Raw genomic sequence first — 285,192 nt, forward strand, 5'->3', positions numbered from 1 at the left:
ATTTATACTTATCTAATAATAATATGTAGTATCTAATATGGACACTATATAATATTTTCCCTGTGAAGAATATTAACTAAGGAATAAAAAGCACAAAGCTACTATTACGAGTGCATAACTACATTTAACGAAATACACAAATTAATTATTTTAATTATTACTGGCGTTTATGACTTTGATCTAATTGTAGCTAATGAAGGAATAGATAAGACGCTATTGCGATTATTTGCGTCTATATTAAAATATGGGATACCTAAGTTTATATTTTTGTTACGTATTTATAATAACACTATTTTGCAAAATGTATTAAAATTCTACGAGAGTGAAAAGCTGATGAAACAATAAAATGCTCGCCTAGTTTCTAAAATAATTAACTTTTCGCAGAGGCACTGGGGCCCGCCAGAGCGAGATTATTTACTTATATAGTATTATTTACTTATAATATCATCCCTACCTGCGTGTAGGATTCACACTTGTGAGCTGAGTGACTCATTCATAAGCCACTCAGCTCACAAGTGTGAATCCACTTTTACGTGATATTCTTTTGGACTTATCGATAACATAAGAAATACAGGGCGATTTTCTAAAGATATTTCAATTAGGACGGGTGGAATAAAAACTACCTATTCAAGAATTAAAATAAAAAATACCGAATACTCAATAGTAAATAATTTGATCTAAAACAGGTGAAGCACTTCATGTAAGTACTACAAATAAGATTTCATCTAATCTAGCAGTCAGAATCAGAGACTATTTACTCATATTATGTAGATAATTAAATTCATAACAAAGAAGGACTTGTCACATTTAAAATTATTTGCAACGTTATTTCCTCTCTATTTCACTATGAAGGTCGTTAAAACGTACAAAATTACCTAAGTACCTATGATGGACCTACTCATGGCTATGTTTAGTTATAATCTTCTTAATTAAATATAATATATAACTAAGTAGGTACATATTATATACAAAACTGCTACGTTCGATCGTGTGGCTCAAATAAAGTATACATACTTAAGAGGAGTCTCTCCGTCACTCGCTCCATACAAACGGTAGTTCCAATTTCATTTTAATATTATGCAACCAAAGTCCATGAAATTTTGCAGACATATTCTAGAAACTAATATCTATGCCTGTGGTTTTCCAGATTTCTATTAAAATATTCGGTTTCAAAGTTACGCGGTATTAAAAATTCACATACAAATCTTTGAGCCCCTGTAATTTTAAAACTACATATTTTTATAAAAATCTAAAACACCACAGGCACAGATATTAGTTTCTAGATTATGTCTGCAAATTTCATGGACTTTGGTTGCTTAATATTCAAATGAAATTGGAACTACGATTGTATGGAGTAAGTGACGGAGAGAGAGCCCTGTTAACTAAGTTTCTGTCACCCATAATCATGATACTTTTTGACGCAATGTTTAATTTATTAATATTCGGTGATATAAATTTTTGATAAAAATAACTTACCGAAAGTGTATTTTTGGAGGGATAAAAAGTGGCCTGTGTCACTTTTCAAGTCCTCAACTATACTCATGTAAAAAACCTTTAAATCCGTAGCTCTGTTGCGGCGATTGAAACGCAAACCATTAACCAACAAACAAACACACTTTCGCATTTATCATATTAGTAAATGTGAGCAACGAAAAATATCTAGTTTTTGTTAAAATCCGCCAATATAGACAAATTTGTATGGTACAAGGAAGATACAGCTTGCTATCCGCCCTCAAAAGAAAACGTAGCGGTGGGAGGGCGGTCGGTGTACATCGCATGCTGCACGGTGTACCCATACATACGAGTATAATTTGTCTGCTTTGGCGGATTATAACAAAAAAAACCGGCCAAGTGCGAGTCAGACTTGTGCACTAAGGGTTCCGTGCTCGGGTATTTTTTCAACATTTTGCACGATAAATCAAAAACTATTGTACATAAAAATAAATAAAAATCTGTTTTAGGATGTACAGGTAAAGCCCTTTTATATGATACCCCACTTGGTATAGTTACCTTATTTTGAGAATTGAAACACATTTTAATTTTTTTTTAATGAAACAACAAATTCGCGGTTTTCGGATTTATTCCTGTACTTGTGCTATAAGGCCAACCTACCAAACCTGCCACCTACCTACCAAATTTCATGATTCTAGGTCAACGGGAAGTACCCCATAGGTTTCTTGACAGACACGACGGACGGACAGACAACAAAGTGATCCTATAAGGGTTTCCCGTTTTTCCTTTTGAGGTACGGAACCCTAACTAGATATTTTTCGTTGCTCACAAAAATAGCATGTATCATGGACTTCCGCAATGTAACGCCGCTTGTATACAAGTTACAACATGTAGAATATATTTTATTTGTAAATTAATTTATGAAAATTTATTAATAAAAATGAAAATTAATATAGCGAAATGGATGTCAAAATTTATGTCTAGTCTCCCTCTGACTGAACCGCCAATTTGTGTAGTAACTTTATATATTCTTAATGTTTTGTATCGACGGAAACGTACGGTTTGTACTTAATCAATAATTAAACTTACTTGAAGGGTTTTATTATGTGTAATTTGTAAAAAATGACAAATTTAACATAGTGTAGATACATGATCCAAGTGGTTGTTGTGATGTCTATTAAAGTTGTTGATGATGAACTTATTTAGTTTTTGTTTTGTCTCTTAGCATGCATTTATTCCTTGCATATTCTCATTTTCAAATCAAATCGAATCGAATCAAATTTCTTTATAGCGAATATGGGTAAACAGTGGAGATGTTACAACAACAAAAAGGGTACAGCCAAATTTTGTCTATAACCATGCAATATGTTATGATATAACAAGTTGCACATAATATTATATGGTTTAGTAAATTAGTCACATTTTATAACCAAGATCTCTCTTATCTCAGACAATCTGCCGCATGCTCTTGTAAAAAATCCACGAACTGTAAACGGCCAAGCCGTACTTTTTTAACCAAGATGTAGGGTTTGTAGAATCAGAGCTTGTAAGTGGAGTTATTTGTTATTTATTGTTATAAATGTGATATAGTCAAGAGCATTTAAAAGCTATATACTTTGGACTTGGGATAGCTCCCATGGCCAGCACAAATCTAAGCTCAGCTAGGGGATTGGCTCTACTAGAGATCTCATAACTTTTTAACAGTGAAAACATTATGAACTTGTGAGTCTTGGCAATCTTTACATGAAATGTTTTGGTGGGATCGTTTATCTTTCATACGTTCTATAGATTTGCTTTCGTTGATCTTTTCTAGATTTATGAAATATGTAGGTACTTTTTTTTATAAATGAACGAAGTAAAGTTTAAATTAAATTAAGTTTCAAGAAACCAACAAAACAGATAATTTCATTAGTAGGGTTTCCTATAATTCTGACGCCCGTAACCATTATTTGCTTATCACACACAAATCAGCACAGAACTATGTCAGTGAAATCACGACTAATCCTATCATGGTCGTGCGGATATAGATAATCCTGGGAATCTTGTTAAGGTATTGTTGATATAAAACAAAAGCAGCTTGCGGGGTAGCCAGCAGTCAGTCTGTGGTAGGCCGCGCAAACTGCCGAGGACTGCTCACAAGATGATCCCCACACTCAACATGGACAACGAAACCCAAAATTTTAACACCTACGGTGCCTACTTTGCGCCTTTAAGGTACGTATTATCTATTATTTAAAACTAAATCCTAATTATTTTTAGAAACCAGCAGTTGCAAACCATACACATACCTCTCCAACAAGATATAGGTACATATAGTTACCTATACCTACTATAGACAATAAGAACGATGCGTAGCAGGACAGGGATTCTTTCAGGATCCCTTTTATCTTTATGTATATCACGAAAAATTGAGATAAGCTGTGGGAATGAGGCAGTTAAGTTCACACACATTCCTACAAAAGGTGCCAGAAACTGTTGAGAATAATTTCATTTACCTGTTATAGTCCAAAGTCTAAATGCTGGCTCATTGCGATTGGAAGCAATCCTCAGGAATGCCGAGAGCACTGAGTCCAGAGCCAAATCACAAGGAACTGCAAGCTTAATTCAATATAATCACTCACAATTCTGTTGCAAATTTAGTAGAATCAAAGTTGGTATAGGAGTGAAAATGTGCGTCGAGGTGTTTCCAAAGATTTTTGTGTAATGTTATGTGGTGATACGAATTTCTTGCTTGGTTTATATTTCATAATGAAAGAGTGAACGGTACAATATCGCATGCTGTATCAAACGGATTTATTGGTTTTGGCAGATTATAGCGAATTAAGCCTTTTGTTTCTTGTGTATAGTGGACTTTCGGAAAGTAACGCATGATTCCATCCAACAACCTTCAACTTCTGCCTGGCGAGTTTTCGATCCATCCACAGAATACCTTAATTTCTAGTTTAAGGCCGAAACTTAATTCCAATTCGGTTTTGAACTCTAGCACTCTAGATAAATTTTTTACCGAAGGCGAAAGCTTAAAAATTGTAAATGTCCTTACTAACATGTATGCATCCGTTCCTAAATACATACGGTATATTTTAGATCGGTCGACGGCACAAAAATGTTAGTTGAAGGCCTAGAAGGCGAGGACCTGGCGGCTATACCAGAGCACTGGATGTCGTACACGGCACCCCCCGCCAGCGCACACACAGCTCTCGCACTACTTTACTGCTTTTTTACCGCCGCGGCCTTGATCGGAAATGGACTCGTCATATTTATATTTGCTACGTAAGTTTACTATACTATAGTTTAAATAACAGTCAAAAGTTTTGGTACCAAAGTACTTGATTTGGATTACAATATACCTAATAATGGCTTATATGGGACTACCCCGTTTATGTAAAGCATAAGTGATGTTTTCGGGCGCCAGAATAGACTGGTTCTTTGCAGTCATGTGCATCTCTGTGAGCATGATAGCCAGCAGACTCAACCGCTGTTAGTGAATCGCTGCTGCAACGTTTCAGCTGGTATAGGAACCATGCAGTAGTAATTCACATTAATTGAAGTTATTTTGAAATATGTTCTATTAATTTATTATTTATTTATTTAAAAGACTAACAACAGATTTTCTATAATCCACAGGACAAAATGTCTAAGGACGTCAAGCAACCTCCTAATCCTAAACTTAGCAATATTGGATTTTATAATGATGGCGAAAGCTCCAATTTTCATCTACAACAGCGCCAACCGAGGTTTCGCCACGGGCGTTCTCGGCTGCCAGATATTTGCCGTCATGGGCTCATATAGCGGCATTGGTGCTGGTATGACTAACGCTTGCATTGCTTATGACAGGTAAATTAAACGTTTTGATACATCATCATATAAACAATATGTATGTACACTGTTACAGACTTAGGTACTAAAAGCACAAAAACTCATAAAAGCCGTGGCAGAAACGGCCAAAGTGAAGTGGATTAGATATTTATTTTCGAATAGTTAAAGATTTTAATTTTTAACCCCCGACCCAAAAAGAGAGGTGCTATAAGTTTGACGTGTGTATCTGTGTATCTGTCTGTGGCATCGTAGCGCCTAAACGAATGAACCGATTTTAATTTAGGTTTTTTTGTTTGAAAGGTGGCTTGATCGAGAGTGTTCTTAACTATCATATAAGAAAATCGGTTCAGCCGTTTGAAAGTTATCAGCTTTTTTCTAGTTACTGTAACCTTCACTTGTCGGGGGTGTAAATTTTTAATTTACACTTGTTTATAAAACATTCACCTTGGAATATAGATAAAGGGTTCCAGTGCGTAAAAGAAATTCATGCTTTAATTATTTATTATATTGCGCCAAAGCTCCGCTCGAGATTGTTACTTAGTTAACTGCCTAGGTACATAATTAAGTTCCAAAATAGGTTGTTTAACTATCCATAAAATAAATACGTAATTTATAAGAAATAAGCGAAGGTTTTCTACCTTTGTTAACCTTTACCTTATACGAATATTCAATTTTAAAGTTCTTTTATTTTTCAGACATTCGACGATAACACGGCCACTAGACGGGCGGCTGTCGCGTGGTAAAGCTTTGCTGATGATAGCTTGTATATGGATTTATGCTACGCCTTGGTCCTTACTACCACTGTTCCAAATTTGGGGTCGGTTTGTACCAGGTAAGATCTTATAAGATGAATAGGTAGGTACGTCCCGTTATTCGCCTCTTAAAAAAGTAAATTTTTACCTAGGTATGTACCTACTCGTAAATATATTCCTTACCAATTTTGTTAACACTCCCTGTGGCTGCAACTTCAACTAAGGCCCTGTAGTCCTAATGTAACAAAGGTGCATTGGCAAAGGTGTTTTTTTAACTTATAATAAACTAAAGGATGCCCGCGACTTCGTCCGCGTGGATTCAGGTTTTTAAAGATCCCATGGGTACTGTTTGATTTTCCGGGATAAAAAGCTGCCTATGTCAATTACAGAGACGCAAGCTACCTCGGTACCAATTTTCATACAAATCGGTTAAGCGGATGGGTCTTTAGGAATCCCGTGGGAACTCTTTGATTTTCCGGGATAAAAGTAGCCTATGTCCGTCCCCGGGATATAAGCTAACCCTGTACTAAATTTCGTCAGAATCGGTTAAACTGTTGGGCCGTGAAAAGGTAGCAGACAGACAGACAGACACACTTTATAATATTTTTTATAGTATGAATAATAAGTATGGCGATTCAAAGTGCTGCATATTTGATAATAAAGTTGTAATTAAATGGCTTAATTTTCTTTTCAGAGGGTTACTTAACATCCTGCACCTTCGACTACCTTACAAACACATTTGACACCAAATTGTTTGTAGCGTGTATATTCGTCTGCAGCTATGTTTTCCCTATGTCCTTCATACTATATTTCTACAGCGGCATTGTCAAACAAGTATTTGCGCATGAAGCAGCATTGAGGTATAATAAATAAATAAATAATCTAACGTTATGTTAACGTATATTCCTAATCTACTAGCTAATGTCGTCCCTTTATAATATTAAAGTAGAGCATTAATCAAATTAAAGTAACATTGATTAACTTAAAAAAAAAAAACTTATTAAATTAACCCCCGACCCAAAAAGAGGGGTGTTATAAGTTTGACGTGTGTATCTGTCTATCTGTCTGTGGCATCGTAGCTCCTAAACTAATTAACCGATTTTAATTTAGTTTTTTTTTGTTTGAAAGGTGGCTTGATCGAGAGTGTTCTTAGCCATAATCCAAGAAAATCGGTTCAGCCGTTTGAAAGTTATAAGCTCTTTTCTAGTTACTGTAACCTTCACTTGTCGGGGGTGTTATAAACTTTTAATTTACACTTCTATAAAATATTTTCAGAGAACAAGCAAAAAAAATGAACGTAGAATCTCTACGATCAAATCAAAACGCGTCAGCAGAGTCGGCTGAAATTAGAATAGCGAAGGCGGCACTTACGGTGTGTTTCCTCTACGTAGCTTCATGGACGCCCTACGGCGTTATGTCGCTGATAGGGGCTTTCGGCGACCAGGCCTTACTGACACCGGGTGTAAGTTACCCTTAAGTAGACTTGAATTATAAGGCTGGTTATAGTTAGGTGTAGAACATAGACTACTGTAATATTTTATTTATTTCGGACAATAAACAATTACATATGATATATTAAAACTATAACTTAAATCTATCGTAAAATATTAGTAAATACATATTATGTACCTAACTAATCAACTACACCATCCACAGCTTAAGTTTCTCGAAATCACAGACAGACATTTCAATTGTTGTCAAACATGATTTTTTCTATTCCTTCCCTTTTACGTTTGAGGTATAAAGATACTGCTAGTACATTTTACCCCAGGGAAACGAAGTTTCCGCGGGATTTTCAACAAATCCACACGATTGAAATTGCGGGCAAGTAGTAAAATAAAAAAACCGGCTAAGTGCGAGTCAGACTCGCGTACTGAGGGTTGCGTACTCGGGTATTTTTCAAACATTTTGCACGATAAATCAAAAACATAAAAATAAATAAAAAACATAAAAATAAATAAAAATCTGTTTTAGAATGTACAGGTAAAGCCCTTTCATATGATACCCCACTTGGTATAGTTATCTTACTTCGAAAATTGATTTGAAACGTTTTAATTATTTTTTTATGATGTAACCACAAATTCGCGGTTTTCAGATTTATTCCTGTACTTGTGCTATAAGACCTACTTGCCAAATTTCATGATTCTAGGTCAACGGGAAATACCCTATAGGTTTCTTGACAGACACGACGGACGGACAGACAGACAGACAGACAGACAACGAAGTGATCCTAAGGGTGAACCCTCAAAATAGGTAAATGACGACTGCCCATCTTTCTTGAGAAGCCGTAAATAACAGGCTTAAAAAAATTCACGCTGTCTTTCAGGTAACAATGATTCCCGCGGTTACGTGCAAGGCTGTAGCCTGCATCGACCCGTGGGTTTACGCAATCAGCCATCCTAAGTATAGGTCAGTATTATTATTATCCTAAATATTGATTCTATGACCTACGAGTATAATCTGATATTAATTAGTATAATTATAGATAGTAGACATAATTATGTACCATTTCTTTTGTTTGCACTTTCTCTCAATGGCATCGCTTGACTAGATAGGTACGATCTTAGTTATACCTGTCGGTAAGTCAAGATGCAGTCCGAGGTCTTGATGCACCCTAAGAAAAATGTAGGATTAATGTCAAAAAACTTTCTAATATACTTCCAATGCAGCTATTTACAAAGTATGGCAGTTTAAGTGATCAACTCATCACTGATTCACTGATCTCCTCTCGGACTGAGAATGGTATGGCCCTACCACGCTAGCCACGCTTGGTACAAGACTTCACAGATCTTTGAAAACTTATGGAGAACTCTCACGCATGCAGGTTTCTTCACGATGTATTCCTTCACCGTTAAAGCAACTGATAGGCATTTAATCACTTAAAACGCATGTAACTCCAAAAAAATAAGGTGCGTGCACAAGATCAAATCTCGGATCCCCGAACAGGAGGCTGACGCATCCTCTTTAGTAAAACCCATAACCCTAATAACTATATTGATTGGTTTCTGACGATTCAAAAGTACTTTTAATATGTAGTTTAATTGAATAAATAATATTTTTATTAATTTATATATTTGTATCTATTTAAATTTAGATGATTCTAGAGTAGAAACTTGTAAAAGTTTCTTGAATAAAAAATCTTTCGATTCCTATTGGAAAGATATATAGTAGCCGGATGCAATGCAACTTTAACGGTAGGGTGGAACCTTAAGCTAAATCAAACTAAACTAAATCAAATCAAATTAAATTAAATCAAAACAAATTGAAATTCCCTAATTTGCCCAGCCGGACATCGAACCCGGACGTTCCAAATAGTAAATACCTAATATAACAAAGGACTAGTGTACGTGCTAGCACAGAATATGTAATATAATAGTACTGTGCTAGCTAGTTTCTTGCAGAAGTGGCTAATATTATGGATGTCAATGCCAATTTCTCCAACTTTTCAGTTTAAAATACCAACTTCTAAAGTTGACTTGGTGCGAGTGTGCACAAAGCTGATATCTGCATGAAATTGCGGAAGTTATAGGACACCTGGCCTAAGATACACTGTATATTTGTACAATAATAATCTAATTCATCCATTTTCTATCCATTTTTAGACAAGAACTTCAGAAACGTATGCCCTGGCTCCAAATCAATGAGCCAGATGACAATGCTTCTACAGGAACTACTAATACGGCCAATTCTTCGGCTCCCACCGCGTAATCCTAACCGGCTATGAAGACAGAACTTGGCGAACCAATGGACTAGGTGTTTCACGATAATATGACTAAAGCTCGAAGCAACTTAAAAAAATACAAAAAAAAATGACACAGAAGTAACTTTTTTACTGTATATTTAACTATAATTAAGCTCAAAATGAGAAAACAATTGTTTACCTACTGACGAAAATGGCTACGCTAACGGATTTTGAAATAAAATATTATTACAATGTTGTAATTAGTAAGTAGTAACTACATATAACTGAAACAAGCAAGATTAAATAAAGAAAATCTCGTGAACATATTGTGTTTGTCATTTTTGATTGTTCTCATTATTACCATACCATTACGTTACGCACGTACTTACATGGCAAGGTTCCGTAACACAAAAGGAAAAACGGAACCCTTATAGGATCACTTTGTTGTCTGTCTATCTATCTGTCTGTCTGTCTGTCCGTCTGTCCGTCTGTCGTGTCTGTCAAGAAAACCTACAAGGTACTTCTCATTGACTTAGAATCATGTTTGGCAGGTAGGTAGGTCTTATAGCACAAACACAGTTTTAAGATGCAAAAATAAAGCCAAAAAATCCGAAAACCGTGAATTTGTCGTTAGGTACATCACAAAAAAAAATGTGTTTCAATTTTCGAAGTAAGGTAACTGTGCCAAGTGGGGTATCTATCATATGAAAGGACTTTACCTGTAAATTTTAAATTTTTATTTATTTTTATGCAAAATAGTTTTTGGTTTATCGTGCAAAATGTCGAAAAAAATACTCGAGTACGGAACCCTCGGTGCGCGAGTCTGACTCGTATTTGACCAGTTTTCAGGGTTCCGTACCTCAAAAGGAAAAACGGAACCCTTATAGGATCACTTTGTTGGCTCTCTGTCTGTCTGTCTGTTCGTCCGTCCGTCGTGTATGTCAAGAAACCTATATGTAGGTTATAAACCTATATAACTTCCCGTTGACCTAGGAATCATGAAATTTGGCAGGTAGGTAGGTAGTTAGGTCTTATAGCACAAGTAAAGGAATAAATCTGAAAACCATGAATTTGTGGTTACATCACAAAAAATTAATTAAAATGTGTTTTAATTTTCAAAGTAAGATAACTATACCAAGTGGGGTATCATATGAAAGAGCTTTACTTGTACATTCTAAAACTGATTTTTATGCATTTTTAAGCATAATAGTTTTTGGTTTATCGTGCAAAATGTCGGAAAATACCCAAGTACGGAACCCTCGGTGCGCGAGTCTGACTCGCACTTGGCCGGTTGTTTTTTAAATCGTCAGCCTATTCTGCCAGAGTTAGATATCGAATCTGCCCAAATGGCAGAAATCTTCCGCAAATGGTAGCACTGGTAGTGTCAAGCACAGAGTAATGTCAAGTGTCATTTGTCATGTCCACGAACTGTCAGTGTCAATTTCCACTTTCCAAGCAAAGAGTATGTAAACACTACGTTCTTTCCAAGTTTTTCCATTTCCCATCTATAAATCTAGTGATCTGTGCCATTCCCTGTTCGAGTACCCGGGTTCGGTTCCAGTTCCCAAAGACAAAACAATTACCTATATAAATTCATAATAACAGAATAGTTTTTGTAAATAGGAATATTTATAACAATCATGTGCTAAATGTACTATAAACTAAAGTATCAATAATAACATGTAAAAAGACAAAAAAAAACTTCCCGTTTGTGAGGAGTTGATTGAGATTGAGACTTTCATTCATCAAAATGGATAAACTTACAGTGATTTCTGGAACACTTTTCATGGCTGCTGATGTTTTTGCAATAGTAAGTCTGGCAATGCCAGATTGGATAATCACAGATGTTGGTGGTAAGATAGAAGACTAATTAGGTGTAATTATTTACATAGTTCTTGCTAAACATTTACAAGGGCAAAGAATTACTTTTGCAATCATGTGATGATGTGAGAACTAATTTGAGATTACTTTTAATTCATTCAATTTGCAATCATCATTATTCTCTAAAAAAACAAAACTGACAACTGTATTAAATATGGTCCATATTAAATAGGCTAACTTTTGTCTGAAAGCATAAGCACTCATTTTTAATCAAAAGTGTGTCTTGTCTATTATTAACTGGGAAACTGCTACCAATAAAAATATATCTATTTGTCTTGTAGGTGATACTCGTCTTGGATTGATGTGGTCTTGTATGACACTGTACAACCGTCCCCAAGTTTGCTTCACTCCAGATCTGCAACCTGAATGGCTGTTGGCCTTAATATGTATATTCATGGGATGCATTTGCATAACGACAACAGTCATTCTACTTGCCTCAAGTCATTTTGACAGAAATGTGATACCTTATGCACGCTGGGTTGGATTTGCAGCAAGTATGCATTCAAATCACACTAATATTATAAAGGCGAAAGTTTGTATGTGTGTGTGTGTGTGTGTGTATGTGTATGTTTGTTACTCCTTCACGCAAAAACCACTGGATGGATTTGGCTGAAATTCAGAATGGAGATAGATAATATTTTGGATTAGCACATAGGCTACTTTTTATCCCGGAAAATCAGAGTTCCCACGGGATTTTGAAAAACCTAAATCCACGCGGACGAAGTCGCGGGCGTCAGCTAGTAATATATAAAACTAGACAACACCTGCTACTTTCTGAGTGGATGATTTAGGCATTTTAAAAATCCAGTGGAAAATCTTTTGCTACCCGGCTGCGGCAAAGCCAAAAAGAAGGGTTATGATTTTAGCAGTCTATGTATGTATGTTTGTATCCAGATTCTGTGTGTTCCACTGTAGCGCCTAAACAACTATGGTATGGAGGTATGAATTGATTCATTGTAAAGGTCCAGGTGACATAGGCTACATTTTATAAAAAAAAAAAATTGACCTGATGGATGTTACTTCAAAAAAGTGGGGGTCTCCAATGTCTGTCTGCTAGCTTTTCACACCCTATCCATTCAACTGATTTTGATGAAGTATGGTACAGAGATTACTTGCATCCCAGGGACAGACATTGGCTACCTTTTGTCCTAGAAAATCAAAGTTCCTATGAGATTTTCAAAAACCTAAGTTCACCTGGACAAGGTCGCAGACATCATATTTGCTGCCTTCTGTATTTAGTTTATTATTAAGAATGATAAAATTGATATAAGTACACTATTTACTCATATATACATGTTGAATCTATTAATTTTATTCCAGTGGTTGTGTTCTGCCTTGCTGCTGTGATATTCCCTATGGGATTCCACGTAGATGAGATTGGAGGTCAACCGTATCAACTGCCAAACAGCCACCAAGTTGGAATTTCGTATATATTATTTGTTCTCTCTCTGTGGATTACTGTGATATCAGAACTTTTTGCTGGAAAAGTTTGCCTACCACATTTCTAAAAACCATTCCATATTTTATGTAAAACTGACTTTAATTGTTAAGAAAAAATGAAAGTACCTATTTATTTTTTTATTTATTTTTTGAGATAAATCAAACTGTATATACAAGTATATCTGTGAGTTTACACCAAAAAACATTAAACATGTGAATCAAAGATTATCTGTTCAGCAATCACTATGTTTTAATGTGTATGTTTGACAGGTTATTTTACATATGTGATGAATCCATGGAGGTACTATCCTAATCCTAAAAATATTATAAATGTGAAAGTGTGGATGTTTGTTACTCAATTACGCAAAAAATACTGGACGGATTTGGCTGGAATTTGGAATGGAGATAGATTATACCCTGGATTAACACATAGGCTACTTTATATCCTGGAAAATCAGAGTTCCCGCGGTATTTAGAAAAACGTAAGTCCACGCGGATGAAGTCGCGGGCATCAGCTAGAGTATGATAATAAGAACAGTAAGAATTAACTCCTTCTCATCCTTTAGGAACTCTTCAATTTTCCGGAATAAAAATTAGCCTATGTCCTTCCCCGGGATCTACCCCAACCCGTGAAAACGTAGCAGACAGACAGACACACTTTCGCATTTATTAGTATGGACTAGTTGATTCGCTCAGGTGAAATTTGATACAACTATAGGTATGTATATGCTATATACAAAATATATAACAAGTTATGGATAAATCAGTTTTCTAATGGTGAAAAAAATATTAAAATCGATTCAGTAGTTTTAGAGTTCAATTAGGTACAAACAAACAAATCTTAATATATTAGTAGGTATAGATAATAATTTATTATACTGACCTAGGTGATGGTTACTTAGTATTAATGAATGCCAATTTTTGTTATCTTAAGAATTGAACTTGTCAGAATCTCAGGCTAAATCATAGACGTACAATTTTCGTTGGGCTAAATAAATGTTAAAAAAATAAAGTGTTTTTTTTTTTTGAATGCCTATGAGACATGAGACAAGAGGAGTCGTCGGTGGCGCCTGTTGCAATGAAAACCACGCACCGCGTTCGATGTATGGAGCTCCTAGTGCCATGTACAGACTAAGCCACGAAATCCGATACACCCAACACACAAATCTTTATTTGCAATGTAACCAGAAATTCAGTTTCACATTTTTTCCTTTACTTGTGCTATTTGACGTTACTACCAACCCAATTTCATGATCCTAGGTCAACGGAAAGTACCCTATAGGTTTTGATTCTCCAAATTGACAGACAGTAACCACAAATTCAGTTTTCGGATTTTCCCTTTACTTGTGCTAAAAGACTTACTACCTGCCCAATTTCATGATCCTAGGTCAACGAGTAGTATCTATAGGTATTGATTTCCTAGACAGGTTTTGACAGACAGAGTGACCCAATACGGACCCAAAAAATCGCTCAAGGGCGAGTCGCACGAACGTGACGGTTCCGTATAATCGCACAAAAATAACACTTTAATTTTCATAGCAGACATTTTGAAATTATTATTTGTTGTTATAGCGGCAATAGAAACGCATTCTTTGCACAACCCTTTACGGATTCTAACTATAATGTATTTATGTGGCTAATTCTGTATGCAGCACTACATACAGAATTAGCCACATCATAAATCATAAACAGTACTAAGGTCCAACCTTTTGTACCACAAATGAAACAAATCTTATGAAAAAATCATGTATTGACTTCATGATCATATAACACTATGTACAAATTTAATAATTATTAATTTTACTATGAACATATAGAACAAAATCATTATTTACACAACATCAACGATTTGATATCCACTTATTGATAAACACTATTTGCTTTCTTCCTGTAAGTCTTTAGCACTGCTGAAACGTCTATGCACTAAAATCTCCAAATTCTGTACTCTGTAGCCACGCCAAACATGAAGCGTTTTTTCTTCATAAAATCAAGATTCTTGCTAAAACTGCCACAAATTCCAAACTTGTCAGCTGAATATTGTAAGAATTATTGTGTCGCCGCCTGTGCCTAATAAAACGAAGGTGAATAACGATATTGGCCATGATAGCGACTGCCGAAGCTCTGCCCAACTGTTGACCCTGCCACTGCGCCATTACATTATGACACATAAAATATATTTCATTTTAACAGGACGGCTATGCACAAATGCATAAGTGGTATGTTAGATGTTGTTCTGGCATACTGAGAGGCTGGCCTTGCAATCAATATGATTCTGATCACTGCCAGTATACGAGACAGGAAATTGGTTTAAAAACTCAAAACATTTAGAAGTTGATTCAAACGCCAGCTCACGAACAATGAAGTCCACGGGAACACTCGGCCTGTAGCTGCACATATAATACAAGGTTAATAAAACAACACCAACCACATAAGGTTGGGCATTGGTGAAACCAAAAAAATAAGTAGAAATAAATAAAACCTGTGAGGATGATACTGCCATTGGCGCAATTAGAATGCCATAAGCCTTCGTTGTCATATTAGTTTACAAATTGCGAAAAACCAAATTAAATTTGAATTTCGCGGACAGACCCGTCTCATGGGTTAAAGTCGTGTAGGAACTCTGTTTAACTATATAAAAAGTAGTCTATGTCCGTTTTTAGGATGCAAGCTATGTCTACCTTTCTCAAGGTTAAGCGGATGGGCTTTACAAATCGCATGGGAACTCTTTACATGTCTATCTTTGGGATAACAGCTATCTCTGCATCAAATCTCATCAAAATAGGTTAAGCGGCCTTCACAAATCGCGTAAAAACTCTTCATATGTCCATCTCCAGGATGAAAGCTATCTCTATACCTCCCAAATCGGACAGACACACAAGTGATCCTGTAATGCTTCCGTTTTATAACCCTTATGGTGTGACTATTGTCCACGTGTCCGTCTGTTCCAGTTGTTTATTTCAGTAATTACCTAATTACTAATTACTAATGCTATCGATTTGAGTGCTCAACTTTATTTCAAACTAGCTAATGCCCGCAGCTTCGCCCGCGTGGATTGGTCAGATCCCCTGCAGCATCAGGATTGAGGAGTTGGACTCCAAATTTTTTATGAAACAATGTCGCAAAGTTCCTCTATCGATTAAAAAAGAAATGACGCAAATCGGTTCAGAAATCTCGGAGATTTCGGTGTACATAGGTAGAAAAACACAACTCCCTTTTTGAAAGTCGGTTAAAAAAGTAGCCTATTTTACGCCCTGGTCAATCCTCTACTTGCCTGTGAAAGTCCCGTCAAAATCGGTTCAGCCGTTCCAAAGATTAGTCTTTTCAAACAGACAGACAGACAGACAGACAGACAGACAGACAAAAATTTTAAAAACGTGTGATTCAGTTATGGTATCGTTCAAATAACCATATGAGCTTAATATGAGGTAGTTATTTCGAAATTACAGACAGACACTCCAATTTTATTTATTAGTATAGATTAAAGTATTTAAATGGGGAATCAATTATAAAAGGGTTGTTGTTGCTTCTCTATAGCTCTTTGCCATTCACTTGGACTTCAATTTGCATAAAATATTATTCATTTAATTTTATGTAAGCCAAAACAAATGTCGAAAAAAAATATCACAACAATATGAAGTTTTTAAAAGGAAAAATTTAAATAATTATTATAATTGATCAACAATAAAACTTTACAAAGCTGCTTAGTTATGCAATGTTGGTTTAACCAAAAAATTAATGTATGAAAACCTTAGATGCTCTACATTTGACCAGCTTTTTTGTTAATGACAAGTTAGCCCTTGACTGCAATCAAACCTATCAATGAGCATGATGTCAGAGGGAAGCAGGCTAACTTGGAAGCAGTAAGGCAGTTTTATAAACCCATACCTCTAATGGCTAATGCCACATCATTGCTAGTTGATATTTCAAAATATAAACCCATCAATAAAAAAACTCAAATAATGATCATAAAGATGTAAGTTGTATTCAAATCTTCATGATCTCTTAATTTTTTTGTGATTAGCTAAAAATTTTTTTAAGAGCCTTCAAATAAAGGTTTTGTACAATTCAACAAGTAACTAATGACTTGAATACTAACATGCATTAGTCTATTGAGGCTTCAATCAAAGTGTTAGAGATTACCTTAAAAACACCAAAATAAAATTAAACGTAAAAAAGAGCAGTAAAACATACGACTTTATGATGAATTTCAGGTAATTTTTCCGCTCCCTGTCCACAAACCAATCTATGAGGTATGATGCCATCATTGGAGCTGTTTTATACAGTGTGAAAAATTTGTGCAAGTTGCCTGTGGCCCATGCACATCTTGTATTCAATGCATGCTTGATACATTCATTTTCTCTATCCTCTTTGGACAGGAATTGGAAAATTGTAGTAAGATCTGCAAAAAAGATAGTATCAATTAATCAATTAATCAAGATAGTTCACAGACAATTAAAAAGAAAATGTGCCTTTGAATAAAATTTTATCACTTCACAAGGGCTGATTTTTCAATCATCACAAAAATATCAGATGATTAAATACTAGGATGCCTGCGACTTTGTCTGTGTGGATTTAGGTTTTTAAAAATCCTGTGTGTGTTGGTTTGTCCTTCAATAACGTCGCAACGGATCGACATGATTTTTTGCATGGGTATAGTTAAAGACCTGGAGAGTGGCATAGGCTACTTTTTATCACAGAAAATCAAAGAGTTCCCACAGGATTTTTGATAAGCTAAATTCACACTAACAATGTCGCTGGCATCAGCTGTATTTTTATAATTATATACATACCCAAAGTATTATTTGTAAATATATAGTACAGAATCCTATATGCCTTAAATTCTGCTTCATTAGCCCTGCAATCTGGAAGTTCACTGTAAAGCATTTTAAGTTGCGTTTGACATTGGTTGAATTCTTCATGATCACCTTTCTCTAAGGCTATTCTGGCATGTGTTTCATATACTTCTACCGTAAAATTGTCCCTTATTCCTTGAACCTTTTAAACCAAATACAATTTATCAAAAACAAATAAATTGCAAAAATAAGAAATTGCAAAACATCATCAAATAAAGAATTAATTATAATTTCAACTTTCCTAGCAGTAGTGAAACCTGTGGTGTTATAAGTAGAATATCCCAGTCTTTTATAAATATAAAATAAATAAATATTTTTTTATTTCAGGCAAATTGTACCCATATTACAGAGGTCAAATATAAAATGTCATGATGCCACATAGAAACCGATTGGGGTATGGGTTCAATGAAATTTCCATACCCCTTCCAAGTTAACTTGCTACCATCTTAGACTGCATCACCACTTACCACCAGGTTCTCACCTGCAGTCAAATGCTAACTAGTATCAGAATAAAAAAAAAGGTAATCTTACTGTTAGATCTTGCCGTATTGATTTCAGTTGATCACATGCATATCTATAATCTTGCCTATTTATCCATCGCTCTTTTACATTTCTCAGAGAATTCCGCAGCACTGTGACTGGGCGAACCTCACATGCTTCGGGTGCCTTTGTCAACCTTAAGAAGGACTTTTCAATGTCGGTACATGTTCCTACTATATGCATGTTGTTAAGTTCATAATCCCCTTCTGTAGTCTGAATAATTGGTCTTTTAGGACAGGGTTCCAGCCTTTTATAAACTTCACTAGGTCGGTTAGCCTGTAACGAGCTAGCTATGGTGGGAACATTTGCATTACCAAATCTTTGTGCTCTTTTCTGTAATTTTTCAGCATTTCCTTGCAAGTCTTCAACATTAAATTGGTTAAATGCCTTCTTTTTGATATTTTTCTGATATTTCTCTGGTTTTTTCTGGTCCAGAGAAAGTCTGTCCTTAACCTTCTGGCGGCCTTTGTTCTTAAAACTTTTTTTCTCTTCAATCTCATCACTAGATGCAGACGATGTGCTGTGACAAGATTTAAATTTATATTATACATACTATCTTTATTTTTAACATAACCACAAAAGAATTATGGGGAAAGACAACATCAAACGAGTCACAGAGAGCAGCTGGATTCAAGTGGTGCAAGATCATCACATATGGAAGTCTCTACAAGAGTCCAGCAATGGACTGCTATCGGTTGATGACAATAAAAATTAACATGTGTCACTAGAGACATAATTTGTACAATTGAGACCCATTAAGACAAGAATTGAATAGTAATATGTATTGTTAAAATGTATGTGTACTTGAATATTATAAATTAAAAAAAAAAAAGCAAATTTGAATTGAAAAAAATACCTGTGCCTTTTTCTTGGTGGACTTTTAGACTTAGACCGACTCCTGGAATGTGCTTTCCTTCTTCTCTGAGGTGAGCTTTTGTGGGTATTAAAGTTTCTACTACTCAATGACTTGTTCTTGTTTAACTCTACAGCTTCACACTTTTGGTACAATGACAATGTACCCCGAACAGGTTTCACTGATAAATTATTTCTCTCACTATGTACACTAGGTATTGGCTCATCATCCCAATTCCTTGTCCAGATCTCATCTTTGTTAGCGGCAGCTGTAATACGACCCTTTAGACATATATCAATTTGGTCACGGTCAATATGTGTTCGGCATTTCTCATAACATCTTTTTATATACCTTTCCAAGCTATCTGGCCAGGTACCTGCTGAGTTTTGCATTGATGAAGAATTAAAGAAATTTGAAGAGTTGTCATTTGGAACAACATTCTCTAATTCTTTCTCATTATTCTCGCACTTGGGCTCCTCTGGCGGTTCAGGAATATCCTCAGTTGCTATGGGGGGAGGTAAAGGAACATCGAGTGGAGGAGGGGGTGGTTTGGGAAGATCTGGTGGAGGACACGGAGGCAGCGGTGGTGGATGGTCTGGCAACGGAGGCATCAAAACAGTCCCTGCCTCATTAGTTGCCTGATTTCCCTTTTTTCGTTTTTTCTTACCATTATTATTGTTGTTATTCGCCAAAAGAGGATTTTCATTTGGAGGAAGAGGAGCAGACTTTCTATTGCCGGCAAGATTAAATCTAATGGGAGACTGATTGTTAAACGGGCGGCTCGCGTCGAATGGAGACATTCCTAGCAGAGGTGGAGGGGGTTTGGAAAATTGAGGATGACCGAAACCTGGTTTCGCGTCCTTATTTTGATATTGTTGGTTGTCATTTTGATATGCTCCATTATTACCCATTTGGTTGAAGTACTGCTGATTATAAAACTGCGGGAACATGCCACCGTGATACCCATTGTATTGGTGATAGACACCGTACATCCATGGGTTGGTATTCGGTGGCATGCCACTCAAAGTTTGTATTGGTGGTTCTTTAGAAGAATTTTCTGTCATGGTGCAAGAACTTTTAAAGAATCTTAATCTATTGTAGATATCTTAGATAGTATTGTAGAATCTTATGATTGTAGATGCTCCAAAAAAGAATACGTTTTAAACAAAATGGCGACTTGCCACAACGTTTGCTTTACCTAATTCATTACCTGAATTCTTTTATTAACAAACCAGTTCTATTCTAGTACAATAAACTTAAACACAATTAATAGTCTTTTCTCAGCACAATCACATGAAATACTCACGCGGTTTAAAATATTTTCACTTTTACAAGAAGCAGTAGGCTCGAGAACAGTCCACTGAATTTATTTCACTTCACAGATTTTTTCACTCTTTGTTCTTTTTTTTCTGAAAGCACATAAAGAGCACAGATAAAGAGTATGACTAAATCCAATATATGTTTTTTTAACAGGTCTTAGTACGGCTCTGGGTTCTAGCCACACCAAAATCGTTGTGATCTCAATTCTCAGGTTGTGATCTTCTTATTGTGATGCATGTCCCAGAGACCAGAGACTAATACCAATAAAACATTGATATGCAGACTGCAGAGCGGAGATATGTTAATATGATGCACATTGCACACCAAGTGATTATATTCTCTTTGTTGCACACACACAGAGAAAGAAATAGGAGACGTCAGCGGTCAGACGTCAGAACTCAGATGAGAAAAATATCAAATGCGGGCGGACATGAAAATAATTTTGATATAATATTATTTAGATGTTGCAACGATTGTTGTTTTCATTCGTTTTCTTATTTCCATAATACTAATTCTATTTCTATTTGGTCTTCATCTTCAGTCCAGTGTGTGTATTCAACTACTTAAGTATCAACCCTCCAACTTTTTTAATGAAATCATTAGGTAGTCGATTAAAAAAGTATCTACTGTGGCAATATTAATTTGAACAATTATTTACTAAAATAATATGGAATACATTCAGCTGTAACTAAATGCAGATTGATGTTGATGTACAATGGATCTACTAAAGACTCCATCAACCCAATCACTTTTGGATTCTGATCTTGAATCAGTTGAGAGTCTTCAGTATGTGGATATTGAAGAGGTAGGTAAAGTGGAATTTCTACGGCTTAACTATTTGTGGTGTGTGTTCAATGAAGGCATTTTACTCTAATTTGGTTTTATAATTTTATTATTAGCTGTAACAGTTTGATTTCAACGTACAAATAAGTTCTTGTATGGGTGGTCTTAGCTGGAAGTGAAGTGTAAGTGATCAGCTGATACTCAATGCCAAGTTGACATATTGGCTCTGGAACCATCTCTTGTGCCTTTCCTGTGCTCTCAAGGAAATGCTCAGAAAAGAAGTCAAGGCATTACCACTCTTTTGAGAAGAGGCTGCTTTATACTTCAATATGATTTTATAATAAACCTTTTTTCTATGTAATTTAAAGCTTTTTAGTACGTAATTTAAACCATAAAGTACAGTTCCTTGTGGAAAGCATTGACTCAGCATTTGTCAGCCATGTACAGTGTCATGTAGAAAGCAGCGTACTAAATTTTTAACAGACTAATATCTTAGCTTATCTTTATTAAGTATTTCCTTAAATTATAATAATATAGGTTAGCCTTAAAAATAAAATAAAAATGAATATTTGGCTTTACTTCAGTAATTATTTTTTTGTTAAATTGCATGATTTTTATTTTAGCTTGACGAAGTGGAATACGCTCTACCTACTAGTGAGGCACCTACCCTAGCTGAAGTGTTATCTTCAGAGGAATTGGAAAGTGAAAACAAAATATCTGCAAAAAAATTTGAAGATACTACATGTTCTGCTTTACAAGTTGACTTTTTACAGGCAATTTCTCAGCAATTGATACAGGCTCAAGTAAGTTGGACTACAAGTAAAAGGGAAAATTGTTTTTTAAGAAAATCAGGTTCTTTTAGTTCCAACTCCATTAATTTATTAATTGATAGACAACAACGTGGTACAATGTTGTTGAAGCGATGATAGCCTAATGGTTACAATGTCTGCAACCTATATGGAGGCCTGAGGGTTCAGGGGTCCCAGGCAAGCACCTCAAACTTGGCAGAGCTATGTGCATGTTAAGCCATTAAAAATCATGTGCTTTAACAGTGAAAGAAAACCTCATGAGAAAACCTGCATACCTGTGTTTCCATTGGATTTTTAAAGCTAAATCCATTCAAACAAAGTCACGAGCAACATCTTACTATTAAATATACAGTCATTGCAATAAAGCACTACAGGACGTAGTGTGACATCCTGGCATCATGCCTGCTATTAATGTTATCTACTTTTTTTTTTTTTTTTTTTGAGGGGTTGCCTTATCATGCGATCAGTCGGTGGACTATGAGCAGATTGGTTGGAGGAAGTTGGCGTTCATTAGGAGAAAACTTCCCCAGCGGGAAAACTCCATAAGTCTCAGCTAAATGTCTAGTATATGCTTTCTCTTTAGTCGACGGATTGCCTGTGGCATTGTCAGCTGCACTGCCAGGCGATTTGGGTGGTTAGTAAGCCTTGTTTTGTAGTTGCAACTATAAGTTAGAATTTCTTCCTTTACTGTGTTAATGTTTAAGTGCTCATGAATTTCCGATATTTGTAGGAACCATGGCGCGTTGGACAGTTGTTTCAAAATATAATTTTGAGCTCTTTGTATAATTTGAATATTGGAGTTGCATGCTGATCCCCAAAGTTGTATGCCATATGACCATATTGGCTTTATTATTGCTTTGTATATCAGTAACTTGTTGTCTAGAGAGAGTCTGGAGTTCCTTGAGAGCATCCAGTACAGTCCTCTATATCTATGATAGATCTCATCCCTCTTTATTTGGACATGTTTCTTCCAGGTTAGCCTTCTATCTAAGTGCATTCCCAGGTACCTAACGTTGTCGCTTTGTGGTAGCTGATTGTTACGCAGCGAGACCGGAGGACAGTTTCCTCGACGAAGAGTAAATGTTATATGGACTGATTTTGAAGCGCTCGTTTTTATCCTCCATTTTGACAGCCATTTGTCGATCTCATTTAGTCCACGTTGCAGAATAGCTGAAGCTTCTTCAGGAGATTTACTGCGAGCAAGAACAGCTGTATCATCCGCAAATGTAGCCACAGTGACATCGTCAATTTGAGGTAGGTCACTTGTATAGATTGTGTAAAGCACAGGACCTAGCACTGAGCCTTGTGGCACGCCAGCTGTGATTGGGTGAAACGGTGAAGTGTATTCACCTTCTTTGACTTGAAATATTCTATCAGTCAGGTAGGATTTCAATAGACCGAAGAATGTATGAGGTAGTAGCGATTTAATTTTGAATAGTAGTCCTGTATGCCACACTTTATCAAATGCTTGCTGCACATCGAGGAAAGCAGAAGAGCAGTATTCTTTGTGTTCCAGTGCATCTCTTATTGTTCTGCATACCCTATGTACTTGCTCAACAGTTCCATGATGCTGCCGGAAGCCAAATTGATGGTCTGGGATGATACATCTTGAGCAGAGTTCTTTCATAAGCCTTTGCAACACAACTTTTTCACAAATTTTTGATATCACCGGTAATAAACTGATTGGTCTGTATGAGGTTATTTCTTGAACGGGTTTACCAGGCTTTGCTATCATTATAATTTGCGAGACCTTCCACAGAGCTGGGAAATAACCAACACGAATGATGCCATTAAATAAAATGGTGAGGAACATAATACCTTTTCGCGGTAGTTCCGATAGGACTCTTTTATCAATTAGATCAAAACCAGGCGCTTTCTTGCCATCCATACGTTTAATTATGTTAATAATCTCATTTGGGTTGGTTGGCGTGATGGGCAGATCCAACTGGAAAGGCTGACCAAGGACGTCTTCTATATCTGTCTCGTCACTGTCTGGATCAGTTTCATTTGGTGTGAATATTTGGGCCAAGTGGTTTCCAAAAGCATCAGCTTTTTGTTGCTGGCTTCTGGCCCATGTGTTGCCCTCCAATCTAAGTGGTGGCTTGGGGTCTGTAGGCTTATTTAAGTTTTTACACGCACGATAAAGGGAGTAATTAGTAACACTTGTTGCTGTCAACGATTCCAGATATGATTCTGTTAGAGTATCCTTTGATTTAGCTATGGCGTCTTTAAGGTCCTTAATTGCTTTGTTAAGTACTGTTTTGTCTTCTGGGTGTCTACTAATGTGCCATACTCTTCGTAGTCTTCTTTTTTCCATTATTTGAAGTTTAATTTCGGATGGAACTGATTTATGTCTCGGTGAAGAATTGGATATTTCTGGTGTACACTTCCAACAAGCTGATTGAACAGTAGTCATAAACTTAGTAGTAGCATTATCAATGTCTTCCTCAGATTTAAGCGCTATTTGTAGTTGAAGCTCATCATTTACTATATCACGAAACGCCTCCCAGTCAGTTCTTTTGTTATAAAGTTGTAGCCTTTTCATACTGTTTGTTACTTGGGCACTCATGGTCAGTATCACTGGGATATGATTTGAGGAACCATCTAAGGTTGAACTGATTGTGAAGAAGAGTCGAGACAATCCCTTATAAATGAAGAAGTCTAGAACATCAGGCAGTCTATTTGGGTCTGTAGGCCAGTGCGTGGGTTCTGGTGTTGCAATAGTAGTAAGGACGTTTTTATCCACACTCTTCTTTAGTTCCCTTCCTCGAGTGGTAATTAGCCTGGAGCCCCAATGGAGATGCTTGGAATTCCAGTCACCACCAACAACAAAGCGGTTACCAAGGCTACCAAAGAACTTTGAAAATTGTTCCTCAGATATCCTGTGTTTTGGTGGACAGTAAACAGCTGAGATATTAAAAGGGCCATTTTTGTCCGAAATAGATACTGAAGTTGCTTGGATTTGTTCAGTGCTGTATTGGGGTAGTTCATAGTGCTCTATTGTTGCTTTTATGATGACTGCAGTTCCTCCATGTGCAGTTCCATCTGGGTGATTAGTGTGATAGATATTATACCCTTTTATCTTTATCAGACTGTTACTAACAAAATGAGTTTCTGATATGAGGAAAATATCAAGTTTGTGCATATGAAGTAGTATTTCTACTTCATCTTTGTTGGGAGATAATCCATTAATGTTCCAAGTACCTATTTTTAAACCTATTTTGGTGCCTTTGAAATTAACGTTGTTATGAGTTGAAGCAAGGTACTCATTTGTTGTAGGAGAAAATCAATTTTTTCAGATTGCTTGATAAACATGTGTTCTAATGTTTTATATGCATTTGATTCTGTATCTGACTCTTGTGGCTTTGAGTTGGTAGCTTCAGCATATGTTTTCTTTTCTTTTGGGTTTCGATTGGCTGGTGGTCTGCTACTGACGGAATTTAAATTAATTGGATGAGATATTTTATCACTGTCTTTGAATGTTTGGTGGTCTTGCCCTTGTTTTTTAGGGTATTGTTTTTTGGTTTTCCTGTTGAGGATTTCTTTGTACACCTCACACCCTTTGTAGTTAGCTGGATGAGGACCCAGGCATAGAGCGCACATGGCTGGTGTATTGCGATCAGTTTTTGTGCATGTTGAGGTTTTGTGAGCTCCTGCACATTTAACACAGCGGTAAGGTTTCATGCAGTAGTTTTTTGTATGTCCATACTGTTGGCATCTTTGACACTGAACTACTGTTTTTCGTTTTCTCGGATCTTCTATGATTACCGTCTGGTGGTATATGACCTTTAACTCTTTAACTTTTTTATTATTAGGGCCAGGTAGAAGATTTGCAAAGAAAGTAGTGGTAGGTTTCTTTTCAGAGCCAAACTTCGCATTTATTATTTCTCCTGTCACTGTATTACCTGTTTCCTCAATGGCTTCCTTAATAGCATGAAAAGGAGTTGTATAATGCAAGTTTCTAATAACTATTCGGTAATTTCTATTATCCTTCCTATTAAAGGTGTGTCCAATCAAACCATTTTCTCGTATTACAGATATTAACATCTTATATATATCAACATCAAAGGTCAAAATTTTTAATTGATTTCTGTTGATAACTTTGTAGTTAAACTGAGATTTCTCTGCAACAGATTCTAGGAGTTCAGTTAGTTTATTGAGGTCTTCAACACCATATAAGATAATAGGTGGAGGTTTGCTGGGCTTCTTTGCTTTCGGTTCATTTGACTGTTCTTCTGTTTGGTCAACCACTAGTCCACTAAAGCTGTTGCTTGTTTCAATTCTGTCTGGTGAAGGTGAGCTTTCCATTTTTTTTCTTTTTGGGTTTCTAATCAGGGGCACTCTTTGCCAGTCAGGAGGCTGTGCAGATGTATCTTTGCATGGTTCTGCATCATTACAGGGGATCTGTTGGGGAGCTTTGGTAGATGGCTCCTCACTACTAGAGCAGGGTAGACTGCTCATAGACATGCTCTTTGCTCTCGATATAAACAAGCTAGGATGGAATGCTTGCTGCACTAGTCTTTTTCCAGTAACATTTACAGGCACTGGAGCCTGGTTACTCACTCCAGTGGTGTCTTCGGTAGCAGATTTCACACTCTCAGGCCCGGGTACCGGAGAGCGCCGGGGGTTAGCCGGGTCGCACGACAAAACGCATTCTTTATTACTCGACATTTCATATTAAAGGGGGGGTTGGGAAAGATCACCAGCAGGACTTTCCCAAGGTCTACTGCCACAATTTTTGAGGGTATTTAGTGCCTCAGGGCTCGTGGTAGCCGTGGACAGGTTAGTTAACCGCCGCCTGTTGCTCGGCGTTGTCTGCTCGTTTTGCACCACCCAGGGGACACGTGTAGGGTGGGCCATGTTCGAGGAAAAGGTGGTAAATCCTACGGACGCGAGCGACATCGTCCCCCTATCTACTAAATATCGCCCATTTGGTGTAGCTGCGTGCCACAAAAAAAAATATATTTGAACTGATTGTGATCTTCACTAATATAATAAAGAATTAATAATAGTAAAGTTTGTAAGTTATATATCTGTAAGTACAATTGTTATAAGAGGTAATCTCCAAAACTACTCATCAGATTTAGAAAAATATTTCACTGATCGATAGCTACATAATCCCAGAGTGCTATAGGCTATAAATTATTATATATGTATCTTAGACAAAGTTGTGGGCAAAAGCTAATTTATAAATTACAAACAAGTTGGCCTGCTTTAAAAGCCTCAATAGCTCAACGGTTATAGGAGCGGACTGAAATCCGACAGGTCAGCGGTTCAAACCCCACCCGTTGCACTATTGTCGTACCCACTCCACTCCACAAGCTTAACGCTTAATTGGAGGGGAAAGGGGAATGTTAGTTATGATTAAAAATGGTTAATATTCTTTAATAAAAAAAAGGAACAAACCAAGAATTAATAACTAAGCTGAAGACCACCTACACATGCTACTCATGTTGTAATGTTTTGCCTCTTCCAGCCTAAACATTTTCCATTACTGTTTAGTAATAATATTTTACACTGTTGTTCATTGTAAATAATATAATGATAACTTTTATCATGAGCCTATCCATATCTGTGGTGTAGAGAATAACACAACATCAATTTATATATTGTTTGGCATAAGTATCAGAGGTATTTCACTATTCCAATCCATAATCCATACTATTACTATACTCTGTCTTTTTGTTGTGTCTGTCTGTCTATCTTCTAAGTTTCACGGCCCTACCGCTGAACCAATTTTAATATTTGAATATGGCTACTTTTTATCCTGGAAAATTAAAGAGCTCCTATGGGATTTCAAAACAAACCGAAATCCACACGGATGAAGCCGCGGCCATTCTCTAGTAATATAATAAATGCGATAAAGGGTCTGTCTCTCTGTTTGTCTTCTGGGTTTTCACGGTCCATCCATTTAACCGGTTTTGAACAGAGGTAGTTTACGTCGTAGAGGTCGACACAAACTATTTTGTATCCCTCAAAATTTCTCTTAGATTTTTAGATAGATGATATCCGAAGTCTCGGATATCATCTATTTGGTACATCTTCGAAAAGTTCCCACTGGATTTTTAAAACCTTAACTCACGCGGACCATATACCGAGTATTATCATAATCTGGTATTTATGTACATACATTGTTGTATATAATTGGGTCATTGACCAGGGAAGCTTATCAAAGGGGCGGCCTTTCACAAACGCTCACTCTATTTTCGTTTGTCCTGTGATATTATCCAGTATCTGTATGCTTTTTTATTATGATCATTGATCAAGCATCAGTAAGAATAAAACAAAAAAAAAGTAGATTTTTGTTTCTTTAAGTTATTAGCACCTTACAAGATATCTCATAAGCAAATGAATGAAATATTCTTTTCAGGAGCGATCCTCTGCGGGAGCTGCTACTACAGTAAGTGTAGGCTCAAGTGGTCGGCTTACAGTGGGTACTGCACATGGACACCTACTTTCATTCCTCGATCAAACATTGCGATGGGTGTGTGACGCACACGGCGACAACGGGGCAGTTACGTGCCTTTCATATAACCATGATGGTACTCGCCTTTTGGCGGGATTTGCCCGAGGTCTCGTTTACCAGTATGAAAGTATACGAGGGTTAATCCTTAGACGTGTGACTCTCGGAGGAGAGCTTTGGGGCACACTGAGAGTGACGTGGGCGGGCACTTCCGGGCTCGCCTTAGATACAGGTGGATCTGTTTGGCTTATACGGTTTTCGAGACCATTGGGTGTGCGCTCTGCTCGAGTCTCGTGTTTATTTTCGGGAGCACGCGGTGAAGTAGTGGCCATGACAGCGCGGGACGCTCGCATTTTAGCTCTGGCGACTCTTTCGAGAGTTATCATAGTGGCCGGGGGCCGGGCCGCTGGAGTGCGCCTAGATGGCCCGCCTGACGTGCTTCCCGTGTTGGAGTGGTGCGAGCTGGATAATAGAATACTTGTAGCTGCCCGTGCGAATATTATGCAATGGCTTGCTGTAACCTTAATTGGATCATCTATAAGCCTGCGGCCCGTCCAACGAGTAGAACTCAAGTCGACGCCAATATGGCTCGGTTGGTTGGGAGGTAGCCTTGCAATCTTTGATTCGGACGAAAACCTTCGACTCTGGGGAGACGATTATGACAAACCACTAGATTTGTCCCAAATAGAGCCTGTGTATTCGTCCGCTTTTTTCAAGGTATCAAATCCATTCATACTATATGTATAACATACATGCGAAAGTGTACCTGTCTGCTAGTTTTTAATGACCCATACGTTTAATAGATTTTAACGATATTTGGTACAGAGATAGCTTGCATCCTGGACCACTCTTTCAACCATTTCTTTAACTCGAAGAGTTCCCACAGGATTTTTAAAAAACCGAAACTTCGCGGACGCAGTGAAGGGTTTCATCAAGTCAATAATAAATATGCTAGATATCATATTGTTTTTTATATGTCGATTAAAACATTTGAAATAATATTTCAGTGTTCTACGCTTACTACCAATGTTATTATCAATTGGCATATTATTTTAGGGCCACTGGACGGACGGGCGAGTGTCGCGCGCCATGTGCAAGGCCGGCGAGAGCGCGCTGGGCGGGGCGTGCACGTCGGAGGGCACGTTAACACTGCTCGGCCGCCGCGGAGTAGTCCGCGTCAAGCCTCGAGATTTGCTCGCAAGGGCCCAAGCGTTTATAGATACGGGACGCTATTCCCAAGCCTTAAGGTTGCTCTGTTCGTCTCAGGGCGCTGAGGCTAAAAAAATAGCGAATGAATTTATAGGGAATTTAGCTGATAGACCGCATATATTGAGCAACAAGAATGTCGCAATTCAAGTTGTTAAGCTTTGTCTCAAATATGATTTAAGGTGAGGATGATATACTAGACATACAGGCGAATATCTATCTATCTGTAATCTGTTTTTTAAAGTTTTTTTTACTCAGAGACAAGTTAGACCTTGACTGATATCTCACTGGTGGTAAGTGATGATGCAGTCTAAGATGGAAGCGGACTAACCTGGAAAGACTATGGCAGTTTTAATTAAACCCATACTCCTTTGATTTCTACTCTGCATCGTACCGGAACGCTGAATGACTTTGGCGGCACGCCATATTATTTGTTAAAAATTGTATGGATTTTTGACAACTATCAATGTTACTAAGTAAATTATCGTCAGTTTAGAGATAGTTACGGATATTTATTAACTTCGGCCCATAGTTGACAAGACACGTTTTTGTGCTGGGATTTAAGATTTTTGTCATTTTAGTGAAGAGCTCTGGAATTGCCTTTGGGAGAACTGTTCGGGAGAGCAGGCATTCGTTGAGGCGTTGGGAGATGCCGCTGTGCGCGGCGAACTGGCCAACAACCCACCCTCTCCTGACTTTACACAGGTAAATATATTATGAATATATGTTTATGACCCAACCCACCGTGGTCCAAATCCCGGAAAATCAAAGAGTTCCAAAAACCCATCCGCTTAACCGATTTGTATGAAAGGTACCATGATAGCTGACGTCCTAAAAACCTAAATCCACGCGGATGAATTCGCGGGCATCCTCTAGTATGAAATAAATTGCCCAACGATGTGGTTATGTCAAGCTCTATTAACCAGTTCAAGAATAGATTGGACAAACATTTGGAAAACTCGAAGCACTTCTGATATTGACGCATCAGCGAAAGCGGCTTTCTGTTATAAATAATAATAATAATGAACTTAAAATGACATAATTTGTAGGAGCTAATAGAACGACTAGCCGAGTTCGAGCCCGACCTGGTGGAGCGGGTGGTGGCCTCGTTGCCGCTGACGTCCCTGGACCCGCACCGCGCCAGCGTGTTCACGCGCGACCGCGGCCTGTGGCGCGGCGTCGGCGCCATTGCAGCAGCTCTGGGTAACACACATAATCCGTACTACAGCGGCGCGGCGCCGCCATCTTGTGAAGTGTCACGCTGTCCCCTTGTATGTGGTGTTGTTAAGTAAATTTGAAATTCACAGTTTTTATGGTTCTCTATGAATGCTTCTCTTAATTCTTAACTTTTCTTGTTTATATAGTAATTTTTTTTTAATTACACAAATTATTTTTTTACTAAAACTGGTAATTCTGCACTTGCACACTTGTAAAATGCATGCCGATTTACCAGTAAGGAATTGTATTTATTATTTTATAAGTAGGTATATTATCTGTTGGCAAACCAATAAAAAAAAAACGTTTTATTCGCTAGACGGGTGCAGCGGCGCAATGCGCGAGCTGGTGCAGTTCGTGGACGCGGGGTGCGCGGGCGCGGCGGCGGGCGCGGGCTGCGGCTGCGCGGGCGGCGCGCTGCTGCTGGCGGCGGCGGACGCGCTGGCGGGACGCGGCGCGGGAGGCCGCGCGCTTCCTGCGCACGCGCGCCCCTCCGCGCGCCACGATGCGCTGCACACACTGCTCGCCGAAGAGGTTAGTCGTTTTTTGCTTTACTTGTGCCATAGCCCCTAAGATCTTGTTTCTTGCCTTTCATGATTCTAGCTCAACGGGCAATACACCGTAGGTTTGGATTCATTTGCGAGGGTCAAAATATGCGACGTGAATGAATTAAATCCTGAACGAATTCTTTGATTTTTGAGATAAAATGTTGTCTACGTCACTCTCCAGGTCTTTAATTAGGTATATCCATGTAAAAAATCACATCGATTCGTTCCTTCATTGCGGCGTCATTGAAGGACATGCCAAAAAACAAACATATTTTCGCATTTATGACTAATGATTAATATTTGCAGGCGGGAATACGATCTCCTTTGCGAGTATTAGTACTGCACGACACATCGGCTGCGATCCGGCTGCTGGAGCAGTGTTCGCGCGAGCCACCGTTCGCCGGCCCGCTCGGCAAGCAGAACCGCTTGCGCGTAGCGCGGGCGCTTCTCGCCTACACCACAGACCTACAGGCGAGTGTTAGCACAGCACGACACATCGGCCGCGGTCCGGCCGCTGGAGCAGTATTCGCGCGAGCCGCCGTTCGCCGGCCCGCTCGGCAAGCAGAACCGCCTGCGCGTGGCGCGCGCGCTTTTCGCCTACACCACAGACCTACTAATTGTTATTAGTGGGTTCTTCATACTCATTCTCGTAACTTTACTTCGCTAAAGCTTGGAATATGCGGTTGATTATGTACCGCATTTAAACAATGAATACTGAAAACAACGATACATAAAGTAGTTTGTAATAAGCTGTGTCCAAAACCTAATTATGTACGGAAAACATAGAAGAGCGAGGCCCGACTCGCACTTAGCCTGTTTTTTAATATTTTTTAAGTAGATGTACTTAAATCGGTTAATTTTTTGTAGGAATCCGACAGGCGGCTGGAAATTATAGAGTTCATCGCCGGGCAGCTCAGTTCAGGCGCGCTGCCGCTCGATCACGATTTGATAAAAAATATGCAAGAATTCGTGGTGACTACAGATGACGAGCGGTCTGACAGAGCGTGGCTCATGATTCTGACGCGAATACGTTCGCAACGAGACCAAATGCTCGCGCAGTACAGAGACGCTATACTGCGGCCTCGAGTTCTGTGGCGCCTGGACGCAATGCTCGACCGACACGACGAAGCCCTTAAAGAGTTTTTTGAGGTACAGAAACCGTCGAGTAAAGACATCGATGAGTTTTTTGAATATTTAAGATCGAGAATCGAAGTCGATGGCGAAATGAGAAAACAACTCAAGCCACACCTTCCTGCGCTCGTAGAACTGCGTCCACGATCAGCTGCAGCTTTATTGAATGAAGAAAGTAGCGATTTAATTTGTACAATTTTGGACTCTTTAAGCTTCAAGTGTAAGTTAGAGTTCGGTGAGTGTTTGCTGGACGCGGGCCGTCTCCGCGGCGACGCGGCGGCGATATATCTGCGCACTCTGTGCACGCATCGACCTGGCGACGTTAAAGACTTTCTGATCAAAAACGCGGGCATCGTCCGCCCAGAGGACGCACTCGCTATCGTGAGGGAACTGGGACCCGACGAGGCGGAATCGATCTGTTTAGAAGCGACGGGCGATCATCTGGGCGCACTCGACGCTCTCTTGCGATCGATATCGTCGAGCGTCGACGAGGAGTCGAAAGCGAACATCGTGAGCGAGGCGAGCGCCCTCTGCGCCCGAGTCGGACCGACCGTACCCACGAGTGTTGCGGCGGAGCTGTGGACGCGGCTGCTGCGCGGCGCGGGCGCCGTGCCGCCGCCGCTGCTGTTCGAGGCGATCGCCTACCTGCCTCTCGAGCAGCTCGTGGTGAAGACGTGCGAGTCGCCGCGCGTGGCGTGCGCGGTGCTGGCAGGCGGCGCGGCGCGACGCGCCGTGTGGCAGTGCGCCGCGCGCATCTTGCAGCGAGAGGCGCACGAGGCGCTGGCGCGCGCGCTGGCGGCGGCGCGGCGCGGCGCGGCGGCGCGCGGCAGCTGCCGGCGCTGCGGGGCCGCCCTGGCGTGCCGGGCGGGCGCGCGCACGTCACACTGCGCGCGCGCCTTCCACGCGGACTGCGAGCCCGAGGCGCAGTGCGCGTGTGGCCGGCGCGCGCCCGCCATCGCGCTGAGCCTGCCGCCGTGGCCGCGCCGTCGCGCCGCGCCGCCGCCCGACTGCGACCTGCTGCTGCGAGCTCCACCCCGCCCTGATCTCGAAGGCGTCGTTTGATAAATTTCAACCGTCGTGGGTGCTTTATGTTAAACTTTGTTTTTTTAATACATAGGTATTTAAAAATATAATAAAATGTTACTATGTTATTAAGGGTTTTTTTCCCTCCCAACTAGAATTACTGGAATTCCACACTAGTTCCTTACCTATTGTGCTACCAATAGCCACTAAATAAACAACAGCCTATTGTGCTACTATCGTATCGTAGACGAAGATTCTTGCTTAAAACCAAATCATTTCCTAGTCCTTTATCAGGGATCTCGCACACTAGTAGTCGAAATCCAAGACTGTATACTTGCCGCACTAGACCAGATAATGTTCTATGAAACCTATTCATTCTATGCGGCACTTGGTAGCTTAGTCCAGCTTGCGTCCAATGGACATGGGCTACTTACTAGTGGGCGAGATTCCTTACTCTTGTTTTAACGAAACTAGTTATGAGATTCTACATAATAATATAATCAAGGTTGATAGAATTCGGGCACTTCAGCTTTTACCTGAACTAATTCATTTTTCAGCTCAAGTTCCCATATATCTACAGGCAGCGGTCAAAGCGGAGCCATATTGGCACCATTCTATTCGAAAACCAGTAAAATGAAGTTTTTATTTTTTTGACGAGTTTAGTCAAAGAAACAGCAAACCAACCAGAGCCTGAAATTACGTAAACCTAGAATAATTGTCATAGCGTATAATTACTTCATGTTATTTCATTAGGGCTCTCACCTTCCCCAAAATTGATAGCTCCACTTCTAAATCTTTCTTTGGATCCTGAGGATCAATCTACCAAAGGAAACCTTTTGTTTACAAAATGCCGTATTTGGCACTTTCCATATTTTCGCCATGTATGGTGGAGGACTACTCGTATATTTAATGTACTCTGTGGGGAGGACTGCGGCTCAAGTATAGTTGAAATATTATGTCCAGGACAAAGGATGACAAACCAATGAAATGTTTCATCTGTGCGAATAATGTTTCTCGCTTTGCGTCCCACTCCCACCATAATAACTGCCAGCGATATCTTTTATGAAATTATTTGCAAAGATTGCAATAAAATAATGTATAATAGTGGGATATGGAGCATAACAATGAAACACTCAATTACATATTAAACTATTTATTCGTACCCATACACTATAGTAAAACTAATCGATAAAATAAAATATAGGAAAAATAAATTTTTATCTATAATGTAGATATGTGCAAGTGCAATAATAAAATGAAATAACAGAGCGACATTTAGGTATATATTAGACAAAATTTTACAAAACCAAATTTTTGGTTTACACTGATGACTTTGTAAAGATTTTTATATTTTTAATCAACATACCTATAAAATACGCTTTGTGTAACAAAACAATACCTCTACATACATGTGCATGCACTTACCTTAAATAACTCTACTAAAACATTTTAGACAGTCATTGACACAATAATATCTATTCGGTTAACTTACAATTTCTTACTATATTCTCTGAAAACTGAAGGTACTCTTAAGACTATGACGGAGCTAAAATGCGTGTTAATTTTTTTTTATTAAAACCCTTAGTTTTTTTTTAAATATTAGGTGTACTTAAAATAAGATACCTTGCCTAACTACCTAATATTTTCATCTTAATTAAGAGTTCAAGAAAATTTTGCCTATTTTTACTTAGTACATTTCAACAGCACACCTAAATTGCCAGAATGAAAAAATTATAATGAAGTTATGTATGCATCTGTCTTATTTTAATTGTAACCTATTTTAAGATGTGTATTAAGAAAACTAGGCTGTGTTATTAAATTACAATTTTTATGCAAACTAACGAAATAAATGTTCAAATGCAAAATCTTATAAAATCGATACCTGCAAGGAACAACATCCTACCTAACTCATTTATGATACCTAACTTTATAGGACAGCTGCAGCGCATCAAAGTTGTTTTAAAAATTATTTCGAAAATTCTGCTACACTTGGTACAACCTCGTAAACTTAAATCAATAAGGGTAGATTTTCAACATACCTACCTGAAAAATGGTTTATAATCTTTTTTATAATTTAGTTAGACGAAATTAGACTGCGTAGGTTCATTAGATTGTATAAAATGGCACTGTAACATAGACATACAATCCTGTAATGTTAATATGGAACAAAACAAAAATAATTGTACCTATCTCTAAGGTAGGTATAATATGTCATATATACTACAGGAAAAATAGCATATTTTGGAGGCAAAATACATCAAACTTCGTATATAACTTTATCTTGGCACTAGGAATGAAAATCAGCTGTCCTACCAAAATTTAGGGCTCCTACCCCCACTCAGGGAGTATGAGCGGGAGGGTAAAAAATGCACATTTTACAAACTAGACGAGTGAAGTGTCATTTTTTATTAACCCCCGACCCAAAAAGAGGGGTGTTATAAGTTTGACGTGTGTATCTGTGTATCTGTGTGTCTGTGTATCTGTGTATCTGTCTGTGGCATCGTAGCGCCTAAACGAATGAATCGATTTTAATTTACTTTTTTTTGTTTGAAAGGTGGCTTGATCGAGTGTTCATAGCTATAATCCAAAAAAATTGGTTCAGCCGTTTAAAAGTTATCATCGTTGCCTAGATATACATAATTATTTATTTGAAAATGATTTGTTGGGGGTGTTGAAAATTTTTAATTTACACTTGTTTAAATTGCGCTAAATCGAATGAGACCATACCCATACTTACAGTATCAATATTTTGTGAGATGTGAAGGGGTTTTGGAAGTCGGTTTTTTAATATAAAAAAATATTTTAAGCTTTTTAGTGTAAATAGTCGTTGCTTGGTATCTATACTCTATACTAATAAATAAAATTGGAGTGTCTGTCTGTAATTTCGAAATAACTATCTCATATTAAGCTCAAATGGTTATTTGAACGATACCATAACTGAATCACACGTTTTTAAAATTTTTGTCTGTCTGTCTGTCTGTTTGAAAAGGCTAATCTTCGGAACGGCTGAACCGATTTTGACGGGATTTTCACAGACAAGTAGAGGATTGGCCAGGGAGTAACATAGGCTACTTTTTTAACCGACTTTCAAAAAGGGAGTTGTGTCTTTCTACCTATGTACACCGAAATCTCCGAGATTTCTGAACCGATTTGCGTAATTTTTTTTTAAATCCCACGGGATAGTTCCCACGGGATTTCAGACCCTAAATCCACGCGGGCGAAGCTGCGGGCATCAGCTAGTCTAAAATAAAATTGCATCATCTGCAGTTCCTGAATCACTAGTTCTAAAAAGTTACTACTACAGAATGATACCCTTTCGTCTCTATAGTATATCTTATACCACAACCGTATAATTAATTCAGTCTGAAATTTGCAACGCAAAGTATTCAGAAGAGGTACTTCTTAATACTTAGCTTATTTTTTTAACAAATCGTAATTTAAAATTGAGACAAAACTGAGATACAATGTAATTTCCTTGCAGGTGTCAAGAGTTCGTTTTCTTTTTCAATGGGTGACAATTACTTTTACTAAACAGATATTTTTGGTTTGGTTGCGTATGAATACGTTAATGCACAATAACCACAATCATACAATTAAATTAAAGAATCTGCAAATCGATCTTAATCTTAATACCTCTCGGGCCGACAGCGTGCCATGAGCAGAGTGGAGCCAAGTCTTCCTTTTATTCGTTTGATATAAAGTTGCAATTATTATAAGAAAAAATAAAACTTGCGCTACCGCCACTGTCGCTTTGCCAAGGAAAACATTATAATTCGATATAACTTCAAAGTAAAATTAATAAAGTCAATGCCATCTCTCTATCTGCAACTAATAATATAATAATAATTAAAAATATTTTCAACTATAAGATAAAGTTCAAAACTAAAACCTGACTGCTAACCTCTTAAAAAAACGCTTGAAGTATTAGAGTAAAATTGTTTTTCTGTCGCTTGGTATATTTTAATATTGTTGTACATTTATATTCATGAACTCAAATTTTCAATTCTTTCATTTGACATCCCACTCGATACAATAGCAAAAAAAAAACTTGGGAGACCCCTACCTCTTTTAATGTATCATCCGTTAGATCAATTGTTTTTCGTATTAAATATAGCCTATGTCACCTGGACCTTTATAGTGAATCAATTGACACCTCATTCATCAAAATCGGCCCAGTAGTTTAGGCGCTACGGTGGTGGAAGAACACAGAATCTGGATAAAAACATATACATACATACATACATAGACTACTAAAGTCTAAAGTCATAACCCTTCCTTTTGGCATTGCAGATGCATTTGAATTTAAATGCATCTGACTAGTAATCAAATAGTCTAATGTCTATGCAGTCGATTTAAAATGGGCGCATAAAATATTAAGAAAAAAAATTAAATAACATAATAAAAACCACCTGGGCGAACAAGACAACCGCAACAATTTTTGTTAGAAATCAGACTTACGAATGAGTGAGAATACATACACCATAATATTATTTTTATTTGCTAATTTTATCATTATATTATATCCAAACAAGTTGGATTTTTTATTTTATTTAAGATACGCTTGTGTCTAACGATAATAATGTCTATTAAAAAGCAATATGACGTTTAGGTTGGAAGGCGCATGGGTGCCTATACAATCTTGGTCACTCTAATAGACCTATTACACGTAACTACAATAGTGGCGAGGCAGTAAAACGATACTAGGCCGAGAGAGTTGGGTAGACGAGTAGATGTTTCACGAGTCAGTTTAATGATGCAGTATTTTCTGACTAAAATGGACCGCAGAAAAATGGATTTTAAGCGAATTTTCAACTGGCTCCTAGCACTCATAATAATGAAGGACTGTGCGACTTATTGGAAGCAGAAAGTAGAAGTATTTATACCAGAAAATGGATTTTGAGAGCTCTGTCTGTCCCTCCTTGGTGCAACAAATAATCTTTTAAATGAATTGCAGACAGAAAACCAAGAAGACCATAATCAAGTAATTTGTAATATGGAATGAATTTTATAGTAATATAAAACTAAATTCCACTTGTTATCAGTCATTTTTTTAAATAAAATATTAACATACACACGAAATGTAATACAAAATGCGCACACGGCACATTACTTGCAAGTTAAGACCGAGTGCATGTTCAAACGTGTCCAGCGTGAGGGAAGAGGAGTTAAGCGGGGAGGTGGGCACTCGGCCTAGTACTCAATCAAATCGTGGTTCTAGTGACTCTCGCCGCTCTGCTCGGCCGAGCAATCGTCAAAATGTTCATACGTACCGGGTACTCTGTCTCGCCACTCGTTACGTGTAATAGACCCATAATATCACTCTAATATACTCGTAGGTACGAAACACGAGCGCTGAAAAGGTTATCAATACGTTTGCAGTTCGTGAATCGTATCAGAAACGTTTCGTGCTGGTTGACTTGATGACGACCACACACTTGACGTAATCTGGTGGTATTTTTTTATAACTTTGGAATAGCCACTATTTTTAAATTTTAGAGCAATACATCTATTTTATTTTAAATTTAGACATGAATGTCACACAAAAAGAGAGTTTACGAAATAATTATTAATATATATTGCAAACACCTTAATAATGATTCTGTTCCATAAATGTTTACTTATATTAATATATTTGCAACTACACATATGTTTTGTTAAAGTTATCTACTTTATATTATGTATTAGTTTGATTTTGAATTCTTGAGAAAACATGCAGCATCGAAAGTTTTTATTATTAACAATTAACATTCATAGTTCGTACACACAAAAAACAAGGCATGCATTACACTGCATCAAATCGTAATGTTTATTCAAATAATGTTATTATTCGGCATTGTCGTATCGCACGCTGAAACAAAAAATTAAGCTTTAAAGGAAAATTCCTAAAAAAAGAAGTTAGGCTCGAATCACATGGAGCAGCGCGGCCGGCGCGATTTATATGAAGCGGATCAGACGCTTGAACACGGAAGACAGTTCCTGCACCGACAAAGCCGCCCATCTGTTTTAAATGCGCCGAAACAACTAAACGCGTTAAAACTTGTACGAGCGGCCGCACCGCTTCTCTTCATATAATTAGTTTAGAACAGTTTCATGTATTTTAACTGTTTGACGTATGTAATTCGAGCCTAAGGCTGAAATCTATAAAGCGCACTTTGACTTTGCGCAGACTTAAGGCACTGTTAAAACGAGACAGATTTACGCCAGCTAACGCTGTCTCGGTTTAACAGTGTCTTAAGTCTGAGAAAAGTCAAACTGCGCTTTATAGATTTCAGCATAAGACTATAAAATCATTTTTTTGACAAAAAAATATGAGGCAGGCCGCACACCGGACATACATTTGTATTATACCAATATAAATGTTGCGTCACATTTAAAAAGCGTCACTATTAACGCCCCCGTATATCTGCATGTTAGCACGCACACCAGGGACACGTTTGTAGCGGGTGCAGTTTGTGACATATATTTTGAACTGCATTTAATTTTGCACTGAGTTTATTGCAGAGGTTGAAAAACTCTCAATTTCACAATCATACACTTGCTGATTATAGCAGATTACAGAAGTTACCTCGAAATTAATATATTATGCTATCTTCATTAAAATGGTGAACCCAATAGTGTTTTTTTAATTAAAATTAATTCAAAATAATTGTCACATAAATTAAAGAGTTCTGAAAGCTACACCACAACTGTGTGTCCAGTGTACGATACATGATATATTTTGTTTCAAACTAAAAAAATGTGGTATAGATATTGTGGCGTCGTAAATAATGCGTGCATGTAGCGTGTGGCTCCGGTGTGCGGCCTCACCAAGAGTTGCTTACCGCTGGCGTTGCCCCCTGCGCTTGCTGAGTCGACGCCCGGATGACGGGTCTTGCAAAGTGAAACGGTTAGTAGTTTCCGGAGCCACCCTCAGATTTCGTGAATCAGTGGAGCGTGCAGCATTAACCTGCATACCATACACATTATTATTAGTATTTTTAAAAATAACCCTTCCATCAGCACCTTCAAACTTCGTCTGAAACAGCACTATCTTTCCTCTCTGTCATAACATATTGTTTACATATATTTATCGGTATATATTATAAGATATATTTATGACTATAAGTATATATTTATGTATTAAGGTATATATGTTTTTGTAAGTCTATTTTAATATATAAATATTTGTAAGTATATATTATAACATAACATCTACTATATTTATTTTTTATTTTTCATGATTACTGTCTATCTTTGCTGTACCTATTCTACTCCATTTACAACCTCTCGCACTGCCAAGGGTCACTGGTAGAGATCTCTTATAGAGATAAGTGCTTCCCTGTCCACTTTTTCTTTCCTTTTATTTATATTGTTACAACTTTCTGGTACAAATAAATAAATAAATAAATAAATTATGAAACTCAAATAAAAAAAATAAAAACATTAATATCACTGTTACATCTGTCGCTGACCAATCAGGAAGCTGTCTTTACTCCTTGCATCAAGGCTTTTTGTCTAAGATGATCAGAGATAATAATCATAAAAGTTAATGTTTAAAGTGTTACATATTGGTATTGTACAGATTAGAAGACCAATATCCATATAGACAAAGTCGCAGGCTTCTTCTTACATAACATATGCTGGAAAATTCTTTCTACAATTAAATTATTATTTATTATCAAGATGAGTAGTGATGTCGGCATTGTGTTTTGAAGACAAAATGATGTTATGCAGTTAAACTAAGCAAAAAAAATGGTTACCTTATCCATGAATCTTTTAATTAATTCTGGACAGTTTAAATTGCTCTCTGGTTCCCAAGAATCAAATTTATTAGACCATCCTTTCCAGTGAATGAGGAAGGAACGTTCCCCATTCTTTTTGTGGTGAACTTCAAGTATACGATCCACCTGAAATTATTTGTGGAATTTAAAGAACATTTTTTTCACATAGAAACAAATACAAAATAAATATACCTAAAAATCATGGTAGGTGGTAATCATGCAATAATATGGCTTATTCTGTTGTACACAATCTAAATAAATTGACAGATCCAAATCAAATACTATCCTTTTCACAGGTAGCATTGTGAAAGGGAGAGCAATACATTTAGCCCTGTCATTTCAGTTTAGCATTGTGTACAACAGAATTAGCCACAATGTGCCAAAGCAGCAGCTCCAAAGCTGCTTTTTAAAACATAACAAATTGTATGAGCTGTTTATACTGCAGCATGTGCATAGAAATGTAAGTGTGTAATATAAAGAAGGCATGAATAATATTTATGCCTTCCTTTTATAAGGATAGGATCTTGGCTTGGACAACTATTGGTTCAACATGTTAACCGGCACTAGCGTTTTGAGCTAGTGTTTTGGCTCCACCCATACAAAGGCTTGGGCTGGTGGGAGGCTTTGACCGTGGCTAGTTACCACCCTACTGCCGCCAAGCGATTTAGCGTCCCGGAATGCCATGTAGAAACCAAAGGGGTTTAATAAAAACTGCCATACCCCTTCCAGCTTAGCCCACTTCCATCTTAGACTGCATCATCACTTACCACCAGGTGAGATTGCAGTCACAGGCTAACTTGTATCTGAATAAAAATGGTAATGTTAATAACATAACTAACCTCATACTCTGCATTTTCATCAGCATTTTTGCCATCCCACTCAGTTTTAGGTTTCTTAGAAGGAATCTTACTAGCTTTCTTGTTGCCTTTCCTCTTGGATGATTTTTTAGGTGAATTATCCTTTGAATTTTCTTTCTGTATTGAACAAAACAACAGTCATTTGTCAACTCAAAAAGTTTAAAATTTCAGAAAAGGGTAGTGAGCAAATACAATCTGGGCCCATGGTCCTCAGAGTGGCCAGTTCAGAAATGTTTTTTAAATACTTTATAACAAAATTAATCACTATCCTGAGCCAAAGCTAGAACTTGTTTAGGAAAAAAGTTACAAGACTTTAAAATATGTCTTAGTATTGGAGTCATTAATTATTAAAACTGCTTACAAGAGGTTTAAAATTTCTGTTAAGGTTCCTTATTATGATAGTCTTTGTTTAGAGCTAAACCAGAACACTAAAAACTCACAAACTGCACTTTTGCAACCTGCATTTCACAACTTGCTCCTTACACACAATACTAGTACTCATGTTCAATAGTATGAGAACTATTATCTTTTGATATCTACAACTTGTACAATAAGTAAGATAGAGAATTGTGGTCTTAACCACTTATGTTTATGTTATCGATCAAAGTAAACCAGTTTGGGAAGTGGCTGCAACAATCATTTTGCCCATTGTCCTTCTCTATATAGGATCACATTTGTACAAATAGCATAATATCAATCCAAGCAGTTACAGAATGTGAATATTTTCCTTACTTCTTCATTAAATTTGCTGATCAGCTCAGGACATGACAAAGTATTATGAGGTTCCCAAGTATCATTGCTAGCAGAGTATCCCTTCCAGCGAATCAAATAATGCAGCTTCCCTTTAATTCTCTTTGAATCAATAATTTTTTCCACCTGTAATTTTACCTTTTTTAAATGCTTTATGTATTAAGGATTACACTAAGTTAGTTCAGAATTTAAACTTAATCTTAAGACCAGGCTTACACGGGCAGCTCAGGCAGTTAGCCAGTGATCAAAATACGGACCGCTTGAGCAATCAACAAATTAAAGTTGCCATTGATAACTGCTGCTGACTGCTCAGAGCAGTCGTAACTGCTCGAGCAATTCCATGTATGTATGCAAATAGAAGACTGTAGTTTACTCTACAGCTTGAAGCAGTCAATCCTGACTGCTTCAAGCTGCCTGTGTAAGGCTGGCCTAAGGTGGGTTCTCTGAAGTTTTTGTTAGCACTGATGCAAAAGAAACGAAGCCCTTTACCTTGCCTGCCAATGAATATGCAAGATGAGTAGGTGTACGATTTGATTGATATCAAAACATACACCTGCTCTTCCTAGATACATGGTAAAAGTTAGTACAAAGCTATTGTCACCACTACAGAGCATTGGAAAAGTTTAGCATCACCTGTAACATATAACCACACCATCTTATCTATCATTTAATATTAAAATATTTTATTCTAAAACACCACAAATTCCAACGTGTGCCATCTCGTCCCCTATTTTTAATTCGTCAATGCCGAAGAGATAACGGAACCTACATATAATGACGAAGTTGTGAGTAAAGTTAGCAGGTGGTGCAAAACCGCTTCTGAGAAGCATTTGAATAGGATTAGGGAAGCGAACTGCTAAAACGGTACTACGATAAAGTGTAAAGGAATATAATTATGATCAAACAGAAACCTCATATTCAGCTTCCTCTTCTTCCTCCTCGTCCTCTTCCTTTTTAATACTGCTTCTATCAGATTTTCTTTTCTTAGACGCCTTGCTTTTACTCTTGGTTTTACTCTTTTTACGCTTTTCTACATAATCATCACTGTCATCATCCTCTTCGTTCGCGCTTTTTTCATCGACTTCCTGGTCGTTCTGCTCATCAATTTGCTCGGCTTCTTGGCGTTCCTCATTTGCTACGGATCCGGATCCATTCGTGGATGAAACCACATCATCATCCGCACGGCTTTTAGAAATCTTACGCATCCTAAATTTCGGATAGTAAACAATAATGGAAGATGATTTTAAATTTTAATACGAAACACTTTCCAGATTTACAATATTGCCAAGCCAACAAGAAGGAGGGAAAACGCAAAACGCAAGCTATTTTGATAGACGCCAGACCACAAACAACATAGACTTGAGACTTGAGTGAGTAGGTACCGAGTTCAGCGTTGCCAGATGATATATAAAACGAGGATTACATACAGCTACAAAGAGTACCTACCTATGTAACACAGTATGTAATCACCACCATAGAGGATACTATCCATACCCCTGTCAATGTCATTCAAGTACCAAAACATCCTTGTCGGACTGTTAAAAACTTGTTTTGGACTTCGTCTGTGGTGGCGTTTGCTGGCGCGCGTGTTGTGCCTTTTTGGAGTGTTTTTTTGTTAGAAGTGGCCGGTTTTTGTGTTCTGCTTGTGTTTATTGGTGATGGAACTGACTGGGAAGCATTCTAAAGAGGCGCCGCGTGTATGTCGGCGGGCGCCGGTACAGACGAAGTCCTAATTATACATATAGTTTCCCTAACTTGTAAATAACTACAAACTTGACATCATTAAAAAAAATACTGACTTGTTTAGAGCCTGACAGAACTGACTTTAGCAACAGAGAAATGTCAAATGTCAATCAGTTGGAATTCAGAAATATAACCTAATTCTTATATTTTTAGCTTTTACTTCGTATGTAGGTAGTTATTTTGTTATTTCTGCAGTGAACTAATGAAAAAAATAATAAAATCATGACAAGCAGAGGAAGTCATAGAAGTACTCGAATGAATTACAAATTCGAAAATGAAACGTCGGATTCAAAAGGAACGAAACCTATCCGGGAAGCTTCTTCAATATTAGAAGTTCTAATACTAATGATTGTGCACATTTGTAAGAAAGTCCTTTTCTTTGACACAAATTTAAAAATAGCTGTATATTTAGGAGCTCTCTTTTTATTGTCCCTTATAGCGGACGTTCTTACATTTCCAAAAACTTATTTTTCAAGAAGTGACAATGTATTTAATCAATATTTTGTGAAAATTGGATGGTTTTGGACACTATTTTTAACAGTGCCTTATGTTACTTTGACATCTTACACTACTTGTTGTGGCAAAAGGAAGCTCATTTTAACTGCTCACTTATTGAGACTTTTGATTGCTACTGGTTTTTGGTATATATGGGTTACACTATTCAATATAGTTGAAATCAATTATGGCCGTTGCAATTCGAGATCGTACAATGATAAAGTTTCTTGTTTAAAAGAAGGCCACTTCTGGAATGGCTTTGATATATCTGGGCATTGCTTCATACTCATTTACTCGAGTTTAGTCTTGATTGAAGAGGCGAGAGCTATTAATGGATGGGAAAGAATCAGAGATTACATTAGAGATGAAAAGTATTCACGAAGTTTAAATGATAAATCGCCACGAAGCAATCCTCTTAAAAATATAAGTAAAGAAGAATTAGATATACTCAAAACATCATATGAGAAATTTACACCATATGTGAGAGCATTTCTGATAGCTATGGCTTGTCTTCAACTGCTATGGGATGTTATGTTGGTATCTACGATATTGTATTACCACATCATGGTAGAAAAGTTCATAAGTGGAATAATAGCAATTCTCACATGGTTTGTAACTTATAGAGTTTGGTATACTATACCTAATTTACTACCTAACTTGCCAGGTCAAGGTGTATTCAAATATAATATGGAAAAAGTAAATTTAACTAACATACCACTTCGGAAAAGGTCTGTTATTACTGACAGCAAGCATTTTATGGGAATGCCTATTAATAAAGGCCAGGACTTAACAGGGTCTACAGAAGATTTAAAATAAGGGATTGGCAGGTGTACAGTTACTTGGTGTTTTTGATTATAAAGTTATTTCAAGAATGAGAACTATTTATATTTTCTTCAGAAATTTTAAATATAAGCTGTAAATTTTATACCACTAAATTTGTTAAAAAAGTAATAATTAATACTTGTGTAAATCTTAATCAAGCACATTAATTCAAAATATCAATAGGTACCAGTGTACACTTTTTGATTAGTATCAATGTTGAGTATGTAAATAAACAGTAAATGGTAGATAATATTGTATCAATGTTAGTTATTGCATTGCTATTTGACCAAGAGTTTTAAAAATGATTGTTTATTATTATGCAAGAAACACATTTGCCACACTCATAAGAAACATCCCACATCATATCAAGCTACTTTGTTTAGGTAGGTACTCAAACCTTTATGATTTGATTGAAGTCCATGCGTATTGTGCATTGTTTGATGTGTGATGGAGTGTTTGTGTGTCAAGTTATGCTTTGCATCTAGATTTATTTAATAAATTATATATTAATTCCGCTTGAATCAGGCGGCACAAAACAATGGTGTGTGGAAATCCCTAAAAGAGACGGTTGATGGTGATGACGATAATGATGACATTTAATAAATACCTACCTAGTTATTTAAAAAATCATATTGTAAAAATAAACATGAATGTTCTCCTTCAATATTTGTTAAGGGTTTTTAAGTTTTGGTGGTTTGTAAACTTTTTTGGGTACCTATCAATATTTCCATTTGTGCCTTCAATAGAATATACTTGTTTATTCTATTTTATTATATATTTGATTTTGTACTACAGTAATGTTCATTTATGGTTAATAAAGGTTTACCTAGTGAATTGTGTATTATAATTTATTTCAAAAATCTTATTGTACCCTAATGTAACATAATATCTACCTAGAACCCTGTTAACGCGTACTAACGAATCGAGATGGGTCGCTAATCATTTCTGGGGCCTATGCGTACCTCGATCATTTAACTGATAGGAATAATAGGTAATGAGAGCGAGAGGAACGCATTTCGTGGGTAGGTACCGTTAGGTACATTTAAAAAAAAGGTAGCTAGGTATAGTTGGTAGGTAGTTTTATTGACAGTAATTATAATAGCGTATCCACTTTATATTGGATTTTACATTAACAAATTTTTTATCTTACGGAACTCGGTCTAATAGGGGAATTCACAACAAATACCTACAATTAATTATTATGTTATATATGTACTAACGTTATATTGGGCCCATATTATGTGCTTAGTTGATACCTTTATAAGTAGGTAGGTACTTACTAGAAAACCTGATTAAAACTGATAATAAATAGGTAGGTGATTCTTAGAAAAATAAGTACATAGGTAGTAAACACTTTTTATAGAATACAATACTTTTAAACAGTTCTAATAAACAAAATATAAAATAATACTGTTTAGGTATAAAGAAATAATACTGAATAATATATAAAATAAAATTAAAATAAATACTTATCTACCTTACTCTTATATATTACAATCTCAAGATAATAGAATCAAGACTTAAGACATTCATCATACCTATACCTTCCAATCTTATAATATTTCTTTTTCTAATATTTTAGCATAAAAATTATGCATAACGATATTTACGAAAAAGTAAAGATGAAGATGCAAAAGCAGCACTCGTTAGTGTGGTTTTACAGTGACGCTTTCGCCAGCGCGGCTGGTAAGCGTCGCGGGCCACGAGCTTTGCGTGTCTTGGATCGTTCGTTACATAGTCGCGCGGATGGCCCGCGCTGACGGCAATTCTCAACCACCCGCGAGGACGGTAAGCGTCACTGTAAAACCAGCTTTAGTACAACAGACGCATACCTATATCCACAAATATTTGGTAAATCAAGATCTAGTAACTAACTATAGTACCTACATAAGTATTGTAATAATAAAATATTTTAATTTGCAACTAAAAGTAGTACCTACTGAACATTTTATGCCATTCATTTTTAAGAAAACTAAGCCATTTTTAATTAACGAATTATTTTTTTGAAAACATAGGCTAGGATAAAAACAACCCCAACAGATACTAAACCTGCAGCGCCTATGTACGCACGCGGCTGTGATGTGATAATCATTTTAATATGGACTGGTAGATTCGGTATTGTTCTCTTAAAGGATTCACGTTGTCTAACACGATTGAAATAATTTTCGATATAAGGACGCTTCCCTCCTTCCCAGAATCTTTCCTCCAATCCGAGTTCCCACAGTCGTTGTAGAAGTACAGCCAGATTGATGTCCGCTATGCTAAATTTTTCACAACATAGCCAATCTGAAAATTAAAAATTATTAACAACTTAGTAACTAACTATACTTACTTACAATTTTATTACAATAACCTACTCTAAATCTCAGTTTATTTATATTTTTTAATATTTATCTTATCAACTTAACTAATTTTTAGGTGGCAAACTTTAAAGTTAAACAAAGATTTAAAGGATAATAAAATTATTAGGTTACCTATAGTAATACATAAATGTAATGAAAATAGATGATGACCGCAACTTCGTCCGCATGGATTTCTAAAAGTTACGAGAGATCTCCTAGAACTTTCGTAATAAAATGTATAGGTAGCCTCTTGGAAATGTCCGGCTCTTGGATGCTAGCTATCGCCGTACCTATCTTACTAAATTTTGTCCAAATCGGAATGGATGGTCCATGAACAGATAGGTAGCAAACAGACAGACAGTTCGAATAACTACGCATATTAACATAAATTCGAGTGTGTTAATTGGTTTACGGCCGAAATTAATAATAATAATCAATCTATCTGTAATCTGTCGAATAGCAATGTTGTTATTTGAAAAAATTCTTTTTGACAAATAACAGCGTTGCTAAGTAACTTATCGACAAGTTAAAGATAGATTGAGAGTTAATTTTGGCCGTTACTGGTTTGTCCTATAAATAATCAACCGTCACAGACAATGAATAAGAATTCTTAGTTTTTTTTATTACCAATCATACAAAAATTAGTATAGTTACCTACCTTCACTTTGTTGTTTTTTAAGCTGCTCTTCGATGAGACTCAGTACTTCGTCTACAATATTCAACACCTTCACATATTCGTCCTCACTAGTGAGTATTTCATGCTTCCTATCCTGAATTTCAGCTTTATACAACAAAACATCCTTAGCTTTCGGGTTTTCTTCAGCCAGTTTTCGCAAGTTTTTAGAACTACTTAAATCACCATCTGGAATAATGTCACGATTTATACATAGTTATTTGCTGTAAACAGAAATCAGTCCAATAAAAACATTTGCAACTTACTTTTAAGTACCTCTCTGACGGGAAATATAAATGGTAGCTTGGGAGTGCCACTCAAGTGAGGATGAAAGAATGATCCAACAGTTATAAGGCCAGCTGGAAGAGCCTCAATAAGATCTCTGAACTTATTTATATTTGATAACACTTTATGGTCTTGGGATACTTCAAGCAGTGGTGTAGTTTCTAAAAGACAAACATTTTTTATAAAAACCGGCTAAGTGCGAGTCAGACTCGCGAACGAAGGGTTCTGTCGGAAAAATACCCAAGTAGGGTATTTTCCGACATTTTGCACGTTAAGGTGGAAGCGATGGGCCTGCCCGCGAAATTCAAATTTAATTTGGTTTTTCGCATTTTTTAAACTAATACGACAACGTAGGCTTATGGCATTTTCAATTGCGACAATGGCAGTATTATCCTCACAGGTTTATATAAAATCAAATCAAAAATAAAAAACCATAAGCCTACGTTGTCGTATTAGTTTACAAATTGCGAAAACCAAATTAAATTTGAATTTCGCGGGCAGGCCGGTCTCATGCCCCTTAAGTACATCAAATACTGTTACCTATGCATAAATATAAATCTGTTTTCGTATGTACCTACAGGTAAAGCCTTTTCATATTATGATACCCCGCTTGGTATAGCTATCTTACGTACTTTGAAAAAAACAAATTTTAATAGGTAACTAGGTAGTTATATTTTGTGATGTAACCACAAATTCACGGTTTTCGGATTTTTCCTTTACTTGTGCTATAAGACCTACCTACCTGCCAAATTTCATGAGTCTAGGTCAACGGGAAGTACCCTATACGTTATCTTGACAGACAGACAGACATGGGAGTCATGGTAAAAGAACTCCGTTTAGCTGTCTTAATTATGGGCGCACAAAATATGCAACACTATAAAATGTTACCAGCGCGCTGCGCTGCTGAATACCTGCTTTGATACGGTAGTTACTTACGAAATCATCTATATAAGTGTTCTTACAGGAGAGTGGCACTTTGTCGAAGACAGGGGGTACCCACTGTCGTCAACGTGCATCCACGGCCAGCCACCTACACGCGACGACAACCGCCAGCGTGTCGACGGCAAGCCATCTAATACGCGACAGCAGACGTCAGTGTTTTCACAACCAGCCACCGACACGCGAGGACAACCACCACCGCGTCGACAGTAACCACTGACGCGTCGATGGCAGCCGCCCACACGCGAGGACAACCACCACCGCGTCGACGGCAGCCACTGACGCGTCGATAGCAGCCGCCCGCACGCGAGGACAACTACCAGCGCGTCGACGGCAGCCACTGACGCGTCGATGGCAGCCGCCGACACGCGAGGATAACCACCACCGCGTCGACGGCAGCCACTGACGCGTCGATGGCAGCCACCGACACATGACGACGGCAGCCACAGAAGTCACCCCCTGACTAAGTGCCACTCTTTTAAGCATTCTAGTAAGCGCACAAATGGAATGCATGAAACAATTGCAGTGCTCAGAAAGCTAACAACAGCCTTAAAAGATTAGATAGCAATTTGAAAGATAAGATAGCAATCCGACCCACCAGACAAAATAAAATAAATTAGTCATCAGACCCATCACACTGTTAAGACTCTTCTTCAATATTTCTTTGACATAATAACAAAACACAAAACAATAATATTACTTATAGCACTCAAATACAAAACCTTGATCTAAGTAGAGTTCCAAGTAATCCAAAATTCTAGTAGAATCTGGTATAATCGAATTATTTACTTTTAGAACTGGAATTTCTCCACGAGGATTTATATCAAGAAACCATGGAGAATACTGTTCACCCTTAGTAATATCTATAACTAATAATTCGAATTCAATGTTTTTCTCGTACAGTGCCATTAAAACCTGTAATATGCAAAATGAATAAAAATAAAGAAATGCAATTAAAAATTAACTCCATTCTTTATATATCTATTAATTCTGACTTAATCTTTTTCTTACTAGGTAATTACTGTAGTAACTATATAATAACAACAATCTAACCTTTTGAGAATAAAAACTGTAATAATTACAATATAAAAAAATGTTTGTTTTATATCCATTACAATTATGCATGTTATTCATCTTAGTATTTAATAATTGCAGTTTATCCAAATATTTTTGAAAATAATGCATTATGGTTACTCAATAAATTAGATATATTTTTTTCTCAATGTATTTTTATTTTTAACTTTAATTGTGGGAACTAATTTGCCAAAACTTTCAAAAACTATCAGTTTTTCGTTTTTCTTTTCACTACTACCAACATAATAAAGTGATGAAAATCAGGTGATGATAATAGACACAATACTCTATGATGTCTATGTGGGATATAATTTTCATATTTTATTTCATTTTTTATTTTACTTCAAGTTTCAAGTACTTGCTGTGAATAGCTCTATCCATTATTTGGCAGTTTATTTCACTCTCTCTGACGCTACGGTCTGAAGTCTGAGGCACTGAGATTGTCATTGTCACTGGTATCCAAAGACCTTACACTTAGTAAGTGTAAGGTCTTGTCTTTGCTGGTATCCTCCTTGGAGTAATTGTATTCTATGTTGGTGTCTGTATTAGGATCCTGGGTCGATGGATGGCCTTGTGGTCGTTTTACAGTGTGCACTGAAATAGACATTCTGGAAAAGGTACACTGGAAACAGTTATTTTTTGTGCCGATTGTTGATTCGAAGCATCCCACTGAGCGCACCGGTAATTAAAATTATGGTCTTCGTGTCGCCTTGAATACTCTGTGTTTCACACTAACATTTAGTTCCGAGTACGCTCAGGATAATTTAATCACCACTAATTATTATGATGCTCACTGGTTTCTATCAGTAAGGCACACATTACTTTCCAGTGTAACTACTTCTAATTTCTATATTATATCCATTTCAGTGGCTGTAGAGTCTGTGGTCTGTGTTTATCTGTGCGTGTGCTATATTGTCTACAACGTAGTGATTCCTGGTCTGTGGTGATTACATACTCGTTGCTCTGTGATTGGAATTTGCTTGGATGGAAACTCCAGTTCAGTGTTAAAATAGTTTTGTATTTTGTAATAATTTCATTTATTTCATGCTTTCCATGCTTAATTGCCTACTGACTAATTCAAAATTTGACGCCGATACACTTCCGAGTTAACCATTTAACTTGTGCCAAGATAAGATGATATAAAATCGTAAGTGGCTAGAAAACATAACAAATTGAAAATGGAGGTTTCCAACAACACTGACGCCGTTAATCTCGGCGTTGGTGAAGTGGAGGCTGAAATTGGCGAAGAGCTGAAACAGCTAGAAGAAGTAAAAGATTATGACACCCGCAGTGAAGTATCTAGTTCATCTTCAAGCGATTCGAGCACTCCAAGCATAAGCTCAGTGAGCACTCTTAAATCAAAAGACAAACGTGCTGCCCGCAAACGCACCAAGTCTGAAAGTCATTCTCCCATACAAAGTAAAAGACGTGTGACCAGCACTAGCTCTAAAATCAAAACCTATGATTATATGACTAAACTAAATTATTTATTCAGAGATACAAGATTCTTTTTGATCAAATCGAATAATGCGGAAAACATAACATTATCGAAAGCTAAAGGCGTTTGGTCCACCCTGCCACAAAATGAAGCGAACCTCAATCAAGCCTACAGAGAATCAAGAAATGTTTTGTTGATTTTTTCAGTAAAAGAAAGTGGTAAGTTTGCTGGTTTCGCAAGACTCGCAAGTGAATCTCGCAGAGATGTACCACCCATATCGTGGGTTCTCCCTCCTGGTCTCTCTGCAAAAGTTTTAGATGGAGTATTCAAAGTTGATTGGATTTGCAGAAAGGAATTATCTTTTAACAACACTCTTCATCTCTATAATCCTTGGAATGAAGGAAAACCAGTAAAAATTGGCAGGGACGGTCAAGAGATTGAGCCCAAAGTTGCAGAAGAGTTGTGTAGATTATTTCCTGAGGATGAGGGAATAGAAATGACACCAATATTGAGAAAATCGAAAGAGTCTTCTAAAAAATCATATTTAAAAAGTGGCGGCAGCTACAGAACTTATAGAGCGCCACTATCGACTCGGGGATCTGGCTATAGGAACCGCATGAGCTCATCTTCAAGGAGTAGAAGGAAGATCTTCACGTCTACAAGAAGCCGGTTGGGCTCTACTTCATATAAAAGGAGGTCACCATCACCATACATGCGTGAACGTTTGCCGTCATGGTTCACAAGGCCTCGTGAGAGCTATAGTAATACTGGATCTGCTGCAGCTGAAGCTTATGTAGCAGAATACATGCGCTCAATGCATCACCAGCTACCCCCGCTTCCCTATGTGCCCCCGCCTGGGTTCAGTGGGGCTCTGGCATCGTACGAGGGGCTGCCTCCGCCGCCGCCGCCGCCGCCCCCGCGCTACTACGATCTGGCAGAGTATCCTCGTTCAGTGCTTGTTTATGACAAACGGTCATATGAACGCTCGGTTGATGAGTTTTTGTGGCGCACTTCGGAGCGCTCCCGCGCTCGCAGTCGTGATCGTGAATCGCACCGATCGTATCGTGATCGCCGTTAAACACGAATTTACCTCCGATGTATTACATATTTTATGATTGCTAATAAAAAATTGTGTTTGAACTTTGAACTTTATTGAATCGTTAAGTTAAGTGTTGTGATAAACTTTTTGATATGGGAACTTTCTATTGAATAATTTGGACAATTTTGTAAATTATCATATTATGTTTGAAGACATTTCAAAATATTAGTAAAAGTGAAGCTAGGGTAAAGTGAGACAGGGTATCATATTAAGTGCTGCCAAAACTATTAAAAGACTGATGAAATAGTATTATAATCAGTTTAAAATAATGAAATACTTGCTCGCAAGATCTTTTAAATGATGCATTTTAAGAATTACCAAATTTAACTGAAAGACTGATATTTAAAAGAAGAAAACATTATTTATTCTATTTTATATTACAGGGGCTGTGCATATATTCTGTGATATATTTATTTATAAAAGTATTAAAAATTATATAAAAGAATTAATTATTTTATATTAATTCTTTTTTAATTGTGATTTCAAATTTAATTGAATCATTTGATCTTGCATAAATCTATACATATACATAAAACACTGACCACATTTTTAACTAACAACATGAACAACTGGAACATCTAGGGAGCTAGTGCTGCTTTTAAGCATTAGACACTTTAAAAGTTATATTGTATATAACAGACAGGTACATACCTAACACAATTAATTTGATAATTTTGATTTGTCTCTGTCTCTCAATAATTCAACTCAAAATAATATCTGTGAGTTGAAATCTCAACAAATAAAAATCGTCAAATTAATCCTTGTATATGTACCTGTTATTTACAATATATGTCATTACCCCATAAAATAAGTCTAAAATCATTAATTTATAACTACAGTAATATGCTAACTATAGTACAAAATACTGTAGTAAGCATTCATTCTAATAAACCATAATATTGCATAATAATACAGAATCAGATCATTATTTTTGGGGATCACCCCTACATACAAACAAATAAACAAATTTCGTTTCTTTAAAAGTAAAAAAATAAAGCATCATCAAAATTAAATGGTGGTACAGTCAGGTATAAATGTTAGTTGATTAATATTTATGATTAGGTAACATGTTGCATTTCTTTTCTTATTAGGTAGGTATACCTACCTAATAAGCAAAAGAAATCTGCTGCCCCATTTCCACGTGATAGACAGACAAACCAACAAACAAACCCCTTCACATTTATAATATGGGTATTGGGTTATCTATGTTATCTGCCAAACTCTTGGGCTATGAAAATTATTATTTCCTGCATCCATGACCAAGCTATCATAAAATTAAAGTATATTATGGTAAGTATTCAAAAAAAATCTTAAGCCTAATTATTTTCTTCTTTTTAGTCTTGTTACCTATTTATTCATTTCTTCATCTCTCTTCTATTTAAAATTTCAAGTCTAAAGGCCGATTCACACCAAGCACGTACACGTGACCACGTGCGTAGTGACACGCATGAATCCATAGACATGACAGCACGCATTACGTCTACGCGAACGTTCACGTCACGCAAGCGGTATGTCATATCTCATACATTACAACGTCATGGTACCCGCTACGTCTACGCTTACGTGCTGCATACGCGTTTGGTGTGTCCCAGCTTTCACTCATCAGAAAGTTAGTTGACGAATTAGAATGCTTCCAAAGTATCAAACAGACAAACAAAGCAACAGACCAACAAAAAACCAGTTAATCAAAATGTGTAAAAATTGAAAAAAAAAAAAAACTGCCTTCAATATCCACAAACACTAAAAAGTAAAAAAAATGAATTTATTAGGGAATAGTTATATTGTATTTAGTTACTATTTACATTTTAGTGTTTGTGGATATTGAAGTCTGTTTTTTAGGGTTCCGTACCTCAAAAGGAAAAACGGAACCCTTACAGGATCACATTGTTGCCTGTCTGTCTGTCTGTCCGTCCGTCCGCCGTGTCTATCAAAAAAACCTATACCTAGTATACTTTCCGCTGACCTAGAATCATGAAATTTGACAGGCAGGTAGGTCTTGTAACACAAGTAAAGGAATAAATCCGAAAACCGTAAAAAAAAATTAAAATGTGTTTAAATAAAAAAAAACCATACTAAGTGGGGTATCATTTGAAAGGGCTTACCTGTTCATTCTAAAACAGATTTTCGTTTATTTTAATGCGTAATAGTTTTTGATTTATCGTGCAAAATGTCAGATAAATACTTGAGGACGGAACCCTCGGTGCGCGAGTCTGACTCGGATTTGGCCGGGTTTTTTTATTATACAATTTTTAGTAGCCCCTAAGATACCTATTCATCAGATATTTACCAAACTCCTCTGAAGACTGAACAAAAAAAGAATTAACAAAATCGGTTCATACTTGGCGGAGAAATCGCGTAATAAACATGCAAAAAAAACAGTCGAATTGAGAACGTCCTTGTTTTTGAAGTCGGTTAAAAATAGTTAGGCATATTGGATGCGGTTATGATAAATTCCAGTTTTGTTTCACTCAAACTAAACGACACTAGTATAGTGGTGCGAGCATGGGATCACACTAATATTATAAAGGCGAAAGTTTGTATGTGTGTGTGTGTGTGTATGTTTGTTACTCCTTCACGCTAAAACTACTAGACGGATTGGGCTGAAATTTAGAATGGAGATAGATTATACTCTGGATTAGCACATAGGCTACTTTTTATCTCGGAAAATCAAAGAGTTCTCAGGGGATTTTTAAAAAACTACATCCACACGAACGAAGTCGCGGGCATCAGCTAGTAGGTACTTAAATGTTTTGTGAAAATATGAAAAAAGAAAAAACGGTAAAGCACAAACAAGTGTCGTTAGTGCCGGGTATTGTGCCTGTACTTCGTTTCTCTCTGAGAGATACTCAAACTCTAGCACACTCAATGAGAATTGCAACCACTCCTTTTAGGGTTCCGTACGGCGTACCCAAAAGATAAAATCTCTAATGTCACTTTCCTGTCAGTCTGTCCGCATGTCAGCCCACAGGTCAAGCTTTAAGACGAAATGAGTTACATTGTGGTATTAGACGGTTAACCCAAAACCGAATATCGAATCGGAAGTTCAACTAAATTATAATTCAGAGGGTCTTCCATACATGAAGAAGGAGCTGGATTTTTTCCTTACCCTCGCATGTGGGTTATCCTTGTCTAGAGCTCATTGAATTAAAGTAACTAGAGTACGATTATTTTTTTATTATTTTTATCTTAAAAAGAAAACCAAGTGCGAGTCAGACTCACACAAAGGGTTCCGCACCATCTTACAACTAGTAACATTTACTAAATGATATTCGTAGCTTCGCCCGCGTGAATTTAGGTTTTAAAAATCCCGTGGGAACATATAATTTTCCAGGACAAGAGTAGCCTATCCATAATAGTTCCAGGGATGCAAGGAATTTCTGTTACAAATTTCGTAAAAAAATCAAAAATCCTGTGGGATCACCAGGATTTAGGAATGAAATTAAGGGTTGAGGAGTTGGGTCCTCGAAGTCAACGACAAATTTTTTACTTGGTAGGTATAGAATATAGATCCTTCAATATCAATATCAACTTAAAACTGTAGTTTCATCTCGGAGATATCGGTGTACCTAGGTAGAACAAGTGTAAGTTAAAATTTTATAACACCCCCGACAAGTTAAGGTTACAGTAACTAGAAAAGAGCTGATAACTTTCAAACGGCTCAACCGATTTTCTTGGATTATAGCTAAGAACACTCGATCCAGCCGCCTTTCAAACAAAAAAAAACTAAATTAAAATCGGTTCATTAGTTTAGTTAGGAGCTACGATGCCACAGACAGATACACACGTCAAACTTAAAACACCCCTCTTTTTGGGTTAAAAACACAACTCGTCCATTTTTGAAAGTTGGTTAAAAAAGCAGCCTATGTTACTCCCATTACTCTTTGGTTAATCCTCTGCTTGTTTGTGAAAGTGCCGTCAAAATATTAGTCAAAATAAGCTAAGCCGTTCCGAAGATCCCGTTCAAACGTGGTTCAACCAGACAGGCTTGCAGATTAAAAACGTATGGCACAGTTCAAATAACCATAATATGTGGTAGTTATTTCGAAATTACAGATAGACACTTCAATTTTATTTATTAGTAGGTATAGATTCCTATGGAAAAATGGGAGGTGACCAGCAGGCCGATTCAGACATAGGATTCAGAATACTTCGATAACATACCGTATCGGTCTCGCATCGAAAAAATGTTATCGTGGGAATCGATCTCACTGCTTTGGTAGGTAAGGGCCCATGATCCCTTACTTTACTACAATTTTAATATAGGTGGGTACTTGTTGGTATATTTACATAAACCGCCTCGAGGATTTTTTCACTCGTAACTTTGCTGTTTGTAAAATATACCTACGGGTATGAAATGATTCGGTATTTTGCAAATATAAAAGGGAATGTTGGCTTCAACGATAAAAGTTGAAATCAAGTTAACGTTACGCTGTTATTAACAACTTAGGATTACCTATAGGGTATTAAATAAAGGTGCCTATATTTTTCTAGATAGGTAAGTACCTACCTACATTTTCTGTTACCTACTTTTTTCATTCCCACCGAAGTGCCTAGGTGATATTAAGCTACTTCTGTGTGCCTGTGTTCTGCAGAAATCGTTCAGGTGTCGTTAACTGGATAATTAAAGTGTTGCTTGAAGCAGCGGTTGTTCTTTTACGAAGTGGCTAAGAGAACAATCGCAGCTTCTGGGCGTCACAAACGAGTCGTCAGTGCCCAGTTGAACAGGGCTTTGTAGACGTTTAGTGTTATTATGTAACAGGAGGCGTGGAGGTTGTAAGTGGACAACGCACGCGCGGTGGAGGCCTGCGCGCAAGGGATGAGGGTGCGTCAGTCGGCGCTCGGCGACCGGAGAAGCTTCGCGCTCTGCGCCGCGCCCCTTTCCGCCAGAGCGTGGCTCGGGGCGTGGCGCTTACGTAAACACGCGTGGTGCTCCCGCTGCGGCGGCCACGCCACTGTCCGTCCTGCACGACCCCATGTCGGCCAGCCGCCTTCGCGATATATGAGGATAGCTCACAGCACGCTGCCGCGCCGCCGCCCGCCGCGCCGCTGCCGGGGCCACCATCGCTTACCGCGCTTATAGGTAACACTTTCTATTTTGTATGGGCATATAGGTACCTGTTTTACTTTCATGATTATGTTTGCTCCGATGGGACAATCTACCTGTATGCAAATTACTGTTGCACTCACGAACTCGTCATAGGTAGGTACCTACCTAGATAGGTACATCTATATACCTATACAGATGTTTATATACTACTCATATGGTTTACCTACCTACTACAAAATATTTACCTACAAGCAAGGTTTTTATTTATGCATAAGTACATAATACCTACAGGACACTATACGATATATTATGTACGCAAATGTACTTAGATATCTATTTATTGGTTTGATAGGTAAGTACATCGTAAAACTGGTAAGTACCTGCCTACCTAATCAATTTGTCTCCAAATCTCCATTAGCTACTTAGTGGCTACCTATCTAGATAAAGAGTTTGAGATAGAGATTTTTTTCAAAAAGATTTTTTTGAAAAATATTTTGTAAACCTATGTACCTACCTACTCGTTATACCTAGTTAGGTATAGGTAGGTAGGTACAATGGAACGGCATCGTAGTACTACCTATTATATTATTCTGTGACTGAATTGACGGCTCTCATGAAGAACGGTAATATAGGTACTTACTACTAACCCACTCGTAACTACGGTTCCTTCCTTATTTTTATTTTATTTCCTATACATAACTACTTCCAAAGCTATAGGTAGATGGGTAGACACACTGTGACTGACATACAACACACAACCTACCGAATCCTTTGAGAATATCCATCAATATCAATAGATAAATTGTATTGATATTACACACACATCAAGATCACACACACGGCACGTCACGATTGGCCTAGCTAGGCAATCCTCAGGGATGCCCAGAACGCTTAGATCAAAGCCCACCTTTAACGAATTTTCAGGCCAATTTGGAAGTTCCTAAATTCCTAGTCCTAAGCCAAAACACTTTGCTAATTCTCGTCGGGTACAGTTTTTAACCGACTTCAAAAAGGAGGAGATTCTCAATTATTCGTCGGAATCTTTTTTTTTTAATGTATGTTCTCCGATTATCTACCTACTCGAAGACGCCTGCACCGATTTGGAAAATTTTATTTTTGTTTAAAAGGGTATAGTTCCCAGGTGGTCTCATCTCATATAGAGGTGAAGATCTGATGAATGATGAATATCTTCGGAGATGGAGAACCGAACTCCTCAATGGATAAGAGTAAATTATTGCTCGAGATCAGTGTAAACAGTATGTTTAACTAGGCAGTGCATATTTTAATACAGTGGAGTTACTAAATAAAAAATGTGAAATAAAAAAATTCAAAAAAATAAAACCAATAACAACAAACACTAAAACGTAAAAAATAATTTAATTTATAATTAAATACAATGCTAAATACATATATTATGTAGGTATACAAGAGTTAATGTTGTTTTGAATGAGATGCCCGTGTTTGGTTACTAGATGATGCCCGCAATTTTTAGTGGATTTAGGCTTATAAAAATCCCGTGAAAACTCTTTAATTTTCCGGAATAGAATATTCTATTTATATTGTTATTGACGAATATTAACGAAATAAATAAGTACTTTATCATTATTATTAATCTTAAAAAAAAAGAATATAGCCTATATTTGTCTCCGGGATGCAGCTATCTCTTTATATCTCTTTATCAAAGCAATGATTTAGTTTTTTTTTAATTAATTTTTTCAAATTTTGATAGTGCCACATTGTTATTATTTGTTATAGCGGAAATAGAAATACATATTGTGTGAAAATTTCTACTCTGTGCCTATTACGGTTCACGAGGTACAGCCCGCTGACAGACAGACGGACAGCGGAGGCTAAAAACTACTGAATCCTAAAAACCGTCAGAATTCGGTGAAAATAATTTTGATTAGACTGGACAATGCAGTCCGGACTGGTCCGGCCCAGCCCATTCCAGTTCAATTCAGTGAATTCACCAGTACCTTAATACGAAAAAGTCAAGTAAAATATAAATTTTATTTGCATTACACAAGTACAACTTGTTATAGCATCAAAAATGGAGATGCAGGCGCGAGTCGCGCTGATGGCGTTGGCGGCGCTGAGTGCGCTGGCGGTGGCCGGCGCGGCGGCGGACGCGGCGGCGGAGCGCGGCGGCGGGATCAAGGTGGGCGGCGGCGCCACGGGCGCGGGCGCGCGCGAGGCGGCGCGCGGCGGCGGGGTGCGCATCGGCGTCGACGGGCTGCGGCGCCCGCGCACGTCGCCCGCTCCGCAGGCGCCGCGCGCGCCCAGCGTCATCACTGCCGCCCTCGTCGTGCCCCACAAGGCCTTCGGTGCACGCGATTACACGAGAGCCGAGAAAGCGGCTCTCTCCAAACTGCCGCGCAAACTCAAACTTTTCACACAAGTGCGCCTAAACAATACGCTTTCTATGCAGGGCCTTACGCCTAGTCCTATGTGTAAGTGCCTAGAAAATAATAATTACCTACTATGAAAAAACAGTTTCCGCTTTCAATATCTCCTCTATTCAAGTGACCTAGAATTTTAAGTTAACTGGTGACAAAAAAATATGCATGCCATGATAAGCCCCTGTATCTTTCTATTTAGTACCAAAAAGCTTTAAAATGGTGTGTTTATGTGATAATAACTGGATACCTAAATAAAAACTTTCATAAGTAGAGTTTTAAAACGAGTTAGCCGGCATGTTGCACGATAAATATTCGATATATAAAAATGTTGTTTATAATAAAATTGTATGTAAACTGCTTTCAGCTATCTTGGACTCGCTATGTAAAGAATTTTTAGCAGTCAACGTGTCTGCTATACTGTATCTTATGAATCATGAACAATATGGGCGGTCTACTGCCTCTGCACAATATTTTCTACAACTCGCCGGATATCTTGGCATACCGGTAATATTCTTTATGACGCTCCGCAAAATATTTTCTCTGTGTATGTTGCCACTTGCGCTTTGCTTTAGATATATTGAAACACAACAGGTTGTTGAAGTTATTTTACACCTCAGGTCATTGCATGGAACGCAGATAACAGCGGCCTAGAAAAACATGCGTCCCACGCATCTTTGCGTCTTCAGTTGGCACCAACGATCGAACACCAAACAGCTGCTATGCTATCCATACTGGAGCGATACAAGTGGCATCAGTTTAGCGTCGTCACGTCAGCTATTGCTGGCCACGACGACTTCATACAAGCCGTGCGTGAAAGAGTCTCTGCCCTCCAAGTAAAATCTTTCTTTTTCAAATGGTTTGTTATGTTGTATTGGCTGAGTAACTGCATTGTTTTATATGTTTTTAGGATCGATTCAAATTTACTATACTCAATGCTGTAGTTGTTAAAAAAGCGGCTGATTTGAATGAGTTAGTCACAAGTGAAGCTCGTGTAATGCTTTTGTACGCCACTAGAGAAGAGGCAGCTGATATACTATCATCGGCTGGAGATCTACATCTTACTGGTGAAAATTTCGTTTGGATTGTTACACAAAGTGTACTCGGTTCCATCACGCAGCTACCACATAAGTTTCCTGTCGGTATGCTAGGTATGCTTCTTAACCTTACTTGTCTCTAATGAATGGGTTAACTAATTATGCTTACATTTTTTAAATACGCTTTGAACAACGTTTTAGGTGTACATTTCGATACATCGAGTTCGTCAATTATCGCCGAAATAGCAACAGCAGTGAAAGTATTCGCGTACGGCGTAGAGTCCTACGTTTCTGCACCAGAGAACGTTCGCTATCCTCTTGGGACAAGACTATCGTGTAGCGGAGAAGGTACTGGAGAAGCACGTTGGTCAACTGGTGAAAGATTTTACCGACATTTACGCAACGTTAGTGTCGAGGGCGAATCCGGTAAACCGAGTATTGAATTTACTCCGGATGGCGAACTGCGAGCAGCTGAACTTAAAATCATGAACCTCAGACCAACTCTTGGTGATCAGGTAATCAGTCCATTCTATAATCTTGAAACGTTTCGAAACTATAAATCATTGTACAAATTGATATATTTTATGTTACCTACTTATTCAACTGGAATAATTGTATTGACTGTTATATTTTTATTTTAGCTGGTTTGGGAAGAAATTGGAACATGGAATTCTTATCCAAAAGAGCGGTTGGTCATAAAAGACATAGTGTGGCCTGGGGGCCTACACACACCACCTCAAGGTGTTCCAGAAAAGTTTCATATGCGAATAACATTTCTTGAAGAACCACCATATATAAACCTAGCTCCGCCTGATCCCGTCAGTGGCCGATGCTCTTTAGATAGAGGCGTCATTTGCCGAGTAGCACCTGAAGTTGAAGTTGCTGGGTAAATTGTTTATTGATATAAAATGACATCAATGAATCTACCAACATTGTTTAAAATTTAATTTTAATTCATCAGGTTGGAAGCAGGCACTGCGCATAGGAACAGTTCACTGTACCAATGTTGTAGTGGGTTTTGTATAGATCTGCTGCAACAGCTCGCTGAACATCTTGGATTTACATACGAGCTCGTCCGCGTGGAGGACGGACGATGGGGCACACTACATCATGGAAAATGGAACGGTTTAATCGCAGAACTTGTAAACAAGAAAACGGATATGGTAATCTTCAGTCAACTAAATAGTTACATTGGAATAAGTTACAATGAATGTACTCACTATGTCGGACATGTTATTAATTTTTCAGGTACTAACATCATTGATAATAAACTCGGATCGAGAGTCTGTTGTGGATTTTAGCGTGCCTTTCATGGAAACAGGCGTAGCTATCGTAGTTGCTAAACGCACAGGCATCATATCTCCGACAGCTTTTCTCGAACCATTCGACACAGCCTCATGGATGCTCGTCGGAGCTGTTGCTATTCAAGCGGCCACGTTCTCAATATTCTTTTTTGAATGGCTATCACCGAGTGGTTTCGATTGCTCAACGGGACTCAATTCAAAACGTGTACCGCAAAACAGGTTTTCCCTCTGTCGAACTTATTGGATTGTGTGGGCAGTATTGTTTCAGGTAAATTCCATTTTGATTCTCCTTTTATTGAATATAATAGAATATATTTTTATTCAAGTAAAGTTTTGCAAACTTTTGAATCGTCAAAGTAATTAACTCCGTTCCTACCGAGAAGAACCAGCAAGAAACTCGGCGGTTGCTCTTTTCAATTGTTCAATTTGCAATAATATGCCATGCTATACAAGCCATTGCAGCCCCGCGCCTTGCTGGAGCGAGTCAAATCCATGCTTTTTTACCATTAACATAATCTTCGATTGTATAATATGCTTTTTTCCAGGGGCATACTTTTAATAGACTATTGTTGAAATGATTGTTAAATTAATGTTAAATAGGAATATCTGTTGATCGACAGGCATCGGTCCATGTAGACTCTCCTCGGGGCTTCACTGCGCGGTTTATGACTAACATGTGGGCTATGTTTGCGGTGGTGTTCCTCGCGATATACACGGCTAACCTCGCCGCGTTTATGATCACGAGGGAAGAGTTCCACGAGCTGAGCGGGCTGGACGACCCGCGGATAGCGCGGCCGCTGTCGCACCGCCCCGCGCTGAAGTTCGGGACCGTGCCCTGGTCACATACAGATGCTACCCTCGCCAAATATTTCCAAGAACCGCACGCTTATATGGCTCAGTAAGTATGCTACATTCATTGTAATGTGCAAGCCGAAGTTATTATCTCTACGCATTAAAGATTAGGTAGGTATTTTTTGTTGATGTTGACCAGACTGCAACAGTAGGAAATACTAGCTGATACCCGCGACTTCAACCGCGTGGATTTAGGTTTTTACAATCCCGTAATTTTCCGGGATAAAAAACTTGCCTATGTCATTCTCTAGATTTTTAACTATATCTATGCAATATCCGTGGCTCCCTTGCGGCGTGATTGAAGAACAAACAAACACTTTCGCATTTATAATATTGGTAGGATGATTCTCTTCTTGCTTTTCAAAGACCAATTCATCTATTATATATTCCATTTAGTTAGATTATTAGTTCGATTGATCAAACAATCTCGAAAAAAATCCAGTCTGTTCGACTGCTCGGGTTATATTAGAATTTACTTAGAACATAATCGATCAAGACAAGAAGATTAGAAGAAATGGTTTTTTTTTACGGATTATTCGATCAATTGAACTATGAGTCTAACAGAACCGAAGAAACAATTATCTAATGAAATTTGTGCAGGTACAACCGCAGCACAGTAAGCGCAGGAGTGACGAGTGTCCTAACTGGTGACCTCGATGCTTTCATTTACGATGGCACAGTTCTGGACTATCTCGTGTCACAGGTAAGTTCTATACCCACTATCTAAAGTATAGTTTGCTCTCCTATGTAGTTAATCACTAAAAGTAATGTCTTAATCTTTTGTAGGACGAAGACTGCCGATTGTTGACAGTAGGCTCGTGGTACGCGATGTCTGGCTATGGATTAGCGTTTACCCGAAATTCTAAATATCTTAGCATGTTTAATAAGAGATTACTTGATTTACGCTCCAATGGAGACCTAGAGCGGTTACGCAGGTATGCTTTACTTCTTTGCTAAAGTTCCAACTAAATAGGTATTTACCTGCAGTCGATCAACGCTTCTTTCATGTATGAGTATCTACACTGAACAATCTACATTTTTTCCATTAGAAATCCAATAGAATGTTGAAATTATATGAACTTTTTAAATTTTAGTAAGAACTATATAATAAGTTTTCACTTTCCATACAGTCTGTCGCATACTCAAGTATTTAAGCCGCTTATACCTAATATACCTACCGTCTGAATTAGCTGACTTTGCTTATTTTAGTAGGATTTTGGATTAAATACGTACTTAGTTACCTAATAATATAAAAATAAAATAAGTATTTAATATATTTTAAGATGCAAAGGCACCAATAGGCGCTACATATTTACCTTATAGCAGCACCATTCAATAAATTATATTGTATTAAGTACGCATTTATTTATTTGTACGTATAATATGTTTTCACACACTTATTTTAATTAAAATTTATGTACATAGGTAAAATAGTAAATACTCAGCCCGTTTTGTGAATTGACCCACAAAACCATCTGTATTCCGTGCAGTTGGTTACATACTTCATGTTGATATCCTAACTACTTGTAACAGGTACTGGATGACAGGCACATGTAAACCCAACAAACAGGAGCATAAGTCTTCAGACCCCCTGGCGTTGGAGCAGTTCCTCTCGGCGTTTCTGCTGCTGATGGCGGGGATCTTGCTGGCGGCGCTGCTGTTGCTGCTGGAGCACGTGTATTTCCGCTACATGCGGGAACACCTCGCGGCATCCAAGTCTAGCAACTGCTGTGCCCTCGTGTCCCTCTCAATGGGTAACATTTTCTCCTAATGTATCTATCCCATACAAGAAAACGGAAAACTTTCTTTAGGATCCTAAAAAAATCAAGGATTGATGGATGCCCGACAGAAACTAAGCTTCTAACCATTTTTTGGTAAAATAGTTTTGACCGGACTAAATTGACTGATTAGATGACAGGACCAGACCGGACCGGACTGTCCATTCTAGTCCAGTTAGGTTAAAAGTAAAACTACTTACTGAAAAATGGGTAGAAACTTCGCTTCTGCCGGACGTTCCCGATCGCCTGTTTTTTTTTTTATTAGATATCAATTTTATTAGTCCACTTTATAATAATACTTAATTTATAATCACGTAATAAAGCGATGCTGTAAGATGGGTAATTATCCTACTACAATATTACTATAAACGCTAAAGTTTGTATGTATGTATGGTTGTTTGTTACTCTTTCACGCAAAACTACTGGACAACGGCTGAAAGGAATGGATATAGATTATACCCTGTATTAACACATAGGTTACTTTTTATCCCGGAAAATCGAAGAGTTCCCACGGGATTTTTAAAACCCTATATCCACGGGAACGAAGTCGCGGGCATCAGCTGTATTTTATAATGCAGGTAGGTACTTGTCTTGTTTCAGGACAATCATTAACATTCCATGGCGCAGTGGTGGAAGCAGCGGCGCGGGGTTTTGGCCCCGGCAAGCGCGGCCATTGCCGGTCTGCCGTTTGTGCTGCCCAGGTTATACTACATCTATAAATATAAATATTTATTACTAAAGGATTCGATTAAGCCCCTGATTAACACCAGCAACGACGATGTCTAAGATATTTTCACGTTTTTCAAAAAAAAAAATAGATTTCTGCGGAGGTACAGCGACGTAACTTATTCGTATTTTGTTTAATGGCCTTATAGTATTGCCGCTTCGCCAATGTCACGTAGACGGGCGTAACTTAGTAGTGATAGTACTAAGTTACGCCCGATAGGAATGGTAGTACTGTGAGTATAGCATTTACTATTTATGTATATTAAGGGCGAGGTTTACGCACCTCTTGACACCTACGAGCGTGCTTGGTGGGCCTTTACCAGGGTGGATGTGTGCAGGTGTGGCGGGCACGGCACGAGCGCGACGCGGCGGTGGCGCGCGCGCGGCAGCTGGCGGCGGCGCTGGCGGCGCACGGGCTGCAACCGCCGCCGCGCCGCCTCGCCTCTGCCGCCGCGCTGCTGGCGGCCGGGCGCGCGCACGACGCCACGCGCCCGCGCACGCTGCACGCGCCCGCCGACCTGCTGCCCGACCTCGACCGCCCGCTCTCATGCGGCGACCTGCGCGCCAGGTTCTACCGACCCTTTATTTTATCAACTAGATGATGCCCGCGCAGATTTAAAATCCCCGTGAAAACTTTCGAATTTCCAGGACAAAAATATCCGTGTCTGGTATGCAAGCTGTCTCTGTACCAAATGGATGATGCCCGCGACTTTATCCAAGTAGATTTAGGTTTCGAGAAATCCCGTGAGAGTGCTTTGCTTTTCTCGGACAAACAGGTCAGCAGCCTCCATCCCCTGGATGCAAGATATCTCTATACCATGCCAAAATCGGATAAAGGACTGGGTTACTTTTTATTCCGGAGAGTCAGAATTCTCACGGGTTTTTAGACCTAAGTCCACGTCGACAAAGTCGCAGGCATCGTCTACTTTCTCATAGATTATTATTTACCATCTGTATAACAGTATATAATATAGAGTGGAAAAACGAGTAATTCCTGAATATCGCACGTGAATCACATATCTATTAGAAGTTTTGTGAATAGTAATAGAAATATTTTTGAAAACAGACCTTTGCCCAGACATAGCCCTCCATTGTCATCCAGAGCTCTTAGGTAGGCGCGAAACAAACCGCAGTGTTAATACCTACTTAGTATCTATACAATAGACATAGCGCATTGTTACACGAGTCTGGAGGGGGTCCGTCAAAGTCTGATGCGGTCTAAAGTCAAACGCGATATGGATTTGGGATTAGACGTGTGCCTGCGCTCAAGCTGCGTGTAGTGGTGAACCAGTGGAACACTGATACTTACTAAGGTATAGTTAGTTCATTTCGTGATGTTCGTAGTCACGGTCACCACCCAACTAACATAAATTATCAAATAAATGATATCCTTATAGTTTTCTGCTTTACATAGTTTTAGTATTTAGCGTATTTACCCACTCAATGAAGCGTTTTTTGGAATTCAAAAATACTTTTTATATTTCCAGAGAGCGGACGCGGGTAGAAATGGAAACAGTGCTGTGAGGTGCATATTGCGCCACCCTATTTCAATTCCTGAAGGCTGTTCTTACACCAAGTTATACAAGACGAAGTTAGGTATATCTAATGTTAAAAATATGGACAGATAAAAAAGCGTTGTAATTATTAAATAAATTATTCCAATTATTAAAACAGAGAGATGGACGTAGATAGCGAAGCGTTGTTGTGGGAAGCGCGCGCGGGGCGGGCTGGGCGCCGGGCGCGCGTCCTCGTGTTGTCTACTACAATAAAATATATTTTTTGGACAATATAGTGCATTTATTAATAACTACCTCTTAATGGGTGCGTTTCAACTGAAGCGGAGTGGGGCTTGCGTATATTCGACCAATCAAATTATTGAGAGATGACGTGGTAAAATTATCTCACAGCGGTACAGCTCCGCTTCAGTGAAAACGCACCCTTATGGTATCTGTCAATTGAAGCGCAGTGGAGCGGAAACGTGTTCAGCAGACAAATCAGATTCCAACTGGATTCCAATGATTCCACAGAAATGACGCAAAAAATATGTCACCTATGAATATTTAATCTAAAAAAAAAAAGTTCAACAAGCCAAGCCAGATAACATGCGTGAAGATCGTTCATTCTACGGTCTGATATAATTATTCAATGTTTAGATAAATAACCATGTACTTTTAGACGTTAAAATGAGGGCTCGATATTTTGTCCTCGCGTCCCGAGTTCGATACGTATAATTTATGGTGACCACGACCCATGCTACTAGGTCGAAATATCGACAAATCAAGATTATCAAATTTATCGTGGTACCAACATTTTACCCGTTATCTACATTATGATAAAATATAGTCCGTACATAATTCTCACGCAAATCGCAATATATCTTTCTGTGTATATAGGCAGTAAAGGCATAGGTATTGTACCTAACTATAACTCATTGACTTATATACAATTTTGAAAATCCCTCCTAAATTGGGTTTCCAAGAAAATCCACAGTGGCACTAGCGTGTTCGTGTCATAGATATTTTTTATCTTTATGATTTGGCTTGGTTTGTTTTGCAGCCAATCGGACCGAACGAAAAACACTCCCAAACACCCGTCCACATGCTTGCTCAAAGAGTTTGAGCAAGCATGTGGATCATACTCCCAAAGAACAACCACTAGTGCTTGTTGTTTGGGAGTATGAAGTTGCACCATAACTCATAAGTGATAAGAATAAAGCAAACCGAGCAAAAGTTGCCAGCGGGAGCTGCAAGCCGGTGCCAGACCATGCATGTGGCAAACAAAAAAAAGATTCCGACGAATTGAGAACCTCCTCCTTTTTTTGAAGTCGCAAGTATCAGCAAAAACCACCAATGGCTCAAAGGGTTTCAGAGCCGATGACCAAAGAGAATATCCACTAATGGCGCAAAGGGTTTCAGAGCCGAAGACCAAAGAGAATTGCCGAAGACCAATAAAACATCAAAGCGATTCTCGTCTGTCCACAGAGTAGGTACTTTGTAAATATAAATGGTCAAATGGACTTCGTCTGTGTTGGTGTTAGCTGGCGGGCGTGCTCTGCCTTTTTGGAGTGTTTTTTTTTGTTAAAACTGATTGGAAAGCGCTCTAAGGGGGTGCCGTGCGTATGTCGGCGGGCGCCGGCATAGACGGGGTCCATACTTGTATAGTTTAACTAACTTGTTACAAATTAACTATAAACTCGACATTGGCTCATCTTTGTAAAGCCAGGACGAGAGAGAAAAAAAAATGGTCAAATGTCATAATGTTCCGTGATCAAATTCACTTATCATCTTATCTTGTCATAATCTTTTTTCGGTGATCATTCGCAATGCAATGAATTTTGCCGGTTTCTGTTCCTAATATTTGTTTGAAAATTAATGAAGCAATAGAAGTAGTACTCAACTGGAAAATGTCTAGAGATATTACTGTTCTCGTACCTAATGGAAGAAGAATGAAAGTTCATTGTACTGCCGATACGAGCATATTACAGGTACATTTTATTGATATAATAAAATTGAGTAGGGACCAATAAATATTTGTCTAACTGCCTATCATAATAGGCATTCAAAAAATTTAAACCGCATAAAAGGCCACTCGATCTGTATTTAGCAAGCGAAAAGAGGATTTGAGCTACTAGGTTTTAAATGATTGGTCATGAATATCTGTAACAAATGATGCGCTGTATGCATAATTAGTATGTTATTAATGTGCTCACTTCCAAGAAATTCACACACGTCACATTTTGAAGAATAAAAAGCTGTGCCACAATCTTTGCTATACCGGTGGGTAAATATGGTAGATAAGCTAACTTAGCTCCTTTACCGCAGCATATAAACTGAAATATTGGAAACAGAAGTGTATGAATTCTTTATGCTATGTGTGAAGAATTATGATAGATGGGAGCTGCTCCTACACTTCGGATTTAACTACATAGTAATGTTTAGTAGGTACTAGATTTTGAACTCTTTTTCAGCTTCTAGAAGATGTATGTGCTAAACATGGTTACCAAGCGACTGATTATGATTTAAAACATCATAACCACATATTGGACTTGACAACAACTGTGAGATTTTGCAACTTACCTAACAAAGCGGTCCTTGAAATGGTTGAAGCTGAGAGGAAAAGAATTGAATCAAATGTTACTATTGGATTGATGTTGAATGATGGTAATTTTTGATGGGATGATAGAAGAAGGCATTAATTTGTGGAAGTCTATGATATACAAGAAACCACAAGCTCAATTCGCTATAATCCACCAAAACAGACAAATCTGTATGCCACAATATGCAACATTCAACATACCTAGAACCACAAAAAAAAAAGCAGGAAAAGCAAGCAATACACACCACCAACACACAATACCTCACAGATCTTCTAGAACACACTCAATGTATGCTTAATGTCGACACTGGGGCATATTCAGGAGATGTTAACGATTGCAGTCTGCTTTACTTGTCTCTTGTATGCTAAGTCTGAAATTGATGATGCATTTCATACATGGTACAACAATTGAGACATGGTCAAAGTATGTTTTGAAGGGTTATAGTGAATTAAGCTTGTGGTTCCTTGAAATTTTTGAGTATTTATATATAATTTTATTTGTATTTATAATTTGTACATATTTCACATTGCATTAAGTGTCATATGCTATTTTGTTTGAAACAAATTCCAAAATTTAGGTGGGATTACCTAAACTAATTTAGTCACAAGAATTTCATGAAGTCTTGTGTTTGTTTTATATAGTTTAATCTCCACTTAAATTTTTGAATTTGTTTCAAACAACTCGGCATTATAGTACTTATTATTAAATGATACTTAATGTTTGAGATGCTAAGTTATAAGATGTTTCAGTCTTCTGCTGTGAAACATGTACCAGTTAAGTTAAAACTAGGTTCTATCAAGAAATTATCATTAAAACTATAATAATTACTGTGCTGTTGAAAATTATTTTCAGTGTAATGAAAATAATTATAGGTTATTAGTTATTACTAACTTTTTTGTATTCATTTCAAAAAAATATTAGGTTGGTGAATATTAGATTATTATCTTCTAAATATATAAAAGGAAAAGCTAGCTATTATGATGTAGAGATCTGCTAAGGAAGGATTTTTAAAAATTCAACCATTAAAATAAGTGTCATAAGATGGTTACTTTTTATAAAATAAAATAAATGTTTGTTTTGATAGGTGAACGAATAATGGGTGATTTTGCACCAAATACATTGCTTTATGATCTTATCACAAGTTTGGCTCCAAATGAGTTGCCATCTCTGGAAAATCCAACAATTTCATATATGAGGCAAGAAGTAGTAGGAATACCTGCTTTGAAGGAAAAGACTCTGAGACATTTAGGGTTAATAGCGGGAAGAGCCATTCTACGGCTGTTAGATAAATCTGCTGATCCTACGTGAGTAGCTTTATTAAAATATTTTCCAACATTTCTGGTCACTTTCCCATCAAACCCCAGTATCAAACCCAGTAATCACCCATCAAACTTGCACACTCGCCAATACCAAACTATGCCAACTACAAACTCGTTTCTTGTTGTCTATGGTCCTAGTTTTTAGTTCAACTCATTTCTTGCTAATTGTCGACGGTCGGACAAGTGATCCTCGCATCCATTGACAGTGCAATGGAGACAAATATGTGAATAGACATCTCTTGCTCCTTGTGCAATTGTGTGTAACTAACTGTAAATTTATGCACCGTGAGCAAACTAATTTTGACAAATTTACCACAAAAGCGGTCAAACTTCATTTCTCAATTAATAAGGGATTATACTGCTTAATATTGTTTTCAAAAATTTCTTAATGTTCAAAATTGTTTTAATTATTGAAAAACCATCAAAATATTTCAGCCAAGCAAATGTATCATCTGTATATCGTCGGGTAACATCTGAGAAAGCTGAAAACATATCATCCCCACCAGATCATGTATCGTCCAATAAAGAAACCCCATGTACTCCAGGTCCTTCAGGCATGAAAGATAAAGATACACATAAACCCTTTGATCCACTAAAACTGATACAAAAGGAAAAGGAGCAAAAACATCAGGGAATAGATTCTGAGCAAAGAGACCACACAACAGATCCTGCTACATGTGATGAAGGTTTTTATCCTATTTATTGATTCACCGATAAGACTACTCAATGTTTAAAAAATCGGTCAAGTGCAAGTCGGACTTTCACACGCAGGGTTCCATACAATCATACAAAAAATAACATGTTTTCATGGCAGTCATTTTGTTGTTTGTATAGGGGCAATAGAAATACACATTCTGTCAAAATTTTAACTTTGTCCATTATTGTTGACGAGATGTTAGCCCGCTGACTGTCAGATGGACAGACAGACAGCAGAGGCTTAGTAAGTATAGGGTCCCTTGTCGCCCTTTGGGTATGGAAGTTGGAACCCTAAAAAGGGTAGTGTACATTGTGTACTACATAGTAAACGTTGGTTACATGCAGGGAAATGAAACTTCTTTTTTTTTATAACAAGCTCATTCATGTGAATACAATCTTACTACTTCGCACTTATTAAAATTTTGATAATTTTTTTAATGATTGTAAGACACTTCAGATATCCATTTTAAAAGAATTCAATCCAATAGCAAAGAAATTCAAAATGGTGTCCACTTTGAAAATTTAGATTTTTTTAACTACTAGCTGTGTACCCGACGAGATTTTCCATTCCCTATTTAACCAACAATCCGTTCTTAGTGACCTTGTTACATAAGGAACTCCTGTGCAAAATTTCATGCTTCTAAACCCACAGTGCTCCATATTGGTTTGTGTGTCATTCAGTTAAGATTTAATTATTCCTGACAGCACAAAAAATATGATTGACTGGTACCCTTAATACATTTTATATTGCTCCAGAGAATTGTTTTTCATTTATCTTTTTACAGAAAGTATTGAAACTGATGATGAGAAAACTAAGAAAAGATTAATACATTGTGATTTACCTACAACAATGCCTCATGAACCTCAGAAACAGTTACTGACCCAAGAGAACCTTGAAAGACGCCTTAGGATTGAAGAGGAAGTTACTTTTGTAAGTTACTTTTATGTAGGTACTTTTTAGGGATCCATACTTCAAAAGGAAACAAGAATCCTTATGGGCTTACTTTGTTGTCTGTCTGTCGTGTCCGTCAAAAAACCTACAGGGTACCGATAGGTATGTCTTATAGCTAAAGTAAAGGAAAAAGTAGTTACATCACTAAAAAAAATTAAAATGTGTTCACTCTGAAAAAATTAATTTACCAAATCACATATAAATGGCGCAGTCAGTCATTAACCTGCAGTGTTCTACATAAAAATGTTAGGTATATCTTGGACGATGGTACGGAAACCTTCGTACGCGAGTCCGACATGCACTTGACCAGTTTTTTTTTTTTAATTTATCTTTTTACTTAATGTATTCAAAGTTCAAATTAAGAATGGGAATGACTTTCGGACGTATTGTGACGTTATAACTGAAAATATCTTGATTCAATTAGACTTGTAACGAATAGTATATTCGGCAGTATACCGAATACCGAATATTCGGCGAGGCCCCTGGCCGAATAGCCGAATATTCGGCAAAAGTATTCGGCTGGATTTTAGCGCCAAAAACTTGTACAGACGTGATTGTTTCGCGCTCCTTATTAAATTATGTACCTGTTTTATGTACCAATGACTACTTAATAAATGATTATACCAGTGTAAATTAAAAATTTTCAACACCCCCGACCATTGAAGGTTACAGTAACTAGAAAAGAGCTGACAATTTTCAAACGGCTGAACCGATTTTCTTGGACTATTCCGCGCCTACGATCCAAAGTATCTGAGTTTTCCAAAACATCATTTTCAAATAAATAATTATGAATATCTAGGCAACGTCCATCTTGACAGCTTGACATTTGTCAATTGACACTTGAATATTATGAACCTAAGGGTTATCTAACCTTCTTTTCTACAAGAAAACTAGAAAAGAGCTGATAACTTTTAAACGGCTGAACCATTATTTTTGGATTATAGCTAAGAACACTCTCGATCAAGCCACTTTTCAAACAAAAAAAAACTAAATTAAAATTGGTTCATTCGTTTAGGCGCTACGATGCCACAGACAGATACACAGATACACAGACACACAGATACACAGATACATACGTCAAACTTATAACACCCCTCTTTTTGGGTCGGGGGTTAAAAAGAAATGAGAACCTTACCTTTATAAATTTTGATTACCAAATAATTCAAATACATAGTATCCTCCATTTTTCCAATTCAGAAGATGATTATGTACCTGTGTTATGCACCAATGACTACTTAAATGATTATAACAGAAATGAAAATATGAATATATACGTAATCAATCGATTTTAATTTTTCTTTTTACCAATTATTTCTCTATGACAAAATATATTATTTAAGTATTCGGTATTCGGCCGAATAATATGTAGATATTCGGTATTCGGCCGAATATAAAAAAAGCAGCCGAATAGGCCGAATACCGAATAGTAACCGAATATTCGTTGCAAGTCTAGATTCAATATATTCCTAATAACATTAAAAATGTGTGTGTGTAATCAGCTTATACCTACTGTGTACTGTTGTCTGTCTGTCTGTCTGTCAAGAAACCTATAGGGTACTTCCCGTTGACCTAGAATCATGAAATTTGATAGGTAGGTAGGTCTTAAAGCACAAGTACAGGAATAAATCTGAAAACCGTGAATTTGTGGTTACATTATTTAAAAAAAAAATTTAAACTTGTTTGAATTTTTATAAGATGACTATACCAAGTGGGGTATCATATGAAAGGGCTTTACCTGTCCTAAAACCGACTTTTATTTATTTTTATGTATAATAGTTTTTGATTTATCTTGCAAAATGTTGGAAAAAAGATCCGAGTACGGAACCCTCAGTGCGCGAGTCTGACTCGCACTGGTCGGTTTTTTTTTATAAAACCCATATCCACGCGAACGAACCTAACACGGACATCATCTAGTTATTAATTTAGTTTGTTGTTACAGGTGGGATCCCAAAAAGCAATCGCATTTGTACAGCCCGATGTGGCTGAAGATGAACTGTCCGACCTCCCTGATGACTTTTATGAGCTATCTCTGGAGGAAGTGAGGAAGATGTATCACGAGCTACAGAAGCGGCGCATGGAGCTAGAGAACACACCGATGCTCACTTCTGCTAAGAGAGAGGAACTTGAGCAACAGGTCCCAACAGTATTACTTATTGAGTCCACACATTTTTTATTCAATTCAAAAAAAATTGGTTACACAGTTACACCCTCAAATGATACTGCATTGAATAGTTATTATAAAATAATTTTGACGTTACTTAGACAGGTATTAGCCCCCATTTCCTTATTTTTGAAGATAAAAAAATAAATGATATTCCTACTCTACTCAATGAGCTCTAAAAAATGACACCTACCTACCTTACTTGGGTAAGAAAAAATTTTTTTCCAGCTCCTTTTCATGTCTGAGAGGCCCCCTGAAAAAGAATTTAATTGAATTTCTAATTCAATATTTGGTTTTGGGTCAACGTTTTACACCAAATACTTCAGGTTTGTCGCACATTTCGTCTACGAGCTAAAGACCTGTGACACGCGGACAGACATACAGACAGCAGTGATATTAAGGGCTGCGTTTGTACCCTTTGGGGGTACGGAAACATAAAAAAAGACTGTTTACAAAATAACTGTCAGTTTTAGCAACTATAGCACATAACTACGAAACCCTACCCCTATGTCGTGTGTATGTAAGATGAATGATAGATCATCATTATCATCTTCAACCCATCGCCGGCTCACTACTGAACACAGGTTTCCACTCAGGATGAAAATGGTTTGGCCATTGTCCACCAAACTGGTCAAGTGTGAATGCAGACTTCACACACCCTTGAGAACATTATGGAAGATGCTGGCATGCAAGGTGATGGTTGGATAGCAGTAAAATCTTGTTTTGATTTGTTGCAGGCTTCAGTGCAGAAGTTAAACACCTATAAAAATGTAGTTGTTCGGATACAGTTTCCTGACAATATGATACTTCAAGGAGTGTTCACTCCAGACAACACAATAGAAGATGTACAGAAGTTTGTAAAAGAACATCTGCATAGCCAAGATAAACCTTTTCATATATGTACGTAATATGTATATTATTGTATAATAACTTGCCCCTCATTAAGAACGAATGTACTCTAGTCCAATTGGAATCACTATTAGGGTTCCGTACATCTAAAAGAAAAAAGGAACCCTTACAGGATCACTTCGTTGTCTGTCTGTAGGTCTGTTTTGTATTTCATGTCAAGATAGCCCTTGGCTGCTTTCTCATTTTGTGGTAAGTGATGATGCAGTCTATAATGAAAGCGGGCTAACTTGGAAGGGGTATGGCAGTTTTATTTGGCATATTACCTCATACTAGAATGCTAAATCGTTTGGAAGCACAGTTTTGCGTGTAGAGTGGTAACTACTAACTAGGCACTGGCCTGCACCTGACGAATACAAGATAGTATGTTCTAAAATTATAGAAAATTTTTGAATCCATTTTTCTCAGAGTAGAAATTAATTACATGTTTTAAATGTTTCAGTTACAACTCCTCTGAAAGAAAGCTTGGACCCTAAAATGACATTACTGGAAGCAAAGTTTGTGCCCTGTGTTCACATGCACTTCAAATGGCTGGAGGAGAGCGCACATGCTACATACCTCAAAGATGAAATTTACGCAAAGAAAACCTCAAGTGACGCAGCCAGCATTCTAGCCTCTAAGTACCGGTATGAAATGTTACTTGTAATTTCGTATGGATTGTATTCGTTTAGTAAAAGCTGAAATTACTAAAACAAAAACGAAATTGATTTGAAATTACTAAGACAGACAGACAGACAACAAAGTGATCCTGTAAGGGTTCCGTTTTTCCTTTCGAGATACGGAACCTTAAAAAACCGGGCAAGTCCGTCGGACTTGCACACAAAGGGTTCCGTTTTCTTTAAGGGATTTTTTTTTTTGAGATGTAACCACAACTTCACAGTTTTCGGATTTCCTTTACTTGTGCTATAAGATGATGCTACCTGCATGATTCTAGGTAAACGGGAAAATACCCTGTAGGTTTTGATTCCCCCGCATTGAGAGACACGACAGACAGAAAATGAAGTGATGGAATTTTAAATTTTAAGGGTTCCTTTAAAAGTACCCTTTAAAAGGGAACCCTTTAAAAGGGAACCCTTTAAATGGATAAGTGTGAGTTAGACTCGGGCACTGAGGATTCTGTAACTTGAAAGGTTTGGTTGTGGCTATTTTTAAAGGAAACCGACAAAAATATAAGAATTACCAAACAATAGCAGAATTTTTGCTTATTTTTAGGTATTTCTTATATTATAGAAATTAAATACAGTTTGCCATTTTTATTCAAATTTACACAGCTAAAAGTGTTTTATGCTTTCACAGTGCACCAAATAGGAGAAAACTGGAGGATGTGCAAGACAACTCCCAGAAAACAAACCCTACTTCATCAACGTCCAAGCAAAGCAAAGTTCCTAAGTGGTTCAAGAAATAATAAAAAGCTTGTATTGCGCTAAAAAAAAATATTCATCATTGTTTGTGTCCACACCAAAGCGAACATACTCGGTTGGTGTGGATACATAGTAAGCCCCAACGCCCACCTACAGAGTCTAGTGGAGCCGAGATTAATAACATCTTTTTATAAATAGCAGTCAAAATTTGTAAAATAAAAGCAAAACACGAAAGATACTTGAAAGAGCATGTGGGTCACCGCTACTATGCTCAAGTAAATAAATTTTAATATTTTTAAATTTTCATGGCGACCGTTTTTAAATTATTCTTTGTTGTTATAGCAGCAATAGATATACACATTCTGAGAAAATTTCAACTCTCTACCTATTACAGTTCACGAGACACAGCCCGCTGACAGACGCACAAACTGTGGAGGCTTAGTAAAGTTAATATATTCCCTATTGTAAACCGAGACAGAAATGTATAAATAATAAAATAGATTTTTGTACAATAGGGTACAAATATTGGGTACGGAACCCTAAAAAAAGCTGTATCTCGCCGTTCCACTGCACTACTTAAGGTGGACGTTGCACCTAAGGGTTGTTTTTGGTCACCCAATGACTTGTGTCGTTACATAATTAACTTAGTAAGAATTATGTTACATTTTGTATGTTAAATGATTATATTTTTAGGAATAGGGTTGTTTTAATAAAATATATAAACATATTAAAACATTTATTTTCTCTCTTTATACAAAACAATAATAACTAATTATTAATTACTTATTATTATTTATGATTCATTATTAAATTCATAATTAAAAAAATACAACAATATGTTACAAGTGAGGTATAGTCACTTACTGCCGAAATTAATAACCAATCTATCTTTAATCTATCGATAAGTAGTAACTTATCGACAGATTAGTAGTAGATTTTTCTGTCAAATAACAAATTCAACACATTAAAGATAGATTGAATATTAATTTTGGTTGAATATGTAAATCACATGTGCCTTATACTGTCTTGAGTATTAATTATTACAACTGTATAAAAGATGGCAAAGTACCCAACTTGCACCTTGTAGGTTTTATAGTCTCATAACTATCATCACTATTAACTAATTCTTTGTAATACCTACACTCTCCATCTTTTCCCATTGTAACTTCTGAATTCTCCACTGTAGCACCATTTATATCAGTATATTTCTGTTCCATTTTTATTACTTTAGTTTTCATTACTTTTCTTTGTGAGCTTCTTTGGAAGTTGTTTGAAGACACTTTTTTGGTCTTTTTTAGTTTATCAATATTTACATGCCTGAATAGACACTTATCACCACTTTCACAATATCCTTTTATAAATTCTTGACAAATCTTGGTTTTATCACTTAGTTTTACATGTAAGTATGGGCAACTTTCTTTTGTACACATTCCCTTTAGATAGAAATAACATGTAGGCATTTTTTTATCTGTTAGCTTGTGAGAAAGGGTACAGTTTTTGTCATGGCAGATACCTTTCAAAAACTTGTGGCACAATGACACATGCTTCTTATCATGCAAATATTTACAGTTGCCTTGTACTTGTCTCAAGCACTTTCCATATTTTGTGAACAATCTGCACGGAATATTGTTCAAATTGAACTTGGCTCGTGCAACTCTTGACAATTTTGCCTTATTTCCACTACACAACACAGCTTTTCCTTTGAGTTGTGTAATTCTTGAAGCTGCCTTAATTGTGGATACAGCTGTATTAGTTTTCACAGGAGTACTAGTTTTAATAAACTTGAATCTATTTCTATTGCAAGAAACTAATGAAGAACTCAATTTTGTATTACTTTTTAAATAAGATTTGAATGAAGATGCAACAAATTTATTTTTATTAGTATCTGTAGCTGTATTATTTTTTAGATAACTTGCAGGTATCATTTTATACTTTGTAATTTTAATTTTCGTAATTTGTTCAGGTGTATTATGGTTTAGTTTGCTCTTTGTACAATTTTTAACTAAATGTAAGTTTGTAGATGTCAATTGATTTGTACAAGCAATCGGTACAGGATATTTATTTGCAGTTACCAATTCGGTTGCTAAATTGTTTATACTTTTGAACTCTGCATTTACAGATAATCTCTTTTTTCTTCGAATAATACAATATCGAGATCTTGTCAAGGGTACTTCCTGTGTTAGTTTCTTAGTATTTTGAATTGATTCAGGAATCGTCTGAGCTTTGATAATTGGTTGTTCTTTATTCACAACAGTCTGTTGAAAATTTTGTACTAAAGAATAGTTAGATTTGTGTAGTATTTGTCTATATGATACATTATTTACATTTTCATTTGTATTATCAACATATCCTGCACTTGGTGGTTTGCTTAGAGCAGCATTATTGCAACTTATAAAGTTGGGATTAACATATATTTTTCTGTTGTTTGATATACTCTGATTGATTTTTGTATTTGTTACTCTGTTTGGCAATTCTTCGAGATAATGTCTGTTAAAGTGTGTTGTTTTAATTGGTTCAGTGGGCCAGGGATCTGTTTCTGTTCTCTTGAAATTTGGATTTATGTACACTCTTTTATGAACACTTTGTTCCATAGTGTTACAATTATTACTTTAAACAATACTGATAATATTTATTTCCACTTTTACAATTTACTTTGTTAATGATAATGGTATCTAGTCTTTCTTCTTGATAAGCAAAATGTTGATTCATTTGACTCAAAATCTTTATAACATCTTGTTGTTTGTCTCCATTGATGCTCAAGATGCTCATATGAAAAGAAGGTTCCTGTAAATAATTTTTTATAAATTATTTTTCTACCTAAGTACAAAAATTGTCAGATTATGTCAGTACAAAAATTTAAAAAAAAATTAAAATAAAAACCGACTTCAATAACCACAAACACTAAAAAGTAAAAAAAAAAATAGTATCTAACATATTATTATTTATTATGTATAAATGAGTTAATTGTAATTCTATTATATGATAACATTTTTTGGAGCCCTGCCAATTAGCCTCACAAACGGTCAAGTATTTCAAGGTCAAATTTTTTTTTGCATTTTCCAAAAATCTACCAAATTACTTTTGGTTGCGTCCAAATCGTCATATTTTGAATAGGAGCTACTTGAGGGTCCACTAGTCTTAACACTGACTCGCTCAAATAATTTTTTTATTACACACAATATGATTTCTCAAATCATAATTATTATTACCTAGAGGATGCCCGCGGCTTCGCCCGCGTGGATTTCGGTTTCTTTAAACCCTGTAGGAACTCTTTGATTTTCCGGCATAAAAAGTAGCCTATGTCCTTCCCCGGGATGTACTGTACCCCAAGTCTGTACCATCTCATTAAAATTGGTTCAGTGGTTGGGCCGTGAAAACGTAGCAGACAGACAGACACACTTTCACATTTATAATATTAGTAAGTATGGATTAAATAATACTACTAATATCTAATAAATAAATAATTAGGCAATATGGTATATATTTAAAAAAGTTTCTTACATGATAAAACTGTGGCAATCTAAAATCTTCCAGAATATTATCAACCTTCTTGGTAATATCAATTAAGTATCTGTGAGCAAAAAAATCCACCTTCAGAGCTACAAATGTGCGAGTTTTATCCTCATTACAATAAACTTCTACAGAATCAAATCCAAGCTCAAAACTGAAAAGAAAGAAAACTCTTATACTCATACTCATATAATAAATTTACTTAGTTCTTAAATTTTTTTTGTGAAGACATTTTAATTTTTTTTATGATGTTACCTACCACAATTTAACAGTTTTTGGATTTTTTTCCTTTACTTGTGCTATAAGAGCCACTAAGTACCTACCTGCCAAATTTCATGATCGGGTAATACCCTATAGTTTTTCTTGTCAGACACGACAGATGGACAGACGTACAGGCAACAAAGTTATTTGTTACTTGTTATTTTATTTGTTCTTCGATTTAGACCTGTAAAAGCGCTTGCGAAAGTCAGATGGGTATAGTATTCCATTTAGTTCTCCATATTCCGTCTATGTGTGAAGTGTCTATTATGTGTGAAGTCTGCCAATCCACACTTGGTCAGCATGGCAGACTATGGCCAGCTATACTTTCTGAGAGGAGACCTGTGCTCAGTAGTGGGCCGGCGATGGGTTCATCATGATGATGATGATGAACTTATGTTATTTAAGTCATTTTTGTATTATTTCAATAGTTAGGTACTGCAGAGATAAACCTCTATGGCTTGAATAATGTACACTTTCTTTTTTCTCCTTTTTCTTTTAAATCTATCTAATAATAATGTAATATAATCTGTTAATACTTATACCAGTTATCATATACCTTTCAATATTATTTAGGGCTTCTTGTAATGAAGTTGTAAATGTATTGATCATATGATACTTCAACACAAAAGTTTTTGAAAGACTGATGTGGATGTCTTCCAATTTGCAACAAGAATCATCAATGGTCGCAAGTAATGCTGCAAATTTATCTATTAATTTAAACAAGTTTTCTTTATCTGGGTCTAGAACAACAAAACAAATTGTAGGCTATTTAAAAGTTTAATGGCTGAAAAGAAATTAATCAATTCTCTAGTGTAGTGGTGTAGTAATCACGATTTCCTAACATGCGAAACATTATAGAATCAGATTTTATTTTCAACTAGTAATTCAGTTTAAAAAATATTTTGAATTGACAATAGACCCCAGCCTTTAATTGCAGCTCAATACCAATCACCACTTAACAGGCCAAACTGCTAAGCAAGTAAGAATTTTAGTGTGGCACTTAGAAAATAAATTCATTAAGACTGCCATACCTGCCTGTTCCAGGTTAGTGCTTTGTCAGGCCAAAATAGTAAGCAACAATCCTACAAATCTTATTGTCACAAATCATTACTTTTATTAAGATGCTAACTGATACCCGCAACTTCATTCGTGTAGATATTGGTTTTTAAAAATCCTATTTGAGCTCTTTGATTTTCCAGGGTAAAAAGTAGCCTATGTGTTAGTATAATCCATATGCGTTCCTTTCAGCCAAATCCATTTAGTAGTCTTTGCATGAAAGAGTAGCCAACATACAGACACTAACTTTCTCCTTTATAATATTAGTGTGATAGAAAGACACAGAGTGCTCTATAGATCTCAGCCAAAGTTGGCCAGCCAATAAATTAAGGATTGAATAAGAATAACTTACACTCAATATACACAAACGTAGCCCAGTTTCCTCTCACATGCGGAAAGCTCCGAACTCTTCCCCCATGAAAGTCAGAGTCATCAACATGTTCTTCAAATGATACAACAGATACTCCACTTAAATTGGGTCTAGGTAGTTTTGGCCTAAAATTTAAGGATTTTATTAAAAACCAGGGTCATATTTAAATTATTGTGCTGTTGCCAGTTTCAAGTGACTTTAAAACTAACGAAGTTATCAAATCCTGAGCATTCAATATTACCAAGGTTATGAACAAAGCTACAAAGGATCAAGATCAAAAGATCATATACATAATCACTACAAAACCAGCATTCGTTCACATAAATAGGTATAGTGAACGACAGGCCCAGATGGCAACCGGGCTGAGGAGGCCCCGCACAGCCCCCTCCGCCTCATTGCCATCTCGATCTGTCGCGTGCTATAGGTACCTACTTTGAATAATCCTTTTCCTGACTATCCTCGGAATCGGATTCTTCGTTACCGTACTGACAAATATAGGTCAGCCCAGACATTAGTTCCCCAAGGTTAACTTACTAGACCTACTTTATCTTTCACATAGAAATACAAATAAATATTTTGTAATTTGTAACCACAAATATCACCCAATAAAATTAAGATTTTTTTTAATTTTCTGGCCTTGACGTTTATTTTACGGCCCTAGATAATTGGGGGTTTTTTTTTATTTACTTTACGGCCCTGGATATGTTCGATTTTGATAACAAGATACCAAAGAGTATGTAACCACTAGCTGCACTAAAAGTAGTAACACAGATTAGGTACCTACTAAAGTTGCCTATCGATATTTAGAAGATAAATCTGCCCAGATCATGCCCAGATGGCAGAAATCTACCATGGATGGCCCATAGAGATAGTATATAAACAACTAGAGGGACAATGACAGATTAACGGTGTTACAAAAAATGAAACGTAAATGTGTGCGTGAAATAGAGTTGTCCTGACTTTAGCATTGTATTATCGATAGTCTTACTGGCGAAATCATAGGACACTAATGAGTTAGTTTTAACGAAGTGAAGTAAAAAGCATCTTATAATCTTAAAAAATCAAATACATTTCAAATACACAAATAGTAACAAAGCTAAAGCTAGGTAACAGATTATTATTTATTAATGAAATGACTTGGTGCAGCTACTACGAAATAAACGATTGATAAATCTATATGTATAGGTATATAACGTTGTCAAGAATATAAATGCGTAAGTATGGATGTTTCTGTGTGTTTGTGTTTTTATTACCTCTTCACGCCTAAACGGCTAAACGATAGTAAAAGTATAGCAAGTAGTCCGCCTAAAACTAAAGACCCTACGCGGTTTGTATGTGTGCGACGCGTACGTACGCGTGCACACACCAAATCTCGGACTCACTAGACCTCCTATGGGACTCACTTTGTCGCCACGCTGTTGTGTTTAGCACGCTGTGTAGGTATTTATTTTTCTAAACACCTTGAGTTGGACTATTTGCTATATTTTTACTATGGCTGAACCGTTTGAGCTGAAAGGTATGTAGATAGCTTAGATAGTGCATAATTAATTTGATTAATTACAATAACACTCTGATATAATGTCTAAGTGACAAGTTAATAAAAATAAATAGTATATATGGCGCTCAATTCATAGCTAATGACCTATGACCCCGATAAGCACTTAAATACAGTAATGTACGGGTTCTTTAGATATGAAATCTAAGTCACGCTATATAAAATAAAAATTAGTGAAAATATTTATTTCGTTCTTTTCTTTTATTGGAAAGTAGTGTTTTATATTGTATTTTACATACATCACATGAAACCTACCGGTAGACACGATTATCGACTATCGATACTTGTGACGTCATCACTTTGTCAATCCCTATCGTAAACAAACGTTTTTAAATTTTACTCAAAATATCCAAAAATTCTTCATTTAGCAATGTAATTTGATGATAAGTCTTAAGAAAAACCTATCATCTAAGCTTCCAATAGCTTTTTTGCCTAATTTTCAAACAACAAATGATGAAATAATGATTATAAACAATGAGTATAAATAATCAGTAATTACCTGTGAAACGTGTATTTACGCGGATTATAACGTCTTGTAACGTCACATTCGCTCACTGAACAAGACACCATGGTGGCAGGACATAGATTTTACGTTTTAATCGTAAAATTATTTAGTAAATGCAAAAAATCACCTCGACTTGGAACAGGCCGAAAACGTATGGCCTCGTACTCACGTAAACAATGACTTATTGGCATCTTGTTTCGCTATCTCGCTTTCGCTCGCGGCAGTGGATCTTATCTAACTACCTTTCGCTCCCTCGCTTTGTCAGTCTTTGAGCGTAGCGAAAACTAGTATGTCTATGGGATGGCCTTACTGGTAGTATGTAGCTATACGGTATACCATGGATGATTATCTTGACATATACACTGACAAGTTGATCCAACAACCACAGTTGCCATCGTGTAGACAGAAATCCAACTTTGGTTGGTTAAGATTGGTGTAGTATAATTTTTTGGAAAGCAGTTGGCAGCATTGATTGAACATTGAACCCACGACTACATGCTACTTATCTCCTTTCTACACGCTACTGTACATAGCCATAGCTAGTGAGTGATTATATACTCTTTGCGCCATCAACATGGTTCTCTTTGGCAAATTAATTTCTGTAGGCACTGTGCCCAAAATATACGCACAAATCACTAATGCGAAAAGTTTTCATAGTAGTAGACTGAAAGGCAAAGTAGCTATAATAACTGCGTCGACTGATGGGTGAGTATGACTATCAAATTTATCCACCTACCTAGTTATCATTATTTATCAAGATATGTAGGTACGTACTTCTGAAATCTATAGTTTTTAGGGTTCCGTAACCGAAGGGTGCCCCAACCTCCGTTGTCCGTCCGTCTCTCAGTGAACCTGAACTGATCTCGTGAACCATAATAGGTAGAGAGCTGAAATTTTCACTGATTATGTATTTCTATTTGACAACAAATAGGTAGGTACTTACAGTGCCCGGCAGGAAATATTGTATATCGAACTTTAGAAAGAGATGACGGTTTCGTAGAGCGTTGTCTCTGTTGTTGAGACCGGCGAAACGTTACATACATAGGTGGTAGAGACAACGCTCTACGAAACCGAAATCTATAAAGTTTGATGTACAATATTTCCTACCGGGCACTGTATTAAAAACTTCAACCATCGTGACCACGACTCGTGCAACTTGAGTTGAAATATCGGCAGATAGACATCGTGATATGTACCCGTTATTTATAATATAAAAATTTCAAAATTGTCGCCATGAAATTTAAATTATTATTTCTTGTACGGAGCCATTCTTGTGCAAATCCAACTCGCACTTGACCAACTTTATTATAACATATTATTAATATACCTACCTATTATTCTCTTCGAATGTAGGTAAGATCCTTTTAAAATCCTGTAGAATCAAAAAATTTTGAATTGGGGTATTCAATAAAGATTGAAAATGGGTGTGTTACAGGTAACTTGTGCTATAAGACCTACCTGCCTTTTGTAATTCTAGGTCAACGGGAAGTACCCTATAGGTTTTCTTGACAGACACGACAAACAGACAGACAGACAACAAAGTAATCTAGAGTGAAAAGAATATTGTATTTTTTAAAGGGAAGGAAAAAATTAAAACCGCTCGTTTTTTTGCAAATTATGTCCTTTTCTGTCTTAGGCTGAGATCAATACCTTACCTACCTTGAGTTTGCTCGGACTTTATTTATGTGAGAGAGTAGATAAGGAACTAAGGAATATGTCAAGTCAAAGTATGATCTATATATCCCTAGGTCACTATAATTTACCTCTGTGCTATTGCTGTGAGAGCCTTGTGGTTAAGATGTCCGTCTCCTAATCCGAGAACGGAGGTTCGATTTTGCGCACGCTCCTCTAACTTTTGGAAGTTATGTGCGTTTTAAATAATTAGATCTCTTGCTACGGTGGTGGAATACATCGTGAGGAAACCTGCATGCCTGAGATAATCCATAATCTTCTCAAGTGTGAAGTCTGTCAATCCGCACTTGGCCAGCATTGTAGACTATGGCCAAACCCCTTCTCATTCTGAGAGGAGACCCGTTCTCTGTATTGAGCCGGCGATGGGTTGATCATGATGATGAGATGATGATTATCCACGCTAATAATACTAGAGCGTCGATGCCATGCTACTGATATTTAAGTATAAGTAGGTACGTATCTCTCCAGTCAAAACGATTGTCGGTGTAATCTACAAACGATACATTGTAGTTTTCGATTATGTAAGTACCTACGTCTTGTCCAGTTTAATAAACTTATTCACTGTCAACAGCATCGGATACGCCATAGCAAAGAGACTAGGAGATGAGGGAGCATCTGTAATCATAAGTAGCAGAAAAGAAGAAAATGTTAAAAAAGCAACCGAAAGTTTACGTAAAGAAGGAATTGAGGCCGAAGGTCTCGTATGTCACGTAGCTGATGCTGAACATAGGAAAAGGCTATTCAACTTTGTAGGTGTCTTGTACAGCTTTATTAAAAAGTGCTCGTAATGTCATTAATTTTTTTTGTGGAATATTTTGAAGGTTTGCCGCAAAGATTATAATATTATAATACGTCATGCTTTTGGGAGGCACAAACCTCTGCATGGCAGAAAGTCACGCAAAATGCGCGCGTACGCGTTAGCGATTTGTGATATGCACTTAGAATAACCACCTGAATGTAGAATCGCCACATCATAAAGCACCTATTTCATGAAAATATGGTCTTACTTTACCTATATAATATGATCATGCTCTCGATCTGGCCATGACATGTACCTACAGGTCTTATGACGTGTAGTTGACGACGATGGCTCGTAATTTTTAACCGACTTCCAAAAAAGGAGGAGGTTCTCAATTCGTCAGAATCTTCCCCGATTACTCAAAGACCCCTGGACCGATTTGGATTTATTTTTTTGTTTGAAAGGGTATACTGTGCAGGTGGTCCCATATAAATTTTGAAAGAAATCCAAGAGTTTCACTCTTGGATTTCTAATTTTGTTTTAATATGCTCGCTCGACTTAATACCTAGGTACATTACACGTTTAGCTAAACAAAAATTATTTTGTACTTTTTAGTGTTTGTGGTTTTTGAAGTCGGTTTTATTTTTCTTTTATTATGCGCATTATTCATCAAAGAGCCGCATTAGACACGCTGTCGTCGCGCGTGTTGTGGCCCAAGCTCCTTTATTTAGATAGGTAATGAAAACGGTGATATGTCATAATAAAATTACTGTTATAGGCGAAAAGTAAATACGGAGGAATTGATATCCTGGTTTCCAATGCCGCAGTAAACCCTGCAGTTTCGCCTGTTTTGGAGGTTTGTAATCTGAATATATTATGTAAATTTTTATTTTCTATGTATAAGGTAATTAATAAGGGTTTAAAAGTGATAAGATTTAATTACTTTAACCTTTAATATCGACTTAAAACTTTAAATATTAGGTAGGTAGGTGACCACTCCCTGGCGCTTTGGTCTTATTGGTGGGAAGTCCCGGGTTCGATTCCTGGCAGGGGTTTGGAATTTTATAATTTCTAAATCTCTGGCCTGGTCTGGTGGGAGGCTTTGGTCGTGGCTAGTTACCACCCTCCCGGCAAAGCCGTGCTTCCGAGCGATTTAACGTCCGGTTCGATACCGTGTAGAAACCAAAAGGGATGTGGGTTTAAAAAAACTGCCATACGCCCTCTGGGTTAACCCGCTTCCATCTTAGACTGCATCATCAAATACCACCAGGTGACATTGCAGTCTAAGGCTAACTTGTATCTGAAAAAAAAAGGTACAGATTACTTAATAATTAATACTTACCTTGCTAATTAACTAATGATCAATACTTAATTATTATTATTGCCTTAGAATTATTCTACCAACTCTTTTTACTTGGTTACCTACTAATTACTATAGGATAGGTACTAGGTACCCGTAAGTATAAGTGTACCTACCTAGATATAGAAAGAAATCTCTGAAAAGATCACAATCAAAAATTTAAAAAAACCTGAACAGAAAATCTCTAAAAAGTAAAAAAATAATTATTATCGTTTCACTTTTTATAGGGTTTTTGTGTAGGGAGTATTTTAAATTGTTATTTAATTTCTTACAGACTGATGAAAAGGTGTGGGACAAAATATTTGAGGTGAATGTCAAGTGTTCGTGGTTGTTAGCAAAAGAAGTTTATCCAGAATTGATCAAGCGTGGCGGTGGAAATATTGTATTTATTTCTTCTATAGCGGGTTATCAACCTATGGAAGTATGTTAATTATATAAATCCATAACTTTATTTAAATCAATTAAACATTTTTCTATCAAACTGTTCATTGTTTTACAGCCTTTGGGACCGTACAGTATCAGTAAAACAACCCTCCTCGGCCTGACTAAAGCGATTGCTTACGAAGTTACCCACGAGAATATTAGAGTTAATTGTGTTGCGCCAGGAATCGTTGCTACGAAGTTCGCCTCGGCAGTAAGTATTTAAACAAGTGAGAACAAAAGGGGAGGTATGAGATCTCTAAAAAATAAAGTAGTCTCAATTACTCAAAAGTTCACAAAAATTGTTGGAATATTCTTATTTTGAATTATTAACTTATCGATATTACTACGTCGGTACTTCTAGGTACTTATATGTTTTCAATAATAAAAATCGTCGTACCAACTCTATCCACGAAGAAGTTAGTATAGGGCTATCCTTATCCCGTAGGTACAAGACGAAAGACAACTCAAACACTGAGTCACTGACCATTTACAAACTAAAATGTTTTCAAATTGAATTTCTTATGTTTTGCTAAAACATTTTCGAATTGAATTTCGAATATTTTTTACCTGACTGTATGTATGTTTGTATCCAAATTCTGTGTGTTCCACCGTAGTGTCTAAACTACTGGACCGATTGTGATGAATGAGGTGTCAACTGTTTCGTTGCAAGGGTCCGGGTGGCATTGGCTATATTTTATACGAAAAAAATTGGCCTAACGGATGTTACTTCAAAAAAAGTGGAGGTCTCAAAATTTTTTTTTTACTATTGTATCGAGTGGGATATCAAATGAAAGAGAAGAAAATTCTGAACTCATAAATATAAGTGTACAACAACGTTAAAATATACCAAGCGACAGGAAAACAATTTTACTCCAATATTTCAAGGTTTATTAAGACGATCGCAGTCAGGTTTTAGTTTTCAACTTTATTGAAAACATGTTTGTGATTGGTTGGTGACTAGAAATGGCTAACGCCCCTGAGGGACTTCGTCTGTGTTGGTGTTAGCTGGCGGGCGTGCTCTGCTTTTTTGGAGTGTTTTTTTTTGTTAAAACTGACTGGAAAACACTCTTAGGGGGTACCGTGCGTGTGTCGGCGAGCGCCGGCACAGACGGGGTCCATACTTGTATAGTTTAACAAACTTGTGTTACAAATAACTACAAACTTGACATTGGCTAATCTTTGTAAAGCCAGACGAGAAAGAAAAAAAAAAAAAAAAACGCCCCTGAGTTTTTGTCTCTATCATTTGTATCGGATTACGTACAAGAAAGAGCCTTACTCATGCCTTACTATACCTACTACTTCTCTCTCTGTGAAATAATCATCATTGTATAGCAATGTTAGAGAAACAGAGTATAAAATAAGAGAGAAATATAAATATACATGCTAATGAAAAAGCTGTGATAGCCTAGTGGTTAGAACGTCCGCCTCCTAATCGGAGGTCGGGGGTTTGATCCCGGGCACGCACTACTAACTTTTCAGTTATGTGCGTTTTAAGCAATTAAATATCACTTGCTTTAACGGTGAAGGAAAACATCGTGAGGAAACCTGCATGCCTAAGAGTTTTCCATGTTCTCAAAGGTGTGTGAAGTCTGCCAATCCGCATTGGGCCAGCGTGGCAGGCTATGGCCTAAAACCTTCTCATTCTGAGAAGAGACCCGTACTCAGTAGTGGGGCGGAAATGGGTTGATCATGATGATAAATAAACATAAGTAAATACTTACTTCATATTTAAGTTTTCTTCGTTTTTTAGATTACAACCTCGGACATGGCAGCAGAAAAATCCTTGTCAATAGTACCAATGAAGAGATTTGGTAAACCTTCGGAAATCGCAAGTGCAGTAGCTTTTTTGGTCTCAGACGATGCCAGCTACATAACTGGCGAAACGCTTGTTGTCGCAGGGGGCACTTATGCTCATCTTTAAAATTTTATAAAAGTGTTTATTTTAATATTCGAAACCAAGGAAAGTGTATTTCTTGCTAAGGTGGTAGGTTTCATGTTTAAAATGTATAGGTACAGGTATTCTTCGCAAGATTGTAACTAAGGGCCTTCGTTATGTATATTATGTAAATATTAATATCATTTTCTAATAAATATTTTGTATAAACTTTTTTTTTAATATTTTCTTTTGTAGTATAAATTTTTTCTTGTGTGTAAGTATGTATTTTTCTTTTGTTTGTATTTTAAAAATATCCACTAGGTACATATATGCACTAGTGGTTCGCCACGAACTGAACTGAAAGCTCGCGGTATCCCATAATTCCCATAAGCTAGTTTTAAGGGGTATGAGACGGGTCTGCCCTCGAAATTCAAATTTAATTTGGTTTTTCGCAATTTGTAAACTAATACGACAACGTAGGCTTATGGCATTTTAATTGCGCCAATGGCAGGTATAGTCACAGGTTTATATAAAAATCTTTACTTGAAAGGGTCCAGTTTAAGAAATTAGCTCTACTATCGATTAATTTGTACAAATTAGTCGATACTAGTGCTAATTTCTTTATAAATTACAAATTGCGAAAAATCAAATTAAATTTGAATTTCGCGGGCAGACCCGTCGCATCTACCTTAACTATTTATTGTAATAGAAGACAGCGCCATCTATTAGGTGTCATTATTGTGAAGTTGTGTTAAAAATACTCATTCCCATTAAAAATGAAATAATTTCGTTTCTTATAATATTTATCTGATTTTAGTATTATTTGTTCAAGTACAGGATAAAATTATATTATTCTGAAATTATACACATGTTTCAGTTTCTAATATGTAGCTGTTTTTGACATATATCTCCACTTTGAAAACCTCCCATTTCGTCAATTGTAAGGGGAAAAAATTAAAAATATATATTTTTGTACTCTGTTTAAATCGTCTTCAAAAAGATATGTCTCAAGCTTATGTAACGCAAAAAAAAAACAATATTTTTGTTTGCATTCACTTCTATGAGAGCCCCATGAAATAATTTTTTTATAATTTTTTAAACAATATTCGGCTGAAGTCCATCAGTTTACTTTACATACTCGTAATATAATGTTTGGATTTGAAGTAATTACGTTCAGTTATTCAGAAGTTATAAGGGTCTGACAGGCAGACGGTGTAAATTCACTCAAGTAGATTCAGAGGCCTCGCTTCCCTTGGTTAAAAATAGCTTTTTTATTAAGTACTATGATTTACAGAGATATCAGACCATATAATGATAAAAATATATCATTTATGTTTCTATGAATTTTAGGATTGTTCATATAATAAAATAAAATAAAAATTGCTTATCAATATCTATTAACCACCAATTAGTCATCATCATCTGAATCTAGTATATCACATTTTTTTACTCCAATTTGTCTTAAAATAGTACTAGCAGGGCCTAACATGCCCTCGTCTTTCATACTTTGTGATAAATTTTTGAAAATGTTAAATTCAACATCATCATTTTGTATTGATTTCAACTTTGAAGCAAGTTCTACGTCTTGAGCTTCGCAACTTAAATCCATATTATTTTCAACACAATCTTCACCATCATCATCATCATCGCTACTGTAATCGCTGTCAGTGATACTTTGATTTGAAACCATGTTCAACAATTTCTCTATGCAATTAACAAAGTCATCAGAGTTAAAATCAATAGAGTCTTTAGTGTTTTCTTTTCTATTATGTTCTATGCCATCGAAATTGGAAGTTTCTTTTAGAAAATCTGTTAATTCTGACGTCAATATATGTGGCGTTAAAGGATCTTTGTTCTTCAGCTTGACATTTTTACCATAATGGGTATTCAAAAACTCATTTAGTTCATCTGGACTAACATTTAACCAGGCATCGTCATCCTCTTCTAACATTTCTGTATCACTTTTTTGTTTCAATAATGCTATAGTTTTATTAAATTCATCAGAAGACTTTATTTCATTGATGACATTGCAAGCATTTAAACTTATTGAGCATTCCATATCTAAAAAGTAGGCCATTGCCTTCTCTAACAACTGTGAATACTCAAGAGAACCCTCCAAATTATCCTTGAAGTAACCATTCTTGGTTAGACTATTGAGAAACTTTTTGTATTCTGGTGTATGATATATATCTTCAGATAGTCTACTCGTTATTATTCTATAGCCACACATAACTTTTAGTCCAAGCTGAGCTTTTTTCTCTTTCACTGCATTGTTGTGCCTAATATATTTAGGAAGTTCAGATTGCATAAGCATAGCATACAAGTATTTGGTAAATTTTATTTGTGTACTTATACAGTCCTCAAGTTTGATACCTTTACAATGTTTGGCATCAAGTACATCTAAGTTGCAATATGTACTCACTATGGGAGCTAGTAGGGATGGCTTCAGGGTTAATATTGCAGCTATTTCCACAGGTAATTTTAGAATTGCTGTGTGACTACTTTCCTTTATTTTTTGAGGATATTCTCCAATTCTTTTCATAATAGCCAGTTCAATTTCGGGAGATGATTGAGTTAGCTCAGGATTTTGTGAAACAAGCCTTATTGCTTCAATTAATTTCAAGGGTGAATCCGTAGGTACTACTGTATTAGGTATAATGTGCAAGTGTTGATTGAAAATAAATACCTGCAAATAAAAAATTACATAATTGTCATGTACATTTTTAAAAATAACAATGCTCAGGTTATTATAACTGTAGGGAAATGTAAATTTTACAATCTATAAATAAAATTAAAGCAAATATAATTATTAAGAAACATCTTGAAGCTGATTACATGAATAAATTATATAGAATAATAGCAGATACATGCAGGCTTTGACAGATAGTACAAAATCAAAATCTTTAAGGGGCATGAGACAGGCCTGCCCGCAAAATTCAAATTTAATTTGGTTTTTCGCAATTTGTTAACTAATACAACAACGTAGGCTTATGGTATTTAATTGTGACAATGGCAGTATCATCCTCACAGGTTTATATAAAAATCTTTACTTGAAAGGGTCCAGTTTAAGAAATTAATTCTAGTATCGACTAATTTGTGAGAATAGTCGATACTAAAATTAATTTCTAAGAATGATTCACTTCTAAATGTGCAAATACTGTGCCATGTTGCAATTACCAAAATATTCCCAGACATTTTACTGAAAGTGATGAAAATGTATTGATAATAATTGCCCTGGGTGACTGGCAATGCCTGCTTGATAGACTTAAATTATTGTTCAGTTCTTACCCTGTTTTCAGTGGTTTCAGGATTAGCCCAGTCTGGCAAATAATCTGCAGCTTCAATAAGAAGGAAATCTCCATCATTATCTTCAATTTGAATAATCATATGGTTGTATATTTTTGTTATCTCTAATATTAGATAAACTATGAACCATTCATCCTCAATGTTATCGCCAAAACATGTAGTACTCAGAAGGTAACATGGAATCTCTGGAAAAACATGATATTAGTAAAAATAGATTTATAATCATGCCAATACTGTTGTATTTCTCTAAACTAAATTTGGAGTATCTGCATCCTCCTCCTTTTGATATTGCTAAAAAAGGACAGAACATGAATTTTGCATGAGACTTTAAATTTTAGTGCACTCTACAAATTTAAATAAACAATAGGCTTGCGACTGGCAGCTAAAGTTACAAGGTTTGACAGCTCTTAAATAAAATTTAAAAATGCTAATAATATCTGGCCTTGTCTTTTTACATAAGTAAGAAGAGGATGTTAACTCTAATTTTGTTGCGTTTCAAAAAATTATCAATATTGATTACCCAGTATGTGATGTTACTTCACTAGTAAATTGCCATCTCAACCTGTCGCGAACATTAGGTTATACAATATCATCCAAATAGATTTTACACAATATAATCCAATACAGAACTGACTTATCATTCTAGTCTATTTAGATATAATAATAATCTACATTAATATTAAAAACAGGTTAGTTTGGATGTAGGAGGTAATCTCCGAAACTAGGTACTCCTTGGTTTCGAAAATTCTTTCCCCCATAGATAGCTACATTATCTCCGGCTACTATATGCTATAAATTATATTAGAATTACGTTTTGCGAACAATCGCGGAAAAAACGAGTAATAATAATAATAATCGTACCATTAGATTGATCTGTTAAAATCGGCAGATTAACTCTAAATTCATCTCTATGCCATATGTAATCCTTAGACATTGATGCTATTATTCTATTTATTGAATCGCAGAGATTTTTCCATTCATTTTCAGAAAGTTCTGTAGTTGAAAAGAAAAAACATTGCAAAGTATCTTCGTACTTAGGATTCCTGCCAGCGGAAGTCATTTTCAGGGTAGTATTTCCTATTTACGTAGGGCTGTTGCACTTTTTGATTTGATTCAATCTAATTAATTTTCCAATCACTAAGTTTATAACTTCACAATAAATAAATCACATCACAGACCAGAAAACATTGGAAAACATGAAGAAATGGTTGAAAACAATGAGTATCCACAAACTCTTTGATTACTGTGATGGTGGAGTGACATACTCTTTGGAAATCAAAACACAGCTCAAAACATCGCGTCAAAGAGTAATGTAATTTCACCAACACAGAACCAGCACAGAACACAGTACCTACTCGGAGTTTGTTAATTTCACTCTATTTCACTCACTCATTTAGGTACCTAATAAACCTACTCTCTATTAGAGAACCGAGATCGGGTAGTATTTCTTTATAAATTATATCTTTGTGGTTACACAGAATAAATACCTAAGTGATCACCTTTGTTGTTTTAGAGTACTTTTTAGAGTTTTTAAATATAATGCTGCGGTTATAATAAGCGACAAACAGCAAGCGTGTGGATTGCTGCAGATGGGTGTTTGCGTTTACCAACGTTTAGTATCGTTCCGATTGGCAGGCAAGCTGTGGTGTTTGCTGATGCTTGCTGTCATATTATGTTGTTTGCCACCACAAACATGAAGCGTTTTTTTATTGGTTTTTTTCAAAAGAGCTAGAACCCAGAACCGTGAAACCAGTTTAAAAAAAAAGAGCTTTTTGTTTTTGATTACAGAGTTCAGGTAGTTGCTTCTGTGGTTGCTTCCGGGAAGCTTCCGGTTGATCGTCTGTCGCCGTCGCACAAAGAGTAGGTACCTACTAAGTAACCAAAGAGTGTTATCATGTAATAAGCACACAGACCCACTACTAACTAAAAGTATACTAACGTCGCCTAAAATCTCTATCTACATTTCAAGTTTAGTTGAATAAAAATAAAATGAATGAGAAATCAGCAGAAATGCATTTAGCAAGATTTTTAATAAGCTGATAAATCATTTACTAGTATGAAATAGATAACATGGCAAGTGTTCGAAGGATTTTGTATAAATATGCGAAGTGTTTAGCATTTGTTGCAATAACTACTTTCTTTGCTCAAATTATCATTTCTTTAAGTTTTTTCCCCTCGGTTCACGATAATTTGCTGAAGAGAAGTAGTTACAGTTCAATATCGAAAACCGAAATGGGTGATGTTTCGGCTAGAAAAATTGGACCCGGTGTCAGCGATGATGAAGATTACTCTCCGAAAGGCTCACATCAACAAAACAAAGTCTTACCCCAATTAAGATTGGAAGAGCTAGATTTTACACCTGTTTGTGAAATTAAAAGCCGAGAAGCAATTTCCGCTATTCATCGCGCCAAGACTCAAATATGTAAACAGCAAATTGTTAACAAGACTTGTCTGATACAGAGTGGTAATTTTTACCCTAAATATTTGCCGAATTATTGTGTTTCTGAAACGAAGACTTATGGAAGACATTTAGGGTGTTACTTGGATGAGAAAAAGTTAAGATTGCTTTCTAGTTATTATGGAAATTATGCCAATATTAATTCCCCATCTTTCTGTTTGGATATTTGTGTACAAGCTGGATTTCCATTCGCTGGAGTGCAATATTCGTAAGTTATCTACATTAATATTATAAGAAGGTAAAGTTTGGATCTAGGAAATAATCTCTAAAACTACTTTACTTTATGTATAATCCTCCATGCATCTTGTTCTCAATCTTTGAGGCTATGCAGGTTCTTGGATTTCCTACCTCACTTCTACCTATTGAAATTTCACTATAATATACCATATAATGTATTCAAACAACAAATACTGAAAACAATGATTTATATAATAGTTTGTAAGCTGTAACCAAAACAAAGAAACATTTTTTGGGTTTTGATTTCATGTTCTAGCTCACAAACTATTTCATGTACCCAAAATATGATCATAATTATGTATAATTATGTTGCAGGCATGATTTACTATATTATATAGTTCATAAAATGGTAATTGGTACTATAGCCCAAAAGTTCACATTCCACGTAATTGCTAGTTATCATATAAAAATATAAACAATGTGTTTTAGGTCAGAATGTTTTTGTGGTGAGCAGCCACCTCCAACTACAGCGAAAACTTCTGACGGTTTGTGTGACATGAACTGTCCAGGTGATCCATCACAAAAATGCGGAGGGTATTTCACTATGAATGTTTATGAAACAGGTTTGGACAGTAAGTACATTATCTTGGTGACAATTAAATGAAATGGTACAAGCAGACTATCATATTATGCAGCGGTACATTTAACTATAAGGCCCCCCATAAGTGCCAGTCCATATTGCATGTCTCCTCCAGAGAATATTATCACTATACAGTTGATTTGCATTGTTCACATCATGAATAGGTATGTCATATATCTTGAGCATTTAACGGGTAGTATTCATTGTGGATGGATAAGCATAAAGACAAGGTTTTTTCTAATGATTATATACCATAAGAGAAGGTAACTTTGAAATTAAAACCATTAAAAATCCCTTCACTGAGGCACACCATTTATGCTATATCATGGTACTACACTTATATCAATCATAGAAAATTAATGGCAATAATATAATATGCATAATATTTAGTTTGTTATTACAGCTGACTACTATAATATTATATAAGTTGATTTAATTTACATTGTTTTTAAATTGCAGAGTTTGTGTTGCAAGTACCTAAAAACCCTAACAGTGATGAGGTGTCAGTTAAAATTGTGTTTCTATTAACATTAAATGGAAGGGCACTGCGACAAGTTCATAGATTAATAAACTCGTTATATAGAACAAGCCACTATTTTTATATTCATGTTGATCAAGTAAGTAAAATTTATTTAAACTAATTAACTTATGGTTCACTCTGAACTGAGACCCTGGGGTATTCCATAATTTCCATAAGATAGTTTTAACTAGTATATATTGTAATAGTTAACTTTTAACATTAGACACAAAAAAAGTGTGTGAGTTATTGGAGATGGTTGAATAATTTTGCAATAATGCTTCACAATGTTAACAGTGCCATTTATTAACATTATTGTGAAGTTATGTTAAAGATACTGATCCCAATTCTAATGAAATAATTTCGTTTCTCTATAATATTTATCTATTATTTGTTGTTCAAGTACAAGATAAAACTGAAATTATACACTAGTTTTAGTTTCTAATATGTAGCCGTTTTTGACATTCAATTTCCATATTTTAAACACTGAAATTCTTATGACATGTATATTTGTTTCAGAGACAAGATTATCTACACCGCAAGTTATCTCTATTGGAAAAGCAATTTACTAATGTAAAGTTAGCCACAAAAAGATACTCAACTATATGGGGTGGAGCATCGCTCCTCACAATGTTATTGGACTCCATGAAAGATTTAATAAGATTAGGTTGGAAATGGGATTATGTTATCAATTTAAGTGAAAGTGATTTTCCCATTAAATCATTAGAAGAACTTGAAAAATTTCTATCTGCCAATAAAGGTTTTAATTTTGTCAAGTCCCATGGACGAGAAGTTCAACGTTTTATAAAGAAACAGGGCCTTGATAAAACTTTTATAGAATGTGAGACACACATGTGGAGGGTGGGAGAAAGGAAACTACCTCAGGGTATAGTTATAGATGGAGGAAGTGATTGGATAGCTTTATCACCCGATTTCGTTACCTATGTTATTGAGAATCGTGATGAATTACTAGTTGGCCTAGATGTTATATTTAAACACACACTTTTACCAGCTGAATCTTTTTTTCACACAGTATTACGTAATTCACGATTTTGCAATACATATGTAGATAATAACTTACATGTCACAAACTGGAAGAGAAAATTAGGTTGTAAGTGTCAATACAAACATGTGGTGGACTGGTGTGGATGTTCCCCCAATGACTTTAGAACTGAAGACTGGCCCAGAATACAAAATACGCAAAATAGGCAATTGTTCTTTGCAAGAAAATTTGAGCCTGTTATCAATCAAGAAATCATCACTAGAGTGGAACAGTTCATAGGTTTCACTGACCACTATTTAATTCCTAATCTGGAAGCATATTGGCAAAATCTGTATGATGTTCAAGATTTGACAGCTAGTAGCGACGACACATTACTTACACACGCAGAAAGTGTAATCCGCCACAACGCTAAAATATTGGCAGAAGAAGGTTGTAAAATTGAACTGCACGAAATTATTGAAGTCAATGTATATAAGTATGCTGATGTATATAAAGGAAACCTAATTTTGTATAAAGTTTTAACAAATAACAACAGAGAAGCAATAGTGGAGACATGGTACAAGCCAAAGCAACATTTAGATTTAAACTTTGGAAATCAAGATATTGATTATCTCAAAATTTTTAAAGTTAGTTCAGATTATGATCAAAAAGAAATGATGTTTAGAAATATGGGCAACATATTGGGCCCTTTTTCGGAACCAGTACTTTTGTATCAGTTTTCACCTCATATTGATAAAAATATTGGAAACTTCTCAGTTCTCTGGCTAGACCCAGCTGGAATTGTTGCTGATGTGAATGTGGTCTATAGAGATGAAAATAATCTTACCAATTTCATAAAACCTAATATAAAACATCCTTTACTACCTGGTGTATGGAAGGTTGGTTTATTTGATCCAATCAATCCAGTAGCAGTTACTCAATTTCTTATTACACCTTTAGGATATTTTTCTGGTAAAGAAGTAACGCAGCAAGAGGCTAACCTAATACACAGTGGATCACAAAATTCATATAAGAACATAAGTTATATAAAACCCAAACATTTTTTGCCCACTAACACAAAAAGGTTAACCGAAATAGCAATGGCAAATATCAAAAGAATCAACACTGACTTAATAGACTGGATAGACAGTTTAAGCATACAATTTTATAATGTTTTAGGTTCATGCATTTTTTATAATAATAACAGTGTGTCTAAAGACACGACTTGTGGTAGTTACAAATTTCAACAATGCACTTTATCTGAATGGAGCTCTCGTTCGCCAGACCCTAAAGGTTCTTTAGGAAAATTAGATAAAAGAACTGGACGATTAAGAAGAATATGACGTGGCGCGGTCAGTGGTGGCGCTACGTAGGTAAATCTTATGCTGACTGAGGGGCAAGGGAGTGGGTACCTTCATGGAAGAAATTGTATTTTTAAATTCAAGTTTGGAGTTAGAATTGAAAAAAAATACTTGGGACTGAAAAAACATGGCTACCTGAACCAGTGAAAAGTGATATCTTCAAAGCTTCACTAAGAGAGCTTGTAATAGTACTATTGAAAATGTTGAAATATTTGAGATATTTTAAATTTGAATTTTGAGTATGGTCCCATCCATGGTTCTTAGTACAGACCAGAAACAACAGATATATCTAAGTGCTTCTGAACATTGAAAAGAGCAACCGCTTAGCTTCTTGTTGGTTTTTCTTGATAGGAATGACATTCCGGACCAGTGGCAGATTCTTATGACAATTCAAAATCACTTGTAAAAGTTTACTTGAATATAAATATAACACATATTTGTAGTTGTCTTGTTTACTTTCATGCGTTTTTATTATCTTCTGTTTTACTCATCACCGCCATGTAATATGAATGTAACATGTCTAGGTAAAAGAGTGGACTTGACATTAACATCAACAGTGAGCATACATCACTCCCCTACGATTTGCTGATGACATAGTCAGTATCGCTGAGACTGGAAGACCTTGTAGTACACGTCCATGCCTTTTTAAGAGAAATCAAAAAGTTTTTTTAATCCATGGTTGCCCAGATTTAAGGTGTAAATTCTGTTTTTCCTTTTCTGTTATGGCAACCATATACGGCTGGATTGGCAATAAATTAAAATTCCGCGGGAAAAGTAGCCTATGTGTTAATCCAGGGTACCTATAATCTATCTCCATTCCAAACTTCAGCCAAATCCGTCCAATAGTTTTTGCGTGAACGAGTAACAAACATATACACAAACTTTCGCCTATAAAATATTAGGTAGTGTGACATCATCCGCACATGATTAAAGGGCTCCATATACGGTACGATTCGTCGCTTCGATCGACCTCAAGAAAATCGTTGATGATCCATCGCTTCAAAAATGCCGCTCACGCACGAAACGATTGGTCGTTACGATCGATCATTTGCTTGTTTGTTTGATACAGAACGTTATAGGCCTGTTCAAATAATTAAATACGAGCACTTTACTCTGCTCAATATTATACTTTACCTGGATAGTATCAGCTACCATTGTACCATATTTCATTTAAATCCGCTCAGTAGTTTTGGCGTGATGCGCGTACAGATAGTCAAACAGACAGACAAAAAATCCAAAACAAAAATGTTTTGGTATCTAACATTGATGTTTTCACTGATTAAAAATTTCAAAATACATATATTCAGCAGCTAGAGTCCGTAAAACTCCGCTGGTTTTGAAGGGCCACTGGGGTGCGATCTCTCGAAGAGGGATAGCAATTAGTAGGTATTTTCTTCAAGTAATATGCATTGGAAGTGCTTGTTGTACTTTTACTTCATGGTCTGATTACTGATATGCCCTTCTATATTCATCACCATGAATTATTATTTAGATTCGTCTATGTTCATCTCACAATAGGTACACGTCAAACACGTTCCTAAAGTTACCCGTACCCATTACGATTTAGTAAAGTACCACTAGCGGTAGAATACCAATTAAAACGTTATACTTACATTATTATATTCCTGTATTCCAGGTATTTAGCTTAAAAAAGCAAGAACCCAGAGCCGTAAACCCAGTCAATAAAAAAAAAATCAGGTTTTTAGCGGGAAAGCTGAAGTTTTGACATTTGTAAATCATTTTTATATAACAATAAGTTTGCACCTCTTTAATATCTCTAAAAATAAAGTGTTTTTGCGAAAATCTAGCAATGGATTTAATAGAAACGATTAAGAAAGACAAAGCCTATCTAAAGAGTAAATCAATTGTAAAAAGTTGGGAAAAAGATTTTAAACTGAAACACTCACGTACACCTTCGAAGTTCGATATCAAAGAAGCTCCAGCAAATATAAAATACGCTTACAAGAAATATTTTCTGTTAAAAAGTAGTGCTCTTGAAAGCTCGTTGTCTATATGTGATTACGAAGAACCTAATTTATCTCCAGAAATATTGCTACCCATAGAAAGTGCCCCTGATTTTGAAAATACACCAGAATCATTAATGCCTGCGCTACCCAGTGGTCAAGAGCTTGACAGGTTGTTATCGAGTCCCAAAATTAATACTCGCAAGAGCCCTATCGCAGATAATTTGTCGAAAAAGTTGTTTCACAATAGTAAATTTTCTATTAGGAATCCAAGAAAAACATCCATCTATAAATCACAAGAAAACGAATCACAAGATGAGCGTAGTCAAACTGATAAAAAGCAAAAAAAATATCCTGAGTTCAAAGAAGCTGAAAAGCCTTATAGTAAAATCTCTGAGAATATTGATTCTATGATAAATCATGACATTGCTTTTCAGAAGGTAGATAGTGATATGCTGAAAGAGCATGTAACTTTACCCGAAAGCCTTTTAGCTACCACATCTTCGAATATGACTGACAGTTTAGCAAAAAATTCTATTAGACAGATAAATATAGGATGGTTAGAAAGAGCTACAGGCTTTACAAATGAAAGTACAAGTCAAAATTGTTCAACAGACCATGTGTTGAAATTTGGATTAGGCAATATAACAATTCCTAACTACTCAGACAAACCAAATGATATTGTTGAAAATAGTGAGTCTGAGGATGATATTGCCATCAGTAAATTAAAACCAGCTCTCAAGAAGCAGAAGCTGAACTCTCCTCAAAGAGTTTCTGAAGTTGAAAAGAGACATAAAGATCATGTTAACGGTGAAAGTGATGTAGATGTTAAAGCCGAAGTTAAAACAAAGAGAAAAAATAAAATCCCTGTTAAATTAACTTCAAAAGGTGTGAAGATATCTGCAAATAAGAAAAATGATGATCATAATGAGCAACCACCGGATTTAACTGAGTATTTACCTTTTGGTCTAAACGAGAAAATAAATCCACGACATGCCAATGTATCTGACATTCTTAAAACTGTAGGGTCATCAATAAAAAATGGTAACTCTAAACAGTCAAATAGTACAGGGGGAATTGATAAAATGGAAAAGAAAATTCAAAATGGAACATTGAATGAGAACTTTGTAAGGATCAATATAGAAAAAAAAGTCTTTGTACGAGGTAGAAAAGGCATTAACTATTCCAAATACAAAAAGCAATTGTGGAGAGATAAGAAAGCACTTCATGGTGGAATGGAATTCCCTGAAGGAGGGAAAATGACGTGTTTCAAATGTGGATCAGGTGGTCATATGGCTCGTTATTGTACTGCACATAGAGAAAATACTCTTATACCATTAGAGCAATGTGACAATACTGATATGCCAACATTAGAAGACATGCAAAAAATCATCAATGAGAACAATAAGGAATCTGAACAGTCAATCGAAAAACAGTTAAGTTCTTTTGTATATGAAGCAAGTAAAGTGCCTAAAGAATTCATGCAATTACTAGCCAGCACACCTGAAAACTCCAGTGAAATTAAACCAATATACAATACATTAGAAGACAATACTACAGAATTATACAATATTCTGAAGAAATTTGGCCATAATTCATTTCGCTCTGGCCAAGAACCGGCTATTAAGCGTATTTTGTCGGGGTTGTCCACATTACTCATTCTTTCTACAGGTGGTGGAAAGTCCCTATGTTATCAGCTCCCGGCGTACATCTACAGTCAGCACTACAAATGTATAACATTAGTGATATCACCACTGGTTTCATTGATGGAAGATCAAGTGTTGAGTATGCCTGAATTTTTGAAAGCGGGATGCCTGCACACAAATCAACCACCTACTCAAAGACGAAAAATAATGGAATGCTTAAAAAATGGTGAAATCAATATTCTGCTTATATCTCCTGAAGCTCTTATTGCTGGTGATACTTCAAGTGGATTTGCAGGTTTATTCAAATCTTTACCTCCGATTGCATTTGCATGTATTGATGAGGCTCACTGTGTCTCTCAATGGAGTCATAATTTCCGTCCCAGCTATCTAATGATTTGTAGAGTTCTAAGAGAAAAGTTAAATGTGAAATGCATTCTTGGTTTAACAGCTACAGCGAGCCAAGCAACAATCAACAGTGTCATTGATCACATAAATATACCAGACGGCCTGAATGGTGTTGTGACGAATCCTGCACTACCAATCAATCTGTACTTATCTGTTTCTTTAGAAAACGATAAAGATAGGGCACTAGTTTCTTTATTAGCATCGGAAAGAATCAGCTCTTTTGATTCTATTATAGTGTATTGTATCAGAAGGAATGAATGTGAGAGGGTTGCTGCAATAATAAGATCCTGTCTTTCACAGCCTGGAAAAATTAATATGGAACAACAAAGTAAAAAGCGTAAAAGAATGTCTTATATTGCTGAAGCATATCATGCAGGCATGTCCGCAGCTCAAAGAAAAAAAATTCAAAAGCACTTCATGGATGGCACATTAAAAATAATTGTTGCAACCGTTGCTTTTGGGATGGGTATCAACAAATCAGATATTCGATGTATCATACATTATAACATGCCTCCTAGTTTTGAATCATATGTACAAGAAGTGGGTAGAGCAGGAAGAGATGGTCAGTCTGCATTTTGCCATGTATTTATGAACAATAGTACTTGTGATAAAGATGAATTACTTAAACACATTTATGCAAATTCTATTGAAAGGCCAGTCATTAGAAAACTCCTTGAAAAGGTATTTATACCTTGCAAGTGCAAATCAACAGACGGCTCAGTCAATACATCAAACAATCAAGCAAGATGTGAAGGGCACGAAGTTAGCATTCCAATTGATACTACAGTTGAAGAACTAGATCTACCTTCCGAAAATATAGCAACATTATTATGTTACATAGAACTACACCACAAACACTATATTAAAGTTCTTAACAATGCTTACACAATGTGTACAATTTCGTCATATGGAGGCCCTATCAAAATATTAGAAGCTGCTAAAACTTGTCCTCCCCTTGCAATGGCATATTTATTAGAAGGAAAGAAAAACAATAATATTACTATGAATAATGTTTTGGAATTCAATGTCATAGAAGTAGCAGCAGCAATCGGTTGGGAAAGCGGAATGACTAAGTACCATTTAAAAAATTTAGAATGGATTACTAAAGATGGCGCATCCAAAAGGTCTCACTTAAAAGTAGAATTTCATACGCTAGGATTCAAATTAAAAGCTCCAGGTGATTTATCTGCCTCCGAACTAGACAATGTTTTAGATGACCTGCATAAAATTGTGCTCAATCAGGAAAAAAATATGTTGCATCAGTTGGAAGAAATAAATAAAGCCTTCAATCAACTTTGTAACTATTCTTGGGATAGAATTACTTTTAATGAAGAAGGAATGGAAAAAAAATCTAATGAATTAAAAGCAATAATAAATAATTATTTTTCGAGACAAAACAATTTGCCTGAAAATGTTCTTTTACAAGAGAGACCATTGGACATTGAGCGAGTGACATCAGATGTTCGAGCACTGATAGCTACCTACAAGGATTGTAAATTCACTGGTCGGAGTATTGCGAGGATATTTCAAGGAATACAATCGCCAAATTTTCCAGCTATAGTGTGGGGCAGATGCAAGTTTTGGAGATCTCATCTTCATGAAGATTTTTATGGCATCGTTAAAATAGCCACTCAACAAATAATCCAAATGAAAATTTAGATTATTGAGTGCCTGCCTACTTATAAGAAGCTATCAATCAAATTCCTAGTTTTAAATCTACATTGACTTCATCATGAAAGGACATGCATAATATAAAAATACAATTTAAAACTGTATAAAGTTTGTATTATTTAAATAGTTACCTATTATTATTTAAATTGCTATACATTTATTGTACGTTTTTCTTGAAAAATTACTAAGTATTTCTATATTTTCAAGTACACTTCTAGTAGTGACTTTTTCCGTGCTTAGCTTTTTTAAACTTTGGAGTTTCTGGGGTAAAAAGCAGCCTTTGTTTATGTCCTGGATGCTACCTTTGTAACAACCATCAATGGTACCAACTACCAAACCTCAAAATCGCTTAAGCGGATACCTAGGTCGTGAAAGGCAACAGACAGACAGATATACACTTTCGCATTTACCTACATCAATTAATATCACTGAATACAGTCTGTGCTGTTCATTTGTACCTAAATATTTCAATAACCAAAGTTGGTTGTATGAAACATCTACAATTTACTAGTAGGTATATGATAAATGAAACAAATAATTAAGAAGTAACAAAATTATATTCATAACATTTTACAATCATTTATATTAATCCATAATAATAAATAAATAAAATTAAACTCCTCAATCATCATTTATCTGGTAATACCTAACTGTTATTGCTACTTTACCTATTTGCATTAAAGTAGGGTAAAGGTATACATTTATAGCAGATAGATGGTTAAGACATCTCACATCAGCCTCTATTTGGGGCATCCAGAGTTCATTCTTGGGCATGCATCTCTAACTTTTTGGAGCTATAAACGTTTCAGTAATTAAATATCACTTGTTAAAACAAAAACCTGCATATCTGAGGGTTCTCCATGAGGTTCTGTGTGAAGTCTGCCGATCTGCACTTGTCCAGCATTGTGGACTATGGTCTAAACCCTTCTCACGCTGAGAGGAGATCCATGCTCAGTAGTGGGCCAGCGATGGATTGATGGGGATTCATTTATAGTTAGTAGGTACCTATTTAATTAACGTAGTAAGCGCATTACGCATATCTTAGTTATACATTTTAAATGCTCTTTAGTGAAAGTTTAACAAAGAAAAACGATCAGGTTTATAGTTAAATAATTATTACTAAACTTTTAAGCGATGATAGCCTAGTGGTTAGGACGTCGGCTTTCTTTTCGGGAGGTCGGGGTTTCGATCCCGGGTACGCACCTACCGAAGTTCTCTGATTTTTTTATTTTCAGAGTTTTAAGCCATTAAATATAATTTGATTTAATTTTAATTCCTCGTGAGGAAAACCGCACATTTGAGACTTCTCCATAATTTTCTCGAAGGTGTGTGAAGTCTGCCAATCCGCACTGGACCAGCTTGGCAGACTATGGCCATAACTCTTCTAGGAGACCCGTGCTCAGTAGTGACTCGGCGATGGGTCGATCATGATGGAAGTATGTAATAAATTGCCACAATAACGAATTACTTATTGCGGAACATTACATTATTATGTACCTGTTTATATTAATTTATTTATAGGCCTTTGTTATAATTTAATGCTTGTCGTTCCTCTGTATTGGGGACAAAACGCACAGAAACTTTCAGCATTTATAAAATAACGAAGGTCTGGCACGCGCTGGCTCTTAGGCCATTACCAACTAGTCAGAAACAAATTGTTATTAGTAGGCACCACTACAGAATGATTTAGTATGACTAAAGTTCTGTGTACTGTTATAATAAGTATAGCAATAATACTTATAGGTTAATCTAACATCTAGCACTTGCAATAAATTAAAGTGTTGAGTCAAACGCAAAGTAATATCTTAGTGTCCGGCAGAATGTCTATTTCTGGTCGATACCGCCACAACATTTGTAACAGATCGTTCAATTTCGGCGCTTGCTAGAAACCTTCGGCTTCGGCAAAAACTTCGGGTCAATTTGGCCGAAGTCGTAGATTCTGTTGAACACTATAATTTTTCGATATTATACTACTTTCAATAACTTCGAACATTTATTCGTTCATGTTTTTAATTTAAGCACACCTTAGTATATTCCATTGAAAAAGGTTAAAAATAGAAGTTCTATATTAAGTAAGTTTTGTGCTTCAGCTATAAAATTACACTGATTCAAGATTGGCCTTGTTTTGGCCGTTGAGGTGACGCCAAACTTCTTGCGTGTTTATAGTCGGTGGACGAGTAGGATCGCATTAGCATTTAACAATAAACTGTTTTCAGCGAAAACAGGTCGGCAATTGCAGGTCCAGCGTACTTGTATTAGTAGAGGTCAGCGCGATCATCTATTCGAAATGCTCGATGTATAATATTTACTGGCGGTTAGTGCAAATAGCTATGTTTATTGTACCAACGCAAACACGAACGCGAGAAATTCAAGAAGTTCGACGCCACCTATAACATATTTTACTATAGTCAGAAACATAATATAGTCTGATACAGACAAACGCATTGCGTCAGCGGCTCCGCAAGCTTAATATGGCATAAAATGTGTAACATGCCGCCGGCTTTGTCGGCCACTTGCTGTTAAATGTTGTACGCAGCGTCGCACGCGTTGGCGGCGGCACGGCCACTGGGCAAGTGTGGACGATTCATCTTAAATGAACTGCACAATAGATCCTTACACCGAAAGGGAAACAAAACTGTTGTACTGTGCGATGTTTCTTTTAAGGATGTCCGCACACAGACCTAACACTCGCTCGAACCTGAAACAAAATGCATTAAAATATTATGATCAGCTTTTAGATAATTCTTATTATCTTAGAGGTATATTTTTAGACTATTTAAAATTCTAATGGTATTTTTTCAAATTATATATAATGTACAATTATAATATTTAGTTTACTGAATTATTTAGGGTCGATTTTTCAATCGTCAAATAACTTTTATCTGAGGAATCAAAAATCAGCCCTTAGTAAACTAAATTGATCGATCCACAAAATAATTCTATCCTTTTCAGCAAAAAGCATAGTGAAAAGAATCGAAATAAGGGTTAGGTTAGACCTGGCAATTTAGTTTGGTACAACTTAATTGGTACTAATGTAGCATAGCAGACTATTTATATTTAGCCAAAGTGGGCATGAAATTAGGCAACGCTAGTGTGTAAGTTACTTGTCTCGTTTTAACTGAAACTTAAGTCTGAGCAAAGTCAAAGTAACGCCGCATAAACTACTTCTACACAAAACATCACATCATTTTATTACTACAGTCCAAGGCCCTATTGTGCCAAAGAAGTTATCGGGGTCTTCCCCGGGAGGGATCTCTCTCCGGTTGGTTCAGGTGTAGTAGTAGGCTTCCTGCGCGCCCGCTCGGAGCAGTGCAGTGGCAGGAGCGTATGCGGCGTAGCACTGACCTGGCGCGGTCGAGCTTGACGCACTTGAGCGGGCCGGCGGCGCGCACGGTGGCGGCGCGCGGCCGGTCTAGCAGCAGGGCGATCTCGCCGAAGTAGTCCGAGGGCCCGAGCCGCCCCACCTCCACGGCTTCCTGCGCGCCCGCGCCGCCGGCCGAGCCGCCGCGCTGCTGCAGCACTACGGCTGTGCCTGCCAAAATATACCTATTGTTAACATTTACATTCAAAAACATTTTTTTCTCCCACTTGCTCCCACTTTTTCCTTTACTTGTGCTATAAGATCTACCTACCAGCCAAATTTCATGATTCTAGGTCAATGGGAAGTACCTACCTTACAGGTTTCCTTGACAGACACGACAGACAAACAGACCGACAGACAACAAAGTGATCCTATAAGGGTTCCGTTTTTAGGGTTCTGTACCTCAAATTGAAAAACGGAGCCCTTATAGGATCACTTTGTTGTCTGTCTGTATGTCTGTCTATCCGAAAACAGAGAATTTGTGGTTACAAAAAAAAAATTAAAACGTGTTCACAAAAAAATTTATTTACAAAATCGCACTAATATTATAAAAGCGAAAGTTTGTGTGTGTGTGTGTGTGTGTGTGTGTGTGTGTGTGTGTGTGTGTGTGTGTGTGTGTGTGTGTTTGTTACTCCTTCACGCAAAAACCACTGGACGGATTTGGCTGGGAATAAAATTCGGAATGGAAATAGATAGTATCATGGATTAGCACATAGGCTACTTTTTATCCCGGAAAATCAAAGAGTTCCCACGGGATTTCGAAAAACCTAAATCCACGCGGACGAAGTCGCAGGCGTCAGCTAGTCACATATAAATGGCGCTGTTGTCATTAACTTGCCGCGTTGCACATTAATATATCTTGTACGATGGTACGAAACCCTTCGTGTGCGAGTCCGACTCGCACTTGACTGGTTTTTATAATGCGTGTCAGTTCTCAGTTCTCACCTTCAACAATGATATAAAAGTCGTTTCCGGGCTCGCCTTGCCGCACGATGGTCTCGCCGTCGCTAAACGACACCGGCTCCAGCGCGTCGGCCACCGTCAGCCGCTCCCACTTCTCTAAACTTTCTGTAACACAAGTGTTAATTAAAATTTATAACACCCCCGACAAGTGAAGGTTACAGTAACTAGAAAAGAGCTGATAACTTTCAAACGGCTCAACCGATTTTCTTGGATTATAGCTAAGAACACTCTCGATCAAGCCACCTTTCAACCAAAAAAAACTAAATTAAAATCGGTTCATTAGTTTCAGAGCTATGATGCCACAGACAGATACCTACGTCTTTATAACACCCCTCTTTTTTTGGGTCGGGGGTTAAAAACACTTTTTTTCGGTAACTAAACATAAATGAAAATCTAAAGGGCTTCCGAGACAGGCAAGCACGTACCTAGATACTTGCTAGAGCCTAGCGTGTTGACCGTTTACAATGATTGCTTATGCTTGAGTCAAGCATTTAGTGCCCGCCACTTCGTCTGCGTGAATTTTTTATCTCCTTGGAACTCCACTGTTTTTGGGATAGTAAAAAACCGGCCAAGTGCAAGTCAGACTCGGTCACCGAGGGTTCCGTACTCGGGTATTTTTCCGACATTTTGCACGATAAATCAAAAACTAGTATGCATAAAAATGAATAAAAATTTGTTTTAGAATGTAAAGGTAAAGCCCTTTCAAATTATACTGATTGTGTCTGTCAAGAAAACCTATAAGGTACCTATAGGTTTTCCCATTGACCTAGAATCATAAAATTTGGCAGGTAGATAGGTCTTATAGCACAAGTTAAGAAAAAATCCGAAAACCGTGAATTTGAAGCCACATAGAAAAAAATTATTAAAATGTGTTCATGAACAAATAATAATATTTTCAATTTTCAGAGTAAGATAACTATACCAGTAGGGATTCATATGAAAGGGCTTTACCTGTTCATTCTAAAACAGATTGTTATTTATTTTTATGCATAGAAATAGTTTTTGATTTATCGTGCAAGATATCGAAAAACATACCCGAGAACGGAACCCTCGGTGCGCGAATCTGACTCGCACTTGGCCGGTTTTAATTTAATTTGATTTTCTGGAACAAAAATTAGCCTATGTCCGTTTTCAGAATGCAAACGTCAAAATCGGTTAACCAGAGGGGCTGTGAAAAACTAAGATAGATAGACAGGCAGACTTAACGTTTATAATATTAGTGTGGGAGTATGGGTATAGAGAAGATAGATTAGCCAACATACCAAGTATAGAGACGCGCGACAGGAACTCGTCGTACATGCGGCGCTTGCGGATGGTGGAGCCCATGAGGATGCGGCGGTAGGAGTCGCGGTCCAGGCCCCACAGCTTGAGCGGCGAGCGCGCGCGCACCGTGGCGGCGCGCGGCGTGCCGTAGATCAGCGCCAGCTCGCCGAAGCTGCCGCCCTCGCCGATCGTCGTCACCGGCTCGCCGTTCACCAGCACCTGCGGCGCGCAGCCAGCCGTCGTCACATCCCTACTACTACCAGCACACTGGCTTGTCCGCATACGATTCGTGTGTGTGGGTAATTATTGCAGGCCTGAACGACGCCAATCGAGTGGGACAAGACCAACGTGACAAGTGACGCCAGCGCGGCAGTGCCAGTAGCCGTGCCATTACATTGCGGGCAACGATAAATTGTCGCAGGGGAGTAAGCGTCGCTTCTTTAGATATTGTGCCATGGTAGAGATGGTGGTAGATTACACAGGTAGCATGTGAAATATCACGTGAAAAGCCTTTTCATAATGTAACATGACTACCTAAAAGTAGTACATATTTGTTACCCAACTTAAAGTGGCCTGTGAAATTACATAAAGCAAAATCTCACTAAGTTTTAAAATTAAATTATTATTATTACATTCATATTTTTTTATTTGGCGTGCGCAAGATCAAAGACACAAGATAAAATGCTAAAAAACTGTGTGAGCGAGAACACTTACATCATAGAAAGAAATACATCTTATAAGAAAGAGAAAAAACATGTAATTAAATTAATGTAGTAAACTACTGTAAGCGGGCGGTCCAGGTGGGAGCGGGTGCGTCCTGCGGCGCGCGCAGCGTGTAGAACAAACTTTTAATATTTACAAGAAATTGGAAAGAAGACGCGCGGACGTGTCCTAATTGGGATGATGACTATTTATTCAAAAATAAATTATTTCTTAGGAATTATTAAAAAGGTCTTCCAAAATTTGTAATATCTACGTCGCTGTTAGTTTTGAATTTGCTAACCATTTTAAATTATCGATTTAGCTAAAAGATACGTCAAATTATGTATGACACTTACAGATAGTAAATAATTATTATTATTGACCGATACCGATAATATAAATATGAGTCAACAAAACGTTCAACAAAATAATTGATTCAAATGAAATAAGTATCAATTTATGAATTTTACATACTATTGAAAAATTCCTTATATGAATTATTTTTTGTATTTTTTGTTACTATATTATTAAGTCTTTCAAATAATATGTGATTAGTGCTAGGTTTTTATCCCGTAATTACACATTTCATAAGTTTATTTTATTCACTTTGCACGAAATATTATTTTATTAACGATTTACGAACCGGAACCATGAGGACAGCACTATATTTGCTAATCATTATTTTTATGTTTTACAAAATTTCTAGTTGTCATTTTGGTCTCTGGGATTAAAAAATTGACTATAATTAAAATTCTTACCTCTACTTCCCCAGAATCAATAATGTAAAAGTTATCTCCTTCATCTCCCTGCTGGATCACTGTTTCGCCTTGTAGACATTGCACAGGAAACATTGCATCGAACATGTCTGCCCGTTCTGATTCATCCAAGTGTGTAAATAGCACATTAGAGGCGATTGCTCGCGACAATGCTCCCATTGTCTTGTAGTCTTTTGGCACCACCTTGAAAAACCAAAAATTTAAAAACACCTGATAACAAAGCTTTGTTATTAAGTGCATTATTAGAGAAACGTATTAAATATTAAAACAAGTGTAAATTAAAAATTTATAACACCCCCGACAAGTGAAGGTTGCAGTAATAACTAGAAAAGAACTGATAACTTTCAAACGGCTGAACCGATTTTCTTGAATTATGGCTAAGAACACTCTCGATCAAGCCACCTTTCAAACAAAAAAAAAAACTAAATTAAAATCGGTTCATTAGTTTAGGAGCTACGATGCCACAGACAGATACACAGATACACAGATACACACGTCAAACTTATAACACCCCTCTTTTTTGGTCGGGGGTTAAAAATAATAAACAATTGAACCCAGTTATACCAAAATGAACCAACCTACAAATTGTCTAAAGATGAATTATGTAATGATAATTACTCTCAAATGAGAACAATTATTAATTTAAGATATTCTAATAAATATTACAAAATCTTAAATTAATTTTAAGCAAGCAAAAACTGGCCTTTAAAGCAATTAAATTGAGATAGCTAAACCATGAGCAATCACTTACAAGTCCTTTATTCTGAAAGCATTCAAGATATTTATTCATACTTTTAAGGACTAATAGATAGGTACCTACATCATTTATTATTTTATTTGTGATATTGTATTAGCTAACGCTTTCTAAGAGAATTTCCTTTTATCTCTCATGATTTTGGATTTCACTGAACTGTCGCATTAAAAAAAACACAATATACAGGTGTAGAATGAACTATTTTTTGCAGTTAAAACCCTTTTCGAAATACGAGTAGGACTGCAGATTTGAGATCACCTTTTTGACGTAGCTGGTAGCATCTTCTTCTGTGACGGGTTCGGCGCTGATGCCGCCGCGGCGCCGCGGCAGCTGCCCGCCCGGCACCGGCAGCGGCGACAGCTCGCCGTCAGCCTCGCCCTCCGACGTCGCGGCCGCGGCTGCTGCTGCTTTTACTTGCTCCTGTACCGTACAAAGTTCATCACCAAATTCTCTTTCATAATCATCTTCTACATTTCTGGGCATCTTCTAGACAAACATTCACCAACATATACACTATATAAGATCTATTTCAAATGAAATCCACGTCAGTTACAACCCCAGCGCAGCGAAGGCCCTAAACGCCGCGCATTCATCGACTATTATGAAGATCTATTTGTAAAAAAAAGCACATTCAAATTGGGCAAGCTAGAAACGGGAAAATTGAAGGGAAAATACATACATACAGGCCAAATTGAGAACCTTATTTAGTCAGACGAAAAATTAAATTCTGGACCAATTAGCAACGTCTTTTGGGACGGGAGTATGTTCTCTTGATTATTGTGTTTGACATAAATAATAGTACATTACAGTCAGTCAGTAAAAGTACATTTAAAAAAATAATTGAAAAATAGATGAAACTAATGTGGATCGGTAGAGTAATGGACCCTATGTTAAATGCTGAAGAGGAAAAAAAATAGGACGTCGAGTTTTTTTAATATTTACTATATTTGTTTTTAACAATTTTCTATGTGTGACCTATAAAAAAATTAAAAATTATACAGATTACTTCTGCTTTTATACTGATTAGTATCAGTTTCTCTTAATATAGACCAGCAGTAATCACCGAGCATGTTTTTATCCCAAAAACCTTGATACCTCTCTTCATAAATCTTCAAATCTTGATGAAAACGTTCACCATGTTCATCGCTTACGCTTCCCAGGTTCACAGGAAAAAAACCCAGGTGAGAATGTAAAAAATGAATTTTTAATGACATATTCACCCCCATCTTATGGTAATTCTTCAACAAATTGGAAACAATTTCTTCATAATCTTCTGATTTATGGTTGCGCAAAAAATTTTTTACTACCGCTATAAAGTAACAGTAAGTAGCGTGATTTGTTGGTTCCTCCATAACATTTGGGAAGCCAAACTGCAAGTATTTTTTTTTTCAGACCAGTTCAGTAATATACTTCTACAATTTTCACATACCACTCAAGGAACCCAATATTTAGCAAGATTTGTCACCAAGATTTGGAAATATTGGAAATAGGCTCGTTTTACGGCTTCAGTAATATATCTCTTGTTTTTTGATAGGATAATTTGATCACAAACATAGCAAAACTTATCTGGAGTAATTTACACTGTCTTTAGGCTATTTTTAAACCAATCAAAATGTTTAATTATAAGACTAATACAACAAAAGCAAATACTAACTCAGCACCAGTAACAAGTCAGCGAAATAACTTAATGAGGGTACATTAAAAAAACTTGATGTGATAAAAATATAAGAGATATATTTTTGTCATAAGAGGGTAGGTAGAAACCACATTCAGTATTGTCTTTGGATAAAAGAAAAAAAAAAAATTTTTGTAAAGTAGTGTAATCAGTGTCGTCGTCAGTGTGAAACTGATATTTTTAATGGATTTTTAAACTTGTGTAAAGGCAAGTCCAAAATTTACTGTGGAATTTTGTTAAGATAAAAGATTATACCCATTCCTACAAATTACTTTTGTACTTTGCTGAGCCGGAACATAGGAGTCACAAGCTCATTACATTTTCTAGTTTGCCTATCATGCAGATTACCAATTTTCTTGTAAATAAGAATATTTTGTCTTACAAAAATTTTGTTATCGTAGATATATTGAGAGGCTACTGTAAGGACCCCTATTTCTTTAAAATTCTCTCAAAGGCATTTGCATGGTTTTAAATTATAAATTGTGCATAATGCTCTTTTTGTAATATAAAAATTCTTTCAATATCTTTATTCCATATTAAGAATCCATAAGACATAATACTGTGAAAATATGCAAGATATACTGCCTTTGCAGTTTTTACCTCAGTTAACTGTCAAATCATTCTAACAGCGTAAGCTGCAGAACTCAGTTTGCCAGCAAGAATTGATATGGTGCCCCATTGGAGCTTTACATCTTAAAGGTTATCCTCAGAAATATGGTAGTGCTGATTGCAGCCACCCACTAGTTTGTAAATTAAAAAAAATAGTGTTTTCTAGTTTTAATACATTATTATTTACCATGAAATTATTATTACTTGTGTTCTTGATATTGGGCAGTGCAAATTCAACACACTTAGTTTAAATTATTCACATTAAACCAGTGAGTTACCTGAGATATGGCATTATTTACATCTTAACTCACCAACAACCCACTAGTACGCAGAATAATTGTAACACTATTTTTAAAAAAATAGGGAAAAAAACCTATTAAATATAGCATAATCATAAACCATAATATACTACACAGGTACATCAAGCATTATAAGGGTCTGTACCATTTTGAACTTAACAAGCTATGGTGATAATAATAAATTGATAATCAAAGCAGTGTTTTCTTGTTTCAAGTATCAAAGATCTAGAATGATTTGCCACATCCAATTTTTCCTATGATTTTTTATAATTAATAATAATTATATATTATTGTATATGCCTTCAAATTAACATTGAATAGGCATCTTCTTGGCATGTGTGCAACATTATCACTCACCATAACAGGTGGTTGCAGTAAAACAACTAAACATTTTATAAAATTCATAAAGCACTAGGAATATTGTTATTCAAATAAGTAAATTAACAGATCTTCCAGAGCACCTATTTAAGTACATATTTGAATGAATATCAATATTCCAAATCACTGATTCTTAATATTCTTATATTATGTATTTTAATAGTTTGTAAAATCTATACTTAAATGTAAAGAATATGCCTTAATATATTTATGTACCTAAGGTACAGTATTGATGCCAGATAGTGGCTATTATTTTATAATAAGTGTTATGAAATCTAATATCAAATTATAGGTAGCTTAGTGTCTAATTAATGAAAATAGAATCTCACCACCATTTTTAAACTCTTCATAAGCAACCTCGATAAAGAATGATCTTTGTATGATGTACTTATTACTTAAACACAAAAAAGCTTGTGAATGTGAATTTTAAAGGAATCGTGATTTGGTTTCAACTCCAGAAACTTATTGCACACAAACGAGGAAACGTTACGCAGTCATTAAATATAGTTTTAACACAATATTTATAGACTAAAATAAAGAGCACTTCTCAGGAATCTTCCCGATTCTATTTTCAGTTCGCGGCTGTCAACTCGGGTATCATACGAATATAAACTTCCCGTCCCCACCACAAATATTTTCACATCGTAATATTTTGGAGAATCGTAAACCGTATTCGCATCATTAATTTAATATCTATTTCGATCAGTGTCTTCTAACTATTGTGTTTGTTATGTCCTATAAACAAAACTTACTCGTTCTAGTTTTTGAAAATACTGTCTCAAAAATGTAACAGGATTTTCAGGTTTATGTAAACAAAGCTGTACTATGCAGTCTTTTAATAATACTTGAATATTATGATTTTGAATATAGTTTTCGCACTGATGTAAACATTGTTCTTCCTCCATTGAGTCCATTTCAATTTCAGTTTTTCGTGTTCGCCTTTTCGTTTTCGAATGACTTTTTTTTTGATTTCGGAAAATGACAGGGACAGAACAAACATAGAATAACTATCATTGACAAGCACAGAGACCTACAGAGACACATATATGAGTATAAGCATTGACAAATTAACCATAGGTTGATGGCAGCGCCACATGCTTGCGACCAACAGCAAACAACAAGCACTGGCAAGCATGTTGCTAACGCTTGGGTTTGGGAACTTTGAATGAAAGGTTTTACCCAAAGAGTACCTACCTATTATAAATGTATATAGAGCAAGAGTTACTCTTGATGGACTTCGTCTGTGTTGGTGTTAGCTGGCGGGCGTGCTCTGCCTTTTAGGAGTGTTTTTTTTTTGTCAAAACTGACTGGATAGCGCTCTTCGAAAGGGGCGCCGCCGTGCGTGTGTCGGCGGGCGCCGGTACAGACGAAGTCCATACTTTTATAGTTTCCCAAGTCCCTAACTTGGTACAAAATATAACCTATGCAAATAACTACAAACTTGACATTGGCTAATCTTTGTAAAGCCAGACGAGAGAGAAAAAAAATCGTCGCGCCTTTATAATTTATATTATTTTATAATATCAATCAATCAATGGCTGCAAGCCAAAATCCAAACATTGTGTATAAAAAGTACTAACTAGTTAAGTGGTGTTGGACTTCGTCTGCGGTGGCGTTTGCTGGCGCGCGTGCTGTGCTTGTTTGGAGTGTTTTTTTTTGTTGAGAGTGGCTGGTTTTTGTGTTAGTTGGTGTTATTTGGTGGTGGAACTGACTGGGAAGCGCTCTAGAGGGGCGCCGCGCGTATGTCAGCGGGCGCCGGCGCAGACGGAGTCCATACTTGTATAAATTCAATAACTTGAAAATATCACAAACTTGACATTGGCTAATCAGAGTAAAGCCAGATTTAAAGAAAAAAAAAAAAAAAAAAAAGTGGTGTATGACTATGCTTGCTGTTTTCTTGTTTGCTACAAGCGTTTGGCGTCGGTTTTATTTGGTTTTATTAGGGTTCCGTACTTCAAAAGGAAAACCGGACCCCTTATAGGATCACTTCGTTGTCTGTCTGTTTGTCAGTCTGTTCGTCTGTCCGTCTGTCCGTCGTGTCTGTCAAGAAACCTATAGGGTACTTCCCGTTGACCTAGAATCATGAAAGGCAGGTAGGTAGGTCATAAAGCACAAGTACAGGAATAGACCGTACATCTTATGGTACATCTGAAAACCACGAATTTGTAGTTACGTCATTTAAAAAAAAAAATTAAAACGTGTTTTAATTTTCAAAGTAAGATAACTTTACCAAGTGGGGTATCATATGAAAGGGCTCCTGTACATTCTATTTTTCTTCATACATTTTTATTTATTTTTATGTATAATAGTTTTTGATTTATCGTGCAAAATATTGAAAAAATACCCGAGTACGGAACCTTCCGTGCGCAAGTCTGACTCGCACTTGGCTGGTTTTTTTTAAATTATGGGGTGAAAATTGAAGATAAGGCTGAAAAAAACACCTTTTTGTGGTCTTGTGGTGGTGGTCTTTTGGTTTTTCATATATCCTGTATAGTACACGAAGCAAAATTTCGATATATTGTACTTAAAACTTTTTGTACAAATCAACTTTCTCATGAGAATAGTACATAGTTAGTTACTTCGTTTAGGTACTCCATATACCTGATCGAATATAATAATCTTTTGTAAAATTTCCAGTTATTTTATTTCTTTCGTTGATTGCATAAACGAAGAATGCTTCTTATTTAAAATTAGTTTTTGCATGCTTGATATGCTTACAATGTTACCCGTGACAACTGTATATTTTGTTTTCTATCCGAGGTGGCAAATCGCAACACTGCTTTGACTCTTCTTTTCTTTGTACATTGTCAATGGTACGCAAAGAATATCTTACTATTCTCTCTATTATCTACTCTCTTATGGTACGGTAACAGAAAATGGAGGCTGCGAGTGTGGAAGCCGGTGAAAAAAACCATTTACTAAATGTTTTATCAGAAAGCGAAATCTCTAATATCCCTCATGCTGTTGCTGATAAAATAAATACCTACATTGACCAAAAATTTGAAGAATATCTAACATCTAAGGCTTTGCATGAAACCAGTAAATCACAAATCGGTAAGTTACCGGCCAATTCTTGTCTTGTTATAGTTTAGAAAGGGTTTAGAGCCAGGCGCATATCATAGAATCTAAAAAATTGTTATAACTTCTAAGCTAGATACGTAACTGAACTATTTATTTTTAAGTTAGGTAATAAATTTCCATTTTACCAAATGCACATTTTTCATTATTATTCTGTATTTTATTTGATTATACAAATTAGTCTAGTTTGAGGCCCATGTAATTAAACCATTTAGTGATTGAATGTAAATGCAGTAATGGGTACAAACAATTTTTATCTACCCTAGCTTCCAATTCGGCAAGTAGGGTACCTTCTTTTTTTTCACGCGGGGAAATGCGTTTACGCATACCTCCCGGGAACGGGTCGGGTATGTAGGACTTGCCGACCGAGAGGTGGCCGGAATACCCGCTAAAATCCAGCGGCGCTACTGCGCGTCGCCTTGCGACTGGTTCACGGGAACATCGAAGTTATCAACCGCGACCCAGCCAGCGACATCCGCCGAGGCGAATCCTCCACCGGGGACCTACTCGCGATTTCCCCTCACTGCGCGTCTGAAACGCACCAATGAAGTGCGCATCACGACCCAGGGACTACTGAACGGGTGAGAACAGGTTGATGGCTAGGCTGACAGGCGGCGATCACACCCATGTCGCTTGCGTCCCGTTGTTCACTTTCAGAATACTGCTCTTCCCCTCGGACATATCCAAAAGGGACCAGCAGCACCCAGGCGCACTAGGAGGTTACTTGGCTGGCATAGTACCTAGCAAACTATGACAAGCTCGTCCAACCTAAACCTGTTTTTAACCCCCGACCCAAGAAGAGGGGTGTTATAAGTTTGACGTGTGTATCTGTGTATCTGTCTGTGGCATCGTAGCGCCTAAACGAATGAACCGATTTTAATTTAGTTTTTTTTGTTTGAAAGGTGGCTTAATCGAGAGTGTTCTTGGCTATAATCCAAAAAAATTGGTTCAGCCGTTTAAAAGTTATCAGCTCTTTTCCAGTTTTCTTGCAGAAAAGAAGGTTAGATAACCGTTAGGTTCATAATATTATGTCAATTGACAAATGTCAAGCTGTCAAGATCGACGTTGGCTAGATACATGATTATTTATTTGAAAATGATGTTTTGGAAAACTCAGATACTTTGGACTAGTTACTGTAACCTTGACTGGTCGGGGGTGTTATAAATTTTTAATTTATATTATTGTCCATAAGGTACCTATTTTTGACGTCAAGCACAAGCATATCATGGAACATATTTAAGTTGTTTTGCTAGGATAGGAAAGTAGGATGTTGGGGAAGGACGATACACAAGGAACAACAAGTTTTTTTTTTGCTGTGACAAAATCCTAATACTACTAATATTATAAATGCGAAAGTGTGGATGTATGGATGTTTGTGTTACTCAATCACACAAGTCATTAAATTAAATGACCCCTGTATATTTTATGGGCGAAAATTTCCCAGTTATGAGTTTGAATTTAGAGTAGTTAGAGATTAGAGTGATCTGGGAAATAAGAGTTTACTGTTAAAATGAATTCTGCTAAAGTCTGGCCATGAAGATGGCTTTTAATCCATGTATGTGAAACCTTTTCCTTAAACAGTTAAATTTTATGAAAATATCAGGCTTCTGAAAATTCTTTGTACTCGTATTTTGAGTTTCTTCAGCAAATTTTCCATTAATTGTGAATTGTTGTATGTTGTTACTTGTTGGACATCAAAGAATATTGAAATTTGCAGTGTTTTTTGGAGAAAAATGGCACTTTGTCAAAGTAACAAAATAGAAATTATGAAACTTTCAAATTCCTAATCGCCAAATCTTTGAGCAAATATTTTTTAGTACTTTTATAAATTGGGATATCTGATATCCAGAATTTTAAAAATGTTGGAAATATTAGCATAAAGTACTTTTTAGGATTCTGTACCCGAAAGGTGTCAATGGGACCCTATTACCAAGACTCCACTGTCTGTCTGTCTGTTTGTGGGCTGTATCTTGTGAACTGTAATAGGTAGAGTGCAGAAATTTTCACAAAATGAACCTGTTTAACTGGGATCTCAATGGACCTAGAATTATATTTATCATGAATTATACTAGAGGTTTTCTATTCACATAGTTTCCCAAATAGGCAGGTTAACATGACAGTTGTCTTAGTTAGAGAGGGTCCCACTATGAGAGGTCAAAATGTATTTTATCATATAAAGAGGTTAAAATTTTAATATATACATTGGGGTGGTCCTTATTCCTAAGAAAAAAAAAATCTTTAATTTCGCGGGGCACCACGTTAGTTGATTATATACCATTAGAAAGTATTTCAGTATTTTTTTTGAATTTTTTAAATGTCATTTAGAGGTCGCTACCAAGGTTTGAATTTTAAATAAAAACTCAAAATCTGTATTTGTTAGATTCTTTTATTTTTATAACCGGGACATAAAAAATATTACAAAATTATTGTTGTTGTTATGAATTAAGATATTATGTAGATATTTGAATCATTTATTTTTAAGATACGCATGCCTACAAACCAATTTTTAAGTTATGAGTATTGTGATGTTAGTGCGCACGTGTGTACGTCTCAAGAGCCCCGTTCATGGCAGCGACAACTTGTTGGTGGGTCGAGTTTAAAATAGTGAAATTGTTTCCACAGATGTAGGAAATATAATTATTACAAAGTAAAGTGTGTCATGACTTTGTTGGTTTTTCAATTTTCTAGTTTCTTATATAGTTTATAAACACACAAAGTTGCATAATTTGCCCTAAAATAGAGATTTTTCAAGGGTCATAACTTTCAAAATAAATATAATTTTTCTAAATTTATTATTTTAGGGCATAGATAATGAAGAGATATATCGATATGTGACTTAGTAATAAATCTAGAATAACCAATAATAGTAGAATAATAGGCGTAATACGTTGATATGGAGAAGCGCTTACGGCTTATGTTTTTGTTTGTATGATCGGTCCAAATCTCGACGCATCGGTACAGATGAGAGGTCGAGGGGAGGCAGGAGAAGAAGCGATTGTTTATGTGAGCGCGTAAAATGTAATATAAACATCTAAATGAAACCATAATTTGAGCTGTCTTTCAACGCTTTTTGGAAAAATTTTGACAGCTGGTAGCGACCTCTAAATCTTAACAAAACAAAAAACAAAAAAAACTTATTTCATATTTAGAGGTATATAATCAAATGAGAAAGTGCCCCGGGGATAATTCAAAAGTCGAAAAATAAGGACCACCAAGATATTATGTATGTAAAAGAATAGCATATTTTATGCTACACAATTTTTACATAAAAGAAAAAACCGGATAAATTGTCTCGCTTATATGGGTTATTCAGCTATGAAGTCCTAACTATAGAGGTAAACATTGAAAAAATCATTGAAATCTAATCTCAGTTAACATGGTCTTTAAATTCCCAGCAACAGAGGGAGTTCAATGTAAAAGTTTTGGGACCCTTATTGTAATTATCAATAATAATAGAAGTTTCTCAAATTTCCAGGCCCCAGTTAAACAGGTTTCACTGTTATAAGAATTTCAATAAATAGTTGCCATGAAAATTAAAAAAAAATTAAAGTGTTAACAAACCCATTTTTTATGAAAAACAAAATGATCAATAACTCTAGCATTTTTCAGAGTTACCTGCTGATATGTTTAGCTTTTAAATATGTCAAGGAAATCAATTGTATATTGTAATTTCAAATTACAATATACAATTGTTTGCCTTGATTTCCTAATTTGTAGTATAAATTGCAAAATGTGCTATACAATCACAACTTTGAAGTTAAAGTCTATTTTGTCAAAATTGTCTATCTTTAATGCAAATCACTATGCACTTTATGTCCCTTGTATAAAAGCATGTTTACTTTATTGTTATAGATGAAAAAAATTCAGCAATTGAAGCAACTATCCTTGAATTAACAGCAAAATATGAAGATGCTGCCAAGAAATTACAGGTATCTACTGAAACTATCACAGAACTGGAAAAGCAAGTTATATCTCTAAATACAGAATTAGAAAAGGCTCGAGAGAAAATAACATGTTTAGAAAATGAAGCCATTTCTCTTAAAAGTGCTAGAGATGCTGCAGTTGATGAAAGAAATGACTTAACCCGAATATTAGAAAGGCGTGATACTGAAATCGAAAGACTAACAGCTAATCAAATATCATTGTCTCAACAGCTACGCGCTGCTATAGATTCTAAATGTGAAGCATTCGCTTTGAATGATGAAATACAAAGTAAAGAACTTTCTCTTCAGTACCGAGAAAAGCGTTTGGATCAAGAAAGGGTTTTGTTAAATTCTCAAATTACTGCACTAACTGAAGAAGTAAATAGACTTACAACGGAATTACAAACTATAAGACTAAATAATACTAGTAGACTTGTAAGCCTGGAAGCACAACTTGCAGAAAAAGTTGAAGAGTTAAAAGTAGCTAATGAAACAATTGAGCAATTGAATGAAATTAAAAAGAATTTAAATAACCGGGCTGAACACTTAACACAACGCTTAATGGAACAAAGAGAAATAGAAAATAAGATGTCAGAAAATTATAAAAAAGAAATAGATGCAAAATCAAAATTGTCTGATTTATTTAAAATTATGCATGATGATGCTGAGGCAAAAACCACTGAATTGACTGATGGTATTTTAGAGTTACAAAAACTGCTCAATGAAGCTACTGAAAAATATGGTGATCTTGAAACAAAGTATAAACAGGCTGAAGTGGACCATGAAGAGCTGATGGACAAAAAAAATGAAATTATTTCCTCATTGAAAAACGAACTAGAACATGCAAATGATTTGTTAAAAGCTGCTACAGCAAAAAATCTGGATATGGCTCTTAGCGATTTGGCCCCATCTGCAGCCACTGCTAGTAAACTCATGAAATCAGGCATGTCATTGACTCAAATATATTCACAATTAGTTACAGTTACTGATGAGTTAAGCCAGAAAAAAGAAGAAAATAGGCAACTTAATATAACTATTAATAAAATTGTCCAAGAACTTGAAGAAAAAGCCCCCTTGTTACAAAAACAGAGAGCAGAATATCTGGAAGCAAAGGAGAGCAATGTAGCTTTGACACAACAAATAGAGTCTTTAGTTATTGAATGTAACAGGCTAAGGGATGATTACTGTGAAGCATCTAAAGTTTCTAATCACTACAGCCGTGAAAATAATCGCTTAAAAGGTGAACTGGCTGATTTAGGTAGGCAAGTTTGCTTTTTGTTAAAAGAAATAGAACATACTCGAGGTGGGCTACTTAATGGAGATCATGATTCATCAAATACTACTAATATTACAAATTCTTCTGACATGAGTTCCTCACGGATAATATCGAAGACATTGGTGACATTTAGTGATATTCAAGAGCTGCAAGCAAATAATCAAAAACTTTTACGGATGATTCGTGAACTGACAGATAAACAAGAAGAGTTGGAACGCCATAAAGAACAATTTGAGAGTGGAGAAATGGAGAAAAAAATCGAAGCTTTGAAGCAAAGAGTCACTGAACTAACAGAAGCTCAAGAAAGACAAACTAAAATGGTAAATGGCCTTATAAGACAACGTGATATGTTTAAAAAGCTCTATCATGATCATATGAAAGGCAAACGTCATGAAATGTCTTCAGTCATAGATACTTCGGACTTGGAAAAGGATGAATCACTTATAATGGACACATCAGAAAATCCTCAGAAACCTGCTGTAGTCGAAGTTTCAAATTTTGAAGTAAAATATAAGGAAACTGAAAAACAACTTGAGCTTTTAAAAGAAGAATATAAAACTTACAAAGAAGAAAAAATTACGAACGAGAGAATGTTATTTGAGCAGATTGACAACATGAGACAAGAAATAGCAAAATTAACAGCAGCAAGTAGTAAAAGTGCGTCAACTTCAGAATATAATAATGAAAGATTAAAAATATTGCAAACCAATATTGCCACATACAAAAAACAAATTTCATCATTAGAAGATAAAAATAAAGCATACAATGCTACTATTGCTAAGCACGAAGTTTCATTGCAACATTTAAGAGATGAAGTTTTAAATACACAGGGAAAGCTAGCAACTGCAGAAATACAAGTTGAAAACCTAAAGTTAGAAAATAAGTTATTAAAAGATGCGGAAATGCGCTTGCAGACTGAAAAAGAAATAATAAATAGAGAGCGTCAAGGTCAGTCTTTGCTTTTGAAAAATTTAGAAATGATAAAAACAAGCTTGGAACGCGTTGAAACCGAAAATCACGCTAAAATAGAAACAAGACTCGATGAAGCTACTCGTGAATGTGCAGCTTTAAGAAGAAGATTGCAAGAAGAACAGGACAGATTTAGAGAATTAGCAGCTCATTTAGAGCGCCAAACAGCAATTGCTAAATCACGCATGCAAGAAGAGAAAGACGCAGCAAATGCGATGAGAAAAGAAATTCAGCAACTCAGAAATGACTTGATTGAGAAAGACAAAGCAAATGAAGAAATGACCAAAAAACTTAAAGTTGCATTGTCACCAAATACTGATGGATCGCTAGATACTATAAAGAAAATTAAAGAACTTGAAATTAAACTGTCAGATAGAGATAATGAAATAAAGTCTCTTTTAGAACAGCTCAACACTGCAAAAGAACACATTAAACAATACTGTGACATCGCTGAAAATGCTGAAAAAGAACTGAAAAATTTAAATTCAGAATATGAAAAATATAAATTGGAAACTGAGGCTAAGCTTACTGAAAATGCAGAAAAGTTACAGCTTCTTGAAGATAAGTGTTCTGAATTAGAAGCAGAGCTTTCTCTTCAAGCTAATGGTGAATATTCCACTGCAAACATCAGTTTGAAAAATGAATTAGAAAATGTGAAAGAAGAATTAAAGAACGCATTGGCTAATTATGACAACTGTCGTTCTGAATTAGAAAGTTCGCGTAGTGAAATCACGAAGTTATCAGAGGCTGTTCAAATAGCTGAAGACAAATATACACATGAAATGATTTTACATTCTTCAGATATCCAAACATTATCTAATGTAAAAGAAGAGTTGTCAAGAGCACAAAATCAGCTTAATGAACTAGTAGCTTTGAAAAATAATACAGTAGAGAAAATAAAATCAGAGAAAATGTCATTAATTGAAAGAGAAAAGATTCTTATTGGGGAAAATGAACAGCTAGCTCAGCGTTTGAAAGATCTTAATGATCAAAATTCTTTGCTGCATGAACAAATCCAAGCACTAGGTACACAGCTGTCAGTTTCTCATGCATCTAGATCTTATTCGGAGAGTATGAATGAATCTGCTAACGATTCTAACATCAATATATCTTATAGTGAGGATGGGAAATCCTCTGAACAACTGTTACAGATTATTAAATTGTTGCGAAAAGAAAAAGATATTGCAGTAGCTAAGTTTGAAATATTACAAGCAGAGACTATGCGATTAAAATCACAGTTAGAAATTACTGAAAAACAACTTGATGATTGTAAATTATCTTTAGCAGCTGAAAGAGAGAAATCCGAAGTTAGTATGGTAACAGTGAATAGACAGTCTGATATCTTAAGAAAAGTGGAGACGTTGGATGCTTTAACAGACAGTAATAGAAGTTTACGCGAAGAGCGTGATACATTAAAAAATCGAGTGGAAGAATTGACACTGAACATAAATTCATTAGAAGAACAATTAGGTCCACTTCAGGAAATGATAGCTGATTACAAATCTAAGAATGAAACATTGCTTTCCGAAAACACTGCCTTGAAGGCTGATTCTGCAAGATGGAGGACAAGAGTAAATGCTCTCGTGGAGCGCGCCAACAAAACTAGTCCTGAAGACTGGAAACGCTTGCAAAACGAAAGAGAAACTCTTGCTAAAATGCTGACAAATGAGAAAGAAAATCTTAGAAAAGTAAGTGAAGAGTTAGGTGCACTAAAAGTTGAAAAATCCAAATTAGAAGAACAATACTCATTGCTTGCACGTCAACAGAATAATGTCGTAGAAGAAAATAAAAAACTTAAAGAGGAACTGCAAGTTCTTAAAGATGATATGTCACGTTTGACGGAAGAACTAGCAAAACTTAAAGCAGAATATAACACAGCAACCGATGCAAATGCCAGGCTGGCCGAGGAGATCAATAACAGAGAAGCTTCTCTATCTGATATAAGGAATAAGGAAAATCAAATCCGTAAGATTGCCAAAAAGTATAAAGGGCAATATGAAGAACTTGTCAAATCAGTAGAAGAGGAAAAGCAAAAGAAAGAAGATGAAGCAACTGCTGCAGGTGTAGCGCTAGCAGAAAACACAAAGAAAGTTGAAGAGCAATTGACTGAAGTACAAAAGCTGTTAGATGCGGAAAAAGCTAACAATGAAAAACTAAAGCAAGAAATCGAGACACTCAAAACTGTAAATATGGATAAAGAGGAAAAAGCTAAGCAAGTTTTGAAACAGGCGAAAAGCAAGATAGTCCAGTTGACTGAGTTAAGGAATTCTCTGAGCCGCGAGTTAGACGAATCCCGAAATAAAATAGGTTCTATCGAACAGAGCTCACGTGATGAACAAGATGCCAGACTGGAACTTATAAAATCGCAGTATGAAGGACGTATCTCTCGCTTAGAAAAGGAGCGCGGGGAGGTCCAAGCGGAAAAAAATAGGGAAGTGGAATCTCTTATGCAGAAAGTAAACATGTTACAAAGACAACTGGCCAATCAATCATCTGCATCTAAACAACAAGCTACAACAGAGAAAACTACAACTGATCCTCCGACAGCAAACATCAAACCTATGGCTGGTAAGTTCCTGTCTATCAGTGTCATCTTTTCTTTATTTGTTAGTGTTGTCAATTCATGCTTCCATATCCATACTAATATTATAAATGCGAATAGTATACAATAATAATCAATTTTAGACTTGCCTTTACACAAATTTAAAAAATCTATTTAAAGTATGCTCCTGAAAAATTTATATTACACATTCGAAGATTGTGTAAATGATTAAAGAGCGTGGATCTGACTTACAGCTCGCTCTAGCAATGCGCAGGATTGCAATTACTTGTATGCATGGCATAATATTGTAAATCCAATCTAGGAAAAGAGCAATCCCCGAGTTTCTTGCTGGTTCTTCTCAGTAGGAAAGGCATACGAATCAGTGGTAGATGCGTTTGATCATTTGTAAAAATTTATTTGAATTAAAAATATTTCAATTTCTTTTGTTAGACTATAACAGTACCTATTGAGTAAATTCTATAATGTGCAAGTTTAACTTTGTTAGATGTATTGATTCCATTTTGAATGTTGAGTGTATTCTGATGAATTGAAATTACTGTGCCCTTTACCGACTAGGTAGTTATAGAAAGTCATAGACGCGGTTTATATAGAAATCGCGAAAACATCTTTGAACTCTGGACGCCGAGTCTTTTTCATCTTAGCGTCATCCCAGGTAGCATCAGCTTTCCTTTTTCTGTAATACTCATAGCGCACTTTGCTCGGTTTCAATTCCGAATATATTGTCTCTCGAGTCGAACAAGTCTGGGCTGCTTTTCCACTGGAATTGTGATGCGAAGGGGTCAAAGCTAAGCGGTGTAGTGGAGTAGATGAGATGTGCTATGGTAGGTTCGTGACTCAAGCATCGACAGTAGCAAAAGCACGGGGTGCGACGTCACATCTACATCGCTCGCGCATCCGTAACTTTAATCTGTAGTTCTCATTCATAGCACGCATCCGTCAATATATAAAACGATTTGTTAAACCCTTTTCAATGGAATGTAAGACTGAAGCTTAAAGCTACGGTTTCTTAGGAGAGTGGTGCCGCTACCTAGCCTGCAGAGGCAATGTAGCATCCAGTGATGATGTCTATACAAACAAGACAGCGAGGTCCCCTAAACGGCTGCTTGCCTTTTTAAATTTTTAAATCCATTTGTTTAAAACTGGGTAGTCCTTAAACTTTATACGTAATTATAAGATAGAGACAGTGTAATTCTGTAAACCGCAAACTACACACTCATAGAACGTTTTGCACTTGGGCCTCCATCAGGATACATTCACAATTCACATTCAGAGCCAATGTCTTCGTTTAGTATTCAGAGGTCGGCAAGCACCTTGCATAAGTGTAGGAAGGCACTAAGGCTGAGATCTATGATCACTTTGATGTTGCTCAGACTTAAGATACTGTTAAAACGAGACAGCGTTATATCGCTAGCATAAACCTGTCTCGTTTTAACTGAAACTTAAGTGTGAGCTAAGTCAAAGTATGACCGCCTTGGTCTTGGTCAAGACGTCATCTACCTACCTACTTTTTAACTCAACTCAACTCACGAATAGCCCTGAATATGAAGGTATAATTACACTAATGTGTAGGCGTAGCGCAGCAGAGCGTGTCGGCGAGTCGCCGCGGCGGCGAGACGCCGCTGGCTTCGATTCGGCCCATGGCGCAGGTGGGCCCCACGGCGCCGCACGATGCGCACAGCACGGAGTACATGCCGGCGTCGTCGTCGCGCCCGCTGCCGCGCGCTGCGCTAGCCGCCTCCGCCGCCGCCGCTGCGGCCGCGCCGCCGGAATCCACACAGGTCATAACTCATAACACTCCACTATGAACTTTCTTCGTGCCTTAGTAAGTAATTCAACGGGATGTACTGTTTAGGACTTGGGTTTTAATGACGCGTCTTTTTGTATCAATATACGCTTTGAAAAGCTGTAACTTTGAACTTAACTCCGTTCTAAGTAGAAACTTGATAATGGTGTACAGGTCATTGACCTTAAGAGGGCTCTCTCCGTCACTCGTTTCATACAATCGTAGTTCCAATTTCATTTGAATACTAAGCAACCAAAGTCCGTGAAATTTTGCAGACACATTCTTGAAACTAATATCTATGTCTGTGGTTTTCCAGATTTCTGTTAAAATATTCGGTTTCAAAGTTACGCGGTCTTAAAAATTTTCATACAAATCTTTGAGCCCCTGTAATTTTAAAACTACATATTTTTAGAAAAATCTAAAACACCACAGACACAGATATTAATTTCTAGAATATGTCAGCAAAATTTCATGGATTTTGGTTGCTTAGTATTCAAATGAAATTAGAACTACGATTATATGAAACGAGTGACGGAGAGAGCCCTGTTAATATTCGGTGGATCAACTCAAGGACAAGACATCTCTGGAAAAAAAATGGCTTTGACAGACAGGCAACAAAGTGATCCTATGAATCGTACCGTTTTTCCATTATAAGGTGCAGAACCTTATAATGCAAAAACGGTCATAAGACACTACTAAATTAATATAAGGATATAATTTCATATAAATTGTACAAAAAATGTGCCTTTCATAGGATATGGACACTAGTGAGGCAGGAATGGGCAGTTCAGGGTCCAGCGACAATACTGCACAGTCCTCATCACATTCTCAGGCACCGCAACAGGTAAAATTTTACGACGATTTTTTTATAATTTATTTATGAAAGATTTGTGGCCAACATTTGCCAAATCAAAAACTATTATACATAAAAATAAATAAAAATCTGTTTTAGGATGTACAGGTAAAGCCCTTTCATATGATACCCCACTTGGTATAGAACTTATCTTATTTTGAAAATTGAAACACATTTTAATTTTTTTTAAATGATATAACCACAAATTCGCGGTTTTCAGATTTATTCCTGTACTTGTGCTATAAGACCTACCTACCTACCAAATTTCATGATTCTAGGTCAACGGGAAGTACCATATAGGTTTCTTGACAAACACGACGGACAGACAGACAGACACAACAAAGTGATCCTATAAGGATTCCGTTTTTCCTTTTGAGGTACGGAACCCTAAAAAAGATATAATAGGGCTTAATTTGATGTTGTAACAGGCAGTGGCACTTGTGATGCCGCGCATCGAGCAGCCGAGCGGAGCCAGCTCGGGCGCCGTGGGCACACCGGCCGCCAGTTCGGCGCCGCCCGTCGCCAGCGTAACCTGCGCCGCGCCGCAACCCGCGCCCGCCACGCCTGCTGGTAACCGTCATTTTGTTTGAGTTTCATGCAGTTGTAGTACGCGATATCCTATCACTATTCTGTCATTAGTGAATTCTTCCATATCGATTTTGTTATGACGTCATACAGCCGGATCATCAAATCAGCCACCAATACCTCATTTATAAAAATCTAATGAGTAACAATGAACCATCGTAACTGCTAAACACTACGCCCTCCCTTAGTTTGGTAAAAATGGAATGTTCCTAATGTATAAAGAACCTGTTCGTACCCATATAATATAGGTTTAACTTTGAATAATTCAAATCTGGTATTATATTGCAGGAGCAGTGAGCGCGGGCCCGACGTCCGCGTCGGCGCCGGTGAGCACGTCGCACGCCGCGCCGCTCGTCAGCACCTCGCACGCCGCGCCCGGCGTCAGCACCTCGCACGCGGCTCCAGGTGGGGGAATGCGTCATGTATTTTCATTATTAGGTCATGCCTGCGACTACGTCTGGTGGCAAGGTTTTTTTAAAATCCCCTAGGAACTTTTGATATTCCGGATTACTAAGTAGCCCATTTCCGTCTTCAGGGTGCGAGCTATCTCTGTACCAAATTTCATCAAAATCGGTTAAACAGATGGATCGTGCAAAGCAGATAGACAGTCACCCTCTCGCATTTATACTAGTTTTTATAGCAAAAAACTGGTAACCCGAGCACTTGCATGCTTAGTGTTTAAAAATTTTAAAAAGAAAACCTGACTTCAATAAGCACAAACACTAAAAACTAAAAAATATTTAATTTACTACTGACTATATTATGTATACAAGAGTTTATGTAGCTCTATAATAACATTATTTAGAGCCCGCCTACTCGTTTGCTCGCTATTTTATTTAAAAAAAAAATATATCATTGTCAAGTGCAAAGTCGCCGTTTTCTTTGAATAATCACCTATAATGCAAAGTTTGTCAAATAACAATAATATGTGTCCAGGCGTCACAACGTCGCATACGGCGCCGGGAGTAAGCACTTCGCAGGCCGCGCCCGGCGTCAGCACGTCGCACGCCGCGCTCGGCGTCAGCACGTCGCATGCGCAGCCCGGCATCCGGCCGCCCAAGCGCCGCATGCAACAGCGACCGCTCACTGCCAAACGGACACGAGTTCAGGTATGTTCCAGTGAGCACGACGCACGCGCAGCCCGGCGGCGCCCGCCCATGCGCCGCATGCAACAGCGATTATTATACTATACTAGCTGATGCCCGCGACTTCGTCATCGTGGATTTACGTTTGTCAAAATCCCGCGGGAACTCTTTGATTTTCCGGGATATAAACTAGCCTATGTGTTAATCCAGGATATAATCTATCTCCATTTCTCAGCCAAATTCGTCCAATAGTTTTTGCGTGAATGAGTAACAAACATCCACACTTTCACATTTATAATATTAGTAGGATTGGGATATTAGGATTAATTCATTGCTGAACATATTTTGGTTCTAGTCAGCGGTAGGTTACGCTTTGTATTAACCTTCTCTGTTTATAACTTGCTTGATAGGGCTTTGAGCGTTCAGTGGAGGTGGAGTACCAGGTGCCGACGTCGTCGCGCTGCGACCAAGACGACGAGGGCGTCATCGTAGTTGATTCGGAGGAAGACGACGAGCGATGCACAGGCACCATGTATAGGGTAAACTAACTATTTGTTATTCTTTTTAGGGTTCCGTACCTCAAAAGTATCAAAAGAATTTTTAGATTTGTCAAAATGAAAATATAACCATTGTGTAATTTATCTAAAATCACTTATTAAGTCGAGGCTAATAAACAATAATTGGTGAATTACTTACCGACAAAGTTGCGTCAACGAAACCGACTGAGCTTTCAGTTGCCCCCAGATGGTGCAGTATATTGCTACATGTTGTACCTTTTTATGACATACTAGCTGATGCCCGCGACTTCGTTCGCGTGGATGTAGGTTTTTTAAAGTTCCCGTGGGAACTCTTTGATTTTCCGGGATAAAAAGTAGCCTATGTGCTAATCCAGGGTATAATCTATCTCCATTCTAAATTTCAGCCTAATCCGTCCAGTAGTTTTTGCGTGAAGGAGTAACAAACATACACACACACACACACACACACACACACACACACACACACACACACACACACACACACACATACATACATACAAACTTTCTCCTTTATAATATTAGTGTGAAAAAGAGCAAGTGTTTCTTGCCGGTTGTTCATACCAAACCAGGGTCTAGAGTCACCGACGTAGCATGAGAGACACTATTTGTCCTACATTAAATAAATAAGTTTTGATTTGATTTTGGAAAAATAAACCATTGTAGCAGTGGCGAAAGGTCCATGTAACCCGATTCCCATCGGCTTCCCTTTAAGAATTGGCATATAACGTACGCACTTACTACTTAGTGACAAATGTAGGGCAAAAGTTCGATTATCAAACCAAACTAACTACTAGGCTACCAAAGTAAATGATACTACCGTACTGTGTACGTTTATTTGACGCCTAAAAATTTATAACAGTGTCAGGGTAAATTATCATCAATAGAAAAATGCTTCGATAACCCGTAAACATACCGGCTTGCTGCTTAGCATTCCATCTCTTTCATTTCCCTAGGAAGCGAACAAAGTCTGTCTCGCTCTGCGGTGGCCAATATGGAACCACCAATTAAATGTGGCCCCGGAACGAATACAAATTCGCCTCTCTGACAGGTCAGATAAATATGGTTCATAAGCCGATGCAAACCGGCTTATCGTACCTTAAAATTAAATATTTTATTTACACTGCTATTTAGTATTTTAACAGGTACCTGCTACATACTACTTTTCTGTTTTTAAGGGTGATTTAATACAATCATTTACCTACGTGAAACATACATGCGTGCTTGAATTCAAAGTTTAGTGATTGTTTGATTTTGATAAAATAACAAATTGAGGTTAGCGATTTTTAATAACTAATAAGTGTAAGTTAACGGTAGGTAATTTAGTTTGAGTTTGTTTAGTGTATGTGTTAAACTGAAGACTAAAATTGTTATAGTTTTCAATTCCATATGGGTTAAGGGTGTATTTAACAAAGCAAGCAAGGATGTATATCACAGCTATATTAAAAGACTTTTTTTCAAAGCCACCGAGGTATTCAAAATATTAGTGCTTTTTATATTATTAATGGTAAAATTGGGTCTTTAATCACCATATAAACATCAGTGACGGCGGTGCTGATATTCTGTTAGGTTAGAACTTTTTTTGCTCCGGCTTCCCTTTTTCAGATTTGCACCCTTCGCCACTGCATTGTAGTTGTCCATCTGTCTCAGTCTGCCAAGATCCTTTTTCTCAGTAACATGTGGAGATATTAATACGTGAAAAAGCAACTAGCATATGTGGAGATATTAATACGTGAAAAAGCAACTAGCATATGTGGAGATATTAATACGTGAAAAAGCAACTAGCATAGATAGCATTAGAATTAGACTTGTCAATCTCGTTCAGTTTAGAGATGGAAATAAATGCGTAAGATGTATTCTTCGTTTTTTTAGAACACTTGAGTAAAATATAAAGTATGTAGCTTTGTTTGTATTTATACACCAGGAGGGCGAAGAGGACGAAGACATAGAGGAGGAGCAGGAGGTTGAAGGCGGTGAAGAAGAAGAGGAAGCAGAAGGAGACGACGCCGAGAACGCAACACGTCAGGTGACTATTTTGTTCTCAAAATGAACAATAACATTGAAGTCTGTCTTCATTAGGTTTTCTCTCACAAAACGGAGATGTGTAACTGGTAGATCATAAGACCTGCAGTAAGATTTTTGTATACATTCTCTAAACAAGTAAGATAATGTCTCTGAGTAATGCTTTAATATTTTACAGGGAACATTATAAAAAGGATAGCACTGTTTTAGATTTTTTCATGTAACTTTGTTTAGACTTATGTTTAGACTTACACAGTAGTTTAATAATTTTCATTATTAAGTGTCAATTTTTTAATCCTTTAAATACACAAAGTTCATTTATTTGGGATATTTTCTCAGACACGACTGAAACCTTCTTCTTCATGCAACCCAGTTGGGCCAAATTAAGGAAAAGATAAGCGCTGTTAGAAGAAAAAAGTCGTTGGTTATGATTGACAGAGATAGCAAATGTCTCACTACCTTCCGTTTGGCGAAGAATAGGGCATCTTATATGACCCAAATCGTGTTGCAGGAGTCGCCGGCGCAGTCGCCGGTGGCGGGCGGCGCGGGGGAGGGCGAGGGCAGCGAGCTCGGCGACGGCGGGGCCGGCGCCGCGCACGAGCCCGACAGCGAGCCCGCGCCCGCGCACCAGCAGATCGAGGCCATCAGCAGCGGCACCGAGCGTATGTACACTTGTGACGCAGGAGTCGCCGCGGCATCAACAGTGTTGTTCAAATTTCATAGGCACCGTCTTAGCCGGCACATAATCCCATACAAGTTTTGTTCCTTTCGCGGGTAACCGCGCGTAACTTTACATTTTTTTATTATTTCTGTTGATTTATCGGAATAATTTTAAATTGTATTTATTTTGACAGCAAGCGGCACTTTATCTCTCGGAGGCAGCGGTGCCGATGACGGTGACGATAGCATAGTTCCTTCAACTCCTACTCTTTATGTTCCTAGGCGGAATGATGGGTGAGTCTTATCTTTTAAAATAATTTTTTGTTTACGAGCAAACAAGTCAATCTAAAACTGGGTCTCCTGTACCAAAAATCGAATAAAACAAACTTGTAAAATATGTTTAACATAATAAGGCATCTTTTACGACATAAGTAATGCTAGGATTCGATTAATAGTTGTAATAGCCTAGTGGTTAGGACGTCCGCCTCCTAATCGGAGATCGGGGGTTCGATCGCAGGTACGCACATCTAACTTTTACAAGTTATGTGCGTTTTAAATAATTAAATATCACTTGCTTTAAAGGTGAAGGAAAACATCGTACGGAAACCTGCATGTCAAAGTTCTCAAAGATGTGTGAAGTTTGCCAATCCGCTCTTGGCCGGCGTAGTAGACTATGGCCAAAATCCTTCTCGAGTGAAAAGGATCTCGCGGGAGAGGATACCCGTACTCTGTAGTGGGGAAGTACCCTAAGGTTTTTTGACAGACACTTCAGACGCACAGACAGACAACAGAGTGATCCTATAAGGATTTCTTTTTTCCTTTTGTGGTACGGAAGCCTAAAAAACATGTAAGGGCCAATTTGTAACAAAAACATGATCACAGGAGAGTGGGCGTAATGCGAAGCTTTTAAACTGGTAGGTTCGGCGAGGCGGTGGTGTCGCCGGTGGGCGGCGCGGCGGGCGCGGAGGCGGCGGGCGCGCGCTTCACGTTCGCGGAGGCGGGCGGCGCCGCCAGCCACCACGACACGCACGCCGACCTGGCCGCCGCGCTACCGCCGCCGCACGCAAGTGAGTCACCCGCTACCCGCGATACATGACCCTCATCGAGTATTAAGTATACTAGTAACTAGATTATTTAACATGGGGGTAATGCAATGTCTTTCGTCATGGGCGCCGGGATAAATCCCAAGCGTAACGAGGGATTTCAGAGCAACTCCCGAGCGTAGCGAGGGTGTTCCATCTAGAATCCTGAGTGATCGCGGGGTTTAGCGGCACCCAAGACAACATTACCCTCGCGTTCAATACTCTAATTTTCGCACCTCGCGAGACAATAAAACCAAAATCTTCTGGGAGACCGCAATAGCTGCATAAAACCTCCTTGTGAGGTTACATTACAACCCGGCTAAGTCATAGGAATGTTATGACGACCTTTAGATAACAGGGCTGTAATAAGGCATTGTCGAGAAAGTGGTGTAAATAATGTATGTTACCTCACTAGCTCAAAATGGGCGCCTTTGCTGTCTAAATCCACTGAGCAAAAGTCGTTTTTGCTCTCTAATGTAAGACAGCAAAGGCGCCCTTTTTGAACTAGTGAGGTGAAAAGTTGTATGTATCAAAAGGTAGCATATTTTTTGTTTCTTGTGCCTTTGAATCCCTCACTACACTCGGGATTCTTACTTAGAATCACTCGCTACATTTATAGAATCCTCCGCCCACTCGGGGTTCAAAGTAGGCACTCGCAACAAAAATAAACTGCTATCTTCTCGAACAAATAACTATATTATTTCACGAATGAATAAATGAATGATTTATTTATGAATAGGGGCGGAAGGCGCGGAGTCCCGCGAGTGGGAAGAGTCCCGCGGCGAGGAAGAAGCCGCCGCAGTCAGCTCGCAGGGCAGCGAGCCCTCGTCGCCACACCAGGTGAGCTGCTGATACTGATGTGACGTGTAGCTACACAGCTATCCACTGTTAATTATATTATTTATTCATATATCCCCCTCCCCCTTCCCCTCTCGTCCTTCATTACTGAAGATCGTGGTCCCAGCCTCAAGCGGTTCAGCTGTTCCCATCTTCTACTGTCTTACGCCAATTTAGACAGATAGTGTGGAACTGGCATGAATTGGACTGCTTCAGTTGGTCAGACCATCTCGTTGGTAAGCTGTCACTCCATCTTCTGCCCTAACATTCAGCTCTACGTTGTTATTCGCACGCCGCATGATGTGCCCCAAATAAAAGTGCAGCCTTTAGTTACAAATACAGGAAGTACAGTGGTAATGCCAAGTTGCGACAGGATAGGCGAATTTGTGCACTTTGTTTCGTAGATCATGTTGGTGAAGAAAATCCTCCAAATTGGTTTCATTGTTTTCTAATTGTACATTACGGGTCGAATACAGAACCTTCCGATCGAACTGAAGGGTGTCAATGGAAATACTACGTCAGTGATCTGTGTCTTTGAAAGTTTCGTATATTTCTATTGCCGATATAAAAACAAATAATAAATCTTCAAAACTAATCTTGTACCATGGTACGGGTACCTTTGTGTGCAAGTTCGACTCGCACTGACGGGTTTTTATTTTTTGATGTTGGTTAAAAATGAGTGTTAATTCAGGTCGCGGAAGAGGGCCGCGAAGCGGAGGCGAGCGCGGCGCCGCGCCGCCCCGCTCCCGCGCCGCACCCGCCGCACCAGCGCTGGATGCGCGCCGCCGGTAACGCTTCCCATCCCACACCACACATAGCTAAGAACCATCTCGATTAAACAGACTTCCTATTCTAATCCCTTTACAACCTCTCGCACTACCAAGGGTCACCAGTAGAGATCTCTAATAGAGATAAGTGCTTCCCTGTCCTCTTTTTCATTCTTTTTCTATCCTAATCTATCTAATCCTATCCTATCTAATCCCCCTAAAGACTATCTCGCAGGTAGAATTACGAAAGGGGTAACAATAAATTATAAGCTGTCAGTTTAGAGATTGTGGACAACAAAATCAGCCACAATATAGCTAATTCTGCTGTACACAATCTCTAAACTGACAAATCTAATCTCGAAATTTAGTGCCTTTTCACTGGGAGCATTATGAATGGGATAGCATAAATTTCGACATAATATTTTAGTTTAGAAATTGTGTAGAACAGAATTAACAACAATGGTACTGATTCTAAACAAAACTAAAATTTAGAGTATTCGCACCTTCTTTCTATCAATGTAATAAGAAAGGGACAGACAAACTAATTTAGAACTGTCAAAACTCGTAACTTTAGCTGCCAGTCCTAGCGACTGGCAGCTAAAGTGCATTAAAATTTAGAGTCTTTAAATTTAAAATTCTTGTTCCGTCCATTTTCAGCAATATCAAAAAGAAAAAGATGCAGATACTCTAAATAAAATTAAAAGAAAAAACATGAGAATTGACGCTACTGATTCTGATAACTAAGTTTTAGAGTATTCGCATCTTTTTCTGACCAATGTATTAAGGAAAGGACAGGCAAACTTAAATTAATTTAAAACTATCAAACCTCGTGACTTTAGGCGCTACTCTTGACCATACTGTTTAAATTTTAGAGTAGCATTAGTCTTTATTTTAAAATATATTCTCCGTCCTTTTTTAGCAATATCAAAAAGAAAAAGATGCAGCTATACTTAAAATTTAGTTTAGAGAAAAACATCAAAATCTACGCCAATGTGGCTGATTTTTCCTAAACTGCAATGATGGGTCTAAATAATATTGCTATCTTTTTCATTATACTCCCAACAGAAAAGGATAGCATTAGACTTAGTCCTGTCAATGTAGTTTAGTTTAAAGAGATTGTGCACAAGAGTCATCCTCAATATGACATTAATGTTGTTACAGATAGCGAGAGCGGACCGCGTGGGCGAGGCATGCGGGGCCGGGGACGCCCCTCGCGCCGCTCACACAATTATACGCGATTCTAAGATTATCTATTTTATAAGGCAACCTCTTTCTAAGCTGTTCTAAAGACTCTAAGGTTGAAATCTATATATATAACAAACACACTTTGACTTTGCTTGGATTTAAGTTTCAATTCTAATGGTAATGAAATATTACGGAATAGACGATGTTTCGAGAATTAGAATATTAAAAAAAAAAACTTTTTTTGTTTTAATAGAACTGTGTGATTTCATTTCCATATGAAGTGTATCCAGCATTAAATAATTGCTATTCTAAATTAAGTAAAACTTTTATATTAAGAAACTTAATTTTAATTCTTTGGAATGGAAATTAATTCTGTTGTTCACAATCGCTAAACTAAATTGACAGGCCAAAATCGAATGCTATCCTTTTAAAGCATTATGAAAGCGAATTAGACCTTTCATTTTAGTTTAGAGATTGTATACAACAGGATGAAGTTGATTTCAAACTACGGAATATAATATAGTACATATATAAATATCGCTAGCCCTACTTTTAAATGTCACTGTTCACATATATGTGTGTGTTATATTATATTTCCGAAGTTTGAAGGCAACTTTAGCCACATTCTTAATGATTTTTTCAAAATTTAAAATAAGTAAAAAAAATTCCATAATTATAAAATGTTCATTTCATAAGTAGTAATAACAATACAATATTCAAACTTAACATGTGTTTTATTCTGTAAACGTGTCGTGAAAGTATGTATTTACACAACACAAAGCATCAAGGCCGATTCATTTCGCATGTATTTTAATTATTTTCTTGTACTACTCGCGCACCCGATATTTAACCGACTTTGGAGTTTCTCTATTTGATGCATAGAATTCTAATTTGCCTCGTAATAATAGTATATTTCATTACAAGTGCGGAAAGGCTGTCATTGCAAAGAGTTCCGACAAATGTCTACCCGAGCCGAGGCGTAGCTGAAGGCGAGGGTTGACAGTCGGAACGAGTTGCAATGACGGTTCCGCACGTGTACTGAACGACTATTTTTAATACAGTTGCGAAAAAATGAAGCAATTTAATAAAATAATAAAAACACAATAAACTCAACTAACTTAATTTAAAACAACTTTATTGTTAATAGATATAAAAAACTAGGGTCGAAATTACTCATTTTAGGCAACCAACAACTAAACTCGCAAACAAATTTCTGAAAAAAGGCGCCAACCGTAGAATATAAGCAGAGTTTTTTTTTTCTTCACCCATTCTGGTAGGCAAAGGGAACTATGCCATACAGCCAAGTCTTCAGTAGAAGTTTTTTAGTGATATGAAATGAAAATGAAATTTAATGAGATGAAATGAAATGAAACCTAACCCAACTCATTCAATCAAATCATTAAATCTGATATTGAAACAAATTAGTAGCTTCTTATTAGAAATACGTATTTGCATGAATCATAAAAACTTCTATGAATTTTTTTAGTAAAAACTTCATGGTTGGTTTTTCTTTTTAATATTTTGACAGTTGGGAAAGAAAAAGCACGAGTGCGGGAAAGGTAAAGAAAAAGCACGAGTATGTAATAGCCCACATCCCGAACGCTATACGTCCCTGCAATACGCCACTTTTTGAGCAAATTAAAAATGATTTTAAAAATTTTGTTTCAATACGAATTTTTCAAGTGTAGCGATTATCTGATCGTTCGTTTCTTTTAACACACATACGTTACGAAAATAATTTAATATTAATTTATTCTTTGTTACTTCGTAGTTGCATTTGAAAGTCTTTTGATAGAAAACCTTTATTAATTAAGTCAAACGAAAAAATCCGCAAACATTTGCATGATTTTTGTATGCTGATGATAATGGAGAAAAATAAAAAATGCAAATAGCAAACAACAGGCATTACGTTATCTAATCAACTTTCATGAGGACATAGTATCAGCCAGTCACCTTCGTTTTAATGAGGGTTCGGTATCTACTAAAATAAATAGAAAACTGGTCAAGTGCGAGTCGGACTCGCACACGAATGGTTCTCGCGACAAGAAATCTCAAACTTATGACGGACAGCGCCATCTTGATGTGATTTAGTAAACTATTCGATCAGAAACGCAAAAATCTTTATATTTTTTGTGATTTAACCTCAAATTCACGGTTTTCGGATTTTCCTTTACTTGTGGTGTAAGACATTGCTACCTGCCTCTCATGATTCTAGGTCAACCGGAAATGTTCTATAGGTTCTGATTCCTCCGAATCGACAGGCAGACAACGAAGTGATCCTATTAGGTTTCCTTTTGAGGTACGGAACTCTAAAAAGGAGCCCAAAAGGTCCTACTTTTTCCGGACGTCCGTCTGTCAAGATTGCTTATTTTCAGGGACTGCTAATGTTCCAGAATATCGATTTGAAGTAAGGAATAGTTTATGTAAACTTTCAAAATCTTTTTAGAAGTCGGCAATAAACCTTTACCAAAAAAAAAAAATGTTATTTTATGGTTGAGCCATTAGATTAATTAACTAAATATTGTGGCTATGGACCCTCGGTGAGCATTGTGTGACTCACATTTGATCGGTTTTTAGGGTTCCGGACATGAAAAGGAAAAAGGAACCCTGGATCACTTCGTTGTCTGTCTGTCTGTCCATCTGTCTGTCTATAGTATCTGTCAAGAAAACCTATAGGGAACTTCCTGTTGATCTATAATCATGAAATTTGGCAGGTAGCACAATAAACACCTAAATAGCACAAGTAAAGGAAAAAATCCGAAAACTAGATTTGTGGTTACAATAAAAAAAAAATGTGTTCCTGAGCAAATATTAGTAGGTACCTATTTTCAAAGTAAGATAACTATATGAAATGGGGTATCAAAAGGGCATTACCTACTTAGATGATGTTGCAAATTGCAATATTAACTCGTCTTGTATTACCTACCACTTTGTCCGCGTAGGTAATTCATTAATGCGCCTTACTCACAACCTTGAACGGGAAACTGGAAGAAATCTTTGTATAGAGATAAGCATTTCCAATGTACTTAACATAATTTATTGTAACTTTGTAACTACAATTTTGGTACATGAAAGTAAAAATAAACAATTAGTTATGTGTATCTCCCATGCCTGCTATATGATAGCATGCCATTACCTATATATTATGGCCTTCTATTACCTACTATTATATTATAATATCTCTTAGTTAAACCGCGGATGGATTAGGATAGGCAGACAGACGGACATGGCGAAACTTTATGGGTTCCTTTTATGGCTACAAAGGCACTGGCACCTACACATAAAAACTAATTACGCGGACAAAGTGGTCGGTAAAACAAGACGAGTCAATATGGAACCCTAGATAAATTAAAAGTAATTTTTTTAAACAAGCTTTTATTATTACAAAGAACTACGCTACAAAGAATATAACTTAAAGTTTAAAAACCCCCGACACAAAAACCTCTACAGAAAACTAGAAAAGAGCTTATAACTTTCAAACGGCAGAACCGATTTCCTTCGATTGTAGCTAAGAACACTCTTGAACAAGCCACCTTTCCAACGAAAAACAGAATAAAATAAATTCAAAATTTAAAAACACCCGACACAAAACTCTAAAAAGAAAATAACTTTCAAACGGCTGAACCAATTCTCTTGGATTATAGCTAAGAACACTCTCGATCAAGCTACCTTTCAAACAAAAAAAAAACTAAATTAAAATCGGTTCACTCGTTTAGGAGCTACAATGCCACAGACAGATACACAGATACACACCTTAAACTTATAACACCCCTCTTTTTGGGTCGGGGGTTAAAACTGAACTTTTCCTTTAGAACTTTTAACCAGTTGTATTCAAATCTGTTCAGTAGGTAGTTTCAGCATGAAGAGTGCATTGACAGACAAATAAAAGTAGGTAAGTACCTAAGTAGAACTGAACAACAACTAGGTATCGACCGGAAAGTACCTACCTACCTATTTCACGTAGATACAAGTAAAACCTTGAAATAAATTACCTACATACGGTTTGTTATACAGATTACAGAATTACTTAAATATAATTCTAGTACCTACTTTAAATATTGTAAATAGCAACGCAAAGCAGAAAATTGTAGTCTGTACGAAACACCTATGTCATCAAAAATAATCCCAAGGCTAAAGAGGTGTCGGCTAACAGAACCTATATACATACCTAGTGTTTCATATTTTGATACGTAGGTTGATCTAAGAATCTTCTACTCTAGAAGATACCTACCTATCTACTTATTATCATAGATATGTACCTACTTATTATGCATACGAATCACAGCAGGTACCTACGAAATCAGCTAATTAGTTAGATAGGTATATCATTTTTTTTGGAATAGACTAGACAGGTCTTCACTAAAGCACTCATCTGACTAAAGCATCCAAGGACTAAAAGCAGGACTAAGTAGGTAAGTGGTTAATACCTACATAATAATAGGTAGGTAGGTACCACATTACATAGGGATCATGGTAGGAAGGAATAAGTTGTGTTGTCTGCCCTTGACTGTACCTGCACAGACCGCCGTGTTCCAATTTCTTTTCAATTCTTCAAAATTTTATCATGAAAAGTCCATTATGGCTGATAAAAAATGTGGACTCTGCACCAAAGACTAGTTATTATTTTAATGTAGCTACCGCTACAGAATATTGCATGCCAACAAGTTAGGTAGAAGTTAGTATTTATGAGGGAACAAATTAATTGACATAACAATTTAAAAAAAAATAGATAGTCTATATTTTTACCTGGTATATTGTGCTTTGTGGGTCAAGATTCGTTTTTTGGGCCATCCAAGATGCAATGTCAGTAATGGTACCTATAATAACTAGCTTTTATTTCCTGGATAGGTAGGTACCTACTTAAGAGAAATATTTTAGCTGATGCCCGTCTGAATATATGTTTTTTTAAATATAGTGGCAACTGCTTTTCCGGGATAAAAAGTTACCTATGTCAATCTCCAGAACGCTGCTGTAGTTAACCAGCTGTAGTTTCATATACACGGATCAGCCTTTAAGAATCCCATGGGAACTCTGATTTTCTGGGATAAAAAGTAGCCTATGTTCGTCTCCGGGATGTAAGCTAACTGTACCAAACATCAAAATTGGTTAAACTGTTGGGTCATAAAAAGCTAGCAGATAGACAGACACAATAATAAAGGGTCCACAATTAAATACTTCACTAAACTCAACTAAAACAAATCTAATCATTTGACTTAAGCACCCACTTCCTTTGTTAAAGGAATTTTTAGATTTTGTCTTACACACAAAACCTAGTCAGAATAGACAGAAAGGAATGTTTGATTAACAAAGCATAGTATTTTAAATATATTTATTGTTCAATGCAGAAATTGTTACACACTTAACCAAACAAAGAAATTGAAAAATGAAATCCTTTTACCCATTTAATATGTAGTGATATTTTTCCAAAACTATAGTAAAATTGCATTTACAAAGTAGTGAGATGAAACCGCAAATAAAAATCAATTATCACCTTCAAAAACATAATACATCAATATTGCTAAGCCTTAACAACTAAATAAACCATATGGAGAGAAAATTTGACATATGGTTGATAGTAATATAGGTAGTGAATTTTAATTACAAATATTAATATCCATAAACATTTTCGTCAGAAAATGCAATATATAGGAAAAAGTCTTCATCGTGATGTTCCTGGTAAAGCGATCCCATCGTAGCAGATGTAGGAGGTATTACGTTGTTCACAAAGAAGAACAGTGCGTCTTCCGGGCGTAGATGAATTCGCTTTCGGATCAAGAAATAGAACTGCCCCACAGTTAAATCTGATGGCACCAAATACTTCTTTTTATCGAGGTCTCCGAGTCTAGCTTTGGGCGCTTTCTCCACAATCACTGGAACACGGTCAGGATATTTCCTGCGTATTTTTTCTCCCTCGGTCTTTCTTCTTTCAAAAGAGTGTTCTTCTTTATATTGGAATTTCATTATTGCTCAATTTATGCACAGTAATTTGCAAAACGACGTAGTCGAGCTCCAAATTGACTATTACGACTTGTTTTTTGTTTTGCGTTTATTGTTTTAAAATGCAATGACGCAATCAGCTGATATGACAAGAGGACACAGATTATAGAGGAGAGAATTCTACTAAACCTATGGAAAAGTGCAAAAAAGGCACACGATTCTGACCTTAGCTATAATTCCCGTATGTAAAAAGTACTCAGTGCATTGTGATTCTGACCATGAATGCCATGAATGCCATGAATCTATAATTTAAACCTGGATTTACCTACTAGTAAACCTAATAGAAGTAAAAGTTATTTATCGCTATCTCACTTCGACTGGCGAGCGAGAGCGAGAGATTGCATATTACCGTGGTCCAATCTCTCGCTCTAATTAGTCAGATAAAGGGGGATAGCGATAAGTAGGTATTTGCTTCAAGTAAGTATTGGAAGCGAACTTATATCCAATGGTTCGTCCACACGGTTCGTCTACTTCAAGATGACCTTCTGACTCGCGAATCAGAAAGTCTGAACTCGGCGAGTTAGTAACACGTGTGCTACACGGTGCATGCAGAATGTTTAGAAACTAACTAGTTAAAAACTTTATTATTTTACTTGGCTTTTTTGTGATAAAAAAAATTACACTTTTATCCCGTAAGCGAAAATCTCGTTCATTCCCACTAGTTCAACTGATTTGCAAAGAGTGTAAATAAACATTGCGTTCTCTGATTTGTTCAATCATTTAAACTAGTGGGAATTTTTATTCCCACTAGTTCAATGGTTAGGACGGACGGACGGATGGAAGGACGGACGGACGGACAGACAGACAGACATACAACAAAAAAGTACGTCAAATTCACAAATTACGTCAAATGTTAAGACGTCACGTGAATGAGTAGTATGTTCCATGTTCCTTGCTCGCAGCATTACTCCTTTGAATGGCCAAACTAATTCTTTGCCTAAGGTTGCTGCCAGCTCTCAGGTTCCTGGTTAACTCGATAACCCTTTTCGAAATTTCCTAAAAAGAGCTCAAGCCCCCGGGCCCTACGGCCCCAAGGTCTCTACGCCAAAGCCAAAAGGCGCACATATGACCCTCCCATCGAGGTTTCATATTTCTCAAAATATTTCCGCAAAACTTGAAAAGGCATTCTTAACCTTCATTGTTGTGCTAATGTTACCCGTTTCAACCGTATAAATCGCACGAACTGTACTTGCATCGTGTATAACAAACACATCGACTTGTGTATATCACCTAGTACGTCCATGATTTAATCACCATAAAATTATCGCCGGAGGCATAGATATGATAGATAATTAAAATGTCTATGGTCGGAGGTACATTAAGTTGGCAACATTGAGGCTTCTAGCGGTGGTGCGCTGCTTTTTCTCGGAAACAAGTAGAAGCGTTCCTTTTAGTTTATTTTTACTAAAGTTTTACGTTGTGGCGTTGTTATACGCTGAATTGCTGTTGTCTGTAATTTAATTGCAATTTATTAACACAATATGCGTAAAAGAAAGTCACTCAAGAAAGCAGACGATGAATCCGATGCCTCCGAGCCTGGGGCTGAACCGGAAGAATTTCAAGATTCAGGAGAGGATTGGACGCCGGATGCCGATCCGGTATGTTTAAGATTTTATAATCAATTTTAATAAAGTCTTCAATACAACAGAATGCTTGAAACTTAGTCTGGTGTGTTTGTGTGCTAAATAGAAATGGCGCGTGGTTTGTTCCTAGATTGTTGTATGTAAGGACGGCAGTTTAGGTTAGCTGTTGTGCGGTACGTCTGAAATGCTTGAAAACTCTTTAGTTAAATGCTTGGTCAAAAAACTATTACGTGTCTTATTTGTTTGATTCCAATGATTTACGAGTACTTACAATATAATCATTGACAAGTGCACTATTTTGGTATTTCTTTCATGTTTGCGGATTGAGTGGTTCGGAGCAATATATACTATAGTATAAGCCGTACTATACGTAGATTTCAGTGCACCCCATTAGATATTGAGCTATTGTGGTGATTAATGCTTGTGGTTTGTCTCCTTATAGGTGGAACAACCTGCTCGTGGGGGTAGAAAACGTGCATCAAAAGCACCCCTGAACAACTCTAAAAAGAAACGTAAAAACTCGACAAGTGAGGAAAGTGAAGAAGAAGCTGAAGAGGATGAAGAAGGAGAGGATGAGGAGGGGGAACTGGACGAGGAAGAAGGTTCTGATGAAGAGAAGAATGGCTCTGATGGCAACAAGTCGGACTCCAGTCAGTCAAAGGATATACCAAAGCATTTTCATGTAAGATTTTAATTAAAATCCACACTTAAGCTATATTTAATGTGAAACATGTCTGTCTGGTACATTGTTTTGGGTTAAAGTAAAGTAAAATAGATTCTTGTACAATAGGATAAAATAAATTGTTGTTGAACTAATGATAATGAAAATAAATGGTTCATCAAATAACTTCAAAGCAGTACATATTAACACATAGATACATAGGTGATCCAAACCAATAAAATCTATGTCTCAAACTCTTTTGACTAATTTTAAAAACTATTTTCTAGTCGGGGAACTTTGTTCTGTTGAAGTCCGATGTGAAATGGGATGGAGACTCTGTGATTTCCAAGTTGGATGAACTGAACTTGTGGAAAATAGATGGAAAAGCTTTATTACAGAAATTCATACCGATGGAATCAAATGGAAAAATTCTACACAAATGCACATGTGTGGTGAGTGTTTGAAACTACAATATGTTTTTGTTAATTGTTGTTTTGTTTTAATAACACTTTCTAAATAATGTTTATTGATTTTCAGTATTCAGGATGGAATGTTGACAACCGTGACAATTACTACCCCATTACAGAAATATTGGACAGAAATCCTCGTACAGACTCTAAGGAAATATGTGTAGCATTAGATCTTGACGATCTGATTAAAGTACGGGACAAGTGAATTGTGAATTTTTTTACTTAATTCAATTAGATAAGTCTAACAAATGTATGAAAATAAAATCTTGTTTTGGCACTTCATTCCAGTTTACTTTGTATTCATTTTATAAAAATGGGGATTAAATGTTCAATAAAGTAACTTAATGTTGTTTTATTGTAGTGTTCCATATAAATGTGCTGCTTACACTCTTGCAGCATGGGGTTGAGGAGTTGGAACCTGGAGTATAGTGTCAAAGTTTAGTTTTGGTAGCCACAATATTATCTTTAAGTTGGTCCTGGATTATAGTGACAATTATAGCTTATATTATACAACTTATCTATAAAATTGACTGAGTGAAGCGAAGTCTGGATGAGTTTGCAGGTATAGCTTCTGAATTATTAAACATATTTTTTTTTTATTGAAAATATATTACAATAAAACTTAAAGCTAGCCTTATCAAATTATTATTATACAAATCATGACTGTGTGGAATGATGCCAAGAATACAGGCTGAAAATGGAACTAAGGCCATAAGCCGACCATTAAAATATCATGGTTGTGGAATGTTGTTGAAAAGAACTTTTTAAAGGGCAAAAAAACAATTTTTTTAGTATGTAATTTTGGGATTTGGGTGGTTACAGGCTGTTTTTAGATTTCTTGTTTTGTCCCAACTCCCAAGGTCTATCTCAAAAATCAAATAGTGAAATGAAAACAAATACCACCATACTTCGCCACCACTTTGTGGTCCGAATTCCTACCTCTCGCTCTAATTTGACTTCGAAACGGGATTGAGACTCTTTCGGTCATAGAGATAGTATTCATCCAAGCATTCGGTGGTCAACCGTCAAAGAGAAAAGAGACTCCATCATAGAGATAGTAGTAATCATTGGTTCATGGACTCCAATCTCCATGGTTACAGTGCAACACAAGGATCTTTTGGCGCGTGGCCAAAAGAAGCCATTGTTGTGTCACGTGGTGTTGTTAAGTAATGAATCTGAAATCCACCTTTTTTTTAATATTCAAGCCTTTCCAAATACACCACAATTATACATAATATTATATCCTGCATGTATCCTACTAAAAAATACAGCATAAATGTTTCTGCACCTTATAGCTATTTTTATAGGTAAACATGAGAGATTGCAAGTCCATGGCCTATTTATGGTTTTTGTGATACTTTTGCGATGTGGAAACGCATGGCTTTCCTAACTTCTCTGTTAAAATTAGATAAAACGTACGTATTTGTATAGTAATTAGATAAGGCTAGCTTTAAGTTTTATTGTAATATTTTCAATAAAAAAAAAAAAACGTACTCAAATTTCAACATATTCCCTAAAACTTCAGAAGATTTTTCTTGCTGGCAGCTTTTGTATAACAACTACCTACGCTCCCCCGTCAATGTCATTCAAGTGCCATGTGCCATTTCAAAAGATCTTTGTCATGTCTTTGTCTGGCTGTATCTGTGAAAGATCAAAGAAAAGAGACCACGACCAAGAGCAGAGTAGCAGAGTTGAGAGCATAGATTTACTATATTATTACTAGAGGATGTGCGACTCCAGATTTATTTTTCCAAGTTACGCGTGTGCACTAGAGGGCACTAATAGCGCGCTAGGCGTGCGAGAGCGCGAAAATTAATTAAAGGGTCTAGCCGGATAAGCATAGCGAATCGGCCCCCAAATGACAACCTATTTCGAAACTTATGTATCAATATCGCCTTGATGTACGAATACGATTTATACAAGTTTCGCCTCCCTACTCCGCTTTTTCCCTGAGATATTAAAAAAAATGTGCGTGAGTACGACTATCGTTCAAAGTGTCATATCTCGGAAAGTTTTAAAGATACAAACGTGAAACCAACGCGAGATTGTAGGTGACCTTTAAGAGCATATTTTATATTTTTTTCAGATTTTTGGAATGGTTACAAACATTTTTTTTTTTAATAAATAAAAATTTAATTATTATTATTTCAGTGTTCCTTCTCAGGTACAATCACTGAAAAAAAAAATGTTATAGTACTTGACATGTACTAATACTCAAAAAAAAAATCGTTTGAAAAAATATAGTGTAACACTGCAAAAAAAAATTAAGTTCCACGGAACTAGATTATACAAGGATATAGACATAGGCACATGTACAGTGTTACTAGGTAAGTCGACCTAGATTCATTATAAGGTTTTAGGGGAGGTCAAATGCTATCAAAAACTCCATAATACCTATCGGCGAAAATAGCCCGTTTTTGACTTTTTCAGAAAAAATAAGAATTGGGTTTTTTTAATTAATAAAAAAAAAGTAGCGCATATTTCCAACCTTTTATACAATTTCTGAATAGCAGACATCCCAACATAACAATTAAGTACTAAAAAATAATTGTTACTGTTCTGAACTGTTGTGCTGATTGTTGTTCTGATTGTTGTACTGTTCTGAAGTTACACTCCTATTTGAGAGTAATATAATTAGAGGTGTAAAAGTAACGAAAACGAGCGTACCCGTATGCATTCGTTACTATAACAATTAGGATTCGTTACTATCGTATCGTTACTCGTTACTTTTGATACCACGTAAGATGAACGAATCGAGTCGTATTGCGTACGACAGTATGATGTCGCGGCGTCCGCATCGCAACATTCGTAATTTGTAGAAAGTATACTTAGGTCTACATTACATACAAAGCTGCGTAATGTGCAATTTCTCACTTTTCCGTATTTTGAATCAGACATGTGTCTAAGTTATTCTCAATTTAGTTTGATTTAATAAGTGTAGAACTACAAGTGAACTGTTGACGGAATCTACTAAAATATTTTAAAAAATTACCTTGAGCTTGAGCTTATGTTAAATATCTATACTAATAAATAAAATTGGAGTGTCTTTCTGTAATTTCGAAATAACTACCTCATATTAAGCTCATATGATTATTTGAACGATACCTTATCAGAATCACTCGATTTTAAAATTTTAACAATAAACTAAACAAACATCGGTCTTTATAACGTACGTTTTAAATTCACCGAGAGAGCGCGCCTGCGCGTAAAACATACGATCAACAAACATTTCAATGCACGCATCTACGGTACTTGCGTGAACCGAAACGGTATAGGAACGGCCATACGATGCAAAATGCAAGTAACGAGATGCATTTGTGAGTAACGTTTTGTTACTCGGTACTAGATTACTCAGTAACGAACACATACGGTTTGCTACAGCTCTAAATATAATCCTACTCTATGGTGAGTATTTAAAGATGTTTTGTGATATATAAAAAATTATTTAATATTATGTACTCATAATAGCTGTTGTATGTGGTGTTTTATCAAGTTCCAAGTTGTGATAACCATTTTCCAAAAAGAACAAGCTGAAAATCTTGAATAAACATTACCTATAGTACCTATATTAAAAAATATTTCAAGGCATGGAGAGAGACGAACAAGGTAATACAATTTAAATACATATTACATACCTACATTAAAAATAAAAAGTAAGACAGAAAATTCAGTAGGTATAACCACAGGGCTTGTGAGGCCCAGACCTTCGTTATTTTATAAAAGCTGAAAGTTTCTCTGTGCATTGCCCCCAATACAAGGAGGAACGAACAGCGACGATGGAGTTTGGATCATCATGGTTTTAGCAGATAAAGTTTAAAAATTTATTAAAGTTTAAGGATGTCTGGCAGGAGGTTGCCACTTGCCACGAAACTTGGTGTCTGGCAATGCATGACGTTAATCGGAAGTTGTTGTTTTGGTCTAATACTACTACACAAAAAATTGACTATGTCTGATAAACAATGTATCTGATTCATAGGACTTTAATGCCCCTGCTCTTGGAACATTTGCTATTTCTACTTTGTAGCACTATCAAGCTGTATTTTATTCTTAGTTACTAGTAGTTGTATCTTTATCAGTAAGTTAGATTGTTTGTAAAGTAATATTTTACTGCTATAAATTGTAATTACATTTTCAGAACAAGACTGTGCAATTTGTTTACAAAAATATCACCACCCTGCACAGTTACCATGCGGCCATGTCTTTTGTTTCCTTTGTGTGAAGGTAAGATCATTTGAAATCTTGTGCCTCATATGATTATAGTGGGCGACAGGTTGAGATGGCAACCTGGGTGGGGACCCGCACAGTCACCGTGCTAAACTTGGGGCGTCCTCCCACCTCATACCCCGATTTTCATCTCAACCTGTCTTCAACTATGGGTAATGTTTAATGCCAGAGGAGCTATACTAGTTTTTATTATTCAATAAATTATACATTCATTAGACTTTTTGTCATTCAATAAAGTAGTGCTGTAGGTACTTGTTTTTCGTCTATATGTCAATAATATCACTATAGAGGTTCATCTCATGTTGATGTACTATAAATTTTACTGGGGTAAAAGAGATCAAAATATAACATTAGATTTACTTTAAACTATTAGTTCCATTAAATGTTATTTAATTGAGGAAACCTGCATGCCTGAGAGTTGTCCATAAAATTCTCAAAGGTATGTTAAGTCTGCAAACAGCACTTGACCAGAGTGTCAGACTATGGCGTCAACTCTTCTAATTCTGAGAGAAGACCTAATAGTGGCTGGCAATGGGTTGATCATGATGATGATGGTTTAATTAATTATTATTATTTTAAGTCATAGACACTAGACTTTCCCTTATAGATGTAGACACTTTCAATACCTAATGTATAAGGTCTAGTATGTAACTCATGTTTAATGCTATTAATTTTATTTATTTGCAGGGTATTGCAATACTTAGCAAGAAGTGTGCTATATGCCGCACACAAATACCAGCAGACTACTTTGATCATCCAGTTCTGTTAGATAACTTTAATACAGAGGAAACTTTAGAAACAGAAAATGAAAAATATCACTGGTATTATGAAGGACGAAATGGTATGAACCAGAACAATTAGCCCTTTTAAAGCAGAAGTTAACCTTAAGCTTGAAGTCGCAAGCTCAACAGTCAACAAAAGGATTGAAATCTAAAAGGTTGATGAAGGTTCAAAGTTCAAACACTACTCATTGCAATATTGGCATACCTCCTCTAACACAAGCTTTATGCTAAGTTAGAAAGAGCAATAGTAGTCATATGCATAATTCTTTATTAGGGTTCATATTGAAAGGAAAAAAGGATCCTTTATAGGATCACTTCGTTGTCTGTCTGTCTGTTGTGTCTGTCAAGAAACCTATAGAGCACTTCCCATTGACCTTAAATCATGTTTGGCAGGTAGGTAGGCCTTATTGCACATGTAAGGGGGAAAATCGAAAAACCGTGAATTTGTGGTTACATCACAAAATAATTAAAATGTGGTCATGAACAAATAATTAGTATTTTCAACTTTCAAAGTTATTAGAATAATATACAATTGATGTCAATTTCAGTGGGTTATCATTTGAAAGGCTTTACCTGTATGTTCCAAAACAGATTTTTATGTATTTGTATTTTGTATTTTTGGTAAAATAGTAATTTTATCAAAAGTTTAAGAAACTAATTATACACTTATTATAACTATATGTTAAAGCAGCATCTAGCAACATCTAAGCAGATATCTACTTTTGTCAGGTTGGTGGAAATATGATGAGCGAAGTAACATTGATATTGAATCTGCTTACAACTCCAATGAAACAGAGTGTTTACTTCTACTGGCAGGCACATTGTACTGTGTGGATTTTGAAAACAAGGTTCAATTCCGTCGCAGCGATCCCACGAAACGTCGTCGAATAAAACGAGACTTACCCACCTTACCATCCAAAGGTAAATATATCTATACTAGCTTCTTTCATCTAAGTACTTACAATTTATTGCTACATTGAAATTGTCTTAGATCTAGAACAACATATAACAGAATAATCGGGGTAATACGTTTGTATGAAGTGTGTATGATGTTTTAAAATCGTTTTAGTAGTTTACTCATAATTTAAAATAAATAAATATTAGTCTACAAAGAAGGCTATGCATGGATTACTTAAACTGCGTAATCATGCACGGTTTAAATTGAATGTTCATTTGACAGGTATAGCAGGAATTAAAATAATAGATACAAGACAAACAGAGGATTTAGAAAGTACAACTGATGTCGATACTAACAACATTGAAAATGCAGAGCGTGGAAATGATGTAATATTAGTAGCAAACGTAAGCGTCAGTAGCAGCAGCGAGGATGTACCACCCACCAGTACCACAGCCTCTCAAGCCGTCCACACAATTGATGATCTTGCAGATAGACTGAGGTACTCACTGTTTTATTTAAGCTTGTTTATGGGCATCTTTTTAGGAGTCCTTGCCTGAAGGGTGCCCACGGGACCCCTATTACTAAGCCTTCACTGGCCGTCTATCTGTCAGCGAGCTGTATCTCGTGAAATTATCATAGTATTTTTGTTGCCGCTATAAAAACAAAAAAAATAATTCAAAATAGCTGCCATGAAAATTAAAAACAGTTATCTATACTAATAAATAAAATTGGAGTGTCTGTCTGTAATTTCCAAATAACTACCTCATACTAAGCTCATAGGGTTATTTGAACGATACCATAACGGAATCACACGTTTTTAAAATTTTTGTCTGTCTGTCTGTCTGTCTGTTTGAAAAGGCTAATCTTCGGAACGGCTGAACCGATTTTGACGGGATTTTCACAGACAAGTAAAGGATTGACCAGGGAGTAACATAGGCTACTTTTTTAACCAACTTTCAAAAAGGGAATTGTGTTTTTCTACCTATGTACACCGAAATCTCCGAGATTTCTGATCCGATTTGCGTCATTTCTTTTTTAATCGATAGAGGAACTTTGGGACATTGTTTCATAAAAAATTTGGGATTCCAACTCCTCAATTCTGATGCTGCAGGGGATCTGACCAATCCACGCGGGCGAAGCTGCGGGCATCAGCTAGTTTTTTATATGATGGTACGGTCGGTTTGTGATCTGATTAGTTTTTGAAACGTTTTTGAAATAATCAGTTGCTATACGTTTTTTGTCAATCATTAGTGAACTTGCGCAACCTCGGCAGGGCCTGTTTTGGAGCTTGAGGTTTACCAAGACGTATGTTTAATCCGCAGTGTCCCATTAATGGCCGCACTAGAACACAAGTTTTTCAGGCAGCCTTCTTAGTGAAGCATTTGACTAGACTAGAGCCTTGAAATGTTTTATTCCTGGGAGATTTCTTTCATGAATAAGTGTATTGTAATAGCAATCAATAGGTTCACAGGATTGGCTGTGTTAGGCTTCTTTAGGCTCCAATGTAAAAATATAACGCTCTCGTCTCGGGATTCGAGAAGGGGTGACGTGGCGCAAGCGTGTGTGTGTGTGTGTGCAGTAGAGCTGTAGCGAACCGTATGTATTCGTTACTGAGTAACGGGTGCGCCATCTAGTACCGAGTACCGAAACGTTACTCACAAATGCATCTCGTTACTCGCACTTTTCGTCGTATGGCCGTTCCTACACTGTTTCGGTTCACGCAAGTACCGTAGATACGTGTATTGAAATGTTTGCTAACCGTATGTTTTACGCGCAGGCGCGCTCATTCGGTGAATTTAAAAACGTACGTTACAAAAACCGATGTTTGTTTAGTTTATTGTTAAAATTTTAAAAACGTACGATTCTGTTATGGTATCGTTCAAATAACCATAAGTATGAGCTTAATAATGAGACAGTTATTTCGAAATTGTAGACAGACACTCTAATTGTATTTATTATATTTAACATAAGCTCAAGCTCAAGGTAATTTTTTTTAATATTTTAGTAGATTCCGTCAACAGTTCACTTGTAGTTCTACACTTATTAAATCAAACTAAATTGAGAATAACTTAAACACGTCTGGTTCAAAATACGGAAAAGTGAGAAAATGCACCTTACGCAGCTTTGTATGTAATGTAGACTTAGGTATGTTTTCTACAAATTACGAATGTTGCGACGCGGACGCCGCGACATCATACTGTCGTACGCAATACGACTCGATTCGTTCATCTTACGTGGTATCAAAAGTAACGAGTAACGAGTACTAATTGTTATAGTAACGAATGCATACGGGTACGCTCGTTTTCGTTACTTTTACACCTCTAGTGTGCAGTCATGACTCATTTTTTCCTTAGTTCAAGTTGGTATGGCGCTAGATATTATACCCGTTACGCTTTCGCTACTTTCGCGCCTTATAAATAAAAATGATTAATTGAAGTCCATAATATTATACAAAATTATTTATTTATAATAATAAATGCGCGCGAATGATTGATTTCTTGTTCACGTTTTCTAGTGCACTTTTTAACAATATTAAACTTATGAATTAGTACTAGAAGATAGTACTAATTCATAAGTTATATCACCTGATTTCATTGTAGAGCGTTGATAGTGAAGAGGTGAATACTGTTCAGTCGCCCTGCGCTATTTTAGATCATTTTTGAGCCATTTTATATTTCATTAATCACTGCATTTACTTAAGAGTTATTTTTACCGCAATGTAGAAAATTATTTTGTTTTAAATTGGAAGACAACATTGTGCAATTTTTGTATAGCTTGCCATAATACCAAAAGACTATTATTGAATTTTGGGATTCCTAAAGTTACTTGTTATATTTTACCTAAAGAGATATATTTATTAATCACCAGATGGAAATTGATGATGTGGCCTAAGATGGGATGCTTTTATCTTGAAGATGCTTTCCACCGATTAAAATTTTCAAAAATTAATTTATATGTACAGATATCGTTCAGTTACAGTTTAAGTTTTATTATAAGTATAGATACATAATATGATTCTTGATTCCAGCAATATTGCAATACAAAGAGAAGAGCAATCAAGAAGAGATGAGGAAATTGTCTTACAAGATAATGCAGAGAACATATGACAACTTTTGTACAATACTAGCTTAGCCTGCATAGCATGAGTAGGTACCTAATTTTCCATTAGATTTATTTTAACACAGAAGATTATAGTGGAAGCCGTAAAGCCGTAAAACGAGTAAAAAAATAGGTAGGTATGAAAGGTCAACGTCATGCAACGACTCGGTGACATAGCCTCGGGTGACTGGTACAGTACTATCACTTTTATAAGTCGCTTCGACAAAATTCATTTGTGCAGAAAAGCCCAAACTAACGCCGCGCCGATTAAAGCCGAACACCACCGTACACCACTGAAATACAGACCGTATTGCTTGACGTTAAGATTGTAAACACAAGAACAATAGACTCGTGCTATCTAATTCATAATTCGCGCGTACAAAACATGGTGCGAAGGAAACAGTCAATAACGGCCAGACGCGAGCGAGCTATAAATAGAGAGACTTCGTTATTTTATAAAAAAAACTGGAAGTTTATCTGCGTTTAGGCCCCAATACATGGAGGAACGATCCACGATCGAGCGACTATGAAGTTTGGTTGGATCATGGTGGCTTTGGGAGATAACAGGTAATAAAGGTGTAAAATCAAAGTACAAAGTCAATTTTTTTTATATGCTTAGGTAATAGTATTAGAAATCACGAATTATAGAAATATAAAAAAAGATTTTTTACACATTTATTATCTGTTTTCTCTCAAAGCCACCATGATCCAAACTTCATAGTCGCTGATCGTTCCTCCCTGTGTTGAGGACAGTATGCAGAGAAACTAACAGCTTTTATAAAATACTTAACGAAGGTCTGGCACACGTTTGGCTCTTAATCCATTGTGATTGGCTGAGATTTTCAATAACATTAAAAAATATGATTTCTTCGCCATTCAATAATAACATTTCTGTGTAGGTACATCGGCGTAACTTATAAAAGTGGTAGTTGGTAAGGACTAAGGAGGGACGCCGCTGCGCCGGAGCGACAATATTGTCAGGCGGCATCCTCTATATTCCATGTTGCCCGAGTTTGCAAAGTTGTAAAGTCGTTGGCACATGTGATTGAGTTAAATTCGCATTAGAGTTCAAAATCAATATAATGTAGGTTAGTATTTATTTTTAAAGTAAAATTCTAGACGCGATTTGAGAGATTGTTTTTTTGTATGAAATTAACTCAGATCGTTTTTCGGGCGGAAGTGACGTTCAAATTTCAAACGTCATTTCACCCAAAATGGCCGCCAAACAGATCAGCTATCTTGAGGCGCCATCTTTCATCGAGGTGGTACCAAGTACCTACAGCGATCGCAAAGAAAATAGTCCAATCTAAAGTTGTAACATAGTGGTTTGCGCAGGACATAGACTAAGAATTAAATACACATAAGAATTTTTGATACATTAGCAGTCATTCGCCTTGTGTTCAGATTGGACTATTTGTTTTGCACGCACAATAGCTATTTTAAACGAAGCTTCTTATTATGCTGAGATGTACAAGATTATGATGAAAAAACCTTCGCGGACTCACTTAAAAAAAAAACCCACATGAGTTTATTCATACAATTTATTTCAACCGCTTCTAAAGATTACACACATTAATTGTTAAAATAATAAATTATTATGCATGGTCAATTAATTCAACTATTAATTTATATGCATGTACAATGATAATTATTATTTATTAATATTATAAGCCTTGTAGAACCCTATGCACGATAGGAATGTACATATAGACATTTTACTAATATTTACATGTATTAGATATACAAAATTGAGAAGTGAGTGTAGTCACAATGCATGTTAAAAAACGTTGTTATAAAATTAAATGGTTTTATTAAAAGCTAGAATTTTATTTTGTTTTTAATCTATATCTATACTACCTATACGACTAATAAATAAAATTGGAGTGTCTGTCTGTAATTTCGAAATAACTACCTCATATTAAGCTCATATGGTTATTTGAACGATACCATAACCGAATCACACGTTTTTAAAATTTTTGTCTGTCTGTCTGTTTGAACGGGCTAATCTTCGGAACGGTTGAACCGATTTTGACGGGATTTTCACAGACAAGTAGAGGATTGGCCAGGGAGTAACATAGGCTACTTTTTAACCAACTTTCAAATGAAGGAGTTGTGTTTTTCTACCTAACTACGGGTATGTACACTCATATCTCTGAAATTTCTAAACCGATTTGGTATTTTTGTTTAATCGATAAAGAAACTGCGACATTGTTCCATAAAAAATTTGGATTCCAACTCCTCAATTCTGATTCTGCAGGGGACTTGGCCAATAAAGCTGATGGGATTTGGAAACTGTCAGTTATAAATTGATATTGAAGGAACATAATATATACCATACCAAGTAAACACTTTGTCGTTGACATCGTGGACCCAACTCCTCAACTATGATGCTGTAAGGAATTGCATTCCTAAATCCTGGTGACGGAATTGCATCCTAGGGACGGACTATTACGGATAGGCTACTTTTATCCTGGGAAATCAAAAGTTCCCATGGGATTTTTAAAAACCTAAATCCACGCGAGCGAAGCTACGGGCATCAGCTAGATAAAAATAAAAAACAATTTTCTGTGTTTCTGTTCTTTTACCTACTTATAGTGCGTTTCATCGAATAGTACCTATGGCGTTAGGTTGGCTCCCCTGTCTGTTGGGTGGTCATTGGCACCATATTGGCATGAAAAGACGCAGATTTTGTTTGTTGAAAATACGATGAAACGCGCTATTCCTACTCAATTTCAAAGAAAGAAAGTTCGGAAGTATCTTAGGCAAGCTGCTCATGGACCTATAATATTTTAAAATGCAAGCTGCTTGTTTGATTATGTTGGCAGTACTGTCTTGCTGTCAGCGTGAGTGTTATAATGTTGGTATTGAAGCATGCAGTCCATATCTTACATTTTCATAATTTTCTTTTTTTTTTATGGAAGCTCCATGTCTAAAAAAGTAGTGATTACATACTCTTTGGCCTGTAGATAAGGGTCGTTCCGTTAATGCTCAAAAAGCTGGAATTCAGAGCCATAAAATTAATAGCCATAAAAACGTAGTGGTTATATAGGTACCTACTCTTTACATACATTCTATCACAGACCAATATACATTCTATGTTCTAATTTGTGTTTAAGGTTATTTTCTTATTTTAGTCGAGTATTTTTGGTTTTTAATATTATTAGTTATTATGTAGTAAAATAACAATAATTATATTGTACCGCATAGTAAAGGTTTCGACTAAATTAGTTGTCGTATTTAATCTCGTAATTTGTTCCACAGCACAGGTAAATAAATATTGTTATTCTATTCTTATATTTCCCAAATGAACAATTAATTGTTTGCCTATTATATATACGGTTTCGTTTCAGACTATGCAGAGAATTATTTCGGCAACCAGGACCTTCCTCGGGACACATATCCCTAAAAGTTTTAATTTAGTAACTTCTAATTTTAGCATGTTACAAAATGGAACAAAAAATAATCTGTTGCCTGCTTGTGTACCAATTTTAAATTCCATTGCTGGATTTAAAGTAAAAGGACGAGTGAAAAGGCGTTGCAAATCCTGCTACTTCGTGAGTAGACAAGAGCGGCTGTATGTAATTTGTCCTGAGCACCCTCGACATAAACAAATGGCTAAGAAACCTAAACCACACAACACTTGGACATTAACTCATGCCAGTCAAAGTAAAGTAAGACCATGGTAATACAAACAAATAGTAGTGTACCAAGTACAGATCTAAATTTAAGTCTTAATTTAGCTATTAGTAATAGTCAATAAATAATTATAAAGTACCTAACTGTGTTTTACTTGAACAGTAGTTCTTGTTTAGATATTGTGTTATATTATTTTGATTTTTGAGTTAAAACCAATGCTAAACTAACTCCTAACCCTAATGGGCTATTAAGTTCTTGACTTGAATCTTGTGTATCACTCGCCACAAGCTCAAGTATTTATGAATAATCCTGGACATATGGGTGTTTCATGAACAAGATATTTCCTTTAGTAGGATAGATGTCTGAAATGGAATGCACTGTGCTTACTTATATTAATTAAGTATTGTTATTGAATCTACAACTGCAAGGAGTATTTAAACATCCATTCTGCAAGATCACAAATGAGATTTGATTTAAATTTTTTAAGGTTCTGTACCTCAAAAGGAAAAACGGAACCCTTAAAGGATCACTTTGTTGTCCATCTGTCAAGAAAACCTATAGTGTACTTTCAGTTGACCTAGAATCATCAAAGGCAGGTAGGTAGGGCCTATAGCACAAGTAAAGGAAAAAACCGGAACCGTTAATTTGTGGTTACATTACAAAAAAAACCGGCCAAGTGCGAGTCAGACTCGCACACCGAGGGTTCTGTACTCGGATAATTTTTCCGACATTTTGCACGATAAATCAAAAACTATTATACATAAAACCACCACCACTATTTGACGCCTACCAGTGACTTCGACGCCTCAACCGTGAACTGTGTTTTACATCGATGGTGTTTTATAATCTTCGTAATTTTGACATGACACTGAGCTAAAATGGCGAATGGGATCTCAAAATATCAAACTTACTTATTATTTTAATAAAATAAGTATATAAAAAGTGCACTTTAAATATCAGAGGACAAACACCTACCTAATTACTTATTATCAGTTGGTTGAAGATACATAAATATAAACTGTGATCTTTTAACCCCACGATTACGAAATACCTACGCAATGAGTTCAGTACCGGCTGTGAACGCGCAAACTAAAGTCTTGTCTGAAGCAATCGACATGTCTAAAACAAACACAGAGTCCCAGAACAGAGTCACGAAGACTATTGTTACCTCACCGTACATTTACAAGCCCGTTGGACCTTACAGGTTTGATTTTTCTACTTTTGAGGGTGGTGTCAACGGGACCCTATTACTAAGCCTGCTGCCGCCGCTGACCGTCCGTCCGTCCGTCTGTTTGTCAGCGCGCTGTAATTCATGAACCGGAATCGGTAGGTAGAGTTGATATTTATAGTGTGTATTGCCGCTTTAACAACAATATATAATTAAAATTTCAAATGGCCGGCATGCTAATTATTAAAAACATATAAACATTAAAAAATACGTCATAGTGTTAGGTATATGTATTGTACAATAGATCGTAGGGAACCCTCCGTGAGCAAGTCCGATTCACACTTGACCGGTTTTCTTTTATCGATTTACTTCTCAAAAGATTTAAGAAGGCTCTCTCCGTTACTCGTTTCATACAATCGTAGTTCCAATTTCATTTGAATACTAAGCAACCAAAGTCCATGAAATTTTGCAGACATATTCTAGAAACTAATATCTATGTCTGTGGTTTTCCAGATTTCTGTTAAAATATTCGGTTTCAAAGTTACGCGGTCTTAAAATTTTTCATACAAATCTTTGAGCCTCTGTAATTTTAAAACTACATATTTTTAGAAAAATCTAAAACACCATAGACACAGATATTAGTTTCTAGAATATGTCTGCAAAATTTATGGACTTTGGTTGCTTAATATTCAAATGAAATTGGAACTACGATTGTATGAAACGAGTGACGGAGAGAGCCCTGTTAAATGATTGTCCACAGCCAAGCAATTCTAGCAAACAACACGCTGTATGTATCGGGGGTGATAGGTTTGGACCCTCAAGCCCAGTTAGTGTGTGGTGGCGCTGAAGCGCAAACTCGGCAAGCGTTGGACAACCTAAAGCAAGTGTTGGTAGCAGGTGGTTCTTCTCTCGAGGCTGTTGTGAAAACGACTATCCTGCTCGACAGTATGGACGATTTCCAAGTCGTTAACCAAGTTTATGCGCAGTGTAAGTATACCTACCTACCCTTATCTCGCCTACTCCAACGCCTGTAGGCCTGTACGCCTGTTCCAATTTGTGATAGCGGAAAATTAGTTTTCAAAATAAAACAAGTTTGGAAAATGGTGAGGGTGTAAGTAAGTCGCAACAGGCCGAGATGGCGATCGGGGTATGAGGGGTATCGGGGGACGCCCCGCGGCCCGCACACCCGCGCTATCCTGCACTGGATTAGCGCGTGGGCTGTGTGGGGCTTCCCATCCCGATTGCCATCTCGACCTGTCGCGTACTAATATAGACGTGGCGCGAAAACTTTTGAATGTAAAAATAGGTAGTTAGTTTAAAATTATTGATATTTACTTGATTTGCAGAAAAAAAAAATCCTGTTCCTTCAGTTAGCAGGTAGGCATTTTTAGTCAATCTAAACAGTTATATTCTATTAGTCCAGTCATTACGTACATTCAAAAAAGAAAATGAATTTGCGCTAACTTGAGATTGTCGACCAAGCTTTCCTAGGAGCTTTCGCCGCCATGTTGAAAAAAGGGGTAAAATTTGTTTCTCGGCAATAACTCGGCTATCCGATGAGATTTCGAAAATTTTTGTAGGACACTTTTTGTAGCTTTCTTTGTGCTCTACAATAACGCCTGAATCATAGCGTTTCATGCATCGTTATCGAGATATCGATCGATAAAGTCAAAAATTTAGGACACAATTTTTGTTTTTTGCTTTTTTTTTTCTTTGGGTCTTAATAAATATGAAAAATTGTGGAATTTAAACTTGTAGAGCATATTCAGACCTACAATTTCCTTCTTGGATTTTTTTATGTTGGACAAAAATTACGATCTCCAGCGCGCCGCAAAGTCGGTGAATCCATACTCAGCGTCGAGCGAGCTGCTCGCTCGGTTGTGTCTGGATGTCGAATCGAATGGGAAATTGTTCAGGAAATTGATGGGATAAAAAATAAGTACATAGAGCAACAAATTAAGGAATATTACAAATTAAAAAATATTATTTTTTTACAATACAAAATAAACAAAACAAAATTAACGGAAAGAAAAATATTTTTTTCTGCACTCGAGACACGAACGATGGACTTTTTTCAAGTCTTTTTTCGCTTGGATGGTCCAGGCTGAAGATCTTCGTCCTCCGTAAACTCTTCGAGTTGTTGTGTCTGTTGAAACGTTGGAATTTTAAATCCGGTGTTTCGGAAACAAACGACACAATTTCGCTTTTGTTTCTCGATAATTAGAATGTCCTCGCCATATTTCGCTTCTAAATGTGCTTTAACCGTTTTTATGTGCGGAACAAAATTTCCATTTACGTGACTCATTAATTCAGTCATCGAAAACTGGCATTCGTCGGAATTTTCTTTTAGAAATGAGTAAATCCCCTCCATTGCCTCGTCGACTTTGTTACCTGTCGGTCGTCCTCTTTTCGCACCCTCCTCAGGTAGCGGGTTGTACACACGATGCATGCATTCGCGATGGTAGCGAGCTTCTACGGCGATGAGATCAGGTACCGAGCAGACACGCTTGACGATAGAAGCGGCAAATTCATCGTTACGTCCGAGCAGATATTTTAGGACGTTATCTTTCATAGACTTTTCTCGAACCGTTCGAATTGCGTGTCGTCGATGCATTGGTGTTTTTGTTTGATCGGAAAACGGTACTCCACAAAACAAACATTTATTTTTAAAATCGAAACGGTCTTCGAGCTGCTGTTGATGTTCGGGTTCCGGTTCAGGTTCAGGTTCCTGTTCTTCCGAGACTGATTTTGTTCGACGAGCGACAAACGACGCGAGTCTTTCGTTCGCATAATTCTTGTAACACGCCCTATGCACACTCACAGATTCGACACTTTCTAGCATGCGTTGATGGTCCACATGTCCTCTTTTCTCACTCACCGTCACGAGAGTTCGAACAGCTCTTTTTTTAGCAACATAAATGTCGTCGATTAACGCTTTTTTACAAATAAAACAGTCTCCCATGGTCACAAAATTGTTGAAACACGTGTGCTCACTTCGAAAGGCTCGAGGCAACTAACCGAGATGCTACGAAAAGAAGAACACGTTTCAACACGTAGACCCTAACAAAAGGGTCCCTTTATACCTGACTCCTCCAACTCCAACGGACGCTCTATGCGGGCACTCCGTTATAACGAGTTTACAGCCAACTAGATATCGAAATTTTTGCCCAGAATATCGGAACCCTCGATTTACACTACGCACAGCAAAAACTCAACACGATACGACATACTAACTTGAGCGCACTCGACGCTGAGCGTGGATTCACCGACTTTGCGGCGCGCTGGAGATCGTAATTTTTGTCCAACATAAAAAAATCCAAGAAGGAAATTGTAGGTCTGAATATGCTCTACAAGTTTGAATTTTACAATTTTTCATATTTATTAAGACCCAAAGAAAAAAAAAGGAAAAAACAAAAATTGTGTCCTAAATTTTTGACTTTATCGATCGATATCTCGATAACGATGTATGATACGCTAAAAATGATTCAAGCGTTATTGTAGAGCACAAAGAAAGCTACAAAAAGTGTCTGACAAAAATTTTCGAATCTCATCGGATAGCCGAGTTATTGCCGAAAAACAAATTTTAAGCGTTTTCCAAGATGGCGGCGAAAGCTCCTAGGAAAGCTTGGTCGACAATCTCAAGTTAAGCTTTTCTAGGTATCCCCTACAACATATTAAAAAATTAGAAGCGCAAATTCATTTTCTTTTATTTGCCTTTTTTTCGGACGAAATGACTGGAATATATGGCCTGGTATCAAAATTGGTTTTTATATTTCGAAACTGTTACATATATCTTAGCTTAGGTACGTGTTCAAAAATGTAGAGCACCAAAAACAACGGTTTTGGGATTTTTCCCTTTACTATTAGGTACTAAGTACCTGCCCGGAAATACCTACCTTATAGGTTTTGATTCCCTTGACTGGTCTAGACCGACACGACAGACAGACAGACAGACAACGAAGTGCTCGTATACAGTTTCATGGAAACTCTACGTTGCATTCCTAATTCTTATAAACTTCGCAGCCTATAAATAATGTTCTATGTCACATTTTCCTATGAAAATATTTCTGTGCATATTTTCTTCACTTTCAATTAAATTACTTATGTAAAACACACGCTGGCATGCAAGGTCTACTTTTATCAGCGGGTGGTATTTCTCAGCAAGTTTTATACTATGCAAATGGCGCTGTTTCAGATTTTCCTAAAGACTGTCCGGCTCGAGCTACTTACCAGGTGGGCAAGTTGCCCCTGGGCGCCGCGGTCGAGATCGAAGCCATCGCTTTGAGCGGAGACCTCGTCGTCACAGAAGCGGGACCATGCCCTTGTGCTCGTATTTAATAAACTAATTAAAATCTTATTTTAGTTTTACTTCTACACTAGTTGATCCGCCTCGGCTTCGCCCGGGCGCAATTTGCTGTCGCATTCCATAGATAAATAATTATGAATGTGTTACAATATTACAATGCATAGGTAAGTACATAATCTTCCTCGTTTATTCCCGCATTGAATCGCACTGGAAATTGAGGTACCTAGGAACTAATTTCTTTTAATTTCTTTAATTAAATTTTAACTAAAGCCGAAATCAAACATATTAGGGGGCATTTCACGTCAAGCGGACAGCCAAAAAAAAGTGAGGTCGTGGATTTTGTTTATACTCTGGTCAGTTATACTTCTAGTAGACGTGGATATATACACACAATGTTTTTTTCGTATGATGCTTTATTGCTGAGTTATGAGCTTTTAAAAATTTACTAAGAATGAAGTCCGTTATTTTTGGATGCTTATTATTTGTGACAATTCATTTGTAAAAAAAAGTAAAAAGCATTGTTTATTATAGTTAAAAAGTTGAAATTTTTATTTTTTTTATCGAATTCTAAATTTAAATTTTTTAACGTATAGTAAACCGGAAGTGAACATTTCAAATCGATATTTGAGTAACTTGGCCAGAATAAAAATATTTTTTTTTTACCGTGAATTAAAGCTTACATGTACTTATTTTTCACCAAAAAAAATTGTAACGTGGAGTTAATAGTTTAGGACTTAGAGTGGTTTTATTAATTGAGATTGAAACAGTATTAATTAAAATGGAGTGTTTTATTTTGTAACTAGCTGATGCCCGCGACTTCGTCCGCGTGGATTTAGATTTTTAAAAATCCCGTGGGAACTCTGACTTGCCATGATAAAAAGTAGCCTATGTTACTCTGCGTCCTTTCAAGTATCTTTATGCTAAAAATCAAGTTGATTGGTTGCTTAGTCAGGGCGAACAAATCTTGTGGGAACTTTTGATTTCCCAGGACAAAAGTGGTCTATCCGTAATAGCCCATCCCCGGGATACAACGTGTTTCTCTACCACGTAAAAACATTTAAACGGATGATCCTTTAAAAATCCCGAGGGATCACCAGGATTTAGGAATGCAATTCCTTACAGCATCAGGGTTGAGGAATTGGGTCCTCGAGGTCAAAGCCAAAGTGTTTACCTGTTATAGATACCTTCCATATCAATTTATAACCGACAGTTTCCAAATCCCACCAGCTTTAGTGATCGGGTCCCCTGCAGCATCAGGATTGAGGAGTTGGGCTCCAAATTTTTTATGGAACAATGTCGCAAAGTTTATCGATTAAAAAAAATTACGCAAATCGGTTCAGAAATCTCGGAGATATCAATGTACATAGGTAGAAAAACACAACTCCTCCATTGTTGAAAGTCGTTTAAAAAGTAGCCTATGTTACTCCCTGGCCAATCCTCTACTTGTCTGTGAAAATCCCGTCAGAATGGGTTCAGCCGTTCCGAAGATTAGCCCGTTCAGACAGACAAAAATTTTAAAAACGTGTGATTCAGTTATGGTATCGTTTAAATAACCATATGAGCTTAATATGTGGTAGTTATTTCGAAATTACAGACAGACACTCCAATTTTATTTATTAGTATAGATTACATTTTATTTAAAAAATCTTTTATTTTTGTATATTTCATGTTAGAATGAATGAATAAATTATTCATAGCGTAGTATTTTAGCATGTTAGTGCATAAACCCGACTGCTTAGAAAGTGCTCATAGTTATATCTATGTATTCTATATGCTCTAAGTCCTAAACTATTAGACTCCACGTTACAATTTTTTTTGGTGAAAAATAAGTACATGTAAGCTTTAATTCACGGTAAAAAAAAAATATTTTTATTCTGGCCAAGTTACTCAAATATCGATTTGAAATGTTCACTTCCGGTTTACTATACGTTAAAAAATTTAAATTTAGAATTCGATAAAAAAAATAAAAATTTCAACTTTTTAACTATAATAAACAATGCTTTTTAATTTTTTTTACAAATGAATTGTTACAAATAATAAGCATCCAAAAATAACGGACTTCATTCTTAGTAAATTTTTAAAAGCTCATAACTCAGCAATAATGCATCATAGGAAAAAAACATTGTGTGTATATATCCACGTCTACTAGAAGTATAACTGACCAGAGTATAAACAAAATCCACGACCTCACTTTTTTTTGGCTGTCCGCTTGACGTGAAATGCCCCTTAGGTACTATTGGGTTACATGGACCATGTTACATAGGGAATGAAAAAGGTTTGAATTGTCAGTTGTGGTTAAATTGTCGCTCCAGGTCAATAAGAGTTCTCTTAAAGCAGAGTACGAGTTACGAGTAGGTATCTAACTAGGTTATTATAGTTTTTGGTTAGGTACCTTACCTGCTATGAAGTTCCAGCAAAAAAATTATTAGAAGAATACTTAGATAGGTAGCTAGGTAGGTATAAGATTTAGGGTTCGATAAGGGACGGTCGGTGACAAAATAATATTGTGTTATTGTTACCTATTGGTAAAAATCAAGTTCCAAAAGCAATTTCATGCGTAGCTGCCGGCCGGTAGTTGAAGTGAGCGCCCAACGAACATAATATTAAAATCACGCGAGGGCCAGTGCCAAAATATGAGGCCCTTGCCCTCTTTTGTATATTCATAGGCCGTTATGTTAATCTGAAACTCAGTTTAACTTACTTTGTCGGAACCTACCTATATAACCAATTATTAGATTTCATTCTAACAAAAAGAGGAATAAGTATGTACCTACATTCACGAACGACTGTTCATGAAAAGAAAATCCTTCAAGCTATAAGTACAATAATTGCGTCAAAGTGGAAGAATGCTTTACACTCGTTTAATTTGAAAAACGCGAAGGGGGTGCGAGGTCAACTGAGTGGGCTACCTCCTCCCATAATAGGTATGTACGATACAATCTCGTAGAGCGCGCAGTCGAGCTCAGTTGTTGTAGACGGCTGGTCAAAGGTTAGCAGGTAGTTGTTGCTAGATTTTTTATTAATTGTAACGCATGGCCATCGCTTAACACTTCCCCGTACATCATGGGCTGCACGAGCAGCGCTCCAAACATGCCCGAGATAACCGCGAGCACGAGCGGTAAGTTGACCTTATAAATACTTGTTGACAACTCGCGTGTTGTTGTCAATTTAGTAAGCTCCGTTAGAAAATATACCCTTTACCTGGTATGTAGGTACTATTTTTGGACTAATTACTTACGGGTTATCACATTAACTGCTAGAAATCGTGCTTACACTTAATGGTTGTTTATCGTTCTCTGTTTTATTAGCTACTCGTACCTATGCGAGACGTGAATGTTGACTCAGGGTTGAACGTTTACTTAATAGCTGGAGGTCAATGTTAAGGGTGGGATGAGAAACTAGGTAGTCTCTAGCTTTATTGTGATTTAAAATTGAAGATTATCATGAAAATCAGTTCACAAACCGCATGTTCTAATTTTTAACCCCCGACCCAAAAAGAGGGGTGTAATAAGTTTAAAGTGTGTATCTGTCTGTGGCATCGTAGCTGCTAAACTAATGAACCGATTTTAATTTAGTTTTTTGTTTGAAAATTTGCTTGATTGAGAGTGTTCTTAGCTATAATCCAAGAAAATCGGTTCAGCCGTTTGAAAGTTATCAGCTCTTTTCTAGTTACTGTAACCTTCACTTATCGGGGGTGTTATAAATTTTTAATTTACACTTGTTACTACTTAATCAGTTTTTTAGTAAACAGAACAAAGCAAAGTTACGGGCCACCGTAACTGAGGCTACGGTTTAAATATTTAAAACGACAAACCGTACTATGTTAACACGGACATTATGAAATATCATGATAATCTTAACATAGTTTAAAAGTTCCATAAGTAATAGGTAGTCATTTGAAACAATTACAGAAACAAAGGAGAATGATACAAGTAACGTCACTGGAGATGCAAAAGAAGATAAGGATGCGATGCATGGCGCAGTGGAAAGTGATACAAAAGACGCGACAGCAAGCAATGTGCTTCCAACTTGTGATAGTTTAGACGAAAATATACAATTAGCTAGAAATAGTGATTCTTTTACAAAAATCCACAATGAAGAACAAGAGCAAGGTATGTATGTATTTGCAGCAATTATCCGTGTGTTTTAATATTAATTGTTGTTGTGTTAAAAACATGTTTTTTTAATAAAGATCTTGATATACACATTGTTTTAAGATCAAGCACATGCACGCGTAATTTTTGCTAATTTCATGAATGTATTAAAGTAACATTACCTGTAGGTACCTTTATATTAATACTTAATGTTAAAAACCTATTACAAATTAAAAATAAAAGCGGCCAAGTGCGATAATTTGACCCCATTATTACTATTTTTAACTAAGTACATACATCTTAGCCGAAACAAAATAACGTTGAAAAAATCGGTCAAGTGCAAGTCGAACTCGTATACGAAGGGTTCCGTACAATCATGCAAGAAATGGCTTTATAACTTTTAAAAAAATTCATGGCGGCCATTTTGAATTTTTATTACTTATTTGTTGTTATAGCGGCACATTTTCTGTGAAAATTTGAACTACCTACCTACTTACCTACCTATCACGGTTCACGAGATACAGCCCGCTGACAGACAGGCAATGGAGGCTTAGTAATAGGGTAAATAGGGCTTAGTTGGCATCCTTTGTGTACGGATTATATATGCCTCGTAAATGCATTTTTGGAGGCCGTATTTGTATAGGGTTCACTGGTTGTTTAATTCTTATTACAGCTGAAGCTGTAAATAATACTATGATAGACGCATCGACACACAGACGGCTTAGTAATAGGGTCCCGTTTGTCATCCTTTGGGTAGGGAACCCTAACTATCTTATGGCCGCCATGCGTTGCAGCACATTGATGGTAGGTACTGTCAAACACTTCACGCAAATGCCGTCAACAATTGTACAAAGTTTCCACTCAATTGGATCAATGATAAACGAACGCATGCGTAACGAACAGACGACACAGAAAAACATTATTTTTTATAATATAATAATAAGTTTAGTACCAATTTAATATGCAATTATTCTAACACTCACCACTTGGATAAGCCAACTTGATATGAAGGTATGCAACGATCTAAAAAAAGAAACTCATAAGAAGATAGGTACTTACCTAATTAGAATATCAGTTCATTATGAAACCGTAAGCAGTAAAAAATGGCGAGGGTTGACATTTTAAACAGGTACTTACCTATGTAAATATGCAAAGCTATTACGCGGGACATTTTGAATACGTAGATTCTCAAGATTGTGTGCTTTAAATTAAAACTAAGTGTAACCTTATCTGTACCTATCCTAGGACTACTTAATTGTTACCGTAGTGTATAAGTGTAATATAATTATTGATTGAAGTCACATATTATACAGAGAAGTTTATGACATACATGATTCAGCTTACGATTAGGCGACGATCCCATAGTTAACGGTGTCGTGAAGTCAAGAGTGAAAAATCTTGTGTCGCGTTGACTGTTGGTAATTGGTATGGTACCTCCTTGCGATGGCTTAGATTTCCGTACATACCATGACAAAAAAACCGGCCAAGTGCGAATCAGACTCGCGCACCGAGGGTTCCGTACTCGCCATTTTTCGACATTTTGCACGATAAATCAAAAACTATTATGCTTAAAAATAAATAAAAATCTGTTTTAGAATGTACAAGTAAAGCCCTTTCACATGATACCCCACTTGGTATAGTTATCTATCTTTGAAAATTAAAACACTTTTTTTTTTCGTGATGTAACCACAAATTCACGGTTTTCAGATGTATTCCTTTACTTGTGCTATAAGACCTACCTACCTGCCTTTCATGATTCTAAGTCAACGGGAAGTACCCTATAAGTTTTCTTGACAGACACGACGGACGGACGGACGGACGGACAGACAGACAGACCGACAACAAAGTGATCCTACCCTAAAATATAATGAGTTAATTGCGACGGCGACGACGCGACGGTTAGATAAAAGTGAACGTGGAACTCTGGACTCAGAACCATTGACAGTGGGATAGACGCCTCGTTGATATTATACATTGATTGTTCTTGAAGGCACCCATTTAGTCACTGTTTTCATTTGCACGTTCCGTGTTATAATTCTATCATCAATTTGCACTTTTTTCGTCTATTTAGGTGGTCTGCACTTTAGTTCAGAAAACATATTTTATGGGACAGTAAAAACGTGACGTCTCGTTCGTGCTATTTTGGAAAACTGGTAAGTATAATATGTATAACTAATAATTCAGATCATAATCAAAAGATGGATGTGATTTTTAACCCCCGACCCAAAAAGAGGGGTGTAAGTTGGACGTGTGTATCTGTGTATCTGTCTGTGGCATCGTAGCGCCTAAACGAATGAACCGATTTTATTTTAGTTTTTTTTTTGTTTGAAAGGTGGCTTGATCGAGAGTGTTCTTAGCTATAATCCAAGAAAATCGGTTCAGCCGTTTGAAAGTTATCAGCTATTTTCTAGTTACTGTAACCTTCACTTGTGTTAATAATGACAATGATTGTAAACGTTTAAGTAAGTAATTTGTAAATAATTAAAATAAGTTACGTTTAGGTATTTAAATTCTTAATGATGGAGCAATGTTAGGTACTTGTAACTTGGTTCAAAATTTTTTGAAATAAATCCAAATAAATTACGTTTATTATAATTCTTAATAGTGGAGCAATAGTTTAGTTCAAAAAAACGGTGAAATAAATCCAAACTATCTATTTATTACAGACAATCAATTGAATAGTGTCGTAGAAAATGAAGAAGTAAAAATAAGCGAAGATGAGAGTGAACAGAAATTTACAACACTAAAAGAGGTGGCAGATCAAGTAATGTTGAACAACATACTCGAAGATGTAGATCAAACTTCAGCACAACACAACAATCACGAGCCATCCAATGACGAAGTGGAAAATGTTCCTATAGTTATTGAAGAAAAATCGCCCGAATTACCAGAAGAATGTAATGATGAACAACTGGAAGACAAAGAGTAAGATTTTTTGTGATAGATTATAAAATTAATGATATAAGAACTTGTATATAATATAATTATATACCTACTTAGTTCAATACATGATACCCGTGACTTCGTCCGCGTGGATATAGGTTTCCATAATCCTGTAGGAACCCTTTGATTTTTCGAGATAAAAAGTAGCCTGTGTTAAATCAGGGTATATGTCCATTCAAAATTTCAGCCAAATCCGTCCAGTAGTTTTGCGTAAAAGTAATAAACCTTAGAACCTGAGTGTTTTTATTACTCTAACATAGGTACAAAGATTATAACAGGTATTAATTATAGTTATTCGTGAGCTTTTTTTTCCAGAAAATATAATAATCCCAACGGTAAGTATCTACGACATTTTATATATTTTTTTAAAAATAATATAGACTAGCGTTTGGCTGCAATCAGACCTGCTAGCAAGTGATGATACAGCCTAAGATGGAGCGCGCTTGCTTAGGAGTTGCCTATTCACTCTTGACTTGAAGGTACCTGGGTGAGATATTATAGGTGGAAGGAAAAACTGATGCCGGAAGGGCGTTCCATATTCTGGCGGTTCGAATTAGAAAAGAGGAAGCAAATAGGTATATTAATACGTTAATTCAATCAAAATAATTTCTTCAACAGAGGCCAAGAAGATAATGAAGAATCTACAAGTCCGAGTCAATCAGACGGTAATCGCTCAACGCGGTGGGAAGCACTCGCGGACATAGCAGCGGAACTACCACCATCGCTTGCCGTAGATCCTATGACAGGCCAAATTTATTCTCTCGCTAAATAGCGCAGAGTACCTACTACTTCTGCTGTATTCTAGCTATTTAGTTTATTAAATTCTGAACACGGTCAGTACGAGAAATCGCAGCCTGCCCTTTACACAAAACAGCATAATATGACGTAAATACAACTAGGTACAAGATAATATTATCTTCTCTGCTCTTATAAAATTGTATAAGTTTGTCTGTTTATTTTTTTATATGCACAACACACAAAACTCCACTGGTCCAAAGGCGAAAATATCGTTGTAGCTCGAAAGCACATAGCGGACATAGGTAGGTACCTACGCGCATGTCTAAAAATAATTATTTCGTAAAATTTTATCAACAACAACACCATCACCCGACAACACCATCTTTAAGTAGTTAGTTACTGAGAAAAGGAAATGAAAATGACGACGGTGCATATTTACTTGTGTAATAACAGCAAAGGCAATGATGGTATTTAGTACATTTATCGCTTATATAGGTCTCTTGTAGACAAGGGACCTATGTCCAGCTGTGGACGTCTATCGGCTGATAATGATGATGATTGCCTATATTTCAGGATGCACTTCCTGCGTTGGGTAATGGGCATTTCTAACACATGCATACCTCTTCATCTTCTCCCAAAGAGAGCCTCCCTACCATGCATCCTAGTCTGCTTTGTCTTCCGTTTCAATTGCATTCCCATTACTTAACTTCATTTCAATAATGAATCTTATTCATCCCACCACGACCGTGGTCTGTGGAAGTACCTACAAGATATAGACTATAGTGCGTTCCATCGAATAGTACCTATGGCGTTATGTTGGCTCCCCTGGCGGTTGGGTGGTCATTGGCACCCATTTGGCACCATATTGGCATGAGAAGACGCAGATTTTGTTTATTTTCATTTCATTCATTCAGGAAAATCAAATTAAAATAAACAAAATCTGCGTCTTCTTATGCAAATATGGTGCCAATGACTTGGACAGACAGGGGAGCCAACATAACGCCATAGGTACTATTCGATAAAACGCACTATAGTTGAAGTAGACGTCTTTAGGTTGACGACGATGAAACCGATCCCAACAGGCCCGGAAAATTTTAAATTGTAACCCTATATTAGTTGCCCACCCCTGATCTAAACAGATGGATTTCGATCCTATTGGATCTTTTGTATTCGAAAATAATAATAATACCTAATCTACGTTTAACTACAGTCTAAAGTTTACTATTAACACATGTAAATTATAAAGGTACCTAAATAAAACACCTTTTAGATAGGTATATAAGTTAATGTTTCTCTGTAGGTAAAGGCCGACTACACAACTGTACTTATTAATATGTTGCGAAAGATTTTATTTTTACATGGACTAATGTATAATAAATAATTAATCATTGAGCTATAATTAATGTGCCTTCATTAATGGGCAATAGGTTTTTTGGTCCAGTGCGAGAATCTAATGGCAGTTCTTGTGAGCGCATGAATCACGAGCTAGAAGCTTTGGAGCATCGGGAGAATATTACCTACTCCAAAGCCTTTAAAAAGAAGAACTATAGAGGTAGACATCCAACAGAAGATATCAAAAGGTACCTAGAACAAAAAAATTGGATGCAATGTATGGATGAAGACCCAAGAAAGAATATAAATACACAAATAGAGAAAAGTCGACAAATGGTATTTGTGAAGGAGGTCACGACCCAGAAAGGATTGTAGCGCCATTGGATGATGACGACTAGAAGATACATACCTACAGCTCACTACCTGGAACAGCATAATTATATTTTCAGCTCTAGATTCCCCTAATGTGAATGTTGACATAATTAAATGAGTATGCCTTGGCTACGCTAATACAATGTAAATTATTGTAAACATCTATTTTGAAAACCATGTCCCTTGTAAAATAGAAAAATTAAAAAATATTTAAATAAATAAATATTTTTAGAGATACCTACATAATCTGTCTAAGAGGATTGTCTTATTTCTTCATCCTAGCATCTTCCCAGTAATATAATTAAACAGGGGTCTCTTTAAGTGGTGAAGAAGAAACTAGTACTACTACTTATATGATTAATCAGTGTCTGCAAAAAAGCATTCAAATCTGAAAGTTGCAAAATGGTGGTTACTTACTATAGACTAAAGATTTTTGCACAATGCAGTCATATGCTTCTATGTCAGCATGGACTACGTGTTCGCGCACTAAACACATCTAACACGAAAGCAGTGATAGCATAGTGGTTAAGACATCGGTCTCCTAGTCGGTGGGTCCCGGGTTCGATCCCGCGCACGCACCTGTAACTTTTAGGAGTTATGTGCGTTTTACGCAATTAAGTACCTAGTGCTTAGATGGTGAAAGAAAACAGTGAGGAAACCTGCATGCCTGAGTGTTCTCCATAATGTTCTCAAATATGTCCCAAGTCTACCAATCTGGACTTGGCCAGTGTGAAGTGAAACCCAATAAAACTCATTTGACATTGGTTGGTTCTATATTGCAGCTTTACCAAGCAATATAAAAAAAAATTCATAGAAAAACTTTAATGGATTAAAATGAATATCAAATGAGCTTGATTGGTATCATTCAGGGATGATCACAGAGTTATCAAATCACTCTGCAGGTCGCGCTACCAACAAAATATTGGTGTAAATTCTGCCCCTTGATTGGCTGTGATAAAATGTGAACAGCAAATTCAACCAATCAACAGGCTGAATTTGGTGCAGATTTTATTGATGGATATGTTTTCTTACACATTTGAGGGGCTGGTTGGAAACTGGGTTGTAGAAAGTCTATAAAGTTACTCGGTTTGTAGGTAATCTTTTAGACATCAACAAATTAATACAAAAATAATTGATAAATAATATTATGTATAAATATTAATCTTATATCTCAAATATTGTAATTTACAAACTCTGTATGATCCTTGTTATGAAGTACTTTTCACTCTCACCATTGCTACACCATTGTCAGTGGATGTGCCACCAAACACAATTGCACACAATGCCGATTCTTGAACACTGTCCCAAATTTTTTCTATCCAGTTGTCAATTTTTTGTATGAATTCAATGTTAACAGCATCAATTTTTAAATGACCCATTACCAAATTGTAATCAGTTCCAGCTTCCATGATATTGGAGATTACTTCCTCCATTTCATCAACAGTGTTCAACTTAACCCTTTTTGGTTTCCCTTTTTTCAATTGATTATTTGGATTTTCTTTAGCTTGGGTTAAAAAAGTGTGATAATCTCCTGTAATATTGTCACATCCTATAACCACTGAAGTTTTTCTCTGATCGATGATGTGGTTGAAGATGGGCACAGCATATTGTGGCTTTGTAGACATTTTTATAGCGTTCTCCTTATACTGTTGCCTATTGGTATGAACAGCATCTCCAAATTCCATGCTCTTGCTTAGCTTTAATTGAACAAGTTTTATTGACGCTAGAGAATCTTCAACTGAACAGTGACCGTTCTTACTGCTTTGAATGTCTTCATTCAAGAATTCTTTTGCTAGTATTTTAAGTTTCGGTTTTCTTGTTCTTTCACCAGCAAAATTATATATCATACTAGTATCTATTATATAGGGATGCATCATTTTCAAGGCATGTAAGTCTACTTGTAACGACTGACCAACCAATATTGCATCGGGTGGTAGTAAGTCACGTAATTCTTGCTGCACATCTTCCAGTCTCTTAGTCACATTTTCTAATAACGTCTTAGTAATACCAGAATAGCGTGTTAAATAATCAACTATTTTATTAAAGGGCTGAACAAAAGATTCATATATTGTTTCATGTTTTTCATTAACAACAGATACTCTAGTTAGCTCCGAACCAGCCTCCGTGAGACACATTTCACAGTCTAGGCCAAACATTGGTGACTTTGCAGTTACAGGCTTATATGCTTCTTTAGATAAAACATAATCTGCATAAATAGCTTTTAATTTACCTTTCAAAGGAACTGGATAGTTCTCCTCTATTAACTGCCATGCAGAAAGAATTAACTGTGTTCTTGGAAATTTTTCTTCTAAGCTGATTCCACTAGATGTGTCTGAAACTTCATCACCAATAGGAAAAACAGCTTTCATCATAACATTCAAGTCTTTTCTAACCTCTAGGGCCAAGTTCATACTGCCATATTTCTGTATCAAGGTTCCTTTGTCAGCTTCAGAAAGAGGTACCAATGCTAGCTCCTTGACTAAGGATCCATTGTAAACAGAAGGAGTTAGAATCTCCACTACATTATCAAATATCATCTTAGTTTTAGATAAGCTACTGTTGTACATTTCCCAATGCTTTATAGAGATTCCTTCAACTATCAGACAAGTGGTTTGTTTTAAGTAGTCACATTTATCTAGTACATACCAGCGTGGTGATTGAGTTAGGTTAACGTTACCTAGTAATGAATGTAACAATAAATGTTGTATGTCTGTGAGGGTCAAAGGCACTCTATCCTGTAAAGGTGTAGTTAACAAAGCATTTATCCCAGTAGTTATCAATCGAAACTTCGGAATATGCTTTTTACGAACGCGTACTTTAGCTTTCTTTTCGTCGGTATTGCTAAGTATTTCGAGATTAGCGATTGCTTTATTGGAACCTGCAATAAATTTTTATTAAATTTTCACATATTATTTGCATTAAGTACAATTATTACTAAGCAACGAGTAAACTTTATGTGTTAGTTTCAGGTAGGTAAATCAAAAATAGTCAAATATATTTAAGAAGCATAAAGCATGCACATACATTTTAAACTTACATTCACTGCTGATGCGCCGTTTTTTTTTTATTGGTTCTTCAGAATTATTATTTGTAATCATTTCTCAAATTAGATCAACTTACAAATTGTGATAAAAATCCAAAAAACTAAAACCTTAATTTTCTAGCCACTCGTTAAGTACCAAAGAGAATATAATGTAGGTACCTACCATCAGAATGAATAGCTATCAGTATCACAGACAACTTTTTTTTTCTCTCTCGTCTGGCCTTACAAAGATAAACCAATGTCAAATAGTTATTTGTAACAAGTTAGTTAAACTATACAAGTATGGACCCCGTCTGTACCGGCGCTCGCCGACACACGCATGGCACCCCCTTAGAGCGCTTTCCAGTCAGTTTTAACAATAAAAATCTCCAAAAAAGAGCAGAGCACGCCCGTCAGCTAGCACCAACACAGACGAAGTCCTAATAATTATGTTGTCTTACGTTGTATTTAATAAAAAATTAAAAAAATATATTAGTCTACGGTCTGTGACCGCTCTGTGACCAGCACCACAGACCAGTAGTTAATCCAGCACCACAGACCAGCCCATAACCTTTTTTTAACTAGTTGTACGGCTCTGGGTTCCAGTTTTTTAAACCACCACATGACCAGTTGAGTGACCACAGCATAGAATACACTTAGAAAACCTCGCTGGATCTCAGAGAGTGACACTGTCGTACACGGACCACTGTCCAAGTGGTAGTGTTTAAAACGAGCAACCTCTATCGTACTCTATGCAACCTCCTTCGTGTTTGTTGTTGTTGTTGTGTTTTTGTGGCTTTTTGTTGTGCCACACAGCACAATTTACTTCGCCAAAGACGCGTTGTTTGGAGAAAACACAAAGGAGGTTGACCACTTTTTATTTATTCAATAGGCTATATACGCGCGACATTAGCGAAGTAAATGAGGAACTTCCTAGCGAACGTTCCATAAAATTATCATAGATGTCTCTGAATGCCTAGCTCGCTACGAAAGGCAGAATAAGATTTAATATAAAAATCTTAACTTGAAAGGGTCCAGTTTAAGAAATTAATTCTAGAATCGACTATTCTCACAAATTAGTCGATAATAGAATTAATTTCTTAAACTGGACCCTTTCAAGTAAAGATTTTTACATTAACATGTGAGGATGATACTGCCATTGTCGCAATTGAAATACCGTAAGCCTACGTTGTCGTGTTAGTTTACAAATTGTGAAAAACCAAATTAAATTTGAATTTCGCGGGCAGGCCCGTCGCTTCGCTTGCTACGACTGTTACAGTGGATCACACAGCGATACAACTATAGAAACTACGATAGGTACTAAAGAGAAAACTAAATAAAACTCGTGATATTCGCAATAAATTACTCAGAGACTTGTTGGGCATAGATAACTACTGGGTCCTTTATAGAATAGGTCCATGACTGGGTCCAACAAAAAAAGCTTAACTATGACAGAAACAAAAATTGTGTTTTTGTCTGTATCACTCTTCAGAGCTTTTCCATACACTTAGCTCCTCTAACAAGGTATTATTATTTTGATGTCGAGACTCAGGTCCAGTGATCCCAAGTACCATAAGCCAATCGGATCGAACGACGAGCGCTTGGCCAAGAATTGGCTCGCAAACACCCGTCCACACGCTTGCCAGGGCTTGACCAGTTTTTGTAGTTTGCTGTTTGTCGCAAGCGTCTGGCGGCACCATTAAATTGTAATATTTTGTATGCTGTGGTGAGATGAGAGGTCTGTTGTTTTCTCTTTTACTCTTGCGAAAGTACAAGAGTAGGTAGCTCCTATAATAATATTATTATTATTATCTACACCTAGTACATATAAATCTATGTTGTTGTATTTGTGTTAGTCGTTCGTATCCTTACATTCATATTTTGCTACAGCGGCTATATTTGCAGATTAATTAAAACGAATTTAAGGAAATTAGAAAATGGATTCTTTACGTGAACAAGTTATGATAAATCAATTTGTATCGGTGGCTGGCTGTGCACGAGAACAGGCCAAACAGTTACTACAAGCAGCACATTGGCAATTTGAGGTAAATTTATGAAATAGGTACATGTAAACAAACAATAAAATCGTGAAATGGCTGCGTTTTGGATCTCGAATTAGATTTTAACTTGATCTACTAGTGAAACGATGGCGTCGAGTATAATACAGTAAAATAAAGTAGGTATTGCTTTTGTGAGCCAGTTGAAACGATCATTTACCTTGACCGTATCTAGAGTTACACACACTGCACACATTGATAATGACGACAATAATAAAATATCTAATCAATAACAATTGACAGACGTAATATTAATGACGCTTTTAAATATTATCTTCTTTTATTCAATTTTTAAATATAATTTATTTCATTCATACATACACATAGATAAGTACATACATAATCATTTGGGCTAAAAAAAAAATCAAAAATAATAAAAACTGACTTCAGTATCTACAAACAATAAAAATTAAAAACGGATTTAATTTATTACCAAATACATTCACATTTATGAGTTAATGTAGTTTTATAGTAATATTTATTGGATCCTTTAAATTGGAGTTTTTATTTATTTATTTCACAATTTTTAGTGGCCACATGTATTAGATAATGCTATGCCTGGTTAAAAACCTACTGTTTAAGTAGCTATTACACTGATAGTGAGCAATTTACTCTTATCTATTGAGGAGTTCCGTTCTCTATCCTCGAATATGGGAACACCTCTGAAATATGACTTAACAAAAAGAATCATCAAAATTGATTCATAATTCATAACAAACATTCTTTTTTTGAAGTTGAATTAAAACAAAAATGTCAATAGCTTTACAGTTAAAAGGAGCCGATTGCACTAAAGTCATACCTACTCCTAGCACGAGCTTTACGCTTAATTGGTGGGGAAAGGGGAATATTAGTCATAATGATAAACTTGGCTAATTTTTTTTTAAACCATGTTAATTTACTTAAATGTTATTTACATACAACTATTAACCTTCTTATACTATTTTGGTTCCTGAATTGCTAATGTTTTCTAACTTTTTGAATAATTATGTAATTAAATGTTTATAAATAAATGCAACCACTGACTGGTCAGTGTTTAAGTGATTTTAAATAAGAAGTAAGTAGTTATGCAAATTATGACTGACAGTGGAAGTTATTACTCTGCATAATTTTATTGTATTTGTTGGCATATACATATTTGTAAGCAGTTCTTGTAGAATTAAAGAAAAATTGTAACAAGAAATGTTTTACAAAAAGTGCAAGGATAGGAATATTCAGTGGGGTTGTTAATCCTTAAAACTTAAGCCAGTTTTTGCCACAAACAACCATTTGTCGCTTCATCTCAACTTATCACCAGCCATGAGTACATGTCTCACATTGGGACATTTATTAGAATGGTATCTAATATCCATGTCTGTATGACTACTTATGAACATAATACATACAGGTTGAATTGAGAACCTCCTTTTTGAAAAAAAAATACTATTTAATAATAATAATTTGGTTATTTTAGTATTAATATTAATTGTATCTTAATTTTAATGATTATTATTTATTGTCTTAGATTATAATTCTATGATTATTGTACAACAAATATATTATATTGCGAATTGCAATGCCCTGGCAGGGCGTCATGTATACTTAGCTTTAAGTTGTTATCATCAATTGACTAATGTACATGACAGCAAAGAAATAAATGAAATGAATTGAATGAAATGTTCCAAATCCCAAAAAACTTGTTAATAATATTATGTTTTCAGACTGCATTGTCGATATTCTTTCAAGAAGTAGCAATACCATCCGGAGCAAATGGTATAGCTGCACCACATTACCCTCAGGTAACTAAAGCTCTTTATTCTATTTTATATTTTGAAATCATTATATGAACTAGATCTGTAAGGGAACCAGAGTAACTAATGTAGCCCAGCAGGTAGGGAAGCTGAAGTGGCAATGGGCAGACACATAGTTTGATTTGTTTGAATCACACTAATATTATAAAGGCGAAAGTTTGTATGTGTGTGTGTGTATGTTTGTTACTCCTTCACGCAAAAACTACTGGACGGATTTGGCTGGAATGGAGATAGATAATATCCTGGATTAGCATATAGGCTACTTTTTATCCTGGAAAATCAAAGAGTTCCCACGGGATTTCAAAAAACCTAAATCCACGCGGGCGAAGTCGCGGGCATCGCTAGTTAATTTAATCGCAATAAAATTGAAGTGTCTGTCTGTTTGAACTGGCTAATCTTCGGAATGGCTGAACCTATTTTGACGGGGTTTTCACAGACAAGTAGAGAATTAACCAAGGAGTAACATAGGCTACTTTTTTAACTGACTTAAAAAAATGGAGTTGTGTTTTTCTACCTAGGTATGTACACTGATATCTCCGGAATTTCGGAACAGATTTTCGTATTTTTTTTATCAATAGAGGAAATTTGTGACATTGTTCCATAAAAAATTTGGATTCCAAATCCTCAATCCTAATACTGCAGGGGATCTGACCAATTCACGCGGGCGAAGCTGCAGGCATCATCCAGTATTAATTATAAACCTCCCTATGTGTTTCAGCTTTCAACTAAGAACAAAATTACACTATATATGCAAATATGTAAAGTACATATTTAATTTAATTCGAGAGTTCTTTATTGTTCTTATAATATGAGAGCTAAGATCGTGTTTCACATAGTAATGGTATATGGATCAATTCCTAATTCGAGCACTCGCTTTTGAGTTAAGTAACAATAATTACAAAAGTAATCTTCTGATTATAAAAACCAGAAATGGGTTTTTTGAATCTTTAATATTACAAAAATCTTACAACAAATTGACTAGATTAATAATATTATATTTGGATTATAAGAAATTATGAGTTTAGGATAAAGAACTGCTTGTAACTGCACATAACTGGAGTGGGTATTATGCAATAGTTTCTTATACCACTTACTATTACTTTATATTCTACTTTACCTTTATATTCTAAAACAGATTTTTATTTATTTTTATGCATAATAGTTTTTGATTTATCGTGCAAAATGTCGGGAAAAATATCCGATTACGGAACCCTTGACGCGCGATTCTCGCACTTGGCCGGTTTTTTATTTATAAAAGAAACTATAACACCAACAATAGTTTTCAACCTGAAAACTAGATGGCGCTATTATTAGTTACAATCTTATAAAACTTTATTTTTTGAAATTATATTTCAGCAACTCATGACGCCGTGTAATACTCCTGCGACGCCGCCAAATTTCCCCGACGCGCTGGCAGCGTTTTCGCGGCTGTCGACCACCGGCAGCCCGAGCAACGCCGGCGGGGGCGGCGCCAGCGGCATGGCACCCCCCGTGTCACCCCTCGCCACGCACCCCCCGCCGACGCAAATGAATACTTTTGCTGGTTCTCCTAATCCGCAGGCTAACTATGCCGCGCTGTCCTGTTCGACTGCAGTAAGAAATTGTTCACTATTGGTGTCACGTAAAAACGCCACTGAACGAGCGTAGCGTAGCGAGCTTATGCGTAGCTTACGCATTAGCTCCGTCTTCCACCATCAAAGTTCTTTCCGATATCCATGAAAAAAATCTCAGATATGTCTCGGATTTAAATCGGACATGTAAAGTAGATAAGTCAAAGGATGGATGGATTTGGATCACAGATCAGATTAGTGCGTAAGCTACATCTGCACCGAGTTTTTATCGTACTTTCATGGACTCTGATCGGATGAGTGCGTAATGACTCTATGGGTTGAATTTTCAAACATCCTTTCTTAGCGAATGTCTGCGTCATAATATCTATCTAGTAGCTATCTAGCTAGTTTGGGCTGTGTGTTGATAGATCAGTCAGTCAGTCAGGTTTTCCTTTTATACATTACTAGCTTATGCCCGCGACTTCGTTGGCGTGGATTGCAAAAATTTCAAACCCCTATTTTATCCCTTTAGGGATTGAATTTTCAAAAATACTTTCTTACGGATTTTTACATCATAATAGCTATCTGCATGCCAAATTTCAGAACGATCCATCCAGTAGTTTGAGCTTTGCGTTGATAGATCAGTCAGTCAGTTTTTCCTTGACTACCTTGTTTGAATAGTTTTGTCTGTTGCAGATCTGCAGGGAACATATGCCAAGATAAGCAGAAGTGTAGGCTAGAATCATCTATAATTTATTTTTCTAATGGTGCGTTGTGAGCTGTGGACTTGTGAATATTATTTCCAACACCCCACCACAGCTTTGGTTTGTTGGACAATATTTGGGGTGCTATAGTCAATCAATCATGTTAAACATAAAACCATTCACATTTTATAGTGGTTTCTGTAACAAAATGCACTATAGATATTAATAATAGAGTATTTGACATTTTAAAAGGGGCTTTAATGGTTTTAAAAACTGGTATATTCTGTTGCTTTAAAAATAGCATTAGTTGCCTACAGGAAAACTATAACGATGTAAAATTGGCTTAACTGTACTAATAATTATAAATTTGTTTATAGTTTAATTTCAAATATCATCTGTATGAGTGTTTCAGCATTTGGTAGGACTTAACAATAATTTATAATTATTATAATATTATGAAAGTATTTTTTTCAATTTACTCTAAAAGAGAACATGAAATTTCATCAAATACCCTATTATTAATTTATGTTAGGTACAGTTTTTGATATCCATAGATACTTATCACTGTGATTTAATAAATTGGTATCGTGATTCATAACTATGTAGTAAAATATGTAATAATAAAAATTATAATATGGCTGTATGATAGTAATTATTATGAAAGATGAAATCATTGTTGTTTTTTTTTTGTTTAAAGTTATATCATATACTTTTCTATACACTATTTACTAGCTAGCTAGTATCATTTATAAATCGAAATCCTTTAATGTGTTTATTCTGCAATATTGTACAGCTTCAAAAGACAATATAATTATTATTATTAAACCATTTAATTGATGAACCTATTTTCATTGTCATTTATGGCATCTTTGCAATTATTGTGATTAAAAATAAACAAGGAAAATCATAACAATCTCATATATTTTATCTCTTATGAAATCCCTATACCTTTAGGTAGAAAGATTTGTGTAATGTTTAGTGAACTATTTGGAATTAATATTGAATACCGTTAATTTTCTGAAGTCTTCTTTTAAATACTTGATATTATAAAGATAAACCCTACCGTCTAGTGGTACCGTTTATGGTAAAAACTATTATGGTTAGATATTTGGGACAGGAAGTGGGTGAGGGCCAAGACAGACTTCACACACCACTGAAAACTGGAAAAATCTCGGGCATGTAGGTTTTCTCATGCTAATTTCCTTCATCTGTGATATTTAATTGCTTAGAGGCTGTACCCGGGAACTAACCCCCGACTCCCCAATGTCATAACCACTAGGCTACCACCAATAAGTCTAATTAAGTAAAAATTTAAAAAAAATACGTGTAATAATAGCTAGTTGAAAGTTTAAAAAAAATACTAGGAACCACTATCTGTGAGGGTAGGTATGAAATATATAATATTATCTACGTACACAATAAACCACGCACATGCAAACTGTGGAATCAACTCTATTCTGCGGTGTTTCTACACTTGTCTCAGTGGTTCTACATTGTTTTGTTTCAATATGAAAGTAATATTTCGTAGCAAACTAATAACGGATTAAAAATTAAATGTCAAATAATGCTGATAGCTTTTCGCTGGTTCTGTAACTATTAAAAACCCGCCAAGTACAAATTAGACTTGCGTACCGAGGGTTCCGTACTATAGAGGAAGTTGGTTGGAAGTGGGTTTTTTTTCCTGAAAAATATAGGTCTATTGATCATAAACATTTCGATTTTTAAACTTCGATTGGTAATGCGTACCTAAACTTCGCAGAAGAGATATTTTTTTCGACATTTGACTCATTGAATTGATTGACACCTCATTCATCAAAATCGGTTCAGGAGTTTAGGCGCTACGCACGCCAAGCTCGTCTTATTCCTTAGGTACTTATAATATATATATACGTTTCATTTTCATCAAAAATTTTCAAATCAGCGATCACTGAGCTTTCAGGATAGGTGGTTTCCCGCCTTTAGGTTCTATGAAATATTTTTGACAGACCATCAATAAATCAAGCATTATTTGAATGACTCACAATTTGCTCACAAAGAATTCACTCACAGTTTAGCTACCAAAACGAAACATCTGTCTTTGACGCGAGTCATTATTATAGCTGTAGTTCCTTCAAGTACATCACCTTGCCCTTGCCATCTTGTATCATCTATTTAAAACTAGCTATTAAAAGTTTACCAGGCGACTAAAACATACCTACCTAATAATTATTATTTGCTCTTTGGGGACGAGGCAGCTTTAAGGGTTAGCTGTTAAAAGGAAAACTACAAACATTATTAACATAAATATTTTATTTAAAATTTTATCTGTTTCAAAGTTAATCAGGGAACATTTATCTATCTCTTATAAAAAAAATGAACACTTATTAATTAAAAATAAGGGCTGGTGACAGTGGAGTATTCATACTAATATTATAAAAACTGGTTAAGTGCGAGTCGGATTCGCACAACGAAGGGTTCCATACCATTGTACAAATATACCTAACACTATGTAGAACACTGCAAGTTAGTGACGGACAGCGCCATCTCTATGTGATTTAGTAAAGCAATTATTATTTTTCGAGAACACATTTCAATTATAAGGGTTGCTTTTCTCCTTTTGAGGTACGGAACCCTAATTAATCCGTAAGTATGTTGTTTTGTACTTCAATCTCGCCGCAATAAAAGCTACTGATTGACGTGATTTTTTGCATGGATATAGTCAAAGATCTGAAGAGTGACTTGGCTACCTTTTATCCCAGAAAATCTTAAGTTCCCACTGGATTTCAAAAACCTAAATCCACGCAGATGAAGTCGCGGGCATCAGCTAGCTTTAAGGGTTCCATACCTCAAAAAGAAAATAAGAATCTTTTTAGGATCACTTCGTTGTTTGTCTGTGATGTCTGACAAGAAAAGGGAATCAAGACCTATAGGGTACTTCCCGTTGACCTAGGCTCATGAAATATGGCAGGTCTTATAGCATAAATAAAGGAAAAAAATCCGAAAACCGTGTATTTGCGGTTACATCACAAAAAATAATTAAAATGTGTTCATGAATGAATAATAATTAGGTTATTTAAATTACAGATGGCGCTGTCCGTCATTCGTATATCTTGTAGGTGCAAGTCCGACTTGTACTTGACCGTTTTTTTTATAATTCCAAACCCTCGTAGTTGAAGCGGACAGGTACCACGCCTGGGCCTCCCGCCCGTCGCCGCCATTGTGCTACGGCCAAAGTTATCAAGAAATATGCCGCGGCTCGACCATGCCCTGCTAATAGGTATGCCTCGCATCAAGAATACCACCATGTTAAATTATGCCGCGTCGCTTCTGGCGGTGTGCCTTGCGCCTAAGTTTAACACAGTGTATAATTTTTACACAAGTATAAAATAAAATAGTGCCATCAGTCATCAAAGAATAAGAACTCTGAACTTGAACCTGCACAGTGAGATTTATGAGGCGAGACAGCGTGGCAGGGGAGTCTGTAACTGTTCCTACTGCCGCCTTTTGGTTCGTTAGTCAACCTTTCGCTACATACTAATATAATTAATGCGAAAGTATGTTTGTCTATTTGCTACCTTTTCGCAGCCAGCCCATGTTTAAATGATTTTACCTACATTTCCTTTTGTATTTGTGACATTATTTCAAAACAAATCCTATAAATAAAGTTTTGACCATATTAATAGGCCTAAGAAAAATGCTAATAATAATTAGTAATATGGTAGTAGACCCCAGCGTATTAGATGCAAGTTACACAAGAGTTGATTGAATATGCCAATTTGTGATAATAGAAAAAGAACACTTATAACATAATAATTGCTTTGGAGTAAAATATGGACCACTGAAGTCTAAACAATACTTGAACATACACACTTTATTAGATATACATCATTTCAGCCATTGATGACATCTTTTTTGGTATATGAACCAAAGTTTCAAAGTAACTTGCGAGTTCATCAATTGTTATATCACAGGGTGGGTTAAGGGCTTGTTGAGAGCAAGAGGAGCTTCTCTCTGAAGTTGAGTCTCTGGATTGTCGTTCATTTGAAGTTTCACATTTCCACCATTTCACACAACTGTTCGAGTTATTTGTTCTTAAACATGTTTGGTTCTTCTTATTTGATATACTTAGTTGGTTGCAATTATCGACCAATGTGTGTAAAGATAAATTATCAGGCTGAAACTTTAGAGATGCACAAGTTGGTGATATATCTTTGCTGAACAACTGTTGGCACTCATTTCTCAGACTACTATTCCCATGTGATAATCTTAATACAGGTTCTCTCAACAGTTTTCCGTGCTTTTTTTTGTAGATAGAAACATTTTTCTTCTTTTGTACCAAACAATTACATTTACTCTGTGTATATGTTTTAGGAGGAGTCTTCTTTTGCAAAGGATTTGAGAATGGGTTCTCTACTTTAACATTTTTTACCAGTTTTATTGGTTCAATTTCCAACCTTTCCAATCCCATTCTTAATGATATGTCATCTGTTGACATTTTTAGTACTGTAAAATGAAAATGTTTTCAATATTATTTACGTAGTAAGCAGTATTATTGGATTTATTTGCAAGAATAAGAACTGTTTGCAATTCTTTAATAAGTTAGACATAAAACTAAACTAATAACATAAAAACATCTTTGTGGAAAACTAATAAAACCAGTTCAGTAACATTCAAACTTTACTTAAATAATACCTACTCATTCATATCAATATTAATTAATTAGCCACACAGACACATACTGTTTTATATGTTTACAGTTTACACTGCACAACAGAATTGTTTTTCATGACAGTTTTGAAAAAGCAGAAATTTCTAGCACTTTAGTTTTTAGAAATGCATACAACAGAACATATTGTGATAAGTATAGTAAAATCTCGATTCTCAGTAAAATACATGTTACCCACAAAATATAATTGAAACGAGATTGTTTGAACATTTCACTATTCAGCACAATGACTTGTCAAAGCATTTGACCCAATGATGAAGCAATTGAATCTCCATTCAAATGAAGGATTCTGTCTCAAGTCTGTGCGCAAAAATAATGTAAACAAAAGTATGCTTACCTAACTTTAAGTCATTAATTAATCCTGTAAACTTATTTCACTTCCAGAATTTGGATTATAAGATATAAATTCCCAGACAGAAGTCACACATCAAAACACACATTAATATTTTTAGATAATTTAGAAATGTTTGCATTGCATTTTGCTTTGCTTCTTTCTGTCATTTGCCATGTTAGACCTTTTTTTTTTCAACTCGTTTTACAGTTCAGGGTTCTTGTCCTTTCAGCCTGTTTGCTTGATGCAAAAATCATCTTTTTTTATTTTAACTGGTTTTACGGCTCTGGATTCTGGCACACAGACCAATAACCTCATTTATATGACCCAAAGCGAAAAACTAAGATTTAGACATGAATCTATGTAATACACCTGGAATGCCTGGATGCTTCTTCCACTGCTGATTGCCGAGCACCAATAACTATTATATTAGTCTAGGTGCCGAGTGAGCAAAAGCGACAGATCGCTCACCGCTGGAGTCCAATCGCTCACCACAGAATATTATTACCTTATGTCATTGAACTGTCACAATTTTTTTTTTCTCTCGTCTGGCTTTACAAAGATTAACCAATGTCAAGTTTGTAGTTATTTGTAACAAGTTAGATAAACTATACAAGTATGGACCTCGTCTGGGCCGGCGCTCGCCGACATACGCACGGCACCCCTTTAGAGCGCTTTCCAGTCAGTTTTAACAAAAAAAAAAAACACTCCAAAAAGGTAGAGCACGCCCGCCAGCTAACACCGACACAGACAAAGTCCTGTCACTAAATTGTTTGATTGTAGAGCTAGAATCTAGACCCGTAAAGTCAGTTGGAAAAAAATTGACTTACCTAACTTTGAAGTTTGATGTTTCCTCTTCCTCTTGTCGTTGATTTTGTGATTTCCATTTTGGATGAGGAACAATCCTCTGTGTTGTGTGTTGGCCTGTTGGGAACAAAAATACTGCAGACACCAGAAACGTATTTATTGATTTTCAGGTAATTGATAATGGAACCAAATCCTGTGATTATTTCTGCTACAGCAAGACAGACCGCATCGGTAAGAGAAAGTTCATTAATAGTAATAATTAATCGATACCTAGCTCTTTTGATTAAATACACCTATTTTTCTATTATTTCAGCTTATATTTTTACACGGTCTCGGAGACACGGGGTGAGTGTCTATGAATAATATTTGTGATTAGAATAAGTAAATTATTATCAATAATTTATTGTGATTACAGTCATGGCTGGGCCAGTACCATCGCAGCTATCAGAGGACCTCACGTTAAGGTGATTTGCCCTACAGCGTCGACTATGCCGGTGACACTTAACGCAGGGTTCCGTATGCCGTCTTGGTTCGATTTAAGAACATTGGATGCAACAGCTCCAGAAGATGAAGAGGGAATTGTGAGGGCCACTCGACTTGTTCATGGATTAATTGCTGATGAAGTGAAAGCAAGTATACTTTAAATCTTTACATAGTATAAAACAAAGTCGCTTCCCACCGTCTGTCCCTATGTATGCTTAGATCTTTTAAACTATATTTTAATGCAGTTTTTAACGGACTAGAAAAAGGAGGAGTTTGTCTATCAGGACTATGTTTCTTTTAATTTTTTGTGTTTGTTACACGATTACTCCACGAAATATGAACCAATTTGGATAATTTTTTTTTGTTTGGTAGATCTGGCTTCCGAGGTGGTCCCATTTTAGTTTGGTGAAGATCTGTTGAATATCTTCGGAGATCAAGTACAGAACTCTTTAAAATTGATAAGAGTAAACTGCTTGCGATTGGTGTAATAGCTTAATGACAGTAGATTTTTAATCAAATATAGCATATTTTAGTACAGTGGGACCACTAAAAATTGTGAAATAAAAAAATTGCGCGAAATGCAAAAATAATTGCAAAGAACAGAAAATCAGGGGAGATAACATTACACTAGCGGCACGCTATGATGGCCGGTTTGACACATTACAATAGTGATGTGGAATGTCAATTTATTCTCGAACAAAAAACAATTAAGTTTTGTTTTTGTACCTGATTAAATAGGTTTAATAAAACAAAAATGTATATGTTTATTTAATTTATTTGAACGAACTGAATATTTGAACGAAAATGAATATACATACTTTATATGCACACAAGAAACATATGAATACAAAAGATACCAAAAAAGGTGCCACAAAAGGCCATAATTAATCAGATTCGTCCATACTACTATTTTCACTGTCGTCACTGCTATCATCACATACATTAATAATTATATGTTCGTTTTCTATAATATTATCTATTTTCACATCTCTTTCATAATCTTCCCTTATTAATTTAACAGTTCTATTCACAACCTTTTCCCAGTCTCCTTTAGTCACATGTTCACAAGCTTCTTCTAATAATTTTAGCATTTTTTTTGTGGTAAATGGGGGTTCTGTATTGTGTCTTGCAGCATATCCCTTAATTTGAGCCCACACCAACTCAATCGCATTATACTCACAATGGTAAGGCGGTAACCGTATAACTCTGTGCCCATGTTCTAATGCTATTTCGTCAATGACGTATCGGATCTTGGTTGGTTTGTTTTCTTTTAAAAGACGTACTAATTCCGCTTTTAACATATTCATGTTTGCATCTACGCCATTTTTACGAAGCCATGCGACGATATCAGCTTTCTTTTGGGATTGGGCAGGTGGCTTGTCAATTTGCATCGAGTGGTATGGCGCGTTGTCCATAATTATAATAGATGGTTCAGGGAGGCTACACAACATTGAGGTAAACCATTCAGTAAACTTTTCTCCATTCATGTCTTCATGATAGTCTCCAGTGGTTTTTGACGCAAAAGCCATGAGAGAACCTTCGACAAACCCGTTGATGGTTCCGGCGTGACAAATTATAAGTCGCGATCCTTTTCCTACAGGAACTTTGGAAGTAGATGCTGCTGTGTCATCGTTCCAAGAACGGCCTACAGTATGGTTAGCATTAAGCCATGTTTCATCCAAGAACACAACATTTTGCCAATTTTTGATTTCTTTCACTTGCCGTAAAAAAGTATACCTTGCCATCGCTATATCAAATCTTTCCATCAATATTTTGCGTTTGTTACATTTTTTGTATCGAAATCCAATGGTCTTCAAAATCTTCGTTAAAGAACTTTCCCCACCGAAGAATAATCCAGCTTCCTTCAGTGAATGCACCAACTTTTTTCTTGTTGGATACTCCTTCTGTAAATAGTAGCCGTAAACATGTCTTCGGATAGCATCGGCATCAAAGCTATCGATGCCTACGACTGGTTTTGCTCGTTTTCTCTTTTTTGGTGTGTGAAGTTTATTTTCTTCTGTGCCAGTCTCGCCATATTTTTTTTTAGTTATCCGTCTAACAGTTCGTTGTCCAATATTAAGCGCATCAGCTACGCGTTCAACCACTGACGTTATAGGTAAAATTGGCCCTCCATTTTGAGCTTCACGATCGAAATAGTTACGAAGGCGTATTACGAACTCACGTGTCTGACTATTTAGAACAGTTCTCTGCGTACGTTCGGTCATATCGACGAAATCCACAACAAAGGGCTTGAACAGAGTCCAAATTAACGAGCAAGGGTCAACAGTAATGCAGTATCAATATTTGAAATCCAAAGCCAGGTCAAAACTATATCACAATCGCATTGCACTGACAGTTTATACTTTTCGAAGCAACGTCAATTCGAAACTGCTTTGTTTTGCATTGAGCATTGACGCGAGTTTGCCGGAGGTAGTAGTTGTGCTAGCCAGCGATCCTATGTGACGATCGTATTAGATTCCATTTTTAAAAATTTATTGATATTTTTTTGCGATTTCAGAGGTTTGTCCACATAGTGAAAATTGTTCATATTCACAAGTACATTCACCCCTTAAATGGTGCAAACTGATTTTTCTACACTTGTATACATTTAAGAAATCAATTTAATAAATAAATTTTGAGTCCTAAACCTAAAACTACATTCGATAAAATTTATGAATCTCTGCACATCACTATCGTCAATAAAGTAATACAATTATTTCCTTCAAAGTCGTTATCAATTAATACGGAACTTCATGAGCGGACAAACGTCAAACCGGCCATCATAGCGTGCCGCTAGTTTAGTCAGGTATTGCTGCATCTCTCTTAAGGATAAAAAAAACTGCTTAGAGTGATGATTCACATGTTCTATCCACAGAAATGGGCCTCCTGGCAAATTACTACAAGACATTATCTATACTAATATTATAAAGAGGAAACCTTTGTATTTTTGTATGTTTGTATTGAATAGGCTCAAAAACTACTGGACCGATTGCAAAATTTCTTTTACCATTACTTAGAGGGATTCTTCCGAATCCGTATAGGCTATATTTTATCCCGGAAAATAGAAAAAATAAATGAAAAATAAATGTCCACCTGTGCGAAGCCGGGGCGGGTCGCTAGTTTATTATAATATGCGAATATGCGATGAATGCACCATGAGCCATAAAGCACATGTAGGGCTGTGGATAGAATTTTAAAACATCTCAGAAACTCCATTGCTGTCATCGGTGGGATTATTTTTGTATTTGCTGGAGTTTTCGGACATTATTATAATCTGTTTATAATTGTACTTGTTGCTTTTTAGTCTGGCATTCCTGCAAATCGAGTTTTGTTAGGGGGATTCTCTCAAGGAGGAGCTTTGGCCTTACATGCTGCTCTGACATATCCTGAAGCCCTAGCCGGTGTGATGTCGCTATCTTGCTGGCTGCCAAGACATTCCCATTTTCCTGAAGCTGTAAAAGCTCCAAAGGATTTACCTGTAAGTATTTGATTATTAACCCCCGACCCAAAAAGAGGGGTTTATAAGTATAACGTGTGTATCTGTCTGTGGCATCGTAGCGCCTAAATGAATGAACCGATTTTAATTTAGTTTTTTTTTTGTTTGAAAGGTGGCTTGATCGAGAGTGTTCACTTAATTTTTCGTTGAATAGAATAGGAAAGGTCATTATAGTATACTGCTGTCCAAATCATAACAAGTTGAGATGATGAAGTATATCCTGTAACCATCTGGTATGTGGCTTAAAACGATCCAGCCAGATACCTGATAGTAAGCCTATATCCAGACAGACATTGGATATTCAAAAAATATCAAAATTGTATTATTCACATAATAAATAAAACCACCATACTTTTTTAAAACTTAATACATACGTTTTTATAGTAAAAAAAAAAATTAGTACTCATATGGCACTAGAGGCAAATTATGGCGAATGAGCACCAATTTCTCTGTATGAAGAGGCAAATTATAAAGGTGTAACCAGAACGCTAGCAAAAACGAAGACAGGTGATAGTACTGATAAGATACCATAAAAATAACTATGAAATTTTAAAAAAATGCTGTATTTTTTAAAAGTTCAATATATTGATATTGCAAGCAAAATATCTCCTTCAGGTCCAAAATGTTGAATTCGCAAAATATTGAATCCCAAAATGTTGGATTCGCAAAATGTTGAATTTGAATTCTCAAAATGTTGAATCCCAAAATGTTGAATTCGCAAAATGTTGAATTCTCATAATGTTGAAGTTGAAGAAAGGATTTTCATAATTTTCACGCAACCGAAACTGGGGCGGGTCAGCTAGTAGGTATTACAATATCGGAAACATTCATATTTAATAATGCATTAATCACTTTGCATTCACTAAATATTAAGATTTCATTCAAATATAATCATGACTTAACTGGGCAATGACACGATGTATCTGTGCCAGGCAAAGTATCATTCATTGTGCTAAAATTAAATTCTTTAAAGCTGGCATTTGCTTTTTCGCCTCCCTAATTCTAGGATTTTTTATGGATTATGACCGCTAAACGAATGTCACATTTGTCTGGTGGACGGTCATCCAAGAACTTTAGACCTAGTTCCTCCTTTCGCTTTCTACTATCATACCGCAAGGCATTATCGAAAATCGTCAACAATGTCTGCACCCGCACGTCTCTCCATTATAGGATAAATAAATAAATAGACTTTTATTTCAAGCATAAATAACCCATGATTATGTGTTAGTACGGGAACAATCACTCATTACTATATCAATACTTATTACTAGTTTAAGGCAGCCTCCAAGCGCCTACGTGCGCACCATCCCCGCACCTCCATATTGGATTATCCAGTTTAATGGCCAATGCAGAGTATTGGTACTAACTAGCCTACGCATCATGGATGCGCGTAGAAATCATCCACGCGAGCAATCCGCAAACATTGCATAATCGCTTATACTTTTGATTTAGTAGTTTTTAGGGTTCCGTAGGTATCTCAAAACGAAAAACGGAACCCTTGTAGGATCACTTTGTTGTCTTTCTGTCTGTCTGTCGTGTGTCAGGAAAATCTATAGGGTAGTTCCCTAGAATCGTGAAAGGCAGGTTGGTATATCTTACAGCACCAGTAAAGGAAAAATCCGAAAACTGTGAATTTGTGGTTTATCACAAAAAAAATATCAAAATGTGTTTCAATTTTCAAAGTAAGATAACGTAACGTAAGTGAGTAAAGGAAGATACGAAGTGGGATATCATACGAAAAGGCTTTACCTGTACATTCTAAAACAGATTTTTATTTATTTTTATGCATAATAGTTTTTGATTTATCGTGCAAAAAGTCGGAAATAATACTCGAGTACGGAACCCTCGGTGCGCGAGTCTGACTCGCACTTGACCGATTTTTTACCAATCAACCCACCAAACTACCTAACACTGTGTGTGTGTGCTAATTGTTAATATCTTTTTCAGATATTCCAAGCTCATGGTGACTGTGATCCAGTAGTGCCATTTAAATGGGGACAAATGACAGCATCATTTTTAAAAACATTCATGAAGAACATTGAATTTACGTCATATCAAGGATTGACCCATAGTTCTTGTGAAGCAGAGCTGAAGGACATGAAAGCATTTATAGAGAGAACTTTGCCCGCTGTTAAATAAAATACTTTGAACCTTATTCAATTCTCTCGTACTTATAGATACTTATCACATTTTATTTTTCGTATCACTATTTCAAAAATCATGCATCCATTAAGTCGGTGAAGCAAATAGTGGAATTCTTATTTTTTTCCCCATATTTTCTTATTTATTTTTATTTACCAAAAACATACTGTGTTTAAGAGTACTAACTATGAAATAAAGTATATTAATCATACTTGGTTGTTTTTTAACTCCTTTTTTTGTTTTATTAGTCTTCAATGGCTTTTTAGGGTTCCGTACCTCAAAAGGAAAAACGGAACCCTTATATGATCACTTTGTTGTCTATATGTCTGTCTGTCAGTCTGTCTGTCCGTCCGTTCGTCGTGTCTGTCAAGAAAACCTATAGGGTAGGTGCTTTCCGTTGACCTAGCACAAGTATAGGAATGAATCTGAAAACCGTAAATTTGTGGTTCATCATTAAAAAAAAATTAAATGTGTTGCAATTTTCAAAGTAAAATAACTATACCAAGTGGGGTATTATGTGAAAGGGCTTTACCTGTAGATTCTAAAACAGATTTTATTTATTTTTACACTTAATAGTTCTTGATTTATCGTGCAAAATGTCGGAAAAATACCTAAGTAGGGAATCCTCGGAGCGCAAGTCTGTCAAGTCAAAAATCGTCAAGGCTATCACAGCTGACCAAGCAGTCATTAGAGAAGCTAGTAGTATCTACCTACTAGGTCCAAAAATCACACTAATATTATAAAGGCGAAAGTTTGTGTGTATGTGTGTGTGTATATGTTTGTTACTCCTTCACGCAAAAACTACTAGTCGGATTTGGCTGGGAATGTTTCGGAAAACCTAAATACACGCGGACGAAGTCGCGGGCCTCAGCTAGTGTATTTATAAATAGCAATTTCAGCAATAAAAAACAAAATCAAAAGCGTGAACTTAAGTTGGAAGCGACGGGCCAGCCCGCGAAATTCAAATTTAATTTGGTTTTTCGCAATTTGTAAACTAATACGACAACTTAGGCTTATGGTATTTTAATTGTGACAATGACAGTATCATCCTCACAGGTTTATATAAAAATCTTTACTTGAAAGGGTCCAGTTTAAGAAACACACACACACACATCACACACACATCACAGCTAAGCTAATGAACCGATTTTACTTTAGTTTTTTTTGTTTGAAAGGTGGTTTGACCGAGAGTGTCCTTAGCTATTAAAATAAAAATAAAATAAATAAAAAAGTGTTCTTACCTTATAATCCAAGAAAATCGGTTCAGCCGTTTGAAAGTTATCAGCTCTTTTCTAGTTACTGTAACCTTTACTTGTCGGGGGTGTTATAACCAAATTAAATTTGAATTTCGCGGGCAGGCCCATCTCATGCCCCATAAATGAAAATTTTATGGAACGTTTGAAAAGTTCCTCATTGTCTGTTGAGACACCCTATTGAACCCGTCTTATTTACGGTACCTACTTATCGCTGGTCCCAAGTGGCCACAAGGGTGCCGGGTGGCCCGTCGAGTCTTCGACTGCTGAGCGAGAACGAGAGATCGCATCCCACTGAGGTCCGAACTCTCGCACTCGCTCGGCAGTTGAAGTGGGCTAGCGATATGTAGGTTTTGCTTCAAGTTATTTATGATAGGTACAGTCACTACAGAGTCCATTATACTTTCCTTTGAACATAATCAAAGATTACCTCCTACATGCCTCCTATACTATCATTTGATTAGATCAAATCAATAGAGTTATAACTTTATAACCATTAACCAAAGAGAATATAATCACTACCTACGTCCTACGTTCCATTAACTATGGTTGACATCCATATTTCTTTTTTCTAGTCGGTATCCATGGACCTATTATACTAAATATCTTTATGGCCTTAAAGGACTGGTATCCAGGGCCGTAAAATAAATTATAAAAAAAAAAAAATATCTTTATATGTCGGCATGGACCTATTGGTGTCTTTTTTTCTGTGGTCGGTGTTGACATCTGTCAATGCCACAAGTTATGTTACAAAATCGGATTACTGGTCTGTGTACAGTGTACACTGTACAAGTGGTACAAAATTAGCAAAACATCATCGCTCGGGAATTTTTTATCAATTTAGTTTAGAATGATATTTTGCATTCAAATAATTAAAATAGTGTTTGAGTTAACTTCTTTCCGGAACAGCTACTAAATGCATAAGGAGTTCCTTCAAACTTAATTATTTGAAGAAAACAAGGAACTAAGAAAATCAAAATGAGAATTTTAAAATGTGTTTTATGTGTTTGGGCATGTATCATATGTTTCCTAATTGGAATTTATGGTGAAAATGATATCTTTAAGTCTGCGAATAGTAAAAGTATAGCTGACGATACCTTTTTCTGGAATACAAAAGCGTCAAGGTCAAAACGAACTACTATTCAAAATGCAAGTGTGACTGAAACTAATTTAGCAGGCCCGAACATAAACACGTCATCCTTAACTTTAAGTTCCTCTACGGAAAGTGCTAATGTTGTATATGAAGTTGGTCCTTCAAATTCATCCATTCTGGCAGTGGTTCCAGTGAATGCCTCATCGTCAGTCGCCTCCAATACTTCCGAAGTCGGTCCCTCAGATGCGGCTCCGCTTCCTGAGAAGAGTTCAGCTGAAGATGAGCATAACAGCTCAATGGCTATATTCTTTGTACTTTGTATATTGGCCCTCGGTATACTTTTGATACATCTGATGTTACAAACTGGCTTCTCTTATCTGCCTGAAAGTGTCGTTATAGTGTTTCTCGGTGCTTTAATAGGTATGATAATTAATCTCATGTCAATAAGGAACATAGCTAATTGGAGAAAAGAGGAGGCGTTTTCACCTACTGCTTTCTTTCTTGTTCTCCTACCTCCTATTATTTTCGAATCAGGGTATAATCTCCATAAAGGAAATTTCTTTCAAAATATTGGATCAATTTTATTGTTTGCAATTGTTGGGACAGCAATATCTGCATTTGTAGTTGGTGCAGGAATTTATTTGTTAGGTCTTGCTCAGGTTGTTTATAAATTGAGTTTTGTGGAATCCTTTGCTTTTGGTTCACTGATCTCTGCTGTGGATCCAGTAGCTACAGTTGCTATATTTCATGCTCTGGATGTTGACCCAGTGTTAAACATGTTGGTGTTTGGAGAGAGCATCCTTAATGATGCTGTTGCCATAGTCTTGACAACTGCTGTTCTGGATTCCAATGATCCTAACATGTCCACAACTGAAGCTATTCTATCAGCTATAAACCGTTTTTGGTTAATGTTCTTTGCATCTGCTGGTATTGGAGTTCTCTTTGCTCTAATAAGTGCACTACTTTTAAAACATGTTGATCTCCGTAAGAATCCATCTTTAGAATTTGGTATGATGTTGGTGTTTACTTATGCACCATATGTACTTGCTGATGGAATACATTTATCTGGTAAGCATATTATGTTTTTATTAGTATATACTTGATGATTTTCTTAAAAAAAAAGAGCTTTATCACTTTTTATCAAAAATTTCAAAATACAAAAAAATAAAGATTAAATCTGTTATTTGAATGAAACTTAATAATAATAATTGATAATTAATTAGAAATTTCAACAACCATAACTTACCTATTTCAGTAAATTATCTTCCATTTCTCAAACTGTTTTATTATCTGGATATATAGTGTTTTTTTGTTACTTTTCCATTAAGAATTTCATTTCTCCATATTATGTTCAGACATATTATTTGTAAATGATAACTGAAAGTATTAAACTAATACTTAATTTATACAGTTTTGGCTAGTTGTCAAAGAAACTGATTGCTTAATTGAAATAAATTATCAAGACTCACTAAAGCTTCCCAGCTTAAATTATTTTATATTCTTTCAGATACACACAATACTTTCTGTGTATATTTTTTCTAATTACATAATTATTGATATTGCTTTCAAACTAAATTTTATAGTGATACTTAACTTTAATTATTAATGATCATATAATTTATCATTCTTTAATTATTGCAGGTATAATGGCTATATTATTCTGTGGGATTGTAATGTCTCACTACACCCATTTCAACCTCTCCACTGTAACTCAAGTTACTATGCAGCAAACAATGAGGACACTAGCGTTTATAGCTGAGACATGTGTCTTTGCTTATTTGGGATTAGCAATTTTCAGGTGAAATATACCTTATATTATTTAATTAAATTATTTAAGCTTTATTGATAACTAGCTGATGCCCGCAGCTACGCCCGCGTGGATTTAGGATGCATGTATTATACATATAAACCTTCCTCTTCAATCACTCTATCTATTAAAAAAATTGCATCAAAATCTGTTACGTAGTTTTAAAGATCTAAGCATATATAGGGACAGACAGACAGGAAAGCAACTTTGTTTTATACTATTTAGTGACTAGATGATGCCCACAACTTCATCCACACTAAGCTTTTTTAGAAATTCTTTTAGAAAAAAGTTCCTATACTCTTTGATTTTTCAGAATAAAAGTAGCCTATGTCCGTCCATCCCTGGAATACAAAATTTCCCTGTACAACTATTGTTAAAATCGGTTAAAATAAATGGAGTGTGAAAAGCCAGCAGACAGACAGACATACTTTCACTTTTATAATATTAGTATAGATTGTTAATTCATCATCATCATCACTATGCTGGACTCTTAGGCTGTAGGGCTTTCCATATAGCATGATCTTATGCCACCTGAATTCTGCAGCTTATATTGCTGATTGGTACTTAATAATAAAAATTCTGTGGTTGAGTGATCTTCCATATTGAATTTATGATAAAGTCATTATTGGATTCGAATCACAGTTTAATTATTTCATACAAATAAATTAAAAAACAATTACCTAATCATGTTATGATGTTAATAATTACTATGAGTTTTAAATGTGTGTTTAGTTTCCAGATTACTTTTAGAGCTAGAATTAACAAGAAATTAATAAAAAAGCAAAACCGTTCTATAATAATTGTTAATTTGTAGCGCTATCTGGGACTATTTTGTTTTTGAGGCAATCAAGTAATTAAACTAAATAATAATAAACTAAATAATAATGTATCACATCCCAAGTTAGGGTACCCTCAGTGCGCGAGTATGACTCACATTGCCAGTTTTTATTAGGGTTCCATAGGTCAGAATGAAAAAACATCTCTCAATTTTAAGTGCGGAAACCAGCCCAGAAAGAAGAAGAAGAACATCTCTCAATATTGTGCATATAAACGTACATATATTCATCGTACGGAATTCTGTTCACGCTAGTTCAACTGGTACTTGTTTTATTTAACTTCTTCAACAGTTTGCACTCCTCATAGCTTTAGATGTAAATTCGCAAAATTAGTTATCACCTATCTTTTTATTGCCTACCTATACAATGAAAAGCGTTCGTCAGGACTTAATTAAGTAATATCAATTATGATTTGACAAAATGCAAATTCATTTGCAGTTTCCGACACCGTGTGGAACCTGCGTTGGTGGTTTGGAGTATCGTGCTTTGTTTACTTGGAAGAGCTGCTAATATTTTCCCTCTCGCTTTACTTTGCAATAAGTTCCGGGAGCATAAGATAACTAAGAAGATGATGTTTATTATGTGGTTCAGTGGTAAGTATGTCAGTGTGCTAATAATATGATGCATATAATATCTACATTAAAAAAACATGTCATATAAAGGGAATCCAAAGTTAGTTGATAACTTAATAGCATTCCTAGGGTCGTGGCCTCTTTCCATTTATTATTTCTTGCGAAAATAATGCGTTGACTTCCCAGATCCTGCTGAACAGGACTTGACTAGGAGTATTCATTCGATCAACTCTTAGGTTTAACGTTATTATCAGATGTCAGTGATAACCGGGATCAACTCGACGGCGTGACCGAGAAACTGACCTCAAGCGGTTTATTGCATGCACAGGGGGGTGTTCTGTAATTGATATCTTTATTTTATACTACTAATCCAACTTTATTTTATACTAGATGATGCTCGCGACTTCGTCTGCATACATTTAGTTTTTTTAAGAAAGCTCATGCCATCCCCAGAACACACATTATCGTGTGCTATATGTACCAAATTTCGTCAAAATCGGTTAAACAAATGGGCAGTGAAAAGTCAGCGATAGACAGATACACTTTGGCATATAATAGTATGGATGGATTATGATTTAGGGCGCCTTTAAATTGGCCGCAAAGTGCCGTGCCTGCACTTTGCTTCAAAAGCAAGGCGCCCATATCATAAATATTCTGTGGTTTGCGATCTGCCATATTTAATTTATAATGACGTCATAGTATGTCATTTTTAGGCTTTCTAGTTCTAGCATAACCTTCCATTATATTCTCCAAAATCAAAGTTGTTATTTTTTATGAATTGTTTGTAATTACACATTTATGTGTCGTTATCACACAGGGCTATCGATAAAATCGCATTTCTAGGAAGTACTACAAAATTGTAGTGTAACCATATCTAATAACATACGTATAAAACCGTAAAAACATGTATAGATTAAATATCTATTATGTATCATAATTTATCTATTATTTTATTTCACTACAAGTTAGCCCTTGACCGTGATCTCACCTGCTGCGGCGTGATTTCCTAACTCGGTGTCTATTGTCTACCACTGAATTAGCCAGCGAGCTCATTTGTCATTTATTTTTAATCCATTGAAGGTTTTCTACGAAAAAAATCTTTTGATTTCTCTCAGTGGAGCAGCAATGTTGAACCAACCAATGTCAGATGAGCTCGGTGTCTATCATTCAGTGTTAGACACTGAGTTAGCGAATCACTCCGCTGGTGGTAAGTTATGAAGCGGTCTAAGGCTGAGTAGAATCACTTTGACTTTGCTGAGATTTAAGCCACTGTTAAAACGACACAGCGTTATACGGCTGGCATAAATCTGTCTCGTCAAAGTGCGCTCTATAGATTTCAACCCAAGTTAGTGGCGGGCTAAACATACTACTAGGTAATCGGTTTCTACAAGGCATCGTACCGAAACGCTAAATCGCTTGGCGGCGGCTTTGCCGGTAGGGTGGGCACTAGCCACGGCCGTAACATCCCACCAGACCAGGCCAGAGACAATTTAGAAACTATAAATTCCCAAATTGCCCCTGCCTTGAATCGAACCCAGCACCTCCCATTTATAAGACCATAGCGCTGACCACCGCGCCAGGAAGGTCGTCGAAATCAAATCACATTTATTTCCAATTAGTTTATTAGCCAATGTCAAGTTTGTAGTTATTTTCAAGTTAAGGAAACTATACATATAAGTATTCGATTCGTCTGTGCCGGCGCTCGCCGACACACGCGCGGCGCCCTTTTAGAGCCCTTCCCAGTCAGTTCCACCACCAAAACACCAGTAAAACACAAAAACCGCCCACTTTTAATAAAAAAAAAATACTCCAAAAAACAAAAAAAGTACGCGCCAGCAAACGCCAACACAGACGAAGTCCCGGCACTTCTATCAATCACATGTATTCATTTTCAGGATTACGGGGTGCGATTTCTTACGCATTATCTCTGCATCTAGACTTTTCGACGGAGACACGTCACGTGATCATAACAACTACACTTATCATTGTTCTGTTTACTACTCTATTTTTTGGAGGTTCCACCATGCCTTTGTTGAAGTTTTTGAGGGTGAGTGATATTTTAAACAAAATGATTCTGTAGTGACACCATTGCATAGAAACGGTCAGCTTTGCATTCAGCAGCCCACAAGGCAGTGTAACAAGGTCACAATAGTTACATTCCTTATGTATATCTTCATATTGTGACATTTTGTTTTTTATAAAATAGCTACCTGCTGAGCATCTTGCTGGCTTTTCTCAATAGAACCTACTTACCGAACCGGTGGTAGAATCTTGATTATAATCTGTACTTACTCTATTTAATAAAATTGAAATGTCTATCTGTTTGTACGGGCTAATCTTCGGAACGGCGGAACCCATTTTGATGGGACTTTCACAGACAAGTAGAAGATTAACCAAAGGACGTAACATAGGCTACTTTTTCAACCGACTTTAAAAAATAGAGGAGTTGTGTTTTTCTACCTATCTATGTATTTGCGTATTTTTTTTTAATCGATAGAGGAACTTTGCGACATTGTTCCATAAAAAATTTGGATTCCAACTCCTCAATCCTGATGCTGCAGGGGATCTGACCAATTCACGCGGGCGAAGCTGCGGGCATCATCTAGTACTATCATAAGCGGCACAAGTTGTCTTACATGAAATAGATAAATTCAATTCATTTCGCTGTACTCAGTACGCGCCGATCTCTTTCAGTTATTACAATTTAAGAAAACGTTGATAAGCGTCGATGAAGCCATTTAACCTTCAATTTGTTTCGCAAAACGTAACCCAAATCTTAGTACTGGTGATTGGTGGACGAATTACTTGCCTACTACATTACTTTTTTTAAATATTTATAAATTTTGGGCTATATCATGCTTTGTGTTGTATATTATTTTAACTGTGTAACAATTAATTATAGCATGATACAAATTATTTAAGTATATTTTGCATTAGATGATGCCCGCAACTTCGTCAGTGTGGTTTTTTTTAAAATCCCGTGGGATAAAAAGTAGCCTATATCCGTGTCCGGGATGCAAGCTAGCTCTATCCTAACTCCTAAATAGCTGATGCCCTCGACTTAATACACGTGGAATTTAGGTTTCTTTTGTAATCTAAAATTATTTGATATTATTGTTAAAATATTTTTTAAAGTAGCCTATGGGATAAAATCTCGGGGATGCGAGCTATCTCTATACCTTTAGTCAAAATCGGTTAAATGGATGGACAATAAAAAAGTAGCTGATAAACGACAAATAGACAGACAGACACACTTTCGCATCATATTATTAGTATGGGTATGGATTTAGATATACTTAAGTTTATTTTACTACCGTGCAGTGCAGTTAGTACAGAAAGCCCTAATTCGCACGAGCGTTAAAAAAGCGTTGTGTTAAAACCCCGCGTTGCGCTGACAATACAAACTGCGCGTTAAAAAAGCGTTGACGTGTAAACAGATACTTTGTACATTTGTTCTATTTTGAACGCTTTTTTAACGGACGTTAAAAAAGCTCTCGTCCGAATGAGGCCTAACAGTTGAGTAGTCTCAATAATAAATCTGTTGCACATAGCAGCTATGTGAAAGTACTCAAATGTTTTACAGGCTAACAAGAAGGTAAAGCGATCAAGGTCATTGCGTAAACAGAAGGAAGTGAGCTTGTCCAAAACAAAGGAGTGGGGTCAAGCCATCGACTCCGAGCATTTGTCGGAAATAACTGAAGAGGAACTTGAGGTAAATGAAACATTGTTCTATTACTATGAGTATACTGACTTTTAGCAAAACAAACGAAAGAAAGTGTATTACGAAAGCTTGTTCATTTAATTTTGCAAAATGAATGAATAAAATATGAACAGGTACATTTTTAATGCACCAACACCATAAACATCAGTACACATAGAGGAAAAAACATGAAAAGCAATCATAAAAGCTAGGAAATATTTGTTCAAAATAAAATTATGATTCCTTCTACTTTCATTGATAAAAATAGTCACCCATTCAAACAGAAAATGAAGACTTCTTTGAGGGTGCTATAGGTGATTTTTGGATATTAAAACATCAAGTTTGCGTCCCCGACATGCTAATGTTAATAGTGCTCGGTAGCGATGCGCGATGTTTTCATCGATTGTTTCGATTTTTTCAATATCTCGATCTTTGAAAAATCGAAACAATCTTCTGACTTGAGTTAGTGATGCGGATGCCATCAAGCATCGTCCGACAACTGACTCGACTCGATCAAGTCGTGGTTCAATCGTTTATCACTATCAGAAAATCGGAACTCTGGCAAGTTTCAATTTATAATGGAGCTAACTTTGTTACACAATCTATAAAATAAATTGACAGGTCTCTCAGAATCATAGCTCAAGTCTTAGTTTTCAGACTTTTCTGGAAATTTCTCAGGTATGCACATTTCCTCACGATGTTTTCTTCCACTGTTAAAGCATGTGATATTTACGTAATCACACGTAATTTCGAAAAGTTAGAAGGGCGTGCCGAGGGCTGAATCCCGGATCCCCCGACTATTAGGCTTTGAATGTTGACATACTAATATGGAATTTATGTTTTTTAGGTTAACTACTCGCACGCAACGAGACTCAAAGGCTTCGTAAGGTTCGATATGAAATATTTGACACCGTTCTTTACAAGACGATTTACACATCAGGTAATTATTCGTTCATTCGTTTGCGTGGATATAGGTTTTTCTAAAAATCCCGTGGAAAGTCTTTGATTTTCCGGGAAAAAAATTAGCCTAAGTTCTTCCCCTGGATACAATCTATCTCTGTATTATTCGTCAAAATTGGTTAAACGGATGAGCCGTGAAAAGCTAGCAGATAGATAGACGGACACACATTTATAATATTAGTATGGATAAGTAATATAAGTAAAAGTAAATAAGTAGTAAGTATGGATTTGTAATTTATGCTAGTAGGTGTCATACCATGCTCTGCAAGCTGGCATTGTATGCAGATGACAGGTCAGTCTCAGTACAGGGAGCCTACGGATGTAGTTAGGTCCAACAAACCAACACGTGTTAAACTTCATCCTAGCTAGACCAAAGTCCGAGCTTAATATGGGGCGCCCTGAAGCCGCGTTTTCATGGGTCAACCTAGGTAGTTTTTCGACTTTTGGGTAGTTAGACAAAGTTGTACTACAAAAATTGTAGTTACCACAGAATTTTACAAAACCTAGATCCATGCGGATGATGTCACATCATCATTGCCTAGCGTGGTCAGTATAGGCATTACTTTCGACGAGCAGAGCCAGCTAGTATATTTATAAAAAAAAATTGTAGGTAAAATTAAGTTTGATGTTTCAGGAATTGAAGGACTGCAAGAGCCAGATGACGGATCTCACCAACCAGTGGTACCAGGCCATCCGTATCTCTAACGACCACGACACAGACGAGGACGAGGCCTTGCCGCCCTCCTCGCTGGCCGACTCGCGCACCAGCCTACAGCGCGGCGTGTAAAACCCCTATACTCGGAGAGGTCAGACTGAACTGCAGCATCATCGTCAGCCGAGAACGTCCACTGCTGGACATAAGTGTCTTGTAGGGACTTCTACACGCCACGGTCTTGCGCCGACTGAATCCTGTGGTATCCTGCGCGACTCTTTTGTTGTTGTTTTTCCACCTTGTGGGGGGTCTACCAATGCTGCGTTTTCGAGTGCGAGATCGTGCCATTCCTAATACCTTGGGTCCCCGATATGTCGAACTATGTACCATGCCATGTAATGGTATGTCATTGCCACTTCAGCACACTTCAATCCACTGAGTTAAATGTCGGTTATTATTGTTCTGCTACGGATCTTCTCGATGGATGTCGTACGGAAATAAAATTATTTTCACGTGCTGGTGTTCAAGTCGTATCGGTATAACTGAATGTGTGCGTTTGCGAGCGTTTGCTCACGACTGATTGGTCCGACGTACGCACACTTATGCAATGTGCATGTATATCACTGTAAGTTGTAACCAAAAACAAAATTCACGCGCGCTCGTGAATTGCAAGAACTGTACTTGCTAGTATAATATTTAGCTAAATGTATGTTTGTAAAAAAAAACACAATATGTACAAGTATAGGTGAATGATGTAAATATGCAATTATTAATCATTATGATAATCCATTTAGGTTTCAATACAGAATACTTGGTTATTAGTACAACACAGATTATTCAATAAGTTTGGACAAAGCCGAACCATTATAATTATGGTACTAAATGAAGAGTGTTAAAACAAATTATTACTAATGTTGAATCTAACCTGTACTTGTAAAAATTATTACGTATATAGGTATGTTTGTAAGAATAATAATAATAATTATTATCAGTCATAAAATGTGATAGTATTTACAACTTAATTTAATGTATTAAAATCGATATTTACGCACATATTATTGTATTACGCTTTTGTATTAATGAGGCTATACATTTTAATATATACCTTTGGTATGCACTTATAAAGACTAAAGGTTATAAACCGTCCATAGAATTATGTCCATAGTATTGCAAGAACTTGAAAAAGCTTTCATATCAGAATTGTAACAGATCCAACTGCAAGTCGATTCCGAAAAATGTGCATCATTATTGCAATCCCAATTGTTGTGATTGGCTGAATTTATTGGTCTTTTTGGTGCAACAGTGAATTTTAGCAAATAGCAACAGAGTGTCAGCCAATCAGAGGTGATTGTGATAGTCACACAGCACACTGTAGCTGTCAAACTACCGCCCTATACCGCGGTAGGGCCTGAAGCATCAAAATGATATGATAATATCAATCACTAATGGAGAAGTTTCATGATATTTAGATCACGATTAAAACAGGTTTTTTTTAAATTCATCAACAAATGATTGAGAAATTAATTATTATTTAAGTTTAAGTATTAAAACGCACAACGATCGCAGGGGTGTGACGTCATTTTACCTAGTCGAGGTCTTCACAGTTCACACCACATCTCACTCAAATATTTCTTAGTCACACGTGAGCTCTCAGCTCTTATTCTTGTTATTTTACGAACCGTATTATTTACTGGTGTGTTATAGGTGTTTATACATTTATTTATTACCTTAAATTTCATAAATTAATTTATTACCATAAAATACGTTTATTAATTATTTTTACCATAGCACAACTTTGAAGTACTATAACTTTTTCTTTTCTTGAGATATTTTAATGACTCTTTCATATTGATGTTATATTTTACTTAAATTTTCAATTTTTATAATTAATTCCTTAAAAGAATGGAAACTTCTCTATTGGCGTTCAGATTTTTGATTTTATTGCGAATTATAATGAATTTATCATGTTATAATATCTTTTACTGTATGTGATGTAATGTATGGACTATATCTAATGTTATTTAAACTACCATTGTTTGTATATTATGTTGGTTGTGTCATATTAAAAATATGTAAATATTTAAAGTATTATTGCCTATGTAAAATGTTGTAAATAGGTTTTAATTTAACTTTTTACGGAGGCAACTTGTTTTGTTAATCGAATCACGCTCGGCCGTATTGTTAGTAGATATTCCCTTATGCGATCGCGAAGCGACTGTGATTTCTACTTTATTTTATTAAAGTATTAATAGGTATAAATTATTACTACGTAGTATTAACGTTACTAAGTTCCTTAAGAATTTTCTTCACTTATTTTTTCTTAATTTCCTATGGTTGGACACAAAATGTACATTTTACATTTTAAACTACTTAAACTATGTGTATAGAAAGTATTTATTTAGAAAAACTCTTTGTTTATGTTACAATGATTCATTTATGTAGAGGTAATTTCATTATGGTACGAAATCAACAACATGCACTTTATCTTGTATTAATTTTTGGTACAAAAAACCTTTTTATATCATTAGTTGTTTATAGATACAATAGATAAAACCATTCCATTAATAAGCACTTAGTACATAAAGTAATTAATTCATATGGGTGATGATTGGCTCTGTTTACTGTTATGTACTGTAACATATGTATGTTATAAATTGGGTGTAATCAGGACTTAGTTATATGTTTAAAACTTAAACTATTTAAATTTGAAAAAAATGGTGACAAAACGTTTTATTTATGTATTGACATTTCACTTTATTGCACGTCGTTTTTCCTTTAATAATAATTTAGTCTTTAGTACATGGACGCATAGTAGCTAGGTGATAAGAATATTTGTGATTTTACTGTGTATATTATGTACTTACTTAAGTAAACTTGAAATCAAAAGTATGGGATGTTTATAGAAGTTAAGCTCAAAACAAATAATGTAATTTTGATTTATGGGCACAAGTGTTCCTTAGGATCTTATTGCTTTTGACGAGTTTTTCGACCTCTGAAGGTTTAAACGCATTAGCGCTGCGCTGCGCGACGCGGCAGTGCTTTGCTCTGTACAAACTCATATCTAAACTATATTTGCCGCGTAGTGTCGCTCAAATGCGCTTTTCTATATACAAACTCATTTATTTAAATTATATTTGCTGCGCGCCGCATCGTGCAGCGCAGCTCAAGTTCGTTGGCACATGGTTGACACCTTTAAAATTTTTGTCGAAATACGAAAAACACAAAAATTGTAAAAAATCACGATCGAAGACATTTGAAGCCGTAATCCTTGGGGTGGGGAGTTTGAAGAAACTGCTAAGATCCTAAAAACACTTGCCAAAAATCAAAAACTATCTTCGTTATTTATTTTGTGGTTCCACTAAAATACCTTAATATCTTGGGCTAATAAATTAATGTTGATGTAATTATTTTAGAATATACTTCTTGAGCAATTACACCAGTCTTTTATTGCAATTGGAAAACTGTATTAATAAAAGTGTTTGTCTGTTCTTTCACTTTTCACGGCTTAGTCACAAACGTTTCGAAATCAGGCACTGAGACAGCTTGCATTCTGGAAACGGACGCACGATGATGTCAGATTGAAGATCCCCATGGTTTTTGTATAAAACGTAAACCGTGCGGGTTTAAGATGGATGGTCATCTCTAAAATTGTCTCTCTGTTTGTTAAAATTATCGATATTCGTTACCCGGTATGTGATGTCACCTCACTAGTAAACTGCCGTGTCGACCTGTCGCCGCATGACAGGTCGACATGGCGTCAAGCGATATATGTCCACTGCTGGTCATAGGTATGGCCATATGGCCATATGGCCATACCAGTAACTTGGACCCTAACGCCTAACGGTTCTTCGTTACGACGACTATGTTGGTCATTGTGGTTCTTATGTCTGATTAATAAAATCATGATTAATGTAGAGAAACTCCGATCATAGCTTTGTCCATCGCCCGCTGATTGACTGACCTTTCTTATGAGGCCCATAGAGACCATATCTCAGATCTGTATATTATCACTAGCAACACACACTGTTCCAAGACTGGTCTTCAGGCACTGAGGACGAAAATACATCTAGAAGCTATGGCTGCCCCTTTGAGTGGGATTCCATGGCAAATCTATTCTCTCGAAATTCACATAAATCGTAACGGAGCATTCACACCAGCACTACATACTGTACTACTCGGTCAAGCTAAGTTTGCACCTCGCGTCAATTACGTCACACTACGTTTAGGTACGGTATGCGAACCGTACTGACGCGACAAGACGACCGCGGGGAGGTGAATGGGTAAGTGGGAGGGGCGCCGCATTCCAGCGAGGTGCAAACTTGGATAAAGACTATTGATTTACCTAAAGGAACAGAAACACTGGATTCAACTGCTATTTCACAATTTATTTATTTATTTAAATTTTAAAGATAAAATTAATACATTAGGCATTTTATGATCAGCAAATTTTTAAATAATATAAGCAATTAAGCAAGTTTTTAGTTTTTTTTTTATTACTACAAATATAAGATATAATTTTTACTGGTTTTTCATAAGTAACTTAACTTTCTTTATTTATTTAAATCAGTAACATTATATTAATAAGTAGATCTTTGTTTTCCACAAATACCTACCTATTAATTCCAAATATGAAGTATGTAAAACTTACTACAAAAAACAATGTCATGAAACTAATAGGTATTATTCATTATTATTACATGTCTGCTGTAAATAAATACTTGTAGCATAACCTGAGTTAGATAGTTATTCAATTCAAATGCTTATTCAAATTAGAATGTTACTCAAAAATTATTAATCCTCTTCATTCTCCAAATTAATGTGGCTGCCAAATTTGCCATACAAATGGGCTTTGAGTTCACTCATTTGTGCCTTCAATTCTTCACATTTGGCTTCTAAATCACTTATTTCATCTTGTTTTTTTGTTTTGCTTTCTTCTAATGATTTCTGAAAGAAAAAATGAATTTGTGTAACTGTAATGTTTCACATTAGTCTAATATTATTAATACGAAAGTGTCTGTCCCTCCATTAAACTAATTTTCATGAGTACAGACTATAGAGCTACCTTGCATCATGCAGACAAAGTTGCGGTCAATATTATTACAATATTATTATATTATACCGGTTTTTTTAATGTAACTAGTACATTAAAAAACCGGTCAAGTGCGAGTCGGACTTGCACATGAAGGGTTCTGTGCCATCATACAATATTACCTAACACTTTTGTAAAACACTGTAAGTGGATTTAGTAAATATTTTTTTTCTTGAACACATTTTCATTTTTTTTGTGATATAACCACAAATTCACAGTTTTTGGAGGTTTTCCTTTACTTGAGCTATTAGACCTACCTCCCTACCAAATTTCATGATTCTAGGTTAATGAGAAGTACCCTGTAGGTTTTCTTGACAGACACGATGGATGGGCCACAGGACAGACAGACGGACATCAAAGTAATCCTTTTGAGGTGTGGAACCATAAAAATTAATTAATTAGTCATATATGTACAATATACATATGTATATACATTTTGTAAAATATTTTGGATTTATTGACTTGTTTTATAGTTTGATTTATAGACATACATTTCAAACCATTTTAGTCAATAACTTGAGATTTTTTTAAGAAAGAATTTTCTGAAGTTGCTAAGAAGCATAAACTAGGGTGGGTGGGTATCTAGTTGCTACCCATAATATTATAAATGCGAAAGTGTGTTTGCTTGATGGTTTGTCCTTCAATCACCTCGCAATGGACAGACATGATTTTTTGCATGGGTAAGTGACCTGGAGAGTTACATAGGCTACTTTTTATCCCAGAAGATTTTCAGAAATTCCCTCGGGATTTTCAAAGCAGGGGAAATCCAAGCGGACGAAGTCGCCGGGATCAGCTAGTAATCAATAAAGAGTAGCTACAGGATAACCTAAACACAAAATGATGAGACGAATAATCTTAATTCTTAATAAAGGTGGATACTCACTAAAGTGTCTTCTAAGTTTTGACATAGAAACACTTCTCCAACCAGGTATGGGATTTTCTCAGAATCATCAGCAAGACTCAACTCTTCAACGGCTTCCTCGAGGTTTTTCATATCGTTTTGTTTTACCTTTAATTCATCCTTCAAGTCGTCCACTTTGGCGTTGAGCCGGGCAAACTTGTTAATTTTTTGTTGGTCTTCGAAAGAAATATGAACGTCGGAATCCTGTAGGCGTAAATAAACGAATAGCGTAAGTCGTAATTACTTTAGGAAACACTTCAAAAACAATATTGTTTAAATATACAACCGGTCGGAAAGTGCCTTTTCCTGAGTTAGCCATTGTAAATAATGTTTAAAGTCCGTAAAAATATATTTTATCTAGAGATTCAGATGATTTAATTTAGCTTTATCGTAAAATATATATAACCTTAAAAGTTGTCACTTGTCAATTTGACATTGACATATTTCCAACTGGATTTTAGTTTTTACGGCTCTGGGTTCTCTGAGATCTAAGTTACAGGTTATTCTCCATGATTAAACTCTCGATAGGACATGTTTTAAAACCGAAAAATAACAGCCGTTGATATTTCAAAATCAGAGTAATTGTTCCAAACTGTAAATTGTGGGGTAACTTAACTGTTGTTTAAGTTACTTACACTATCCATATCCATACTAATATTATAAATGCGAAAGTTGTCTGTCTGTCTGTCTGTCTGCTACGCTTTCACGGCTCAACCGCTGAACCGATTTTAATGAAATTTTGTACAGACTTAGGATACATTCTAAGGAAGGACATAGGCTACTTTTTATCCCGGAATATCAAACAGTTCCCACGGGATCTTCGAAAAACTAAATCCACGCGGACGAAGTCGCGGGCATCCTCTAGTCCATAATAATATAACAATTATTCTTGTAATTAGTAGGTAGGTACTTAATTTCTTTGGTTGGGGGTAGTTAGATAACTTTGTGGATAGAACAATATTTGTATAGATGATTATTTTCTATACTTTTAAAGAAAAATTATTTAGTTTATTATGGGGAAATACCTACTACTATTACTGCTACCTAAAACAGATTTTTATTTATTTTTATGTATAATAGTTTTTTATTTATCGTGCAAAATGTTGGAAAAAATACCCGAGTACGGAAGCCTCAGTGCGCGAGTCTGACTCGCACTTGGCCGGTTTTTTATCTCTTTCTCTCCAGGCGTTCCTTTAATTCTGAAGATCGTGGTCCTGAAAGTTATGTAGGTAGACGAGGATCTCTATTATGTTGCTTGTTCATTTAGGTACCTACCTATAAACTCCGAGAGACATTGTAATGCAAACCACAGGCGGATTTGATTTTTTGTTAAATGACTTAGGTAGGTAGATACTTATTGATTTTGTATTTACGTGAAATCCGTGAAATAAACTGTAGCGACCGTATGCTGTAGAGTAAGGCATTGAAAGAATTGCAAGTAATGCGGGCGATTTGGCGTCTATTACTAATTACAAACTGCTTTAATCATGAGAATAGTATGCAGTGATAGGTTTTTGTTCTTTGTTGATTTACCTAGGCACTAGTCTCAGCAATCCGTACCGGGGTCAGGCGGCATGCCTTTGATTAAGTGTGAAGAGCATGCGGGCTCTGGCCCTCATTATTTGGGTGATTCTTCACAGCCCTTAATTTCGATGGCCGAAATTTATCCAAGCTGGGCGCTTATTCCTGTAACTACACCCTTAAACTTTAACAACTTACTAAAGTTTAAGGGTTTCTGGCGGAGGGTTCCCACGACACTAATGTCTGGCAATGCATGACGTGATTTCTAATAGGTTCTATTCCGAAGAAAATATTAAAAAAAAAATAGATTTTATACATTGACGTAAGATTTTTTTCACCTTTATCAGTTACCTGCTATCTCCTAAAGCCGCCATGATCCAAGCTTCATAGTCGCTGATCGTTTTGTTGGGGACAAATCTCAGAGAACTTTTTAGCTTTAAAAAAAAAAAACGAAGATCTGGTCCTACCGATCTCACTCTCTATAACGTTTCGCATAAGTAGACAGGTACCTATTAAACCTACCTAGCACAGTCAAGTCAACCTAAAAATTGAAGGCTTTGTGAACAATAGACGCTGTTCCAAATCAGCCTTGTTTTATTACAAGTAGGCACCGAGTAGAATACGACGTTTTGGATGTTTCATTTCAATGTTGTGATGACTGCATCACCTTTAGCACAGAAAGAATATAATACCACTATACGCTTTTAGATACTATTTCGTAAATGCTACATGGTACCTATTTATCTACTATGTTGAACGTAACATAGTAAAGCCTCGTTAAATCATGCTCGATGCCATACTTGAGGTTATGCCTAGGTATTTATTTAGATAAGTATCTATGCCTTGTCGCTAAAGGAATTGTGAACTATCCTAATTCCTAATAATGTTACTTCATATGTTTATTTGGTAGGTATATCAAGGTAAATGAGCATCCGTCATACCATGTAGACAATCACCATCTCGCGCTGGCCACACGACACGGCCCCACCACTGCCGGTGCGCCTACGCCGGCCCACCGTTCACTTTGCGCACTCTTGTATTGATCGTCAAACGTCGCGCGCGTATACCAGACAACAACTTATATTGTGAAGAGTAATATCGTGATGGAGAAGGAGCACCAGCCAGACTCGATGGCTACCATCACCATGAAGCCGGAGTACCCTCCCTCTGAAGTTTACAGCGCTTCAGAACCGCCTCCGGTAAGGCTCGCTCCTTTTATCACTAAAGTCACATCTTTCTTGTCCCCGCAGTGAGTTCATTGATATTTCTGTTCCACTTTGTTTATTAATCAGCTAAGGAACATAATCTATTATCATGATTTCAACGAGATTTTCTTACGACAAAGTATATAAGACGCACGTAGCTTCGTGGAAAGTCTTAGATTTTCCGGCAAAGTTTTTAGAACTTTGCGTAGAGAACGATTTCTACGACAGGAAACAGTTCTTATTAAAAAAAAAATAGGTAAGTGTTTGGTAAATAATAAAATACATAGATATTTATATTGCACATTGGTTAGCAGTTAGCTTAGTTATTATTTAGTAAACGATGGGAAAGCGCCTTTCTCTCGGCGGCAGCGGTTGTTAGGCCGCTGACGCGTAGCAAACCATTTGCGAACTTGGTTGACGCCTATAGATGGTTAGGTACAGAGATTTGTTGTACATATTGACTTTTACTCATTAACTTTAGATGCGTACCTATTTAAACCAGACAAGATTTTAATTGAGTATTTTTTGTATGCAGTATACAGGAAGAGTGAGAATTTTGTGAATTTGTGCTATTATGTAGACAACAATCTTCGGAATAACTGCACCTATTTGAAAAATTCTTACACCATTTGAAAGGAACATTATTTAACAAGTGTAAATTAAAAATGTATAACACCCCCGACAAGTGAAGGTTACAGTAACTAGAAAAGAGCTGATAACTTTCAAACGGCTGAACCGATTTTCTTGGATTATAGCTAAGAACACTCTCGATCAAGCCACCTTTGAAACAAAAAAAACTAAATTAAAATCGGTTCATTAGTTTAGGAGCTACGATGCCACAGACAGATACACGGATACACACGTCAAACTTATAACATCCCTCTTTTTGGGTCAGGGGTTAAAAAAGACACAAATGTATTATATTGTATGATTGACCGCTAGTAAGAATAGAATAAAATGTTGATGAAAATAAATAGAAGTTGGTACATATTATCTCGTTTGAATTTTTTTAAAGCGCAGACTGCCTGTCCTACTTTTGGAAGCAGAAATACGAGAGATACTTATAATATTATTGGTTTTGCTATTTAAGAATAACTGTATCTAATGCATACCTATTTTGTAATAGTTACAAGTAACAAGGTTCATGGTTCTACTAGGTAGGTACCTATTGTTTGCAAGCTATGACGCTAATTTATAGAAAATAAAGTTGGCATGCAATGAACCGCTAGGACGTGATCGAGGTCCCAACTTGACCGGTAGGTACTTTTTATAATGTTATTCAATCAATGATGAATAATAATGGCAAGCTGTTTAACATCTAACTTGCTTTTGTCCACGACTTCGTCTGCGGTTCATAATATTGTATTTATAGCCTTTGTTACTTCTGGCTTACGAAATAAAATTACAAACAAAAAATACCCGAGTACGAAAACCCTCTATGCGCGAGTCTGACTCGCACTTGGCTGGTTTTTCCTATGGGTCCAAGTGAAGCCGTAAATGTTTTATACCTATTTAAAGTAGATTACTAATACACATACTATAACATGGAAATGAGCAGTGAACACGAGATAAGATGCTCTCAGATATTTGCCGTTCTGAGAACTTGGGCGATGAGACTGATGAGATATGTGCCTATAAATGTGGGAGATTCATTGTTCTATTGTTCTTGTTCATCATTATAATAACTATTATATAATTACGATTGTCACGCGAATAGGGCTGAAGTCAAATGTTATTTAAAAAATATCCGTTGTATATTCCGTCATGGGCTGTGGAAAGCTATCAGACAGACAGACAGACACACTATCGCATTTATAATATTAAAATATGGATTAGTAAGTACGACTCATTTTGAAATAATACTTATAATATATTTGATTTTACGCGCTATTTCTTGCCAAGAATTCGTCCATGGATTTAGGTTTTATAATCCTGTAAGAATCCTATAGGAATATTTTATAGTAGGCAGGTAAAAAATTTCCGCATTATTTTCATAGGTTTTTTAAAAATTACGTTGAGTAGTCGAGGCATAAAGGAGGAATCACGAAAAACAGACACACTTTCGCATTTATATTGTTTGTTTTAAATAACAAACTAAGGAAGTATTGATTTGGATATGGATTTCATTTCTTGTGCGAAAAACATTCGAGTTAAGTATTTTAAATAGGATGAGCTTATTATATAGCAACTTGAATAATTTATTTTGGTTCGTGCTTGTAATAATGTAGTGAGCTGTTTATCATTTTGTAAAAAACAATTCAATTATAAGAATAATATTAAAACATTAAGGGGAAAACCCAGCAACATACACTAAGGGTCGATTCACATTGACAGCGAATCGAAGTGGAAATCATAATTTTTACAGTTTACAAACACACAGTAATGTATAGTCAACAGTAATGCACAAATTCGTTATCAATGTGACTCAAACCTAAGAATAATAAAAACCAGCCAAGTGCGAGTCAGACTCGCGCACTGAGAGTTCCGTACTCGGGTAATTTTTCCGAAATTTTGCACGATAAATCAAAAACTATCATGCACAAAATAAAAGAAAATCTTTTTTAGAATATATAGGTAAGGCCTGTCATATTATCTTACTTTGAAAAGTTAAACATATTTTAATTTTTTTTTAATGACGTAACCACAAAATCACGGTTTTCGGATTTATCCTTTACTTGTGCTATAAGACCTACCTACTTGCATCATGATTCTAGGTCAATGGGAAGTACCCTGTAGGTTTTCTTGACAGACACGACGGACGGACGGACGGACAGACAGACAGATAGACAGACAAAAAGTGATCCTATAAGGGTTCTGTTTTTCCCTTTGAGGTACGGAACCCTAAAAACGACGACGCGAGGTTGAGTAGAGTCACAGGTAGAGCTAAGGGAAATCGTTAGCGACTGGCGAGTAGCGACACAATGGCATTTGCGTCACATCCTTGTACTTTTAGTGGCTCTAAAAGCATTGTTTACATTCTTGAACTTAAAGTAAAACCTAACTAAATCCTTTCCATTGCATTGATAATACCACGCACACAAATCTTCTAAAACACACGCAACGTACGTTTCACTCCTATCTATACCATACCTATCGCTTGCTGCACGTTGAATACAGATTGCAATCCGGGTATCTTTAAAACAAGAGTGAATAGGCACCTTCTAGGTAAACGCGTCCCATCTTAGACCACATCATCACTTTCCATCAGGTGTGATTGTGTCAAGCGCTTACCTATAGTGAAAAAAAAAAAAGAGATTTGTCTGTTTTGGCTGATTTATTGCAATAAACCTTCAGAAAGGTTTTTGAATTTTTTGAGTAATGTTTTTGTAAATGTGCTACTGAGCGTGGAAAATAAAGCACAAAACATAAGTTAAAATGTAGTAGTGGAAAAAATTGTATTTTTAAACATTTACATTACAAAATCTGAGTCACCAGTTTAATATTATTGCATGTACGTGAGTGTAAATATGCTTCACAAGTGTAAATTAAAAATTTATAACACCCCCGACAAGTGAACTTTATTTTTTAACTATGTATATTAATTATAATTTATTAACTATATTTGCCTTACCTAAATATTATAATCTCAGTGTTATGATATACTAGCCGATGCCCGCGACTTCGCCCGCGTGGATTTAGGTTTTTCGAAATCCCGTGGGAACTCTTTGATTTTCCGGGATAAAAAGTAGCCTATGTGCTAATCCAGGATATTATCTATCTCCATTCTAAATTTCAGCTAAATCCGTACAGTAGTTTTTGCGTGAAGGAGTAACAAACGTACATACACACACACACACACATACAAACTTTCGCCTTTATAATACACTTAAACAATACTTCATAATATTGACACACTTAAACAACACATACACTTAAACAATATTTCATAATATTGTTTAAGTGTATCTGGATTTTTCAAAATAACTTTATATCATCTCTAAGTACATAGTATAAAATAAAGTCGTTTCTCACAGTCTGTAAGTACGCTTAGATCTTTTAAACTACGCAATGGATTTTAATGCAATTTTCACCAATAGATAGAGTGATTGAAGATAATTGTTTATATGTAGGTATAGTTTAATATTATTTTGTTTTAAAATTGCGATAATCTACATATATTGCACCCGTGCGAAGCCGGAGCGGGTCGCTAGTCATTAAGATAAAGAAGGAGCTCGTTGATGTCTTTTTGATGAGGATAATAATAAACAGCAAAACATATTTCTTTCACTCGTACATGAACCATCTGTGTCAATAATCGTATGTAAATAATAACGTTTTTACTAATAGTAAGTATTGTATATAACTCTACAATCTTAAAATAATGTTTACATATTTCCATAACATACCTACACATTTCCAAACATAGAAATGTTTTGTCGATATTTTGATTGTAATCATCTCTGTTGGTTGGACATTCTTTTGAATGTTTGATATTCATCTGAATAGCCCGTTGCATTTATGAAATAGCAAGTTCTAATCTAATCTGTAAAGTCTGTCTATGTGTCTGTCTATGTTTCTGAGAAAATGACGCTACCATACTGATAAATAATTTTATTAATTACTAGCTGATGCCCGCAGCTTCGCCCGCGTGGATTGGTCAGATCCCCTGCAGCATCAGGATTGAGGATTTGGACTCCAAATTTTTTATGAAACAATGTCACAAAGTTCCTCTATCGATTAAAAAAGAAATGACGCAAATCGGTTCAGAAATCTCCGAGATTTCGGTGTACATAGGTAGAAAAACACAACTCCCTTTTTGAAAGTCGGTTAAAAAAGTAGCCTATGTTACACCCTGGTCAATCCTCTACTTGTCTGTGAAAATCCCGTCAAAATCGGTTCAGCCGTTCCAAAGATTAGCCTTTTCAAACAGACAGACAGACAGACAGACAGACAGACAGACAGACAGACAGACAGACAGACAGACAGACAGACAGACAGACAGACAGACAGACAGACAGACAGACAGACAGACAGACAGACAGACAAAAATTTTAAAAACGTGTGATTCAGTGTTGGTATCGTTCAAATAACCATATGAGCTTAATATGAGGTAGTTATTTCGAAATTACAGACAGACACTCCAATTTTATTTATTAGTATAGAGTATAGATATTAGAATATCTCATTAATTTATACTAGGTTGGGTATGCTTTAAACTATTGGCATTTGCCAATAATATGATATAAATTTAATATATTACGCTGGGTTTCTTTCAACTTTCTCTTGTCTTTTATAGATAAACTAAGACAGATGAAGTAAGAATATGTTTATACCGTTATACGTACACATATAGTATTTGGATGAGTAAGAAAATGATAAAATAGTTGGAGTGCCAAACACAATAGTGATTTTAGTCATTCAATATTCTCTACTTTTGAATATATGTTCATCAATATGGCTGATTCAAACTTTGGTTTTTCTTTATACTACCAACTACGAATAGCTTATGCTCGCGACTAAGTCCGGGTCGGGTACAGGAATTTCAAACCCCTAATTTATCTCCTAAGAGGTTATGAATTTATATTTTCAAAAATCCTTTGTTAGCGGATGTCTAGCGGATGTCTGTCTCATATTACGTATAATAGATCTGCATGCAGCCCGATCCGTCCATTAAGTAGTTTGAGCTGTGCGTTGATAGTTCAGTCAGTCAGTCACCTTTTTCTTTTATGATATAAGTTGCAGAACGATCATTTATAGATTCAATACAAACACCAATAGGTAGGTAGTCCTTTTAATTTTTAATTGTCTACATAATAGCAGCCAGTGGCTTAACCGTTTCAAAGGACTTGACATAAATTTTCTTTTTTGCAGCATTCATACCGTTAGCGCTTTTGTTATTTACTCCGGTTAAATGAAAATCAGCTTTGTTTTGTTAAGTACCGTACTTTTTAAATAGGTTTAAACGGACGACGAAATAACGACGTATACAACCACTGTAAAGGTATTTTCAACAGTAGTGAAGTTTTTCAGTATATATTTAGTTTCTACAGCGGTTAATAGATGTTATGTGCCTTATTATAAAAGAAAATGATAAAATAATATTAAGGTCAGGTGGGGTAAGAGGGACGCGGGGGGAAGAGAAACTGTAACTAGTAAAAAGAAAACTACAACGGCTAGCTCTATGGTCACTACGTTGATATAACAGTATTAGGCGTAGTTCATATATTCTTGGATAGATGGCCCTACAACACGGCAGATAAGCGAGTAAAAGAGAGAAAAAAAAATCAGTTGTCAAACTAAAAAAACCAAGACCTAGCGGCGTTCCTTGTTTGTGTTATTAAAATATTTGAAACATCAGTTTTGCGGTTGATTGCTATGGTAAGTGTAATTATTACGTTTAATCTTTATTTTCTATGTATTGTTTTGTTTGTAGTGTGTGTTTTTAGTGCTTTTTCGATGTCAATAAAAACATAACCTTCAAAATGGCAAGCTGGGAAAGAGGAACGGCTGTACTAGGTTAAGAGAAACATATGTTCCTCTTTCCCGGTTTCAGGGGGTAACAAACATTTTTAAAATCCACTAAAATACCGGCTGACTTTTAAGTACTGGCCAAGATTTGTAGGATAAACCTACCAATGAATATGAACAACTTTTTCTAAATAAAAAGTCAGCTGTTCCATACAAAAGTATCGATCAGCTATGACCAAAATGTATGAAATACTTAGTAGATTTTTTTTTTCGAGTACGAAAGTTGGTCCCATACAAAAGGTTAAGGTTTATTTTCCTACAAATTTTGGCCAGGACTTAAAAAGTCAGCCGGTATAACACGTTCCGTAAATAGCCATGATTTGTTTAACTGTTTATTTGTTACAGAAAAAGCAAAATGCCTCGAGCTTACGAAAAAAAGACCGATAGAAGTTCTTACCCGAAAGAAAAACTATTAGAAGCAGTTAGGGCCGTTAAAAGTGGCGCTTTGTCAGGTTATGCAGCCTCAAAACATTATGTTATAGTTATATTTCAAAACATTATGTTATAGTTTATATTTCACTACGAATGTTATTGTTTGTGACAGTATTTTTGTTGTGATACATTGTTGTTTACAATTACGCGTATAGGCCAAAGTGAGAAAAGTTCAAAATTGTTAGAAGTTTGTTTTGTTTCTTACGAGTTAATTTTTTAAACTGTAATTAAGTAAAGAAATTTACTAAAACCATATCTGTTTTTAGAATACATTTCTATCCCAACTATTCCGACCAATATTATAAATGCGAAAGTCTGTCTTTCTGTCTGTTTGTCTGTCTGTCTGTCTGTCTGTCTGTATGTCTGTCTTTCTGTCTGTTGCGTTTCCACGCCTAAACCACTGAACCAATCTTAAGAAATTTGGAAGGTAGGTAGCTTGACACCCAGGGCTAGGGGCATAGGCTTCATTTTAACCGATCACGGGACACTAAAGGGGGTTCATGTTTTGAAAAATTGTGCCAAGCGCGATATAACCAAAACGCGGACGAAGTCGCGGGCGGAAAGCTAGTTTTTAATACGTTCATTTAATACCAGAAAAAGTTTAGCACCTCTGACCTTACCTATATGTTCCTGTTACCCCAAATTTCGTTTTTGTATGCTGTCAGCCTAAATAAGACCTTATTTTAAACGAGGTAAGGTTTTCATTCCCTTAATTCAAAAAAAAATTTAATTCATGCTATATAAACACTTAAAAACACGAGTTATTACTTAAAAGTATCGAGTGTTCCTCTTACCCCAAATCTCGGGTAAGAGGAACATTTTTATGACCTAGCTTTGTTGCTAAATTGTGCCGTAATTATACGAACAATCTAGTTCTGTATCAAAAAAAATGTTAGTATATTTCAAAAGCGAAGATTTGTTTCAATTAATATCGAAATAAATGTATAATTTTGATAGCTGAAGGCCAAAATGTTCACAAACCAGTAAAGTATGTTTCTCTTACCCCACTTGACCTTATATACACAAATTGGCAGTCAGTGCGAGCAAAAATGAAAACTTAAAACTATGAAATAAATTGTAAAAGTATCAAAAATTTATATTTCCTAACTAGTCAATTAAAACCATTAGATAATAAATTAGTTTTTACATCTGTCGGCAAACATGTCGGTGATCCGACCTCGAAGTTTTTACCCATCCTAAAATCGCCCAACGCGCCACAAGTTTTCACTTCAGTTATGACATAGTGTAGCAATAGGTTTTTAAGAGGGGTCTCTCCGTCACTCGCTTCATACAAACGTAGTTCCAATTTCATTTGAATATTAAGCAACCAAAGTTAATGAAATTTTGCAGATATATTCTACAATATAAACTAATATCTGTTAAAATATTCGGTTTTAAAGTTACGCGGTCTTAAAAATTTACATACTAATCTTTGAGCCCCTGTAATATTAAAACTACATATTTTTAGAAAAATCTAAAACACCACAGACACAGATTTAGTTTCTAGAATATGTCTGCAAAATTTCATGGACTTTGGTTGCTTAATATTCAAATGAAATTGGAACTACGTTTGTATGAAGCGAGTGACGGAGAGACCCCTCTTAAAGTTGAATAGCCCACGCCCCACATGCAAGATATAAACATACAAGTTTAATGATTGTTTGGAAAATTAATAGGTACACTGTATAGCCAATTGATTTTTTGTTATAATAACATTTGCATCATTTAAAGACGGTAATAATAAAACGTAGTTGTCGTACCATTTTAAAACATCAGACATTTTTGCTTTAGCAGAAACAAGACAAATTATAAAGATTAAAATTGACGTCGTTCTACTCACAGACTGGCAGTTTCCACGGCAATCCTGGCGCTTTCTCTGAGGGCACTGTCCTATAAACTGCGCATAGAATATGAAATGAATTTTTCACTATTGCCAATCGCGATAGCAGAATAATAATTCATAAAATGTGCTTCAAACAATTTGAATAAAATATCGTTGCATGCACTCTCATTAAAAAAAAGGCGTATGGTAGACTGAAAAGGGATGGAGTGATTGGAAACGGTTTTTGGTGATCCTAATTTTTCATCTTTATTTTGGTTCAAACAGATTTTTTTTTGGGAGAGAGGTAGTTGTGGGATCCGTGAAACTAATTTTTATAAGATGCATAAGTTTAGGTTTAGATGGTAATCATTCATCCATGGTTGCAATTCATGCAAATTGCGCGACTGTACTAGAACCTGTCTTTTGTGTTTTGTGACGCAATAAGTATATTATATTATTATACTTACATATAATTATTTATTATTATACAGTCTTACAGAAATACTGTAGAATTAGTAATGTATCAGCGGCTATTGTTAGCAATATCCTGTATTTTTAAATAAGTATACATATCAATAGAAAATGAATGTGCATTTTTTGTTTATAGGCTTATCGCCAAAGGCTCTCATCATCAGTACAAATCGCCCGGATTGCCGCTTTGACGGTGGTAGCTTCCGCCTTTATACTGGGCTCCTTCATCCTGGCTTCCAGCTGGGTGGCGGCGCGGGCTTCCTGCCACCAGCTCGAACAACTCGACGCCATGCTCGACAAAGAATTGGCTCTCGAGGGAAGGTCATATGGAAACGACGCTTTAATGCCCGTAAGTAACTACCTATATAATAATCGGATCAAATATTTGGGGCTTTGCAATTTATAAGAAATACTTAATCAAAATTCTAACTTTTTAGACCGAGCTTTTGATTTTTTTCTATCGATAAAAGTTTATCCAATCGAACGAAGTCGCGGGCATCAGCTAGTCTAATATACTTTATCAAGGAAAAAGTGTTGGTACAAATTAACGTAGTCTGTCGTACTTTCTTCCCGGTGTCGCGGACTTTAACGACTTATTTGACTCACAAGTCCTTCTGGACTAAGCCCACCAGGGATAGATAGCCCTTTGATATAATTTATAAAATGTGGAAGTTTCTCTCCATATTGTCCCCAACACAGGGAGGAACGGGCAGCAACTATGAAGTTTGGATCATGGTGGCTTTGACAGATAACAAGTAAAAAAGGTGTAAAAAATCTTACGGCAAAGTAGAAAGTGTAATTTTTTAATATTTTCTTCGGAATAGTATTAGATATTACGTCATGCATTGCCAGACACAAAGGGTATACCTTTTTAAGTTTAAGCCGAGAAACTTTCAGCTCTTATAAAATAACGAAGGTCTGGCTCTCACAGGCTATCTGTCTATTCGTGACCAGCATAATAGCACTTCACTTTAAATTCAGTTGCAATTTATTGGCGGATGACGGATTCGCCTGCAGTCGATAACGCCGCCCTTTCATTAGTCGTCCACTGATTTATTGTTTTTACAGCCTTTCTATAGAATACAAAACTGATCGTTATAAATCTACAGCAATCTTTGTTAATTTATTTATATATACCCTATGAAAAAGCTTTTAGCTGTTAATGCCTGTATTGGTTTTACTTTACGATGGTGAGTGCTTTCAGACTGTTTGCATCCAATAATTATTTATAAAAGTTTTATAGAATGAAACGGGACTAAACTAATTCGTCTGTAAAGCTGTTATGTGCATATTGTTTGTTGCTATGTGTATCTTACAGTTGAAATCTATTTTGAGTTTAAACTTGTTTTTCCAAGGGAAAATTATTTCTGGCTCAAACCCTTAATCATTACTTGTTGAACTGTTTCTTCTTCGCATGCCTCTCCAACTAGCGAAGGTTGGCAGTCAGCTTTATGTAATCCACTCCGTTCTTCGCGAGGCGAAATAGTTCTGCAGCACTCGCAATTCCCGTCCTCTCCTGAATGTTGCGCAGCCAGGACTTATTTCTGCGACCAAAACCTCTTCTTACGACAACTTTTCGTGAAAAACTAACAAAGTATTGGCGGTTTCTCTGTTGTTGCAAGTGTTCATGGGTGGCTGCATCAGGTGACCGACCCGCTCGTTTGCTCGCTTTTTCAGTATAATATAAAAAAACCGTCCAAGTGCGAGTCAGACTCGCGCACTGAGGGTTCCGTACTCGGGTATTTTTTCCAACATTTTGCACGATAATCAAAAACTATTATGCATAAAAAAAAGGGTTTTAGAATGTACAGATACAGCCCTTTCATAATATGACACCCCACTTGGTATAGTTATCTTACTTTGAAAATTGAAACATATTTTAATTTTTTTTTTTAATGATGTGACCACAAATTCGCGGTTCTCAGATTTATTCCTGTATTTGTGCTATAAGACTTACCTACCTGCCAAAGTTCATGATTCTAGGTCTACGGGAAGTACCCTATAGGTGTCTTGACAGACACGACGGCGACGGACGGACGGAGAGACAGACAGACAGACAACAAAGTGATCCTATAAGGGTTCCGTTTTTCCTTTTGAGGTACGGAACCCTAAAAACATCGCAAAATTAGAAACAAAATATTTTGATTCATATTTTTCTTGTTTATTATTTAAGAAATGTCGTCAAACAATATCACGCGTGTGGTTACATGCGTGTTTATAATGTTAGGTTTGTTGACCTTCAGGCTTAGCTTAACCACTTCTTTTAGATTCAAAACACGAAGTCCTACCCGTGGGAACATGTTTCCATATTGTTATCGTATGACAATCTATGGTCTTGTCAACATCCTAGTAACCCACTGTAATTTTGTCTCATGATAATATAGATACACTAGCGACCGCCCGTGGTTTCATTTGCTGTAAGAAGTTCGAAAAATCCGGTCTTGTTCGTCTGCATTATAAGAGAACTTCTGCGCAAAATTTCAACTTTCTAGGTCCTATGGTTTGGGCTGGTCGTTGATGAGGGAAGCCAGAGGGTCAGGACTTTGCTTTTTTTTATATATTGACTATAAATAATCTTTCAGTAAAGCACACCTACATAGTATCAGAAAATAATGCATAGTATCTAATACTGCTTCAGTTTTATCTAAACTGTACAGTGTGGTTGATTTGATTTGGTGTTTCTCTATGATTCCTTGATAAGTTTAACGTTTTTGGCTCAATTGGATAATCTGCTTTCTATATAAATATTTACTTAAATAATGAATATCAGTATTTTATCCGGTTTTAACATATCTATGGGTTTCATCATTTTTATGGCAGAGTCACAATCGTTATCTTATTTTCAACAGAAAGTATTTTCTTTAAAGTTTGAGTTCTAAAAAGCTTTTAACTTAGGTAATATCTCTCAAATATCTAATTCTCTCCTGTTTACACCCCAAAAAATACATATTGTACCAATTACAAAATCTACTTTAATAAAAGTTAAGGGTTCGTAGGTTTGTTTATACTATTAAATTAAACGCCGCCGCCAGCAATGTCCTGTTGACGTAATCTTTTATCTTGTGTTTCTTTCGTGCATTGTCGTATGTATACTTTTATTTATGCTTACGTATGCTATACTCGTTGCAAAGTCCGCTGTGCCACGGCGCGACGCCGCCGCACCGGCTCACCTTGAATCCTCACGTTACGCAAAGCTGCGGTTCTCACTAGAGATGGCCATCATTAGTTACTACTTTCAAGTTTCAATCATTTTCATTTCGTGAATTGTTATTTTCCTGCACACTCGATATTTCACGCTTAGTGCTTTTTCAATTTTCACACTTACATTCCTTTACGATTAAGATCAATTTAGCGCTGTTATTTCACAGGTGAATTTTCACCGAAAGTGAATTTTTGCACTTATGATTGTAAGTGTCCAAATTCGCTTTCTGCAAAACATAGCAAATGTTTGTTTGCTACAGATATTGTTTTCATTAATTTAATAGCCTCATCTGGTGACAGAAAGGATGGCTTATTTTTGCGCAATATATCAGCCTGGCTGTCCAGCGCGGAAATGCAGCCAGCATTCTTATAACCATTCCACGCGGGCATGGTTTGTACTGTAATTAGATAAGACTAGCTTTGCTTTACATTAACATTTTGCCCTTTCTAACACGCAGTGATGCAAGTGTTCTCGCTCGCGAGCTCTTTAGTATCTTAGGTCGGGCCGATAACCGTGGGTGCGCAAAATTGAAACAACAATACGGGTCTAAATGAAATAATTTTCAACTCATTTGTGTAATTTGCATCGTATTTATATCGTATTTTCATAAAGTAAATTTAAGTAAGGTTGCATATTATAAGGTAGATTGCAAGGTTTTCGTATATGAAAAGGCTATTCATGTGATTTTTCACTTGCTACCTGTGAAATCGTCCATCTCTAATTCTAACTGAGCGTTCTTAATGATCCACAACCAGAGAAGGGTTGAGAAATTAAATGGTTTGTTTCATAACAGTGGATGTTTTTGTGATTCATTTTAGGTGGTAACTGATAACAATGGGTCACGACCTCAGTTACGATTAACGTGACTATTGTCTTAATAAGCCTTGAATAAGGCTATCCTCTAAGAGGTTTTGTTCGGTTTAAAAAAAAATCAGAAACACCTAGATAATTTTGACTGCAAATACTTAAAGTACTTAAGTAGGGAGAAAATCTGTTGAGTCAAACTTCAAGTTTTGTAAGGCTTTAAGGGATTTTTAAGTTCATGTAGGTAGGTAGGTACCTACTAAAAAAATATTAGGTACCTACTTACTGAGAGAAACTGTTGAGATAAACTTCATCGTAAAATACGAGTTTTTGAGAGTGAGGTACCTACCTAATTTACCTATAACACCTACCTAATAACATGAAATTGAACGGATTTCTAGAGAAAACATCGACGTATAAAATGTTTTTAATCAAATGCAGCAAATCGTTGAGGCGTAGAATAGAAGAAGAGGTAAGTACCTACCTACTTACCTAATAAAAAAATGTACACAAATGTACTTAAAACACGTTTTAAGAAATGCGTATTTAGGTAACCTAACCAAGGTCATTGGAAGGAACGATGTCATTTTTGATGAAACGGGTCATTGAAATAAAGCATGTAGGGTTAAAATACCAGGCAGGAATTCAAAGACCATTTAACGTTAGTTAATATTGAATGGATGGTTAACTAGTGCACATCCTGGATGGGACATTTTTGCCTTTCAATTTACAGCAAGAATGTAAATCTTAGTGAAGCAATATTTACTGAGGTAAACAGTTGGTAGGTAGTATAAGTAACTTGTGTCGAGGTCATATGCGTAGTTGCATGTTGCAGATGAGTCGTTTTTAGTGACTGAACTATTATTTCTACTACCTCTGTTCACAAATAGGTAGTAAAATGATTTATGTTTTGATTTAAAAACAAGTCCATAAATATTTCAATTTTAGTGTTCTTTAAAAAGAGTCGTGATAGCCTGGTAATTAAAACGTCTATTCGGTAAGATCAGGGGTTCGATTCCAGGCACACATCTCTTTTTCGGAGTTAAGAAGCTTTATGCATCTTAGGAAATTAAATATTACTTGCTTTTACGGTGAAGAAACGGTGAAGAAGTTACATTTGGAAATGGTATAGGTACCTACTTAGCTAGTTAAGTTTATTGACAAAAAAACGATTATTATTAAAATGCTGTACCTACTCGGTACAGCATTTTAAAATTTCTGTGCCGTACAAAATAATTAGTGTTCAAAGTTAAAGGTTATAATTTGGCTTGTGTGAAACATGTTAGATGATTATAATATGGTTGGGTAATAAATAAGCATTACCTACTTGAAGTTTGCAATTGTCTATAGCGAAAGTCACACCGCGGTCAGTGACCCCCAGGTCGTGGATGCATCTCCTCGTAGTCTTCGTTTCGAATGTAACACTCACTTGTTATGTGACCCGCTACTGCCTTGTTAGAAAGTAATATGAAATAATGATACACAAAGAAACAAATTCAAAGGCTTTGAATTTTGTGCACCTTTTAGAAAAAAGAAGTACATATTTTTACATTACTAATATTAGGTTACTAGATGATGACAACGATTTCGTCCGCGTTGATTTAGATTTTTAGAAATACCTTGAGAACTCTTTGATTTTTTGAGACAAAACGTAGCCTTCATGTTAATTCAAGATACAAGCTAAGTATCTCCATTCCTTTCAGTCAAATCGGTTCGTTTCAGTAACTGTGGTGTGAAGGAGTAACAAACATTCAAACATTCACATTAATTGTAATATTACTAAGATTTCCTTATTTATAATGAATATAGAACGTCAAATTATGCTATTTTGTCTTCAGGGATGTTCATAAGGTTCCTAGAACTTTACAAAATCTTCTAACTAAATAGCTGTTAGCTACTGTTTCAGTTTCTGTAAACCTTAAACCTACCTATAGGTATAAATAGACGACTTAATCTATGTACGCTCTGTTACCACCTATTACTTGGGTAAATTAGGAGAAAATTGTACAAATTATTTATTTACGTCTAATTATCTCCAAGGAAACTTTTAACGCGTTTTAACATCATTTGTGTCGCATGAAACTTTCCTTTAATGCCTTTTATGATTCGTTTAAAATTACGAGCCACGGCGTCGTTCATAATCTCTGAATTGACAAAGACTTTCGCTTTACGTAATGGCTCCGAGTCGTGTTGACCTAGTGGTTAGAGGGCGTGGGTCCTTTTTGCATCGCGTATCTATTGGTAGTGATTTCTATAAAAATATTAAAGCATCGAACTAATTGAATATTCTGGGTATGTACTAGGTGAGGTGGAATGATGAGCAAGCGAATAACTAAGTAGAATACGTGTATATTGAGATCTGAGTCAGTGGGCAATCTTCTACCATCTTTGAAGTATTTTCATTGTAAAGAAGAAAAACAACAGCGTAGCGGTTGGTTCCGCGCAGTATATGTACATAATGCTCGTATTGCTATCATCTAAAGTCTAAATTGAGAAAATTGTTCCTTTATTACAAAAAATATTTTGCGTATGTATTGAAAATGTATTAAAAAGCAATTAACAAATGGGTATACTTAATGCTATTTCAACAAGTAGATAGGTAGGTATCATTATCACCACCCATTTCACCTGGCGCAATACTGAACACGTTTCTCGTTTCAGAATGAGAAGGGCTTAGACCATAGTCCATCACAGTGGCCAAATGTGGATTGACAGACTTCACACATTTTTGAGAACAATATGGAGAACTCTTAGGAATGCAAGTTTCCTCACGAGTCACGATGTTCTTCTTTATCATTAAAACAAGTGATATATAATTAAGAATCCGAAAAGTTAGAAGTGTATCACAAACTACTTTGCAAGTTGGAACGTCATAATATATTTACATCATTTCGGAGTTAAAAATTCTAATTCAGGGAAAAATTATTCACCCCCGATTTGGTATCATATTTCGTGGAGCCGGTGTATCTTTTCTCATACATAATTTATTAATTGTGTAATTTTACTCAAATTAGTAAATACCTATTTATAACATATTTTTTGAATCTAGCCACCTATTTTGGGAAAGGCAAATGTATAAATCTTTTGTGGAGATTATTAAGTATACAAAGAAAAAAATTCTTCGTGGATGAGTGATTTTGCCTATCATTGCATAAAATCAACATGAAAATATATAGCTTATATTCCGTGCTGTAATATAGATGTGGCCGGAAATGGTCAATTTTCCGCGCACGCGCACGTCATTCGTCAGTCTCTGTCGGCACTAGTTATTATTTACAATTACAAGTTACAACTACATAAGTGGAAGATTCTATTAATATTTCAATCAAAATATGTATGTATGGAAAATAATGTGAAAAGATGAATTAACAAAAAAAAGATTTAAACTGTAATAACATTAACATACGTTGGAAATTGAGACAGTGATAATAATGTGCACAATAATATCCCATTCACACAGTGAGTGTGCATTGATCACTAATAGAAAAATACGCAATAACGGACAAACACGGAAAAATTATTAAAATTTGTATAATACTGGACATCGAGTTACTAAACAAAATTGAGTCAAACTGCAAAAACTTTTATTTGAAATGATCCGATTCGTCCTTTGGTAGTAGGTAGGCATAGGTAACTAGGTAGTAAGTATACTTCATAGAGATCGTTGTTTCTAATTTTTTTTACAAGACTATACCTATATTTACAAAATGCACATTTTTTTATGGACTCAATGCAGCAAACATCGTTTTTCTCAGTCAGTCAAGACTCAGATTTTGCATTCAATTGCAATCAGACCGATTAAAAGCACGGCGAAGAGCTCGTCTTATTGAGATTCTTTTTTGAGAGTTTTGTTCTCTATGGTAATTCGATCCTACATAAATTTTGTTCCTTCGCCAACTCTATTATTACGGAGTTCTTAAATTTCTAAAGTTTTCCGAAGTGAAGTGCCTCGTTTTGTCGCTTTATTTGTTTTTCGTGTTATTTTTATTTTATTAAAGGAGCTTTATCGCTTTTATTACTTTTCTTTTGTTTCAAATTAATTTTTTTATTCAATTAGACTTTTACAAGTACATTTGAATCGTCAAAAGCATCCACTAAATTGGCATTAGTCATAAAAATCTGTGTAATTATGTTTTAATGATTAATTTTCTCCTCACTTAGTTTTTTGCTTACCGAATGCGGTGGTAGAGCATTTACATGACCAGTATAGCCACAAGTTAGTCTACATAAAACATTTTTGCGTATATTTTTTACAGCGTGGAGTCATGTAGAGTCGGGTCACATGACGCGAGACGAAAAATTGTGCAACAAGTCCAACGCCGCTCTTAATAACTGTAACTGTGTCAAAAGAAACTATGAAGGTGATCACTGTTTACACTATGTTCTGTCGTATCGTGTTACATCCCATGTTTTACAAATCATACATATTTTGGAGTCCTGCCGTGCCGCACCGTACAGTACCGTAAAGTACCTATTACTTTACGATTCTCTGCTGTCAGTTTGTGTGGGCTCAAGAAGGGTCCAAAGCTTTTACTCTTTCTGTAACTGTCTCTTTAGTCTTTATTATGAACAACGAACTACTAATCGGAGCTACCTTAACTAAATTTATTTGTGAACAATACTCTTAAATGAATATATTATGAGTTACGTAAAACGGCTGTTTAAATAAATTTAATTCAGTTGGAAATTTTATTGTCGTATTAATAATATAATCATTTCAATTATAGCACTATTTTATAACAACTTCTATTTTTATTGTCTGAATATTATGTCATAGTCACGAAGCGAAACAATTCCTTAATTAATACATATTATTTGTACATGCTTTGCACCTACTTTGGTATTTTCATTTTACACATGCCATATTCAACAACTGTTTCGTTTCTAAAACTATTTTTGTCGGTGTATATACCAAAATTGTAAAATAAACCTTCTAAATATTCAACTAAACGATTCGACTATGCTACATAGAGATAAATAACTAGGTAGCTACCAATACCTACTTAAATTATAATTATTTTTTTTAAATTTTATTTATTTGCGCAAGGACAAAATGTCAAGTACAAGTTGTATACAGATTTAAAGACATAATTTTTTTTTTGGATAATTTAATTGATAGAATAGGTAACTTGCTTTTCCTTACCTTCAGAAAGCTAATGATATATCTATTAAGTGTCTGTTATAAAATAAGCCATTGTTATTATTAACTCTTCTTCTTTCACTGTTTTCAAGGAGAAAAATTATAGGGATGTGTGCATACGAGTTCTATTTTTTGATCTATCGGCTATAGAAACTTACCTTAGTCAAGAGGCAGTTCTTGGATCCTTACATGAACCAAGCTTGTTACCAACATGGTTTAATAATAATATCCAATATGTAACCTGTTCAATGTATTATGTAGTTTTATCTGAAGTCACATACATATCTATACCAGTAGTGTGGTAGGTACCTACTCATGGCCCTAGCGTAATTTCCAATTGAATTAATATTATATAACATTGCGTAGCTAAGACTCGTGTTCGTTTGCTTATGTGTATGCTATATAAATCATCTGTCAGTATGAACAGACAAAAAAATCCGCATAAAGTTATACTTAGGCACGTAACTATGTCATGTTTTCTAAAATGTTTCAGTAGGGTATCTGACTGTTTGTTACGAATATTAATTTAGCAACAATTAATTTTATTGTTTCCGTGCTGCCGCGTAACGTAGGCAATAACGTTCAACGTTTCGTAAAACAGTAAAAGTGCTTTGGGCGTGTACAATGCGACAATTGTCGTCGACGCAATCGTGTTTTCTATCGGTTGCGGTCTCACTTCGCGCTCGGCTGCGCGTTAAAATCTAACACCAGATGATGGCATTTATCGCCTTCAGGCCTTCGACTGTCGCCGCTCTGCTCTCAACTCTTATTCCTAAATGCCTTAAAGTACAGACATTAGAAGCCGCATTTAAGAGGAAAAGCATCTGAAAGTGCCAGGTAATAGCGAAAATCACTTTCAGCCATCTAAACATCCCCTTACCCGGAAATGGCAATTATATAAGTTATAGTTATAGAAACTTGTTACATACAATCGTAGAGGTATTAAGTTTTGAAATGAAAACTCTTTCAGGATACCTTTTCGACATGAAAAGTAAGAGATTTTTTTTCATATATCCATAGGTGAATAGCACCTTGTTCAATAGGTATTTCGAAATTATTATTTCTTGAATAGTTTTTCGAAAAATCAATTGCGTAAAAAATAGTGCGCCCTAAAGACTAAAGTAGCTGTTTTACAAATTCAGTGCCCCAATACTCTCACCTGAACTAAGTGCTTGGTTTTTATAAGCATATACCTACCTACAGAATCCCACTTAATGCATGTTCTGATACGCACCTGACCGGTGTTTTTGCATACTAAATATCATTTACTCAGTGCTGAAAATTATACATCGGTTACGGTTCCGCCTGCGAATCTTATGATCGTGTTGCATTGGAGCTAACATATAAAAATATTTCTGGTATTTAGATGCTTCGTGTTTTGTACATAATAATATCTATTAAGTTTGCACCAATAAATATCCAAGGACACAATAAACATCGGAAAAATCCTAGGTTCAATAGCAATTTATATAAAAACACTGCTATCGAATTTATAGGTCCGTACTCAATCTTGATTTAGGTATGCCTACGTTCAAGGCTTTGTTTTATTAAACAAAGCTTAAGTTACTGTTTAGATTTGTTACAGTTTATAGTGAAAAGTAGTACTTACCTAGTAAATTGTTCAGTAGAAACTGTTTGTTTTTTTAGTCCTCGTATTACCTACCTATTTGATATAATTTTCCTATTAATAGCACAGAGTAAGTAAAATATAAAATATACTATAATATTATCTTTTCTATCTGTTATCTCTTTCTCACCATCAGTCACAATCTTTAATTATAGTGTGTTAATAATTTCGAATAGCGTACTAAATAAAAAATCGGTCAAGTGCGAGTCAGACTCGAATACGAAGGGTCCGTATCATCATACAAGAAATAACACTTTTATTTTTATTTTCGTGGCGGCTATTTTGATATATTTTTACTAATATTTGCTCTATCGGCAATAGAAATACATTCTGTAAAAATTTCAACTCACTAGGTACTTATTACGGTTCACGAAATACAGCCCGCTGACAGACAGACAGACGGACCGGCAGCGGAGGCTTAGTATTAGGGTCCCGTTTCCACCCTTCTCGTACGGAACCCTAAAAATATGCAAACAAACATAACAAATCAAAAATTTTATTTTAATCTTATAAGATCTGTCTATCTACTTATTCTTAACGCTACGTTGCTGTCAGTAATTAATTAAAAAGTTTTATAAAAAGGATACATGGGCTAAAGTTTTAATTAATTAGGTATAGCTCTGTAATGTAGACACAGGTACAGCGCAAAAACAGATATCTAAGTAATAATTATTTAATTGGCCCTGAGGCCTGAACAGATTTGAATTATAACAATAATTTTATTTTCTTACTCTATTTACAGCTATTGAAATGCCAATGTTAATTTTTACTTGTTTGATTTTTAGACTAACATTTATTTTATTTGTTTGATTTAGACATTTGTACGTGCCGTTAAAGTAAACGTTAACTCAAAGTTACGTCGTAGTATCTATGATTGGTTACATAAAGCCTCCATCATCTAATCATTTCCTCTTTTCCGGGCAGATCATTGCAGCCTTTACTTAATTGGAATTCTGTTTTAACTCAACGAACATCATTGTTATTGGAAATTCAGTTCTTAATCATGTTTCAAACGCCAGCTCTATCCGTTTTTAACCCCCGACCCAAAGAGGGGTGTTATAAGTTTGACGTGTGTATCTGTGTATCTGTCTGTGGCATCGTAGCTCCTAAACTACGATGATGAACCTTCACTTGTCGGGGGTGTTATACATTTTTAATTTACTCTTGTATATACGTATATTTAGACCATATGGAGGCATGTTTATGTGAAAATCGTCCTTACAGTAGGTAAGTAGTAGTACACGTAATTTGCAGATGACCATAATGATTAGCAAGTCACGTTTTTATCATGTTTATCACAATGTATTTAAATAAGAAGCAACTCGGTTTTTAATGCGTCGAAAAACTCAGTGGAAAATCCAAAGTATGGTATTGTGTTTGTTGTTTAACGAGTGATTTGTGAATGTTTGCCTAGCAATGTTTCTCCTAGATTGATCGTGGACAGGGAAAATTTCTGTATATATTTCTATAAACACTAGGTGAATTTAACCTAAATACATATATAAAAGGTGACTGACTTATCTAACAACGCATAGCTCTAACTTCTGGATGGATCGGGCTGAAAGGCATGCCGATATAGCTATTATGACAAAGACATCCACTAAGAAGGGATTTTTGAAATTCAACCTCTTAAGGGGGTCAAACAGGGTTTATAATTTGTGTAGTCCACGCGGACAAAGTCACGGGTATAAGCTAGTTGTATACTATGTACCTACCGTCACCTTGTACAATATAATCCATTACTTTATACGGGCGTGGGACGAGGAAAAACTATTTTTATGTGATTTTTATCGTTGACAGTTCGCTCTTGAATATAATATAATAGGTGACACTCTTATAGAGAGAGCCAGCGCGTGCCAAACCTGCGTTATTTTATAAAAGGTTAAACTTTTTTTATGAACGTCTGGCAGGAGTTTGCCACGGGACTTAGGCTGAGATCTGTAGAGCGAACTTTGACTTCACTCTAACTTAAGACACCGTTAAAACGAGACAGCGTTATACCGTTGGCATAAATCTGTCTCGTTTTAACTGAAACTTAAGTCTAAGCAAAATCAAAGAGTGCTCTATAGATTTTAACCTAAGTGTCTGGCAATGCATAACGTAATGTCTAATACTATTTCGAAGAAAACATAAAAAAATTAGACTCTATACTTCGACGTAAGATTTTTTAAACCTTTATTACCTATCTGTTATCTCCCAAAACCACAATGATCTAAAGTTTACAGTCACTGATCGTTCCTCCCTGTGTTGGGGACAATTTACGCGGAGAAACTTTCAAGTTTTATAAAATAACGAAGGTCTGACACGCGCTGGCTCTTAATCCATTAACTCATATTAGAAGAATATTATTGTATCGGAAAACTAACTTTTGATTGATAGTATTGCCGCCAGGTAACTTAAATCATGCCAATAAAGGTAGCTATAGCCTTGATTTTTGGAACATTTTACTTATAGATTGATAGGAAACCAGTAGGTAGGTACCTACTAGGTAAAGAAAGAAAGAAATATAGTATCTACTTTATTTATGTTATCTATTCTCCTCGTATCCTGACTATAAATACCTTCATCATCATTTAATTGCATATGTATATCGATTCAATACCTACGTCGGAGCCAAACAACCTTGTGTTTTTTCTATCATGTTCTTAAACGGTAGCAAAGGTTTAGCCGTGTCGCCTAGTCATTATCTAGTGAGAACTGTGCAATTGGCTTGAACAATGAACGTTGCTGTATGTGTGGGTTTTACCTATTTTAATTTTAGACTAGTGGGTTGGTACAGTTCCGTCCTTTGTGAACGTTGGATCTAAGTTTTGAGCTGTTCACCTCCGACTTAACATCGGTAACTATGGTTGAACCCACAGAACTCCAAGTATATATACTGTTGAACCCTATTTAAACATAAAGTCGACAAAATTACATTCAGAATGTAATAAGTAGGTACATTAATAGATAGCTTTCACATAATATGAGATTAAGTCCCAAAATTTATCGTAACTGCCATACCTACCTCTTCCAGGTTAGCCTTCATCTTAGACTGCACCATCACTTACCACCAAGTGAGTAGCAGTCAAGTGCTAACTTGTATCTGAAAAAAAAAATGTATTTTTTTGTGGCCCATACACTCCATAATATTATGTTATAGTACACCTATAAAGTGTTGAATGAAAAATAACAAAGCGTGACGAACACAATGTTTTATAAGTAGGTGCGTGAGTGTCAAACTAAACATGGTCAAGGGTCAATCAAAAACAATTTTAATTCAGGATATTGGTTTTTATAAAGGTCTTATAATAGGCCTTTTAGAAGTACCTATCTAGGTGAGCACTAAAAATTGAAATCAAAAAACTTGAAATGAATATAATAGATAATAACTGTGATAGCCCTAAGGTTAAGAGTCTGTTTCCTAATCGGATGTCCGGGGTTCGATTCCGGACACGCACGGAGTTATGTACGTTTTAAGAAATTAAATATCACTTGCTTTAATGGCGAAGGAAAAAATCGTGGGGAAATCTGCATGCCTGATGGTTCTACAATATAATGTTCTCAAAGGTGTGTCTAGTCTGCCAATCCGCACTTGGCCAGCGTGGTAGTCTATGGCCACAACATTCTCACTCTAAAAGGATACCCCTTCTCTGTAGTGAGCCGGCGCGGCGATGGGATGATCATGATGATGATTTGCCAAAATATATTTGGTTAATTTTATGAGTTCATCATTAACTTCACATCTTTATAAGTATTTACGTAATTAGGTAGAAGGAAGCAGCTATGGCAAGTCGTCATTTTGTAATTATCTCTGACGGTTTTTCTGAAAGTGAACGGCGCGGCGGTAGCGGCGGTGTAACGTTTTGTTTTTATGTAAAATCTGCTAAATATTCTTTGGCTGTATAAAAAAGTGTTCGGATTAGCAGATGCTGCTGTAAATTATTATGCAACCACTCTGAAATCTAGAAGTGTCTATAACATAATATGTATATAAAAAAAATTGAAATATTACAAGATGTTTAACCGTTCCGTCTGGATAAATGATGAGCGTAGAAGAGATACCGCTCTACAAATATGAATTAACTGTCCTAGTTGAGTGTCTACATCTTTTTTACTTGTGTATTATCATTGGGCACTATCATGACGTGACCTGTGTTAATATAAAAATACTGTCATTTATAAAAAATATAGTTACTTATTATATCATTATGGACATGCCTTTAAAATCTATGAAATAACATACATAAGTACCTTCGGAAGAAAGTTTTTCAAGTATTGATCAACAATGCAAAGTGCAAACCTAGCAGGTCTTCCGAATCTACAATGCATGATGATTACTTTGTGTTCGGTAATGCAAACATCATTCAGGTTGTCACGTTGCAAATAGACGGTAATCAAGTACGTATTACATACATACTGCTGGCCGTCGAAACCCATGTTTATCAATGCTGTTTGTATCGTTTAGATGTATCACACTAATATTATAAAGGCGAAAGTTTGTATGTGTGTGTGTGTGTGTGTGTGTGTGTGTGTGTGTGTGTGTGTGTGTGTGTGTGTGTATGTTTGTTACTCCTTCACGTAAAAACTACTGGACGGATTTGGCTGAAATTCGGAATGGAGATAGATAATATCCTGGATTAGCACATAGGCTACTTTTTATCCCGGAAAACCAAAGAGTTCCCACGGGATTTCGAAAAACCTAAATCCACGCGGACGAAGTCGCGGGCGTCAGCTAGTGTTACATAAATGAACTGAAGAAGGATTGGGTCCAATTGTATGTCAGGGGGTTAAAATTAAAATAACTTTCATGGTATAGACCTCCACGGCTGGGACATAGGGTCTCTTGTAGGGATATTTACATGCCACTGGATCCAGCGGCTCTCTGCGACTCGTTTGATGTCGTCTGCCAACCTTCCAAACTCCAATGGAAACTGCCAACGCTGCGCTTTCCATTACAAGGTCGCCATTACCCCACCTTGGTGCTCCAACGTCTATCGTGATAACTTTGAGCACCAATAAAAATAAAGCGGTTTGCACAAGTCAGTTTCATACCTCCACGATTAAGGTTTAATACCATCACCACCATTACGAAACCTTCTCAATAAAATTTAGTTACATCAAGACTGTATGACTGCAAGAACTTAAGAGTATATATTTATACAATTTTACGTAATGTATTTTCAACGTCTAAATCAAATAAACGCATAGGAAATGTACTGTGTAGTGATGTTAAATATTTGTTCAAAGGCCCCATTTGGGCTTATAATATTTTGTTTATATGTATTATAGAATCTACACAATAATTAATCTACTTAAGTATTTATTAAGTACCTTCACCTACCTACTCTGCATGCATGTTCTTTGAATATTTACGTTTTAGTTTTTGTTACAAAATAAATAAAAATTGTAGCGTTAGAAATTCGAGGAAAAGTGGCGACACGGACTATACGCTTAGATTTAAATAGTTCCTACATACAAACTGAGAAATAGGTAAACTGTAACTTTACAGGATCTAGATATATAATATACCAAGTAAAAAATAAAACCGACTTCAAAAACGACAAACACTAAAAAAAATTTCAAAAGAAAAATAAAACCGACTTCAAAAACGACAAACACTAAAAAGTAAAAAATAACTTTTGTTTAGCTACACGTGTAATGCACCTAGGTATGAAGTCGAGCGAGCATATTAAAACAAAATTAGAAATCCAAGAGTGAAGCTCGCCCGACTTCATACCTAGGTGCATTACACGTGTAGCTAAACAAAAGTTATTTTTTACTTTTTAGTGTTTGTCGTTTTTGAAGTCGGTTTTATTTTTCTTTTGAAAATTTTTTATTTCACAATTTTTAGTGGCCCTACTGTACTATAATATGCTGTGCCCAGTTAAAACCCTACTGTTTACTAAGCTATTACACTGATCGCGAGCAATTTGCTCCTATCCGTTGAGGAGCTCTGTTCTCCATCTCCGAAGATATTCATCAGATCTTCACCAAATTTATATGGGACCACCTGCACAGTATACCCTTTCAAACAAAAAATCAAATCAGTCCAGGGATCTTTGAGTATTCGGGGAACATACATAAAAAATAAAAAAAAAAATAAAAAAAAAAAAGATCCCGACGAATTGAGAACCTCCTCCTTTTTTGGAAGTCGGTTAAAAACAGCATTGTAAAGAATCACACTATCACACTAATATTATAAAGGCGAAAGTTTGTATGTGTGTGTGTGTGTGTGTATGTTTGTTACTCCTTCACGTAAAAACTACTGGACGGATTTGGCTGAAATTCTGAATGGAGATAGATAATATCCTGGATTAGCACATAGGCTACTTTTTATCCCAAAAACCCAAAGAGTTCCCACGGGATTTCGAAAAACCTAAATCCACGCGGACGAAGTCGCGGGCATCAGCTAGTCTCCTATAAAACTTTTGTCAAAAGGACCACTATTATATTATGTTAATTCACAACTCCAAACTCCAAAATTTTTAGTGGTTATCTGGACGTGATTTCTGAAACTTTCTCCAGTTTCAACTAAAATCTAATATATTATCTACCAGTTATGTTCTAACCAATATACTAATAAACCCTATTGTAAGTTCCAATATTTGTACAAGTTCCGGAGTTTTTTTTTTTCTGAACTGGAGTTTAATATTACCTTTCAATTGTTTTCAGGAGGAGTTGCCAATCGCAAACGCTCACGCGCTTCACGCACCGCCACCGCCACCAGCTGTGGACACCACATCAGCGCCTGCGCAACATAAGCCTGCAGCGTTATCTCCGGACAGTTTGCTGAAGGCGGATCCTCTCAATCACGCCGAATCTAAAATCGATGAAGACAAACTACAGGTATGAACCACTGCCACTGATACTTTATCATCGCCATCATCAGCCGATTTACATTCACTACTCTTCAAATGACATTTTCTGAAACCGCACCACCACACATCTAAAGTCCAAGTTGGACATCGTCCAATGCTACGCTTGCCGGTACGCAGTCTTCAAATCAAGAACACGTCTTCCTAGTAACCGTTGATTCTATAGTAGACATACCTACGTAGGTTTGAGATTGATTCCCAAAAGTATTCTATTAAAAATAAACGTATGCACAAACTACATAAAACAAAATTGTAATGTTAGCAGTCTCCTAAGTTTTTGTGAAAAGAATAATATGTAATAAATAATGTAATAAAGCCTATTTTCTGTATTGTAGTCTCTTGGGTATCAAATTAGTATGTTCTAAGTATATGCTAAGTTCGATTAATGTGTGCAGTGTCCTTTCAAACAAGTATTTAATATAATCGATAGTTATTGAAAACGAATAATATTATTTCTAGCCTCACTTTATTAACACATTGATCATTAATAGCTACATAGTACATTAGTATATAGATGCTAAAATCGTATAATAAGTAGGCATTATTTTAATTTATATTCCAGTTCACCGTCCTCTAAATGCGTTTTTTATACTAACTGTAAAACATATTCTATTGTTAGTAATTTGTCTTGATTATAATCGGGAAATTAAATGGAAATGGCTAGATAATACATGCCATTTAGCTAACTGCAAGTGTTCAATCATTGCACGACACCTACACAAAGTCATTACACATTCACGTGAAAGTGTCATTAGCTTATGTTTGCAGTTTGCTCTCCAGTCACGCTTCAATGGATATATAGTCGTTGGCTTACGACATTTGAACTACGTTCTCCTTTTCCATATTTCCTCAACGACTTTAGTATTTATATAAAAGTAGCGACCTAGCCGACAGCTCGAGAGGAATTATTCTATACATTGTTTTCGTACAGTTTTAACTATTTAGCTCTTAGACGGGACGATTTTTTCCAATTTGATTCACAACAAACGTATTATCATGGTACCTACCTGTAGTTTTTTTCACAATTTTACAAAATTATTGCATATCATATTGATTTTAAAATTTCTAGCGAGAAAACGATAGAGGTCATGCTATGTAAAGTTCAGATTTTCGCTTTGATTCGCTGTCAATGTGAACCGACTCTTAAGATTATCCTAAAAGTAAAGCTATAAGCTTTGAAGATTATCTCAGTAAAAAAGTTATGTGACGTACCTATTATGTAAATGATTTTGATACTCAAGAGCTAAATGTACAAATGCTGTGATGGAGCGTAGCTATATAATAGCTATGCAAGTAATGACGTCACAGCTTTCACTTGGCCCGTGCCCTCCTCGGTGCAACGTCGCTCTTCCACCACCACGGTGCTCGAGAAAGCGGTCAACACTGTAGGTATCTTTCACAACACTTTATAGGAGTGTAACTTTAATAGATTTGACATTTAATTCATCTAGGAAAGTTCTTATGTCGTCATGTTTATGTTTTAAGTGGCTGTTGGCGACATATTGCTGTATGTGGTACGAGCATCGATGGATACGAGACGAAAATATTTTCTGTTGTAGGTGGATATGAAAAATCCATACCAATATTGTTTGCGAAATAGTGTTTGTCTTCTGCCAGCTTTTCGTGGCCCATCTATTTATTCAATTTTGACAAAATTTGATCTAGAGATAGCTTGCATCCCGAAGACGGACATAGGCTACTTTTGTGTCGGGATTTTCAAGAAACCCTTAAAAACCTTAATCCACTGGGAAGAATCCTAAATCCACGCGTACCCAGTCGTAGGTATCATCTAGTTAATCAATAAATCTGAAGGGATTGTATTCATATTTCATATACCTACCTATAATACATGGAAATGAAATAATGCACACTGTAGGTAAAAGTTCTAAAAACCGAGAGCCGCTGATGATTTATTTCGGTCATAGGGAAATTACATTAACGAAATTCTAATGTCGTAAATCAAAAGTTCCTACGCCAAATTCAATCTCGGAAGTTTTTACCGCGATGTGGGTAGACTGCAGAGTCGCAGTTTTTCTTCTCTAACTTACAAGTTCTAGTGACTTCACAATTTGTTACAGAACTTTTGCATTTTTTAACCCCCGACCCAAAAAGAGGGGTGTTTCATGTGTGTATCTGTGTATCTGTCTGTGGCATCGTAGCTCCTAAACTAATGAACCGATTTTAATTTAGATTTTTTGTTTGATCGAGAGTGTTCTTATAGCTATAATCCAAGAAAATCGGTTCAGCCGCTTGAAAGTTATCAGCTCTTTTCTAGTTACTGTAAACTTCACTTGTCGGGGGTGTTATAAATTTTTAATTTAAACTCGTCTTATAGATAATTTACACCTAAGTAATAAATAATTCTTTTCATCTCATCTTGTAGAGAGCCAACGATAATGAGTCAATGACACTTTACACAAAAGTTTTATGAAACTGCCAGTAGATTTACGACGTGCTCTCAAACAAATATTTATAACTATTATTAATTTATTAATTTTACGCTTAGTATAAAATTTATAAATGCAATAACATTTTAATACTCTTTACATAAATTAACTACACGCAAGAACTTAAACGTGTATAATCTCAATGTATTTAAATACCTGCCTAATTGTTATCAGTGATTCTTTTTTTTAGTGAAACTATCATAACATTTGATGGAAATCTGGTTTGAAACGAATATCTCGTTCTGTCCCGTTTGTCGGACACAATGCGTTCGGACATCCTGCGCGAGACAATGCGCCCGCGCACTATTGTTCCCCCGCCCTCCGTTTCTAAATGTACTAGCAATCTAATAGATAGATCCATTGGTCGACTAGTTGAAACACATGCAAATCTTACCTAATTAAGTACAGTTTTTACGCGTGGGTAGGGTGGGGTGCATATAACTCATTTTAAAAAGAAGTAGCGACGATTGCGACGTGGCGCGGGCGTTTTGTAGACTAATTATTTCTTATAGGCGTGATTACATTATGTACTGATTACATAATTAAGTGTATTCGTATGTCCAGTGTGTGGTGCATTTTAGAAGATCTATTGACGTAGTACATGGCGCGGTCGTCATGTCGTCACAATAAATTGTCTCTAGACGCGAAAAATCTTGTGATGACCTAGACGTGGCGCGGACGTTATCTGAACACAATATAATTGTCTGTAGGTGCAATTTATAATAGAGTGAGTTACGCGGATTTAAGTCTTTTCCATATAAGTACCATGTTATACTTCTAAATAATTGTAAAAACGCGGAGAATAATTGTTTACTTATTATTTTTGAATGTTGTGCTATTTATTCGTAATTATTTCGTCCTCTACACTATACGTATACTATATCCTACGTTACGTCCTCTGTTTGCCCGTTTACAAATTAGATCGAGCATATTATGCAAATATAAATTAATTATGTAAATCTCACCCATGTAAATCAAATGGACTGTTGTAGGATCTACTTATTTCATATATTCTATGGTATACGTATGCACAGAAAATGCTTAGGATAGCCTTTACTAAAGTTCAGTTATTTTACTCAACTAAGTAATCAGTTCCCAAACCATCAGCAAGCTAAGACATTCGGCAGGCTATGCTTGTCGTAGGGGCGATGGTCGTTGGAGCCGGAAATCCTAGAGTGAAGACTGCATAAACATAGCGTGGGGTAGGCACCCTTCAGCACGACGGACTGATTATATAAAGAGGGTGGTGGGAAGCGGCTGGATGAGGACAGGGTGTGGTGGCGCTCACTAGGAAGGTCATGTTCAACAGTGAACGTCCGCAGGCTGATATAATGAGTCTTTAAGGATATTTTGCATAGTTCAGCATTCTTATTTTACCATGAGAATAGGGTCTTGGACTGTAGTGATACAATAATGTGATATGTTTTGTATAGCGGTAGGTTTTGGAGCTAGAATTCATGATTGTATAAAAATCATGATATTTCTTTATTTTCAACATAATTAATTACTAACGTCATGCTGTACGGAAGGTGATCAATGACGTCACAAGGCGATAAACGACCAAAAATTTTCAATTTTTTAACTTAAAAATAGAGTAATTTCTGCGGGGAAGTATTTTAAGCAGCATTTTAGTTATGTAAACAAATAGGCAGAGATACTTTAAAATACATTTACATAAAACAATCCAAGACCTATAACTCTTTAATCTTTCACTGGGAAGAAAGCAAATCCGTGGTACAAAATTTCGTCAAAATCGATCAAGCGGATGGGCGGTAAAATACTAGCAGACAGACAGACAGACACATTTTCGCATTTATAATGTTAGGAACGGATTCTGTAGTAAGTACGTACTCGTACCTACGAGTATGTGCACGAAAGGTGACCGGACATACCGTCAATTTATTTCAATTAATATTTCCAGTGCAAAGTTCCCCATTATCCTCAAATTGCTATCCATTGTGCTACAACACCGCTACGCTACACCGCTTGAATGTAGATTCGAGTCGAGGGGCTACGAAGCGAAATATTTTATGTTAGGGGTGTTGTTCGTGTTGTATTACGAATAACTCTTTGTTATAACAAGTGTAAATTAAAATTTTATAACACCCCCAACAAGTGAAGGTTACAGTTACTAGAAAAGAGCTGATAACTTTCAAACGGCTGAACTGATTTTCAAGGGACAAGTTCACATTTCCAATTCGTAATCTTTGCGATGGCTTGATTTCTTTCTATACACAAAAGAACTTGACCGTGACACACACACACACACACACCAACACACACACATACGCACACGCAAACACACAAACTGTAGCCTTTATGATATTAGTGTGATGTGATTATTTGTCTTATTAATTTATGTTTTGATTCCAGAAAATCGACGATGATAAGACTGACACGGCGAATTCTGGAAGCGACGAGAGTTCCGAGTCCGACAGCTCTGCCGAGGATGACGACGACGAGCTTATTCGCCCGATGTTCAAGTTGCCCATCCAGTTCGACCTCGACGAACTCGCGGGTGCATTCTTAGCTAACAACCAAAAGTAAGCACCTATTCTTACTCTAATCATATCGAGTTATATAAGAGTTTAGCTGATTCCTGGTGGACAGTGATAATGCTGTCTGAGGTGGTAGGGGGCTAACCTGAAAGGGTTATGGCAGTTTCATTCAGGTCTGCTTTTACGTGGCATCGCACTGGAACACTAGATCGCTTGGCGGCACGGCTTTGCCGATAGGGTGGTAACTAGCCACGGCTGAGGCCTTCCACCAGACCAGACCAGACCACCAGAGACCATTTAGAAGTTATAAATTGCCCCTACCGGGAATAGAACCCGGGACTTCCCACTTATAAGACTCTTACTGCGCAAGTGAGGTTGTCAGTAAAACTAATGTGGCTGTATTGTTTACAGAGGCCGCATGAACTGCGTGGTGGAGAGAAGACAGGAAGAGCCCATGGAGAGGCGATTCCCATTCAACATCCTCGGAGCCTTCGCGCCCCGCAGTGCTCAGGCTGAACGTATTGCCATCATCTGCCATGGAGGCGATGAAAGGTAGGTCAAACCATTTTCCACACTTTACCCAATATTTATTATAGAACTTTCACTCACTAGCTCAAAAGCGCGGCTTTGTTGTGAACTCAGCTTTATTCATACTTAATTATACATAATCAATATTATCCACACTCAGGTAGTAAATGCAAATTGCATAAGTGTATCTGTCTGTTTGTTTGTCTATCTGTAATCGTTTTCCCGGCCTATCCGCTTAACCGATTGTGACGAGATTTGGTACAGGAATAACTTGCATTCCGGAGACGGGCATATGCTAAGTTTTATCCCGGAATATAAAGAAGTTCCCACAGAATTTTTAAAAAGCCTAAATTTACGCGGACGAAGTCGCGGGCATATACAAAAGAAATTCCATTAATCATAAGAATAGTTTCGAGTTTAGTTAAGAATTCGAAAATAAATCATGTAAAAACAGCAATGAATTTGATATACGAAGAAGCCTTTTCTTTGATGACAATTCCGTGGAATTATTGAATATGTAAACGGCACAACAATCTATTTCTCTGCAAATGCGAATCTATTTTCAGGCGAAGCGTTCAAAAAAGATTCGCATTTGCGTTGCAAAAGCCGCGAAAGAGATGTTTCGCACTGATTGTGCTAAGACTACTGACGAAGACGTCCACTCTCTACCCTGACGGAGTATTTCTAAATTATAATGTTCACCCGCTTTCCCAGCGTCAATTTTATTAGTGTGGACGCAACTTAAGAAATAAGCTATAACTTGTATTTGGCAATCTTATTTATCGTCGATAGATCTAAAGTCACGGGTAAATTAACATATGAACATAGTGATAGATAGGTTAGGTAGATATTTTAGGCTGAACATTGTATCGATTTCTCTCAACATTAACATATTATTGTATTCTGATTGCATTAAATTCTAATTACAATATTGAATGTACCAAACAGAGTTCGAATGTAATTTCACTAATTAGTTACAGTGCGTAGTCAGTAGAAGCTTGAAAGTTTTGGAAAACATTTCTCCAATTCCTATTTTTTTTTTGTTGCAGACCCATGCCGATGTTCCCTGATCCTCAATCGCAAGTGTTCGCGTTCCCACTGTCAGGACCAGTCCGCCTCCCCATCAGACCGGCGCCAGCTTCTGAACGCGCTGAGCCACGAGGACCTTTTGGCATGCCACAGAGAAACTCACCTTTCCCGCTACCGGTAAGTTTGTAGAAACCTATATCCATCTATGGTCCGCTAAGAGAACAAACAAAACGCTGTTCATTTTTTCTTTCTTTATTTTTCATACAAATTTCTGGTACAAATAAAAATAATAATCCTGGAACAACTTTGTGACAGCACTTGACTTTCTTTCAACGTTTTGCTACCAAAGGATTCTGGGGGTTTGAGTCATACTGCCCAATTCCTGCCTGATAATCTGGATAAAATAGTCGTAGGCAAAATGCAGGGCAAAAGACCACAGTAGTAGCAGATCACCTAGCCACTAGTTTGACCAGGTTAAGTCACTCACTAGCCTTCACAACGGCTATAAGAAAAGCCGAGGACTGAACCGAGTGGACGGCTACAGTTACCAGCGTTACAACGACACTAAATTGTGAATACGACCTTTAACAGTTACGAATACGATATCGAGACTGACTGACAAACAACCTAAACTGTTGGATCTAGGAATTTGAAATCTTGCATCAAGGATCAACGGAATCCTTTAAAAAAAGCTGCATGCAATCACCTCCCTCAAAAATTCTCCTCCACTGTTGTCCATAGCTTATCACCTGACGTCAACTGAAAAAGCTGTCTTCAATGTTCAGGTCTAAGCCACGCACACTATAATAGAGATGCAAACACATTGTGTTATGGTAGGTTTATATTGTGAGCCGATAAATTGCAAATGCAAGTATAGTCTTTATTAGAGCGTTTGATCAGTATTTTCACTGGCACATCATTATTTACAAACATTCGTTTGTCACCTGATCAGTTTTTAACCCCCAACCCAAAAAGAGGGCTGTTATAAGTTTGACGTGTGTATCTCTGTATCTGTCTGTGGCATCGTAGCGCGTAAACTAATGAATCGATTTTAATTTAGTTTTTTTTTTGTTTGAAAGGTGGCTTGATCGAGAGTGTTCTTAGCTATAATCCAAGAAAATCGGTTCAGCCGTTTGAAAGTTATCAGCTCTTTTCTAGTTACTGTAACCTTCACTTGTCGGGGGTATAATAAATCCCACCAAAAACATTTCATGTAAAATGTTGCCAAGACTCACAAGTTCATAATGCTTTCACTGTTAAAAAGTTATGAGATCTCTAGTAGAGCCAAGCCCCTAGCTGAGCTTAGAATTGCGCTGCCCATGGGACCTATCCCAAGTCCAAAGTATATAGCTCTTAAATGCTCTTGAGTATATCACATTGATAATAATAAAGAACAAATAACTCTACTTACAAGCTCTGATTTTACAAACCCTAAATCTTGGTTAAAAAAGGACGGCTTGGCCGTTTAATGTTCGTGGTACTTTTATCTGATATGACATTTAAGCCCGGAATAGCTTGTGCGACAATCATGAAGAATAATATAAATTAGTAATTGTCGAACAAACTATTCCTTATGACCTTAATATTATAATATGTTATGACATGTAATAGTTTCACGAACATTAAACGGCCAAGCCATACTTTTTTAACCAAGATTTAGGGTTTGTAAAATCAGAGCTTGTAAGTAGAGTTATTTGTTCTTTATTATTATCAATGTGATATACTCAAGAGCATTTAAGAGCTATATACTTTGGACTTGGGATAGGTCCCATGGGCAGCGCAATTCTAAGCTCAGCTAGGGGCTTGGCTCTACTAGAGATCTCATAACTTTTTAACAGTGAAAGCATTATGAACTTGTGAGTCTTGGCAACATTTTACATGAAATGTTTTTGGTGGGATTTCATTTCTTTTTGGCAGGTGCCCTAGATTTTTTTTTTGGATCTATTTTTTGTAGGTACCTCTTTTTTTAAAAGCTTTTATTCCACTTGCAATGTACGAGTATGTAACTATGTTTGTTTGGGTGGAATCTTGCAACTCAATTTTAAAGCAGATATATCAAATTTCAGTCTTTTAGGACTTCAGGAAACACATTTTTTAAATGTACAGACTGGGAAAAGTTTATTTTCCTGTTGTTTGAATGAAATCCCTAGCCTACATACCAAATTTCAGTCTTCTAGGACTTAGGGAAGTACTTTAGAACTTTTGACTAGAGGGGTTTTGAATGGCAATAAATCTGAAACCATAACAGGTAGAGAATTGATACTTGGTACGTTTGATAAGTCTGTCAAGGACATATTATTCTGAAAATATCAGCATTCTAGCGATAGACTTTACAAATAATTTGCTTCCCCCATACGGGGAGTGGAGGGGGAAAATTTTGAATTTCTTAATTTTCCTGTAGTTTGTATGCAATTTCTAGTGTACACACCAAATTTCAGTCTTCTAGGACTTCGGGAAGTACCCTAGAATTACAGACTAGAAGTTTTGACTGTCAATAAATCTGAAACTATAAAAGCTAGACAATTGATACTCAATGCGTTTAATCAATTTGCCAAGGATATCTTATCCTGAAAATATCAGCATTCTAGCGACAGAATTTACAGATTTGCTTCACCCATAAGAGGCGTAGAGGGGGGGCATTTCCAATTTCTTAATTTTCCTGTAGTTTGTTGTCAATTTCTAGTCTACATACCAAATTTCAGTCTTCTAGGACTTCGGGAAGTACCTTAGAGGTTTTGAGTAGAGGTTTTGATGATCATCAGTGAGGGACGAAATCGGCGTATTTTAGGTATCAATAAATCTGTAACCATAAAAGCTAGATATTTGATACTTAGTATATTTGGTAAGTTTGCTGAGGACACCTTATACTGCAAATTTCAGCTTTCTAGCGTCATCCAGACCGAAGTTATGACGAGTCGAAAATACGGCGAAACACTTCGAGAAAAAGGTACGTAGCGCCCCGGCCGCCGTTTGGCTCGTCTTGGCGGGGGCACTGCCGTGCCCCCTGATTTTTAATTTACACTTGTATTAAGTCATAAATTAAAATACAGGTGATATCGCACAAGGCAGTATATAAATACGCATAAATTACTAGTGACGTGCATAGTAATTGAATCAGGACGTGTGCTGTGACACTGACACCGTCCACATAAATTAGGTATTTGTATTCCAATATTATTGTGCTTCTAAAGCCCATTCTTCACAAGCCCACGAATACCGCGATACAATTGGATAGTTTCGCGGCTTGGCGTTCTCACTTCGCGTTATTCCCGTCCGAAGTCGATTTTTTATCTGCAACAAAGGAATGACTAGACTGCGAAAAGTTGCGAGTTTAGATTATAGAGCGAGTGTGAATCGTGGGCAAATTCGCGGCAGCTTTTCGTGAGCTCTAATACACAATGTAGGTACATAGTGTTCAAAAGCTTTTTATTTTAAAACAAAAGAATGATCCGAGTAACTTATTCGCCCGAAAATTCCTTTGAGAACTTTGTTTTCAATAACAAGCGAAGAAAGAAATTAAAATTAGATTAATCTCGAAAGTTACACACTTTTCCTAATAAAGTTTCCTTATTAAATATGTGTAAGAAAGATAACGAACATTTTATAGGATCCCCGGAGAAGGTACTTTAAAAGAAATTTCTTGTTTCTTTGTATAATAATAATTAAATATTTAATTTCATTAGTTTGGACTTAAAACCAGGATCAGGGGTTTAGTCTAATTTCACGTGGACAAAGCCTCATTTAATACAACCTACCTGTATCTGACTATGGACGGTTTACCTCGAAAACGTAAGCCACAAAATAAAATAAACTGAAGTATAAAACACGTTGCACTCTTTGTTCGTGACTGAAATACGTACAAAGCTTTATGCTATGTCCTTTATTTCCTTTGCACCAGGACAAATATGAGAAAATAGGACCAAAGGGATTATAGGCTGTATGTTTGTAGTCGGTAGGTATATTTATAAGCCCAATGTGGGTGGCGATATACACACGTTTTCAGACCTTTTTGTCAGGTAGTCCAGTCAACAAGGCTTTAACCTAACCATTTTCATGAGTTTTTTTAAATCTGATATTTTTAAGGGGCTTGAGGGATGACCTATAAATGCCAGTCTCATCGTTACAATCTAAAATGAAACCAAACTTTTATTAAATCAAAAACTGTAACAATTTTAGAGAATTACTAACAAATTCAAAACTTTCATTGCCGAAAGCTCAAAGGTTTGTAAAAAATACAGTTGAAAATACTAATGAATACTTATCCATAAAATTTATTGATGTATTCATAAAATTTAAAATAATAGTCCTTTTGAACTGATTTTGAGTCGATAACATGAAATCAACGCGAAAAGTTTTTAAGTATTGTGCAAAGTCAAGTCTAAAAAACTTTTGGCGTTGCTTTTATCTTGCCAACTCAAATGTTAAGTTTAATCCTTATTCATTAGACTAAGGTGAGTTTTTATACCTCTGCAGCTTTGAGGTTATCTAGCGAGAGTTCTTTCAGCTTCATCATAATCATCATCTTAACACATCGATGGTCCACTGTGCCATTGTTGAGCACGGGTTTCCTCTCAGATAGGATTCAGGCATTAGTCAAAGTCAAAGTCAAAATCATTTATTCAATTGTACTCCTTTTGACGGTCGAAATTGTTAAATTTGTACGATATAGTGGTGATATAATTAATTACGTAACTTAAAACTAAAGCTACGAGGGTTCCAAACGCGCCCAAGTCTGAAAAAAAAGAGAGTGCACCACGCAGGCCAAGTATGGATTATTAGACTTTATAAGACTTTACATACTGCTTTAAGCTTACCTATTCCTAATATGTACAACTATGCCATTTAACTATGCCATTTATGAGTTTCTCAGTAGGTACCCAGTATGAATCCTATCTCTTGTGACATACTTTATTCTTCCACTAACATTTTATGCTGTAATTCTTTAGTGGGAATGTAGGCGGCAGGTCGAAACTTTATATACACAATGAAGCCCGATTCTATTAGTGTCTTTGTTTCTCTTATTCTTTCTTAAATAATAATTCAATATTTCTTCATTTTATTTAGTCTAATTATGAAAATGGTATTCTTGGTAAAGTTTAGTATGAAAGGTAATATAAATGGTATTTTATAAATGACTAACTTAAGCCCGCGACTTCGTTCGCGTGGACTACACAAATTTCAAACCCCTATTTTACTCCTGAATTGAATTTCCAAAAATCCTTTCATAGCGAAAGTCTACGTCATGATAGCTATCTGCATGTCCAGCCCGAGCCATCCAGTAAGTAGTTTGAGCTGTGCGTTGATAGATCAGTCAACTTTTCTATACATACATAATACCTATACATTTAGAAATATATATATATATATATAAATACAAAATACGGTTCTATGTTGGTTGTAGACATTGTTCATATTATGACATAACGTTAAAATACAACTCTAATATATATTAAATCTAATATATAATTAATTAGTGGCTTGAATTTGCTATACAAGAAACTATGGTACTATTAATGGATGCTAGACAGATAAAAGTAGCCAATGTGCACCCAGCCCGATGAAGAGATCTGAAACTTAAAGCTCAGAATACTTAAGTAATACCTAAAAGGAACTTTTACTCTGCGCTTTACAGAAAAGTATTTTTTAAATTGGTTTACCTGGCTTCAAGCGCTTCAAGTTTGTAATTTTTCCTTCTGGCTTTCTAGTTGTTTTCAGGTAGGTACCTATGATTGTCTATTTAAATATGACTTTTCATATTACTCTGAGGTAATTGTATTTTTTTAGCAATTTAAAATATCATTCATAGAAGCATTGTTAGCAACAAGAAAACCTGCGATTATATTTAATTGAAATTCCAACCGAACCATTGTTCTTCATGAAGGTTAACTATGGCAAATTAAGTACCCTGTAGAATAAATGAATACCTACTCCAATAATATAATTAATTTAATCATTAATCAGAAAATACTTTGATAGACAGATTGATAGATACGTCTATTTCTTTTAAAGAAAAATGTGAGCAGTCTAATGAATAAATTATTTAATTTTTTTAAAAGGCGTGAAAAGCTCGTAGACAGACAGACAGACAGACAGATGCATTTTCGCATTTATAATAGCAGTATGGATTTGGGAATTTTATCTTATTTGTGTTTAAGTAAAATTGGTAATTAACATCTTTCGTATTAAGAAAGACTTCACAAAAAGGCAACATCGGTAGGTCATTGCACTTTTACAGGTTTCGCAGGCCGAATGCACATGGGCTTATGCAATATCGATCCGGTTTTGGCCAATCACCTAGTTTTTTTCTTTTAGGCTATGGACACATTCGTCTGAGTTCATGCACTCGTATGAATAAGACTTTTTATTTTTTCACTAAAAGTTTTTCAGTTTTTTAAAGTCAAATAATATCCATATCCATACTTATAAATGCGAAAGTGTGTCTTCTGTCTGTCTGCTACCTTTTCACGGCCCAACAGTTTAACCGATTCTGACGAAAGGTACAGAGTTAGCTTATATCCCGGGGACGGACATAGGCTACTTTTCATACCGGATAATCAAAGAGTTCCCATGGGATTCCCAAAAACCCATCCGCTTAACGGATTTGTTTAAAATTTGGTACCGAGGTAGCTTGCGTCCCTGTAATTGACATAGGCAACTTTTTATCCCGGAAAATCAAACAGTTCCCACGAGATCTTTAAAAACCTAAATCCACACGGACGAAGTTGCGGGCATCCTCTAGTTTTGTAATAAAATGTAGGTAACTCATTCTTGTTGTTTTCATCATCATCATCGTCCCATATCTGGTACATTACTGTGCACAGCTCTCCTCTCAGATGAGAAAGGCTTAGGCCACCACGCTGGCCAAGTGCGAAGTGAGGATGGCGAATACTTTTGGGAATATTTACTATCAGGCATGCAATGATAGGCGTTAGAGATGAGTTAGAGTGGATTTCAAAGATCGATCGATAAATATGATAATTATGTTCATACTCAAGACCGAATATATTAATATTCAGTATTATTTATTAGTATTATAAGCACCTAACGCTAATCTACAGTAATCTACAGTATTGAGGCTAAGGCCGCTGTTGGATGAACTTAACAATAAGGCAAATCAAAAATTCATATTATTTTATTTAAGCTATACTTAATTTTTTACACTTCTGTGTCATGATCATTTTAGGTAGTTACATAATGGATTACATAATCTCATCTAGGAGCACGATTTTTACGATTATATACCTTGGTATATAGCTAAGTGCTAGTCACATTTATCCGTTTGACCGTGGTTTTAACCACAACTCAAATAAACGAGTTGAGCAAATAGTCAATGAAAACGAAATAAGTTCTATTTTAAGATATTCAAAGTAGCAGGATTTCGATGGAATTATTTTGATGGGTACAAGTACTCGATTTCATCATAATCCTGAGCAGATCCAGGATTTTAATCTGGAGAAATAATTTTCTGGTTTCATCAAAATAATGCGACGTATAGTTAATTGTATAAGGATCAATGATAAGGAGATTATATAATTAGGTATGTACAAAAAGATATTATATAAATTATAATACAGGTACATCTTTTTTGTTTGGATGCTAAAATTAGAAATCGGCAATTCTAATAGTTTGGATCAAAAACGAGTTTGATTTAATCGTTGATGATATGCCTGAACAAATTGAACTAGCTCTTTATTATAGGTAATTTGTGTAATTTATGTGGGTTTTCCTAAAGCATCATATGCGAACTTTGTAGGTTCGTTATTTTGATAAGTAGGTAAGCAAGTACAAGATCTCGCCCCGTTGAGTATTGAGTTATTAGTCCAGTATTTTCCAGATATTAAGTAGGTTTTTTTTTTAGTTTGTGGCCTCTTAGGATCATCTGCGCCGCAACTATCTATGGTCGTGATCGACAATGTGAATACCTATCAAAGATATTATAAAACTCCAAATAAGTAAAGCTCATACATTCCATACTAATATTATAAATGCGAAAGTGTGTCTGTCCGTCTGTCTGCTTTCACAGCCCAACAGTTTAATCGATTTTTATGTTTGGTCCAGAGTTAGCTTACATCCCGGGAAAGGACATAGACAACTTTGTATCCCGGAAAATCAAAGAGTTCCTATATGATTTTTAAAAACCTAAATCCACGTGGACGAAAACAGAACAGAACAGCAACAGAATTTTGTCCAGGGTCTGATGATGAGGATACGGAACATTCAATTGATAACAATAAAAATATCATGTTTGTCTTTTTTCGTTTTTTTTTTAATGACAAATAAGTTTTTGCAGCACAGTTAGCACAGTAGTGCTAATTTTCCTCGTCAATTATCTATACTAATATTATAAAGAGGAAACCTTTGTATTTTTGTATTTTTGTATGTTTGTATTGAATAGGCTCAAAAACTACTGGACCGATTTCAAAATTTCTTTTACCATTACTTAGAGGGAGTCTTCCGAATCCGTATAGGCTATATTTTATCCCGGAAAATAGATAGGATTTTTCGTGGTAGTGTCCACCCGTGCGAAGCCCGGGCGGGTCGCTAGTTTTTTTTTAAAAACGTACAGTCGTTAGGCCATGAAACTTTCACAGTAGATATCATTGTCCAGCTGTTGTTAGAACTATTTCGTAATTTTTTTATTACTGTATCAGGGGGCACGGCAGTGCCCCCGCCAAGACGAGCCAAACGGCGGCCGGGGCGCTACGTAGTACCTTTTTCTCGAAGTGTTTCGCCGTATTTTCGACCCGTCATAACTTCGGTCTGGATGACGCTAGAAAGCTGAAATTTTCAGTATAAGGTGTCCTCAGCAAATTTACCAAATATACTAAGTATCAAATATCTAGCATTTATGGTTACAGATTAATTGATACCTAAAATACGCCGTTTTCGTCCCTCACTGATGATCATCACAATTCATAGTCTGTAATTCTAGGGTACTTCCAGAAGTCCTAGAAGGCTGAAATTTGGTATGTAGACTAGAAATTGCATACAAACTACAGGAAAATTAAGAAATTGGCAATGCCCCCCCCTCTACGCCTCTTATGAGTAAAGCAAATCTGTAAATTCTGTCGCTAGAATTCTGATATTTTCAGGATAAGATGTCCTTGGCAAATTGATTAAACTCATTGAGTATCAATTGTCTAGCTTTTATAGTTTCAGATTTATTGACAGTCAAAACTTCTAGTCTGTAATTCTAGGGTACTTCCCGAAGTCCTAGAAGGCTGAAATTTGGTATGTAGACTAGAAATTGCATACAAACTACAGGAAAATTAAGAAATTGGCAATGCCCCCCCTTTACGCCTCTTATGAGTAAAGCAAATCTGTAAATTCTGTCGCTAGAATTCTGATATTTTCAGGATAAGATGTCCTTGGCAAATTGATTAAACTCATTGAGTATCAATTGTCTAGCTTTTATAGTTTCAGATTTATTGACAGTCAAAACTTCTAGTCTGTAATTCTAGGGTACTTCCCGAAGTCCTAGAAGGCTGAAATTTGGTATGTAGACTAGAAATTGCATACAAACTACAGGAAAATTAAGAAATTGGCAATGCCCCCCCTCTACGACTCTTATGAGTAAAGCAAATCTGTAAATTCTGTCGCTAGAATGCTGATATTTTCAGGATAAGATGTCCTTGGCAAATTGATTAAACTCATTGAGTATCAATTGTCTAGCTTTTATAGTTTCAGATTTATTGACAGTCAAAACTTCTAGTCTGTAATTCTAGGGTACTTCCCGAAGTCCTAGAAGGCTGAAATTTGGTATGTAGACTAGAAATTGCATACAAACTACAGGAAAATTAAGAAATTGGCAATGCCCCCCCTCTACGACTCTTATGGGAAAAGCAAATCTGTAAATTCTGTCGGTAGAATGCTGATATTTTCAGGATAAGATGTCCTTGGCAAATTGATTAAACCCATTGAGTATCAATTGTCTAGCTTTTATAGTTTCAGATTTATTGACAGTCAAAACTTCTAGTCTGTAATTCTAGGGTACTTCCCGAAGTCCTAGAAGGCTGAAATTTGGTGTGTAGACTAGAAATTGCATACCAACTACAGGAAAATTAAGAAATTGGCAATGCCCCTCCTCTACGCCTCTTATGAGTAAAGCAAATCTGTAAATTCTGTCGCTAGAATGCTGATATTTTCAGGAGAAGATGTCTTTGGCAGATTAATTAAACGCATTGAGTATCAATTGTCTAGCTTTTATAGTTTCAGATTTATTGACAGTCAAAACTTCTAGTCTGTAATTCTAGGGTAATTCCCGAAGTCCTAGAAGGCTGAAATTTGGTGTGTAGACTAGAAATTGCATACAAACTACAGAAAAATTGAGAAATTGGAATTTTCCCCCTCTACGCCTCTTATGAAAAAAGCAAATCTGTAAATTCTGTCGCTAGAATGCTGATATTTTCAGGATAAGATGTCCTTGGCAAATTGATTAAACGCATTGAGTATCAATTGTCTAGCTTTTATAGTTTCAGATTTATTGACAGTCAAAACTTCTAGTCTGTAATTCTAGGGTACTTCCCGAAGTCCTAGAAGACTGAAATTTGGCATTAAGTACAAATTTCAAGAATTATGAACAACAGATAAATTAAGAAATCGGGTCCCCCTTCATCCCCTCGTATATGAGATGCATATCTGTAAAATTTGTTGCTCGAATACTAAAGTTTACATGATAAGATGTCCGTGGCAGATTTATCAAACGTACCAAGTATCTGTGTTTCCTGAAGTACTAAAAGACTGAAATTTGGTATATCTGCTTCAAAATTGAGTTGCAAGATTCCACCCGAACAAATATACTTACATACGAGTACATTGCAAGTTGAATAAAAGCTTTTAAAAAAAGAGGTAACGATAGAGAGTGGGCCATGAAAATGATGTACCTACAAGAAATAGATCCAAAAAAAATTAGGGCACCTGCCAAAAAGAAATGAAATCCCACCAAAAACATTTCATGTAAAAAGTTAGCCAAGACTCACAAGTTCATAATGTTTTCACTGTTAAAAAGTTATGAGATCTCTAGTAGAGCCAAGCCCCTAGCTGAGCTTAGATTTGTGCTGGCCATGGGACCTATCCCAAGTCCAAAGTAATATAGCTCTTAAATGTTCTTGACTATATCACATTTATAACAATAAATAACAAATCACTCTACTTACAAGCTCTGATTCTACAAACCCTATATCTTGGTAAAAAAAGTACGGCTTGGCCGTTTAATGTTCGTAAAACTATTACATGACATAACATATTAAACGTTAAAAGTTATTAAACGGCCAAGACGTCTTTTTTTTACCAAGATGTAGGGTTTGTAGAATCAGAGCTTGTAAGTAGAGTGATTTGTTATTTATTGTTATAAATGTGATATAGTCAAGAACATTTAAGAGCTATATTACTTTGGACTTGGGATAGGTCCCATGGCCAGCACAAATCTAAGCTCAGCTAGGGGCTTGGCTCTACTAGAGATCTCATAACTTTTTAACAGTGAAAACATTATGAACTTGTGAGTCTTGGCTAACTTTTTACATGAAATGTTTTTGGTGGGATATTAATTACTGTATTAGGTATTTAAAAATCCCTTGGGAACTCTTTGACTTACCGGGATAAAAAAGTAGCTGAGATACTTATAATGTTACTCCAGGTCTTCAACTATGTTCATGAAAAAAATCTCGTCCATCCGTTGCTGCGTTGCAGCGTGATTGAAGGGCAAACGAACAAACCAGCAAACAAAAACTTTCCCATATCTAATTTTCAGTAGAATGCTCGTATTACTGTAATATTATCTAAATAATTTCTCTATAATGCTTATTTATTGACCAATAGGTCCTTGCCATTTATTTTTTATTAACCCCCGATCCAAAAAGAGGGGTGTAAAATTTTTGAGCCACCTTTCAAACAAAAAAAAACTAAATAAAGCCGATCGAAAGTGTTCTTACCTTATAGTCCAAGAAAATCGGTTCAGTCGTTTGAAAGTTATCAGCTCTTTTCTAGCTACTGTCGTTACCTTCACTTGTCGGGGGTGTTATAAATTTTTAATTTACACTTGTTATACTCATAGTATACCTACCAGTAAAAATATTGACAGGCGAAATTCATAAATCTTAATACTTACTGAAAAGTTAACGTACTCGTAAATATACTGGTTCACACCAATTTTAAGTTTACCGTTATAGAGCTATTTACCCAAAATCAAAGCAAATAAGAGTTTATTTGAACAGTTTGTAGGTTGCGAGTCCTTTACAGGTGTTTAAGCTTATGCACATACGAGATTTTTTGCGCCGACTTTCTATTTGTCAGGTTAATATCATACTCTTACTCCTTATTATTTTTACTTCCTAACTAACATTATAAATGTGAAAGTATTTTCCCGGCATCAGTTTTAGTAGAAAAATCTCGCATCTTGGGGTGGCGCATACCTACTCGTAGCTGCTGGTTACTTTTCGTTACGGAAAATCAAAGAGTTCCCTCGGGATTCAAAAAAAACTGAAAGTGGACGCAGTCATATGATATTATGGTCCAGACATAGCTTGCATTCAGATTATAGGCAACTTTTTATCCTAGAAAATCAGACTTCCTACGAGATTAAAAAAATCTAAATCCACGCAGATGAAGTCACGGGCATCAACTAATACTTAGATACTTTATTAAAGCCGCACAGTAGGAGAAAGCGATAATAAATATTTATTATATTAATAGTGGAAGTTTCGCTTTATAGACTGCATTACCGCTTTCTATGCAGATTATAAGTTAGACCAAGACTAGAACGCGACGGAAGGAAATTCCCACGGTAATCAATGCTAATTACGCAAACGTCGCAATATAAAGACGACGCGACGCCTAGGTTTGTTTTCAAGGCGAAAATGTGATAAAGGATCAAAACGGTCATAAATTGCATTTGAATACGACAATCCTGTTGTACCAGTTTTTAAAAATATTGTGACCAAAACCTGCTCACTAATCAATGCATGACCTGTTTTCTTCAATAGGTAGATAGGTACTCTTAGGTATAATGTTATGTACAACAGCCAAAAAATAATAAATTGATCAAAAAAGAATAAAGAAGTATTATGCTAAACATTATACCAAATATATTTTCTAGTCTAGAATCTAAAGGTTATGTTTGCATTCTTTATGAGATGAGATTTACATAGGAAATCTTTGTTTAGATCGTCTAGTACTCGTACTAAAATCAAATGACAATATGTTCTATTATCATAGATATGTTATAATACAATTCATATAGTACGCTAGATATGCGATTGACGACGTGTCTCTAAAGCAACTTGATTATCGCCATTTATGCACTTATAAATAGCAGTGAGCATCATTAGCGTACTCGGAACGATATGTTAGAAACTTATAGTTAGAGTAATTAGAAATAAGACATCAATCAAGATGACGACCAATTGACAAAAGTCAATGTTAATTCCCAGTACGCTCGGTTCACCTCGAATAGGCACAAAAAATAACAGTCGTTTTGTATGACACGCCATATCTAGCGTACCTACTACGTAAATAGTATTCTATACGTCCATGTCTGGTATAAATATAATACTTTGACATTAAAACCGTCATAACATACTCAATTTTCATGTACCTAACTAATAAGTTTCGAGATTACAATCGTCATTGCATGCCAATCATTACATAGGTTACCCAGTCCTCAAGTTTCTTAGTTGGGTCATTTAATCCTGCTTGTAACTTAATGAGTTAGTACTTATTAAAATTTTCGTACAACAAATAAATAAGTTATTGGAAATTAGGCTCAGAAATAGGTCAATAATATAACTTTTACAATAGATTTTTTTTAATTTCTTCATAATACAATAACGAGGTCGACCAATGAGTGAGAATGAGTGCGAAATTATTCAAGCATATACCCATAATTTAAGCAACGAATATTTAAAACTAAGTGATCCGTACCGGCTTCGCTCGGGTGAATTTTCTGAAAATCCTTTCTTCGTGGGAGTATAATTACATTACTTCATGGTGAACCTACAGGCAAAATTACAAGTTCGTAGACCTTTTTTTTTTGTTTACGGGGAGAGGAAATCTTCTGAAGATATCCGACGTTGTAGGGGAGAAATCGGGTAATGTAGGATTTTTATCTACTGAAATGCCCTCCGTGGTCACCTTCATTGCATATTGGGAGCCTACGAGATCTCTTAAGAGCTGATACGTACGTCGATATATGTCAGTCAATGCTTATTACCTATTATACTATTACTACCCATATTATAAATGCGAAATTGTGTTTGCTTATTGATTTGTCCTTCAATCACGCCGCAAAGGAGCTACGGATCGACCTGATTTTTAACCGACTTCCAAAAAAGGAGGAGGTTCTCAATTCGTCGGAATCTTTTTTTTTTATTTTTTTATTTTTTTTTATATTTTTTATGTATGTTCCCCGATTACTCAAAGACCCCTGGACCGATTTGGAAATTTTTTTTTTTGTTTGAAAGGGTATACTGTGCAGGTGGTCCCATATAAATTTGGTGAAGATCTGATGAATATCTTCGGAGATGGAGAACAGAACTCCTCAATAGATAGGAGCAAATTGCTCGCGATCAGTGCAATAGCTTAGTAAACAGTAGGGTTTTAACTGGGCATAGCATATTATCGTACAGTGGGGCCACTAAAAATTGTGAAATAAAAAATTTTCAAAAGAAAAATAAAACCGACTTCAAAAACCACAAACACTAAAAAGTAAAAAATAACTTTTATTTAGCTACACATGTAATGTACCTAGGTATGAAGTCGGGCGAGCTTCACTCTTGGATTTCTAATTTTGTTTTAATATGCTCGCTCGACTTCATACCTAGGTACATTACATGTGTAGCTAAATAAAAGTTATTTTTTACTTTTTAGTGTTTGTGGTTTTTGAAGTCGGTTTTATTGCATGGATATACCTAGTTAAAGACCTGCTGGGGAGTGACATAGGTTGCTTTACCTATATATACTTTTTAAATATAATAAAGTCAATTTATGTACCTATAGATGTCTAAATAATATTTTTACCTCTTAGCAATCTATTGCAACAGTAATACAATATCGTGTGGTATAATGAACGTGCCTTAATATTGAAAAGGAGATAAAACAAATGAGTAACATTTCTTGAAGCCCGTGTAGCGGTACCACGTAATGAGCGTGTACAAGACAATGATGGCGTGTCAGTGGGCCAAGTCAATTGCTCATTTCATCTATAGGTAACTGTAAACGGCAATGATTTTTCTTTGAGACCGATAGCTTAGAATTACTTGGCATCATTATAAGATTAGGATCGGTATCTTTCATCATATGACTATCATCATGTGGGAGACAAAGATCAGCGAGAGAAAATCAGTAACACATAACAAGTGTAAATTAAAAATTTATATCACCCCCGACAAGTAAGGTTACAGTAACTAGAAAAGAGCTGATAACTTTCAAACGGCTGAACCGATTTTCTTGGATTATAGCTAAGAACACTCTCGATCAAGCCACCTTTCAAACAAAAAAAAACTAAATTAAAATCGGTTCAGTAGTTTAGGAGCTACGATGCCACAGACAGATACACAGATACACACGTCAAACTTATAACACCCCTCTTTGTGGGTCGGGGGTTAAAAAGACATTTATTTTATTGACTGACTGATTGATCTATCAACGCAAGCCTAAACCGCTGGGGTTGAAATCGAAACTTGAGATATTGACAGTAAGTAGATTTATAATGTAGGAAAGATTCTTGTAGATTTCACTAGGGATGAAATAGAGGATAAAAGTTTCATAAACGCATGTTATTTTTCAAGTTACTTATAATAAAAATTGGTAGGGTTATTTAGGTTTCCGGTTAAACATAAAGAAATAGGATTTTAAAATTTTTGGAAATTCTACTCCTAACGGGGTTTAATAGGGAACGAATTTTTTTTATATAATCTGTAATTTTTTTATTAGTTAAGTATAATATCCATTTTGGACATTTTTGAAACTTGGTATTTGTACTTTCGGTCAAAAATGAAAAAGTACGTGCATTACGAATCTTTATTGATTTTTAACCCCCGACCAAAAAAGAGGGGTGTTATAAGTTTGACGTGTGTATCTGTGTGTCTGTGTATCTGTGTATCTGTCTGTTGCATCGTAGCTCCTAAACTAATGAACCGATTTTAATTTAGTTTTTTTTTTGTTTGAAAGGTGACTTGATCGAGAGTGTTCTTAGCTATAATTCAAGAAAATCGGTTCAGCCGTTTGAAAGTTATCAGCTCTTTTCTAGTTATTACTGTAACCTTCACTTGTCGGGGGTGTTATAAATTTTTAAATTTACACTTGTAATAAATTCCATTCCGATCATTGGTGGCTCAGCTAGTAAGATATACATCTATTAATTCTACAAGTATACAGTTATATTATGAAAATTCAAATGATTTAGGCATAGGTACCTTCTTGAATGAATGAGCCTTTTCATCATAATCTCTCGACTCCGATAAAACATTGGTCGGCTTCAGCACTCCATCCTTTATCCTAACCCACATCGGTGGGGAATTGTTAATCTTTAATATTCCTAATCGAGAATCCTTGATTTAATTAACTTTCGTCACAAAACCGTACCGCGAATCAATATAACGTTGCGCTACATTTGTAGAAGCCAATAGGTATTGCATGATCTACCAATATACAAAATTGTTATACCGCACTCCGTTCGATCTAATACAACATTATTTACTTGAAGAATCCTTACCTTAGGTATGGTAGGCACTTACTCATTAGAGATACCAGAGTCAAATTTAAATAATAATATATAGTACATGTAGTAGATATTATAAAAGTTAAATGTTAGAGTTACATTTAATTTTCTGCTTTTACTAATTGTGATCAAATCGGGCTCAAGGGACTCTTTATGATTTGATCTAAAAAGTACTAGCAATAATTTAATTATTATTAGCAAATGGTATATTTTAGGTTACCAATAAGCCCTAGGAAAGTATCATCATAGGTGTATCAAAAGATGGTAAGTAAGGTACCGACGTACCTACGAGTATCCTAGGAAATTCAAGGCTTTTTGCTTTCATAAGTAAAAAAAATAATTTCATCTTTTATCAGTTTTTCATTGTAATTATTACTACTTTCTATCAATTACAATATTTATTGTAGGAGTTTTCTTGGGACAGTAGACCAAGTAAGAATAAGTAGATTTTTTTTGTGAACTTCGGCTGTCTCCATATTAAATTGATAGGTACTATTCGAGAGGGAGTAGAAGATAGGAATTTTTAAGGCTACGTAACGTTTTCACCCTTAGCTGAATTCTTGTTACTGACTTTTGAAGTTGAAGGACAGACAGACAGACAGAGTTCAAAGCCTAAGGCGTGTACGTGCTACCTACGTAGGTAGCGTAACTTTCCAAAATAGGTAATTTTTTTTCTAACAAAAATTTAAGTGACTGTGAATAGTAGACTGGCGATGGGTTAGTAATAATAATGATGATGACAACAGAAGTATCCAAAAAATAGTAGCCAAACGATTTTTATTGGCTAACTTTGGTCAACAATAGAGCTGACATTATAAGAACTGAATCTCAGTAATAGATAGATAATATAAGGATACACTGTAGCAGTTATTTACTCAACACTTGTCGTAGTACATATACATATCTACAACTATGTATATTATATTATGAGAAGTGAGATATGAAATAGGTCTGATATGCCTTGATGTCTGGCGGTAATCGTAACATTCTACTCATACGCTACGGTTGGAGAGAGAATAAACTTATTTTTTTCGTATTCTTATCTATGGTCTTTTTATAAACAACTAGATGATGCTCGCGACTTCATACGCGTGGATTTAGGTTTGTCAAAATTCCATGGGAACTCCTTGATGGGACTTCAGAAACAAAAAGTAGCCTACATCCGTCTCCAGGATGTATGCTATCTCTATACCAAATAGATATTGACGAAAGTTTTTAAACATTTCGTGGGAACTATTTAATTCTTCGAGACAAAACTAGCTTATGTTCATCCCCGTTATTGGTAATGGGATCGTTGTTGTCGGTCAAGTGAAAAGGCAGCAAGGAAACAGGCAAGCATACACACTTTTGCATTTATAATATTATTATAAGTATGAATACAGTGCACTACAACGGTAAATGTTATTTATTTTAATCCGGTGACGATCGTACAATAAGTAGTAATACAATAAGCCCGAAGATATCCCGCGGGATACCCTTTGTCCTGCGTGGTTTATCCCTAAACAAGATAAAGGGACATTCAAGGTCTCATCATTTTTACACCGTTATAAATTTCGAAGAGTAGTTTTTTGGGTTTCACAATCGCGTAAAGTTTTATATAAATAAATAACTGACTCAACTTTGCGTGCTGAAAAAAATTTCTTAGTAATGTCAACTTCCATGTTACAGAGAAAAGCGAAAACTTATATGCAGAAGTTCAAGTATTGAGACTTACGTGCTTATGTGTAGATTACAAAAACTTCGAGAATGTTTTGTTATTATAAAAATGTCGGTATATGAAGGTATTTTTATCGACGTATCAGCCATTCTTTAGCTTTGTTCATTGTAAAAAGCTTCGATAAAAAAGAGACGTAAAATACATTTTTTGTTATGTCCGCCTACGTTGTAAATTTTGATGAGAGCTCCGCTAATATTCGAGCTCTATTACGATATTATGCCCCGAAGATGATTGTCTTCTTTAAACAACCAGTTTTATTACTTCTATACATACTATGGTATAGGTGTTGTTATCTACAATGTAGCTATATTCACATTTTAACAGCATTACATTCCATTTAAGGAATTCTTAAAGCTCTCTCTACTTTTTCTAAAAAATACAATTCTAGATTTTTCCAATTTTGCATTTAGCTTGTGCTAAAACTGCACCCTTAGCATGACCAAGTCTCGCATGACAAATAGTGTAAGAGGGCAACATTATCCCCACACCCATATTGTGTCAATATCTCCACAAAGAATTTTCAAAATATAGACATCAACTTATTATTACGTATAATAATTGGAATATGAAACCATCTAGAGTCTAGACAAAATTGACTGGCGAGTGAGCTCAAGTCCCGCAGGAAGTTATCGTTTTGGCGTCATGCTAAGTCTTAGCAGCTAAGATTGCTGCAGTGCTTTTTTGGATTTTATTTAATCAGAATGTCGTTTTTGGAGTGCATTTAAAAAATTGGTAGGTAATTTGCAGCGAAATGAAAATTAAGTGATTTGTAGCAAAAGGATGAGAAAATTGACGACAAGCAAAAAAGATGAAAGGTTCTTTTAAGATGTTAGGTTAAAAGCCTTTACATTAAAGGCCTTTGAGCATTTCGTGATTTAAGCTAAGATGGTTAAGTACGGTCGCTCAGCAAAATTGAAATACACCCTTTGTAATTTTTTTTTGGTAAATTACATTGAATTAACTTAATAAAATTCAGGTCAGCAGTTCAAAAGTGCTAATTTCGAAAGTGCCGACCGCATTTTGTTATGTCTAAAACATACTAAACATCAATAGAAGTGTCTGGCGGAAAAATATTGAATACTAGCGGCCTGGCCGGTTTCAAACAAAACAGGCGGAAATTTATTTTTTAAACATTTTGGGATAAACATAGAGTAAATGTATCTTTATGCAGGCCATAAGTAGTTTTTATTTCTAACTAGCAAATGCCCGCGACTTCGCCCGCGTGAATTTAGGTTTTTTGAAATCCCGTGGGAACTCTTTGATTTTCCGGGATAAAAAGTAGCCTATGTGCTAATCCAGGATATTATCTATCTCCATTCTGAATTTCAGCCAAATCCGTCCAGTGGTTTTAGCGTGAAGGAGTAACAAACACACACACACACACACACACACACACACACATACAAACTTTCGCCTTTATAATATTAGTGTGATTACTACTTATAACTTTTTGTTTAGTATAAGTAGCCTACGTGACCCAAAGATAATGTAGCATTCAAATGCTGAATGAATTTTTGAAATCGGGCCAGTAGTTTTTGAGTTTATTCGTTACAAACATACAAAATACAAAACTCTCCTCTTTATAATATTAGTGGAGAAAATACTACACACATACACAGGTAATTAAAAAGACTTTTTCCACTTGAAAATGACACCATACACCCGCCACATTGGCGCCACACTGCCTATAATTTTTCAAAAAATTATAGGCAGTGTCGCTTGGGATGATGTAAGGATTCCCACGATATTCATACATCCAAATCTGTTCAGACATTTAGAAGTTATGGTGGAATAACTCTCGTACATATACACTGAAAACATTACACTCCTTTTTTTTGGGCAGTCGTGTAAAAAGCCGATTTCGCTAGTTTTAACTACAACAAAATGAAGTGATTTTAGGTACGCTTTGACACCGATATCGGCCGTGTAGTACGCGAACTATATAATTCATTGTTCCAATTACAACATTGTTCATTTAATTACCAATAACTGCAATAACCGGTAAGTACCATTCTATGCACCCAACGCATTCATTTAGTTTGTAAATTAGCAGTAAATATGAATATTTTATTCATAACTATTCAATACATCACAGGTTCAAATACAACCGGTCTGTTTTTCTTAAACGTAGGCTATGAGGGCAAGCCATTCTTGTGGTAACTATAAACGGTCTGTGGCTAATTCTGTTATACTCCCTAAACTGAACTAAATTGATAAGTGTAAATATTATGCAGTGCTTTTCCGCAGGTAGAACTACGAAAGACATGAACTCAAAACTCAAACTCAAAGCATTTATTCAAAGTAGGTACTTCGTCGGTACCATTGTACTTTGTGATTGTCAATTGATAGCAGTACATTTTAGACCTGTCATGATATTTTAATTTCATTTAGAGATTATGAACAGCAAAATTAGCTACATTATTTTAAGTAAAGTTGAAAATAAGTTAATGTCTGTGACCGGAGCTATTTCATAAGTATTTTTTCTCGAAGATCTTGACAAATCGATTTCTAGACTACAAAAACAACTAACAATTTATCATTTTTAGTTGACTTTATTTACAACTATCTTTTCTATTATCTTGAATGTTGGTTGGTAAATCAATAAAAGACAACTCATGAATATGATTCTCGCTAACTTTTGGAAAGTTCTTATACCTACATATTATAAGCTATTGTACTATTGTTGATTGAGTAAAATAATAAGAAACGCCCTAAATCAACGACATACGATGGATCATTCTGAACAAATTTTTTTGCGTAGGTAGGTACTGCAACTCTTTTTGCTTTCAACTTGATGGCCAGTGTTATATATTATGTAATTAATTTAAAGAGTTTAATAGAATAAGATTTTTGTTTGAAATAGTCCTTCTACAGCTTTTTGGATGTCAGCCATTGCTTTTAACTAAATCAGCAAAATGATCCATGATTTCTCCAATGATCTCAATGATTTTGGTCACTGTGTTTAAATAGACTGTGTTTTGCTGGTTTTGATGGCAATCCCAGCAAACTGGAATACTTTTCGTCAAACACAATTACCCCGTTAAACGTCTACCGTTTATTGTTATTTAGGAGTCCTTGATGGAGAAAAAAGGTTTGAGAGACGAGCGATTATACGTTAGAAAACACAGTTAGAAAAGGTCACAAGGGCGAACAAAATATCATAATTTCAGAATTGCTTTATATTTTAGGGACGAACTAGGGCAGAAACAACTTTTTTCCAGCAGTTTTGTGCTATTGTACTTCAAAGCAATAAAGCAACTAATTATAGACATTAAGTCTGGTATTTTTAATTAATGAAGAAAACGATGATGTAAAGTTTCAAAAAATCAAGTTTGTCCTGATGTCGGTATTCCATCGTTTGAATATTTTACGTCTTATTAAATGAAGCGAAGCACGGAAAGATTAGAACATTAATTTTTAAACAGCTCCGGTTAGTGCTTTATATTAAGTAATAAAGTCTAGTAATAGGTGTTTAGAAAAATTAACAACACAATTGAACAATAAGCGTGTACTAACATATATTTTTAATTTACATCTTATTTTACTAAAATGACACTTAACAATAACTATTGTCTTTTCACTCCGTCTCTTGCAACTTTTTCAATCGAAGCCTTTAACACCGCCAACATAACTTTAACATTCGATCACAGCCACTTCATAATAAGTCAATAAGTCTGTTCGCGACATCTTGCGCGCTGGATGCGCTCGGCGGCTCGAGCCATGGCCCGCTGTTGATTAGCTTCATGCAGCCTTGACATTTAATGGTGCGGCAACCCGATGCCACTAGCCCCACCGGCGGAAACGGTTATACCGTACTACTGGAAGATAAGGATATCTAGCGGGAACTATCACATTTTCCAAATTGTAGCCACGTCTCCTTCGCACGAGCTCACCGCTGTCCGATTTCTTCGCAGGTTTTACGATCTTCACCACGTTCGATTCCAAAATCACATTGTCGGCGACCACAGCTTCTTCCGGTCGCAATTTTGTTACAAGTTTGGCTCGATTCTTTTGTGCATTTAAAAATTCTCCGTTGAGCACGTAGTCCAACAGTTTTGGGACCTGATTATATCTCGTGTCTATTTCTCTCTCGTATCCGAATCGGTCGCGGGGCGATGAAGCCGCGCGTGCAGAGGCTGCGAGCACAACAGCTAGCGCGAGATACGCGTACATGTTTCGGTGTGTGTCGGGTGTTTGAGCCGCGCGCGCCCACAACATTATTTATATAAGTATGCGAGCGATCGGCACCATTCGTTCCTAATTTGAGTTGATATTTTTGTGTTTTTTTATACCCGAGACGTTCTTGAACTTGGTAGGGTAATTGATCGGAGATGCAGCAAGGAGCGCGCGGCGTGACCGTGGAGGCGGCACGGTCTGGGTTAGCGCTTACATTACGTTCATATTTGTTATTTTTCACTAGGCAAATGTATCATATTATACGTCAGGTTATGAACGCTCATGAACCTTGTTCCACTTATTTCTTGCTGTACATACAAGGTGACCATCACCCGGGTGCGGTTGGTGTAGATTATATCGCACTTTGCGTCTAATGTGGAGTTGTAGCATTAGGACTCATAAGTTATGAAAATTATTATGGGCATTGTGTTTAAACGTACATATATTAGTTATATTTGTAGGTTTGAGTACGGTGTTAAGAGTAAATAGAACTTAATATCACATTTTATACTATCGTAGTAGGTAAAAAAGTATTTCGGTTTGTGCTTACAGTATAAAATTATCATCATGTTACGTTGATAGGTATACTTTCAATTTCTTTAATCTTTGTCCTATGAGCTTCCATAATATTTACCTCTGCGTTATTTTTTGCATAACTTATAACTCATCATAACATGTTCTTTTACCTCATGACATTGTCCTGGCAAATATGCCAGGACTATACTGGTGTCAAATTGCAGGCAGACGAGTCACTAAAAGTTTACTTTTCTTTCTTTTCCAAATGCATTGCGTGCTGAAGCTAAATACATTGTTGTTAAATAAATAAGCATTAAGTATCCTGTAAATAAGTATACATTTTTGATATAGTTACAAAGTATAAAAGTTAAATATATATTCATTATATGAAATCGGATTATAAAATTAAACAGACTTTAAGCCGTCTTTTAGAAATCTGCTTTGAACTTGAGGTTACTGTGTTCTTTAGTGTTGTTAATTTAGAGGAACCGGAGCAGTTTGATAGGAAATATTTATACATTTTTAAATTATTATTAGTAAATAATAATAAATGTTGTTATATATAATAAATAATCAAGTACCTAAAAAGGGTTTGTTACTTATAGTCTAGAATTAATATTTTAATGTTGTTATTCCAATTATAATGTTATAACGACATTCAGAGTATTAGTAAGATATCTAACTTTAATAATGCACATACAATAATTACTATTTATCAACATTATGATTATAATACTATGTAGGTGCCTGGAATAACTCGTTTTATAATTTTATTTGATTCAATAAATATGCTGCAATTACGATCAACTGTTTAATTTCTTCTTGTAATATTATCATAATACTGATAGCATGACTCTACATTAAAAATAATATAAATATACATAGTAGATATTCAAAGCTCGTTGCATTTAATACGTGTAAGTACTTTCATAGACTGCTTGGTCAATCAGGTTATCTTATTTGCGTACTAAGTATGCAAATCCGCCGTTAATTTTAATAAGCTCTCGAGATGATTATACTTAAAAAAATAGGATAAAACGTTCATATACCGTTAATCATTTGGAGTAGAAGGCTTAAGTTTAATTTTGTTTTGTACGTGGCCGTCTTAAATTGCGCATATTTACGGAATTGTACACGACTTTTTCAAGGATGCAAGATATTCAACATAAAGGAATACTGCATACAGGACACTAGCATGCGGTTAGAATGTTGTTTTTAAATACAATTTAAGTTCAATAGCAGCGCAATTCCTAAGAATATGAAGAAAAGTACCTTCGCGTTAGTTAGGCTCTACGAATGTGTACCTATGCGAAACGGTCTGGTTTTCACCCGATTTGTTGTGAAAGTGAACTTTTAAAAGCTAATAAACCTTGTGGCTGGATATTTGTGGCTTATAGGCCGTCTATGCACTTCCTAACCCAAATTATTATATTGATATAAAAAAGAAAAATCCTGACTCATTTATTCATCAACACAAGTCCTTCCTTGGACCTAGAAAGCTGAAAGCACAGAAATTTCTTTTGTAGGACAGGGAATAAGGTCAGAATTTACAAAATTCTCACGGGATAGGGAATAAAGAAGATTTACATATCCGCCGTTTTCCGTTTTCGACGTTCGCTGATATTGATAATAAGTTATTTTGACGGTACCAAAATATACTAGTGATATTAATATTCATTCAACGTAATAACGAATACTCGACTGAAGTCAACCCGCATGACACGGAACTTATACCTAATGCGAGGTCATCTTCGAAATGAACATAGAAACCAAAATACAGGAAGCTAATGTTTGTCGCAAATGACCTTCCGAAATCTATCTTGCTTGTTTGCCTCTTATACATATAATAACTTGAATTTTACAATTCATTATATAGATTTCCAAACAATAATAATTATTGAGGAGATGGTGAACTAAACGGTTAATTGCACGAAATATAATTTATTATGAGGAGGAGTAAAAAACTGAATGACGCTCGTGAAACTTTACTGTAATTACTTATAAATACTGTTTCAATCGAAATCACAAACTTTGGACTCAATTTTAGCATAGTTTTAAGACGTTTTTGAAAATGAGTTCAAGTTTGTAATCAGTGATCCAAGTCATGAACTTTGGAAGTTTGGACTCATATCCAGTACAATTTTGACCATTTTGCTTATAAATGAGTAAAGTTTTTATTCAGTGGACCAAAACATCCAGTACATGTACAAGTAAAGAAAAAAGAAGTGTATTTACACCGTTTTGTTCGCCAGCTCTTCACTGTTATCACTCTCTAAATTTCTTCCATAGATCTTCATTTAAGCAGTTGAATATTGAATATATATTTATGGTTCGAATTTAGAGATAAAGAAAGTGGAAATACCTGATGTGTTGGTTTAAATCATTTGTATAGATTTAAGAAAATGGGAATATTATGTTAATGAATTAAACGTGTTCTGTTACTGAATTTTACTTATACTTATTTAGTGATAAATAAGAATATAAGATTGCTCGACATTTATATTGCTGATTTAAAATACTTAATCAAATGAATATTAATAAGATTACAAAAATTTCTATCTTTAATAGGTACAGAATAAAGTTGTCTCAAGATAATGTGACATTATGATATTATATAAGGATAAGTAATAGTTATGACATTTAAAGGACTTTTCATATTAATGTGACCCTTAATAAAATATAATTATTAAGTAGTAAGTTATAATGTTAAAATACCAATTGTTATTTACACCAAGACGTAATAAGTGAATAAGCCGTATAATTGAAACTGTGTCAAGGGCCAATTTGGGAACGAACTTTTAAGAAAATCTTATCTTAACTTAGTATCCGTTTCCGAAGTAAAATTAGCAATTCAAAATCACATTAAAACTTAATTGAACAAAACGGATCGAATTTCGTATTAATATTTTGTGTACCGGAAATGTGTTAATATCAACGGAAATAATACTTAAGTATTAATTAGTTGCATTAAACTTGAATAGTTTTAGTAAGCGGTTGGAGTCAAGGCAAAGATAACTGTTAACTGCATTTGTATGTCGATAAATGTTAGTTACCCATTAGAAGAAAAAATAACAATTCATCCTTGCGATCTATGAGGTGCGTTATTGATTACTATTATTTATTAACTACCTGATGCCTGTGACTTTGTCTTGTGCATTTACGTTTTTTTGAGAATCTCGCTCTTTTGTCTCTTTGATTTCTTTGAACTCTTTGATTTTCCGGGATGAGACCTGTCTTTATACAAAATTTCCTTAAGATTAGCTCAGCGGCTGAGCAATGAAAAGATAACAAATAGATACACGGACAGAGTTATCTTCACATAGCTATAAAACTGGATGAAATACTCGTCCGTATGGATTATGATTTTTGCAAAATCCCGTGGGAATTCTTCGATTTTCCGGGATAAAAACCAATAACTGTCGTAATCTCTGTACAAAAAATCAAATTCGGTTAAACAGATGGACCGTGAAAAAGTAACAGACCGCCAGCCGCAGCATAATTCGCATTTATAATACCTATAAGTATGGTGTGCTTCCGCATAAGTGTTTGATTAATTTCGTGCTACTGAACAATATTATTGAAACACCACAGTTGATAGAGTCACAAAGATAAATTGCATCTTTAACTGGTTTTATTTTCATTTCATTTAAAGCTACGAGTAGATTTATATACCTACCTACCCGAAATAACTTATTCTTCAAATAGTATGTAGATAGGTTTTTTATTTAAATCTGATATCGATAGGCGAAGATATCACGCCGTTTATTTCAATTACACACCACACATAAAAACTATTCAAAGCCGGTTCCGATCATGAGATTAAATAGTAATTATCTCACAAAGGCTTGGATGCTGAGTCGATGCCTTTGTAAGATCGCTATTAGCTATCAAGATAGGTACCTTACTTTGTATATTAAGAGTATCACAAAGATCGTTGGTATTCGTAAGCATATTTAATTCGACAGCTATTGCTACATTATACAGATAAAGTAGTCAAATTACAGCGAGAATCTGGCGGTGTATCACAAAAGAAATCTCGCATTTAAAAAAAATGCTTCACCTTTGGTAAACTTTCGTATCAGATCATACCTACTAGTAGCACAGTTTTACGTAGTGCCGCATTAATGTAGTTAAAACCGATAATCCAGGCTGCAAATAAGTTAAAATACAACAGTTTTACCAGTGGCTATATTTTGGCCATAGTCTACTCTAACAGAACGGAAATGACCAACATCTTTATCATCATGATTAACCCATCGCTGCCTCACTACTGAGCACGGGTCTCCTCCCACTATGAGAAGGGTTTCAACCCACCACGCGGGCCAAGTGTGGATTAGCAGACTTCACACCCCTTTGAGAACATTATGGAGAACTCTCAGGCGTGCAGGTTTCCTCACGATGTTTTTTTCATTGAAAGCAAGTGGTATTAAATTGCTTTAACGAATTCAACTAATAACTCAAATAACTCCGAAAAGATAGCTAGGTGCGTGCTCGGGATAGAACCCCGTCCTCGCGCTTAAAAGGCGAACGTTCTAATCACTAGGCTAACATGGCTATTTTGTCACCAATGGCTTTGCCTTAATCTAAGATCATAGATACATTACATGACCGGTATCGGAACGAGTAATGTGAAAATGCTATGCATTGTTTTTCGTTACATTAAATGTTCAATAGCTTCATTATATTGATGGATAGGTACATCAAATTTAATTCGAATGGGCCTGTAACAATGGCGCTATCTTATGTTCTAAGCACAACAATGCGTGCGTAACATCTATTGAAGGACACGTGGACAATGCGACGAGTGACACCTCTTCCTTGTTTATATTTGGTTCCGTATATTTGTACTGACTTCGAATATTAATAAATGCGTATAAAGTACTTATTTATTTTATTTATCCAGTTTACTATATAGGTACGTATTATAATATAAATCAAGAAACTGACCAACTGATATATTAACGTACTGATATATGTACGTTAATATATCAGTTGGTACAACTACAACTATTTCTATACGTATAGTTCAAGCCGCGCTGGGTCTAGCAACTTGAAGAAGATTTTGCGTAGGAAGTTCTCTGTGTAACATAATATTATATCTAGAAATGGATTTTCAGAAATTCTATCCAAGACATATCTATGTATTCAAGCGTGCCCGCGGCGGTTCAACTATTCAACGATAAAGGTCGTACAGGTTGGACTGTGGGCGCACCCATTCGTAGTACAACTAGACAACTAGATACAACATGACATGTGCTTACACCATGCTGGGATTGAGCTATGAGTCAGCTTAGCTTATTCCTGCATACACTGATCAGAGCAATTATCGTATTATATACTATAATACTGTTTAGGGCTAGTTTAGACATACGCAAAAAAGCACAGATGCAAACCGTGTACCTAATTTTTTATGGGAAAAGATTAAGTTTCAGGCTTGTACCAGCATCTATCGTGTTTCCGATCTTTGTGCCTTGCCCATTGCCACTTCAGCTTTGTAACCCGTTTAGCTATGTCGGTTAATCTGGTTCTCCTACGGATCTCCTTATTTCTGATAACCTCCTTATTGATAACGTAGAGAAACTCCAAGCATAGCTCTCTCTATCGTCCGCTAAGTGACTGAACTTTCTTATGAAGCCCATCATAGTAAGCGACCATGTCTCGGATCATATTGTCATCACTGGCCACACGCACTGTACGAAGACTTTCGTCTTTAAGCACTGAGGAAATTTGGTATGTCCTACGTACCCAGGTATTTATCTCAGAAAATTAGCAGGTATATTCATAGTTATTAATGATTGCGATGAACTAACTTCATTAGTGATGCTGCTCATGAACTCGTGCGCCTTTGTTGCGTGTCCTCGCACACATTGGCACCTGTCAGGTCATTGCTTCCTGATAGTTTTCATCTCTAGCGATGTGACCACATAATGCGTTTGCGTCACGTTGCGTTGACTGCATTGGTCTTTAGTTTTATTCTTTCAAAATAAATCTATTATCATTTAATACTTGTGTTAGGTATGTCACTACCCGTATTATAGCGTGTTTGTTTATTGATTTATTGGCTTGTTGATTTCTCCTTCAATCACGTCCCAATGAACCAACGAATTGACGTGATTTTTTGTATGGGTGTAGTTAAAAATCTGGGGAGTGATAAAAGCTACTTTTTATTCTGGTAAATTAAAGATTTCCTACGATATTTTAAAAAACTAAATTCACCCGGGTGGACGAGGTCGCGAGCGTCAGCTAGTTTTAATATAAATACGAAACTGCGGTGGTTTAGGTTGGAAATAAAAACTGCAATAGTTATTTTAAATAATGAATTTCGTACATCACTCCTAGAGCTTAAAATAACAGCAGCAGTCCAGTGGGACGTATATTAAAGCTGCTACGATTCTAAGCGGTACCATTTTCGAGGGTTTATATGCAATTTCACCAAAAAGTACCTGAGTATCTATTTAATATTTATATAGCTAATTCACTTAGCTAGTTATGGCTCTTTATATCATAGCCGTAGTCTGTATGGTTTCATTGCATAAAGAAGCTCAAACAAGCAAATAGGTACCTACCTACTTTATTCATTTGCGTAAGTTGTAGGTACATTTTTGTTGCTATACCCTGTATTTGTAACCTTATGGTTATATACCTATAGGTTTTTATGTAAAATATGTGATTTCCAAGCGTCTTTTGCCACGTCACACCACAAAACAGTAGGTAGATAATGTACTTCTGCCATAAGATACTTAGAGATAGGACATAGCCAAGCGCAAGTCTATCGAATATTGATTAAAAACACTTGGAATGTTATATTGACTTTGTTTTGTCATTGTCCTCAGATGCCATGGGATTCATCCGAGGAGCAGATGAACGGCCCGCGTGAGATGCGCATCCACGTGCAGCGCGTGATCGCCATCCCGTCCCCGCACAACATGCCTCCGGCGCCCGAGAACATGGGCCCCTTCCAACCCCCTCCACCACCACCACAGCCCCAGGAAAATGAGGTAATAAGAACCCAACCTGTTCATTGAAGTGAAAATTTCAGTGATAGATAGCTACAATATGATTCCCGAGTCCCTATCACTGACAAGCAGCAGAAATTTGATATGCAGATAGCTATTATGAAACAGACATCCGTTAAGAAAGGATTTTTGAAAATTCAACCGCTAAGAGGGTAAAATAGGGGTTCGAAATTTGTGTAGTCTACGCGGACGAAGTCGAGGGCAAAAGCTATTATTTAACATTGTGTATTTTGTTAATAGCGTGAGCCCGAAGAAATGACAGCGCCCCGCCAGATGCGTGTAATTGCTATCCCAGCGCCTCACAACATGCCCCCACCCCAAGACAACATGGGCCCCTTCCAGCCGCCACCACCACCCCAGGCTCAAGACCAGAATGAAGTAAGTGTTATCATAAAAATACCTGTTTTCAGTTTTTAGTGTTCCGTTAAAATTTAAGAACGGAACTCTTATGATTATATCATTTACATGGGCTCCTTGGTGTGCGTCCATCCTTAGTAGGTCCTATGTAGTAGCAGGTATTCGGTAATTTTAATTAATAAAAATATTGCGATTTGCGGCTATCGAGAGTCTTCTGGAGATACAGATGAGCTAATAAAGTTCACCAAAGTAAATACTTGATACAGATTATATGAAAGTGAAACCCAAAAAATAAGTTAGTCTTATTTTTGCTTGCAGTTGAGAGATTTTTTTTTATCGCATTATTTTGTGAGCAGAAATTTATTAATTCAATTTTTTCGATAAGCTGTCCTTATTTTATAGTACAAGTGCGAGTTTTTTAAATACTAATCCATACATAAATATCGTTCTATAAATATTCTTACGGCAAAAAGTTATTTGAAATTTCAAGCCAGCATGTCTACTCAGTAATGTCTGTCTTATTTGGAAAACTCTTAGCCAAAAGTTATTTTGACCATCAAATCCGAAGGTGAGATGACTTAGCTGAAGGTAAATACCTTTATTTACACATAGTTTGGCAAATAGAATCCCATATTTATTTGCGCGGGAACCCTCTCCATTTCAACAATGTGGAGATAGTGATTTCTCAGTTACATTAGTGCTAAAATCACCCAAATCAAATCTACAACTAACGAAGTTCTGGTAAGCGCTGGCTCTCTCTTTATTAAGCGTAAACCTAGATTGATCTGATAAATAGTAATTAATTCAGATATCATGTATTTACTGCTTTTAATTACTCTCAATACGCGAAAAAATGCTTTACAAAGTAATTTCAGTCAAGATTTACATATATTTCACGAATTTCATAAGAGCGGTAGTTATCAAGGTTTAGCTTAATGCAATTCTGGTAAATAAATTACAAATTATATCAAAATTAAGATTCCTTTGTCATCATTTGTATACATTGCACATCGCTTTTTCACCAGTGTTTTCGTCATCATTCATTTTTGCCCAAAAAATATATTTCGGGATCAGAAAGGCCTATTTCTTCATATAATTTTTTAAAGTTTTAAGATCTCGTAAGATTATTGTAAATGAAAATCAGATTACTTTGTGAAGGTAAGTATTTGCTGCGCGCTTACTGCACGAAACAGGATTTATGTACCGTAAGAATTTAATGTCTGTCAATAATAGCCTTTGCGAGAAGTCAAAAAACTTTACTCAGTGAAAAAGTTCGAATTCCTTTTTACCGTTGCCTTTCGACTCTGAATAGTAATTACTATTTTCAGGGTTCCGTACCTCAAAAGGAGAAAGGAATCCTTATAGGATCACTTTGTTGTCTGTCTGTCAGTCCGTCTGTCGTGTCTGTTAAGAAAACCTATAGGGTAGGTAGTTCCCGAATCCCGTTGACCTTAAATCATTTGGCAGGTAGGTAGGTCTTATAGAACAAGAAAACGAAAAAACCCGAAATTCGTGAATTTGTGGTTACATCATAAAAAAAAAAGTGTTGAGGAAAAAATTAATTTACTAAATCACATACCTATTATGGATGGAGCAGTCCGTCATTAACTTGCAGTGTTCTACATAAAAGTGGTAGGTATAACTTGTACGATAGTACGGAACCCTTCATGTGTGAGCCCGACTCTGACTTAACTAGTTTTTATTAGCTCTACGACAAAAAAGATTGTTAAAGATTTAATTCGATCTACCTGTATGGTTGCCGAATGAGTGAATCAATTAAATTTATATGTTTCGTTCCAAGACTGATACCTATATTTTTTGACTGAATTGTTGCAAAATTGGTGCCATTTCAAGGTCTGGAGTTATAGCGTATCGAAAGTTAAATTTCATTCCGTCATCATCATTTGGTGGTGGCGAATAAAATTGCCAACATCAATTAGCTTTTTGCGTTCACAGACGTTGGTCTAATTAGATATTAGGCTATTAAAATTCTATGACCGATATTATATTATACCATTACGTATTCTATCTTGTCATTTTATACGTTGATCTTCAAGGTTGCTTTTACCTTTTCCATTTCTTTTAATTTGGAGAGTAATCCTCCGCGGCGCCCCATGCTGAGTAAAGTCACTCTGGTAGATGTCAACGAGATGTAATCATAGTAGCTAGTAGTGTTTACTATATAAAATAGCATAATTACATCCACCGCTAATAGGTCTAAATATTTGTACAATACAAGTAATTATAAAAATAAGATTTATAACCATTAACAGTGTTATTTGTTTATATTGTTATTTATATTCTGTCAGTTCCACGAAAATTCTTCAAATCTCATAATTACGTCGCAAGTAAGCGAGTTTCAATTAGGTCTGTTATTAATTAAAATTTTGATAGTTTAATTATAATTTTGACGTATAATTAGTAAACGTAAACGAACATATTTTGAAATAGGTAATACTTTATTACTATTCACTGATGTAAGAGTCAGTCAAGCGTTTTCTCCTTAGAGGTCAAAGAACTCGACATATTAGCATACGAATGCGGTCAGTAATTATAGCTTCCTTTATTGTGATTATCATAACATAATTGCTGTTAGTTAAGTACGTATGTATAAATTAAAATTGAAGGCCACACGATATCTAAATTTGGAATGACAATAATTATATACTTAAAATAATAATAATTAATTCAGATTTGCTGCATCCAGCTAAAAACCACATCGGATTGAGAACCTCCTCCTTTTTGGAAGTCGGTTAAAAATACTTATTTCTCTTTGTTGTAGCAATCCGCTGTTCTTCATCAGTTCGTGCCACAGCCCGCCCCCACACAGGATATGGAGCAGCCCGAAGTACGTATATTTCACTTAACTGTCAAATTTTTTATAATTTTTTAGTCTCATTCTTCCATCTATTATTCCTGAAAGGCATTTTACTTACTTAACTGACGAATAATAATAAGTCGAATCAAAGGCATTCCTAAGTTGAATTTGACCGTTCCAAAGTCCTAAACGTGCTGAAAAAATTTTACCTATTTTCCAAGAGATAGCTTCTCTTGGAGAAGGTTTTTATAAACATATATTATTATTGTTATTAATACAGTTAGCAGACTCAGCTGGTAAAATCGAGCAATATCTAGCGAAAATTTTGTTCTGTCTAATTTAGAACCTTTTTAACTCTCTAACATTGCATTATTATCAGAACAAGAATTTTGATCATGAATAATGTGTTTAGGTCCAAAAGATGCAAATGGAAGGCAGCCCAAT

At 36.1% G+C, this 285,192-nt stretch overlaps 31 protein-coding genes and 1 long non-coding RNA gene across 42 annotated transcripts in view; 19 read left to right on the plus strand and 13 right to left on the minus strand.

Annotated features, from left to right (window-relative positions):
• Positions 1-962: 962 nt before the first annotated feature.
• Positions 963-20,679, minus strand: LOC123868378 (leukocyte receptor cluster member 8 homolog). 2 transcript variants are annotated; one of them, XM_045910872.1, is made up of 5 exons: positions 19,273-20,679; positions 18,408-18,936; positions 17,814-18,018; positions 17,116-17,422; positions 963-973 (listed from the first exon to the last, which is right to left on the minus strand). In XM_045910872.1, exons 1-4 carry the CDS (start codon positions 20,331-20,333, stop codon positions 17,160-17,162), a joined length of 2,058 nt encoding a protein of 685 aa, XP_045766828.1. In that variant the 5' UTR covers positions 20,334-20,679; the 3' UTR covers positions 963-973; positions 17,116-17,159. The 2 variants fall into 2 exon arrangements, with proteins under 2 accessions (XP_045766828.1, XP_045766827.1); XM_045910871.1 differs by lacking the exon at positions 963-973 and adding an exon at positions 14,756-15,410 and having other exon boundaries at positions 17,215-17,422.
• Positions 3,515-10,024, plus strand: LOC123868379 (opsin-2-like). Its single transcript, XM_045910873.1, has 8 exons — positions 3,515-3,666; positions 4,537-4,722; positions 5,077-5,286; positions 5,964-6,100; positions 6,715-6,880; positions 7,296-7,482; positions 8,347-8,429; positions 9,623-10,024. The coding sequence occupies exons 1-8, from the start codon at positions 3,593-3,595 to the stop codon at positions 9,726-9,728; spliced, it is 1,149 nt and encodes a 382-aa protein (XP_045766829.1). The 5' UTR covers positions 3,515-3,592; the 3' UTR covers positions 9,729-10,024.
• LOC123868381 (uncharacterized protein C16orf52 homolog A) lies at positions 11,143-14,035 on the plus strand. Its single transcript, XM_045910876.1, has 3 exons — positions 11,143-11,555; positions 11,865-12,077; positions 12,904-14,035. The coding sequence occupies exons 1-3, from the start codon at positions 11,453-11,455 to the stop codon at positions 13,089-13,091; spliced, it is 504 nt and encodes a 167-aa protein (XP_045766832.1). The 5' UTR covers positions 11,143-11,452; the 3' UTR covers positions 13,092-14,035.
• Positions 20,680-20,953: 274 nt separating the features above from the next.
• Positions 20,954-33,893, plus strand: LOC123868377 (vacuolar protein sorting-associated protein 8 homolog). Of its 2 annotated transcripts, XM_045910870.1 has the most exons (10): positions 20,954-21,394; positions 21,996-22,175; positions 28,552-29,361; positions 29,701-30,032; positions 30,432-30,555; positions 30,900-31,053; positions 31,385-31,599; positions 31,920-31,963; positions 32,109-32,227; positions 32,479-33,893. In XM_045910870.1, exons 1-10 carry the CDS (start codon positions 21,305-21,307, stop codon positions 33,804-33,806), a joined length of 3,396 nt encoding a protein of 1,131 aa, XP_045766826.1. In that variant the 5' UTR covers positions 20,954-21,304; the 3' UTR covers positions 33,807-33,893. The 2 variants fall into 2 exon arrangements, with proteins under 2 accessions (XP_045766826.1, XP_045766825.1); XM_045910869.1 differs by lacking the exon at positions 32,109-32,227 and having other exon boundaries at positions 31,920-32,084; positions 32,481-33,893.
• Positions 33,894-37,267: 3,374 nt separating this feature from the next.
• LOC123868277 (chromobox protein homolog 5-like) lies at positions 37,268-44,517 on the minus strand. Its single transcript, XM_045910715.1, has 6 exons — positions 44,046-44,517; positions 43,117-43,260; positions 42,367-42,501; positions 41,507-41,653; positions 40,589-40,713; positions 37,268-39,615 (listed from the first exon to the last, which is right to left on the minus strand). The coding sequence occupies exons 1-6, from the start codon at positions 44,337-44,339 to the stop codon at positions 39,591-39,593; spliced, it is 870 nt and encodes a 289-aa protein (XP_045766671.1). The 5' UTR covers positions 44,340-44,517; the 3' UTR covers positions 37,268-39,590.
• A 446-nt stretch (positions 44,518-44,963) lies between these two features.
• Positions 44,964-47,025, plus strand: LOC123868275 (acyl-coenzyme A diphosphatase FITM2). Its single transcript, XM_045910712.1, has one exon. The coding sequence runs from the start codon at positions 45,100-45,102 to the stop codon at positions 46,186-46,188; it is 1,089 nt and encodes a 362-aa protein (XP_045766668.1). The 5' UTR covers positions 44,964-45,099; the 3' UTR covers positions 46,189-47,025.
• A 231-nt stretch (positions 47,026-47,256) lies between these two features.
• LOC123868276 (ganglioside-induced differentiation-associated protein 1) lies at positions 47,257-51,769 on the minus strand. The gene is made up of 5 exons (XM_045910713.1): positions 51,487-51,769; positions 51,156-51,348; positions 49,476-49,655; positions 49,195-49,398; positions 47,257-48,480 (listed from the first exon to the last, which is right to left on the minus strand). The coding sequence occupies exons 1-5, from the start codon at positions 51,616-51,618 to the stop codon at positions 48,182-48,184; spliced, it is 1,008 nt and encodes a 335-aa protein (XP_045766669.1). The 5' UTR covers positions 51,619-51,769; the 3' UTR covers positions 47,257-48,181.
• LOC123868274 (YTH domain-containing protein 1) lies at positions 49,630-54,524 on the plus strand. The gene is made up of 3 exons (XM_045910711.1): positions 49,630-49,643; positions 51,986-51,988; positions 52,510-54,524. The coding sequence occupies exon 3, from the start codon at positions 52,686-52,688 to the stop codon at positions 54,021-54,023; it is 1,338 nt and encodes a 445-aa protein (XP_045766667.1). The 5' UTR covers positions 49,630-49,643; positions 51,986-51,988; positions 52,510-52,685; the 3' UTR covers positions 54,024-54,524.
• A 4,147-nt stretch (positions 54,525-58,671) lies between these two features.
• Positions 58,672-68,971, plus strand: LOC123868268 (glutamate receptor ionotropic, NMDA 2B-like). The gene is given in 17 exon segments (XM_045910705.1): positions 58,672-59,005; positions 59,008-59,124; positions 61,134-61,541; positions 61,855-61,994; positions 62,108-62,323; positions 62,398-62,638; positions 62,726-63,039; positions 63,166-63,410; positions 63,486-63,687; positions 63,773-64,096; positions 64,449-64,726; positions 65,281-65,383; positions 65,467-65,615; positions 66,214-66,434; positions 67,059-67,159; positions 67,523-67,752; positions 68,672-68,971. Coding segments are annotated over 17 exon segments (3,471 nt in total). The 5' UTR covers positions 58,672-58,860; the 3' UTR covers positions 68,709-68,971.
• A 1,461-nt stretch (positions 68,972-70,432) lies between these two features.
• LOC123868272 (tether containing UBX domain for GLUT4) lies at positions 70,433-79,410 on the plus strand. The gene is made up of 9 exons (XM_045910710.1): positions 70,433-70,668; positions 71,152-71,344; positions 72,365-72,584; positions 73,035-73,285; positions 74,081-74,226; positions 76,187-76,381; positions 77,146-77,308; positions 77,757-77,940; positions 78,611-79,410. Exons 1-9 carry the CDS (start codon positions 70,588-70,590, stop codon positions 78,717-78,719), a joined length of 1,542 nt encoding a protein of 513 aa, XP_045766666.1. The 5' UTR covers positions 70,433-70,587; the 3' UTR covers positions 78,720-79,410.
• Positions 79,411-79,422: 12 nt separating this feature from the next.
• LOC123868271 (zinc finger CCCH domain-containing protein 3) lies at positions 79,423-81,266 on the minus strand. Its single transcript, XM_045910709.1, has one exon. The coding sequence runs from the start codon at positions 81,264-81,266 to the stop codon at positions 79,716-79,718; it is 1,551 nt and encodes a 516-aa protein (XP_045766665.1). The 3' UTR covers positions 79,423-79,715.
• A 13-nt stretch (positions 81,267-81,279) lies between these two features.
• On the minus strand, positions 81,280-84,509 carry LOC123868279 (U6 snRNA phosphodiesterase). The gene is made up of 5 exons (XM_045910717.1): positions 84,305-84,509; positions 83,855-83,997; positions 83,003-83,186; positions 82,177-82,339; positions 81,280-81,459 (listed from the first exon to the last, which is right to left on the minus strand). Exons 1-5 carry the CDS (start codon positions 84,382-84,384, stop codon positions 81,280-81,282), a joined length of 750 nt encoding a protein of 249 aa, XP_045766673.1. The 5' UTR covers positions 84,385-84,509.
• A 1,927-nt stretch (positions 84,510-86,436) lies between these two features.
• On the plus strand, positions 86,437-92,254 carry LOC123868278 (dehydrogenase/reductase SDR family member 4). Its single transcript, XM_045910716.1, has 6 exons — positions 86,437-86,637; positions 88,196-88,373; positions 89,142-89,219; positions 89,998-90,144; positions 90,223-90,357; positions 91,897-92,254. Exons 1-6 carry the CDS (start codon positions 86,507-86,509, stop codon positions 92,065-92,067), a joined length of 840 nt encoding a protein of 279 aa, XP_045766672.1. The 5' UTR covers positions 86,437-86,506; the 3' UTR covers positions 92,068-92,254.
• A 1,146-nt stretch (positions 92,255-93,400) lies between these two features.
• Positions 93,401-96,664, minus strand: LOC123868269 (protein ecdysoneless homolog). 2 transcript variants are annotated; one of them, XM_045910707.1, is made up of 3 exons: positions 96,363-96,664; positions 95,311-95,513; positions 93,401-94,708 (listed from the first exon to the last, which is right to left on the minus strand). In XM_045910707.1, the coding sequence occupies exons 2-3, from the start codon at positions 95,407-95,409 to the stop codon at positions 93,431-93,433; spliced, it is 1,377 nt and encodes a 458-aa protein (XP_045766663.1). In that variant the 5' UTR covers positions 95,410-95,513; positions 96,363-96,664; the 3' UTR covers positions 93,401-93,430. The 2 variants fall into 2 exon arrangements, with proteins under 2 accessions (XP_045766663.1, XP_045766662.1); XM_045910706.1 differs by having other exon boundaries at positions 96,190-96,663.
• A 603-nt stretch (positions 96,665-97,267) lies between these two features.
• Positions 97,268-100,519, plus strand: LOC123868270 (xylosyltransferase oxt). The gene is given in 5 exon segments (XM_045910708.1): positions 97,268-97,994; positions 98,453-98,595; positions 99,063-99,220; positions 99,640-100,314; positions 100,316-100,519. Coding segments are annotated over 5 exon segments (1,659 nt in total). The 5' UTR covers positions 97,268-97,398; the 3' UTR covers positions 100,403-100,519.
• A 2,654-nt stretch (positions 100,520-103,173) lies between these two features.
• LOC123868173 (ATP-dependent DNA helicase Q4) lies at positions 103,174-107,246 on the plus strand. The gene has a single exon (XM_045910577.1). The coding sequence runs from the start codon at positions 103,274-103,276 to the stop codon at positions 107,135-107,137; it is 3,864 nt and encodes a 1,287-aa protein (XP_045766533.1). The 5' UTR covers positions 103,174-103,273; the 3' UTR covers positions 107,138-107,246.
• Positions 107,247-108,701: 1,455 nt separating this feature from the next.
• On the minus strand, positions 108,702-118,908 carry LOC123868387 (cAMP-dependent protein kinase type I regulatory subunit). Of its 2 annotated transcripts, none has more exons than XM_045910886.1 (8): positions 118,682-118,908; positions 115,227-115,388; positions 114,197-114,397; positions 112,736-112,955; positions 111,456-111,578; positions 110,495-110,681; positions 109,755-109,847; positions 108,702-109,688 (listed from the first exon to the last, which is right to left on the minus strand). In XM_045910886.1, the coding sequence occupies exons 1-7, from the start codon at positions 118,841-118,843 to the stop codon at positions 109,763-109,765; spliced, it is 1,140 nt and encodes a 379-aa protein (XP_045766842.1). In that variant the 5' UTR covers positions 118,844-118,908; the 3' UTR covers positions 108,702-109,688; positions 109,755-109,762. The 2 variants fall into 2 exon arrangements, with proteins under 2 accessions (XP_045766842.1, XP_045766843.1); XM_045910887.1 differs by lacking the exon at positions 118,682-118,908 and adding an exon at positions 118,259-118,586.
• A 1,848-nt stretch (positions 118,909-120,756) lies between these two features.
• Positions 120,757-141,859, plus strand: LOC123868386 (nucleoprotein TPR-like). 2 transcript variants are annotated; one of them, XM_045910885.1, is made up of 15 exons: positions 120,757-120,983; positions 124,860-129,743; positions 131,314-131,516; positions 132,276-132,365; positions 132,803-132,944; positions 133,248-133,364; positions 133,896-134,068; positions 134,455-134,583; positions 136,505-136,606; positions 137,114-137,264; positions 137,457-137,556; positions 138,181-138,329; positions 139,084-139,184; positions 139,873-139,969; positions 141,110-141,859. In XM_045910885.1, the coding sequence occupies exons 1-15, from the start codon at positions 120,806-120,808 to the stop codon at positions 141,190-141,192; spliced, it is 6,699 nt and encodes a 2,232-aa protein (XP_045766841.1). In that variant the 5' UTR covers positions 120,757-120,805; the 3' UTR covers positions 141,193-141,859. The 2 variants fall into 2 exon arrangements, with proteins under 2 accessions (XP_045766841.1, XP_045766840.1); XM_045910884.1 differs by having other exon boundaries at positions 120,758-120,983; positions 131,308-131,516.
• A 4,589-nt stretch (positions 141,860-146,448) lies between these two features.
• Positions 146,449-147,246, minus strand: LOC123868390 (gamma-aminobutyric acid receptor-associated protein). Its single transcript, XM_045910892.1, has one exon. The coding sequence runs from the start codon at positions 147,092-147,094 to the stop codon at positions 146,741-146,743; it is 354 nt and encodes a 117-aa protein (XP_045766848.1). The 5' UTR covers positions 147,095-147,246; the 3' UTR covers positions 146,449-146,740.
• Positions 147,247-148,449: 1,203 nt separating this feature from the next.
• On the plus strand, positions 148,450-150,184 carry LOC123868389 (eukaryotic translation initiation factor 5B-like). The gene is made up of 4 exons (XM_045910891.1): positions 148,450-148,728; positions 149,156-149,395; positions 149,662-149,826; positions 149,912-150,184. Exons 1-4 carry the CDS (start codon positions 148,612-148,614, stop codon positions 150,047-150,049), a joined length of 660 nt encoding a protein of 219 aa, XP_045766847.1. The 5' UTR covers positions 148,450-148,611; the 3' UTR covers positions 150,050-150,184.
• A 3,048-nt stretch (positions 150,185-153,232) lies between these two features.
• On the plus strand, positions 153,233-160,676 carry LOC123868388 (E3 ubiquitin-protein ligase RNF146). 2 transcript variants are annotated; one of them, XM_045910890.1, is made up of 7 exons: positions 153,233-153,450; positions 153,980-154,065; positions 154,756-154,909; positions 155,580-155,771; positions 156,031-156,247; positions 158,777-158,894; positions 159,747-160,676. In XM_045910890.1, the coding sequence occupies exons 1-6, from the start codon at positions 153,432-153,434 to the stop codon at positions 158,853-158,855; spliced, it is 747 nt and encodes a 248-aa protein (XP_045766846.1). In that variant the 5' UTR covers positions 153,233-153,431; the 3' UTR covers positions 158,856-158,894; positions 159,747-160,676. The 2 variants fall into 2 exon arrangements, with proteins under 2 accessions (XP_045766846.1, XP_045766844.1); XM_045910888.1 differs by lacking the exon at positions 159,747-160,676 and having other exon boundaries at positions 153,234-153,450; positions 158,777-158,938.
• Positions 160,677-163,367: 2,691 nt separating this feature from the next.
• Positions 163,368-168,008, plus strand: LOC123868572 (rutC family protein HP_0944-like). The gene is made up of 3 exons (XM_045911134.1): positions 163,368-163,687; positions 164,412-164,638; positions 167,847-168,008. The coding sequence occupies exons 1-3, from the start codon at positions 163,542-163,544 to the stop codon at positions 167,987-167,989; spliced, it is 516 nt and encodes a 171-aa protein (XP_045767090.1). The 5' UTR covers positions 163,368-163,541; the 3' UTR covers positions 167,990-168,008.
• Positions 168,009-170,898: 2,890 nt separating this feature from the next.
• LOC123867969 lies at positions 170,899-176,080 on the plus strand. 2 transcript variants are annotated; one of them, XM_045910301.1, is made up of 4 exons: positions 170,899-171,075; positions 171,869-172,069; positions 174,718-174,976; positions 175,613-176,080. In XM_045910301.1, the coding sequence occupies exons 1-4, from the start codon at positions 171,021-171,023 to the stop codon at positions 175,764-175,766; spliced, it is 669 nt and encodes a 222-aa protein (XP_045766257.1). In that variant the 5' UTR covers positions 170,899-171,020; the 3' UTR covers positions 175,767-176,080. The 2 variants fall into 2 exon arrangements, with proteins under 2 accessions (XP_045766257.1, XP_045766258.1); XM_045910302.1 differs by lacking the exon at positions 170,899-171,075 and adding an exon at positions 171,165-171,342.
• Positions 176,081-178,240: 2,160 nt separating this feature from the next.
• Positions 178,241-198,842, minus strand: LOC123868010. Its single transcript, XR_006796553.1, has 3 exons — positions 198,831-198,842; positions 193,203-193,207; positions 178,241-178,426 (listed from the first exon to the last, which is right to left on the minus strand). It is a non-coding gene; the product is annotated as an uncharacterized LOC123868010 (long non-coding RNA).
• LOC123867948 (RNA exonuclease 5) lies at positions 178,569-180,636 on the minus strand. Its single transcript, XM_045910277.1, has 2 exons — positions 180,474-180,636; positions 178,569-180,314 (listed from the first exon to the last, which is right to left on the minus strand). Exons 1-2 carry the CDS (start codon positions 180,532-180,534, stop codon positions 178,645-178,647), a joined length of 1,731 nt encoding a protein of 576 aa, XP_045766233.1. The 5' UTR covers positions 180,535-180,636; the 3' UTR covers positions 178,569-178,644.
• LOC123867985 (UBA-like domain-containing protein 2) lies at positions 182,263-187,398 on the plus strand. Its single transcript, XM_045910322.1, has 4 exons — positions 182,263-182,503; positions 184,213-184,290; positions 185,659-185,895; positions 186,549-187,398. Exons 1-4 carry the CDS (start codon positions 182,396-182,398, stop codon positions 186,573-186,575), a joined length of 450 nt encoding a protein of 149 aa, XP_045766278.1. The 5' UTR covers positions 182,263-182,395; the 3' UTR covers positions 186,576-187,398.
• On the minus strand, positions 189,049-191,790 carry LOC123867972. Of its 4 annotated transcripts, XM_045910306.1 has the most exons (3): positions 191,232-191,503; positions 190,410-191,038; positions 189,049-189,363 (listed from the first exon to the last, which is right to left on the minus strand). In XM_045910306.1, the coding sequence occupies exons 1-2, from the start codon at positions 191,233-191,235 to the stop codon at positions 190,410-190,412; spliced, it is 633 nt and encodes a 210-aa protein (XP_045766262.1). In that variant the 5' UTR covers positions 191,236-191,503; the 3' UTR covers positions 189,049-189,363. The 4 variants fall into 4 exon arrangements, with proteins under 4 accessions (XP_045766262.1, XP_045766263.1, XP_045766260.1 ...); XM_045910307.1 differs by lacking the exons at positions 189,049-189,363; positions 191,232-191,503 and adding an exon at positions 191,599-191,790 and having other exon boundaries at positions 190,392-191,038; XM_045910304.1 differs by lacking the exon at positions 189,049-189,363 and having other exon boundaries at positions 190,392-191,038.
• On the plus strand, positions 192,462-198,731 carry LOC123867971 (acyl-protein thioesterase 1). Its single transcript, XM_045910303.1, has 5 exons — positions 192,462-192,630; positions 192,713-192,744; positions 192,815-193,028; positions 196,187-196,360; positions 198,326-198,731. The coding sequence occupies exons 1-5, from the start codon at positions 192,580-192,582 to the stop codon at positions 198,515-198,517; spliced, it is 663 nt and encodes a 220-aa protein (XP_045766259.1). The 5' UTR covers positions 192,462-192,579; the 3' UTR covers positions 198,518-198,731.
• A 1,700-nt stretch (positions 198,843-200,542) lies between the features above and the next one.
• On the plus strand, positions 200,543-212,827 carry LOC123867947 (sodium/hydrogen exchanger 8). The gene is made up of 7 exons (XM_045910276.1): positions 200,543-201,934; positions 202,508-202,664; positions 203,948-204,102; positions 205,977-206,128; positions 207,665-207,793; positions 208,629-208,721; positions 209,376-212,827. The coding sequence occupies exons 1-7, from the start codon at positions 200,752-200,754 to the stop codon at positions 209,526-209,528; spliced, it is 2,022 nt and encodes a 673-aa protein (XP_045766232.1). The 5' UTR covers positions 200,543-200,751; the 3' UTR covers positions 209,529-212,827.
• Positions 212,828-214,037: 1,210 nt separating this feature from the next.
• LOC123867989 (probable prefoldin subunit 4) lies at positions 214,038-215,818 on the minus strand. The gene is made up of 3 exons (XM_045910327.1): positions 215,670-215,818; positions 215,366-215,587; positions 214,038-214,337 (listed from the first exon to the last, which is right to left on the minus strand). Exons 1-3 carry the CDS (start codon positions 215,700-215,702, stop codon positions 214,185-214,187), a joined length of 408 nt encoding a protein of 135 aa, XP_045766283.1. The 5' UTR covers positions 215,703-215,818; the 3' UTR covers positions 214,038-214,184.
• Positions 215,819-217,873: 2,055 nt separating this feature from the next.
• The window catches only part of LOC123867951 (probable LIM domain-containing serine/threonine-protein kinase DDB_G0286997), a 70,600-nt gene continuing 3,281 nt past the window's right edge, over positions 217,874-285,192 (plus strand). Inside the window, exons 1-10 of the mRNA XM_045910279.1 lie at positions 217,874-218,103; positions 227,439-227,651; positions 244,730-244,903; positions 249,753-249,922; positions 250,289-250,429; positions 251,455-251,611; positions 281,391-281,555; positions 281,814-281,951; positions 284,713-284,778; positions 285,161-285,192. The exon at positions 285,161-285,192 is cut by the window's right edge and continues 118 nt beyond it. Coding sequence (XP_045766235.1) covers positions 218,008-218,103; positions 227,439-227,651; positions 244,730-244,903; positions 249,753-249,922; positions 250,289-250,429; positions 251,455-251,611; positions 281,391-281,555; positions 281,814-281,951; positions 284,713-284,778; positions 285,161-285,192 — 1,352 coding nt within the window. The 5' untranslated portion in view covers positions 217,874-218,007. The remainder of the gene's footprint in view (positions 218,104-227,438; positions 227,652-244,729; positions 244,904-249,752; positions 249,923-250,288; positions 250,430-251,454; positions 251,612-281,390; positions 281,556-281,813; positions 281,952-284,712; positions 284,779-285,160) is intronic.
• On the minus strand, positions 273,030-274,228 carry LOC123867986. The gene has a single exon (XM_045910323.1). The coding sequence runs from the start codon at positions 274,081-274,083 to the stop codon at positions 273,649-273,651; it is 435 nt and encodes a 144-aa protein (XP_045766279.1). The 5' UTR covers positions 274,084-274,228; the 3' UTR covers positions 273,030-273,648.

Source organism: Maniola jurtina, chromosome 9, assembly GCF_905333055.1.
Source record: "Maniola jurtina chromosome 9, ilManJurt1.1, whole genome shotgun sequence".
Taxonomy (NCBI): Eukaryota; Metazoa; Arthropoda; class Insecta; order Lepidoptera; family Nymphalidae; genus Maniola; species Maniola jurtina.

What these genes read in the sequence shown, in the direction of transcription:
- LOC123868277 (XM_045910715.1), bottom strand. Translation starts at nt 44,339, where the DNA reads ATGCGTAAGATTTCTAAAAGCCGTGCGGATGATGATGTGGTTTCATCC. An exon ending in ATGAAAATGCAGAGTATGAG is followed by an intron (nt 41,654 to 42,366) that starts GTTAGTTATGTT and finishes AAATAATTTCAG; the next exon opens with GTGGATCGTATACTTGAAGT. An exon ending in TTAAAAGATTCATGGATAAG is followed by an intron (nt 40,714 to 41,506) that starts GTAACCATTTTT and finishes TATGGTATGCAG; the next exon opens with GTTAATGCTGCACGCTCCAC.
- LOC123868272 (XM_045910710.1), top strand. Translation starts at nt 70,588, where the DNA reads ATGTCTAGAGATATTACTGTTCTCGTACCTAATGGAAGAAGAATGAAA. An exon ending in GAGAGGAACTTGAGCAACAG is followed by an intron (nt 76,382 to 77,145) that starts GTCCCAACAGTA and finishes GATTTGTTGCAG; the next exon opens with GCTTCAGTGCAGAAGTTAAA. An exon ending in ATTCTAGCCTCTAAGTACCG is followed by an intron (nt 77,941 to 78,610) that starts GTATGAAATGTT and finishes ATGCTTTCACAG; the next exon opens with TGCACCAAATAGGAGAAAAC.
- LOC123868269 (XM_045910706.1), bottom strand. Translation starts at nt 96,388, where the DNA reads ATGACTTCCGCTGGCAGGAATCCTAAGTACGAAGATACTTTGCAATGT. An exon ending in TTTAACAGATCAATCTAATG is followed by an intron (nt 95,514 to 96,189) that starts GTACGATTATTA and finishes ATGTTTTTCCAG; the next exon opens with AGATTCCATGTTACCTTCTG. An exon ending in CTGAAACCACTGAAAACAGG is followed by an intron (nt 94,709 to 95,310) that starts GTAAGAACTGAA and finishes TTTTATTTGCAG; the next exon opens with GTATTTATTTTCAATCAACA.
- LOC123868390 (XM_045910892.1), bottom strand. Translation starts at nt 147,094, where the DNA reads ATGAAATTCCAATATAAAGAAGAACACTCTTTTGAAAGAAGAAAGACC.
- LOC123868389 (XM_045910891.1), top strand. Translation starts at nt 148,612, where the DNA reads ATGCGTAAAAGAAAGTCACTCAAGAAAGCAGACGATGAATCCGATGCC. An exon ending in ATATACCAAAGCATTTTCAT is followed by an intron (nt 149,396 to 149,661) that starts GTAAGATTTTAA and finishes ACTATTTTCTAG; the next exon opens with TCGGGGAACTTTGTTCTGTT. An exon ending in TACACAAATGCACATGTGTG is followed by an intron (nt 149,827 to 149,911) that starts GTGAGTGTTTGA and finishes ATTGATTTTCAG; the next exon opens with TATTCAGGATGGAATGTTGA.
- LOC123867985 (XM_045910322.1), top strand. Translation starts at nt 182,396, where the DNA reads ATGGATTCTTTACGTGAACAAGTTATGATAAATCAATTTGTATCGGTG. An exon ending in CTGCACCACATTACCCTCAG is followed by an intron (nt 184,291 to 185,658) that starts GTAACTAAAGCT and finishes ATTATATTTCAG; the next exon opens with CAACTCATGACGCCGTGTAA. An exon ending in CGCTGTCCTGTTCGACTGCA is followed by an intron (nt 185,896 to 186,548) that starts GTAAGAAATTGT and finishes TGTCTGTTGCAG; the next exon opens with ATCTGCAGGGAACATATGCC.
- LOC123868388 (XM_045910890.1), top strand. An exon ending in TTTGTTTCCTTTGTGTGAAG is followed by an intron (nt 154,066 to 154,755) that starts GTAAGATCATTT and finishes ATTTATTTGCAG; the next exon opens with GGTATTGCAATACTTAGCAA. An exon ending in GTATTATGAAGGACGAAATG is followed by an intron (nt 154,910 to 155,579) that starts GTATGAACCAGA and finishes TACTTTTGTCAG; the next exon opens with GTTGGTGGAAATATGATGAG.
- LOC123868275 (XM_045910712.1), top strand. Translation starts at nt 45,100, where the DNA reads ATGACAAGCAGAGGAAGTCATAGAAGTACTCGAATGAATTACAAATTC.
- LOC123867969 (XM_045910301.1), top strand. Translation starts at nt 171,021, where the DNA reads ATGGGCTGCACGAGCAGCGCTCCAAACATGCCCGAGATAACCGCGAGC. An exon ending in CAATGAAGAACAAGAGCAAG is followed by an intron (nt 172,070 to 174,717) that starts GTATGTATGTAT and finishes TATTTATTACAG; the next exon opens with ACAATCAATTGAATAGTGTC. An exon ending in GAACAACTGGAAGACAAAGA is followed by an intron (nt 174,977 to 175,612) that starts GTAAGATTTTTT and finishes TTTCTTCAACAG; the next exon opens with AGGCCAAGAAGATAATGAAG.
- LOC123868377 (XM_045910869.1), top strand. Translation starts at nt 21,305, where the DNA reads ATGGATCTACTAAAGACTCCATCAACCCAATCACTTTTGGATTCTGAT. An exon ending in CGCCATTGCAGCAGCTCTGG is followed by an intron (nt 31,054 to 31,384) that starts GTAACACACATA and finishes TTTATTCGCTAG; the next exon opens with ACGGGTGCAGCGGCGCAATG. An exon ending in ACACACTGCTCGCCGAAGAG is followed by an intron (nt 31,600 to 31,919) that starts GTTAGTCGTTTT and finishes TAATATTTGCAG; the next exon opens with GCGGGAATACGATCTCCTTT.
- LOC123867986 (XM_045910323.1), bottom strand. Translation starts at nt 274,083, where the DNA reads ATGTTGTGGGCGCGCGCGGCTCAAACACCCGACACACACCGAAACATG.
- LOC123867971 (XM_045910303.1), top strand. Translation starts at nt 192,580, where the DNA reads ATGGAACCAAATCCTGTGATTATTTCTGCTACAGCAAGACAGACCGCA. An exon ending in TAATTGCTGATGAAGTGAAA is followed by an intron (nt 193,029 to 196,186) that starts GCAAGTATACTT and finishes GTTGCTTTTTAG; the next exon opens with TCTGGCATTCCTGCAAATCG. An exon ending in AAGCTCCAAAGGATTTACCT is followed by an intron (nt 196,361 to 198,325) that starts GTAAGTATTTGA and finishes TATCTTTTTCAG; the next exon opens with ATATTCCAAGCTCATGGTGA.
- LOC123868279 (XM_045910717.1), bottom strand. Translation starts at nt 84,384, where the DNA reads ATGTCTGGGCTGACCTATATTTGTCAGTACGGTAACGAAGAATCCGAT. An exon ending in GCCCTAAATAATATTGAAAG is followed by an intron (nt 82,340 to 83,002) that starts GTATATGATAAC and finishes CTTTCTTTTCAG; the next exon opens with TTTTGAGCTTGGATTTGATT. An exon ending in GATTGCCACAGTTTTATCAT is followed by an intron (nt 81,460 to 82,176) that starts GTAAGAAACTTT and finishes AATTATTTACAG; the next exon opens with GAACCTTCTTTTCATATGAG.
- LOC123868379 (XM_045910873.1), top strand. Translation starts at nt 3,593, where the DNA reads ATGATCCCCACACTCAACATGGACAACGAAACCCAAAATTTTAACACC. An exon ending in AGGCCTTACTGACACCGGGT is followed by an intron (nt 7,483 to 8,346) that starts GTAAGTTACCCT and finishes GCTGTCTTTCAG; the next exon opens with GTAACAATGATTCCCGCGGT. An exon ending in ATCAGCCATCCTAAGTATAG is followed by an intron (nt 8,430 to 9,622) that starts GTCAGTATTATT and finishes ATCCATTTTTAG; the next exon opens with ACAAGAACTTCAGAAACGTA.
- LOC123868381 (XM_045910876.1), top strand. Translation starts at nt 11,453, where the DNA reads ATGGATAAACTTACAGTGATTTCTGGAACACTTTTCATGGCTGCTGAT. An exon ending in GATAATCACAGATGTTGGTG is followed by an intron (nt 11,556 to 11,864) that starts GTAAGATAGAAG and finishes TTTGTCTTGTAG; the next exon opens with GTGATACTCGTCTTGGATTG. An exon ending in CTGGGTTGGATTTGCAGCAA is followed by an intron (nt 12,078 to 12,903) that starts GTATGCATTCAA and finishes ATTTTATTCCAG; the next exon opens with TGGTTGTGTTCTGCCTTGCT.
- LOC123867947 (XM_045910276.1), top strand. Translation starts at nt 200,752, where the DNA reads ATGAGAATTTTAAAATGTGTTTTATGTGTTTGGGCATGTATCATATGT. An exon ending in CTTTGTTGAAGTTTTTGAGG is followed by an intron (nt 206,129 to 207,664) that starts GTGAGTGATATT and finishes AATGTTTTACAG; the next exon opens with GCTAACAAGAAGGTAAAGCG. An exon ending in CAAGACGATTTACACATCAG is followed by an intron (nt 208,722 to 209,375) that starts GTAATTATTCGT and finishes TTGATGTTTCAG; the next exon opens with GAATTGAAGGACTGCAAGAG.
- LOC123868387 (XM_045910886.1), bottom strand. Translation starts at nt 118,843, where the DNA reads ATGGACTCAATGGAGGAAGAACAATGTTTACATCAGTGCGAAAACTAT. An exon ending in CTACCAGCTACGTCAAAAAG is followed by an intron (nt 114,398 to 115,226) that starts GTGATCTCAAAT and finishes TGGTTTTTCAAG; the next exon opens with GTGGTGCCAAAAGACTACAA. An exon ending in TTGATTCTGGGGAAGTAGAG is followed by an intron (nt 112,956 to 114,196) that starts GTAAGAATTTTA and finishes TGCGCGCCGCAG; the next exon opens with GTGCTGGTGAACGGCGAGCC.
- LOC123868278 (XM_045910716.1), top strand. Translation starts at nt 86,507, where the DNA reads ATGGTTCTCTTTGGCAAATTAATTTCTGTAGGCACTGTGCCCAAAATA. An exon ending in ATAACTGCGTCGACTGATGG is followed by an intron (nt 86,638 to 88,195) that starts GTGAGTATGACT and finishes CACTGTCAACAG; the next exon opens with CATCGGATACGCCATAGCAA. An exon ending in CGGGTTATCAACCTATGGAA is followed by an intron (nt 90,145 to 90,222) that starts GTATGTTAATTA and finishes ATTGTTTTACAG; the next exon opens with CCTTTGGGACCGTACAGTAT.
- LOC123868378 (XM_045910871.1), bottom strand. Translation starts at nt 20,333, where the DNA reads ATGACAGAAAATTCTTCTAAAGAACCACCAATACAAACTTTGAGTGGC. An exon ending in CAATACGGCAAGATCTAACA is followed by an intron (nt 18,019 to 18,407) that starts GTAAGATTACCT and finishes TTGGTTTAAAAG; the next exon opens with GTTCAAGGAATAAGGGACAA. An exon ending in ATTTACAAATAATACTTTGG is followed by an intron (nt 17,423 to 17,813) that starts GTATGTATATAA and finishes TCTTTTTTGCAG; the next exon opens with ATCTTACTACAATTTTCCAA.
- LOC123867948 (XM_045910277.1), bottom strand. Translation starts at nt 180,534, where the DNA reads ATGATTACAAATAATAATTCTGAAGAACCAATAAAAAAAAAACGGCGC. An exon ending in ACGGCGCATCAGCAGTGAAT is followed by an intron (nt 180,315 to 180,473) that starts GTAAGTTTAAAA and finishes AATTTATTGCAG; the next exon opens with GTTCCAATAAAGCAATCGCT.
- LOC123868274 (XM_045910711.1), top strand. Translation starts at nt 52,686, where the DNA reads ATGGAGGTTTCCAACAACACTGACGCCGTTAATCTCGGCGTTGGTGAA.
- LOC123867989 (XM_045910327.1), bottom strand. Translation starts at nt 215,702, where the DNA reads ATGGCTAACTCAGGAAAAGGCACTTTCCGACCG. An exon ending in GAAAAGGCACTTTCCGACCG is followed by an intron (nt 215,588 to 215,669) that starts GTTGTATATTTA and finishes TTACGCCTACAG; the next exon opens with GATTCCGACGTTCATATTTC. An exon ending in AAAACTTAGAAGACACTTTA is followed by an intron (nt 214,338 to 215,365) that starts GTGAGTATCCAC and finishes TTTTTCTTTCAG; the next exon opens with AAATCATTAGAAGAAAGCAA.
- LOC123868386 (XM_045910884.1), top strand. Translation starts at nt 120,806, where the DNA reads ATGGAGGCTGCGAGTGTGGAAGCCGGTGAAAAAAACCATTTACTAAAT. An exon ending in GCACAGGCACCATGTATAGG is followed by an intron (nt 134,584 to 136,504) that starts GTAAACTAACTA and finishes TTTATACACCAG; the next exon opens with GAGGGCGAAGAGGACGAAGA. An exon ending in CCGAGAACGCAACACGTCAG is followed by an intron (nt 136,607 to 137,113) that starts GTGACTATTTTG and finishes ATCGTGTTGCAG; the next exon opens with GAGTCGCCGGCGCAGTCGCC.
- LOC123868572 (XM_045911134.1), top strand. Translation starts at nt 163,542, where the DNA reads ATGAGTTCAGTACCGGCTGTGAACGCGCAAACTAAAGTCTTGTCTGAA. An exon ending in AAGCCCGTTGGACCTTACAG is followed by an intron (nt 163,688 to 164,411) that starts GTTTGATTTTTC and finishes GATTGTCCACAG; the next exon opens with CCAAGCAATTCTAGCAAACA. An exon ending in TAACCAAGTTTATGCGCAGT is followed by an intron (nt 164,639 to 167,846) that starts GTAAGTATACCT and finishes GCGCTGTTTCAG; the next exon opens with ATTTTCCTAAAGACTGTCCG.
- LOC123868271 (XM_045910709.1), bottom strand. Translation starts at nt 81,266, where the DNA reads ATGGAACAAAGTGTTCATAAAAGAGTGTACATAAATCCAAATTTCAAG.
- LOC123868276 (XM_045910713.1), bottom strand. Translation starts at nt 51,618, where the DNA reads ATGCATTATTTTCAAAAATATTTGGATAAACTGCAATTATTAAATACT. An exon ending in ACAGTTTTTATTCTCAAAAG is followed by an intron (nt 51,349 to 51,486) that starts GTTAGATTGTTG and finishes TGCATATTACAG; the next exon opens with GTTTTAATGGCACTGTACGA. An exon ending in TAAAAAACAACAAAGTGAAG is followed by an intron (nt 48,481 to 49,194) that starts GTAGGTAACTAT and finishes TTTAATTTTCAG; the next exon opens with ATTGGCTATGTTGTGAAAAA.
- LOC123868173 (XM_045910577.1), top strand. Translation starts at nt 103,274, where the DNA reads ATGGATTTAATAGAAACGATTAAGAAAGACAAAGCCTATCTAAAGAGT.